Genomic DNA, 275215 nt, shown 5'->3' on the forward strand with positions numbered 1-275215 from the left:
TCAAGGTTTGTTTTATTTCTAAAGATGTTATGTATTTATTCATGAGAGACACAGAAAGAGAGAGGCAGAGACTTAGGCAGAGGGAGAAGCAGGCTCCCTTTAGAGAGCCTGATGCAGAACTCAATCCCAAGACCCTGGGATCATGACGTGAGCCAAAGGCAGATGTTCAACCACTGAGCCACCCAGGTGCCCTGTAATTTCAAGTTTTTATTTAAATTTTAATTAGTTAAAAAAACAAAAGTAAAAAAAAATTCCAGTTAATTAACATACAGTGTAATATTAGTTTCAGGTGTAGAATTTAGTGGTTTATCACTTACATGTAGCACCCAGTGCTTATCACAAGTGTCCTCTTTTTTTTTTAAAAGATTTTATTTATTTTTATTAATTTATTTATTTATTTATTTATTTATTTATTTATTTATTCATGAAAGACACATAGAGAGAGAGGCAGAGACACAGGCAGAGGGAGAAGCAGGCTCCATGCAGGGAGCCCGATGTGGGACTCGATCCCAGGGACTCCAGGATCACGCCCTGGGCCAAAGGCAGGCGCTAAACCGCTGAGCCACCCAGGGATTCCCACAAGTGTCCTCTTTTACACCCATACCCATGTTTTTTTAATGCCCGTTCATCCCATTTATTAAAGAAGTGGTAAGAAAAGATACAATGCAGAAAAAATACCAACCATCCTTTCACATCAGGCTGAACGAAGCACAGTGATTTCTCCCTTCCATCCCCCCACCCACCACCCCAATTCCCATATTCCCATCCATGTCAGTTTAAATTTTGAGGTTCTTTGATTGGCAATACTAGTGAAGAGGGAGTTGGATGAGCAGTGGAGCCTTCTGGCCTCCTCCAAGACCCTGGAGAAGGAAGCTGCGGGCCCAGTCAATCAAGCAGAAATTGAATTTGGTGGATCTTTGAAGTGGTGACCCACTTCCCTGTCCTGTGTTTGAGCCCCCAGGGAAAGGTATGGCAGTAGAGGATGACCAGGTCCAAGCTGCCCAGGTCAGAGATACTGAAGCATGGTCTATTCCTCAATGCAACATTTCTAGAGAACAGTGAGCAGGGACTATTCATGAATTGGGACCTGCAGGCCAATGTATCTCTAAGAAAAAGTCCACACGAACAAGTCAAGAAACTAGTAGAAACAAGGGGCAGAAAGCTGTAGGACAAAAGCACAGCAGGCTTCTGGAGGACTGGAGATTCTTGGGCAAGATCATTCCCATCTGCCATAGTCCATCGCCCACAAATAACACTTCACCTTCAGTCAAGAAAGAAGCAGAGGAAAATAATGGTTCTTTTGAACTTGAGCCCCAGGTATGTACTTCAGACGGTAGCTCTGCATCTACCTTTTACTTACAGCCCCTGCCCAGAACCATGGTGCTTGAAAACCAAAATGGGCCTGGAGAGAAAATGGTGTTTAAGGGGGGTAGCATTCCATTGGAGTACATTGCAGCCATCAGACCCCCTGGTTTGGGAAAAGCAGCTGGGTTTGTGCCCATCACCCATTTAATGTATCCCCTCTACCACTTCTTCAGTTTAGGCCCTAAATTATTCCTCACTTGGATTCCTGACTAATTCCTCAATAATCGATTCCTCCTTCTTGATTTTCTTTTATCCTCTTCTAGTTAAGAAAATCGTAAGTGGGATCCCTGGGTGGCGCAGTGGTTTGGCGCCTGCCTTTGGCCCAGGGCACGATCCTGGAGACCCGGGATCGAATCCCACGTCGGGCTCCCGGTGCATGGAGCCTGCTTCTCCCTCTGCCTGTGTCTCTGCCTCTCTCTCTCTCTCTGTGTGACTATCATAAATAAATAAAAAATTTAAAAAAAAAAAAAAAAGAAAATCGTAAGTTTGTCCCGTGGGCCAATTTTTAAATCATTTCTGGGACCTAAACTTCTTTTGATTGTGTTATAGAATTTATACACCCTCTTGCCAGAAAAATGTGAATGCACACTTTTGTATAAAATTTCACCTCCTAAAGAACTAAGTAGCCCTGATTATGATGCTCAGCTACAGGTGCTGAAGGGTTACATGATCACAGGGGAGTAAACTGATTTGACTTGCACTCTAGAGAAAACCAGCCAAATCTGGTTTGTGATTCTCCATGTCCACTGACCCCTTGCTCGTCTTTAAATGTTTTCCATTGCTTCTAGCTAAGGGGATCCCCTTTTCTGCAGGATTTTCTTCCTATATCTTCCATATCTCAGATGCTTTCTTGCTCTCTAGCCTTTAGCTAAACTGATTTTCTTCTCATTCTTTCATACTTAGCAGCCTTTTCCTCACCTCCAATGGCTGAATACTCTTGCTAAACTTTTGCCAGGTTAAAAGCTACTTAGAATTCCAGTCTTCAATCAAACTTTACTTTCTCAGAGTGAGGGCCACAGCCCACCATCTTTCTTAGTTAATCCATCCTTCACATTGTCCTACCTTCTCCAAGAGAGTCAATAGGGTTAAGACAGATTGTTCTTAATTAAGCAAAAGTAGAAAAGAAAAAATGTTTAATATTAATCAGTTAAGTGGCTACTTAGTTTAGGCCTAATGTGAGTAACCAAGCATGGTTAGGACTTTAGCCATACTCAGTGTTAATGAGAAATTCTTCCAGATTTGCCTTTTGAGAAGAATTTTCTGGTTTTTGGTATTTGGGTATTGGAGTAAGGCAGTTGAAGGGAGAAGATAAGAGGGCCTGCTTTGTTTTCCACCCAACTTTTTAAAATTGAATAAGATGAGTTCAGGAAAAACAATAATAATACAAAATCTCCATCACCACACCCATGAATTCCTATCAGTGAACATCTGAAACATTTTATTCACATTCTCTAAAAGACTGCATCCATTCAGTCCTAAGGGCAAGTGCAGATGGTGGCTATAGTAGTGTACCTAAGAAGTAACAAAATTATTATTATAAGTTATTGTTGGGAAAAAGATGTTATAAAAAAGGTGATGTTTACATTCATCGCCCCATTCTACCTAAGAATATTAACAAATTTGTATGTAAGAAGTAAGCTAGTACATTCTTACTACCTAAGAATGTAACAAATCTTTGTACCTAAAGTAATAAAATTTTCATTATGAATTATTGTTGTGAAATATATATAATATATATAATAAATATAATAATAATATATAATAAACTTGATGTTTACTTTCATCACCCCATTCTTCAAAAATCCACATATGAAATTTATTTTCTGATTTACTATCTTACCCAATGTATTCTAATCAATATATTTATTAATGATATATTATTTTTCTGATTTTCCTTATATTAGTTGCTACACATTTTCCAAGAAAATTTTTAGAAACTTTCTATTACAAATCTATTAACCATTATTCTCAAATGGATTGGGCAGCCCTGGTGGCGCAGTGGTTTAGCGCCGCCTGCAGCCCAGGGCGTGATCCTGGAGACCCTGGATCGAGTCCCACATCAGGCTCTCTGCATGGAGCCTGCTTCTCCCCTCTGTCTGTGCCTCTGCCTCTCTCTCTCTCTGCATCTCTATGAATAAATAAATAAAAATTTAAAAAAAACTTTATTTTCAAATGGATTTTACTCAAAAACATGATAAAATAACCAATCATAAGATATAATGAAGAAAAAAATGCACATATGTAATACATGTATCTATAAAATACAGAAAAAAAAACTTCATTTAAAATGTGAACGATTTGTGGAGTGCCTATATGGCTCAGTTGGCTAAGCCTCTGACTCTTGATTTCAGCTCAAGTCATGATCTCAGGTTCATGAGATCCAGTCTTGCATCAGGTTCCACACCCAATGGGGAGTCAGCTTCTCTCCCTCGCCCCCTGCCCCTCCCCCACCTCACTCTTCAAATAAATGACTAAATGAACACATAATTAATAAATAAATAAAATCTTTAAAAATACATAAAATAAAAATGTGAACAATTTGGATGAATAAATTAATAGAATAGTCTTGAAAGGTATATTCTTGGAAGGAAAACTCCAAGACCTAAAAATGTCAAATCTCTTTTGAATTTCTATAAATTTGATGCTGTTTCAATAAGAGTGCTGAAAGATTTTTCTTCTGGGAGCCAAATAATTTTAAAGTTCATATATAAAAGTAGGGGCACCTGGGCTCAGTGGTTTGAGCATCTGCCTTGGGCTCAGGTCATGATCCCAGGCTCCTGGGATTGAGTTCCACATCGGGCTTCCTACAGGGAGCCTGTTTCTCCCCCTACCTATGTCTCTGCCTCTCTCTGTATGTGTCTTTCATGAATAAATAAATTAAATTAAATCTTTAAAAAAAAGTTCATATGTAAAAAATAAAGTAAGGGATAGCTGGGGAAAAAACATTTTTTTAAAGGAGCAGAATATACTACCCCCAAATATGTTGCTTTAGTATATTGGTTATTTTTAGCTTTTTCATTGTTGTTGAAAAACAACAAATTGAAGAAGAAACTTTCTATGGGGATCCCTGAGTGGTTCAGTGGTTTAGCACCTGCCGACGACGGCCCAGGGTGGGATCCTGGAGACCCGGGATTGAGTCCCACATGGGGCTCCTTGCATGGAGCCTTCTCCCTCTGCCTGTGTCTCTGCCTCTCTCTCTCTCTGTCTCTCATGAATAAATAAATAAAATATTTTAAAAAATGAAACTTTCTATGAACTCCCCTTATTTGCCTAAAGACCAAAGAAACTCAGTTGTCATAAATCCCCTCCCCAGGGAGCTTCATCAACCAGGAAGGACTGACTTATCACAGGAGAGGAAACTAAAAGTCAGTACCACAGCCAGACAAACTTTGTCACAATCTATCATGCTACCCATCTATTCTTTAAGGGACCATTTATCTAAAAATCATTTACTCTCTCCTAAGAAGCCAACCTGTCCCCTCACCTTTCTGTATTAAAATGACTTTTAAGCCTGAATTTTAAGCTGCTTCTTTAAGTTGCTCATTTTTCCCTGGTTATCTCCCACATATATATGAGGTATACTGCAGTAAACCTGTTTCTGTCTTCTTAATCTGTCTTTTATTATAGGGGCCTTAGGCAAGAATTCAGAAGGCTAGAAGGAAATTTTTTCTTTCCCATCTATAATATTAAAATTAACTTACAAATCCACATTTAGAGAATGCTAACCTATAATAACTATAACTTCCAATAATAATAATAATAATTTTTAAAAAGCAGGGTGTCAGGGTGCCTCAATCTGTTGAGCATCTGACTCTGGGTTTCAACTCTTGGGCATGGCCCTGTGTCAGGTTCCACACACAGTGGCAAGTCTGCTTGAGATTCTCTTTCCCTCTCCTGCCCTTCCCCCTGCTCATGCTCTCTCTTCTCTCTCAATAAATAAATAAAATCTTTAAAAATAATTACTATAAGAGCTAATCTAAGAATATCCATACAAATCAATAGAACAAAATTAAAGGTTCAAATATAGACCAAAATACATAGATGCATTTAGGATATGATCAAGTTAGCGTTTGGGGGCACCTGGCTGGCTCAGTTAGTGGAGTGTGTGACTCTTGATCTCAAGGTATAGAACTTATTTTAAAAAAATAAAATCTTTAAGGTAGGAGAAGAAGAAGAAATATATATATATAAAGGCAGTATTTCAATTTAGAGTGAAAAAGGTGGATTATTTAAAACTGTATTGATACAATTGGGAAGCCATCTTAGAATTTCAAAAACCAGCTGAGTCCAACATAATAAACAGTAGCAAGTATAAGTATCAACAGCAAAAAGGGGTGTGTGTGTGTGTGTGTGTGTGTGCTAAACTGTATATAAAATTGATCTCCCCCACCATGGTGAAATACATAAAATAAACAAATAAATAAATAAAGGAATTACATCTAAAAAGTTGAGTTTGTAGCTCCCACCTTACATCAGAAAACATTCCAAGTAGATCAAAGAATCACATATTTAAAATGAACCTCAAAAGCAAATAAGCAAATAAATAAAATGAACATCTGAACGTAATCAGAATAAATCACAAATATTTATATATTTCTGTTTGTGTATATATAAAATCTAGGAATGAATAAAGGTTTTCTAAGTATGACACAAAATCCAAAAATACTAAGAAAAAAAAAGATTGATAAATTCAACTATATAAAAACAAAAAGGTTTGGTATGGAAAACAAAACAGAAATTGGGAGAAAAAAATGGGACAACAAATTTGAACAAATAATTTAAAGAGAAAGGAAATAGGAAATGATTCAAAATTATGAAAAAATGCTCAACTTCTATAATAATCAACAAATTAAAACTATATAGATAATCTCCCATGCAGTTGAATTTCAACAATGTTTTGATAATCCTTCCTCAAGGAGGTGGAGCATAATTCTTTTTACAGAAGGCCACACATAGTGACTTCCTTCCAAACAGTAAAGCTTGGAAAGGATGCAGGAGAAAAGTAACCTTATGGTGGAGAAGACTTACAAACAATACTTCAGTCAGTTAATCAAGGTCAACATCAACAGGGAAATCATATTGATAATATATACTCTTTTCTTTTCTTTTTAAGATTTTTATTTTTAAATAACTTCTCCGCCCAACATGAGGTTCAAACTCACAACCCTGAGATCAAGAGTCACATGCTCCAGTGATTGAGCCAGTCAGATGCTGGGATAGTGTGTACCTTTTTTTTTTTTTTTCAAAGATGTATTTATTTTTTTACAGAGAGAGAGCATGCATTGGGGTGGGGAAAGGGCAGAAAGAGAAAGAGAATCTCCAGGAGACTCTGAGCTGACCACAGACCCTGACTCAGGGCTTGATCTCGAGATTCTTTTATTTTTTTAAAGATTTTATTTATTCGGGGATCCCTGGGTGGCGCAGCGGTTTGGCGCCTGCCTTTGGCCCAGGGCACGATCCTGGAGACCCGGGATCGAATCCCACATCGGGCTCCCGGTGCATGGAGCCTGCTTCTCCTTCTGTCTGTGTCTCTGCCTCTCTCTCTCTCTCTCTGTGTGACTATCATAAAAAAAAAAAAAAAAAAGATTTTATTTATTCATGAGAGACACAGAGGGGTAGAGACAGAAGCAGACTCCTTGCAGGGAGCCTGATGCAGGACTCGATCCCAGGACCCCAGGATCACGCCCTGAGCCACCCAGGTATTCCTGGATCTCGACATTCTGAGACCATGACCTGAGCAGAAATCAAGAGTCTGATGCTTAACCAACTGAACCACCCAGGAGCGGCAGGATAGTATGTACTCTTGATGTGATATGATGAGAATGGCAATTTACCTCCGTGGTCTTCTCCAAATCTCATAATCCCAATCTATTCATGAGAAAAATATCAGACTAATCTGAATAGAGGGACATTCTATAAAGTACCTGATTAATACTCCAGGTCATCAAAAATAAGGAAGATCTGAGAAATTATCATAGCCAAGAGAAGTCTGAGACTTGACAACTGCAAAATGCTATTGTGAATGGGATTCAGGAATAGAAAAAGGACTTTAGTAAAAACTGAGGATATCTGAATAAAGTATGGAATTTAGTGAAAAATAACATCAATATTGGTCCATTAATTGTAATAAATGTGCCATACTAATGTAAAATGTTAATAGTAAGGAAAATTGGTCTGGCATATACAAAAACATTCTGTTTGTTTTCACAATTTTTCCATAATCTGAAACTAATAAAAACTTTAGACAAAAAAATCCTCTACAGATATGCCATTTTCAGTTATCAGACTGACAATGCTTAAAATTTGATTTTACACTCAGTTGGTGAAAGAGTGAAAAAAAATGAGCCTTCTTATCATTATGGAATGAGAAGTATACACTGGGCTAATCACAATGGAAGACAATCTAGCAATAAATTTTTGATTGCTAATATCCATACTTTTACTTAGCAATTCCACTTCTAGAAATTTATCATGAAAATAGACTCATGATGATACAAACTAACATGTACACAAAATTATTTATTGTAGTATTTTTGTAAGAATGAAAGATTATAAATGATAATTTTACCTGAATACACATTTAATATTTTGGAAGGATACACAAAAAAAACTTAAGAAGGACAGAAAAAGACCATATACCTTTACTGCAACTTGAGAGTTTTGTACCACCATAATGTAATGATGTTCTCTTCTTCTACTATGAAAGTCTCCATATTTCAAATGCATTTATTTGATAAGTACCTACTATGTGCTAGATTTAAGATAGGGTAATAAAAATACAGCCTCTGACCTTGAGAAGTCTGCTTTCTGAGGAAACATTGAATCATTAGATAGCAGTTATGGCTTTGGCATTAAGCCAACTTAATTTGAATTCTGGATTTTAAAAGTATTGATTCTGTTTGTTAGGCAAATTATTAGCCATCCTAGGCCTCAGTTTTCTGAATGGGTCCTTTTCCTTCTTTGAGTCCAGATATGACTTATTAAGAAGTCTTTCCCTAACTACCAATGATAGAAGTTCCCCTTTAGTACTGACTGTTGGCCCCTATTTTCTTCATAATAGTTGGATCTCCATTTGTACATTGTATAATATGTCTTCTCTACTATCCTATGCACTATGTAGGGCCAGGGACTATGCCTATTTTTTTTTAACCAGAGTCCCTCCTAACAACCCCTGCACAGAGGTCACTAATAGGTATAAGCCATTCTTAATCTCTTTACCCTGGTCTCCAAGATTAAGTTTGAGGAGACTCATTCCCCTCCTTTGAGTTAGGCACCCCTCCCTTATCTGTCCCATCTGCAATATTGTCTTTCATTTGTCTGTGCCTCCAACCATATGTCAGCATGAGTGTTTCTAATCAATTTGTACCATCAGAGATAAACAAAGCCTTGTTCCTTGAAGGATCATTAAGACACAAAGAATGAACAAATAAAAGCCCAGTTGCAGCATCTTTATGTGAGTGGCTTTTCAGTCCTTAAAAAAGATGTCTTTGGATGGGGTTGTCTCACTCGGGCAACATTCCTCACTATGGAATCCTAATCACTATGATCCCATGTTGTAAATCACAGATTCATTAAAATGATCTCCTCTTCATCCTAGGTTACAGGTCTGAAAGTGCATCCTTCTTTCTGTAGTACCTAGAGGCAAACCTGGAATTGTAAATACAAATCAAGAGTAGCTTCTAGCTATACTCATTGATTTTGGGTCTTTGGTGTACAACAATAAGAAAAAAAAAAGAAAAAGTACAACTTTTAATGAAAAAAGAATGACATACTGAAATAGTAAACAGTAAATAACATAGCCAGCGTTGACTTTCTTTGGGTTATGGAGTTAGACTCCTTCCTAGTTATTTCAAAGACTGATGATATCATGTGTGTTTTTTAATTCTGTACTGGTCTTTAGGCAAGAAATGTTTACACTAGAAGACAATTCATTTATGACATTTTTGGAAGACAAACCTCCTGGTACTTTGCCCTCGGTCTATTTTGTCCTGAGAGCCCAACTATGAGCTCTACGGGGAAGCTGTGACATTTGATCTTTCTTTTTCGGCTCTCTGTAAAATAGACCGACTATTGGATGACTGTGCCATTAACCATCAATATCCTGAGTTCAGAGTAGCTTCTAAAGTTTAATTCTACAAAATATATGGCAGGTCAGAAACACTCCTATTCTCAAGCTTGTAGAGCCCTAAATGCAAGCAATAGAAGTGTAAAGAGTGAGATTAAGTGCTTACTTAGGACCTTAACATCCTTTTCTGTCCTTCTCCCCTCCCTCACCCAGAGCTAAAGCAAGTATGAGAAATTGCAGACAGCTAAGTTTAAAAACATAACTCTGAAATAGAAGAGTATAAAAGCTAGAAGCCATTTGTTCTGTTGGATGATTGGATATAAATGCTAATGGAAAAGAAGAGCAAAGCAGTCTGGAGATCCAGCTGAGTCAGAAGGCATGTGCTGTATTTTCTCTGCCTTTGGGTGATTCTGGAGGTGGTGGGAATCTCACTGGCTTGCTGAGGAGGAGTAAGTGCCTTTCATGGTAGCACAAATTTATTCCAGGCACTTACATGGTTCATGTATTAGAAGAGAGAGAAGAACCTAGGGATTCCTATTCAGGACTCTTTCCATCTGACAAATGCTTACCAGTCCTGGTCTTCCAGACAGAAACCCAAGATAAAATTATGAAAGAGAAATTAAGAGCTATAAAGGAAGAAAGCTAACAATATTTATTAGGAGCCCTGGAGGAAGAGAAAAGCATAAATACAGGGGAGGAAGAAATAACGATTGAGAACTTCCCAGAATTAGGGCAGTTCTTGTGAGGAAATTTCTAGCTTTAAAAATATTGATCAGGGATCCCTGGGTGGCGCAGCAGGTTTGGCGCCTGCCTTTGGCCCAGGGCGCGATCCTGGAGACCCGGGATCGAATCCCACGTCAGGCTCCCGGTGCATGGAGCCTGCTTCTCCCTCAGCCTGTGTCTCTGCCTCTCTCTCTCTCTATCATAAATAAATAAAAATTTAAAAAATAAAATAAAATAAAAATATTGATCAGAACAGAAAGATGGAATATAAGTGAGCCAATAATTTAACTTAAGGAAAATTACAACTCAGGCTAGGAAAACAAATGAATAAATTCAAAGAACCATGGAAAGAAGGAAAAAATATTAAGATAATAACAGAAATTAAGGAAGTGGAAAACAAAATAGCAAGGTGGAAAAAAAGAAAACCCACAAAAAACAGCAAGGCAGAGAATGACCAAAATCAGAGACATCAACTGTAGTGAACTTGGACTTGAGTTCTCCAGGTTCCCCTTCATTGAAGGAGTGTTGTGGAGACAGCTAACCCCTGGGAGAGCCTCCCACTGGCAGATGAATGCCCTTGCCCAAGGTCATGGCCTTCCCTGAGCAGCCCACAACCAATGACTAACTTGGCTACGGTGTAGTGCACAAACAATAAACCCACAGTAAGCCAACCCTGATATTTTATCTCTAGAACTCCCCTCAGAGGTTGGCCAAGGCTTTGATTCAGGCCTGCATCGCAGTCTGATTTCCCTCTCTCCAGTCTGCTGTCTCCCTTTCCTTTCTTTGTGTGTTGATCCCAGAGGGCTCCCCAACATTCTGTATCCTGCACTCTGTCTCAGAATCTGCCTCCTAAAGAATCCCAACTAAACACTATTCTTTGTAAGATTAATTAGAAGAATGAATCTCTAACTAAAGGCAGAATAAGAAAATGAGAGAAATCAAATAGAGAATCTGAAAGAGATTCAGTGAACAACTGATGGTGAACAACAGCAACAAAAAATGTTGTGATGACTTTGAAAATTTGGAAGAAACAAAGTTCTAGGAAAAAAATATAAGATGAAACAGGTAGCATAAAAATATAGAAAACTTGAATAAACCAATAATGGTTAAAGAAATCGAAATGATAACCACATACTTTGTCCTCTCAATAAAAATCCTTGCCTAGATGATTTTACATGTGAATTCCACATTCAAATGCTAAATTCCCTTACTACACAACTTGTTCCATAAAATAGAAAGGAGATAACATGTCCAAACTGTTAACACACCCATTATAATCTATAAAGCCAGTTAGGTCAGTATGTGAAAAATCATTCGTGTAATACAACAATTTTAAATAAAATATAAACTAACTGAGTCCAAGAATATCTTAATGCATCGTAATAATACTAATTGCGGGGCACCTGGCTGGATCAGTTGGAAGAGTATGTGACTCTTGATCTTGGAATCCTGAGTTCCAGTCCCCACACTGGATATAGAGATTACTAAAAATAAATACAGAAAGAAACTTAAATTTATAAATACATATCAATTGGTCATAGCACATACCAAAAAGTTAAATTTAAAAACATTTTTTTAAATTAAAAAATAAATTAATTTAAATGGTCCTCAAAAAGAAGAGTTTACAATAGAAGGCCAGCTTAAAAAAAAAAAAAGGAAGCCAGCTTAAAAAAAAAAAAAAGGAATTAAGACCAAAAAGATTTTACAACTGTTAAGGTAATAATTGATTCAGATATGAATAACCATTGTGATAGAGTAGGCAGTTAGCTAGATACAAGCAGGAAAGGGGACTTTTTCCACCATTAAAAGATAAAAATTGAAAAACTGCCATCCATCCTCTAGTACACAAACACCTAGAAAAAGCACCAGGAAGTATTCATATGCCCTTCCCTCTAACCGGTGCCCTACAGTAACCTACAGCTTCATTATAACACATTTACATCGTGGTTTCCATACAGTTCCAACAAGGACTATATAGGGCCAAAAAGCTCCTCCCCACCTGTAGGAGGAGTCCTTTAGATGATCGGAAGCAACCTCAGTTAGGGACTGCTCTAGTAATTACCCATAACCTATACAAACATAAAAAGAAAAGGCACCCCTAACCCTGGTGCACTTGCTAATTCTGGGCCAGAGCACTTTCCCATCTTAAGAATGTGTGTATCCTTTAACTGCTATTGAATTCTTCATTACTGGGGCACCTGAGTGGCTCAGTGGTTGAGCATCTGCCTTTGGCTCAGGTCATGATCACAAGGTCTTGGGATCGAGTCCCACGTCAGGCTCCCCGCAGGGAGCCTGCTTCTCCCTTCTGCCTGTGTCTCTGCCTCTCTCTCTTTCTGTGTCTCTTATGAATAAATAAAATCTAAAAAAACTCACAAACCCCAAAAAACCCAGGTAAGCATAGAGGCAGGGAAAGGGCCAGTGATGACAATCGGATGCTAAGTTCACTGTGAAGAATTGCCAAGGGGCAAGATAGTCACATGGTGTCAAGGTACCACCCTACAGAATAGTTACAAATTTAAAAATGAAAACTGCCCATAGACCTTAGAGAATTCTAGTGGTCATCATTTTAATAGCATAACATTTTTAATAATTTTTAATATAATGAAATAATCTGAATTATGTACCTTCTCGTGCAATGCAGTATGAAGTCCTCAGTCTTATGAAGTATTCCTGCCAAAAGTGTTTTATCTGAATCTAATCAAAACACTGGCTTTAATTTTGAGTTTATAGGAAACAACAGTGAATGAGTCAATAAAAACCATGAGGAAACAATCCAGAATGTGGTATATTGTACAAGAAAAATGATCTTTTCTCTCCAAAAAGTTAATATTAAAAGAAAAGAGAGAACTTTCTTGATTAAAAAGGAAATAGATACTACAATCAAAAAGAATGTCTGAAACTCTATTGAATCCTGGAGTTTTAAAAGGACAAAAAGTATTTTGGGGACAATTAAGCATATTTGAATATGAACTAGATATTATGTTATGCAATGACTGTTTCTAAGGTTTGATAATGGTACTGTGATTATGTAAAAGAATGTCCTTATTTTTAGAAGGTGAATGCTGACGTATTGAGGGGCAAAAAACGTGTCTATTTACTTTTTCTCCCAAGGTAATCTGCCAAAACCAAATAGAAAAAATTTCATCAATGTGGCAAAAATATTAACAAACAGTGAATTGTTTCTATTCTTTCAACTCTTCTTTGCAGCAAAATTTTTCAAATATATTAAAACGTACTAAGACAATGCACCATTGTAAGCTAGCAGTATAAAAAGTACAAGGCCGTTTCTATGTTTAAAATAGATCAGTGTATTTTACCACACTAATGAACTAAGAGGGAAAAGTAATTTCAGCAATGTTTTGTAGTCTTCACTGTACAATTCCTTAAGTTTATTCCTTAGTTTATACTATTCTCGATGTTACTGTCAATGGAATCATTGTCTTAATTTCCTTTTCAGATCATCACTGCTAGTATTTGAGTAAAACTGATACTGGAGCACCTGGATGGCTCAGTCAGTTAAGCATCCAACTCTTGATTTCAGCTTAGGTTATGATCTCAGAGTCCTGGGAGAGAACCCTACCTCGAGCTCTGCGCTCAGCGTGGAGTCTGCTTGGGATTGCCTCTCCCTCTGCTCCTGCTCTCTATATAAATTAAGTTCTTAAAAAAAAACCCAAATTGATATATTGTGATTTTTATATTCTGAGTATTTGCTGTATTAAGTTTCTTGAGGGGTGATTTTTCTATATGGAATATGTCATCTGTGTATAGTTTTACTTCTGCCTTTCCAATGTAGATGACTTTAAAGATACCTACTTTTTCTCTAGTCTAACTTCTCTGGTTAGAAATTCTAGTATTATATTGAATCAAAGTGGTGAAAATGGGCATTCTTTTCTTATTCCTAAGTTTAGAAAAACTCTCAACCTTTTACCATGGAGTGTATTAGTTACAGGCTTTTCCTATATGCCCCCCTATCATGTTGAGGAAGTTCCCTTCTATTCCTTGCTTCTTTACTTCTTTAATGTTTTCATCATAAAAGGGTGTTGAATTTTGTTAAAGGCCTTTTTCATCGAGGTGTTGTTTTTCTTCATTCTATTAATAGGCACATTACTTTGATTTTCATCAATTGGACCACCCTTATATTGCAGGGATAAATCCCACTTGGCAGTATACGATCCTTTTAGTATGCTTTTGAATTCAGCATGTTTTTTGAGAGTATATTGGATTATATAGTGCTTTGGATTATGCCTATTCTGATAGGTGTGTACTGTTGCTAGGAATGTAAACTGGTGCAGCTGCTACGGAAAACGGTTTTGAAGGTCCACAAAAAACTAAAAATAGAACTACCATATGATCCAGAAAGTCCACTTCTGGGTACTTACCCAAAGAAAATGGAAACAGTCATTCAAAAAAATATGCACCCCTATGTTCATTGGACAATAGCCAAGATACAGAAGCAACCCAGGTCCATTAACAGGTGAATGGATAAAGATGCAGTGTGTGTATATATAAGTATATATATATACTTATATATATATAATGGAGTATTATTCAACCATAAGAAATACTGTGCCATTTGCAAGATGTATGGACCTAGAAGGTATTGTATGCTAAGTAAAATAAGTCAGAGAAGGATAAAAACAATTTCACTTATATAGAGAATTTAAAAGACAAACAATAAACAGAGAACAAAATGGTGGTTGTCAGAGGGGAGGGGGTTGGGGGATAGACAAAATAAGAGGATTAAGGGGGATTAAGAGGTATGAACTTTCAGTTATAGTAAGTCCAGAGTAACAAGTACAGCATGGGGAATATAGTCGGTAATACTAAAATAACTATATGGTGACAGATGGTAACTATTATCCTAGTGAGCATTTTGTATGTAAATGTCAAAGCACTATGTTGTACACCTGAAACTAATAGAATATTTTGTCAGCTATACTCCCAATTTTTAAAAAGATTGCAATAGTAGCAATATAGCCTTGGTATATAAGAGCTTGATCATTAAAAACTTATATAACACATAAAAAAGGGCAATGAAAACAAATACAGATTTTAAGCCATTTATATCAATAATCTGAATATATAAAGTAATCAAGAGAAAGAGAAGACAAGCCAGACTAGGAAAAGTATGACTTATTTAATAAAAGACTATCACTCCAAATACAAAAGAACTCTTAAAACCCAACAATAAGAAAATGACAGATGAAAAAACAGGCAAAAAAACCTAGATATCTCACCAAAAATATACAGATGACAAAGCATGTGAAATGATGCTGCACATTGCAGGTCATTAGGAACGTGCAAATTAAAATGATACTTCCACACACCCATTAGGATAGCCAAAATCCAAAGCACTGATACCACCAAATGCTGCTAAGGATATGGAGCAATGAGAATAATCATTGCTGGTGGGAATGGAAAATGGTGCAGCCACTTTGGGAGACAGTTCAGCAGTTTCTTATAAAACTAAACATACTGTACCCCATGATCCAGGAATCATGCTGATAGGCATTTATATAAGTTGAAAACGTTATGCCTGCAAAACAATCTGTACACGAATGTTAGCAGTTTGTTTTTGTTTTTGTTTTTTAAGATTTTGTTTATTCATGAGAGACACACAGAGAAAGGGAGAGACACAGGCAGAGGGAAAAGCAGGATCCCCATGGGGAGCCTGATGCAGAACTCGATCCCAGGACCCTGGGATCACGACCTGAGCCAAAGGCAGATGCTCAACCACTGAGCCACCCAGGCATCCCTGTAGCAACTTTATTCATAATTGCCAAAAGGTGGAAGCAGCCTGGATGACTTAATATGGGAATGAATAAGCAAACTAAGGTGCATGCAGACAAATGGACTATTCAGCACTAAGAAGTGGGATATTAAGCCATGAAAAGGAGTAATCTTAAACGCATATTGCTGTGAAATCAGCCAGTCTGAAAAGGCTACCATTTGAGTCCAAATGTATGACACTCTAGAAAAGGCGAAGCTATGGAGTGGTAAGGAGTTGGAGGGAAGAATGTTGAACAGACGGAACATGAAAATTTTAGAGCAGGGAAGCTATTTTGAGGACACTATAATGGTGGATATAGGTGTCATTATATACTTGTCAAAGGGGTGACGGGCACTGAGGGGGGCACTTGATGGGATGAGCACTGGGTGTTATTCTATATGTTGGAAAATTGAACATCAATAAAAAATAAATTAAAAAAATATATATATATACTTGTTAAAGCCCATAGACTGTTCAACACCAAAGTGAACCCTGTTTGTGTTTTTTTTTTTTTTAAGATTTAATTTATTTACTCATGAGAGACACAGAGAGAGAGGCAGAGACACAAGCAGAGGGAGAAGCAGGCTTCATGCAGAGAGCCCAATGTGGGACTCGATCCTGGGACCCTGGGACCCTGGGACCATGCCCTGAGCCAAAGGCAGGATGCTCAACTGCTGAGCCACCCAGGAGTCCCAAAGTGAACCCTGTTGTAAACTATGGGCTTTGGGTGATAATGGTAAGTCAATGTAGGGTTCAACAACTGCACCACTCTGGTGCAGGCTGCTGATAGTAGGGGAAGGGGTTGGAGCAGTTAGTTCAGAGCTCTGCACTTTCTGTTCAATTTTTCTGAAAACCTAAAACTTTCAAAAATCTATTAATTAAAACAGAACTAAGTTATACTCTATAGGACTAAGTACTTGAAGCAGGGGTAGCAGTCACTTCTTGGCAAGCCTCAAGTACAGAATCCAGACATTCACATCCATACTCAAGGTTATCAAGCAATGCTGAGGCTGGCTAGGACAGAGCGCAGCAAACACTGGGATGCAATTCAGGGGTGGCTCATTTATTCTGTATCAAGATATGGCCCATTCAAAGGGAATGGTGTTGATGTGTTCGAACAAGGTCGCCTTTCCTTCCCCAGTGCAATTAATCTTTTCATCATCTTCTTATTTCTATAAAGAAATTTAGAAAAGAATTTTGAAAAATTGTTAGAGTAAGATAGACCATTCCAGGGGTGCCTGGGTGGCTCAGTCAGTTGGGCGTCTGCCTTTGGCTTGGGTCATCACCTCAGGGCCTGGGACAGAGTCCCACATCAGGCTCCCTGATCAGTGAGGAGCCTGCTTCTCCCTCTCCGTCTGCCACTCCCCCTCTTGTGTTCTCACTAGCTCTGCTCTCTTTAAAATACATAAATAATCTTTAAAAAAAAAAAAAAAGACCATTCTGCACCAACTGCAATAAGGAATTCACTTCTGGGGTTCCTTAGTAGTTTACCCCACCACCCAAGGATGGTGGGTTAAAGAGATTGTGGCAAAGAAAGAAACATGATTGTCCACTTACTATGATGAGGGCTCATAGTCTATATACTACAAGTAGATCCAGCTCCTTTATTTATCTTCAAAATATATTTATTTATAAGTAGTATCTACACCCAACGTGTGGCTCAAACACGCAAACCCGAGATCAAGAGTAACCCACTCTACTTACTGAGCCAGCCAGGCGCCCCAGTTCCACTTCCTTTATATTTATACCTTCCTTTTTCTTCCTGCAGCTTCTTCCCATATCCCCTTCTCTATTTAGACTGGACCATGGGTTTCCCATTTACAAATATAAAGAAACAAAAGAAGAAAGCAAGGAAGGGAGAAAAGGAAGGATGGAAGCAAAAAGCTTCCTTAATATTACCACCTCAACTACTGTCTCATTCTCCATCCAGGTAGAAGAGGTTAACAGGTCCTGTTCCTAGTTCTTCACATGTTCTACTGCAACTTAAAACCACCCATTTTGTGTCTATAGCCCCTTTCAATATATTCACAAAAAGGCCACCTTTTTCTGTGTGTCCTAAACTCACATTCCCAACAGCACTGCATTAACCATAGTCTTACAGGGCCATCTCATCACCAACCATCTCCTTCTGAAACTCTCTGTCCATTGATTCCTTTTTTCACTTCTCTCTCAGCCTTACTTGTACTTTTTGGTCTCCATTGCTTGCCTGCCATTCGTATGCTGATTCTCTTTTGGGTTCTTTCCTCTACATACTCCTATGCACAATTTATATGGCAAAGACCCAAATCTGTTTCTCTCTAGCCTACACTTCTCCTGGAATGCTAGACCCATGACCATCATGTCCCATGTATCACATTCTTGGCCACTGAACTGGACTCCCACATTTCCATCTAACAAGATAACAGCTGTTCCCCGTACTCTGCATCTCTTAAGTTTGTTCCATTCTTCATTAAATTCTTTGCCAAGCTCATAGATTGTATCTTTCCAGAATTATTATTTTATTTAAAAATTGTATTCATTTGAGAAAGAGCACAAGTGGAGGGGCAGTGGCAAAGGGAGAAGCATATTCCCTGCTGAGTACGGAGCCTAATATGGGACTCAATCCCAGGACCCTGAGATCATGACCTGAGTTGAAGGCAGATGCTTAACCAACTGAGCCACCCAGGTGCACCTCTTTCTATAATTATTATAGTAGTCTCTTTAGTTTCTGTTCTAAGATTTTAATCCACTTCCTAAAAAAAGCCTTAGTTTCCTTCCACACTCATGTCATATCACCTCCAATTCCATTGTCAAAAGCTGAGCTTTGTACTCAAACATTAAGGCGGCTATGGTCTATGTAAAAATCTAAAGCAGGGTATATGTGTATGCCTAGTGTGTATTTCCCTGGATGGTGAGTGTGCAGTTATATTCTCAAAGGAGTCCATGTCCCAAAAGTGACCTGAGAAATTAAGAGCCACAGGATAATGAGACCTTTTATATAGATATAAAGCTTGAGCATCTGCCTTTGGCTCAGGGCCTGATCCTGGAGTCCTGGGTTTGAGTCCCACATCTGGCTCTCTGCAGGGAGCCTGCTTCTCCCTCTGCCTGTGTCTTTGCCTCTCTCTGTGTATAAGTAAATAAAATATATTTTTTAAAAGATATAAAGCTTGAAAACAAACGAACAAACTTGTGATGGTCAGCTCCTCCCTCCTCCATTTATTTATCAGTATAAGCTTCAAACATATTGACCTATTTGCAATTTCTAAATATGTCATGTTCTTTCACTTCCATGTATTTGTATGGGCTGTTTCCACTACTGGACTGCCCTAATTATTACTTTCCAAATGGTAGGCTCTTCCCCAGTACATGCAATCCCTTGGGAAGGTTCCCCAAGCTACTCCAATATAGGTACTACCCAGACATTTTCATAGTATCTCTTACTCCTTTTCATTACAGAGTGCTCCGTGGATTTTTGTCTTACTAATTTGTATGTCCCCAGTAAAGTATCTGACATGTGAATTCTTAAGTCTTTTTTTTTTTCTTCTTAAAACATGTCTCTAAAATTGAAGCAGTTAAAGTCCTAACTTAGATTCTTTGTTAAGGTTTCTAAGAAGCAGCCACATTTATCCGAGTTCTAATCCACTACATTAAGTTTTCTGCTCCCTATTTTTGCCTGATCTAATGGCAAATTAAGAAAACAGCATATTGCCCTCTTGCCTTCTCCTACTAAATTATTCAGAAACCTATTCAGATATCTCCTTTTCTGTGTACCATACTTAGAAAAATACTAAGGGTTACCTTTTAGCACATTCAGGGCATAACATATTATCTTCTAGGCCTGGAGATGGGAAAGTGCAGGCAGGTAACAGGAAGAGAGAGATCATCCTTTTGGGAGTGTCAGGCACCCAGGCCTGACCTGCATGAAACTGCAGGCGAACCCAACCTTGTGTGTCTGCAAGGAGAGGTCTGCCGTGGACCACACACCACCTGACACCTGAGGGAAAGAGAAGCAAATATAAACAGCAAAAATCAAGTAAAAGCACCCTACTCCAACCTCCTAGGAAGTCACTCTCGGTTTTGCTCTTACATTCTATCAATGAATCAACTGAATGAAAAGTATGAAAAAGGTACACCAAAGACACTAGATAGAATCTGACTTCGCAAATTATATACCACAAGGGATAATAATTAACTTTTTGGAACGGTTATTCTGTGTGGAGATTTTGCTAAGTGGTTTACATGCATAAATACATTTATTCTTAAGAACATTATTCATGGGATCCCTGGGTGGCGCAGCGGTTTGGCGCCTGCCTTTGGCCCAGGGCGCGATCCTGGAGACCCGGGATCGAATCCCACATCGGGCTCCCGGTGCATGGAGCCTGTTCCTCCCTCTGCCTGTGTCTCTGCCGCGCTCTCTCTCTCTCTGTGACTATCATAAATAAATAAAAAATTAAAAAAAAAAAAAGAACATTATTCATATTTACCTTCTATTTACTTTAATTTACAGGCAAGGTAACTGTAGCTTATCTTGTTAAATATCATAATTTTCCCCGAGCCAAGACTTCGATCTAGATATTCTGATTCACAGCCCATTTGCCCAACCATTACACTGCACTGCCCCAACTACACAAAACAGGCAAGAGGATCTTTGTTTAGAAGTCTACAGAACAGAGCACCTGGGTGGCTCAGTCAGTTAAACAACTGCCTTTGGCTCAGGTCATAACCCCAGGTCCTGAGATAGGGTCCTGTGTTGGGCTCCCTGCTCAGTGGGGTCTGCTTCTACCTCTCTCTCTGTTCCTTGTCCCTCCCCTCTACCCGTGCTCTCTCAGATAAATAGAATCTAAAAAAATAAAAATAAAAAAGTAAAAAAAAATTGAGAGGAACAGTCCTTGGGAGCTTAAATATCTCTCCATTCAGACTGTAAGCTAAGAGTTGAAATTATGTGTGTTTAGCACAGTACATGAAGGCAAGGCACACTCCTGGATCACAGTAGGTGCTTAATTACTGCTGAATGAAGAGGAACTGAAAGGCTGAGTTAGCATGTGAGATGATACTACTTCATATGGCACATTAATGAAAATTGGAAAGATGTGTCATTTTTGGGAGAGCAGTCCTCCAGAGACAGCTTTGTGGCTGCACAGTGCCCGCCTCCTCACAGAAGGAAGTGCAGCATGGGGAGCCCACAGTAGGTCAGTTTCAGCTCCCTGTGAAATCCTTTTGGCTGGATTTCTTGTGACTGAACAACAGCCCTATAGTTAAAATGAAAAAAAAAAAAAAAATCCAGGACACTTCTGGTAATGGGGTGGATGGGGAAAGATTTCAAGCCAAAAAGGAGGACTTTGTGCCAGCCTGAGTTGGGGTCTGCTGGAGATGAAGAGAATTGTGACCCACAGGAGCAGGAGCTGGCCAAAAGTGGGGCTGAGTTACTCTCAAGATCCTTTAAGAGGGCAGGGGCCCCAAACATTTCAGTGATTACTGCCCACTTTTAATGTGTCAAATTGTATTTTGTAAGTCTCAGAATTATTCTATGAAGCAGAAGAGTTGCAACCCTCATCTTGTCAATCAGGATACATTATCAGATTATGCTTTCTTCCCACCCAGAACTTCTGTTTATGGTGAAAAAGGATTACCACTTAATCACCTAGCTTAGACATTGGTCCATGCAAAACTTGACTACCGGTCAATGAAAAGATAATTCTTATATAAATCTAATATCCAATCTACAATATTTGTAACTCTTTCCCTTTTACTCCCTTTCAGTAGGGGACTACTAAAATTTAACCTTCTGTCTGGAATAGCACGCTTTTTTTTTTTAACATAGGTTCCACACCCAATGGGGGACTCGAACTCATGAGCCATTAGATCAAGAGTTTGCATGCTCTACTAACTGAACCAGCCAGCTACCCCAATGCTCACTCTTTTAAGGTTGATCTTACCAGAGGCTTGCAGCAGAAAGGTCTCAACAGAAGCAGGAATGGAACGTGAATTCACAGACTTGGATTGACTGGCTCTTGCAGCAATTCTTGACCATGCTGCCAACATGCCTTCTTGTGCCGAAGTTACCACTTTGACTATATTAATCCCCCTGCCTCTCTCACTCTTACAACTTTTCCAAATCTTGGCCACCATCTTGCATTTTGCCGAACATGACTCCGATTTAGCCTCTGGTGGTGTTTCAGGAATAGTCTATAAATGGGATTCATGGTGAGTATTCAGCAAAGTGCTACTGCCCTAAACATTGACCCATGTGTGTTAAGTGTAGGTAAGATTTAAGATTGTTAGTTTCAAAAAAAAAAAAAAAAAAAAAAAAAAAAGATTGTTAGTTCCCTTAGAGCAACCAGGAGGAATTTTTGATTGTTAAAACAGAGTAGTTGAGTGGGAAAAGCAGAGGGGGTTGCCAATGATGTTTAGTGTGTAGAGGCCAGGGATGTTTAGGCCTAAAGTGCACCAGACAGTCCCCTCACCAAAATAAATTATTTGGCCCAAAATATCAATAGGCTTTTTATTTTCCAATTGAAGTGTAGTTTGCATACCATATTATATTAGTTTCAGGTGTACAACATAATGATTCGACATTTACATACATTACCAAGTGATCACCATTAAGTCTACCCACCATCTGTCACCATACAAAGTTGTTATAATATTACTGACTATATTCCCTATGCTGGACATTGCATCCCATGTCTTACTTGCTTCATAACTGGAAGTTAGTGCCTTTTAATTCCTATCCTTTATTTTGTCCATCCCCCCACACCTCTCCTCCTCAGGGTACCTCCAGATTGTTCCCTTTTCTTTTTCTATGAGTCTGTTTCTGTTCTGTTTGGTTGGTTTTTTAAATCCCACATATAAGGGAAATCATATGGTATTTGTCTTTCCATCTGACTTACTTGACTAATACTCTCTGGGTCCATCCATATCATTGTAAATGGCAATATTTCATTTTTTACGGCAGAGTAATATTCCTTTGTGTTATATATACAGCGTCTTCTTTATCCAAAATATCAATAGCCCTGATTGAGAAATCTTGCCTTAGAGATACAACTTATATAGGGATGATGAGACAGAAGGAACAATTCACAATAAGCACTCACCTTTACATTGTCACACTCCTGGTGTGTTTCAGAGTAAGCATGTTTCTGGAGCCTCAGATAAACCTCTATTTTCTAAGGAAATTAAGAGGGGGGAAAGAAAATTACAAATTGACAAAGCTTCCCACACTTGCTCTGTGCTTCAGTTTCCCACCAGGGTACTCACTCGGCCATGGGTACTCAAATTCAGTTGTTGGCACCAGTTCCGCAAAATGTCCCAACGTACTTTATTAACTGGAGGCAAACTGGCTGGCAAAGGAGGCGCTGGTGTACTACAACAACAACTATGTTTTGGACAAAACTTGAATCGTTCACTTATATGAGGATGACAAACTGCGAAAAGAAGGAAATGCAAGTAGTAATAACTTATTATTTTTAAGATTACAATTTGACAGAGTTCTTTCTAATTCCTTACAACCCAATTTGCATACACACATACACCCCAAATATCTTTCCTCTATCAGAAATAAAGTAATAGATTCTGTAATTAAAGGACTCACCCAAGATCACATCTCCATTAAAATGGCAGACCTGGAAATCAAACCTACATTTTGAAATTCTAAATCCTATGTTGTTGTTGTTGTTTTTAAGATTTTATTTATTTATTCATGAGAGACACAGAGAGAGAGGCAGAGACACAGGCAGAGGGAGAAGCAGGCCCCATGCAGGGAGCCAGACGTGGGACTCGATCCTGGGTCTCTAGGATCAGGCCCTGGGCTGAAGGCGGAGCTAAACCGCTGAGCCACCCGGGCTGCACTAAATCCTCTGTTTTTTAAATTACATATAGCAACTTGATTTTTGCAGCCACCCACATACACTTGGATAGAACAATATATTGTATTGCTAATCCAAAATGTCTAGATTTTGAACCAAAAATCCTAGTTGTCCCTAGAGAAATCAAAGAAACCACCCAACTACCCATGGTCCTGCATTCCACCAGCCTACCTCATTTTCCTCAGCAGCACCCCCATCTCACCTGACTCTGCTTAGGTATAACCTGTCACTGTACATTGCAATGAAGTCCTGGATGGACAAAAGTAGATTCACAGGTGGGTGTATGGGATATGCCTAAAAGTTTGGGGAAACCACTTCCCCCTCTTAGCCCAAAAATAAAATCATTCCAAAAATACTTATTTGATGCCTTTATGTGAAGCACTAGGAACAGATTCAAAAGGTCATGACATTGAGATCTCCTAGATATTTGATCAGTAATTGCTTACCAAGCAAAATACTAATTTGAGAAGATGTGGATCAAAGGGTACAAATTTTCAGCTATATGATGAAAAAGTTTTGGGATCTAATGTACAGCATAGTGATTATTCTTAACAATATTATGCTGTGTGTTTTAAAGTTGCTGAGAGCAGGGGCAACTGGGTGGTTAATTGGGTTAAGTGTCCAACTCTTGATTTCGGCTCATCTCAGGGCCCTGAGATTGAGTCCCGCAGCAGGCTCTGCACTGAGCATGGAGCCTGCTTAAGATTCTCTCCCTCTCCTTCTGCCCACCTCCCACCCCCTACCATGTGCTCACTCAGGCACGCATGCTCTCTCTTTCTCTCTCTCTCTCAATAAATAAATAAAGTCACTGAGAACAAATCTTTAAATGTTCTTACTGTGGAGTAGGGTGAGGCATAGGGAGCTGTGTGAGGATGGATATTCTAATTAACCTTTTTTTGGCAATTATTTTGCAATATAAATGTAAACCAACCATCACATTGTACGCATTAAGATTACACAAGGTTATATGCCGATTATATCTCAAAGCTGGAAAATATCACTTAGTCTTTACAAGAGATATGTAAAGTATGTTTCAACCAAAAGGAAAACAAGATTAAGCTTCATGAGTTGGGAATTTGAATTCATATCTAGCTGACTATAAGAACCATGCTCTGCCCAAGGCACTCCAGATGCCTATATTTTGTGTCTTAAAAGGCAAGGCATGGTAACTACAAATGAGAAGTGCAGGAGTTAGAGGACTTTCTTACCACAGGTCATCAAGGTGAGATTTAAGATAGATGTTGTACAGTCAAGGATACAAAAGAAAAATCATTTTCCTGGGTTTACCGGCACTGGGGGAGCAGTAAACAGAGCAATCTCTGCCCTCATACCTTTATCGCTTGACCCAGGCATCTTCAGACTGACTTCTGAAGTTGAAGAAACACTTGGTTCCATTTGTTCTTCATTAAGTTCTTCATTAACTGGAACCAATGTGAGAATCACACTTTCTTCCTCTAATGCCTCCTCAGAGAAATTCTGGAAAGGTAAGGGTCAATCGTGGATTCTCATTTGATGCCATGCAACTAAACTGCTTACCTTCAAAGCACGATTAATAAACTCAGAAACCAATAGGTTGCTGGAGAGAAGACTCACGATTCTTTGAATTTGATATTGATTAGCAGACCATTTATTTGATAAGAAAAGAGGGGTGCCTGGCTGGCTCAGTCCATGAAGTGTGTGACTTTTGATATCGGGGTTGAATTCGAGGCCCATGTTGGATATAGAGATCATTTTTAAAGATTTTTTAAAATTTATTTTTAGATGATAAGAGAAACAATGAGGAAATAGACAAAAGTAGATTTATAGGTGGGTATATAGGATACGCCCTGGGCAGCCCGGGTGGTTCAGCGGGTTGGTGCCTGCCTTCAGCCCAGGGCGTGATCCTGGAGACCCAGGATCGAGTCCCACATCAGGCTCCATGTATGGAGCCTGCTTCTCCCTCTGTCGGTGTCTCTGCCTCCTTCTCTGTCTCTCATGAATAAATAAATAAAATCTTTAAAAAAAAAAAAAAAGGATACGCCCATCTTCCTCGAGGCCTTCCTCTCCCTCAGCTCAAACAAGTACTTGCATTTTATCTGCTCAATCTATATGGAATGTGTTCCTGCCTTCCCATCTTTCATGATTCCCGACGATTCCCAATTCCAGCCATTATCCACTCTCACTGGTAGATGCAATAATTTCCTATCATTCCAAACTCCATTCTGACACCATTCTTTCTGCAGATTGCTCTCCAGCTTAAAAGGAACACTTCAATGGCTTATCATTGCTATTCAGGTTAAAGACAAAACTCCCTTGCGTGACCTACAAATTTCTGGAGTCCAACCTTTGCCTGTCATTCCTGTCACAACCCCTGAGCTTTCTGAGCTCCCGCCAGACTGGCTTTTATTTCAGCTCCATGACCTGAAGGGAGCAAATCCATATTTTACTCTGTTGCAATCACAGCAACACATGCAGTGCGCAGCACAGAGTGGGCGGTCAAAGCTCTCTTAATGATCTAACTTAATGATAAGTAGGAAGGCACTAACATTTACGAGTTTTTGTATAGTACGCACGCAGGGTGCTAGGTGCTTTCTGTATTCCTCTCATTTAATCTTCATGGCACATTTATAGTAGTGTCAGTGTTCCTATTTTACAAATTAAGTCACTGAGTCTCAAAAATTAAAGGAACGATGTCATAGAGTATTTTATGCTTAAGTTTCCACCCAAATGTGGTGAATAAACTCCATTCCAGCCCTAGTGCAATACTTTCTTCTCAGAAGAACCAAGTGGATTAGATGGGGCCACACCCTTCCCACATGCAGTCTCTTCAGTGGCTTCCAACTGCTCACACTCTCATCCTGCATACGTAGAACACTTTTCTTTTCCTTTCTTTCTTTCTTTCTTTCTTTCTTTCTTTCTTTCTTTCTTTCTTTCTTTCTTTCTTTCTTTCTTTCTTTCTTTCTTTCTTTCTTTCTTTCTTTCTTTTTCTTTCTTTCTTTTTTAATTCGATTTTTAAGTCATCTCCACGCCCCCGGTGGGGCTCAAACTTAGAACCCTGAGATGGAGGGTCGCAGGCTCCAGAGACTAAGCCCACCAGGCACCCCCGTGTAACACTCTCAGAGCACTCCCACACATTCACCCCAAGTCATCGGGGGAATATTGCCCCACTCTAGAGATAAGCAGGGGCACGAAGCTGCGCTGTAACTCGCCCATCATCATATAACTTTATTTGGGAGTAGGAGACACTCCCGGAGGACAGCAACCAAATTGGTCACCACACTTTCTCACCTCCCCACACTACCTTTTCTCACTCTATCATTGCTCTTCACTTGATGTTTTTCGCTTGTCCAGCTACCAACACGTCTTTCTACAGAAAGTATCTCTTACTTTCACCCCAGGAAGGGCAATCTTGGCCCTTTCCACTCTCAACCCAGACACATTCTGCACCCCAACCTGTGCAAGAAAATAATCCACTGGCAAAGAGGGGAGACTCCAAGATGGGATATTTCTTTACACCCAGAAGCGAAGATTTGTGGTGAGAAGAAAACATTAGAGAGTTCGTAGAAGGGCTTTGAAAAGGAAATCTGTGGGAAGATTCATTCTCTCTGAACTAAACTTACCTGCTCATTGTCGTAAGTCGAGTTCTCCATTTCCAGGACGCTCAGGGGAAGGCAGAGCCAGCAAGGTCAGGACTTGGGCCCTCCAATCCTCTTCACCTGAGGGCTTCCAGTCTAATTTCTCCTTTTATAAGCAAATGTCTCTATCTACTTCCCGTTTCCCAGAAGAGCTGCTTTCCTTCCTTCCTCCTCTTTTTCCCCTCCCACACTATCTGACAGTGTGATGATTTCATCACTTTTACACCATTTTGTCCATTATATGACAGTTGAGTTATTGGGTAATTAATGTCACTCCTAATGCATTTTAATACACTTTAAAGATTTTTTAGGGGCGCCTGGCTCTGTGGACAGAGCATGTGACTCTTCATCTCTTAGTCTGTGAGTTGGAGCCCATGTTGGAGGTAGAGTTTACTTAAAATAATAATAATAGGGGCACCTGGGTGGCTCCGTGGTTGAGCATCTGCCTTTGGCTCAGGTTGTGATCCTGGGGTCCTGGGATCGAGTCCCACATCTGGCTCCCTCTAGGGAGTCTGCTTCTCCTTCTTTTTTTTTTTTAATTTTTTTTTAATTTTTATTTATTTATGATAGTCACAGAGAGAGAGAGAGAGGCAGAGACACAGGCAGAGGGAGAAGCAGGCTCCATGCACCGGGAGCCTGACGTGGGACTCGATCCCGGGTCTCCAGGATCACGCCCTGGGCCAAAGGCAGGCGCTAAACCGCTGCACCACCCAGGTTTCCCTCTGCTTCTCCTTCTGCCTATGTCTGCTTCTCTGTGTCTCTCATGAATAAATAAAATCTTAAAAAATAATAAAAGATTTGTCTTTATTACTTTAAGGTGAGACTTGGGAGAAAACTGGAAGTGTCGAATTCTTGCTAACAAGTTTTGCAATTGAATAAAACAAACATTTTAAAAATATTTCTAGGACAATATCGGTGATGAGATTAAATGATGTTACTATGGAGGGAATAAAAAAAGAATCAGAGGTATTTCATAACCGGTTTATGCCTGTGGGTGTGTCATTCACTGGAAGATTAGATTTAAATTCCTGGCTTTGGTTCTAAACACGAATATTAAATATGCCTTACTAGCAGGCTGGCTAAAGGAGTTTGGCTGTTTAGGATAGAAGCAGCAAAAGCCAAAAAACACTAAGGCAAAAGGTGGACTAATGGATTCCAAAGAACTGCAAGCACTTGGGAACTGCTGGAAAGATGAGACTAGAGAAGTCGCAGATGTTTTCATTGGTCACTCTAAGGAGCCGGGGCTACTAAAGGAAAATATTCACAGAGAGCATAGCAGCACCAGCATCCATTGGTCTCACTGTGGGCTTTCTCTTTCCCTAGGAAAATGGTCTGGGTCCATCAGTCTCAGGACCCAGAGAGCCCACATCAGTTTAATTTAGTGGACACTCTATCCAACATGTGGTCTGTGAGCACGCGAATTCAGCTTACTGAAGAACTGATTGGAAAAATAAATTGTAAGACATTACCCCAGACCTCCAGAAGTGGACCCTTGAGGGCAGGACTCAATTCAACAAGCCCTTAGGGTAATTCTTTTGCACCTAAAGTCTAGAAACCTGGACTAGATCAGGGTGTGACCAAATGCATTTGGATTCGGCAGATAATGATTGGAATCCTGGCTCCTCCCTTCCAGAATGGAAACTAAATCAGCCTGTGGAGATTCAGCCAGAAAGTACTGTCTACACCCATTTGGGTGTGACCCCACCTGATGGGCTTTCTCTGGCTGCTTTAGAAGGCAGCTGAGCCCGGTAGCCCAAACCGATACCAGTGTCTTAGGCCACGTCCAGTGGAAACAGCTTTTTATTACCATTATTTTTTTTCTCTTAGTATTTATTACAATACAATTATTTTATTTACTTTCTTGGATTTGCTCCCTCCTCTTTAAAAATGTTATACTATGGGAGAGTTCAAACATGTGCAAAAGCAGACAATATCATGAAACCTTATATATCCATTATCCAGTTTCAACAGCTGTTGACTTCCAGCCAATCTGATTTCATTTAAACCATCACCTAGTCTCTCTCTCTCTCAGGTTATTATTATTTTTTAAGATGTATTTATTTATTCATGAGAGACAGAGAGAGAGAGAGAGAGGCAGAGACACAGGCAGAAGGAGAAGCAGAGAAGCAGGCTCCATGCAGGGAGCCCGATGTGGGACTCGATCCCGGACCTGGGGATCACAACCTGAGCCAAAGGCAGCTGCCCAACCACTGAGCCACCCAGGCATTCCTCTCTTGTGTAAATTGAAGGAAATACCAATCTTTTCTTTTCATCTTTTATTTTTCTTATAATTTTTTGTTAGTTTGTTAGTGTTCTTGCTATTGTTTAGAGAATTGTGGGTATTTCCTGTAGTCCCCTTATCTGGGTTTTGTTAATTTCATTTGTTGCTCCTTTTAGCCTATTCTTCTATCCTCTGCATTTGTTGTGAATTCTTTTGGTCAAATTCAGGGATGGCTTTTTTTTTTTTTTTTTTTTTTTTTAACACTTTTTCATCCCTCTTCATTCATCTGACTCCTCATTCTTTAAACTTTTTTTTTCTCATTGAAGTTAATTTGACATATAACATTGAGTAAATTTAAAGTGTACAACACTGAATTTGATACACTTTCATATTGTAATGCTTCTGGCATTGTAGGGATCATTAGCACCTCTACCAGGTTCTTTAAGCTTAAATGCCAATTTCTTGGGAGTCACCCTTAAAATTTTGCTCCTGTTGTTTTCTCACTCTTTTCATTCATAGAATAATTGGAATGTGTTGTTCTCTGTAGAGTTGGGATTTTACTTGCTTAATTTCATCTCCCCAATTAGGCTCCAGAGAGCAATGGCCGGATATATGTGGGTTACCCTTGGTCTATACAGAGCTTTGCAGTGTGTCTGGCTCAGAATAGAGGCTCAATCAATGTGAGCTATACAGATTACATTAGTTTCCATCTTCCCCATCCCATGTGATTTGCTTTTGAGAGAAGTCCCTCTTTGCGCTGTCCCTAACGGAGATGGTGTAAACACTGATCACAGACTGATGTGACTCTGTCCTACTAGATAGACTATGATACTCTGAAGTTCTCAAACTCATCTTTTTTCTCTTATTGCTCAGCACAGTGCCTGGTTCAAAGAAAGATCTTAATTAGGTGGAACCAATGACTTTCATATTGTACCAACTCAAGTTGGGGCTCAGTATATACTCAAAAGCAGCCATTGAAAGAATGCTAATCTATAAAAAACAACTTGGGCTGTAGGATAGAGATTTTTTTAAAAAGGAAAAAATTGTTTATGAACACTTATGTTCTAACACCCCAATGACAGACTCTGTCATATACATCTGCTCTGATGTAAAAATGTATTACCTATTTCAAATATATTTTATTTACTATGTTGTAAGTTCAATAGTTATAAAAGCATATCTCTTATTTAGGTAAGTGCTTTTCAAAATCTTTTTTTTTTTTAATCAGAGGAACAACTCTACAAGGGTAAATGTTTATGAAGCACCAATATAAAGTAGAAGTGAAGTAACTCTCTTAATAAAGCCAATTGGATCATCATATTTCAGAGGCGTGTGGGTGGTTCAGTCAGTGAAGCATTTGCCTTTGGCTCAGGTCATGATCTCAGGGTCCTGGGATGGACCCTATCTATATAGGGCTCCCTGCTCAGTGGGGAACCTGCTTCTCCCTCTCCCTCTGCCTGCCACTCCCCTACTCATGCTCTCTGTCAAGTGAATAAATAAAATCTTAAAAAAAAAATCATCATATTTCAAAAAAAAAAGTTAGAGATCTCTGATCGGGGAAATAAAAACCCATAAGCATCCCACAGAACCCTAAATTTCTAAGAAACAGTTTGGAAAGTATGGTTCTATAACACTACCAGGTGGAAGGGACAGCTACTGAGTTCTTCAGTATTCTGAGGAAGAAAACGAAAATTGCACTGAAAGATAATCCTAATTTAGCTACATCCTTCATTTCAAGAAATTCCCACCTAAAAGGATTATTGAACACATTTCTACTTTAGAACAATAGTTACAATCCTCACCTTCTAATTGAGAATAAATGGACATTTTTGCCTTTTTTTTTTTTAACATCTTTTTGAAATCATGATAACGGTCAGTATTAGGAGAATCTAAATTTAGGGGCACCTGGGTGGCTCAGTCTGTTAAGCGTCTGTCTTCAGTTTAGGTCGTGATTTCAGGGTCCTCAGATCAAGCCCCACAATGAGCCCCAAATCAAGACTTGCATCAGGGTCCCTGCTCAGTGGAGGGCCTGCTTCTCTCTCTCTCTCTCTCTCTCCTTCCCTCCCTCTGCTTCCCTCTCCGTCTGCCTGATGCTCCCCCTGCTTGTGCTCTCTCTCTGTCAAATAAATAAATACATAAATACATAAATAAATAAAAATCTTAAAAAAGAGAATCTAAATTCAGAATCCAGACCTGTTACCTGTCCCATACTGTACTATATAATTCAGAAGATGTATTTGAACAGAACTTAACAGTTCTGGGGAAGTCAGGTGAGGAGGGCAATTTTCAATGACTGGACAGGGAAGTGATTTGGCTGTTAGGTTCTCTAGTAATAGTTGCGAATTTAGGTATAGCCTACGGGCAAGTGTAGGAACTAAGCAATTGCCCAACTCTCCAAGGTCAGTGGATGAGAAAGGATGGGGACTTAAGTAAGCCCAGGCTCCCACTCCTTTGTCCTCATGGATTACTTATTCCTTCCAGAGTTTGCTACCTTTCCTTCTTTACAGGTTCTTCCTTGCCAGCACACAAGTGTTTTAAACATGCCCAGTTACATGAAGCACCCTTGTGTGTATCCCCATCTCCTTTGACAAAATCATTCTTTTTAACTACTATTAATGGCCCCTTTCACAATTCAACTTTCTTCTTACTCAAGTTCTTTCCATTTATCTAATGGTTTTTCCTTTTCTTTTCACAGTTTAACTCCTAAAATGTGATGCCTGGGTGGCTCAGAGGTTAAGCATCTGCCTTTGGCTCGGGTCATGACCCCAGGGTCCCAGGATCCAGTCCCACCTCGGGTTCCCTGCATGGAGCCTGTTTCTCTCTCTGCCTGTGTCTCCACCTCTCTCTCTCTCTCTCTCTCTCTGTCTCTCATGAATAAATAAATAAAATTAAAAAAAAAAAAAGAATGGCCAGTAGAAAAATGGATAAAATATGTGAATGAAAATAGGACAAATAAAGATGCAAAAAATATATAATTCTAAGCAAACAAACAAAAACCTCCTAAAACATTGGTGTCCCATAGAGTTCATTTCTCTGCTCTTGACCATGCCTTGTGCTTTCCTGGAGCAGCCTTGTCCATTTCTCTAATTTCAACTGCCACCTACATGCTCACGACTCCTATATATATATTTCTAGATCAATCTTTTTGCCTGTTACTGACCCAAGTTTTGGCATATCCTATTCTACACTTCAAACATGTTTAAAAGGGATCCCTGGGTGGCGCAGCAGTTTGGCGCCTGCCTTTGGCCCAGGGAGCGGTCCTGGAGACCCGGGATCGAATCCCACGTCAGGCTCCCGGTGCATGGAGCCTGCTTCTCCCTCTGCCTATGTCTCTGCCTCCTTCTCTCTCTCTCTCTCTCTCTCTCTGTGACTATCATAAATTAAAAAAAAAAAATTAAAAAAAAAACATGCTTAAAAAAATAAACTCATTGTTTTCCCCACCAACTTTCAACCTCCTTTTGTAGGCCCTTGAACATCATGGGTTTGAGCTGCATTGGTCCATTTATACACAGATCTTTGTTTATACAATACAGTACTATAAATATATTTTTTTCTTCCTTATGATTTTCTTTCTTTCTTTCTTTCTTCTTTCTTTCTTTCTTTCTTTCTTTCTTTCTTTCTTTCTTTCTTTCTTTCTTTCTTTCTTTCTTCTTTTTCTTTTTTTCTTTCAAGTAGGCTCCATACCCAGCTTGGAATCCAATATGGGGCCTAAACTCATAACCCTGAGATCAATGCCTGAGGTGAGATCAAGACTCAGATGCTCACAGTGCCTGAGTGGCTCAGTTGGTTAAGCATCTGCCTTTGGCTTGGGTCATGATCTCTGGATCCTGGGATCAAGCCCTGTGTCAGGCTGTCTGCTCAGTGGGGAGTCTGCTTGTCCCTCTCCCCCCTGCCCCCTGTTTATGCTCTCTCTCTCTCTCTCTCTCTCTTTTTTTTCTATCTCTCTGTTTTGAGTAAATAACTAAAAAATCTTAAAAAAATAAAAAAGAAAAAAAGAATCAGTGCTCAACCAACTAAGCCACCCAGGCACCTCCTCTTCCTTATGATTATTCTTAATATCATTTTCTTTTCTCTAGCTCCCTTTACAGTAAGAATATAGTATATAATACATATAACATACAAAATATGATTTAAGGGATGCCTGGGTGGCTCAGCAGTTGAGCGTCTGCCTTTGTCTCAGGGCATGATCCTGGTCCCAGGATTGAGTCCCACACCGGGCTCCCTGCAAGGAGCCTGCCTTTCCTTCTGTCTATGTCTCTGCCTCTCTCATGAATAAATAAATAAAATCTTTTTTAAAAATATGAGTTAATTGGCTGTTTATGTTATTAGTAAGGCTTCCACTCAAAATAGGCTATTAGTAGTTAAGTTTTGGGAAAGTCAATATTTATATGTGGATTTTTTATTATGCAGGGGGCAGGACTCCCAATCCTTGTGTTTGTTCAAGAGTCAACTGTATTTCTTCCTTCTCTTCTGAGATATTTTATCATCCACCCAGTGATTTAAAGGCAGGAACATGACAACTCTCCTTAAACTCCAAATCATTGAAGTCTTATCAATTCAAACATCTACACTTCTTGCTTGATTTTGTCTCTCCTGTAATTACTGCCATTGTCATTTTTCTTTTCTAAAGCCTCTATAAGGAGTGCCTGTATGGCTCAGTTGGTTTAGCATCTACCTTTGGCTCAGATCATGATCCCGAAGTCCCAGGATCAAGCCTGACTTGGGGCTCCCTGCTCAATGGAGAGCCTGCTTCTCTACCTTTGCCCCTCCCCCCTGCTCATGCGCTCACGCGCGCTCTTTCTCTCTCTTTCTCTCTCTGTCTCTCTCTCTCTGTCTTTCTCTCAAATAAATAAATGAAATATTTTCAAAAGAAAAATCCTTGTGATCCCTGGGTGGTTCAGTGGTTTAGTGCCTGCCTTCACTCAGGGCGTGATCCGGGAGTTCCAGGATCAAGTCCCACATCAGGCTCCCTGCATGGAGCCTGCTTCTTCTTCTGCCTGTGTCTCTGCCTCTCTCTCTCTCCTTGTCTCTCATGACAAGGAAATCTTATTTATAAGTAAATAAAATCCTAAAAAAAAAAAAAAAAAAAATCTTAAAAAAAAAGCCTAACTAGTTACTGAAATCTCTAATTGGTCATATTATCACTCAGCTAATCCATTCTCTCTTTTTTTAAAGGTTTATTTGTTTTATTGAGAGAGAGAGAGAGAGAGAGAGAGAGTGCCTTCCTGAGGAACATCCTCTGGTGGGTGTCTGGCCTCACCTAACATATCCATCCCTGCACATCTATATACCTCAGCTTCCTTATTCCCTCCTCTAGCCTCTACCAGAGCAGTGTAGGCATTTATACTTTGCTCAGTGCTGGCTGTCACTGTCTTAGGGCCTCTAAGAATCATCCTATGTCCAATTTCCTGGGATCTTTGCTAAGATGTTAAATCCTGTGCAAAAAGAAAGTGTCCCCCATGACAATGAATTCTCGCTTACGTAGTGCTGTGTTCTAGTCCTTTGGATCAGTTGCTCTCAAAATCTAATCTGAGAATTAGTCCCTTAACTTATGCCAGTACATGCTGGGTAATGTCTGCAGAGTCTTTGGTGTATAGTCTCTTCCCTCCCTTGCTGGTCCATCACTTCCTTAGCTGGGTTATACTAGAATTATTGGCGTAGTAGCTGGGAGCACAGTTTGGAAAAATTTTTGAGGGAGGCACCTGTTAACCTTTTACCTTTGACAGAAAGGAAATCTGTGCATCATCCTCCAGCACAGAGGTGGTGCTACTGCTTACTGGGAAACCATGGACCACCTCCACAAGTTCTGAGAATTCTTAAGGATCTGCAGAGTTGACACTTTCAGAGACACTTATTTCAATGTCTCCACCCAGTGTTTCAGGGTCCAAGATTTTCCCAACCAGGTTGCTGACTTTAGCACAACAGACCTGTCTTTGTTAAGATATTAAGTCTCTGTAGTCTTGCAATTTTAGCTATTAGAGCTTCTGTTTGCTGCCCAGCTCTGTCCATTTTTCTAACATGTGAAATGGGCCTCTGTAACTATAAGAAGCTCTTGGTCTTTCACATCTCATGCTTAGTCTTTCAATGCTTGTTATTGACCCTGACCCTCAGTTCTTTATTATCCCATTGCTGAACATTAATACAGCTTACCAATAACCAGCCAATTCCACTGTATTTGCAGATCCCTTAACATTTCTATTTTCCAAATGCTTGAAGTATTGCATTTGCAAGGGCATTCTCCTCTACCAGAACATTTTTTCCAGGTCACCTCCACTAAAATCTCTAGCAATTGAACTACCACTGAGTGTGAGGGCCTAACCATCCCTTACACAGCACTCAGAATTGGTCCTTTTATGTTCACCAGCAGGTGAATAAGCCAGTTCCAGAATCCCATCTTATCATTTTTTTCTACTGCTCCTGGCACCATATGTTTTCGTTCATGTCCTCCAAGCATCAGATGCCAAGATAAGATTAGGGACACAAAAGACTTGCTGTAGGAGACAACTATGAGGGAAAACGAGAAGGGAGCCAGGAGGCTAGGAGAGCTGAAAGAGCATGATGAACTTGACCCCTATGATGGAGAGGGAGGGAGGCTTGGGAGGAAGAGTCCTGAACTGTAGTGCAATTGCAAGACTGATGAGGAGTCCCTGAGTCTAAGCCACAAGAATGACCCTGCCTTAGAGTTCCTGCTGTACTTATTGACTGGGAACAGCAGAGAGGAGTTTTAGCGTAGGCATGAACTCTATGGTAGTGAAGCTAACGTTGGAGCCACTAACCAATTATTCCCCCTGCAGTACAGAGCTTTAAGGCAAATTTGCATGATCACTACATCATAATGTGATACTTTGCCTGAATGTCTTGAAGAAAGGGAAGAGAAATCGGGTTTACTCAGGTTGTGGCACTCCTCTGCTGAGCACATCAACACTTTATATTTCTCTCTGAAATTGTAATTACACTCGATGATGAGTAAAGCACAGAGCCAAATCACTTGGCTTAGAAATCAATTTAGGAAAAATGTTGACATTTGCCAGTAAAAAGTGAGCTATGGCAAATGGAGAGATGCCTTATGGGAAACTATTTTCTAAACTATGGACTGTTAAATGGTAAGTAGCTTAACCCATCACTTCCTTTCTATCTGATGCTTAAACTTGAGCTACTTCCCTCTTCCTAATCAGCACTAACCTTTTTTTAAGATTTTATTTATTTATTTATTTATTTATTTATTTATTTATTTATTTAATTTATTCATAAGAGACACGGGGAGAGAGAGAGGCAGAGACACAGGCAGAGGGAGAAGCAGGCTCCATGCACAGAAGCCCGATGCGGGACTCGATCCCGGGACTCCAGGATCACGCCCTGGGCTGAAGGCAGTGCTAAACCGCTGAGCCACCTGGGCTGCCCTAGGATTTTATGTTTAAGTAATAGCTATGCCCTACATGGAGTTTGAATTGTAATTCTGAGATCAAGAGTTGAATGCTCTGCTGACTGAACCAGCTGGGTGCCCCACGCACTATTATTATCAGTCTTACTAGAGACTTTTTGGGTCCAGGACCTGGTAGTGGGAGTAACAAGTGTGAAGACTTCTGCTATAAGGTTTTCTAATTTTACTCTTCTCCTTGAATATAATAATCGTGCAGCCTCTTGCTCTGGGTTACTTATCACAATCCTTTTAGCCATGTCAAGAGTTGTGGCCCCTTGAGTCTTTTCCCCTCTACTGGGTCTGTGCTGAAGCATTGCAGGACTGGCCAATATCAAGCCTCTTCTTGAATGTGACAATTTCTGGACTACTTATGCTTAGGTGAGCATATTTTGCAAGCAGGTCTTGTGTCAGTGCCCAAAAATAAGGTGCTACTCCATTAACAAGAGAATGCTATTTACTACAATAGTTCAAAACAGGTGGAAGCAGGATGGACCACAGAGAGAGTAATGTATGGAAGTTGAGACCAAGAATAATGTCCTCTCTTTCTCTATCCTTTTGCTTTCTCTGGTCTTGCTTTATACAAAATTAGGCAAAATAATTCATTATAAGAATTGTCTTCACATTATCACTAGCTTCCCAACAAATGACTTTTTGTTCTGAGCAGCATGAATTCCCAATTTACTAAGCCTGCTATCAGTACTCAAATGCTTTTTTGGCACCAGCTACATAAAGTATCTCAAGATAGCTCATCCATGGAGGGCACACTGTCAGCCAGGGAAGTATTCTGTTTGGGGCAACCTGATATTAACAGAAGCTAAGAAAGATTTCAATGAAATAGTCATTCATCATATTTGCATGGAGCACAATTTATGAAGCATATTACATTTCTCATTAAATCTTTACAATCCTTTGAGGTAAATATTATAATTATTTTCATTTAGGTAACAGATACTCTAAATCAGCTAGTAACTAAAATAGCAGGCCCAGTAGTTAAACCTAGGTGTTACACTCCTTACCCTTTAATCTTCAGGTCATTAACATTTTACCCACATACATATTTGCCATCTTTTTTGTTTTTGTAGCCTCTACCCACAGGTCAGGTCATTGTATCAGATTGCAGCCATGATATATAAACTTATCTAAGGCAACAGAGGCTTAGAATTTAGCACAGAAATACTCAATTGACAATTGCCTTCATTTTATAACACCCACCATCCTACATACAACCTAATTGCATTCCATTACTGCCTTTTCCATTTTGTAGAACTCCTAAGACACTGCTGCATTCTATTTACCAGGTGCCCCAAGTCTAGGTATTTTCTTACAGAGGAACATACTTAAATGCAAGAAAAATAACTATCCCTGACACATTAAAACACAATACCAAATATCATTTTCCTAGTTATTCCATTCTGTTGGGCTTGTGATATGCCACTCTTGCCGTTTATTCACTGGTCCAGAAAACCCATCAAGAATCCCTGTAGGAAAAAAAAAAGATCCCTGTTGGATTTTGCTGTGAAAGGTGACATTCTGACTCTAAATTTATGTATAAAGAATTCCTCAAACTCAGTAGTAAGAAAACAAATGATTCAATAGAAAATGGGTAAAGTACTTTAATAGCCACTCCACTGAGAAGCTATATGGAGGGTAAACTAATACCATAATAAGATATCATTATTCACCTATTACGATGGATAAAATTTAAAAGACTGATCATATCAGGTGTCAGTGAGGAAAGAAAACAACTGGCTATCATTCATTTCTGATGAGAATACAATGTCACAACCATTTTTGGAAAATGTAGCAGTTTCTTTAAAAAAAAATATTTATCTTAGAGAGAGCAGGGGTTGGGTGACAGTAGCAGTCATGGGTAGAGAGAGAAAGAATCTCCAGCAGACTTCCTGCTGACCCATTGAGCAGGAACCTCTCTTGGGGCTCCATCTCAGGAACCTGAGATTATTATGATTTGAGCCAAATCAAGAGTTGGATGCCCAACCGACTGAGCCACCCAGATGCCCCGGGCAGTATCTTATAAAGCTAAACATACACTTAGCATATGATAAAGTGATCTCCCTGCTTGTATATTTACCCCAAGTAAAACTTAACTGTTTGTTTTTTTTTTTTTTAAGATTTTATTTACTTATTCATGAGACACAGAGAGAGGCAGAGAGAAAGGCAGAAACAGGAGAAGCAAGCTCCACGCAAGGAGCCCAATGTGGGACTTGATTCCGGGACTCCGGGATCACACCCTGAGCTGAAGGCAGCCACTTAATCACTGAGCCACCCAGGCATCCCAAAACTTAAGTATTCACATAAAAATTACGTAGGAAAATTAATAGTGGCTTTATTATTTTTTTAATATTTTTATTTATTCTTGAGAGACACACAGAGAGAGTCAGAGACACAGGCAGAGGGAGAAGCAGGCTCCCTGTAGGGAGCCTGATGTGGGACTCAATCCCTGAACTCCAGGATCATGACCTGAGCTGAAGGCAGACCCTTAACTGCTGAGCCATCCAGGCGTCCCAATGGTGGCTTTCATTTGTAATTGCCAAAACCTAGAAATAACCAAATGCCCTTCAACTGGCAAATGAAAAACTACGGTACATTCACACAGTGGAATACTACTATTCATCACAAGGAATAAACTAATGATACACAAAAAAGATGAGTCAATCTCTTATGTACTATACTAAATTAAAGAACCAAGACTCATTTTATTTACAAGACATCCTGGAAAAGACAAAAGTGTAAGAAGAGAAAATAGATCATTGGTTTTTAGGAGCTGGGAGAGGATAGGAGTTGACTACAAAGAGACAAGATGGTAATTTTCTGGAGTGATTGGAGCTCTACATCTTACGTTGGTAGTTATAAGACTACATGCATTTGCCAAAACTTATAAGACTATACATCAAAATGGATGAATTTCATAGTATGTAAATTATGCCTCAATAAATCTGAGAAGGCTAAAGAGATTAAATAAATTCCCAAAGCCAAGCAGCTATCAAAATGGCTAATAAGTATTTGGTAATTATAGATCACCTCAGTTCAGGAAACAGAGACAAAACATAATAGGAATTACAGCAATTACTCTTGGCTGAGTACCTATCATTTGCATAACACCATAATTGTTTTACATGCATGATTTTTTTGAATCTAGCAACCTTGCAAAGGTGGTTTGTTATCTTCATTCAAAACATCTAGCAAAACTGAGCTTCAAGGATAGGAAGGAAGTTGAACTTCTCTAACTATCCCAAAAGTTTGGGTCTGTTGTGTTCTTAACAATAAGCAATGTAGTGATTTCCAATACAGTATGGATTTAAAAAAAAAAAAAAAGATAGTTTTAAGAGTTGGAACATATCAAAGTAGCTTATCAAAGAAGTAAGATTTAAGCAGAGCTTTGAAGAAAGAGCAGAATGTAGTAAGTTCTGACCTTTGTTTTCCAACATTAAGAGCTGCATGTGTTCTGGAATACCAAGGAACTCTCATGCAGTCTCTGGGAACCTCCCTTATAACCTTCTTCAGTGTTATAAATCCCCTTGATTGATTGGTGTCCTTCTCTTTGTCACCTATCATGGCTTTGAGGTGTCTATACAGAACCCTAGGAGTAGAGTCATATGACAGACACCATTTCCTTTTTGATCTCCAGAATAATTTTTTTCCCTTAATTCAGGTAGGATTTATAGTGAAATGTATGGATCTTAAGTATACGGTTTGGTAAATTTGAAAAGTGATAGCCGACTTCTCACTCAAGACAGAAAATCTATCATCACAGAAAAGTTCTTTGTGCCCCTGACAGTCAGTTCCTACCACTTCCATCCTTTGGTAAAGACGCATAAAGAGAAATGTCACCTTACTTAGGATACATGGGGATTATTCTCTAGTACTAGTACTCACCTTGCTTTCCAAATTTTTAAAAACTATTTTATTTATTTATTTATTCGATTGAGAGAGAGCACTAGGAGGGGTAGCAGCAGGCAGAGGGAGAAGTAGGCTCCCCATGAGCAGGGAATCCCATGCAGAGCTGTCCCAGGACCCTGGGATCATGCCCTGAGCAGAAGGCAGATGCTTCACTAACTGAGCCACCCAGGTGTCCCCAAATGGTTTTTAATACAAGAGATGATGGAGGAATGGAATAAAACAATGAACTAAGAATGCGGTCATTTGTTAATAGACACCAGTTTCAGAATCACTTTTCTGTTCTTTCTGCATTATCCCAGTCCCAATACCTACTCAATAATGAGTCCTGTCAACCTTACCTCCTTCATCTATCTCCGTCCACCACAGTCAAAGCTGCCAAAATCTCTTTTTTTAAAGATTTTATTTGTTTATTTAAGATTTTATTTATTCATGAGAGACACAGAGACAGGAAGAGAGAGAAGCAGACTCCCTGTGAGAAGCCCGATGTCAGATTCGATCTCAGGACCCCAGAATCACACCCTGAGCCAAAGGCAGATGCTCAACCACTGAGCTACCCAGGTAGCCCAAAGCTGCCAAAATCTCTTGCTGGAAAGAATACTTAACTGGTTTCCTTTGTAAAACATCCTCTGCCTTCTGTTCCTTTCTCTAGAGGCAAATAATCTCTTCAAAATGCAAACCTGACATTTCAGCCTAGCCCCTTGAGCTTCTAAAAGCTCTTGGGTGTTTTAGTTTAGGGTTTTTGTTTTTAAGATTTAATTTTTATTTATTTATTTATTTTTAATTTATGATAGTCACACACACAGAGAGAGAGAGAGAGAGAGAGAGAGAGGCAGAGACATAGGCAGAGGGAGAAGTAGGCTCCATGCACCGGGAGCCCGACATGGATTCGATCCCGGGTCTCCAGGATCGCGCCCTGGGTCAAAGGCAGGCGCCAAACCGCTGCGCCACCCAGGGATCCCCAAGATTTAATTTTTAAATAATCTCTACACCTAACGTGGGGCTTCAACTCACAATCACAAGATCGAGTTGGATCCTCCATTGACTGAGTCAGCCAGAGGTCCCAAGGCTTGTGTTGTTTTTTTAAATATTCTATTTATTCGTGAGAGAGAAAGAAAGAGAGAGAGAGAGAGAGGCAGAGACACAGGCAGAGGGAGAAGGCTCCATGCAGGGAGTCCGATGTGGGACTTGATCCTGGGACTCCAGGATCATGCCCTGAGCCAAAGGCAGGTGCTTAACCACTTGAGTCACACGGGCGGGCATCCCAAGGCTTGTTTTTATAAGACAAAACAAAGGTCTCGCATTGCCTGGGCCTCCATCTCTTTCCAGTTTCAACCAATATCTATGTTCCCAGGCTCTGAACTCCCAACATCCTGGCCCTCCAGTTTGCTACTCACCTCAGGATCTTCAGGCCCTTCCCACTGGCTGGAATTTCTTTTCTTTTTTTCTTTTTTTTTTTTTTTTTTCAATTTAATGCTTATTTGCCCTTCAATTTGATGTCAACTGAAAACTTTCTCCAGGAAATAGTTCCTTAAGTAATGGACTCAGAAGAGATTAATAACACTTTTAGAATCATTTGCTTCCTCCCAAGATTTTCAACATAGCTACGCCCTAGCCAGAAAACAAGATAACCTTAGTTAATCCTTCTAGTGAAGTGTCTTCTGGGTCCAGTTATGCCATATTTGTAAGCTAGGATCTCCCCCTACTCCATGTCCTCCTGGTACTTCTTTCTCCTTTTAATGCTTCAAAACATAATGCAATTTCAGTAATATCTTATCCTTCAGGTAATGGTGATTGAAATATTGGGGGATTATTGCTGCTCTTTAACACTGTTGGACTTCACATTCTAAAACAGGAAGATGGGGTGTTGGGGAAAAAAAGAGAACTTCCTGCTAAGAAGTTTAGAATTTGCTAGTGGCCTTCTCAAATAGTACTTTAGAGGGAATAACAGTGGGAATAGAAAACAGAATTCAGGGTGCTAAACACAACAGAGAATACTTTTCTTTCCAAGAGGGGACTCAACTTATTGTCCCAGAGAACACTGAGGAAAATTAGTGAGTTTGTGGTGATACATTAGAGGACAGAGACCAATTTTTTTATATTGATTCCTAAGTAATCTGTAGTCATTTCCTTTTACGGTTCACTTCAAACGTTTCCATTTATCATTCACTGAACATTTATTGAGTACCAACCATGTCAGGCTGTTCTAGGAAGTTGTGATACCTAAGTGCACAAAAAGAACAAATCCCTTCATACTATTAGTAGGAGACAATAAATAACAAATTACACGTTATGTTAGAGATGTTACAGGAAAATAGAGAACAGGAGCAGGGTGAGGGAAGAAATGGTGCTGGTAGGTGTTGAAAAACAGCCTGTGATTTAAAAGAGGGGTTCAGAGTGTGCTTTTTTGATCAAGTGACATTTGAAAGAAGACTTCAAAGGTTTACCATACTAACTTCTGGGAAAAGGTCATTCTGGAAAGGTCATTTCCAATTTTGCCAGCGACAAGGTCAGTGAACAACAAAGACAAGGTACAGCAGATGAGGCCAAAGGTGAGAGGCATGGGGTGGGAAATACTTAGATAAGGCTTTGGAGGTCATAACAAGGACTTTTTTTTTTTTTTTTAAAGATTTTATTTATTTATTCATGAGAGACACAGAGAGAGAGAGAGGCAGAGACACAGGCAGAGGGAGAAGGAGGCTCCATGCAGGGAGCCCGACGTGGGACTCAATCCCAGGACCTTGGGATCATGACCTGGGATGAAGGTGGTGCTAAACCACGGAGCCCCCTGGGCTGCCCAACAAGGACTTTTAAAAAAAAAAAAAAATCTATTTATGTATTCATGAGAGAAGCAGAGACATAGAGGGAGAAGCATGCTCCCTGCGGTGAGCCCGACGTGGGACTCAATCCCAGGACCTTGGGATCATGACCTGAGCTGAAGGCAGATGTTCAACCACTGAGCCACCCAGGAACCCCAGGAGTTCGGTTCTGGCTCTGAAACAGGATCCATAGGTGGGTTTTGAGCAGAGGAGTGTCCTGATTTGACTTGTATTTCAAAAGAATCTTTTCATATATGCAATAGAGTATTTTGAAAGGTTATTTAAAAATCCCAGTCATAAAAGTTGGTACAACACCATGCATCATCCCTTATTAACCAATTATTAAATCCAAATTCCGTAGTTCTCACAACCAAGACCTTAACAGTGCTGTAGTATCATCTAATCTCTGCTCTATAATCAAATTTCCTGTTACTCCACCTAACACATTTTTACGTGGCAGATCTCTAACATATTCAAACCAGGTAAGCTTTTAAAAAGGATATGCAGCAGGACGCCTGGGGGCTCAGTGGTTGAGCGTCTGCCTCTGGCTCAGGCTGTGACCCCAGGTCTGGGGATCGAGTCCTGCATCGGGCTCCCTGCGAGGAGCCTACTTCTCCCTCTGCCTGTGTCTCTGCTTCTCTGTGTCGCTCATGAATAAATAAAATAAAATCTTTAAAAAAAAGGATATGTATCTCACATATGGTAAAATATACACATATCAAGCACATAGCTCTGTGGATTTTCACATACGGATGAGCCTAAGTAACCGCCACCCACAAGCTAAGCTCGCTTCATGCTGACATAATTGGGATCATCAGGACTGCCTGCTTCTTCAAGTAGATTCATGTTAAATCTTTCTGGCAAGGATACCCTCAGTGAGATATCCCATCAGAAAGCACATTTCTGTTTGTGTCGTTCCTGGTGAGAAGTCTGAACACTCAGTCAAGGTGGACATAACCAACTTTTTTCTCTAAGGCCCATCTTGCGAAACTGTAGCTTTCCTCGAGGCACTTTCAGATGAGTGAATTCCAATTCAGTGAGTTAGTATTTTAAACATTTCACCATCATTCTCCTCCCACATCTGCTCCTTGGGGCTGGGATCCTTGGAGACATAGCCATTTCTAATTTTGCTCCCTGGCAGAGAGTTCATGGGCTTTCTTCACGCAGATCCATTTGCCCTTAGCCAGCAACGCCTTGGCAGAAACCGACTCCGAAGCTTCAACACCAACTCTTGAGAGCCTTACATGTCCCTTTGGGGCCAGGAGAAATTTGGAGGGCTGGCTCCAGAGGCCTCCTATCAGCATTCCTAGTGCACCGCATATCTTGCTCACAGCACCCGTGCGCTTCTGGGCAGACAGATCCGCAGGACTGTTACTTTGGTTTGCAGGTGGGAAATAGGACATTTCTCCCCCTGGTTTCTTCCAAACACCAAAATCATCCTGCAGGTTCCTGTTGCCACTAAATTCATCTGAGGCATGGAATATTGAGTTCCAAGTGCTTTTTTTTCCCCTTTGTAATATTTTGGGACCCTGGGAGGGAGATACTGAAGGAGGGATAGACTAGGGTAGTTAAAACTATAGTAAATTCTGGGGGACGCTTGTGGGCAGTAGGGAGTGCTGGGGAATAAATGCAACTTTAGAGATTTCACCTTGCTAGGGGCAGGAAAAAGGGGTAGATAGTCATCTTCGTAGTGGAACACAACTGATTTTATAAAGTTTACTTTTGTGTGTTAGGACTAGGAAGCTATCTGAAAGCAGATTGGGAAGGCCAAGGAATAGAAAAGTGAACAATCACTAAAAATAGAGAAAAAGCTTAAAAAGGAAGCAAAATTAAAATTAATAATATGCGTACAATAAGATATAAGGAATCAAATGCATATACTATTTTTTACACTGAAAAACTCTGACCATTAATGAGTAATCGGTGTGGAGACACTGCAAGATCATATAAATATCTTGCTTGTCAACAAACATTTAACATTTTTTAACATTTATTGAGGATTCTTGCCCAAATCTGTCCATATCCTAATGGTTACAAACTTTCTAACTCTACTACTCCTTCCAGTACATTAGAGGGGGAAAAAGTTTTCATAATCTCCAAATCCACAACAATAAAACAATGTTGGAATCTGCCATAAGAACACAAGTGAAAAAAAATATTTTCTAAGAACCGCAGGACTATAAATTTAGGAAGGACACAAAAAATTCTAAATGAATCGAACTCATCAAATTATATACATTAAATGTATAGCTTTTTTAAAATGTTACTCATACTTCATTGAGTGGTTTTAAAAAAGAATCATGCCAAAGAAAATCATGATTTTTAGCTTAATCCTGAGTTAATATTAAGAATTTGCCCACAATGCATATGGCCTCCTATATACAATAGATAATTTTATATACAATTTAAAATCCAACACATTATGAATTTATGATTCAGAAGTACCCTTAAATATTTTTAAGCAGGAAAAACACACAAGATAGTTACAAGTAGAAATAATACCCGCAAAGGGTTCCATATTATTATCCCAGAGACATACCATAGAGGTCTCAGGTTATTAAGAAAACATCAAAAAATGTTTTCTATATTAAGAGTATGTTTCTGGGAGTGGGAAAGAATAACAGCTTTCCCTTTGGTTTAAAATACTCAACAGCCTGAAGTCACGAACCTAAGAGGGTGTAGCCATCTCTGGAGGAGTTGGAATTGCAGAGAAATCCAGCGTGGAAGCACACCTGTACTTTCCACTCCACCTCCCACTCCCAAACCCTCTGCCAGGCGGGGCTCAGGTTCCCACTTTAAAAGAAGTTAAGGTCACTTCTATTTCAGAAGGGCAAACGTTTGGTAGTATGAATGACTTTTTCTTCTTATTAAGTAGAATGAATGGTAATTTCTGAAATTCTCTTCCAATTTAAAATCTAAGAGCTCCTGCATCTCAACCCATGAAGCCACAGGCCCCATGGAGGTTGGAGGGTAATATCTGCAATGCACTAGTCTGTGCCCCTGTAAGCAGGAAGCATGGAGGGTGTGAGCAGCCAACAGTCCGGCCATCAGTGTCACCATGGAGTTGATTGTAGTTCTCTTTGTACCATTGATTATAATCACAGCTGTGTCCCTTTTCCTGCTATCGAAAGCTCATTGGAGGCTTTTCATTAACACCTTATTCCTATAAAGCAAACAAAATGTTTGTTTTTAGAAAGAGGAGATCCAAGAAGAAACATTAATTGTACCCTTGAAAACAGCCAGGAATGCTGTTTGCCCTGGTGGACTTGTCCTTAAACTGTAGGATAGTAAGTGGAAGGACGCCAGGGTGGCTCAGTGGTTGAGCCTCTGCGTTCAGCCCAGTGCGTGATCCTGGAGACCCGGGATCGAGTCCCACATCAGGTTCCCTGCATGGAGCCTGCTTCTCCTTCTGCCTATGTCTCTGCCTCTCTGTCTCTTATGAATAAATAACATCTTACAAAAAAAAAAAAAAAAAAAAAAAGAAAGTATAGTAAGTGGAAAGCATGCAACCAGGCCATTGGGACTGGGACTATTAGCCAAGTTATGTCTCCGTAATATGTATCTGTCCTTGGCAACCCATGGGCAGCAGAGGCCCCAGAGTGGACCTTTTACCATTTGCCCAATGGCCTCGGTAGGTCATTAAAGGACTCTCCAGAGTGACCTCAATTCTATTCAACGTTCTTGGCAACGACAATTGGCGGGAAGTAGGACAGCCAGAAGGGGGAAAAAAGAAGTGCACACTCTCCTTGTCTTCTGTGGCAGACAGTTAACTGTGCCAGGGTCCAGGGGCTGCCACTCCTGGCTGGTGGAGGGGGGTCTAGCCTGAGGGTCCCACCCACTTCAGGCTTCTATGCTCAGCCAGCTGTCCAAGACCCCTGGTGTTCAGTAACCTGGACACTAAGGATGATAGGCCCCCTGCAGGCCGACGGAGGGCTGCGGAGAGGGATGTGGGAGGCAAGTCTGGGCTGCACCAAACCACTCCATTCAGAGTGATAGTCCTCTTCCCAGTCCTGCCTCTCTGAAGGCCCCTCTCCCAAAGTAGGCCCAGAAGCACACCTGGGCTCTCTGTCTGCAATGCAGCATAAAAGGAAATGCCCTTTGAGCATCCTATTGCCACATCTCTCCATTTGTGCTTTTGGAAAACACCTCCAGTCACCCTTTCCACTTGTCCGCTCCCCGTATTCAAGCATCACCAAATCACCTGTGTCCTTTACTGCTCTGGGTCTCATCTTATCCAAGCAAGTGTATCATTTGAACTTTCTTCAGCTTCATGTGATATTACTTAAAGCCAGATTCTGTCTTGGTACCGTTAGAAGATGCTAGGCTCTTAAAACACATTACAAACAGCTTTCCCACAACATTGTCCTGACAGCTCTCACACCCTTCCCTCTTTGGCAATGTAAGCCTCGCCGCATGCACTAGCTTCAAACCCTGCAGTGGCCCATCTCTCAGCAAATCACCAGATTCTGTGCCTGTCACTCTAATCCTCAAAAATTGTAAAATTTTCCATATCTATCCTATTCTATCCCTCTGCTCTCTCTCTTTCTCTCATGAATATATATAAATCCCTAAATACAATAGCCTTTATGAATAAAAATTTCTTTACAGGTGTGTAAACTTTTCAGTGACTTACCGCTGAGCCACCCAGGCGTCCCTTCTTGAAGACTTCTTAGTTTTAATACCATAGGTGACTTTTGTACACCACCCTGTCCACTTGGCTCCTCATATTACAGATGTGGGAACCATGGCTCAGGAGGGTGAAGTGGTGTGTGTAAAGCTGTGGAAATGGTCGCTGGTACAAACAGGATTCCAGAAGAGGACTGTTCCCTTCCCTGAGCCAATGCCATGCCTGTGGCTTCAACACAGAACTGTGCTCACTCTGCTCCACCTCGCTCCCGGAGTTTGTCAATTGTAATGGCTTGTATTTATTTATTTAAAAGATTTTATTTATTCATGAGAGACACAGAGAGAGGCAGAGACACAGGCAGAGGGAGAAGCAGGCTCCATGTAGGAAGCCTGATGTGGGACTCAATCCCGGGTCCCTGCGATCAGGACCTGAGCAGAAGGCAGATGCTCAACCACGAAGCCACCCAGGCGCCCCAGTAATGGCTTGTTTTAATAAAAATACTTCCCATCCTTATTTAGAGACAGAAATCTTTATGAATTAGCTAGTCTAGTTTATACAGAGAACAAATTTACCTATTCCGCATCAGCCAGTCATTTAATATGTTTATTTCAATTGGCTTAGAATTTAAATTATAGAGAAAACCCTTTTTCTTCTCTTCATAATTGTGAGTTTATAGTTGGTTGTTTGGTGATTACAAAGGTATGTCATTGATCACATCACATAACTAAAGACATCTTTTGAAAGAACACCATGGGCAACTGGTTAAATTCTGAAACTTCAAAGCTTACTATAATTAGACCCCAAACTAATGATATTACTTAAAAATCTATAAAGCTCAATTTGAGCCCAAACTGGTTTTTGCATACATTGTATATTTCTCTCTTTATGAGGACGCTGAAAGGAATCCCATTTGCTGGAATGATTAGTACCCACATTTTTTGGAATGTTTGCATGTTAGACACAGGGCTAAGAACTTTATATTTATTCACTCATCTAATCTTCACAATACTTCAGATAGGCATTATGCCCATTTTGTAAGGAGGAAGCTGGCCCTTTTTTTTTTTTTTAACCATAATCTGCCACGCTACAATACTTACAATTTCTACTTTGTCCTAAGTTCTCTCAGCCTTGGCGTTGGTCCCTATTGAAAAATGAGCTTTCTCCTTCTTTCCATCTAGGCAATTCTTCCTTGAAGTTAAGAAACCTCTTCTTTGATACTAGTCATCGGATGGCATTACAGCTCTTTACATACCAGTCATCCCCATTAGACTGTAGTCTACTTAAAGGGTTTTGTTGCTGTTGTTTTGCTAGTCATTATTTCTGTGAAGTGCATATACCTGTAATATAGTAATTAATCAAGACTTGTTTCTCCATAATCATGGGAGGGTCTCTAGGTAGAAGCAGTTAGCCCTGACCTCTAAATGTTCTTTTTCCTAAGAATAGACTTAACTCAAAATACAGGGCTATTTAAGATTGACATGTATCTCCAATCTCCCCCAGCTAGAAACCAGGTGTCCAGTTTTAGTTTGTAGAAATGCACCAGGTAGTTACCTGCGAACACATTTGGGGCACAGCATGTTGTCCTCCAGCTGTGGGGGTGGGAAGTTACAAGCGGGGAGCAAGAAGAGGGCGCATACTCTCCCCCGCTTTTCAGGCACCCAGGCTTGTCCTGCATGAAATTGCAGGTGAACCCAACCTTCTGTGTCTGCAGGCATACTTCTCCCATGGACCACACACCACTTGGCACCTAAAGAAGAAAAGAGAGGCAAGTATGAACACAGCCTGGCCAAATTCTAATGTTCTTTTGGTCGAGAATATATTATGGTCTTTGTTTCCACTACTTTTCTTGCCAGTTCCAAGATAGGAACCCTGGAATCCTAGCTCAACCTTCTCTGTCTTGCTCTTTTTTAGAAAACCATACAAAACAGTTCCTGTTAAAATGTCTAAAAAGAAGAAAGCATAGTTGGAGGTGGTATAGCTCCAAGGGGGTAAATGATAGTGCAAAGGAGGCAAAGCTTTACCTCTACCCATCCTAGGTCTGCAACACAGTATTCCTAACAAAAAGATCAAGAGAAAACCAATTTGTTAATGGCACAAACATTGGCACAGGTCACTTGGAAGAAACCACCAGTGAAAGTGAACATGGCAGCTTAGAATCCTGGCTTTTCCAAAAAACCAAGGGATTTGTAGAGAAATGACAGGAAAAAGGGAAGCAGTTTTAGACAAACAGTGGGATGCTCAATCTATGGGAAGGAACAAAGAAGTAAGGTTTCGGGGCAGCCTGGGTGGCTCAGCGGTTTAGCGTTGCTTTCAGCCCAGGGCGTGATCCTGGAGACCCGGGATCGAGTCCCATGTCGGGCTCCCTGCGTGGAGCCTGCTTCTCCCTCTGCCTGTGTCTGTGCTTCTCTCTCTGTGTTTGTCTCTTATGAATAAATAAATAAAATATTAAAAAAAAAAAAAAAAGAAGTAAGGTTTCTCTGGTGCCACCCCTCAGGTGATTGTCTCTGGCAAAAAGAGAATCTACAACCTGCCTTTAGGCAGTCGAGCACTTTTTCTGGGTTTGCTGCTCTTCAGCTGCCATTAGCTCAAAACAGTTTTTATTATAAATTTTAAAACAATTTAGAATAGGTATAATTTGGGGTGATACACTCTGGTTTCCTTCAATAGACTAAACCGGAGTGGTCTGGGAAGGCCTGCGTGAAATAGGTTCGGGGTCTCAACAGGCATTGCATTGTGCTAACCAGTTTATGGTCTCTTAATTTTATGTCCTATAATTCTTACAACATTATGAGGTAGGTGTGATTTTTAACCAATTTTACGATGAGGAAATCGGGAACTATATTAAACAACTTGTTAATGTCACTCGCTTAACAGATGCTAGAAGATCCGGGGCTTAAGCTCAGGCAGTTGATTTTTGAGCTTGCCCTTACTTTTAATTCCTTAAAGAAGGGAAATGAAAAATAAAGCCAAACAGATTGCCATTCCCTCCTGATGACATCAGTAATTTGTAGCAGTTGGGATCCCTGGGTGGCTCAGAGGTTGAGCATCTGCCTTTGGCCCAGGCAGGATGTGATCCTGGAGACCCGGGATCGAGTCCCACGTCGGGCTCCTTGCATGGAGCCTGCTTCTCCCTCTGCCTGTGTCTCTGGCTCTCTCTCTGTGTCTCTCATGAATAAATAAATAAAAATAATAATAATAAAAATTGTAGCAGTGGTTTCCTTTCCTTTTCTTTTTTTAAAAGATCTTATTTATTAATTTGAGACAGAGAGAGAGCACACAAGCAGGGAGGAGAGGCAGAGGAGAGGAAGAAGGTGACTCTGCAGAGCAGGAAGGGGGGCTCAGGGCTGGATCGCAGGACCCCGTGACCATGGCCTGAGCAGAAGACCGACGCTTCACCGACGGAGCCACCCAAGCGCGGCCCCCAGACTAGCATCATCAGCCCTGGCCGAAAAATTGTTAGAAATGAAAATTCCCAGGCCTTAGCTCAGAGCCGAATCAGAAACTCTGTAGGTAGGGCCCAGGAAGCCCCAACCCTTTCCATGATTTTGATGTACCCTAAAATTGATTGGAGGTTAATAATCAATAGCATTTTTTTCCTCAAGGGGACCAGAACCAGATGGCACCCCCGGCCTTACCGTGGGCCTCCTGTGGCGATGCCACTGTCTCCATCTTCCCAGCCCTGGCTGCAATTCTGGACCAGGAGGCAAACACGGAATCTGGGGCCGAAGTGGTCACAACAACAGTATTGACCCCCTCCAGGAGAGCATCAGACCCCTCAGCGGGGGCAGCCACTTCAGGAGGGTAGGTTCCATCAGAAGGTATCTTTGTTCCAGGACTTTCCAGAGACATTTCCCCCTTGTCCATCATCAACCTTCTTTGTGTCTGGGTGAGAATCTTGGCCTCCTCTGCGGTGACAGGAATGTTTGTCTACAAACAGGGTTTACAAGGTTAAGGTGCTGTCAGAAGTGCTGGCCTCATTTTTATGATTTTCACAATGTTGGTGAGAAGGGGGGTAAGGGGTGCTGTTCTTCCTCAGAAGGAGGAGTGGAAGGAGGGAAGGAGGGGCTAAGGCCAGCTCTCCACCGACTTTGTGATGCTAAAATAGGGCATTAGGAAGAGAACTAAGGGGGGATCCCTGGGTGGCTCAGTGGTTTAGCGCTGCCTTTGGCCCAGGGCCCAATCCTGGAGTCCAGGGATCGAGTCCCACTCTCTCTAGGTCTATCATAAATAAAGAAATAAAGAAATCTTAAAAAAAAAAAAAAAAAAAAAGAAAAAGAAAGAGAACTAAGCCTTCCACTGGGTCAAGTCACTTACCTTTTGATCTGGGTAAGCATATTCGCAGATTCGCTTATATACATCTAATTTCTAAGACAAGAGAAAAATGAGTTAACAATCAAGTAAGGATCCTACCCCTCCTCCCGGGAGCAAGGTCTCCAACCCTGGGCCATCACCTGGCCTTTGGTGCTCAGCTTGAGTTCTTGGCACCAGGCCCGCAGGATGTCTCGGTGAAGCAAGTTGGCTGGTGGCAGTTTCGAAGGTAATGGAGGAACTGGGATTTTCTTCCGAATTCTTACTCTTGTACTCTCTTGTGCCGTCTTTTCTGAACAGGAAGCTGGAGGAGAATGGATGAAATTAGTAATACCTCACTTTTGTGTGGCCTTTTAAAATGTCCTAGTACAACTTTCAGTTGTACAGTCCAATCCCCACCGTATAGTTAATGACTTGCCAACGACCCCATAACCTCCAAGGGACAGGGGCCCCCGGGGTGGCTCAGGTCATGATCCCGGGGTCCTGGGACTGAACCTTGCATTGGGCTCCCTGCTCAGCAGGGAGCCTGCTTCTCCTCCTGCTTGTGCTCTGTGACACATAAATAAATAAAATCTTAAAAAAAGAAAAAAAAAAACCCTAAAGGACAGAACCTCAAACCTGGGACTGACTTAATACTGAATCTCCAGTTTTTACTTCCTACTTGCTCATCTGTGAGCACCTAAACCCACAGACTCCAAGGAGGCTGTATTAGAGAACTTGCTCCCCAGCCAGGGGAATGAGAGCAATTTTAAACATGACATCATAAGACCTCAGGGGTGCCTTGTCCTCTCACCAAAGAACAAAACAAACCACTGGGCATTGCTACCCACAGCCACCCATTCTCGGAGTTGGGTCAGCCCCACCCCACATAGGGCAGTGCTCCGGGCTCCCTGCACACAGCTCTCTCACACATTCCCACTGTTCAGCGGAGACTTCCAGAACACACCTCCGGAACAGGCAACTATCCCCACGCTAACAGGGTTTATCGAGGGCACAGGCCTAGCCAGGTCTAACGTAGGCATTGCTACCTATTATTCCATATAAATTACAACCGAGTCTGCACCCCACCCCACCTGGCCCAGCGAGCGTAAGTACTAAACTCAATTCTTACAAAAATGAAGGGGGGCTTCAAGGATGGGATTTCAAATTTAGAGCAGTCTGTCCCTGAATCGCTGTACATTGAGATCCTTAACACTGAGTAGCGAGTGAAGGCAAAATCGGACCCAAATATATGGTCAGAGCTTGGAGACCCCAAGACACCAGTTTTCACAGAGGCGGCTGAAGGGAGGGGAGGCGTGTAAGCTGGGCCCCAAAGAAAGTGGAGGGTTTTCAGAACACAGGGCCATTTTTCTTTCCTAGGTTTCCTTTCTTTTCTTTTCTTTTCTTTTTTTTTTAAAAAGACTTTATTTATTTGAGAGAAAGAGTGAGAGGGCACAAGCAGGGGGAGCGGCAGAGGGAGAAGCAGGGAGCCTGAGGCAGGGCTGGGTCCCAGGACCCTGAGCCCAAGACAGACCCTTAACCAACTGAGCCACCCAGGGACCCCCTTTCCTACTTTTCCTATTCCTTCAGAAAATTTCCATGCTTTTCTTAAACCCAAGGCAATGAGAGTTGGGGGCTTGTCGACTTCTTACCTTTGCCTTCTTTCATAGATCTCTTCCGTTTGGTCCCACTTGCTGAGGTTCCTGGTAACTTTGGTTCACCGTACGCCTGCTGTTTCTCTTTGGCTTCTTCCGACACAGGTTGGGATTGGCCAGCCAGGTAGTCTTCCCCCGACTTCGTGGAGCCCTGCCGGCGACAGAGGAGCCAGTCACTCTTCCCACCACCGCACACACTACCTGCCTCAAGATAACTCGCATCCACGGCGCCAGCATGGTCCCTATCCACCACTGGCATGTGGATTCTCCTCTGGGAAATCACCTTAACCTCAGGTTTGCTTATAAGACAGGGAAGATGGGAGGCTGATTTGAAAATATGAGAAAAGAGAGAAAATAGGGGTACAAACAAACCACAGATGTAGAAGAAACTAGGCTCTTTGTGTGTGTGTCTGGGGGGTGGGGGGCAGCCCTTACATCAGTCACCATATCCATTATTCTCTCACCTGAAGATTTTCCTCCCCCATTCCTTTGTTCTGGACCTCTTCCCAAGAAAGCTTTCCCTGCTATTGCCAGAGGGATTCTATATACTTATTCAGTGGTTCATTGAAGATACACAAATGTCTTTAATTCAGCCTAGCAGCCCCATTGCCCAAGGGCTACTCACAGAATTCCTTTCCAGCCTAGTTACCATGGCCCGGAGGGATGTCACTCACCACCTCAGCCTTCTACTGACTTCCATAAATCTTCCTTCTCCTTCAGAACCTCATTTCCAGTAGCCCTACACCTGGCAGCCCTTCCTAACAGTCTCAGACCAAGTCAAGTCTAGGCATTGCCTCACTTCTCCCGCTAATCAGTGGCAGTTTTCCATTTGCTGGTGTGATTCGATCCATGCTTGCTACTCCATTTGACGGTAAGCTGCCTAAGGGCAGGATTTTTCTTTCCTCAGAGGCACTCAAACATTGTCTAATTGAGCCAGAAGCAGCGAGAGAATTAAAAAAAAAAAAAAAAAAAAAAAAGAAGCAGCAGGGAGAGAACAGTGGGGGTACTGATAGAGAAACTAACCTCTTGCATAAGGTGTTGACAAATTTCTCATTCTCTTTCCTTTACTCCCCACAGCAGCCTGGCGACAATTTATTATTTTGTTTTTCAGATGCTGAGGCTCAGGGACTATGGGAACACAGGTAGGCATTTCAGAAGGACACAAAATCCCTAACTAAATCCTTTCCAGTGTCCCCAAGGTGGGGGGTACAGGACAAATTAACATTTGTATGGCATTTTACATCTCTATAGCAGCTTTCCACTCGTATTCAGGTGTTATGTTTGCAGAGCCTTACTTACAAACTCCTCACTTTGGGGCTAGACTAAAGCCTTAAAATTGAGAGGGCAAAAATGATGGTTCTAAGAGACTCTTGAAAGTGCTCAGATTCCCTTAGCACCGTGGCTCGATTCCACTGCAAAGTGTCAAAGCATCTCTGCCTTTCTTTTTTCTTTTTTTTGGAAGTAGGCTCTACGCCTGGCCTGGAACCCATTGCAGGGCTTGAACTGACTAGGAGAGACCATGAGGTCAAAAGTCGGATGCTTTGCCAGCTGAGCCACTACGTGCCCCAAAGCCTCTCCTACCTTTAATTTCTGTGGTGCTGGTCAATATGTCTGGCTTTGGATAATTCCCTAGGCCCAGTGGCCCTGGGCAAAGATAGGTTCGGCACTTTCGGTTTAGGACCAGTGTTTGTTGAGGGCAAATCAAAGAATCTAATTCTCCTACAACCTCAGCTCCATTACCTCTTCCTAAAGTTTCCCCCTCCCCTCCCCTTTTCTCCGGTTACCACTCCTCTTCAGCCTAGATACGAAATTCTTATTGTGGGATGGGATAAACCATCTTTTCAAAACAGAAATAGGAAGCCCCATTTCTTCTTGTTCCTCCCTCCCCAGTTTAGCAGGATGCAATCCTTAGTTAGGACTTTACGGTTGTTGTTGTCGTTTTTTAACCAGAGAAAATTCTAAAGCACATTCTTTTCTCCTCAAAAGAAGGATCAAGTATACTTAGCAGGAGAGAGAAACACGAGACTCTCACAGACAGAAACAAACCCATTAAAATTGTATTTACCTTTTTGCCTTTTGCTTTCTCCATATCCAAAGAGAAGTCAAGGTTGACAAAAAGTCTTACTCCTGAAATGGCCCCGGGCCCAAAATTGCTCCTTTAAAAGTCTCCTCCCACTTCCTGTCACCCAAAGGCGCTCTTCTTTTTCTCCTTCCTCTCCCTCCTCCCCCGCCTCTCCCCCAATTTGTGAATGCTAATTTTGTGTACTCTCTTATCCGTGAGGTGACTCTTGTATGAATTAATTAGTAGTACCAATCCTACCACTTTTTTGTGAGCTTTTTAACATAATCGGTCTACAGTGTGGCTCTGGAGACATTAGGAAGTTGGAAACTCCTTCTGAGAAATTCCAAGGGAAAAACAAAAGTTCCTAGAGACTTCTGAACCGGATGTTTGAAGGAATTTAGTGAGGCAACTTGTGGAAACAATAGAATTCCAGGGCTGGACTGGTGGTTTGAAGGAAGCAAAACCTTTTTTTTTGTCCCACAGACATTTTATTTCTTAAGCAAGCTACTCAACCAATCACAACTCCAGCTTTCTGTTTGTACTCATAATAACTAGCATCTTCCCATCTGCCAACAACTAATGAGTAGTTTCTAAGTCAATTGAGTGTTTGTTTTGTACCAAAGTTTAGGTTTAAAAGTTAACAGCGATTATTTTATTGTCCTCCATTTTAGGGATGACACAAGTATGTATAACATTATATTGGTAACTTGCTGGAGGACACAGTGAGAACCAGAAATCACATCTAGGGGAGCCTTATTCTACTCCACAAGCCCCTAACCTACTAATTCCCAAACAAGGCCAAGATTCTCTCTTTAAAAATTGTCTGAAAATACCTCTGCTCAGATTGCTCCTCCCTGTAAAACTGTGGGAGATCAGAAACGTGAAGTGAAGAAATTTTCTCTGTTAAGAACTAGTGATAGTGGGATTCAAACCTTCCTCCATCGGGTTACAAAGTCTACTATGCACCTTGGTTTTGTTTTCCTATATCTCATTGAGTGCCCCAAAATGATGAAGAAGAGATGATCCTTACCCAGAATGGAGGTGTAGTATCCTATAGAGAAATACTTGGACGTAGGACATAAGTAAATGGGACCCAGGAGTGGAGAAAGAAGTATGAGGATTGAGCAAGCCCAAAACACCCAAGAAGAAAGCAAGTATTTAGAATCTAGATTATTTAAAAAAAAAAAAAAAAGATCTAGATTATCTGGGAGATCTTATGGAAGTTTTGACTGATAAATATTTTACCCTGGCTCATAGGCAACAACCAGTAAATACTTACTAGGTAAGATTTATATAATATATAAAAGTATCTGATTGAATCATCTTTCTATTCCCAGTGTAACTGGAAGTAAAATTGCTAAATTCTAAATTAAGTACAAACCCATATATTGAGACGTCTCATGCTGGGCAATGTACAATCTATAATTTCTGTATTAATAGGTGGAGTATGTATTGATATTATGTTTAGGAATTCTTAGACCTACTATGATTTTGGGGAATATAATTTCTGAAAGAATTGCACCAACCATTAAAAAAAAAAACCAACAACATCAGGTTAGCTAACGTCCTATATAGAAGGATTAACACAATTAAATTTTTTAAATATTTGAGCATAATTGGGAATAATGATACTGAGTTCTCCAATGAAGCAAAAAGCCTAATACTTTTGTTGGTCCTGGAATTGTGATGATTTAAAAGCAATCTTCAACACATACAATGTGTTTGTGCTTTGGTTTCTCAAATGTAAAATAGGAATATATGTAAGTTTGTTTTTTTAGAGAAGTAGATTTATGTGTAAAATTTCTTACGAATATTTACTAGTTAAAATGAAAACTGCAGCTTTTTAAAATGTTTTTATGTCAATGTGTTAAATTCTGCTCCTCAGTTGGGAAAATGTTCATAACTGAACCTCTCATTCATTTATTGAACAAAAAGGTTTGATACATGGACAGCTGCTGTGCGCTTAGTACAGGAGATACAGTGGTGGACAAAAGCCGAGGAGGACCTTGCCTTCAAGGGCTTCCAGCCTGGTAGGAAGATCAGACATTAAGTGACTCATTACCAATATAACTACTAATACAGTCTTTTATAGGATTTTTAAAATGCACTAAATTGATTTATCCATATTACCGAAACAGTGAAAACTACTCAATTATGACACCTCAAAGGCAAAAGCTCCCTACATTTGGTGGCCTGAGAATAGGGGTTTTGACCTCATCTAGGAAGTCAGGAAAGAGATTTGAAGGACCAGGAGAACCGAATTCACTGAATAGGAGGAGGGGAGGGATCAGCTTAACTCCTTTCAGGAACAAAATTAGGGCTGTGAGGCTGGAGCTCAGAGGGGGAGGAGGGAAATGTTAGCTCAGTCGGGATAGGTTGACCTTTTAATCTGTAGGCAAAGAGCAATGGAAAGCTATTGAGAAATTCAAAGTGGGGGTGAGGGCGGGCAGACTCTGACAACCATTTTGTTAAGGTCTTTCAACCTTATTGAGGAAGAAGAGCTGGAGAGGGATCCTCGTAGATGCCAGAAGGTGAGTTGGGAAGCCAAGCCACCATAGCAGCTCTAGGCTTGAGATATTGGCCCCTGGCCCAGTACTGGAGAGTTGTGGGTAAGAGCACAGATTCCAGAACCAGGCTTCATTTAAACCCCACTGCCCCTTAACTAGCTGTGTGACCTTGAGCAAATTATCCCTTTCCTCACCTGTAAGATGGGAGTCTTGAAAATGATAGCTCTTACTCAGAGGGCTGCAGGGATGGCTAAATAGGCTCTCACATGTCCCGAATAAACAATGTCTAGTGCAGCACATGTTGGATCAATGTTGGATATATTGAATACCACAAGTAGTAATCTTATTTTGTTTTTATTTTTTTAAAGATTTTTATTTATTCATGAGACACAGAGAAAAGGAGAGGCAGAGACCCAGGCAGAGGGAGAAGCAGGCTTCCTGCGGGGACCCTGATGCGGGACTCGATCCCGGGATCACGACCTGAGCCAAAGGTAGACATGCAACCACCGAGCCACTCAGGTGCCCCAGTAATTTTACTTACGTTAAAAAAAAAAAAAAAAAAAAAAAAAAAGGTTATTTGGAGATAGCAAAGGATTGCAATTCAAGATAAGCTAGCTTTGGTGAACCCTGGGCAAATCCAAAGAGGAAAAGGGAAGGTCAGTTTTTATTAGGTTTTAGGAGGAAATTGGGGAGGGTGGTTTTGGACAAAACTTTATTGGAGAAGAGCAAGAGTTTGAGGTTGTGGTTTCTCACTGGCCGTGGCGGTGGTTAGCATTATTCCTGGGGCCAGGAGGGCTCTTCTTTTTCTTAAAGGCATGAGATAGATTCCTATGTAAAATGTGCCCTCCCTTGTCGAAATAAGTCATCCTTCCAAATGCTGGTTATATGGGCTTCAATGAGGGGTATAAGCATGAGTATTCCCCCTTCAGAGCTTTCGAATTCCACTGGAAAGGAGGCTTCCTTTTTTTCACAGATGTTTCTATTAATATAGTATTGGAGACGAATAAGGATGTGAGAGTGCAGCTTATTCCTGCCAGGTTTTCTTTTTTGTTTCTTTATTTTCTCTTCAAAAAAAGTTTTAATTGAATAAGATGAGCTGAGTTAATGAGGCCTGTAGTTGTTTACCTGGAGGCAATGAATCTTCCAAAGTCATTAATCTGCATTTACTGAAGACAAAACAGGATTGTATCACAAGCCACCACCACCATTTCATTTTTGATGAATGGAGAGATTTGGTAGGAGGCGCCTGTGGAGGCTGGCTGGAGCACTTGTCTAAATCTCTGCACTGTGTAGTCCTAGAAGTGCTGGGTCACAAGAGCTGGGCTTATTCAAAATTTATTGAGTTCAGTTCATATCCAGAATGACTTCTACCAATTTATAACAGTGTACAAGAATACCTCTTTCTCCATATTGGTATTGTGATAGGTACACTAGAACTTGACACGACTTGTTTTTTATACTCTTCCTTTTAAGTATTCCCTATAGTGGAAGTCCGTGCCCTTTATGAAGTTATTTTTTTTACAGAACAATGGAGTCAATTGAGCATCTGACTTTGGCTCAGGTCATGATCTCAGGATCCTGGTATGGAGCCCTGTGTCAGGCTTCTTGGTCTGCAGGGAGTCTGCTTCTTCCTCTCCTTCTTACTCTGCCTTTCCCCCTGCTTGGGCTGGTTCTCTCTCTCTCTCTCTCTCTCTCTCTCATGAGCAATAAAATCTTAAAAAAAAAAGAGAGAGAGAGAGAAAGAAACAGATGAGTCATTTAGATGTAAATCTGGAGAGTAAGGTAGGCTATCAGATTAATCATTTGGGTTAGGGGCACCTGGCTGGCTCAGTCTGAAGAGCATACAACTCTTGATCTCAGGGTTGGGAGTTCAAGTATCACGTTGGGTGTAGAGACTGCTTAAATAAATAAAACTTAAAAATAAATAAATAAAATAAGCTGAGTTAAAAGAGGTTAAAGGTGGAGGTAGATGGTAGAGTTGAAATCATGGGGAAAAAGAAAACAAATTGGTTTCTTTGTTTATAAACTACCTTCCTCCACTCCTTTCTGTCAAGCACTAGGGATGAAAGTGGTTCTGTTTTTTAATTATCTCACTGTAGGTTGAGTTCCAGAAAAGTGAGCACAGTGTCACTGAGCTCCATACCCATTTTTCCATGACATCTACTTTAAAGAACAGTACGTGGGGGCCCTGACCATTTCAGTTGGTGGAGAGTGTGACTCTTGATCTTGGGGTGGTGAGTTTGAGCCCCACGCTGGGTGTGGAGCCTACTTAGAAAATAAATATAGAACAGGACATGTTCATCAGGGGCACCTTTAGATGAAGCTATTGGAGCTTAAGCTTCAGACACTTTACTTATAAGTGGTCCACTCCAAGTTTCTGTGAAGACCCTAGCAATTTTGCGTTTATAATTTGATATTCTTTATCTTAAAGAGGAACCTCCAGAGCTATAGAAGCTTCAGGCCCTACAGATCTCTTCTAGTGATGGTACATGAACACCGAAACGTTTGTATGAAACCGTAACATTCCTTAAAAATCTCAATCTGTTCCCCTTTTGCTTCCCCTTACCTGCTCCCCTACCTTCATCCCAACTAACTAGTCCAGGACAATCCCTACTTGGTTATTAGGTTTTCAGCTTCTGTTCCTCCTGTGTGTGTGCTAAGTCCCAAAGTAAGTGTGTGGCCCAGGGCCATCCCTAGCACATACAAAATTTAGTATATATTTGAAAAATAACGCACCTTGGAACTGACAAATTGCAAAAAAGCATCCACTCAAGAAGATCGATTACAAAAAGGTTGCCCCTGGGCAGCCCGGGTGGCTCAGCGGTTTAGCACTGCCTTCAGCCCAGGGCGTGATCCTGGAGACCTGGGATCGAGTCCCGTGTCGGGCTTCCTACATGGAGCCTGCTTCTCCCTCTGCCTGTGTCTCTGCCCCCCCCTCTCTCTCTCTCTCTCTGTGTGTGTGTGTGTCTCATGAATAAATAAATAAATAAATAAATAAATAATCTTAAAAAAAAGAAAAAAAGGTTGCCCTACCTCCAGGCTGTTGGAGCTGTGAGGGGGTGGCTTCTGAGTTTCATGTCAGCTACAATTCATGATCTTTCTCTGGAGCAGGTGCATGGAGACCACCATGGCATCTCTGTGGCCCTACTTTATCCCAAATGTGTCACTGAGGACAATGCTTTTGGAAACCCAGGTAAATTATATGTAGTGATATTCTAGGAGTTTCATCATTGCCATGAAGGATATTGGTAAGTTTCTTAAAGTTTTGTTCTTCGAGCCAAATGATGGTGCCCAGAGATTGACTAGTGTAATTACCCAAGTCATTGGCTGCTAAGTGCCTGGGAACGAGGCAGCTGTGAGCCTGCAGGCCTTAAGAAATGGATTGCATATGAAAATGGAAAAGAGCTGGCTCTGTGCTAGTGTTTGTGATCGTAGGAATTCACCTGGATACCAGGAGTTTGAAGTAAAGAACACAAAGATTCTGACAAGACATGATGACTGAGACCATTTCTTCAGTTCCCAGTGTGAGAACAGAACCTTAGCTTCTTTCTCCTCATTACCCACCAAGTATTACTGAGTCTACCTCCCAAACATTTGGCAGCACTGATTCCTCTTCATCCTCACAGCTACCATCTGCATTCGGGATTTTATTCTCCTCTGCATCCCTGTCATCCCAGCCTGCATGCAAGGCCTCTGTGTAAGGTGTGCCGTCTACTTCGGGGGGACATGGGGATGATGCAAGTGGTGCCTCCTTGGAGTCCTTTTGGCTCCAGTGTCCCAATGACTGGGAATCTGGGAATCGAAAACTCAAGTATTTGAGGCTTTTTTTTTGTGTAGTTAAGTATCCCAAGGAATCTAGGAGCGAGAGTTTATAAAAGCGGGCTTAATTTAATTCTGCAGCATGTATGCATTTTTACTCAGAAGCCTTAACTCTTGTCAAGTATAATTCACTTTCTTGTGGCTTTAAATTTTACCCGACTCTGAAATAGGGTGGCTTTTATGGTAAGAATTGCTTTCCTCCTGAGCTAGAAGCATAACCATGCATAGGACAGTAAGAGTAAGTTAAATGAGAATGATTACTAAATGCAGCCTCAAAGAGAAGATAGATAATAGCACTTTGCATTCATACCAGCCTGCCTTTCATCTGAGTATCTCAAAGGAAGGCAAAATGTAGCTGATACTGTGTTATGGTTGAAAATTACAATTGTGCAATTTTCTTATTCCTGAGTGTTTCCCTTCTCAAACATGATACTGAGTTAAAACGTATCTAGAATTCAATGTATATTGATTCTGAACACAGGTTTCTCTTTCTGCCCCTCAAACATCAACGCTGAGTTGCAAAGGCATCAATGGACCACCTGCCTTTGTGGTTTTGAAGCATTTGCTACCATTGGAGAAAAACATAATAAGGGATGGGCAGACATCTTTCTGAGCTGTTCTAAAGTTTTTGAGGGAAGACTTCAACTACTTCCATTTTGACCTCAGTTTGTACTTTCTAATTGATCGAGTTCTTTCCAGCTTATCTCTTAACTCAGCCACGACCTAGCAGGTGAAGCATTCTGTGATGGGACCTGAAACCACCCCCTCAGGCAGTAAGGAGTGCTGGGAGCCAGCAAGACCTCACCTGACTACCTCAAGACCCTGATCGGCCTGACCTTCACTGCCCAGCTGCATGGACCCCCACCAACCTCTGTCCTGCATTTTCCTTACATAAACCTAGAAGTATTTTCAACACTTTGGGGCCAGTCTTTGAGACATTAGTCCACTGTCTTCCTGGTGCTAGCCTCTGAAATTCCTTTCTTGCTTCATCACCACTCAGCTCTCTGCCTTTGGAATTTGTCAGCAGTGAGTGGTAAAACCTGGTCTGCTTGGGACCCCCAGAGCCAGGTGTTCCTGTGCCCTGGGACTCCTGTTAACTTTTGGTGGAAAAATTAGAGGTGAAGATGGAAAGAGAATATTTTCTATGTCCCCCAAATAGATTAAATCATGGTGCTAACACTTCAAGAATGCATCAGAGAGGGGCACCTGGGTGGCTCAGTGGTTGAGCTTCTGCCTTTGGCTGGGGTCTTGATCCTGGGGTCCTGGGATCAAGTCCTACATCAGGCTCCCTGCGGGAAGCCTGCTTCTCCCTCTGCCTATGTCTGCCTTCCTCTGTGTGTCTCTCATGAATAAATAAATAAAAATCTTAAAAAAAAAAAAAAAGAATGCATCAGAGAGCTCCACTCTACTGAAGCAAAAGTTGTACAGGAGGTAGGTGCTCAGCAGTATAGATGGAAATTATTCAAAATTCAATCTCTGAATTACACCACTGTAAATGTTCTCTGTGTTGATAAGAAAAGGGTTTTTTAAATATTTATTTATTTTATTTGAGAAAGGGAAAGTGAATGAGAGAGCAAGCAGGGAGGGGAGCAGAGGGAGAAGCAGACTCCCCACTGAACAGGAGCCCCTCCTGGGACTCGACCTCAGGACCCTGGGATCATGACCTGAGCTGAAGGCAGATGGCTAACTGAATGAGCCACCTAGGCATCCCTGTATTGATTAAAAAAAAAATTATAGAAATCCCCAGAAATGCATTGCTACTGAGCCTCTTTACACGCTTTCTATTGTAAAGTTGTGACCTAATATTTTTTTGAACGACTTTAAAATGTTCTTATAATACCTATTTATAGGCATGCATTTTTGAGTACTGACATAAGGGAAATTAAACAGTGAGCCTCTAAATCTCTATAGATATAGAAGAACATTTTTTGAAAGTCATTCACAAAAAAAAATGTGCAAAAAGTAAACAAAATTTTTCCTGGGGCACCTGGGTGGCTCAGTGGTTGAGCATCTGCCTCTGGTTCAGGTCATGATCACGGGGTCTTGGGATCGAGTCCTGCATCAGGCTTCTCACAGGGAGCCTGCTTCTTCCTCTGCCTATGTCTGCCTCTCATGAATAAATAAAGAAATCTTTAAAAAATAAAAATTTTCTCAAAGTAGTTAAAATTTTCTTTTTATTTTTTTTTTTTAATTTTCATGCTAAAAAAGACCACATCTTGGTGATCCAGGGGATGGGTTAAATGGTTGATGGGTATTAAGGAGGTCACTTATGATAAGCACTGGGTATGTAAGTGATGAATCACTAAATCCTGCTCCTGAAACTAGTATTTACACTGTGTTAACTAACTGGAATTTAAATAAAAACTTGAGACTACTTAAAAAGAGGCCAAGTCTTAGTATAAAGGGAACCAAGAGGTCCAGGCTTCACATTCTCAAATAACCTCATAATCTGACACTTCAAATGATCTCCAAATTAGGTTATCCATATAGCCAGGGATATATTATAACAAAAGAAAAGTATATCAGTCATGCAACTTTGTTAGAGGTCAACATTTTCTGCAAATATACATTTTCTGTAAAACTAATGAATTTTTTTAATATACATGAAATCACAAAAATGGAAGTGTTTTGGGTTTTTAGGATACTGTGACATATTTGATCCTCATCCTGGTTTCTGGTACAGAGTTCCTTTTTTTTAATAATCACAATAGACATTTATTTAAAGTAATACATTTGCAGCTCAAATAGTTCCAAATTGTACATTTCAGGTTTGCCCAACTTAGAAGTATTTGAGGGCAGCTGCAGCCACAGATTTCAACACCATGATTATTTCTTTGCCCATTCCTAACTCCTTTCTTTCCCAAATAACTTCTTTCAGATATAGTCCAAGGTAGAATTATCCTCATATTTTGTCCACTGCTCCTTAGGCAAGATCTGATGCCTCCTGGTCAGGTCCAGTGCCCTCTTACCGTGAAACATCCTGTCGTTATAAAGGTTCTCAGGAAGCCTACTTATGGCCTCTTTCACATCGTCATTCTCATATTGTATCATCTCCATTAACCTCAGTTTATTGAACCCTGCAGCATTGTAATACCACTTTCAAATGTCCTCCAGCCACTGGCTTGATGCTGCAACTGGCCTGCCCACCGTCTTGACCGAGACTGGTAGAAAGTTCCTAAATCCCTTGGAATTTCTTAAGTGATGAGAGCAGTAAAGATGTCTTGTTATGTTAATGATGGGGCTTTTGGAAAGTACCCGAGGAGGGGTTGGTTGCTAAGGAAGCCAACCATGTGATTGGAGGGTTGGAGTTCTCAATCCCACCCCCTTAACTCGGGAGAGGGGAGAGGGGCTGAATCGATCAGCAGCAGGCTAATGATTTAATCAACCACACTAATAAGGAAGCCTCCATAAAAACCCCAAGGACAGGGGGCAGAGAGCTGGGCTGGTGAGTGCATGGAAGTCCTGGGAGAGTGGTGCAGTGGGAAGCCTGGAGGCCTCACGCCATTTCCCCCTCCTAGCTCTGTGTCTCCACCTGGCTGTTCCTGAGTTTCATCGTTTTACAATAAATCCATGATCTAGTAAGTAAAATGTTTCTTCGAGTTCTGTGAGCCTCTCTGGCACATTATTTGAAACCAAGGAGGAGGTCGTGGTTTGGGATCTTTGAGCCCAACAGTCAAGAAAGAACTCTTGAGACATTTTTATGATGCAAAAGGGTGTTTTCATTAAAGCACAAACAGCTGCATTGTGATGGTGAGGAGTGACTGATTATGTAGGGTTTTCTAACCTTTGGAGGTAAAGGTGACCGTTAGGGTTCCAGGAAATTGAGTCTATAGATTACTGGGGGTCTATTATTAAGATTGTGTTTTTTTAATATTTTTTTAGTAATCTCTACACCCAACATAGAGCTGGAACTCACAACCCCGAGATCAAGGGTCGTAGACTCTTCTGCTCTTCCGACTGAGCCAGCCAGGTGCCCCTAAGATTGTTTTTCTTGTAAATCATGAAGACAGCTGCAAACTATAGTGGAGTTTCTTGTCCTACACGACTGCAATCTTCATCCATTGACTGTTTTTCCTCTGCCTTTATTTCCTAGGCAGTTACTAGTGCCTGACAATGTTATTTATAAATCCCATCTTGGCAGGGGCTGGTTTGCAAGTGTCAGCTTGAGTTATGCCCTCGGCTTGCCTTTTACCGTCTCATCAGTTGGAACCTCCATCTATAGCTGGTGGGTTGGAAGCACAGGTGATGACCTGGACGTGGCGAGGGACAGCTTTGTAGGACTGAGCCCTTAATCTGTGGGGTCTGACACTATCTGAGAAGATGGTGTCAACTGGGTTAAATTATAGGACATGTGGCTGTCGTAGGGGTGCTACTTGGGTTTCCAATTGTGTTGGAGAATCACATCTTGGTGTGGCAAATCCTGCTCCCTATGGGGGAAATGGGTGCAGAACCCCTATTATTACAAACTATTCTTCAATAATAAATTATGATCAGTGAAAGGGGAGAAGATAGTAAGGGAAAGAATACAGGGAGAGCAAGAGAAACATGAAGACCCAAGAAAAACCTAAAGTGAGAGAGAGTTTCAGGGAAAAACAAGCACAGAAGCAAAGAAGAAACATGGGGAAAAGAAGGGTAAGGGCTAAGTGTTCAATATTAACTACATATTTCTGTATTGTTTGACTTCTTAGGATGAGCACATTGAAATCACAATCAAATATTACTACCATGCAACTTCCTGATTCCCAAGTGTTTTGCTTTTTTTTTTTATTAAAGATTTTATATATTTATTCATGAGAGACAGAGAGAGAGACACAGAGGGAGAAGCAGGCTCCATGCTGGAAGCCCGATGTGGGACTCCATCCTCAGACTCCAGGATCACTCCTGGGGCCCAAGGCAGACGCTCAACCACTGGCCCCCCCAGGGATCCCCCCAAGTGTTTTGCTAACTGTCCAACATGATCTAGTCTGCAGCAAGGGAGAAAGGTGCTGTCTGCTGTTAGGACTGATGACAGGAACCTTCAGAACCTCCAACTAACTCCTCAGGCTGTGTGTTCTTACTCACCGAATTACATGCCACTTAAGAAGTAGGAACATTTGGCTAGAAAGAGAATACCACCCCCAAGGGGCTTTCTGATTCTCTTGAGAATTACATTTGTTCGTGTAAATTAACATCAATCATTCTGGTTTATGCCTCTGTCTCCTGTGAAGCTACTTACTGAGATTGAGATTATTCACATAGAGCTGAAGAACTTCGATTTCTGGGTTTATAAACTAGATTATAAGGCCCTTGAATTCTGTGACAGCAGAGTCCACCCTTGGCAGTGGCCTGTGATCCTTTCTCCTCCCTCTTATCTGTGTTCTTCATATTTACATGCATTCACAACTGTTGGATAAGAGCAATTCAATCCAATAGGGTTTTTTCTTTCTTTCTTTGTTTTTTTTGTTTTTTGTTTTTTGTTTTTGTTTTTTGTTTTTTTTTTAAAGATCATTTACTTGAGAGGAGGGAAGAGGAGCAGAGGGAGAGGGGAGAAGCAGACTCCCTGCTGAGCAGAGAGCCTGATGTGGGGCTTCACCCCAGGACCTTATGATCTTGACCTGAGCCAAAGGCAGATGTTTGTAATCCACTGAGTCACTTAGGCATCCCTCAATAGAGTCTTATATATAGATGATTTCAAAGAAAATCGTGCATTTTTTAATATAAGACCTCACAAAAACAAACATAATAAAATTGAAAAGTAAAAGTTTTACTGAAAGAAAATAACAAGGTACAATATACAAAATGTCTCAAAGTATGAAATTTCTGTAGAAAGTATGAAATAGTGGAAAACTTGAAACAGCCCACATATCCAGATATAGATAGCTGGACTGGTAAATTCTTTTTCTTTTTTCTTTTTTTTTGACTAGTAATTCTTGATGCTTTTAATCAGTAAAATGCTTTCCAGGCACTGAAAATACTGTAGGAGAGCAATGAATTCTTCTATAGTAAAGAAAACTTAGATATATATTTTTAAGTAAAAACATTTCAGAGCCATGTGTATTTTATGATACCATTTTTGTACAGCAATGATATGGAAATGGGGAAAAGGATGATTGGGCATTGTCATTTTCTGTGTCAGACATTCCTGTAGTATTTGAAATTCTTGCAGTTAGCATGTATTTTTAGAAAAATTAGAAAAAAACACCAAAAAGAATTAGCCACTATGTCTTGTGTTGCGATTGTATTTTAAAATGGAATATCTCTTTACATAACAGTATTTTAACCACCTGACATTCAGACTTTATCAAAAAAAGATTTAATATATTATGTACAACATTAATGATTGTGCAAGACGGTGAAAGCATGGACTCAGGCCAATCAAAAAAAAAAAAGAAAGAAAAGAAAAGAAAAACAACTTTCCAGTTCTTCAGGACAGGTCTGAGTGGAATGGCTATCCTAAATTCTATTAAATGTTAAGAGGTAGGGACATCCCTAGAAAGTGGTGAGACTGGTAAAGTTTATGTTTGGTGTTGCCATCCTTCTCTGAGGTTCTTGGGATCATCTGACCTTTACCCAGTAACACAGTACTGCAAGAGCCCAGGATGTTACACCTTCTTAGGGACCAATCTGAGAATGCTAATAGTGATCCCTACTACGTGGTTCTGATGATTCCGTCAAAACTGAGCTGTTACTTGATTGATTTTCCTCTAGTTGTGCTCTTTCTGTAGGAATCCGTTTGGAAATAGAGAAACTAGGCAGATATAACAGTTGACATTTATTGAGCACATAGGTGCTAGGCATTCTATTTACATTATCTTATTAGTTATCTTTTTTTTTTTTAAGATTGTATTTATTTGAGACAGAGACACAGGCAGAGGTAGAAGCAGACTCCATTCAGGGATCCCGATGTGGGACTCGATCCCGGGACTCCAGGGTCATGCCCTGGACCAAAGACAAGTGCTTAACCACTGAGCTACCCAGGCATCCCTAGTTATCGTTGTTATTCCTGTTCTGCAGATGAGAAAACTGATATTCAGAGGGTTACTCAATATCCTACAGTTGATGAGACATGAGTTTAAGATTCAAACTCCGGTGTTTCTGTCTCAGTAACCTGAGATGTTAACTCCTAAACCATGTGGTTATTGACATGTAGACACTGACCAGTAGCAGCAGCAACATCACCTGGGAAATGCATATTCTCCATCTCTACCTCAGAAGTACTGGGTAAGCTATTTTTAAAAATGCCCTGCAGGCTTTAAAATATATATACATTTAAATCTGGTTCTTGGGCAGCCCGGGTGGCTCAGCGGTTTGGCGCTGCCTGCAGCCCAGGACGTGATCCTGGAGACCCTGGATGGAGTCCCACGTCGGGCTCCCTGCAGGGAGCCTGCTTCTATCTCTGCCTGTGTCTCTGCCTACCCCCCCCCCCCCCGTCTCAATAAATAAATAAAATCTTTAAAAAAAAATGCCCTGCATGTGGGGCATCTGGGTGGCTCAGTTGTTTAAGTGTCTGTCTTCAGCTCAGGTCATGATCTTGGGGCTCTGGGATCGAGCTCCACATAAGGCTCCCTGCTCAGTGTGGAATCTGCTTCTCCCCCTGCCCTTACTCTCTTCTCATGTTCTGTCCCTCACTCTCTCAAATAAATAAATAAATCTTAAAAAAAAAAAATGCCCTGCAGGTGATTTTAAGGCACACCGACACACAAAATTGTAAAGCAGAATTGTCCAATTGAACTTTCTGGAATGATATTTTATACAATCTTGTCTAATAAGGTATCTTCTAGCCACATGCGGCTACTGAACATTTGAAATGCAGTTAGTGTGATTGAGAAACTACATTTAAATTCTATATAATTTTAATTAAAATGTAAATAGCCACAAATGGTTAGTGGCTACTATGCTGGATAGTACAGCTATTATCTCCTTGTCTACTTGACTGTGGTTCTTTATGACATCATCCTTCACTTCTAAAGAGCACCACTCATGCAGTCAATTGCCAGCAATTACAGCAGAACGGTGTTGGAAATATATTGGAGTAAGTGTAGTCTTATGTAGGACCCACTATCTAGGAGGCTTCCCCCGTTGTCAATGTGTAGTGTTTTAAAAAGAATAGATGAGAGCATTCACCCCACATGACCCTTAAATGAGTCCATGCAATACTAAATGTAGTGATTAGGTTATTTGTACAGATTGATCATCCCATATAGAACAACGGTTCTGCTGCATAAAAGATGAATTCCACAAATATTGACCTAGATAGGACTTTGATAAAAGGTCATAAATCCTTATGGAATACAAGCTTTTTTTTTTAAGCATGTAAGAATATACAGATATGATAACTCATTTGATGTGACTCAAAGGCAATTTTTTTTGGACAAGATGTTGGCCCTTTATACCATTAGGAAGTAGCCGACCTGAAATGTAGTAAACATAAGAGTCTGTAAACTTCAAAATTGTAACTTGGTTTGTAAGTGGTAGAAATGAAGAGAGGCAGTGTAGTCATGCCATGTAGGGTGGAGAAAAAGACTATGTCAAGGCTAGAATTTTTTTTTTAAAATTTTTATTTATTTATGATAGTCACAGAGAGAGAGAGAGAGAGAGGCAGAGACATAGGCAGAGGGAGAAGCAGGCTTCATGCACCGGGAGCCCGACGTGGGATTCGATACCAGGTCTCCAGGATCGCGCCCTGGGCCAAAGGCAGGCGCCAAACTGCTGCGCCACCCAGGGATCCCAAGGCTAGAATTTATTTACAACTGTCGAAAGGAGGGGTGCCTGGCTAGCTTAGTCCATCAAGCATGTGACTCTTAATCTCAGGGTCTTGAGTCCAAGTCCTACATTGAGTGTGGAGCCTACTCAAAATAACAATAAAATAAAATAACTTAAAGAACCTCACAACTATCCAGAGGAGAGAGAAACTCCAGCTAGTGAACATTCTTGATAATACACTGAAACAGATACTAAGAATTTTAAATCCTCCTGCTCACCTTGGGAAGTTCATTAGCAGGCGCCAAGGGTCAATTCCAACAAACATTTATTGACTTATGGGTCAGCACTGATGAGAATTTAATGATGAGAACAGCTGTGTTCCTGAGAGAGGCATGCTGGGAGATGTACATTAAGAAAATTACTATGGGAAGGGGCTGTTGCGGGACTGCCTTCTAGGGACCATGAAGACCAGAACGAGGTGGTTGTTGTTGGGACTGGGAAGGTAGGGAAGGCTATGTGAAGCTTATAGAGCTAGAACCCCATGGGAAATTTTTAGATATGGGGGGGCTGAACTTCATTAAAAAACTGAAGTTTAAATTTGGATACTGAAAGATGGTGATATTAACACTGCACTTGAAAGAAAGAGAACATGTGGAAGAGAGGTGATGTGTCATGGACTTGAGGGACTACAGGTCCTAGTAACTTGATGTTATTTCTTGCCATGACCCAAGCAGGCAGAAAATGATTCCAAGGGTATATGATCAAGTGTCTATCAGGTGTTGGCCATGATTTGGAAACTGCGTAGAGGAGAGAACCATAATACATCTTTCTTAAAGAGCGTGGAATTGCAAATCCTGGAGTCTATTTAAAGATCTAAGGTATGACCGGCCTGATAAAATGTCCTTGTTAATTATCTGACAAATTGCTTTACTTCAGTTAATTCTTCCCTCCTTAATATTTGCAGATCTTACACAATTCTTTCTCTTTTTAAAAATATATATATATATATTTTAATTTATTTGACAGAGAGTGCAAGTGCACAAGCAGGGGAAGTGGCAGGCAGAAGGAGAGGGAGAAGCAGACTCCGCACTGAGCAGGGAACTCAACATGGGACTCGGTCCCAGGATCCTGGGATCGTGACCAGAGCCAAAGGCAGATGCTTAACTGACTGAGCCACCCAGTTGCCCCTTGCACAGTTCTTCCTAGAGTGTGATGATTTGCTAGATCAGGAGTTCCTTGACTAATGGAACCATTTCTGGGGCACCTGGCTGTCTCTGTTGGTAGAGCATGCAACTCTTGATCTCATGGTTGTGAGTTTAAGCCCCACATTGGGGGTAGAGATTACTTAATAAATAAAAAGTAAAAAAAAAAATAAAGAGGCTACTTCTTATTTAACTTCATGTTGTGAGCCCTTAGTCTTAGGACCTAACACACAAATATTGGCTTAAGTATTAGAGTAACATCTGGATGAATGAAATGGTATAAGGACATTGCTCAGTCCTCCTCATTGTTGCCAAAGCTAAGCCTGGCCACAGGAGTCCTGACATTGGCTCAGATTGTTCTTCCAGATGGGCTCTATCGATGTTGGGTATATGGGACAAGTCAGGGCTTTGGTTGGCAGGTGATAGTGGTGTGAGGTTAAGGGAGGACATCATGGTGATGGGTCTAGGAAAATAGAAGAGAAGATATCTAAGTAAGCTTATTTATTTATACATCTATAAACTACTTATTAGCAAATAAGTCCTACAGATTTATTTCTTTTTGTACATACTCATAGTGTGGTCATGGTGGCATAGCTTTGGTATACTGTCCTCAGTCACAAAGTCCTCAGAAGTGGTGTAGCCATCTGTGGGCCCAAATCTTCAGTTGCTCCAGGTCTTCATGAAGTTTGTCATCCAGACTGGTCAGGACATGGCTGTATTTTCCATAGTTCACGTCCTTTGCTCAAAAACCTTTTGCATGGGATCTCGTACTGGCATGGATTCTACATGATGGTGATCACACATTTCATCTCCTCCTAGTGAGCTCTCCTACCCTGTCAGTGAGATCGATGTCTGCTTTCCTCGATACTGCATGAGCATACCTTCACAAAATGTGCTGGAACTTCTCAGGGATCACTAGAGGCACGGCGGCGGCCCCAGAGGCAGAGTAGGCCTCCAGTGGAAGAGTTAAGTACATTTATTTTTAGTACTTTTCTACTTTCTCTATGTTACTCTGATCAAATTTTCATTTTTCTTCCTTCAGTTCTCAGATACCTGTACTAAAAGGTAATATATACAAGGCACTGTGCTGACAGGGTACAAAATACAAAGAGCAAATTCTAGAGTACAAAGTATCCCATCTGTAGGGGCTGCACTGTTCCTTAAAGCTCATATTGCCATGTCCAGTGAGTCTTTGATAGCCTTCTTGCTTTTCAGTGCAATCTGGTACCTGTGTTCTTCTCATATTGCATTAATTCTCTTTGAAAGATTTCCCCTCACTTCACAGGAATGCATAATATAATCTGTCTTACCTAAAAAGTCTTCTGTTTTTAAAGAGTCTCTTGTTTCATGGGGAGAATATTTCAATCGTAATATTACCATTGGGGCTTGACTTGCTGTAAGGTATATATTTATTTTCCTTATCGATTTAATGGCCTTTTGATAATTGTCCATGAGACTCAGCAAAGTTCTAGCATTGATATTTAATATTTTAAAACAAGTCTCTTTCTCTGTGATTCTAATATAGATCCAGTATCTGCTTTGGATTTGATAATATACTGCTTAAGAACCAGATTTATTATTTATTTATTTATTTATTTGTTTGTTTGTTTATTTATTTATTTATTTAAAATAAAAGACATGAGAGACACAGAGAGAAAAGAGACACATGAGAGACACATTAATTTATTCATGAGAGACAGAGAGAGAAAGAGAGAGGCAGAGACACAGGCAGAGGGAGAAGCAGGCTCCATGCAGGGAGCCCCATGTGGGACTCCATCCTAGGTCTCCAGGATCATGCCCTGAGCCCAAGGTTGCTCTAAACCACTGAGCCACCCAGGCTGCCCAAGAGCCAGATTTAAATGTATATATTTTTTAAAGCACTGACCTTGCTTTGGGAAGCAGTATGTATTTTCTTAGCCCCTGCTTAACCAAGCAGTGGTTACAAAAGAACCCTTTCCACCTTCTTTGTCCTTTATTGTTTTTTTGTTTGAGAAATAAATGCATTGCACTTTCTTACATGAAAGTTGGATCCTTATTTTTATGATTCTTATGAATATTTCACTGTTTCTAACTAACTTAGGAATTATGCATGAAAAATAAAAGAACTAAAACTGGGTTTGCCAAATCCTGAGGTGAGCTTATTGAAATTGGAGACAGTAATAAAGCAAACAAAGCCAAAATAAAATAAAAGACAGTATGCTCACTGGAAAAAAAAGGAAACAAGTTTGTCATTCTAAGTGAAGCAGGTGAGGATGAGAGATGAGAACCAAGGTTATAATAAAAATAATAAATGAATGGTCAATTCAAATCCGATATAAACCCCTGGTTCTCAAACTTTAGTATGTATCAGAACTACCCTGAGGACCTATTAAAGTCCTTTCTGGACTTCACCCAGAGTTTCTGATTCAGTAGGTCTGGAGTATTTGTTTTTCTAATCAGTTCCCAGGTGAAACTAATGCTGCTGGTTTAGGGACCACATCTTGAGAACTATTAATTTAGCCAAATAATAGAACACTAGACACCATTGAACTTGATCATGTAGATGTATTATTTATTAACAGAGAATGGTAAATTCATAATGGAACTAATGAGACGGAAAGATAGGGAGCCCCCCTTCTTGGTCCCCACCAATCTTATCTTTTTCAATTCTTTGTACATTGGTAGTTGCTGAGACATCAACTTTGTATTCCAAGTTTTATAATTAATGGAAAGAAGTAAGCTTTCCTTGCACAGTGTGTTGTGTCAAGATGTAGCCCTAGTAAGTGTCAGAAAGTCATCTATGGAAGAGTTAGAGATAGTGAATGCGGAAGGAACGATAATATTAGAAAGTCACTATTTGCAACTCCTAATGTAATAATCCAATCAACGATCATCACTGGATGAAACAAGTAGGTGAAAAGCTGATGGTGATCTTTAGAGTGGAGGTATTCAATAGTTACTACACAAATCTGATTAATCTTAATGCAAATATAGAGAAACAATGAGACATTTTGGTGCTTGATATGATGCAGCACGAAACACCACACTCTAAGTATTTCTGCCAAATATGGGGAAACTGATTCTAACCAAGACTCTGGGGCTTCCTTCTATTTACAAAAACTATGGGAGAAAGAAAGAGATTGAGCTATGGCACAGGGAAGAAAACAGACACATCAAGAATATGGAATATTCTACAGGAGAAACCAGTGATATGGGAGGAAAAATTAGAGTAGCTTCCCCTTGATTCAGAGAGTCATAATAAGCCAATGTGTCAGTGGACCTTATTTAGATCTTGATTTGGACAAGCTAAATGCAAAAATATATATACATTAAGACCAGGAAATGCGGGATCCCTGGGTGGCGCAGCGGTTTGGCGCCTGCCTTTGGCTCGGGGCACGATCCTGGAGGCCTGGGATCGAATCCCACGTCGGGCTCCCTGCATGGAGCCTGCTTCTCCCTCTGCCTGTGTATCTGCCTCTCTGTCTCTCTCTGTGTAACTATCACGAATAAATAAATAAAATCTTTAAAAAAAAAAAAAAAAAAAAAAAGACCAGGAAATGCATAGCCTGAAAATTAGCCAACACCAAAGATTTATTTTTTTTTTTCAAAGATTTATTCTTAATTTTGTTAGATTGATATTAACATTTAGTAAGAGAATGGCCACATTTTAAAGAGATACATACTGAAAGGAAATAATATGACATCTAGGATCTGCTTTAAAATGGTTTTGTAGGGCTGCTTAGTTGGCTCATTCAGTAGAGCATGTGACTCTTAATTTTGGGGTCATGAGTTCAAGCCCCAAGTTGGGTGTAGAGGATACTTTTAAAAAATAAAATAAAATAGGGATACCTGGGTGCCTCAATGGTTAAGCTTCTGCCTTTGGCTCAGGGCATGAACCTGGAGTCCAGGGATCAAGTCCCACGTTGGGCTCCTTACATGGAGCCTGCTTCTCCCTCTGCCTGTGTCTCTGCCTCTCTCTCTGTGTGTCTCTCATGAATAAATAAATAAAATCTTTAAAAATAAATAAAAATAAAATAAATAAATACAATAGTTTTGCAAAGGGATAAAAGGGTAGAAGGAAAGTCACAAAAATTTGATAAGCATAGTGTCTGGATAATGGGTATATTAAAATGCATTATCATATTCTCTCTACTTAGCGTGTGTTAAAAATTATCATAATACAAAATAGTGGAAAGAGTAACCTAATCTCCAAAGCTTTTCTTCTCTTAGTCTTAAATTGTGATAATTTTAAAAATCTGAAGTAAATTTTCAATGTCCTGATATTCTGTTTACAATCCTGTTTGCCTGCATTGCTTATCCACCATGTGACCTTGGGCAAAGGAATTATTAGGTTAGTTAAGTGGCAGTAATAATAGTATCTGCTCTAGGGTCTGTATGACGATTAAAAGCGATAATGAATGTAAATCTCTTTACTCAGGGTCTGATGCATAGTAACCACTCAATAAACATTTGTTATTATTATTATATAAATAGTTGTTTTTTTCTATCCCTCTTTTTGTTTTTAAAGGTTTATTTTTTTGAGAGAGAGAGAGAGAGAGAAAGTGAGCAGGGGAAAGGCAGAGGGAAAGAGAGAGCACGCGCGAATCCTCACCCAGACTTCCTGCTGAGCATAAAGCCCCTACACAGGCTAGATCCCATGACCCTGAGATCATGACCCAAGCTGAAATTAAGAGTTGGTAGCTTAATTGACTAAGCCACCCAGGCACCCCTTTTTTCCCCTATCCTTTTAATAAATCAAGAGTTTCTTTTCCTCTCAGACTGATCATTTATAAAGGAGATATCAACTAACAGTAAGGATGTTGTCTACATTTTAAAGTGATGCGCTCTACTGGTATAGTTAATTTATAAGCTTAAAAGATTATTTAAATATATAACATATGTTAATGACATTAAAATATTTTCAGTGGGTTTTGGGGCTTGAGAAAATGATTTTAAAACAAATATCCTTTCATCATTCACCAATGCTAGTACAGCATGACTTGTTCTTCGTTTGCATAAATAATCTCTGTGCATTCTTCAGAAAAGGTAAACATCTTTGCTAAAGCTCTTAAAGCCTAGCTGAATTTAGAAGTAAGCCGTAATCCCAAGTTGACTTAGTCAGCTTCGGAACTGCCGTACCCTTACAGATGGATTGTCAGTCTTGTAACGGTGGTGATTTGAGTGCCATAGGAGGAGATCCAGAGGGTCCTGGGAGACAAGTGCAGATGACTCCCAAATTCTTTATGGACAAGGAAGTAAAATTTAGGAAGTGGCACATTTGGGCAGGGGGGAGGAATTCAGTACTGTTGGTTCTGCAAGAAGGAGGAGAACAATACATCTGGAGAATTAAACGGAAAGATGAGCACACAGATGGGTTAAGAAAGCAGTGTTTTGCCAACTGGATAACATCTGGCATGTTAGAGTGAAGTTAATTACCTAACAAGCTAAACAAAAGTCCAAGTAGCAAATGATCTCTTCATCTTTCTGCAGGAATATAACATCCCAAAATAAGGCATGTTATATGGGAAAACCAGAGACATGGATAGAGTTTAAAAAATAAAATCCTCCTTTCAACAGATGTGGAATCCACAGCTGGAATTAAAGCAGTCAGGAGTGTGGGAAGGAGGCAGTTTATAGAAAACCTAAATGTGGTATTAACTCTGGCAGTGGATTACAGCATAAAAGACAGCAACACATTTTCTTTCTCCCAGGATTGCTATGGTTTATCAGTTTATCAGCAATGCTTACAAAGCAAAGCATATACAAACAGTTTTTCAGAAACAAAACAGAGATTTATATTGGTAACCGATTACAGGTCCGTGACTACAGTAAAACTTTTCTTTGAGATAAACTTACTTGTAAAATGTTGTATGAGTTATCAATATTATTGAGATGCTTTTCCTGCCAAGACTTATCTTCATGATCCTCTCTCTTTGTTCTATATCACCACAGCCTGGGATATCTTTCTGAGGCAGTGAATCCAATCTGAGTTTTCGTCACAGTGACAGAAATTAAAGTAGCACGAAAGATCCAATCTCTCTCTGACTTTGGTGGGGGTGGAGGGAGAAAGCCTTAGGTTTGCAATTCTACCTCCAAGATTCTTACTATCTTAAATCCTAAAGAACAGTAATTTTCCAGTCTTTTGAAAAGTAATAATACTTAAAAATTTCTGTTGTCTTTCTGATACATTAAAGGTAAAGATAGGGCAGCCCGGGTGGCTCAGTGGTTTAGAGCCACCTTTGGCCCAGGGTGTGATCCTGGAGACCCGGGATCGAGTCCCACGTCGGGCTCCTGGCATGGAGCCTGCTTCTCCCTCTGCCTGTGTCTCTGCCTCTCTCTCTCTCTCTCTCTCTCAAATAAATAAACAAATCTTTTTAAAAAATAAAGATCAAGATAATGTTTTATTCCAGTTCCCAAAGCTGGATGAGATGGTAGGAGCAAAACTACAACATGCTGCTGACAGGCAGTCAGCCATAGTCAATGAGCACCGCTATATCCCATGTACAATTCTAGGTGCTAGAGCTATAGCTGTAAGTAGACAGACAAGGACTCCAAACACAGGAAGCTTCATTTTGGTGGAAGGAGAGACAAAGAAATAAACTAAATCATTTCAGCTAGTGGCCAATGCTGGGGGAAAAGAACATAAGGTCATGTGATTGAGAATGTTGGGGGGACCACTTTAGTTTGGATGATGAGGCAAAGGCTCAGAGAATGGATTGTCAGTCTTATGACGTGGCTCTCTGAGGAGGGAGCTTATCACTGAATCAACAAAGGAGCCAGTTACATCAAGAGCAGAGGCAAGAACATTCCAGGCAGAGGACAGAGCTAGTGCTAAGGCCCTACGGTAGGAATAAGTTTGATCAGGGACAAAGTATGGAAAATATAATGCATTTGTAATGAAGTTACTGATTGCATTAAATATGCTTAAGATGACAGTACTAATAGTAGAAAAACTAGTCCTTAGGAGGGAAATGAAATTCAAAGTATCCAAGAGTGGTGCCCATGATTGCAGTATGACTGAAAGAACAAGCAAGGCCCAGATGTTACAGAATAAATGCTCTTAATTCCTGAATTAATTCCAATTACTCTTGGCCTAGACTCAAAACCATCATAAGAACACTATCCAAATGGACTCAAAGAGTACAATATTTTTCCACAGTTTAAACATTAGGAAGAAGGCAGACCATAATGTCACCACTGTAAAACAACTTATAACAACTCTCTTCTCCCCATTTTAAGGCCCTCCTGAGAAAGCACTGCAAAAATGTTTCCTAAATATCTTTTAGTTCTCCTGAAGTATTGGTTAGAAAATATTAATATTGTAAGGTTCATAAGTCTTAAATCTATTTTTAGATTAGTTTTGAGTGAAGTTTACATTTTCATGAAGTTATTTGTCATTCTACTCTGATCCTTAATAGATAGTTTCAATATTTTTGCTAACTAGTTGTCACTTGATAGGTTTAACTGATGGCTACTTATTGAGGCTCAAAGTTGATAAAACTTAGAATGAGCTGCCATCTTTGTAGCTTTTCTCTTAAATAAGCAAATAGTTTAGAAAGGTGATTCAAGCTAGCTAAAAAATACATATAGTATATATATCTTGGGATGCCGGGGTGGCTCAGTGGTTGAGCGTCTGCCTTTAGCTGAGGGCATGATCCTGCGATCTGGGATCGAGTCCCACATCGGGCTCCTTGCGTGGAGCCTGCTTCTCCCTCTGCCTAGGTCTCTGCCTCTCTTTCTCTTTCTCTTTCTGTGTCTCTCATTAATAACTAAATAAATAAAATCTTTTTTAAAAGTATAAATATGTCATATGTTTTATGTATATATAAAATATCTTATTTATCCATCATCTATCAGTGAATGAATGCGTGGATTGCTTCCATGTCTTTGTTACTGATTGATCTATCACAGCTGCTAACTCAGGAAATGAATAGATGAGTCCCCGTAGCTTTCCCTCCCAACTTCTCCATCCCACACAATCCAGAGGGGGCTGCACTAATCGAGACCATCGCTCCTGGCTGGGTTTGCCAACACCATTGCTCAACAAACTTGGATAAACTCTCTTGAAAGAAAAGCCCAATAACTCAAGGGTCAAGGGTTTGGAAAAGACAAAGGGAGAGATAGATTTCAGGTGCCAGCAACTGGAAGAGGTGGCAGGTGCAAGGGAATTAGGAACGTTAGACTCTGGATCACTTTTGTAAGAACATTGAGGGTTTTGTAACTTGTTCAAATTTGTTCTCTTTGACAGTCCATGGCCTAGTAGAGAGAGTAGTTAATCCTTAACATTACATGCCAGTGTGTCTGTGTTCAGGAACAGCCAGACTGCTTTTCTCAATGTGGTCCACTCTGAAAATCCTCAGGGAGAGAAGCACGTTTGCTGGTGATCAGAGAAAGGAAAACAAGGGGCATCCCTGGGAACTGCTACCAGGAAAAATAAAGAAAAACAGCTTAGGGGAAATCTGCTGAGCATGAAAAACAGCTGCTGGTCACCCACTCTCACTTCTGGGGTGGAGATTTTCAACTTGGAAGATGAGTAGGTTCCACAATTGCTAATGTCCTGTTTGCATCCTAGGACGATTACACCAGCCTCTCTGATGCAGGCATCAGTATTTTTTTTTTAATTTTATTTATTTATTTGAGAGAGAGAGAGCAAGTGAGAGAATGAGCACATAGCAGGACTGAGCCACCCAGGTCCCCGCAGGCATCAATATTTTTTTTATAGTTCCCCAGGTGATTGCAGAATATAGTCAAGTTTGGGGCACCTGGGTGGTTCCACCTTCGGCTCAGGTCATGATCTCTGGGTCCTGGGATCTAGCCCTCTGTCGGGCTTTCTGGTTAGTGGAGAGTCTGCTTCTCTCTCTCTCCCTCTGCCCCTCCCCATCACTTGTTCTCCCACTCTCTTAAATAAATCAATAAATCAATAAAAAGAAAAAGAAAAGAATGTAGTCAAGGTGAAGACCCCCTGCCTTAGGAAGCACTTCTCAAACTTTAAAGTTCTTATCAAACCACCTGGGGAACTTATTAAAATGTAGATTCTGGTTCAGGATGTCTGGTCCTGCATTTTTCAACCCAGCTCCCAGAAGTTACCATTGCTGGGGAGGGGGGTGGGGGAAGCGGGTGGGAGGGGGCCCGAAGGAGGGGTACCCTGAGCTGCACCAGCCTTCTAATATTAATTCTGGACACCAGCTGATTCTGCAGTGTTTTCAGTGCCTGCCATTAAGCCAGTACTCAACACTTGAGTGTCAGACATTTTAAAATATAAATCTTGAAAACCTCATTAAATTTAGAATAAAATCTGAACTCACAATGGCTTTCAAATCTTCTAATGTGACAGGGTAAAGCTTTAGCCTACAGCTCTGCACTGACTCACCCTGCTGCAGGTACAGAGACCCTTACCGCTCCTCAAGCATGCAGACCTACCTTCCCTGCAGGGCCTGCAGAGGAGCTCTGCTTTCTGCCTGGAATAATTCCCCCTCCATATCCTCATGGCTTTCCCCCTTTTCAGCTCACTTGTCACTTCCCTCGCTCTTCTTGGATCTCTCATTCTAAGCAAGCCAACTTCCCTCCATCTCATAACTCTCTTCTCCATGTAGCTCTAATCGCTCTTTGAAATTGGCCTGCCTATTTGTTTGCTTATTGCTTTCCTGTCTACCTCCACAGCAATATTAGCCATGAAAGAAAATCTGCTGTCTGTCTAGGCCACTGCTTCACCCCTCAGCTCCTGGTAAAGAACCTAGAGGAGAGAAGACATGCACACAAAATGAAATTGAGCAGTAGGAGTATCAGTCAGGTATTTATATGGAAAAGGAGAATTAAGTTTCAGTAAGTACAAATTGTTACTGAAGAGAGGGTAAGGTGTGGATTTCTGTGGTAGTGGCAGTGAGTACAGGTGGGGTTGAACCAACAGGATCATCTACTCATCACTGTGAGCCTGGCCTTGGCTCACACAGGACTTCTACTCCATGCTTTTAGGAAAATCTTTTTTTTTTTTCTCCCCCAAGATTTCTTCTTACTCTAACCAAACTTTTTTCTTTTTTTTTTTAAATAAATTTATATTTTATTGGTGTTCAATTTGTCAACATACAGAATAACACCAGTGCTCATCCCGTTAAGTGCCCACCTCAGTGCCCACCACCCAATTACCCCCACCCCCCACTCACCTCCCCTTCCACTACCCCTAGTTCGTTTCCCAGAGTTAGGAGTCTTTCATGTTCTGTCTCTCTTTCTGGTATTTCCCACTTATTTTTTCTCCTTTCCCCTTTATTCCCTTTCACTATTTTTTATATTCCCCAAATGAATGAGACCATATAATGTTTGTCCTCAAACTTTTTTCTTTTTATTTATCTTAAGTAGGCTCCACACCCAATGAGGGGCTTGAACTCATAACCTTGAAATCAAGAGTTCCATGCTTTACCAACTGAGCTGGCCAAGGGCTCTTAGGAAAATCTTTTTTTTTTTAATTTTTATTAAGATTTTATTTATTTATTCATGAGAGACACAGAGAGAGAGAGGCAGAGACACAGGCAGAGGGAGAAGCAGGCTCCACGCAGGGAGCCTGACGTGGGACTGGATCCCGGGTCTCCAAGATCACCTCCTGGGCTGAAGGCAGCGCTAAACCGCTGAGCCACCCGGGCTGCCCTCTTAGGAAAATCTTAATGAATTCATATACATTGGAGAAGCTGAATTCATATTTATATTAAGTAAGAACATTAGTTTATTAAAAGAAAGACTGTATTCATAAGCTGAAGCAAGATGCTTTGGCTCTTTTCAGGCTGTTTTTCTTGGAAACTGTAATCCGTGGAAGTGGTTGCTAAGCCTGGCTTCTGGGTGTGAGAGCTTTAGCATTTAGACCAATCAAATACTTGAAAAGTCACTTTGGCAGATTATAGGTATTAAGCACCAGGACATACCTGTGATTAGATTGGAATGTGCAAATTCTTCAATGGTTTTTATGTTCTGATTTCTAGCCAATATTCAATTCTCACGTATTCTTAATTGAGTACTTACTCAATTATACTTAATTGTACTTGAGTTTGTGCTCCTACTACTGTGATTTTGTAGATTGTCATTATGTATTTTTATATTTAAATTGAAGTAGCAACAAATGATATAACAGGATTCAGTCTTTGTTAAGATTAAAAAGATAAATAATGAAAAGCAATCTCCCTTTTATTTCTGACCTTTGCTAAATGATTAAGAGAAGACAAGTTAGGCGATACAAACAAATGTTATTTAACATTCCATGAATTAAATACTCTCTGTTCCCAAGGGACCAGAGAACTGTAAAATGGGTGAAGGCAGGAAGCTTTTATAGGATAAAGAATAAAGGAAGTAAGTAGAGAGCCCAGCACTGACTTGGTGTTTGGAGGTGGGCTGCCTGGCTATACTGTGTTTCTGGTCAGAAGGAGGATTTACAGTGACATGAATATTATCTAAGTTTCATTTTGTTGACATGGTATCCCAGGCAGGAGTAGAAATTCATTTCAATACTTCAATCCCCAGTTCCTCCTCAAGAGACCACCACTGTTGACCCTGTCTTGTGTATCCTTCCAAAACTGTTCCATGCATCATCTGAGCTTCACTTTATTAATCTGCAAAATGGGGTAATAATAGCACCTGGTCTCATCAGGGTCTCATGAAGATTAAATGTATGAACACATGTAAAGGCCTTTAAAACAGTGACAGATACATACTGTGAATTTGTTCTTTTTAAATGATACCATGCATTTATTTATTTATTATTTTTAAAAAATTTTTATTTATTTATGATACAGAGAGAGAGAGAGGCAGAGACACAGGCAGAGGGAGAAGCAGGCTCCATGCACCGGGAGCCCGACGTGGGATTCGATCCCGAGTCTCCAGGATCGCGCCCCGGGCCAAAGGCAGGTGCTAAACCGCTGCGCCACCCAGGGATCCCAATACCATACATTTATTAATATGAAGATTGGATATCAGTGCTGTTCAAAATAGAGATATGTATATCTCTTTAATATTACTTAATACTGCATTTTGTAGTAGCCTTAGTAAGAAAGTACAAGGAAATAAATTAAAAACTTTTAGTAATATTTTTGTTTACCTCGATAGATCTCCTAAAGTATCATTTCAACATGTAATCAATGTAATATATTCTTTAATGTACACCTATTTTAATGTGATATTTTATAATCTTTTTTTTTTTTTTCCGTTCTTTGAAGTTCGGTGTGCATTTCCTGCTCTCAGAACACCTCACCTGGCACTAGGTCCAACTGAAGTACCTTCTAACTACATATGGCTAGTAGCTACTGTACGGGACAGAGCAGGTCTACACATCAATCTATCAACTTGTCACGTTTTGTACTCTATTCAAATAATACTATTCCATGTGTACCTGAATATCATAAAATATTAATATTTTGGATGAATTTGGGGAGAGACAAATACTGTGTTTATCATATTCAAAATAATGTGGTTTTAGCCTCTCAAATGCCTACAGCAAAAGCAAATTCCTAAAATGCTTAATATAATGGAAAGAACAAGGATTTCTCATTGTTCTTCGAGAGAGGATGACCTTTCTAGCTGTGGCTCATGGTGGGAACTGGTCTGCCTTGCATGCCACCTGCTGATTCTGCACCAGCTGTGCTCAGGGCTGCCTTGGAGTTCTTCCTCAGGGCACCTTCTCCTGTGAGCCATATCAGCTCTGGCAGGGTTGCTTCCTCCCTCTCACCCCCCAGCATGCATGAACACTTGCCCCTTACCCAGTGAGTAATGTATGAATCTCTTTAAGGAGGAAAAACACAACTTTTTGTGTCTAAATGTTGATTTAAATGATTTTGTTACAATATAAAAAATAGTGCCAACATAAAATTGTCACTCCTTACGTTGGTGGTTTATATATCATATCACATCCAAAATGAAAACATTAACTTAAAGAAAAGGAATTATGTAGTTACTAGAGATGTACATGTACAAAAAGCATATAAGAAAAATAATTCTCCCTCCACCTACTGTCTCAGCCTCACAGTTCCCTTCCCAAAGGGAAACTAGATACAACATGTATGTATATGTGTGTACATATGTATTATTTATTCTTTGTTTATTTTTACAGAGATTTGTTGCATTCTTTTTCAAATAACAGTTCAGATGATTGACTAGTGGAATAGATGATGTTTTGTTGAAGTCACAACTGCACCACACCTGCACCTGCCCCTGCACCTGACTCCACAGCCTGGGTTCTTTTGAGTTCTGCAGGACCGGTACACAGATGCTGTGCCCACCCCTGCCATGAAACCTTTATTTTTGCAGGGTTCAGGGTGGGCATTTTATCTTCACTTGGCAGGAATGCACCATATACATACTAAGTCCGTCTATTCTTTTCCCATCAGCCTGAGACAAGACTTGTGCTACTTGTGGCCAACTCAATCAAAACACACGTTCAACATGGGCTTTTAAGGCTTTGGGCAGATCTCAGTCATAAAGCAAGATTCAGAGTATATTTCTATTCATTTTTAAGGTTGTCATCAAAATGAGAATACGGAATTAAAATAAGTCATATAGATGACCTATGGACCCAAGAATATCTTAGATTAGAAAGTACAAGCCCAATTATTTCAGTATATATATTCCTCAGGACTCAGCTCACTCAACCCCTAAAACTAAAGTCAGGTCCCCCAGTTATGTGTCTATAAAGCACCAGGTACTCCTTTAATACAGTCAGAGTTAAGCCATTGAGTATATGGTCATGTGTTTATTATTTAACTAATTAATATCGTTTATTTTATATAGTTATGTATTTAATGCTGTCTTGTCCATAAGAGTGTAGCTCAGGCGCAGGTCTCATGTCTGTATCTATAGTGCCCAGCACAGTGCTTTTCTCATAAAAGGCATTTAACAAATAGTTTTTGAGTGATTAATTAAAGTAATTATAAAAGACTAGGGTTCAAGTCCTATCTTTACTTCTGCCTCTGTAACCTTGAACACCAGTTATTGAATTTCTTTAGGTCTTTTTTTTTTAAATTTATTTATGATAGTCACAGAGAGAGAGAGAGAGAGAGAGAGAGGCAGAGACACAGGCAGAGGGAGAAGCAGGCTCCATGCACCGGGAGCCCGACGTGGGATTCGATCCCGGGGTCTCCAGGATCACGCCCTGGGCCAAAGGCAGGCACCAAACTGCTGCGCCACCCAGGGATCCCATTTCTTTAGGTCTTAATCTCTGTATATCATAAAATGAGGCAAGTAGAATAGAACAGAGATTCTTAAACTTGAAATCACCTGGAAAGCTTTTAAATAATATATATTGTGGAGTTCCACTTGTAGATACTGATTTACTAGTTCTGGGGAACATCTAGGGAACCTATTCCTTTTTTTTTTTTTTTTTTTTTTTTTTAAGATTTATTTACTTGAGAGCGAGAGAGCATGAGTGGGGGAAGGAACAGAGGGAGAAGCAGCAGCTCTGTAGGGCTATGTCCCAGGACCCTAAGATCATGATCTGAGCTGGAGGCAGACATTTAACTGACTAAGCCACCTGGGCACTCCTAGGAAATCTCTTCTAAAAGCTCCTTTAGCTTACTGTGTATATAGCCAGAGTTGGAAACTGAATCAGTTCTAACATCCTATGCTTCTTTGTATATATTAGTCCTTGACTTAAATTTAACATGTAGTGATTGAGGACCCAATATATGCTAAATATATCTACACCGGGATTAGTAATATGAGGAATATTTAGATTTCCCAAGGACTTCCTGGCTGAGAGACACAGCGATCTAACAGCATTTTGAACACTATGTTAGCACAGGATGCTGCAAAACGCAGAGAAGGCATTCATTTCAGTCTGAAGTTTAAAGAAAAATTGCAAGAGATGGAACTTCAATCATTGGATTTTGAGTTAACCACTGAAGGTAGAAATTAACCAAGGGGGAAGGTAGGTCAACAGAAAAGACAGAATGTGCAAAAGTCCAGAGGCGTGAAAAAATCCAGTTCACTAGAATCCGATAAATAATTCCCAAAGTTGGAGCAGAGCCAGAGGCAGTAGGGTTTAGGAAAAGTCTCTTGAGAAGAAGCTGTTGTTATAGCTTCTTGGCTGTGACCAGGGTTTTTGAGCCAGAAAGGTTTCTTTTAAATCTTGGTTTTGTCGCTCTCTCTCCCTGTGGGACTCATAAAAATTAATTAACTTGTTCACACTTAATTTCCTTATCTGCTAAGTGGGGGCACTAATACCTGTCTTGTAAGATGACTAGAAAAATTTAAGGAGGCAAAATGAGGAAATATATATACAGTTCTCAATACAGTGACTGGTAAATTATAACCAAAAAATATGCCCAGGAAGGCAAGTTTACTACAGCTTTTCTTCCATTTTTCAGTTTTAATGACTACGGGGTACTGATATTGTAGTTAAAGTTTTATTTTTTAAATAAAAATTGTAACTGTCATTATTTTCATGAGGAAGATATTCAGGGAAAAGTAAGTGTCCTTCTCAAACCCAGGTGTCTGTTCTATGATTTGTTCTTCCTAGAGGCAACATTAACATTTAATGTGCTCTTTAGAGATATTCTAAAGCACATTTGAAATAGCAAAAAAAAAATTAGAGGCAATCAAGATGTCCATCAGTATGGGAAATGTCTCTGGAATAGGTACCCTTTTTATACTGGGTAGTAGTCAAAAAAAAGCAAGTTGCAAAATGGAGTATTCCATTGCAATATCTTCTTTTAAATACACATGTAATGTTATAAAGAGATATAAATATCTGTGTGGGTATATATATCATTTCATGTTTATAATCAATACCTAATGATTAAGAATTCAGTACTCTTTATTGTGGCATTTTCAAAATCTAACTTAACCTTTTAAATATTCATATCTCAGTGATATAACATGCTTGCTTATCTACTAACTTGAGGGAGTTGCTCCTAAAAGTAATTTACACATTGTGAAAAGATTGCTGAATAAATCAGTACGGGTCAAATCTTGTAACCTTAGACACTAATATCATTTGGAAGTCTATGACTACCTTGATAGAGTGCCTATGGACACCCTGTAATTTCTTTTCTTCTTTCTTTCTTTTGTTTCCTGAAGTACAGTTGACATACAATATTATATTAGGTTTAGATGTAAAACATTAGTGATTTGACATTTATATACATTACAACATGCTTACCAGGATAAGTATAGTTATTGTTTGTCACTATACAAAGTTATTATAATATTATTAACTGTATTCCCTATGCTGTACTTTAAATCTCCATGACTCTCTTATTTTAAAACTGTCATTTGTGTCTCTTAATCCCTTGCTTATTTTGCCCCTCCCCCTGGCAGCCTCTAGTTTATTCTCTATATTTATGAGTCTGTTTCTGTTTTGTTTGGTTCTTTTTGTTTCGTTTTTTATTTTAGACTCTACATAGAAGTGAAGTCATATGGCATTTGTTTTTCTATGTTTGAGTGTTTCTTTTAGGATAGATCTCTAGGTCTATCCATGTTATCACTAATGGCAAGATTTCAATCTTTTTTATGACTGAGTAATATTAGTATGCCTGTGTGTGAGTATCTTCTGTATCCATTAATCTATTGATAGATCCTTAGGTGGCTTCCATATCTTGGCTATGGTAGATAATGCTGCAACGAACATAAAGTGCATATATTTTTTTGGATTAGTGTTTTTGTTTTCTTTGAATAAAGAAAGTGGAATTACTGGATCGATCATATGATATTTCCTTTTTTTTTTTTTTAAATTTATTTATGATACTCACAGAGAGAGAGGCAGAGACACAGGCAGAGGGAGAAGCAGGCTCCATGCACCGGGAGCCCGACGTGGGATTCGATCCCGGGTCTCCAGGATCGCGCCCTGGGCCAAAGGCAGGCGCGAAACCGCTGTGCCACCCAGGGATCCCGATCATATGATATTTCCACTTTTAATTTTTTGAGGAACCTCCATACTGTTTTCCACAGTGGCTGTACCAATTTATATCCCTATCAAGATTGCCAGAGTGTTCTCTTTTCTCCACATCCATGCCAATGGATTACTTACTGTCTTTTTTATGTTGGCCAATCTGACTAGAGTGAGGTGATACCTCATTGTGGTTTGGATTTCCATGTTCGTGATGATGGGTGATGTTGAGCATCTTTTTCTGTGCTTATTGGTCATCTGTATGTCTTCTTTTTTTTTTTTTTAATTTATTTATGATAGTCACACAGAGAGAGAGAGAGAGAGAGGCAGAGACACAGGCAGAGGGAGAAGCAGGCTCCACGCAGGGAGCCCGACGTGGGATTCGATCCCGGGTCTCCAGGATCGCGCCCTGGGCCAAAGGCAGGCGCCAAACGGCTGCGCCACCCAGGGATCCCTGTATGTCTTCTTTGGAGAAATGCCTGTTCATGTTTTCTGCCCATTTTTAAAATGAATTATTTGGGTTTTCTTGGGTGTTGAGTTGTATAAGTTCTTTATATATTTTGGTTATTAACCATCATTTGCAAATATCTTCTCCCATTCAGTAGTTTGCTTTTTCATTTTGTTGATAATTTTATTCGGTGTGCAAAGAAAACCTTTTTATTTGATACAGTCCCAATCAATAATTTTGGCTTTTTTTGCCTTTGCCTGAGGAGACAGACCAAAACTAATATTGCTAGGACAATGTCTGAGAGTTTACTTCCTATGTTTTCTTTTAGTTTTATGGTTTCAGGTCTTACATTTACCTCTTTAATCTATTTTGAGTTTATTTTTGTATATGGTGGGACATATACAAAAGAGGGACACTAATTTTTTTTAATTATGGCCCACTAGTAGAGATTTGTGCATGCTTTAAGTATGATGAGGTATAATTTTATTTCCTTAGATATCTGTGCTGTAATGTTTATCTAGGATTTATTAATAGCTATTTTGCTTATACGCTAAATGTACATATTCATTGTAAGATATATTTGGATTTCAAACTAATATTAGTTGTCATATTTTGCTTTTTTTTCTATTTATTTATTTTTTAAAGATTTAGTTATTTTTTAGAGAGAGAGGAACTCCAAGCAGACTCCATGCTAAGTGCTAGCCTGACACAGGACTTGAGCTCATGACTCCGAGATTGTGCCATAAGCATCTTTACTATGTTGTATTCCCTTACATTATTTTTCTCTATAAGTAGTTGTTAATTATGTTACCTGGTAGTTTTACTTGAAGCAAATATTATTTTAATAAACTTGAGAGTGGAGAAGTTCTTTGCTTCATGGTATTAAAGTCAGAAACCCTAAAACAGAATTGGCTATGTGAAAATTAATAGCCACTCTATGAAAAAGAAGACAAAATTACCACAATATAAATGTGTGTATGATAAATTTGTGGAAATATTTGCAAAATATGATGCTGAAAATAATTAATTGTGGGACACCTCGCTGGCTCAATTGGGAGAGCATGCGACTCTTGATCTCAGGGTTGTGAGTTCGAGCCCCACATTGGGTGTGGAGTCTACTTTAAAAAAAACTAACTGCTTTAAATATTTTATAAAGTTCTACAAATCCATTGGAAAAGGTGAAGCCCCTCCCCAGAAAAATGGGCAAAGACTTCAACAGGCAATTCCCAAGAGAAAGGATACAGATGCAAATAATATACTTTTTATTTTTAAATTATCTTTAAAAAGATTTTATTCATTTATCTGACAGAGAGACGAGAGAGAACAAGCAGAGAGAGCAGCAGGTGGAAGAATAGGGAGAAGAGGCTCCCCACGGAGTAGGAAGCCCAACTTGGGGCTTCATCCCAGGACCTTGGGATCATGACCTGAGCCGAAGGCAGATGCTTCACTGATTGAGCCATGCAGGCAGCCCCAATAATGTACTTTTAAAATGCTTATCCTCATTAATAATCAAAGAAATGTAAATTACAAGGTAAAAAAGTACATTTGGATTTCAGAATGATCAAATGAGAAAGTCTTAAAATCAAGTATATGTGATATTTAAATGACATTTACTTTGTTAGGGAGAGACGATGGAGGATGGCAGCTTGTTATACTATGAAATTGCAGAGATTTTCCATTTAGTGTGGTTACTGTTTTCCAATGCCACAATTCAAATTTTTTAGTCATCTCTTAGTGGAAGAGGACATTGGTTGCATTACTTTCCTTTTGTCTATAACAGTTTTTTTTTTTAAATTTTTATTTATTTATGATAGTCACACATAGAGAGAGAGAGAGAGAGGCAGAGACACAGGCAGAGGGAGAAGCAGGCTCCATGCACTGGGAGCCCGACGTGGGATTCGATCCTGGGTCTCCAGGATCGCGCCCTGGGCCAAAGGCAGGCGCCAAACCGCTGCGCCACCCAGGGATCCCGTCTATAACAGTTTAAAAGATTTCAATTTTCAGGATGCTTGGGTGGCTCAGTGGTTGAGCGTCTGCCTTTGGCCCAGAGTGTGATCCTGGATCCTGGGATCAAGTTCCACATCGGGCTCCCCGAGGGAGCCTGCTTCTCCCTCTGCCTGTGTCTCTGCCTCTCTCTCCCTCTCTCTCTCTCTCTCTTTCTCTCTCTCTCACATGAATAAATAAATATTTTTTTAAAAAAAGACATGACTAAAAATGATTTTTAAAAAAGATTTACTTATTTATTCATGAGAGACACAGACACAGAGAGAGAGGCAGAGACACAGGCAGAGGGAGAAGCGGCTCCTCGCAGGGAGCCTGATTCAAGACTCCATCCCAGATCCCAGAATCAGGACCTGAGCTGAAGGCAGGAGCCCTACAGCTGAGCCACCCAGGCATCCTAAAAATGATTTTTTAGTCATTATGCTTTAACAGAGGCAAAATTACTTAAAATGGTGTCATGTAAACACAAGTGCTCTGCTGGCTAAAAATCACACCAAATGTTTATGTATATTAATATATATATAGTCTGGGACACCTGGGTGGCTCAGCGGTTGGGCGTCTGCCTTTGGCTCAGGGAGTGATCCTGGAGTCCCGGGATCGAGTCCTACATTGGGCTTCCTGCATGGAGCCTGCTTCTCCCTGTATGTCTCTGCCTCCCTCTCTCTGTGTCTCTCATGAGTAAACAAATAAAATCTTTAATAAATAAATAAATAAATAATCTCAATTTTCTTCAGGTTTTTTTAAGAACATAAAAATTCATATGTATGCACTACCAAATTTATTTTCTTTCATTTAATTATTTGTTTGTTTGTTGGAGTGGACCATAGGGGAAGAGAAGAACTTATTTTCTTTTTTTTAAGATTTTTTATTTATTTACTTGGAGAGATAGAGCAGAGCATGCAAGAACATGAGTTGCAGGGAGGGGCAGAGGGAGAGAGAGAAGCAGGGAGCCTGATGCCGGGCTCTATCCCAGGACTCTGGGATTATGACCTGAACTGAAGGCAGACACTTAACTGACTGAGCACCCAAGTGTCCTGAGAATAACTCATTTATTACACCAATGATACAATATCTTCATTGTACAGATCCCTCTTCTCTTGCCCAAACTTTTGTGGCCCAATGTTTTAGAAATTAGAAATTATCTGATTCCAGAAATCAGATAATATAATACATATGCCATAGTATACGAGAGTCCCAGGAGGTCTCAGATGGTATAACATATCCAAACACATTAACATTTCACCAGCAAAATCTATTTATGTAATATAAGTTACATACAAAATTTTATTTACATAGTATAGATTCAGGGCAGGTGTTACTGCCAAATGAGTTCCTGTCAAACTTAGAATATATATTTTATTGCATTACAGATACGCACATAATATATATACATATAATGTGTACATTTACATATCTACATATGCACACTTGACTATTAAAGTTCTTATATCCATTCAAGGATGTTAGAGTTAGTAGATTCATTATTGAACAAACAATTAGATTTAATGTCCATCTTCATTTAGATATTTTCCTTGGCTATGTGAAGGGCACTATTTTTCCCTGTCAAGGTGCAGTGTGGGAACCTCTGTAATTTGAAGAAATAATTATGTTTTCTTTTTCTTAGCCGTTCTACGTTGTCAATAGGGAATGGAAACAGCCATTAAGAACTTTCCAAAAGTACAGGCTTTACAAATAAACAGAATCAAATTTGAATCCCAGCTCTACCATTAGTTGGCACAATAATGAAATGTCAGTAGGAGTGCATGCAAATCAAACTTGGATTCAAATAGATTATCAATTTGCAGCCGTTGGTTAATGGTTTACTTTGGGAGAAGGAAAGGAGTAGCAACTGTAGATACAGGGAGGCTGTTAAATGCTACTATTTTATTTCTTGATTTTGATGGTTGTTGCATGATTGTGTTCACATTATGATAATTCATCAGGCTATATAGTTAGGATGCCTGCGTCTTTCTGCATGTTCTCCTTCTGTAAGTAATATTTAAATGTTTATTAGTAAAAAAAATAAATAAAAGTATCTTAAAAAATAGAGACACGTGGGGGTACCTGGGTGGCTTAGTTGGTTAGGCATCCAACTCTTGATTTAGCCTCAGGTCATAATCTCCGGCTCCTGGCTCAGCATGAGCAGAGAATCTCCTGCTTGAGATTCCCTCTCTTCTCTCTCTGCCCCACCCTCTGCATATTCACCCACCCTGTCTCTAAAATAAGTGAATCTCAAAAAAAGGTAGTGATACATTAACTTTCTATAATCCACAGATCCAATGTAGAAAATATTTCATAAAACTCATGTATAAAATCAAAAACATTTAATATCATAGATCTTATACTTAATATATTGATATTATTAATGATATATTTAATAATATCATAGATATTATTATAGATATTATTAAAAATAAATATAAAAGACAAAGAGGTTTAGTGATCAGCAACGAGATAATATATATGTAGGCATTAGTAAGTGCTGTTTAGGGGGTCAGTATGTCAGTATGCAGATTGAATCAAGCATTCTTTGATTAGATTTTTCCTGCTACTTCTGGAGTTCTGAGAGTATTTGTAATGAAATAATAAAAACAGCTGTGTAAATGGTTTAGTGTTTTTATTACATATATTGAAAAAATTACTCAGAAGAAAATTTGCAAGCATCACCTTTTTTTTTTTTTTTTTTTTTTCCTTCTCTACAGACTAGTGTTTTATGAAACACAGTTTGGTAAATGTTGATTTAAACTTTAATCTTATGGGCAACAGGAAGCCATTCAGTATTTTAAGAATAAAACTGACAATTTCATTCCCAGCAAAGGAGGATATGAAGGCTGGAATAGAGGTAGACAAGTAACAGATATGGGACTGGTTCAATAGTTGAGGCAGCAGATTATAGGAGCCTTAATCCTGTTAACTAGCAGGCTTACCTGAGGATAGAGAATTGACAGAAGAAATTTCAAAGTGATAAAATCTTGGCATTGCGATGACAGCGGTGGATACTGTAGTCTATGTGCAGATCCCTCTTGGATGATATATGTTTGTTCCAGTTGCTGGGAGGGCCACTGGCAGGGGCCAGCCCTTCAGAGATTGTCTCAACTGCAGAAACCTTGTTTGCACCTAGTGACTGGAAGAATAGGGCCAGTGTCATGTATGTGTGACCCGTTCATTCACCAACAGCCCGCGCCCAGAAGGGGCCTTGTGTATGGTTTAATGCTCTACTGTCATCATCCTCTTGGAAATCTTAATTTTTAAACAGTAACTCTTGCATTTTTAATTTTGCACTGAATCTCATAAAACATGTAGCTGGTATTAATGTGAGAGTATAAAGGCCTTGCCACCTAAGCCCATCTCAAGGTAACTCTGAAGTCATTTCTAGCTTCAGAGCTATTTAGATAGGGACACTGAAGGATCCCATAAGCACTTTTTGCTCCTTTTCCTGTTTCTATTTTTGCTAGGAGCTGCACCCCCACTTTATACATGCCTCAGAATGCAAATAGGAAATATTCTCCTTTTTCTTTTTGTTTAAAGATTTTATTTGAGAGAGAGAATAAGAGAGCACAAGCTGGGGGGCGGGGGCAGAGGCAGAGGGAGAAGCAGACTCCCCAGTGAGCAGGGAGCCTGATGCAGGACTGGATCCCAGGATCCTGGGATCATGAGCTGAGCTGAAAGCAGACACTTAACCAACTGAGCCACCCAGGAGCCCATATATCATCTTTGCAAGGGGCAAGTTGTTAATGATTTCTTTAGGATAGATAACATCTAAGGAAGGACCAGGTGACAATGACCAGGCAAAGCTATCATATGTGTATTCCAGACCACTGGCACTAGATGTCTTGACATCAAGAGCCTCTGAGTTCAAGGAATAATACCTGTGCCCTTGTCTTTGTTCTAACCAGTTCCTGGATGCTTGAGAGGACACGTACACCAGACCATGATCCTCAGTTTAAAAGTTTTAGACACTGAACACTGAAGTCTCCTTTCTTCTAGGCCTGCTGGCATCACTTTAGAGTCGGTTGAGGCATGTGTTGGGCTGCATTAAAGTTGACTTTACTTCTGCAGCTTAATCTTGCTTGACTGCCCTTTCTTCTATGTACCTTAGTCCCAAGGCATCTTTAATAGGCTTCCTACCCACTAACCTCCATCTCATCTTCCTGGAGAACTCAAACTTCAACCATATGGTAGCTGAGGCTGAGAAAGGAGTCAAGGACAACTCAGAGATGGTTTGCCCTGACCTTAGTGGATGATGATGCCTTCCACAGATGAGGAGGCCCCAAAGAAGAAGAGCAGCTTGGGGAGGGAACATGAGAAGTTGTGTTTATGATTTCAGTTTTGTGCTTTTAATTTTGATGTGACTGAAGGTCATCCACAAGGACACAAGTACTTGTGAGATAATAATCTAGAGTTTTCAGAAATTTGGATTGGGGTCATGGGCTGATTCTAAGGAGTGAATGCTGTTGTCCAAGAATAGTATATAAAGAGAGGGCTAAGAGGGGACAATCATTATCTAAGAGTTTAGTCAAAAGATTAAGTTGGAAGGATGGAGAAAGAGCAAGCTGGGAGAGAGAGGGGATCCAGGAGTGAATAAGTATGGGTGAAAGCATAACTGAAGTGGGTTGACATGTATGGTGTCTAGAAGCAAAAAAAGGAACTGGTGACTCAAATTTCATCAGAAATTTGGCTATGAGAGAAAGACAAGAGATTGGAATAGCTGGTAAGAATCCAAGATCATAGAAAGTAATTTTTAAATTCTTTTATATTTTTAATATTGAAAACAGTTGAGGATGTTTATTTTGCTAAAGAAAACAATGCACACCTTTCTTACAAGAGGCATGATTAGTTTCTAGGATGACTGGCAGAAAATTAACTGGTGGCTCTTTTTTTTAGTATTTGAATTAAACCTTCACCTCTCTGTTCCCAATTGCCCCAAATGGTGGTAGTTAATTGTAGGTTTTGCTATGTGGAAATTTCCTGGAAATCCTTCAAAAAGGATGCTGCTTTTAAATCAGAGGAATGATGAGCCTAGTCTCCCCAGTTCATCCTGCTTGACTTTCTTAGTGGCAAATCACCAGAGGGCGTACTTGTCACACTGCCTTAGAAATGGGATTGGTGTTGGTGAATTCAAGCAGAGTAGAAGGCCAAAAGGAGGAGGAAAAGGGAACATGTTTAATGCTATACCTAAGTGTTCAGGTCAAGGACAATGACCATTGACCATCTCTTGACTTTAGCTACCATGGTAAAACATTATCAACAGGCCAGGTGGTAGCAGGGATATCCTTTTCCCTTTTGCCTTCAAAAATTATCTCATTTGCTTTCATTTATTTCATTTGACCTGATCCACTCTCTCTATAGTTATTTCAACAAGTATTTACTGAGCAATATCATGATTATTCAGGCACACTAGATAGTGATGACATGACAATTAATAATACAGATGAAAATCCTTGCCATCATAGAGCATATATTTTACTGTGATGAGGCCAAAAATAAGCTAAATATGTTAGTATATATACATATACATATATATATATTTTTAATTGGAGTTCAATTTGCCAACATATAGAATATCACCCAGTGCTCATCCCCTTGAGTGCCCCCCCAGTGCCCATCACCCAGTCACCCCAACCCCCACCCACCTCCCTTTCTACCACCCCTTGTTCGTTTCCCAGAGTTAGGAGTCTCTCATGTTTGTCACCCTCACTGATATTTTCACTCATTTTTTTCTCCTTTCCCCTTTATTCCCTTTCACTATTATTTACATTCCCCAAATGAATGAGACTATATAATGTTTGTCCTTCTCCGATTGACTTACTTCATTCAGCATAATACCCTCCAGTTCCATCCATGTCGAAGCAAATGGTGGGTATTCGTCATTTCTAATGGCTGAGGAATATTCCATTGTATACATAGACCACAGCTTCTTTATCCATTCACCTGTTTATGGACACCGAGGCTCCTTCCACAGTTTGGCTATTGTGGACATTGCTGCTAGAAACATCAGGGTGCAGGTGCCCTGGTGTTTCACTGCATCTGTGTTTTTGGGGTAAATCCCCAACAATGCAATTGCTGGGTCGTAGGGCAGATCTATTTTTAACTCTTTGAGGAACTTCCACACAGTTTTCCAGAGTGGCTGCACCAGTTCACCTTCCCACCAACAGTGTAAGAGGGTTCCCCTTTCTCCGCATCCTCTCCAACATTTGTGGTTTCCTGCCTTGTTAATTTTCCCCATTCTCACTGGTGTGAGGTGGGGTCTCATTGTGGTTTTGATTTGTATTTCCCTTGATGGCAAGTGATGCGGAGCATTTTCTCATGTGCATGTTGGCCATGTCTATGTCTTCCTCTGTGAGATTTCTGTTCATGTCTTTTGCCCATTTCATGATTAGATTGTTTGTTTCTTTGGTGTTGAGTTTAATAAGTTCTTTATGGATCTTGGATACTAGTCCTTTATCTGATAGGTCATTTGCAAATATCTTCTCCCATTCTGTAGGTTGTCTTTTAGTTTTGTGGACTGTTTCTTTTGCTGTGCAGAAGCTTTTTGTCTTGATTAAGTCCCAATAATTCATTTTTGCTTTTGTTTCCCTTGCCTTCATGGATGTATCTTGCAAGAAATTGCTGTGGCCAAGTTCAAAAAGGGTGTTGCCTGTGTTCTCCTCTAGGATTTTGATGGATTCTTGTCTCACATTTAGATATTTCATCCATTTTGAGTTTATCTTTGTGTTTGGTGTAAGAGAATGGTCTAGTTTCATTCTTCTGCACGTGGCTGTCCAATTTTCCCAGCACCACTTATTGAAGACTGTCCTTTTTCCAGTGGATAGTCTTTCCTGCTTTGTCGAATATTAGTTGACCATAGAGTTGAGGGCCCATTTATGTATTCTCTATTCTGTTCCATTGATCTATGTGTCTGTGTTTGTGCCAATACCACACTGTCTTGATGATCACAGTTTTGTAGTACAACCTGAAATCTGGCATTCTCATGCCCCCAGCTCTGGGTTTCTTTTTCAATATTCCCCTGGCTATTTGGGGTCTTTTCTGATTCCACACAAATCTTAAGATGATTTGTTCCAACTCTCTGAAGAAAGTCCATGGTATGTTGATGGGGATTGCATTAAATGTGTAAATTGCCCTGGATAGCACTGACATTTTCACAATATTAATTCTTCCATTCCATAAACATGGAATATTTTTCCATCTCTTTGTGTCTTCCTCAATTTCTTTCAGAAGTGTTCTGTAGTTTTTAGGGTATAGATCCTTTACCCCTTTGGTTAGGTTTATTCCTAGGTAACATGCTTTTGGGTGCAATTGTAAATGGGATTGACTCCTTAATTTCTCTTTCTTCAGTCTCATTGTTAGTGTATAGAAATGCCACTGACTTCTGGGCATTGATTTTGTAACCTGCCACACTGCCGAATTGCTGTATGAGTTCTAGCAATCTTGGGGTAGAGTCTTTTGGGTTTTCTATGTAGAGTATCATGTTATCTGCAGAGGGAGAGTTTGACTTCTTCTTTGTCAATTTGAATGCCTTTTATTTCTTTTTGTTGTCTGATTGCTGAGGCTAGGACTTCTAGAACTATGTTGAATAGCAGTGGTGAGAGTGGACATCCCTGTCTTGTTCCTGATTTTAGGGGAAAGGCTCCCAGTGTTTCCCCATTGAGAATGATATTTGCTGTGGGCTTTTTGTAGATGGCTTTTAAGATGCTGAGGAATGTTCCCTCTATCCCTACACTCTGAAGAGTTTTGATCAGGAATGGATGCTGTACTTTGTCAAATGCTTTCTCTGCATCTATTGAGAAGCTCATATGGTCCTTGTTTTTTCTCTTGTTGATATGATCTATCACATTGATTGCTTTACAAGTGTTGAACCAGCCTTGCATCCTGGGGATAAATCCCAGTTGGTCCTGGTGAATAATCTTCTTAATGTACTGTTGGATCCTATTAGCTACTATCTTGTTGAGAATTTTTGCATCCATGTTCATCAGGGATATTGGTCTATAATTCTCCTTTTTGGTGGGGTCTTTGGTTTTGGAATTAAGGTGATACTGGCCTCATAGAACAAGTTTGGAAGTATTCCATCCCTTTCAATATTTGGAACAGCTTTAGTAGAATAGGTATGGTTTCTTCTTTGAACGTTTGATAGAATTCCTCAGGGAAGCCATTTGGCCCTGGACTTTTGTGTTTGGGGAGGCTTTTGATGACTGCTTCAAGTTCCTCCCTGGTTATTGACCTGTTCAGGCTTTCTATTTCTTCCTGTTCCAGTTTTGGTAGTTTGTGGTTTTCCAGAAATGCGTCCATTTTTTCTAGATTGCCTAATTTTTTGGCATATAGCTGCTCATAATATGTTTTTAAAAACGTTTGTATTTCCTTGGTATTGGTGGTGATCTCTCCTTTTTCATTCATCATTTTATTAATTAGAGTCTTTTTTGTTTTTAATAAGGCTGGCTAATGGTTTATCTATCTTATTAATTCTTTCAAAGAACTAACTCCTGGTTTTGTTGTTCTACAGTTCTTCTGGCTCTATTTCATTGAGTTCTGCTCGAATCTTTATTAACTCTTCTACTTGGTGTAGGTTTTATTTGCTGTTCTTTCTCTAGTTCCTTTAGGTGCAAGGTTAGCTTCTGTATTTGAGTTTTTTCCAATTTTTTGAGGGATGCTTGTATTGCGATGTATTTCCCTCTCAGGACTGCTTTTGCTGTATCCCAAAGATTTTGAACAGTTGTATCTTCATTCTCATTAGTTTCCATGAATCTTTTTAATTCTTCTCTAATTTCCTGGTTGAGCCTTTCATCTTTTAGCAGGATGGTCTTTAACCTCCACATGTTTGAATTTCTTCCAAATTTCTTCTTGTGATTGAGTTCTGGTTTCAAAGCATTATGGTCTGAAAATATGCAGGGGACAATCCCAATCTTTTGGTACTGGTTGAGACCTGATTTGTTACCCAGTATGTGGTCTATTCTGGAGAAAGTTTCATGTGCACTTGAGAAGAATGTGTATTCAGTTGCATTTGGATGTAAAGTTCTGTAAATATCTGTGAAATCCATCTGGTCCAGTGTATCATTTAAAACTCTTGTTTCTTTGGAGATGTTGTGCTTAGAAGATCTGTCATTTTCAGAAAGGCCCGTGTTAAAGTCTCCCAGTATTAGTGTATTATTATCTAAGTAGGTCTTTACTTTGGTTATTAATTGATTGATATACCTGGCAGTTCCCACATTAGGGGCATAAATATTCATGATTGTTAGGTCCTCTTGTTGGATAGATCCTTTAAATATGATATAGAGTCCCTCTTCATCTCTTACTACAGTCTTTGGGATAAACTTTAATTTTCTGATATAAGGATTGCTACCCCTGCTTTCTTTTGAGGACCATTTGAATGGTAAATGGTTCTCCAACTTTTCATTTTCAGGCTGGAGGTGTCCTTAGGTCTGAAATGAGTCTCTTGTAGAGAGCAAATAGATGGGTCTTGCTTTTATATTCAGTCTGAAACCCTGTGTCTTTTGATGGGATCATTAAGCCCATTCACTTCAGACTTACTATTGAAAGATATGAATTTAGTGTCATCATAATACCTATTCAGTCCCTGTTTTTGTGGCTTCTTTGGGCTTCCTCTTTCTTTTACAGAGTCCCCCTTAATATTTCTTGCAGAGCTGGTTTGGTGGTCACATATTCTTTCAGTTTCTGCCAATTTTGGAAGCTCTTTATCTCTCCTATTCTGAATGAGAGCCTTGCTGGATAAAGTATTCTTAACGGGATGTTTTTCTCATTTAGGATCCTGAATATATCCTGCTAGCCCTTTCTGGCCTGCCAGGTCTCTGTGGAGAGGTCTGCTGTTAATCTAATATTTCTCCCCATATAAGTTAGGGATCTCTTGTCTCTTGCTGCTTTAAAGATTTTATCTTTGGAATTTGCAAGTTTCACTATTAAATGTCAAGGTGTTGGTTTTTATTGATTTTAGGGGGGATCTCTCTATCTCCTGGATATGAATGCCTGTTTCCCACCCAAGTTAGGGAATTTCTCAGCTATGATTTGTTCAAATATGGATTCTGGTCCTCCGTCCCTTTCAGTGTCCTCTGGAACCCCAATTAAACATAGATTTTTCCTTTTGAGGCTGTCATTTATTTCCCTTAACCTTTCCTCGTGGTCTTTTAATTGTTTTTCTCTTTTTTCCTCAGTTTCCTTCCTTGCCATCAACTTGTCTTCTACATTACTTACTCTTTCTTCTACCTCATTAACCCTCCTCGTTAGGACCTCCAGTTTGGATTGCATCTCATTTAATTGACTTTTAATTTCGGCCTGATTAGATCTAAATTCTGCAGTCATGAAGTCTCTTGAATCCTTTATCCTTTTTTCCAGAGCCACCAGTAGCTTTATAATAGTGCTTCTGAATTGGTTTTCTGACATCGAATTATAATCCAAATTCTGTAACTCTGTGGCACAGAGTACTGTTTATGATTCTTTCCTTTGTGGTGAGTTCTTTTTTCTAGTCATTTTGCTCAGTGCAGAGTGGCTAAAAATGAGTTGTACTTGTTAGAAGTGCAAACTCTTCTCTCTGTAGCATTCCAGCTGTTCTCTCTTTAAATCTTAGGTTGAATTTTGTAGGCTTTCAGGATGATTTGCAAGTTATCTAGGTAAGTTGGTGGGGACAAGTGACTTGGGGACCCTACTCCTCTGCTATCTTGCCCCCCCTCCAGTTAATGTTTATAGTATATTGCAAGCTGGTATATGCTGTGGAGAAAAATAAAGTAAGCAAAAAGGATTAGAGAGGGTGGAGGGAACTGCAATCATGCTACCTGCCTCTATATAGTTCTGTTTGACACAAGGATGTTTGGTGAAGCATCAATAGGGATTGAAATACAGCGAATCTACTGTACTCAAAAGTGCCTTTTCCTGACTAATCATGGTGCAGCTTCAGAAGGCTACAGGTGGTGACTATCTGCCTTTAAGTGGGGCACTCCTTGAAATGTGCTTCTGGGACATTTTGAGTTCTTGAGCTTTTTTTTTTTTTTTTTAAGATTTTATTTATTTATTAGAGAGAGAGAGAGTAGAGGGAGAAGCAGGCTCCATGTAGGGAGCCTGATGTGGGACTTGATCCCGGGTCTCCAGGATCACGCCCTGGGCTGAAGGTGGCACTACACCACTAAGCCACCGGGGCTGCCCCAGTTCTTGAGCTTTTGAACCTTTTGGATACGAACCTTTACCCAAGCTTTACAAACTCTATACTATAAACCTTTTGTGTTAATTTAAAAACACAAAATCAGGTATTATAGAATTAAAATCTTATATAGGTCCACAACATTCCATTAGTTGTATTCAACTGCATGGCCTGGTAGGCTGTCCCAGAAGTATACATGGGTTTGATTAGATACCCTCTTCATAGAGTCAGGCTGAGCATTCTCCTGGACTTGACATTGTTGATATTTTTGTATTGATAGTGTAAAGATTAAATCCAGTATCTTTTTGGGACTCAGAGCAAAGCTGAATAGTCTATAATTTATAGGCCTATCATAATTTTTCATTAAAAAGGAACATAACTTCTGCCCTTTTTAATCATAGCACATATGTCTTATTTTCCAGTGTTTCTTAATAAGAGCTAATGGTTTGACAGTGTGAGCTAATTTTTTGAGTATTTTAAGTTAAATGACAATTAGCCCTTCCTATCTAAAGCACATTTCAACATTTTCTTCCCAAGACAAGTCAGTTTTTACTTGTCTGTCACTCTTGGCACAGTTGGTACATATTATGTATATTAAATTGCAGTTAGTTTTTCAAACTTTAAAATTAAGGTTTGAAAAATTCTAGAGATATCAGTTATGAAATATGCCAAAAAGAGGGTAACATTTTCACTGCCCTTCTTCTTTTGATGATATCATTAATAATATTTTCTTTTTACCTTGTATTTTCCTTGCAACTTGTTATTTTGCTTGGGTCAACTGATTTTGTCCTGTAGATCTCCATATTTTCTCTTCATGAAGATAAGACCTTGAGTTAGTCTCAGAATTACAGGAAAACTCCAATTTAGAGTTGGTAAAGGAAAAGACAGAGCAGCACACTGGCCCATGTGGATGATCATCATTCTAACCACGCGGGGTAGTAGGCAAGTTAAGTGATAATTAGAATGATTAAGCCTCATTGTCTTTTCCTATGTGTCCCATTTCTCTCTGTCTCTGTCTCTCCCCATCACCTACAGATCATCCTCTATGTCTCTTTCCTTGAGTTAAAGCCAGACAACTAGTCACTGTAAGAATCCTTCCCAATGAAAGCACACATTCCTTCTCTTGAGCCTATCTTTGTGTCTTCCTCAATTTCTTTCAGAAGTGTTCTGTAGTTTTTAGGGTATAGATCCTTTACCCCTTTGGTAAAAGTATTTTAGTATTTTATTTTATTTCTTTCCCATAGATCCATCTCAATTTCATTGTCTTTGTGTCTGTCTGCTAGGGGATGCAGTTCTTCCTCAGCCCAGTCTCACTGCAACACCACTGAGCTAGAAACAAAAAGGAGAAGCTGGACAGAAGTATTCCATATTCCTTCTGAATTTCTTTTAACCTCAGGCACATATGCTTACATTCATGATAATGTGGATTTATAAGAAAAGGAGAAAAAAGATCTTCTTCCTTCTTTGCAAAATGGTGTATCTGATATGGCCCTGGGACATGGAGTATAAAAATGGATGATGGCATATATACAAGCAGAACCCTGACTCACAACGTGCAGCAGCCTGCCCAGGAAGTCAACCCCCTTATCTATAATATACAGCCCAGGAAGCCAGCCTGCTAGAAGTTGTGGGGACCCACTTGGAACTCCAGAGTCGATTTGAAGATTATTTTAAGCTGAAGATATCTGAGATTCAACAGACTTAGAAAGAAGTCTTTTTGGAGCTTCTTTATCTGACTAAAAAAAGCAACTTCTGGGAAATGAGGCTACTGATTGGGAGACTAGGAGGTAAAATTCTGGGGAAAGTGAGGAGACTGAAGAGTGAGATATGGTGGCAATTGACAGGAAAATGCATATAACACTCCGTGCCCTCTGACTAGTACAAAGAAAAGCAAAAGCACAGCAACAACAACCCCAGCCAGTGGTGCAGCCCCTAACTCAGGAAACATTCATGATGAGAGAATATACTCCCCCTATGCTTTTTGATATAGTTGCCAAGTTCCAGCAAAAGGCCAAGGAAAGTATCCAGACATGGTTAGTGCAGCTATAGGGTGTGGTGGTGATGGAATTTCTCTGCCAAGGCCAGAGGTAGAGAAAATGAGCAACATCATCACATACCCTGCCTTCCAGCAGCACCTGCATGTATGCTGGGGTGTGTATTTGTGTGTACAAGTTACTCACTGCCTTCTAGAATGGATTATTCTAGCCTACAGGGAGGATTGCCAATGAGAGGGAACTTCCTGGGGAGGTGTAACCCTGGAAATCCCACATGAAGATATAACAAATTTTTAGGGAGTTGGGAATAAGACAGGCCACCTATGCTCCTGTCGCTAAGGCCCCTGATCCAGCCGTATTCACTGCAGGAACGGAAGCCAAGATACTCCAGTCTGCCCACAGTATCTGGTATGAGATGCTGACATCTATGCTGAGACCAATCATGGGACAAGACATTTATGATACTGGGAAATCTAGTTATCCTAAACATCTGCAAAGGGTCCAGTAAAACTAGCTCAGAAGCAAATGTGGTTTGATTTCATAGCATCATTGACCCCCACATGAAAAGATAGACCTGCAACCCCTGTGTTTGTCAGCCTGTGGAAGGCCTTAAAACCCCAACAGCTCAGATCTGCCCCATCTTCTCTATCATCCCAGACACCTCTCCTCTAGCAGAGGCCTCAGGGATACAGTCCTATTTGGGATGAGTTCCTCCCACAAGATGCAGGATGCAGGAATGCCTTCAGGTGAGGGCCACTGGAGGTGATCAGAGGCCTCATGTTGACTTCACCATTCACTGGTCCCCCAGAAATAAACAAAAGGTGACGGTTCTGGTGGATACTGGAGCCCAATGTACTCTAATAAATGGTAATTAACCCTTAAAATTTTTCTGGCCCCTTGAATGCCATGAATGGGTTGTGGAGGGAAAACTGTTATGGTCAGGAAGGTCCCTCTGACACTGCAACTTGGGTGTTCTCCCCCGTGAAAACCAGAGAGCATATTGGGTCTTGATAACCTACAAGGCCACACTCTGCAAACATTTGTTGGTGAATTCCACCTTCGTGTCACAGTAATCACACCAGTGCTGAGGGGAGATGACAACTGGGAACCAGTAAGCTGACTGACTCCATGCAAAATGCTAACTATCAAAAACATCAATTGCCTTGGGGGGCATAAGGAAATTGGAGAAATTACCCCAGAACTGCACTGAGTGGGCATTTTACGCCCTGTCCCTTGTGCTTTCTACAGCCTAGTACGGCGGATTAGAACGCCAGATGGCTCACGGTGGATGGCTGTGGGCTCCTGGGAAGTGAACAAGGCAGTGCCTCCCATCCGTGCGGCTGTGCCCAGCACTGCCACCACCTTAGACACCTTGGCCACGGTCCTTCATGTGTACCAGCCTATAGTGGACTCGGCAAAGGCCTTTTCAGCATACTCCTGGCTGCTGAGTCACAGATCAGCTTGCCTTGAGGCGGGAAAAGGGCAACAGTGGCCCTTTCAAGGGCTTCCCTTCAGTAGGCATTTGGGGGTTTGGGACAATGTTTATTCCTCGCCTGGGGCAGCGCCTCTGCCCCTTGTGCAGTTTGTAAAGGAGGGGCATATGCGGGCCTGGGGATCAGCGCAGCCAGCTGCCTTGAGAGGGCAGAAATTTCGGTGATGCAGAGTAGAGCTCTGGGCATCCCCCAAGGCAGGTTTGCATTTAAGTTAGACGTACCGGGCCGCTGGGTGGCTCGGGGGTGATCCTGGAGACCCCGGATCGAGTCCCACGTCGGGCTCCCTGCATGAGCCTCCTTCTCCCTCTGCCTGTGTCTCTCCCTCTCTCTCCATGTCTCTCATGAATAAATCTTAAAAAACAAAAATAAATGAATTAGATATACCTGTGACACCCGGAGGATGGGGTGGACACCAGCTGAGGAAACAGGAGAGAACTCCTGCGACTTTGGTCCTTGCTCTGGAAGGGGCAGACGGTAGAGCAACGGCCCCTCGCGGAGTGCGCGGCGCTCCTGCAGGCGAGCCCTCGGGAGGAGCTTCCCTTCCAGGCGGGGCGCGCCCGCCCACCGCCCACCGCCCGCCGCCCACCGCCGACCTCGCCGCGGCTCCTCCTGCCTCTCGCCTCCCGGCCCAGGGGCGCGCCCTCTCCGAGGCTCCCGGTCGCGAGGGCCGCAGGCGCCGCGAGGCCCCGCAGAGCGCAGGTCCCGTCCTCCAAACGGCCGGGCCTCCTCCTGGGGCGGCCCCGGGGCCTGCAGGGGGCGGGGGGCGTTCCCGCCGCTGCCTCGGTGCCTCTAGGTCAGCGCAGCCCGCCCCAGGGCCTGCAGTCGCGGTTCCCCAGCACCCTCGGGACGGAGGCGGGGCAGCCTGCAGGGGGGGGGGGGGGGGGGCGGGGCTGGGGCCTCCTGAGCGCGGCCGGGGCTCCTTCGTGCAGGTATTTGGGCTCGGACCACGGGAGCCAAAGGATAGAAAAGCATCGCAATCATCACCTTCCGGGGTCAGGATATGCGGGAAGACACTTGGGTTCACCGGCAAGAGCCTGAGGCCTCACGGTCGCGCCCCCGCACGCCCCGCCCCGCGCACGCCCGGCGCATGCCTCGCGCACGCCCCGCACGCCCCTTGGCCTCCTTAGCCCGCAGCCCTGCACACCCTCGGACCCCCGCAGCCCCGCAGCCCCTCACCGCCCCCTGCACCCCCACCCCGCCCCCCGGCCCGGAGCCCGCGAGCCTCTGGACGGCAGCGCCGCCCCGACCCAGGTGAGGCCTCGACGCGGACGCCTGCGTCGGGGGCGGGCGGGTGCGGACGTGTCCCCTCGGGACGCGGGACTCGGGGTGAGGCCCCTCGCGTGTCCCCCGCCACCTGCCAAGCCCGAGGGGCCGCCTCTTCACACGTCCGCCCTCGGCGTGTGAAGCCGTCTGTCCGTCCGCCCTCCGCGTGCACAGCCGTCTGTCTGTCCGTGTCCGTCCCTCCCTCCGCGTGCGGGGCCGTCTGTCTGTCCGCCCTCGGCGTACACGGCCATCTGTCCGTCCTACCCTCGGCGTGTGAGGCCGTCTGTCCGTCCGCCCTCAGCGTGCGAGGCCGTCTGTCCGTCCGCCCTCCGCGTGCACGGCCGTCTGTCCGTCCGCCCTCGGCGTGCACGGCCGTCTGTCCGTCCGCTCTCCGCGTGCACGGCCGTCTGTCCGTCCGCCCTCCGCGTGCACGGCCGTCTGTCCGTCCACTCTCCGCGTGCACAGCCGTCTGTCCGTCCGCTCTCCGCGTGCACGGCCGTCTGTCCGTCCGCCCTCGGCGTGTGAAGCCGTCTGTCCGTCCGCCCTCCGCGTGCACGGCCGTCTGTCCGTGTCCGTCCCTCCCTCCGCGTGCGGGGCCGTCTGTCCGTCCCACCCTCGGCGTGTGAAGCCATCTGTCCGTCCGCCCTCCGCGTGCACAGCCGTCTGTCCGTCCGCCCTCGGCGTGTGAAGCCGTCTGTCCGTCCGCCCTCCGCGTGCACGGCCGTCTGTCTGTCCGTGTCCGTCCCTCCTCCCTCCGCGTGCACGGCCGTCTGTCCGTCCGCCCTCGGCGTGTGAAGCCGTCTGTCCGTCCGCCCTCCGCGTGCACGGCCGTCTGTCCGTGTCCGTCCCTCCCTCCGCGTGCGGGGCCGTCTGTCCGTCCCACCCTCGGCGTGTGAAGCCATCTGTCCGTCCGCCCTCCGCGTGCACAGCCGTCTGTCCGTCCGCCCTCGGCGTGTGAAGCCGTCTGTCCGTCCGCCCTCCGCGTGCACGGCCGTCTGTCTGTCCATGTCCGTCCCTCCCTCCGCGTGCACGGCCGTCTGTCCGTCCCACCCTCGGCGTGCACGGCCGTCTGTCCGTCCGCCCTCCGCGTGCACAGCCGTCTGTCCGTCTGCTCTCCGCGTGCACGGCCATCTGTCCGTCCGCCCTCGGCGCGGGGCGGGTGTCGGGCTGCTTCCCGGAGGCCCCGGAGCCGGCGACCCGGCCGCAGAGCCCTCCCACCGCAAGCTCTGAAAGTCGAGCTTTTGCTCTTCTCGGTCGGTCGATCTCGGTTTATTTCCACGACCGCGCATTTCATTCAAGCGGTTTAGAAGTCTCTTTGGAATGACTTGCAAAGTAGAATAAAGATAAATGTTTATTTGCTGTGGTACTTTACATATATTTTCTATTTCTCTAAGTTCTCTACTGAGGTTTTCAAGTTCTCTCTGATACAGGTAGTACAAAAATCTTATTTGAAGCAAATCAATTAGTCCTGCAGATGACAGAGAGATCGATATAAGAGAGCTGCAAATACACCTATTCTCTGAGCTCTTGAAAAGCCTCCAACAGTACAGAACTTCTGCATTTTAATAAAAAATTTACACACTGATTTTAGTTGTAAAGGAGAAGAGAAAATTCAAGTATAAAAAGCCTGGGACTATGAAAACAAAGTGTTTTGTCTAAAAGATCTTTTTTGTTTCAAGAGAAAAGGTCCTCGGTAATTTTATGAAGTTTTAAATTTGGAGCATCCTTTGTCAATAGCGCTCCACACCCACCACCACCACCACCAAAAAAGAACCGAGAGTAAATGACCCAGGCTAGCTGAGGCTGGAGGAATGAAAATGTCATTAGATTAATGCCAGATTAAGGTTTATGCTAATACTCTACACAATGGGATTTGGGAACTGAGCCTGGCCCTCACCTCCTGTAAAGTGGGCTGGTCCAGGTGGAGGTGGACTATGGAGTGGGGGCAGAGGGAAAGCTGGAATATGTCAGAGTTGTTATATTTGATTTTATAATTCATACTGTTTAGTGGTGGGAACCCAAGGCAAGTTTAGAAGTAACGGGTGACATTCCTCTCTGGGAAAGCTGTAAAGAAAATGGATAATTTGGTAAATTGCTAATTTTTGTGGAGGGTTACACAATGATCTCTTTAGTCTCTTTTAGTTACATTCCTGAACTTTTCTCATTTACTTTCATTTCTGGATATCTAGTCATATCTTCTTTGCTATTAGTGCTTCTGTTATTTTTATTTTTTAAAATTATTTTTTTAAAAGAAATATTTATTTATTTTAGACAGAGCATGGTCACAAAAGCTGAGGGAGGGGCAGAGGGAGAGAGAGAATCCCATGCAGATTCCCAGCTGAACATCTCGCCGGACATGTGGCTTGATCTCATGAACCTGAGATCACAACCCAAGCCAAAACCAAGAGCAGGATGCTCAACTTACTGAGCCTCCCAGGTACCCCAACAGCTGTAATTTTTAGAACTATAATGTATTGAAGTATAACTAAACATTCAAAAACATTATGAATACAGGCTTCATTTTTTTACCCCTACTCCTACTTTGTCATTTCCCCTGACTGGCAGGATTGGGAGAAGTTGGCAACACCTGGTTATATGCCTCATCTGTCTGACCCACTAGTCAAAATATAAACTTGTTCATGTGAAGTAGTTCAAGAAATACAGCAAAATTGCTTTGAGTCCTATGACCTCTGCCCCTGCACACACCCACCCATCCACAGACACTTCCTGTCACACTTATGAAATTAAGTAGGCTATGAGTTTCCAGATTCCTTCCAAGATAAATCTAATTAAGCAAGAGCAATAGAGAGAGCAGTCTTTTAAATTTTTTTCAGAAGTTATCTCTTAATTAAAACCATTCCCATTTTCTTTTTTTTTTTCCATTCCCATTTTCTAGATAAATGAGTCGAACCTGTTGATGAACATGTGCGCCTGATTTTAAAGGTATGGGAATTACCATCTTAAGCGCTCTCTCCATTTCTTCGGTGTTAAAGCACAGCTACTTATCTGCGTTATCACAACATGAAGTAGAGGACACTCCAGCTAGCACAGGCACTTTCAGTGAAGCGTTTCAGCTTGAATCATGACTCCCCCAGGCTCAATTCTTTACGTATTAGCAGTTTAAATGTGCATGCACAGAAAGAGGCTTTGTTTGGGGATTGCAAACCAGTAGATCATTCGGCATCTTTACAATGTCCCGGATATTTGAATGAATGCAACTTCACTGAACTTGTTAATGTAAAATATTAGATGTAGCCTGAGTAACACCAACAGCTTGCAGAGACTCTAATGGTCCCTCTTTAATTTTGTTGCTGACACCTGGCAACATTTGGAACTATAAATAGAGTAGCAGGGAGGAAGAAAGCCAAAGAGATTTTCTGTTTCTGCCTCGATATGTAAAAAGAGGTTTTTAAAGAAAAATGGCAAACGTCACATGTGGGAAAGAATTAGGGGTTCATTCTATTGAGATGAAGGCTGCCACAGGATCTACTAGAGCACTTTGTAGTTAAGACATCCTGGATTCTGGTTGGGTTTGTGAGCCTCCTCATAATTATGGGTGAAGGTGCAGGAAGCTGCTTTATCTTTCCAGGACTAAAACCCAATTGTAAAGCCCCAGGACGATAGGCTATAAAACTAAGGGGGCAGGAGGACTGTACCCTCTACCATTTTTCCATTCCCAATTATCCAATATGAGAGATGGAGGGGGTGGGGACAGGAAAAGAAGGGGGTTGTAGAGCAAAAGGGGGAGGCAGAACGTTCCTGAATGGTCTTGATTCCTTTCTGGGAAAGGATCTAATTAGTAGTGTCAGCAAAGTAACCTACAACCAGAGAGCATTCCAGAAACTCCCTTTAGTAAATAGACTGTTAAGCTTATTACCAGGCAGATAGAAATTGAATCTCTGCCGGAGTCTTAATGTGGATTGGCTGCCTTCTCTCTTAGCTGTTTCTCCTTGAGAAATGCAGGATTATATGGAGGCAGGAAGATCCCTTTTGGCAGACTCATAATCTTTTAGCAGGTGTGAGGGTGGAAAAAGCATAAACTGAGAAGGTTAAGCAGCTGGGGTCCAGCTTCACCCCTGCTTCCACTAGCTTCACTGTCCCAGGCACATTACTTGGATTTCCCAAGCTGTGGTTTCCAAAATCACCCCCTCACGAATACACCGGGAGGATTAAATGAGATGACCTTCGTGAAAAGCCCAGTGAAATGCAGATGCTTCATAACCACTGGTTTCTTCCCTTTCTCTGCAATACAAACAGGCACTTCTTTGTCAGATAAATTGATTTAACTATGTCTTCTTGCTTTATTATTGTATCATGTCTATTATGTGAGAAGGAAGAAATTACAGTGTTCTCTTCCTCAGGGGATACTCTTGCAATCTCCTACTTAAGAGTAAGTTTAACCATGCACAGGTCGGAAACATTCTCCATAGCCCGTTTTCTAATCCTCATTTTGTACCAGAGGGCTCTAAGAGATTTGAGCATAATATCCAGCTATTTTAATGGGTTTTCTAAGAGTGTGAATTGGCTTATAATATAGGCAGCCCCTTCTTTTCATGCTAGGGTTGAAAAAGCCAACATTTTTTTTCCTGAGGATTATAGGATTACCTTTTTTTTTTTTTTTTTTTTTTTTTTTTTTTAAAGATTTTTTATTTATTTATTCATGATAGTCACAGAGAGAGAGAGGCAGAGACACAGGCAGAGGGAGAAGCAGGCTCCATGCACCGGGAGCCCGATGTGGGATTCGATCCCGGGTCTCCAGGATCGCGCCCTGGGCCAAAGGCAGGCGCCAAACCGCTGCGCCACCCAGGGATCCCAGGATTACCTTTAATACTGTATTTCAACACCTGTTATAAGACCTGAGGAACTCCATAAATGTTAAATAATGATATCTAATGTGAATTTTTTTAAAAAACCAGCATATTAAACTGTGAATTCCTAAGTTTCTCTATCTTAGCCATTTACTCTTATATCTTAGTCTAGTAGAAAAGTTTGGAACATTCACAGAATCTTGCAAGTGGTCAAGCAGAACCAAATTGACTCATGACATCGCTCTTTTTTTGAAAAAATATTTTATTTATTTATTCATGAGAGACACAGACATAGAGAGGCAGAGACGTAGGCAGAGGGAGAAGCAGGCTTTCTGCAGGGAGCCCGATGTGGGACTCGATCCCAGGACCCAGGGATCACAACCTGAGCCAAAGGCAGATGCTCAAACACTGAGCCACCCAGACGCCCCATGACACTGCTCTTAACTAAACCTGTGACATTTTGTCTGCATGTGATCCGGCCTGACCAGGGCTTTTGCTTGTATTGACCTCAGCTTTCTTCTGTTGACCTCTGATAGCAGACTCCACGCTGTTTCCAGGTCTTTTGCCTAGAATCGAATCTTTCCACACGTAGGTTTTGTGTGTCATAGCACTTAGCTGGAAGAGTTGCGGTGCACCGTTGCCACAACCAGACAGGGTGATTTCCCTGCTGCCTCCCTACTGCTACAGAAGCAAAAATGAAGTTTGTTGCCATATCTATAAATTTTAAGTCACTATCTTACAACCTAGGGCATTTTACAATAACTGTCAACCAGTGAAGTGGAAATGACTTAGTTACCATTGCTGGGATGTGCGTCCTTAGGTTGTTACTTCTTGCTGGCATGGCTGTAAAACTGTAGCTCCCTAAAAGTTTCAGGGAGTTAACCATTTCAGAAGGATTTAAGAAAGACCGTAAGCCCACTTATGGTTTGAAAACCACACTGACACGTTATCAGAAAGCCCCAGACAGCACAGTGGAGTATTATTTTGCTTTGATATCAGAACATGCAATATTGGTGGAAAACATGGATATCAATAAGATTGAGTTGAGAAGTGACTTAGATGAGCCTACCTCTAAATAGGAAGTACTGGGAATACCTTGACCGATTTATTTCACTTCTATCTGCCTTTTTATATAAGCATGAGAATGATATATGATAGAAATTTATGTCTAAATAAATCTGAAAAAGCTCTTTCAATAGTCATAAAATAAAAATCTGAGTGATAGAAAAGCATTTTTCCATAGTTTAATGGGTGATATTTTTTCTTTCCTTTTTTTTTCTTTGTGGTGGATAATAAAATGGTGAGCTATATCCTATTGATGGGACTTTAGATTTAATGTAGTACAGTATCATTGTTCTTGGGAGTATATGGGTTATTCTCTGGATTATTTCCTTGAAGGGATTTTAAAAATCCTTGAAATTTCACATCCAATTAGTTCAATATGCATATGTACTGCATCACCAAAAGCCATTGAAATATAAATATTATCATTGAGTTTTTAAATGCATGACACAAAATTCCATCACTTTTGATAGGTAATAATGAGAATGTACTAATGAAAAGTTATGTCTTGGTTATTCCTTTTATAGTCTGCTAGATGCATTACATTTTGTCTTTATAGCTGAAGATGTGGCATGGAAAAAAAAAGTAAACTCTTTAGTGTTAGGTTAGAGAATGTTTGTTATTCAAATTTGGAAAATAACAAGCTATTCTTTTAAAAATGTGATCATAAATAATAATAGTAGAGATGTTTAAAAGCCAAAAAATATGTAATTGTATTTTCAAAATGGCATTTGGGGGAAAGCAGGTGCAATTACCATGATTCTTAATCAAGATGTGTTCTACAAATCATCTTGTAGAAGAAATAGGAAAATATTTACAATATATTAAGAGAAAAAAGCAGATTACAATATAAAAGGTCAAGTATGTCTCCTCTCTCTGCACCCAGTACTCAAATTCCTCAGTTTCAAGTGGCTTATACTCTACATAAGCTAATTTCTTTATGAATACAGATTCTATTGAATATTGTGAAGCCTATAATGAATATTTGGTAACATTTATTCATTCAAAAACTATTTGTTGGCTATAATTCAAGGTCCCTGGGGACAAAGCAATAAAGCCTTGCCATCTCAGAGCTTAGATTCTAATGGGGGCAGATAATAAGATAAGTACATTTTATTGTATGATAACTAATAAGTGTAAAGGGTGAAACTAGAGAGGGATGGACGATTGGAAGCTTTGGGAAGGGTTCAGAATTTTCTATTGGGTGGCCAAGGTGGTCCTCTCTAAGAGACATAGGAGCAGAGCCCTGAAGAAAGCAAAGAATCTACCCATGTGGCTATCTGAGGGAAGCACGTTCTAAGCAGAACAAGCAAGCAGGGAGGCCTAACCAGTGCCTGGTGTGTTCTAGGAATGGGAAGAGGTCAGAGGAGTTGGCGTAGGTGAACAAATTCAAGTGTGTTAGATAAGGTTAGAGAAGTAAAATAGGCAGAGCAGATAGTGTGGATGTTGTGGGTGAGAGAGAGGACAGTGGCCCTTTCCTGTGAGTGAGATGTACCCTGGTCTGTCTGGCATTTTATGTGGATGTTTGCCTGTTGTGTTGATAATAGACTAGAAGAGTGGAAACAGGCCAATTAGCAGGTTCGTAAAAATCTAGGTGAGAGATGACAGTGATTTAAACTCAGCAATACAAGAAGTGTTAAAAATAAATCCAGATTCTGGAGCTATTTTGAAGAATGTGCTGTTATGATTTGCTGGACTGGATGCAGAGTGAGCAGCAGATGAGTTCAGTAGGACTCTCAAGATTTCTAGCCTGAACAACTGAATTAGAGCTGCCCTTTATCAAGGGTGACGAAGGGAACATTGTAAAAGGAGTATAATTGGGGGAAATGGGTGAGGAATATTAGGAATAAAATTTGGATTAGTTAAATTTGAGATGCCTTTGAACATCTAGGGAGAGGTATCAGATAGGCAGTTGGGTACACAAGTGTGGAATTAAGGCTGCAGGAGTCATTCGCGTATCAATGATATTTATTTATTTATTTATTAAAAATATATTTCTTTAAAGTTTTTTATTTATTTATTCATGAGAGACACACAGAGAGAGAGAGAGAGAGAGAGAGGCAGAGGGAGAAGCAGGTTCCCCGTGGAGAGCCTGATGCAGGACTCGATCCCAGGACGTGGGGATCACCACCTGAGACAAAAGCAGATGCTCAACCACTGAGCCACCTAGGTATCTTCATATAGATGATATTTTAAAGTCATGAGAGTGAGTGATATCACCAAGGAGTGGAGCTCGGTGTTCTGAAAGCCAGATCAGAAAGGCATTTCATGGAGAGAGGCATCAAGTGAGTCAGATAAGTCAGCTAAATAAGCTGAAGACTGAGAATTGACCATGGATTTAGCCACGTGAAGGTCACCACGAGCCTGATTGGAGCAGTTTGGTGTGGGATTCGCCTGAATGTAGTGGGATCCGCCTGAATGTAGTGGGATCTAGAGAGAATGTGAGGAGAGAAATAGGAGACATGATGTCCAGCAATTTTCCCATAAGAAAAGGAACAAAGGAGAAAGGAGAGAAATGGACGATAGAGTGGAAATTGTTTTGGTTTTGTGTTTTAGATGATAGAAAATCAGGCTGTTGATGGAATTATCCAGTGGAAAGAGGGGAGAAAAAAAATTGGAGACAGGGAGATTTGCTGAGCCTGGCACAGCTTCTAGTGAGGAAGTAAAGAAATTGATTTTAGCAAGGAGCTGCTAAAAATGCATTTTCCAGGCATTCCAATCAGGTTTTATGCCATTCTCTACTGCTCTTCTCTCTGCCCCAGTCTATCTTTCGTTGATAGGATTTCACCAATTCATCTCTTCAGTGAAGTGTTTCCTCTCTATCTCAGCTCATGAATTCATAGAGATCTCTCCCTTCTCTGAATTCATTGCTCTTCTAATCTGTCCCATTAAATTGAATATTAGTCATCCTTTTATGCACAGCTGTCTTTCCCATTAAAGTGTAAGCCCCTTGATAGCAGTGATCATGCCCTGCCTGTGGTAAGTGCCCAGTAAAGCTACCTGACTCGGCCTCTACCACTTGCACTGGAAATGATTTCCTCCCTTATAACTCCCTGAGGAGAAGAGCCTACTATTATTCTCCATGTAAAAGTCCTTCATGTACTGGAGAGTATTATTAAACTGCCTCTCGGTCTCATCTTTTCCACTCTTTAATACCCCAGTTTCATCTCTTAATGTTTATTTTTGGTTTCTTTCCATTGGCATGTCCCCAAATGTAGTTTTCCCCCAAATGTGCTTTTTTAAAAATTTTATTTCTCTTTCTCCTTTTTTAATGTTCTTTTATTCTTTTGCTCCTCTCAGAGTTTAATTGCAGAATCTGAGATGTTGCAGAAGGTGGGAATCCAGAGCTGACTGAGCCACAGCTGCCTTTTACCAGACTGAGGGGAAAAAGTGAGGATTGACCAGACTGTGAGAGAGAGAGAGAGAGAGAGAGAGAGAGTGTGTGTGTGTGTGTGTGTGTATGTGTGTTGTGTACATTCCAAGCAAAAGGAGAAGCATGTGAAAAGGTACAGAGATAAAACCATAACATTTTCTCACCCACAGCTACATATTCATCCCTTAGAACAGTGCCTAGCTCTAATACTTATTAAGTAGATGAATCAATGAGTTAACTACTCCTGTGATCATCAGTAGCTTCTACTAGTTTTCTATGTAGACACTGGGCTCACCTGCAGCTTATCCTGTCATTTATAATGTGACCACTACCCTAAATTGCCAGTCGGTAACAATCATAGCTGGTATTAACTGAATATGTATGAGACAGTAGAGTAGAAAGATAAAGAATTTATTACTCAGGTGCCATATATCTGCTCATGTCTCAACTCTGCCATTTTGTAGCTGTGTGATTTGGGGCAGGTCACTTACTCTCTGTGTCTGTTCCCTCAACCCATAAAGCAGGACTAGTAATACCCACTTCACAAGATTGTGGTGAAGATGAAATGAATAAATATATATTATTTTAATTTTACTTATTTACTCATGAGAGACCCAGAGAGAGAGAGAGAGGCAGAGACACAGGCAGAGGGAGAAGCAGGCTCCATGCAGAGAGCCTGACGTGGGACTCGATCCCCGGTCTCCAGGATCAGGTCCTGGGCTGAGGGCGGCGCTAAACTGCTGAGCCACCCAGGCTTCCCGAATTAGTATAAAATCATAAAGTAACTAAATCAATATCAATCCTAATCTTAACCTCATCGGGTTAGATGAGTTCACTGAGGCTTACCGGGGCGGAAGAGCTTTCCCGAAGCTAACCAGCTGGTTAACGACTGGGGGTTCGTGTTCACCCATGGCCCATCTGCTGCGGTGGCAGGCAGGGCCCAGATGAGGAATAAGAGCAGCTTTGTGCCCAGGCCTCCCTTTAATGTAAACAGGTGAGGTGGTGCATTGAGGACCCACTGGCAGTGGAAATAAAGCAGTGTTGTTGAGGACATGGTTGCAGGGAACAAATCTGAGCAAAAGGGTAAGGATGGAAAAGAGACAGGAGTTGAGGTGGGTGATCACGGAGGAAGAAGAGGCAGTAAATATCCCCGCAGCAGGGCCTGGTCTGCTCTAACTTCTTGGGCTTGTTCTTACGTGCTCTGTTTGTTTAAAAACCTATGAGACCAAGCTCAGATTATGATGTCCAAATTATTTCTGGGCTCTCCTTGTAGAGTTACGACTGAGTTGGACATTACATTAGTGAACAAAGCAGTATGCTTGGGTTTGTTTGTAACCCTCATTTCCAGGGATTTACTGCTGTCATTTCTCTTGCAAATGATTACATTTTTTTATTATGTTCTCTGAGAATAGCAGAGCCATAAACTTCAAATTAATGGGTCGCAATTTACTCCTTAAAGCTGTTACTTGCACAATATTTTGGTCCTCTTCTGGAGCTATTCTATCTTATTTATTCTACATTCTAATATTTATTCTATATTATTTTCATATTCCTTTCTCTTCCTTCACGACAGTCTGGATGGGGGAATTCTAGAAAGAACAAAAAGAAGACAAGCTGTGAAACCGAGCAGAAAGTATGTCTTTTAGAAATTAGAAAAGCCTGGGAGAAACAGGAGCAGGTCTTGGGGAGACTGTGCCCTGTGTAGACCACCTTGTTTCACTCGTAAGGGGATGTGAACCTCAAGAGCTGGAATGTAGGGACCATAAAAAAGAAGCATTGAAAGGGTACATCTTCCTTATCTCTTTTCTTCATGCCCCACTTTGGGGTTGAATGTGCCTATGAGGGGCTTTATAAGGCCCAGAGTAGAGCAAGTTCACAGGTGGTTGAGATTCCTCTATCGTACAGCATAATTGAATAGTGATTCTATGGCATTCTTAGGCCTTTTTTCTGGGTAAGAATTTGTACCTGGGTCAATGCTGAAGCAGTTACAGGTTCCCGCTCTGGACTGCTACCCAATGACCTCTTGATCACAGGGCAGGAAGATGTGTGGTGAGGTAGGAGGGATGGTTGAGGGGGGCTCCGGACTCTTAACCTGCCAGGCAGCTGGTGCACTGATTCCATCTAGAGGTAAAACCTGGATGCGGCCATTGATACCACCCTCGGTACAAACTAGCAGGCTCCAGTGTTTACTAAGCAACACAAAAGAGATTAGATGTACTTTATTATATATATTTTTAAAGATTTATTTATTTTAGAGCGTGTGTGTGAGAGTACACGAGCAGGGGCGGGGGCTTGAAGAGTGGTAGGGACAGAGAGAGAATCCTAAGCAGGCTTCATGCTCAGTGGAGCCTGACATGGGATTCAGTCTCACAACCCTGAGATCATGACCTGAGCTGAAATCAAGAGTCGGATGCTTAACCGACTGGGCCACCTAGGTATCCCAAGACCAGATATGCTTTATACAATAAATACCTGTCTTTTTTTTTTTAAATTGAGTATATCACACATGCAAAATGTACTAATCTTAAGTGTTCCATGAATTTTTACGTATGCAAACACTAACTACAGCACCCCCCCCCCCCAAAAAAAAATTCCAGGTATTTCCAGGAACCCAGGAGGTTCAACATATGAGTTTTGAGGAGACACAATTCAGTCCATAGCAGGAATGTGTAATATAATGTGGTTGTCATCTCCTGGAATCAGGATATTTGAAAGCAGTGATGAATTCAATATTGGTAGGAAATTATTTTAGTAAACTTTCTCAAGTGAGCATTCTTTGTTTCCTTAAAAATCTGGAGGATTTTAGGACTTCCCTAAAGTTCTATTCCACAATTTTTTTTTACTTTTACTTTTTATTATTTTTAGTTAAAAATTCTTTAAATTCTAGTATAATTAACATACAGTGTTATATTAGTTTCAGGCATGCAATATAGTGATTCAGCAATTCTATATATTATTCAGTGCTCATCATTAATCCCCTTCACTTATCTCACCCATTCCCCCCCCCACCGACTTTCCCCAGTTTTTTCTCCATGGTTAAGAATCTGGATTTTTTTTATTTGTCTCTTTTCTTTTTTTTTCTTTTTTAAATTCCAAATATGAGTAAAATCATAAGGCATTTGTTTTTCTCTGATTTATTTGAACCCAGGGCAAACATATTACCTATTTTGACTTTACTTCCTGCTCAAATAGTTTAAAAAATCATCAACTTTAAGTCTTTCAGGCATTATCAATCTGGATTTATCTTTCAAAGAGGTAAGCTATTTATTTGAGACCAGGTTTTTGAGTTGAAAGGTCATTTTTTCTGTGGCTTTTTTTTTTTTTTTAAGATTTTATTTATTTATTCAGGAGAGACACAGAGAGAGAGGCAGGACATAAGCAGAGGGAGAAGCAGGCTCCATGCAGGGAGCCCAATGTGGGACTTGATCCTTGGTCTCCAGGATCAGGCGCTAAACGGCTGAACCCCCCGGGCTGCCCATATCTGTGGCTTTTCATAAATATATGACTTTATTTAAGCAAGAGGATAGCCTGCAGATTCCTAAAGTGAATTATACTTTTTTTTTTTTTTTTTTTTTTTAGATTTTATTTATTTATTCCTGAGAGTCACACAGAGAGAGGCAAAGACATAGGCAGAGGGAGAAGCAGGCTCCCTGCAAGGAGCCTGATGTGGGACTTGATCCTGGAACTCCAGGATCACACCCTGAGCCGAAGGCAGACGCTCAACCACTGAGCGACCCAGATGTCCATAAATGATATGTTTTAAAAAAGCATATGGTTTCAAGTTCCTGACACTCATCTCACTCTGAGTCACTTCTGGATAGTTTTGGGTGCTCTCAGAGGTTAGGCATTTCTGGGATTCAAAAAAGGATATGTTTTCTGTTGTTTGTCATATTTGAAGTTTAAATAGCAGCATGTTCATTACTACCGTGTGCCACATGTTAGATTCTAGGTTCTAGGCAACCCAGAAAATGATAATATTTTTGCTCCTGTACAAATCGTTTTTTGTGAATCTTCTGTATCAGGGAAAATAAACATTGAGTGAGCCATGACTTGGAGTCTAGGACTAGTAGTTTTACAATCATTTTCTGATCCTTCTCAGTTCTCTACCTTTTGGTACACTGGGGTCACTTCGCTTTCTTAGTTCAGTAGAACAGTTCCACATGGCCATTTGCCCACTAAAATAGACAAATACATGTTAGAGACACAATACCAAATGCCTAATTTTCCTGCTCGGATCCTTTCATCAACATCCATAGTCAGATATTGAATATATCCCCTGTTTAAAAGATAGAGGAGAAAAACAACAATGTGTGTTTGTGTGCGTGCGTGCATGTGTGTGTGTGTGTGTACCCACGGAACAAGGGACTAGCTGGCCGTGCAGTACTGGGAAAACAGGTTGGGATAAATGACATCAGGTGAACCCCTGGCACAGGTTGGAGGGAGAGCCAGCATGCTCTTTCTTTCAACAAAGGATCTTTAAGAGTGGGACATATGCCCAGTTTTCAGAAATGAATTAGGTGAGATCTGTCTCAAAGGCAGAGGGTTGGGACAGATTGACAGAGGGGGCTCTTTTCTTCAAGAGAGAAGCTAAAGGCCATTCCTAGGCCACTCTCTCTCCAGATTACCTGGCCTCATTCTTCTCTGATGTGTATGTGAAAATTCATGATCTTTACAAGTTATCTTTACGTTCTTTTATTGGGGATAGAGTAGAGCATCTTTGTCAGAACTGAGTCAGGTCTTGCTTCCTTCAAAAAACAATTTGTCAAGTTTTCCTTCTTTTTCTATGGCCTGGAACTTTTTTTAAAAAATTAATTTATTTATTCATGAGAGACACACACACAGAGAGACAGAGACATAGGCAGAGAGCGAAGCAGGATCCTCACAGGGAGCCTGATGCGGGACTTGATTCCAGATCCCAGGATCATACCCTGAGCTGAAGGCAGACGCTCAACCGCTGAGCCACCAAGGCATCCCTGCCCTGGAACAGTTTAAATAGTGTAGGAATTCTTTGAAAATTTGGTAGAATTCACCAGTAAAAACAACTGGGTTGTTATCTTTTAAATGTTGAGAGCTGAGGGGGAGATGAGGGTAGGTTTCAGATACCTTTCTAATTTCTTTATGATAATCTCCTTAAATGTTTAAATTTTTTTTTAAGATTTTATTTATTTATTCATGAGAGACACAGAGAGAGGCAGAGACACAGGCAGAGGGAGAAGCAGGCTCCACACAGGAGCCTGATGAGGGACTCGATCCTGTACCCTAGGATCACTCCCTGGGCCGAAGGCAGACCCTTAACCGCTGAGCCACCCAGGCATCCCTAAATGTTTAATTTTATTTTGAGTCAATCTTATTATTGTATGTGCTGCCAAAGTGAGCACTATTTTGAGTCAATTTTAGTAACATACTTAACATATTTTCTTAGCTTTTATTATATGAAACTTTGGCATATAATTGCATAGAGAAATCATTTATTTTTCTAAATCTCTTTTATTGGAGTGATATACCCTTTCTTATAAACTTGTGAACTAACCACTTAATTTTCAGCACCTTAGAGATGAGAAATTTATACAGACCTGCCCTTGCTGGAGAACCCCAGCCATCTTCATTAGTGAAAAGAAGTATCTAGAATGAAGTCAGTTTATCGATTTTCTTTTTGCTGGGCAAGGAGGTGATTTGATGTATTAGTCAGGGTCCCATTAGGGGCCAGAAACCACACCAGTTACTGTAGTAGAGAGAATTTAACACAAAGAATTATTAGCTAGGAATAAAGTTGGTAACTAGGTAAGTAAAAAGTTCAAAAATAAAATCCTTTAAGATAACAGATATGACAACTGGAGAAACAGCTATAGCACTCTCTATCAACTTGGCAGGAGTACCATGACAAAATCCCGCTGACTGGGTGGCTTAAACAACAGAAATTTATTTCTTTACTATTCTGGAGGCTAGAAATCTGAGACCCAGGTGTCCGTGGGCCTCTGTCATCGACTTCTAGATGGTCATCTTTTTTCTCTCTCCATATGGTGTTCCCTCTGTAGCTGTCTATATCCAAATTCTCTCTTTATATAAAGCCACCAGTCATATTGGTTGGGGGATGGTTAGGACTTCAATAGACATATTTGTGGGGTGGGGACACAATTCATCCCGTAACACACTCCTAAGGATGGGGAAACAAAAGAGTTTGGAGTTATTAACCGTTGAAGGCTTGATAAAGGGCCCTGGAGAGCTGAACTCAGGCCTTTGAGGAAATAGGGGAGTTGGTCTGGGACTTATGTCCCTGTGGTCAGAAATCTAAACCACAGCACAAATTTAGGTTTTAAACGTAGACTTCTACTTCTGTTAATATGGGGTAAGGACTGGATTTGAGGAAATATTTGGTATTTCATCATCTTGGTTGTGATGATGATTTCACAGGCATATGCATTTGTCAAAACTTACAAAATTGTACATTTTAAATATATATAGTTTCCATTATACCTTAATTAAGCAGGTAAAAAGGCTGTAACTGGGGCGCCTGGGTGGCTCAGTTGGTTAAATGTCTGCCTCTTGCTCTGGTCGCGGAGCCCTGTGTTTCCAAGTGTCCCCCATGTGTCCCTGTGTCATGCTCTCTGCTCAGCAGGGAGTCTCCTTCTCCCTCTGCCCCTCCCCCTCTGCTCATGCTCTCACATTCTCTCTCTAAAATAAATAGAATATTTTTTTAAAAGGCTGTAACTTAATAAGAGTATTTATTAAGTCTCAAAATTGCACACTAACCTGTATTTATACTTAATTTATCCTCTAAAACACTAATGTGCAGTTGGCATATCAGTGACTTGCTTTGATGTCAAGGTTTTCTATCCACAAAGCCTAAGCAGGAATGCTAGCCAGTGTTGGCCTTTAACTTCCTTGTGAATCTTCTCTTCCTGACAGGATTTTTGCAGCCCCTGTAGCCTCGTATGACATTTAGAGGGTGAGACATTAACTCATGGTATTCTCACCAGCTGGTCAGTGCAAAGAAGGATGGAGAAGGGAATAGCCTTGCTGAAATTAGGCTGTAACTAAGTAGACATACATATGGAAAAGCGTTCCCTACACGGTGATGGTCTGCTCTCAGCTTTCTGGCGTTAGGTTCTCTGTAATTGTTCAGTGTCTTATGCCTAAAAATCTTCCAGATCTCCTGTGAAGTATTTGATTTTACAACATCCTCATAGAGAAAATGTACAATAACCAAGGCTTGCTGATTAAAATGAGGTCAACAACAGATTTTTAAAAATCCCATTCTTTATCTCTTCTCTCTGTTAAATAATTCAAGAAATATCTAGTGAGCACTTATGTGCCGGGCACATTTAGCTGTTATGTACTTCTAGGGGCTTGTTATTCAAATCGTGTTTAGTGGAACACAGCATTAGCATCACCTGGGAGCTTATTAGAAATGCAGAATCTGAGTCCTCCTCCAGACATGCAGAATGAGTATCTGCATTTTAACAAGATACCTCAGTGACTTGTATGTACATTTAAGAGGCACCGTTCTAGAGAATTCTCTGTAGCTCTGCCACTTAAATATTGCATCAACTTTGAGAAAGTAACCTCTTTTAAGTCATTAGCAAGTGAAGGGAAGGGGAATAATAGGAGAACCCACTACATGCGTTTTTTTTGGGGAGGATTTACTGAGATAAGCTTTCGAAATCCTTTACTACATAGGCTGGTACTTAGTAAGTGCTTTTTAAAAAAAAGTTTGTCATTATTGTTGTTGCTATTGTTTTGTAGTCAAAGGAAAAAAACTCTTTGGTAAAACTTTCCTTGTAGCAACTTTGCTTCTGGTCCTTTTATTTGTTCATAATGCTGACAGAGAGACATTACTCCAAGAGGAAGACATTTAAAGACAACACTTGATCGTGGATTGGCTCCTGAGCCCAAAAGGGAAGGAGGGCAAAGGAATGTTGTAGTCAGCTCAGGTTGTCATAACAAAACGCCACTGACTGAATGGCTTAAGCAATAAATATTTATTTTCTCACAGCTCTGGATACTGAGTCTTAGATCAGAATGGCAGCATGGTAGCTTCTGGTAGCGACTGTCTTCCTGGCTGGCAGGTGGCTGTCATCTTGCTGTATGCTTGCTTATATGGCCATTTCTTGCTCTCTTCCTCATCGTATAAGGCCACTAATCTCATTATGAGGGCCCCACCTTCAGCTACCAGCACTAATGGGCTAGAGGTTCAGCATATGAATTTGGGGAGGGGGGTGGTGGAGGACACAAGCATTAAGTCTAATGGTCTTGTTATCTCTCTTAAGTGACGCTGTTGAAAAGCCCCGGTGGCCCAGCGGTTTAGGGGGTTTAGGGCCGCCTTCTGCCCAGGGCGTGATCCTGGAGACCCGGGATCGAGTCCGGCATCGGGCTCCCTGCATGGAGCCTGCTTCTCCCTCTGCCTGTGTCTCTGCCTCTTTCTCTCTCTGTGTCTGTCATGAATAAATAAATACAAATCTTTAAAATAAATAAATAAATAAATGATGCTGGAATTTAAGTGATGTGGAATGAGATGGCGATGAATCTCTTCCTGAGGAAGTGCAGAAGAGGACTGCATGTATTTAAGGGCTCTGAACAATACCAGTGCTGTACTCCGGAGATGAAGTGGGATGATTGCTGCGGATTCTTACCTTTTGTTGGGTTTTACCAAGGAGCTTCACACATTGCTGGCCGGCAGCCCTGCATGTCTGCACTCTAACAGGCTCCAGGTCACGGCCATTACACTCCAGCCCAGATCCCCAGAAACTGGCACAAGATTGGGACACGACAGGCATTTGATATGTGTGTGTTGAGTATATGCCCAAATGGGTGAGGCCAGAGACCAGACAAGTAGCTCCTCAACCACCCCCACCCCCATGGTTTCATTCCCTCTGTTTTTCTAGGGGAAGGATAATGTCAAACCTACAGAAGAGATGTAAGAATTAAAGGAACTCATAGATCCTTTATCCAAAGCCACATGAATATATATTTTTTACATTTTATTTAAAAATAATTTTAAACTTATAAGAGATTTAAAAGAAAAATAGAAATGGTAATACAAAGAACTGGGGTGCCTGGATGGTACAGTCAGTTAAGCATCTGGCTCTTGGTTTCAGCTCAAGTTGTGATCTCAGGGTTGTGAGAATAAGCCCTGCTTCAGGCTCCGTGCTCAGTGCAGAGTCTGCTTGGGATTCCCTCCCTTTGCCCTGCTCAACCCGTACTCTCTGCAGTCTCTCTCTCTCAAATAAATAAATCTTTTTTTAAAAAAAGTACTACTAATACAAAGAACTACCCTATCCCCTTCACCTAGGTTTCGAAATTATTAATGGTTTACATTTGTCTTTTCACTTTTTCTCATATATCATTTTCTTTCTAAAACATTTAAGATTAAGTTGCAGACATGTTGCCAGATTACTCCTAAATACTTCAGTGTGTATTTCCTAAAGTCAAGGACACTACCACAGAGTTTCCGTGCCTTTATCAAAATCAGGATGTTAACATTGCTACAACATTTTTACCTAATCCATGCATTTTTTTCTGCCTGTCTAATAACGTCATTTATAGAAAGGAATAGTAATAACATCATTAACAAACATTGCCTCTCCCTCTTTTGCTTTTTGGGTCAAGATCCAATCCAGAGTCATCCACAGTATTTCATTAGTATTCATTTCAAGTCTGTTTGGTTTCTTTCAATCCACAGTTTCTTAGTTTTTCTTTGTTCTTTATCATCTTGACAATTTTGAAGAATATAGGTCAGTTATTTTATAGCATTTTCTTCAGTTTGGTTTGTCTGGTGGTTCTTTTATGACTGGATTCAGAATGTGACTTTAGGCATGAACACCACAGAAATAGTACTGTTTTCTTTCTAGTGCCTCATATCAGAAGACACACAAAATCTCATTTTCTCATCACCAAAGATGTTACCTTTTGTCATTTGGTCAAGATGGTGTCTATGATATTTCTCCACTGTACATACAGTTCATTAATAAGTAATGAGTAGATATCTTGTCGGGATTTACTTTGAGACTATACTTCCATATTCTATTTCACATCAACATTTTACTTGGTGAGTTTAACATCCATTCATATCTCTTGCCTGGTCATTTATTACAGTGATGTTTGTTGAGTATCATTTTTGTAATGATATCATTTCTTCTCACATTTCCTAATTGGTATTCCACTGTAAGGTAGAGGCTGCTCTGTGTGTAGTTTTTTTACTTACATTGGTATGGACTCATGGATTTCTATTTTATTGAATTGGTTATGATATGTTTGTTATCATTGTTAATTTATTACAGCTTTATTGAAGTATACTTGACAAATAATAAGTCACATCTATTTAAAGCATACTGTTTGAAGAGTTCTGGTGTATGTATATAGTTAAAGATCCATCACTTCATTCCATGTGGTTGGGTATATCAAGAGTTCATTCTATTTATGGCTGAGTAATATTCTTACTTTTTATTTATTTTTAAAAATTTTTAAAAAAGATTTTATTTATTTATTTATTTATTTATTTATTTATTTATTTATTTATTTATGAGAGACACACAGTGAGAGAGAGAGAGGCAGAGACACAGGCAGAGGGAGAAGCAAGCTCAGTGTAGGGAGCCTGACGTGGGACTCGATCCTGGGACTCCAGGGTCATGCCCTGGGCTGAAGGCAGCGCTAAACTGCTGAGCCACCGAGGGATACCCAGTATTCTTACTTTTTAAAAAAGATTTTATTTATTTATTTTTTGAGAGAGAAAGCAGGTGCACGTGAGTAGGGGGAGGAGCAGAGGGAGAGGGAGAAGCAGGCTCCCCATGGAGCAGGGAGCCCCACATGGGGCTTGATCCCAGGATCCTGGGACCATGACCTGAGTCAGAAGCAGACGCTTAACCAACTGAGCCACCCATGTGTCCCTTGCTGAGTAGTATTCTATTGTACTGACCAGTTTATTTACTCCTTCACATATTGATATACATTTGTTGTTTCTAATTTGGGACTATTAACAAGTAAAGTTGCTATGAAGAAATACATGTTTTTGTACGAATCTCTAAACATGTCCTTGTAGGGGTGTATTCTTCAATTCTCTTGGTTAACTATCAGGGATTGGAATGGCTGGATCACACAGTAGAGATGTATTGAGCTTTTAAGAAACTACTAAGTTATCAAAGTGTTTATATCATTTGAGATTATTCTTAGCAATATATGTATAATTTCACCGTATGATGTCACCTCCAACACTTTTTATGGTCAGTCTTTTTTATGGTGGCCATTTTATTTATTTATTTATTTATTTATTTTAAAAAAGATTTATTTATTTATTTATTCATGATAGACATAGAGAGAGAGAGAGAGAGAGAGAAGCAGAGACACAGGAGGAGGGAGAAGCAGGCTTCATGCTGGGAGCCCGATGTGGGACTCGATCCCGGGACTCCAGGATTGCGCCCTGGGCCAAAGGCAGGTGCTAAACTGCTGAGCCAGCCATATGGTGGCCATTTTAGACTGTGCATAGTATTACCATTTTATGGTTTTAATTTGCATTTTCCTAATAACTAATGACATGAAAAAAATTTTTAGAGGGGGAGTGCATGTATATAAGCAGGGGAGGAGTGAAAGGGTGAGGCAGAGAAGTGGGGAGGAGTAGAGGGAGAGAGAGAATCTTAAGCAGGCTCAACCATCAGTGAGAGCCTGATGTGGGGCTTGATCTCACGACCCTGAGATCATGACCTGAACCTAAATCAAGAGTTGGATGAGCCACTCAGGTGCTGTGATGTGAAACATTATTTATGGGCTTATTTACCATTCATTTATTTTCTTTGATGAAGAAAATGTGATTATTCACATCTTCTGCCTTTTTTATTGGGTCATCTGTCTTCTCTTATTGTTGACTTGTAAGAATTCTTTATATGTTCTTTTTTTAAAAAATATGTTTTATTTATTTGTTCATGAGAGACACACAGAGAGAGGCAGAGACATAGGCAGAGGGAGAAGCAGGCTCCTCACAGGGAGCCTGATGTAGGACTCGATCCCATGACCCTGGGATCACGCCCTGAGCCCAAGGTAGATGCTCAACCACTGAGCCACCCAGGTGCCCCAGCTTTGGTATCCTTGTAGAAAAGCAAATGGCTATGTGTGTATGTTTTTTTTAGCATTTATATTCTTTTTTTTTTTTTTGATAGTGCTTTTTTTTTAAAATTTTTTTATTTATTTATGATAGTCACACAGAGAGAGAGAGACAGGCAGAGACACAGGCAGAGGGAGACGCAGGCTCCATGCACCGGGAGTCCCGACGTGGGATTCGATCCCGGGTCTCCAGGATCACGCCCTGGGCCAAAGGCAGGCGCCAAACCGCTGCACCACCCAAGGATCCCTTGATAGTGCATTTATATTCTATTTCAATTATCTGTGTGTCTTTTTCTCAATATCACTGTCTCAATTGCTGCAGCTTTATATAACAAGTCTTAAAATTAGGTAATTAAGTTCTGCAACTTTGTTATTCTTTTTAAAAAATTGTTTTGGGTATTCTAACTCTTTTGCATTTCCTTTTTTTTTTTAAGATTTATTATTTATTCATGAGAGACACAGACTGAGAGAGAGGCAGAGACACAGGCAGAGGGGGAAGCAGGCCCCTCGCAGGGAGCCCAATGCGGGACTTGATCCCGGATCCTGGGATCATGATCTGAGCCGAAGGCATGTGCCCAACCGCTGAGCCACGCAGGCGTCCCTCCTTTACATTTCCATATAAAAATTAGCTTGTCAATTTCCACAGAAATCCAAACTTCAGAGTTAGGGTTTGACTGTATTATAAATTCCATCTCTGCTGGTTCCTAAATGATTTGTTCTTGCCATATGTTTTAAACTCTTTGACTCTCACTCAGTATTTCATCTGAACATTGGAATAATAATATCTAATACTGCTGTTAATTATACTTGTAATACATTTAATCTGGTGCCTGTCATAAACTAACTGCTCAGTGAAGGGGAGTTATTATTTTTGAGGTGTTTTAGTGGTTGAACATAAAATGTTAAACTGTTTCATTATATGCCAGTAATATTTATTTAAGTTAACCTCAAATACTAGATGGAGGGAACTCTAGTTCTGTCTCTTCCCCTGCCATGTAGGTAGGTCCTTGCTGTGAAAATATCATGTTCTTTATTTTAACAATAAACTGTTGGGGACAAGTTCCTGCTTCTGTCTCTTGATAGAAATGCAAAGTCAAATTTTTAGAAAATAAATTACTAAAAATTGCTTTGTGAATATAATAATGATAAATTGGCGTTTTCTTCAAGCATTTAAAGCATTTTGGGGAGGCCTTTGTAAAACAGTTAATTTATACCCTGAGACAACCTTAAACATGGGTGAGATTCTAAATAAATCTAAATGACAATTTGGCAATAAGAGAGGACATTTCTCTCTACTTAAGCTGCTCTGGACAATGGACACTTAACCAGGCTAATCAAACGTGACTTCTATCATCAAAATTAGTAAGGCATGAAAAACCTCTAGCAAATCATTCATTACATTGCCCATTTGGAAATATGATCTCCTGTGTCTTCTTAAGAGCGTCTACTTGCTGCCTCTTCAGCAAAGTGAAGGTTTTAGGTTTTCAGGACAATGTTTAACAGTTCACAGTTTGCCGATCCCTATGGAAGTCCTTTAATGTTCGTGTTTACAAAGGAGCTACTGACCTCTTGCATTCGATCTCTCTTTCTTCTACTCTTTTTAACTTGGGCAGTTTGTAAATTTCCCACTACTTTCTCCAAAGATCATAGCTTTTCCCAAGTTTATCTCCTTGGTCCCATAATAATCCTTATGAAGAAGAGGGAAAGCACTGATCGCTACAAAAGGAATGAGTTAACTAAGGCAAAGGATATATGCAAGCATTTCCAAAATTACTTAGTCTGACCCTCTTTTCCTTCCATATTTAACTAAACAGTTATCAAGTTCTAGATGTTAGAGTACCTGGGGACATAAAGACAAATGGGTGTATTGTATTCCTTTTATTTTAAGCTTGATTTTGTTTTTCATCTTCGAGTTAGTTTTTTATTCAACCTCTAATTTTGTCATAAAGTCATTCATTTTTGTAGCTAGTGTCACGCAGTGGTGTTTGCCCTGTTTATGTCTCACTTTTTATAATTTAACAGGGGATTTTCAGCTACATAAACCTCAGTCAGCTTTTTTTTTTCTTTTTTTTTCTTTTTTTGATTTAGGAAAATGCAGATTTCATCAAATTGGTGAATCAATCTCTATTAGACAGCCTCATGAAGTGCAGAGTCCAGAGAATAATTTTGTAACAGACACTTGCCAGTTTAGGTAAAAATGCTTCTCTGGGCATTGAGAAATAAAATGCAAATTTGGCTTGGTAATTGTGGCTTGATAGATGTGTTACTAAATTCCAGCACACAGCCAGTTCTAAAGGTAAATTGTCAACTAGCTGCAAGGTTTTAACCAGTACCCATAGGGGAATGTGCAAGTCAACAAATGTCAGGATTTATGGATATTGTTTGATAAGATAATACAGGCCTTTGGAAGACCGGATAAAAATAAGTAGCTGATGATATCAAATGGTGCTAGGGTTTCCCAATGGTTGCTAGACCTATGTGTATTAATTACACAGTTATTTGTGCTAACTGAATAAATGAAACTATTTGGGAGGAAGTGAGATTTATGAAAAACTAAACTGACTTGGCTCCTCTGGATGCTGTGATGTAGAGCAATTATTATTATTTTTTTAAAGATTTTATTTATTTACTCATGAGAGACACAGAGAGGCAGAGACAGGCAGAAGGAGAAGCAGGCTTCATGTGGAGAACCTGATGTGGGACTCGATCCAGGATCCTAGGACCACGACTTGAGCCAAAGGCAGATCTGAGCCACCCAAGAATCCCTAAAGTTCATGGTTTTTTTTTTTTTTTTTTAATTCTTGAGAGACACATAGAGAGACAGAGACATAGGCAGAGGGAGAAGCAGGCTCCCTCCAGGGAGCCCAGTGCGGGACTTGATCCCAGACACCTGGATCACGCCCTGAGCTGAAGGCAGACGCTCAACCGCTGAGCCACCCAGGTGTCCCAAGTTCATGTTCTTGATTCACATCATAGTCTTGTAACATTCTTTTAATCCATCAAACATTTTTAGGAAATGGTCCTATAGGAATTTTCTTTACCTTTGACATTGTGGCAATTATCGATGTACACATTTAAGACAGGTGGAAAATCTATATTTGTTCCAATAGGAACACCTTTATTGTGTTTGGATGAGCAGTTGTTCAGTGATAGTCAAATATATGTAAAATAATTATTCCATTTAAAGTTAACATGCACTCCATTTTTAAGTAAAATTTAAATGTGGTTTTGTTTTCAAAAACTTTACTCTGAAAGCTCTGCATTTTTCTGTAAGTGTGGGGATCCATCCATGACGTTGATCTTACTGTGTAACTGGTATTGAATTGTCCACCAGATTAGGAAGCATTCGGTCGAAAGCCAACTGCTTTCTTTCCTACTGTTCTGTAACAAATTATCACAAATTTAGCAGCTTAAAGCAACACACATTTATTCTCACACAGTTCTGGAGGTCAGAAGTCCAAAAATGAATCTTGTGTTAAAATCAAGGCATCAGGAGGGTTGTGTTCCTTGTGGCTGGTCTAGGGGAGGATTGATTTCCTTGTCTTTTCCTTTTTTTTTTTTTCCTTGTCTTTTCTAAGTGTCTAGAGGCTGCTTGACTTCCTTCCCTCATGACCCCGAATCACTGCTACCTCTGCTTCTCTCTCTGACCCTGACCCTCCTGCCTCGCTCTTAGAAGGAACCTGATGGTTATATTCAGCTCAGTTATGTAATCTGGGATAATTTCCCACTGCCAAGATGCTTAACTTAATCACATCTGAAAAGTCACTTTTACCATGTAAGGTAACATATTCACAAATTCTGGGGATTAGGATGTGGATATCTTTGGGGAGGGCCAATATTCTGCTGATCACATCAACTCTTAAATAAGATAAGAAAGGGCACATCTGGTTCAGAGCCTTACACAATGCTCTTAGGGCTCTTTTTCTAGGCTTTATGTCTCTTTGTAGCAGTCTCTTGTCAGGCAAGATCTTCATCCCAAGTGAAAAAAAAAGTCACCAGCAGACATGAATTTCAAAAAATTCTATCAGTGCTCCATTTTGTTTTTAAAGATTTTATTTATTTATTTGAGAGAGAGAGAGAGAGAGAGAGAGAGAGCTAGAGAGGGCACAAATGATGGGGAGGGGCAGAGGGAAAGGGAGAAGCAGACTCCTTGCTGAGCAGGGAGCCCGCCTTGGGGCTCAATCCCAGAACCTGGGATTATGACCTGAGCTAAAGGCAGACACTTACCCAACCGGGTCATCCAAACACTGGGAGTTTCCACGAGTTCTCGACAGGTCTCATTGACAGGGTTTAATCCATATTCATTCTCTGACTCTGTCAGACTTGAGCAACCTCAGCTGGGGAGGGGATCAAGTTTATCCTCACATAATCTCAGATTTAATTATGAGGAAGGGCTGGTGTGCCAAGTGAAGTGAGCTACCTTTGCCAAAGAAGGGTATTCACCCTTCTTTCAACCCTGTTACTGGGTTGAAAAACTAGTATTCCTTCATCATATACCCCTTAGGATATAGGAGTCTGTGTGTTTCTTTAAAAGGCCTACAATCCACAGAACTCTTTCAAAGCCCAGAGAAACTATCTGTTTAGTATCAGGTTCACAAAGTTGATCTAATGCCTGCAGAAGGGCTCAGCATGGCTTGGGCCACCATAGGTTTTCATAAAGTTAATGATGCCTCTGGGGTGGAAGGCACTAATTCATTACCGATCCACATTGTCAGAGTGCACACGGGATTGAGCTACTCTGGCATTTCCTTGATGAGGAGCCTTGAGAGGGGCTCACCTTGGGGCTTTCCCTACAGTGGGATTCTGTGCCTTGTCTATAAAACATTGCTCAAAAAGAGAAGAGTTACTTAAAAAATTTTATTTCTTTTTATTCAAATGATAGAAATACATTCCCTAAACAATGCCCCCCCCCATAGATACACAAGCAATTAAGCTGTGAAAATAAGACATAAGGCTGAATTTTAATATATTTTCTACTTTTCTACTTTATCCTGTCTCCCTTCCTGATTTCCCAGGTATCAGCTGGGTTTTATTTCAAATATGGTCTGAATATTACAGTAGATCGTATGTAGGTTGCTTGGAAAGTCATGAGACTTAATGGTAAGATTTTTATCCTACATACAAATTATGTCCTATTACTTTGCATGTGCTATTTTATATTCTTTTTGCTCTATTCTGTTCTATTGTTTTAGTATGGCAAATTTTGTAAAGGTTTTATTTATTTATTCATGAGAAACACAGAGAGAGACAGAGACACAGGCAGAGGGAGAAGCAGGCTCCCTGCAGGAAGCCGGATGAGGACCCAGGATCACGCCCTGAGCCCTGAGCCAAAGGCAGACACCTAACCACTGAGCCACCCACGCGTCCCTTAGTATGGCAATTTCAACAAAGAAGAGAAGTTTCCTTTTCTTTGATTATTTGGGGACTAAGAAATCAGACAAAAGTTGTTTATTGTACATTCTAGATACTTGACCAAAATAATTTTCACTTTTACCTGGGCAAAGGTAATACTAATTCCTTTAGTGCCTTCTTCTAGGTCAAACTAGCTAATCATGTCTTTCTCTTTAGTTGGGGATGTGTGTGCAAATACACTTTTAGACAAGAAGATAATTTGTAAAACATTTTAATTTATAAAATTTCACACTTACACAAACCCACATGCTAGCCATGCAGGATGACTCCTATGTATATACCTTCCAACTTCTAACTGACCAAATCATGGCCATCCTTTTTCATTCTAAGTAATTTTAAAACAAATCCCTGATAAAAATTTCTTTCATAAAGATAAGCATTCATAAAAAAAAAAAAAAACCAACATTATTTGGGTGCCTGGGTTGCTCATTGGTTAAGCGTCCAACTCTTGGTTTCGGGTCAGGTCATGATCTCAGGGTCCTTCCTGAGTGAGATTGAGCCCCACATGAGGGCTTCGCACTCACCGCTGACTTTGATGGAGATTCTCCTCCTTCCTCTCACTCTTTTTCTCACCTCCCTTCCTCAAATAATAAGATAAATAGAATCTTTTAAGGAAATTATCAATAAAGAGTTGACAGTATTTCTTTTAAGTAATCACTTATCCAGGAAATATTTAAAATTTACCTGTTACTTCTCACTTTAAAATAACTTTTTGAGCAAATGAAGTTGATATGCCTTAGTTGATCTGCTTAAGTCTCTTTTCATTTTTTAAATTATTATTTTTTTAAAAGATTTTCTTTAGGGATCCCTGGGTGGCTCAGCGGTTTGGTGCCTGCCTTTGGCCTGGAGTGTGATCCTGAAGACCCAGGATCGAGTCCCATGTTGGGCTCCCTGCATGGAGCCTGCTTCTCCCTCTGCCTGTGTCTCTGCCTCTCTCTCTCTCTCTGTCTCTCATGAATAAATAAATAAAATCTTTAAAAAAAGTTTATAAAAAAATGAAAATAAAAGATTTTCTTTATTTAAGCAATCTCTACACCCAACATGGGGCTCAAACTCAACCTAGAGATCAAGAGTCACATGCTGCATTGACTGAGCCAGCCAGGTGCCCCTTAAGTCTCTTAATCAATAATTTCCTGCCCTTTATCTTCCTTTTATTTCTTTTTCTTCATTTCTCTACTTCCTTGCAAATTATTTGTGGCAGCGGCTGGCTGTTTGTCCTGTAAGAGATTCCTACAAACAGGATTTTGCTGGTTGTATCACACATTTGACATGTCCTTTCTTTTTTTTTTTTTTTTAATTTATTTTTTATTGGTGTTCAATTTACTAACATACTGAATAATCCCCAGTGCCCGTCACCCATTCACTCCCACCCCCCGCCCTCCTCCCCTTCTACCACCCCTAGTTCGTTTCCCAGAGTTAGCAGTCTTTACGTTCTGTCTTCCTTTCTGATATTTCCCACACATTTCTTCTCCCTTCCCTTATTGACATGTCCTTTCATACCGTATATTTTCTCTGTACTGATTACTAGAACTATATCCAATGTATTTATCCATTTATTTGCAAGATAATACTATAGGAGGTGTTACCTAACTGAGATCTTCTGGGAACCTATCAACATGGTCAAAAAATTTTTGTGTAATTTATCTTGCCACCAGCAGGAAATATTTTTAAGGAAAAATATACTGTATGGAAGTATGTTAAAAAAATCATTCAACTTGCAAGATAAATACATTGATCTCAAAGTATATAACAGCCCTGGGGGTCCCTGGCTGGCTCAGTTAGTAAAACATGTGGGTCTTGATCCTGGAGTTGTGAGTTTAAGTGTAGAGATTACTTAAAATCTTTAAAAAAAAGTAGATAACAGCTTGCTCAGGTGGATCTTGAAATTTTTCTTTGTGTTTAATTATTTTGTTTCTATTCTAGAGCTTTGCTCTTGATATTCTCTTCTAAAAAAAACTATGTAATAAACATAAAAGAAAATACATATAGTATATAATAAACTCTAGAGAAGGATAATAAAGCAAGCACCCATCTGCTTATCTTCCAGGTAGAAAACAGGAGTATTGCCTGGTCTTGTGTGTCCCTCCCTAGACTCATCCCTTTTTTTCTCTTAGAGGTGTCCGTTATTCCCTTTTTTTTTCTTCATAATTTTACCATCTCAATATGAGTTTCTAAATAATAGATTTCAAATTCTGCCTATTTACTGAGGTTCTATGTAAATGATATTATAAATATGATATGAAAGCTTCTTCTGTGACTTGCTGGACTTTTTTGCTCAGTGTGTCTTTGTTCATCTAGGTCTGAGTTTCTCAGCGCTGTTGACATTTTGGGTTGGATAATTATTTGTTATGAGGGGCTGCCCTGCATTTCCTAAGGTATTTAGCATCATCCCGGGTCCCTACTCATGCCCCCAGTCAGGATATTAACTAATGTCTCCAGACATTGCCAGATGCTCCCTGGTGGACAAAATTGCCTCCAGTTGAGAACTATTTGTCTATGTTATGTGCAAAGCTGACGTGCATTCAGTTTCACTGATATAGGTGATTTCATTGCCTGAATATGCTACTATTGATTTATCCATTCTTCTATTGATGAAATTTGCATTTTCCCAAGTTTTTGCTATTACAGACCATGCTACTATGAATATATTTGTGCATGGCCCCTGGTATATATGTGCCATAATTATTCTAGGAGTAGATATATAAGAGTTGAAACACTGGCTCATGAGGTGTGCACATCTTCAATTTCAAAATCAAGGCCAAAATATTTTCCAGCTTTCTCCTTTTTCTTTTTACAGACATGTACACACACCAACATCCCTAACATCTCATTTCTTAAGTATTATAATGCAGGACAGTAGCATGGATGTAGCTAGTGGAAAAAACATAATGATAAAGTCAATGTTTCTTTTCTCAGGTGCAAGAAAGTAACTAGTTGTGTGTAATGTTTTTATTTTTTTATTTTTATTTTTAACTTTTTTTTTTTAAAGATTTATTTAGAGACAAAGTATAATAGGCACAGAACAGGATGTGCAGAAGCCTGAGGTAGGAGCCACTTGCATGTTTGGGGAACAGCAAGGGTAATGGACCAGTTGAGCTTTGAAGGTTCTGTAATAATTTTTGAGGTTGTAGAGAATATTGGCAGCAGGAGTATCTTGTGGAAGCACAAGGTTTTAAAGAGCAGAAAAATAGTGAATTGTCCTATGTGTAGCATCTAGGGTATATGGAAAGGGACAAATTGCAAGGAGAATTTTCTGGGAGAAAGAATGGGATTGGAAGACTAGATTGAGTACAGATTGATTTTTATTATAATAACATTCAGAAAGACAACAAAATGAGAGGGAATACTATAGTGAATCCCTATATATTTTCATCACCTAGATTTTACAGTTGTCTAGAAATGGCCACACATTCTTTTTTCTATTCCCCTTCCTTTTCCTTCTTCCTTTTTTTTTCTAAAGTATTTTTTTTCTAAAGTATTTTAAAGCAAATCTCAGACATCATATCATTTCTTCTATATAATTCAGAATATATTTTCAAATACATAAATTTTTGAAAATATTAAACTACAATGTCATTATCACATTAAAAAAATTTAATAGCATTTTCTTGGCACTGTCCAATGGTCAACCCATATTCAAATTTCAGATTGTCTACATTTTTAACTAATTGATTTATTAAAATGAACATGCAAATGAGGTCTACCTATCACATTTGGCTGTTATGCCTATAATCTTTTTAAAATTTATTTTGCCACTGCACTGAAGAAAGTGGATCTATTGTCCTGTGAATATCCCATATTTTAAGCTTATCTTATTTGTTATTCAAATTATTACTCTAACCCTGGCATTTACTGTAAACTGGAAGTTAGCACTCAAGTCTTGATTAGGTTTAGATTGTTGGAGGGAAAACTTTACAAGTGGTAGTAGATGCTTTTGTAAGTTTCATGTCAGGAAGCATATATTTTCTGGTTGTCCAGCTCTAGTGATTTGTCACTGAATGGTCTGGATTCAGGGAGGATTACCTACAAGTTAGAATACTGCTTTCATAAATGCTAATACGGTATTGAAGAAATTGGTCATCTGTCTCTCCCTCTCCTTTCCTCCTCCCTCCATGCTCTCTCAAATAAATCTTCTTAAAAAATAAAATAAAATATTGAAATAATTTCAGACTTTATAATAAGACAAAGAATACCCATGTACCTTTCACTCAAATTTCCCAAATATTTGCATCTAAACATACTTTAGTGTATTCTGTGTGTGTACATGATTTTTTTCTTAAACTCTTGACAGTAAATTGTGTCCCATATATCCCTATGCTGTTAAATAATTCAGTATTTCCTAAAAACAAGGATATTCTCTTTTTTAATTTAAATTCAATTAACATATAGTGTGTAATTAGTTTCAGAGATAGAGTTCAGTGATTCATCAGTCTTATATAACCCAGTGCTTACTATTTCATGTACCTTCTTTAACATCCATCACCCAGTTACCCCATCCCCTCCTCATCCCTCCATCTAGCAAGTCTCAGTTTGTTTTCTATGATTAAGAGTCTAGGGCACCTGGGTGCCTCTGGGTGGCTCAGTCAGTTAAGCATCTGCCTTCAGATTTCTTTTCTTTTCTTTTCTTTTCTTTTCTTTTCTTTTCTTTTCTTTTCTTTTCTTTTCTTTTCTTTTCTTTTCTTTTCTTTTCTTTTCTTTTCTTTCTTTCTTTTCTTTCTTTCTTTTCTTTTCTTTCTTTTCTTTTCTTTTCTTTTCTTTCTTTCTTTCTTTCTTTCTTTCTTTCTTTCTTTCTTTCTTTCTTTCTTTCTTTCTTATGGTTGAGTTGTATTCCATTGTATATCCATCTTTATCCACATCTTCTTTATCCACTTATCTGTTGTGGGCATCTAGACTCTTTCTGTAGTTTGGCTATTTATGGACATTGCTGCTATAAACATTGGGGTGCAGGTGCCCCTTCACATTGCTACATTTGTATCTTTGAGGTAAATACCCAGAAGTGCAATTGCAGGGTCATAGGGTAGATCTATTTTCAACTTTTTGAAGAACCTCCATACTCTTTTCCAGAGTGGCTGTACCAGTTCACATTTTCACCAACAGTGTAAGAGGGTTCCCCTTTTTCCACATCCTCTCCAACATTTGTTGTTTCCTGACTTGTTAATTTTAGCCATTCTGACTGGTGTGAGGTGGTATCTCATTGTGGTTTTGATTTTTATTTCCCTAATGCCAAGTGATGTTGAGCATTTTTTCTTGTGTCTGTTGGCCATTTGTATGTCTTCTGCCCATTTTTTGATTGTATTATTTGTTTTTTGGGTGTTGAGTTTGATAAGTTCTTTATAGATTTTGGATATCAGCCCTTTATCTGATAAGACATTTGCAAATATCTTCTCCCATTCTGTTGGTAGTCCTTTGGTTTTGTTGACTATTTCCTTTGCTGTGCAAAAGCTTTCTATCTTGATGAAGTCCCAGTAGTTTACTTTTGCCTTTGTTTCCCTTGCCTCTGGAGACATGTCTAGCAAGAAGTTGCCGCAGCTGAGGTCACAGAGGTTGCTGCCTTTAATACTTTAGGATTTTGATGGATCTAAAAACAAGGATATCCTTTCATAAAACTATATTACAATACTCCCCCTTATCCACAGGGAGTATGATCCAAGACTCTCAGTGGAAGCCTAAAACTGTAGATGGTACTGTACCCTTTATATACTATGTTTCTTTTTCCATTGCAATAAAGGAATAAAATTATTCCTTTAAAATTAAATAAAGTTTAATTTATAAATTAATTTGTAATAATAAAGTTTATTTATAAATTAAATAATTTGTAAATATTTATAAAATTTTATTTATAAATTAAATACTTTATAAATATTTATAATGTTTAATTTATAAATTAAACCATAATAAAACTTTATTATTAAACTTTATTATGGTTTAATTTATAAATTAAACTTAGTAAGGGATTAACAACATTGATAAAATAGAACAATTACAGTAATCTGTAGTAAAAGTTATGTGGTTGTAATTTGTCTCTCAAAATATCTTACTGTACTCACCTTTTTTTTTAAACTGCATTTATTATTTTTATTGAAAGTATAGTTGACACACAATGTTATGTTAGCTTCTGATGTACAACACAGCGATTTGACAAATCTATTTCACCCTTCTTCTTGTGATGATGCCAGATGATAAAAAGCTTTATGTGAGGGATGCCTGGGTGGCTCAGTATTGCCTTCGGCTCAGGGGTGATCCCGAGTCTGGGGATCGAGTCCTCCATCTGGCTCCCTGTGAGGAGCCTGCTTCTCCCTCTGCTGATGTCTCTGCCTCTCTCTCTGTGTATCTCTCATGAATGAATAAATAAAATCTTTAAAAAATAAATAAAATAAAATGCCTGTGTGATGAGATGAAGTGAGATGAATGATGTAGGCATTGTGTTGTAGCTTCTGGCTACTGTTGACCTTCTGACAGTATATCAGAAGGAGGATCATCTGTTTCCAGACCTTGTCTGACCGCGGGGAACTGAAACTGCAAAAAGTGAAGCCAGAGATAAAAGGAGTCTACTGTATTTCGATTATTTCGAAATAGGGTTGTTAATGCTGATGAAATAGTATCCTTTTGTATCCTTTAACTTGGAATAGTTCTACAGTCATTCTTTGTCTTTCATGGTCTTAAATTTTAAAGGATCATAAGCTAGCTGTTTTTAAAGCATCTCTCAATTTGGGTTTGTTTGATATTTTCTTACATTAGATTCAGGCTATGGGTTTTTGACAGGAATACATCAGATGTTCTCAGTGCACCATGTCAGGAGGCATATGTTGTTGACTTGTTCCATTATTGGCAATATTAGGGGTTAAAGTTAAGGTTAATATAGAATTAAGGTTAGGGTTAGAGTTAGTAAGGTGGTTTTCTTTACTCTGAAGTTACTGTTGTTGCTTTGTGATTAATAAATATGTTGTTGAGAGATATTGTGAGATCAAGTTAATATCCTATTTCCTATATTCATGATTTTTAGCATCCCTAAATGATTCTTGCCTGAAAATTGTTACTGCAGTGGTTGCCAAATGGAAATTTTTTTCTATTATGATCATCCCTTTACATTTATTAGTTGCAATTCTGCGTAAAGAGGAGTTTGTCCTTTCTTATTTATTTATACCAATGTCAAGTCATAGGTTCTTATTTTATTCTGTGGGTTATAATCTGAGATTTTCATTTATTTCATGGCTTGTATTATCTCAGATTCAGTCAGAGGGAGCCTTTTAAACTGGCTAATTGTTTTTTTTTTGACATATCCCATTTTATTTTATTTTTTTACTTTTTTGGGAGCCATGACTCCTTTTTTTTTTCTTTAGCCATAACTCTTGATACCAGAGTTGGATTAAAGTTTCTTTAAATTGTTAAGGTTGGCTGAAGGAATTATGAACTTGTGCAAATTGGAACAAACATTCTTGTTACTGATTTTCACCTTGTATTTAAGGCAGACATTGGGAGAAAGTTTCTTTTGGCCAAGGGCAGCTGCTTTTCATTCTGCAACTTCAAACTCAATATGCTTCCTCTTAATTTTTAAGTCTTATCCTCTGAGTCATTCAATCTCTTCCTGTCTGAAAGGATGAGAGATCCAGTGTCTCTGCTTCCTCTCATCCTCCACATCCAGTCTTTCGGAAATTCCTATAAGTTTTGCCACCAAAATATCTATTGAATTTATCTACTTCTCCCATTTCCTCTGGCACCATCTTCATCCAATTGAATGTGCTCTCTTATCAGAACTTCTGGAATAATCTCCCAAAGGCCTCTCTGCTTCCATTATGGTTCATTTCCAATCCATTGCCAAAAAACATAGTGATCAAAATTTTCATGTGCGTGTATTTATATATTTATGTATATGAATATGGTTATGTCATTTTTCAACTTAAAACTTTTTCAATAGGTTTACTTTGTACTTGGAAAAACATTCTAAATTCCTTATAACCAACTACAAACTCACTACTTCTTCCATCTTTATCTCCTCTTTATTCGACACTTTATGTCCCATCAGCTTGGAAATTTTAATGTTTCAGACATATTATATTCTACATTAGGGACATCCATTTGTACAGGCTCCTCTGTTTTTCTGAAGCTCTTTTACATTCATTTCTTTTTTAAAAAATAGATATTTATTTGTTTATTTGTTTACTTATTTATTGAGCATGTGCACAAGTGAGGGGAGGGGCAGAGGGAGAAGGAAAGAGAGAATTTCAAATAGACTCTGCTAGAGCACAGAGTCCAGGATTGGGCTTAATCTTACTACCCTGAAATCACCACCTGAGCAGAAATCAAGAGTTGGATGCTTAACTGACTGAGCCACCCAGGCACCCCACATCCATTTTCAATATTAACTCCTTCTCATCCTTCCAGTTTCAATTCAGGTGATAATTTATTATCATGCTCTTCCAATACTCTCATCTGTAGAAAGTCTCATTTTTCTGTCACTGCACCCTGTGATTTTTTTCCCATGGAGACTTTTACAACTTGAAATTTTATATTTATTAGTTTTCATGATTATTCTTTGTCTTTCTCACTGGTTTGTAAACTTTCAGAAGAGGGTACCATGTTTATTTTATTCACAGGATAATTAATATTTGGCACAGTGCTTTGCATGCAATAATTATTTAAGAGGGGCCCCTGGATAACTTAGTTGGTTCAGTGTCTGACTCTTGGTTTGAGCTTGGGTCGTGATCTCAGGGTCCTGGGATCGAGTCTCACACCCGGTTCTAGGCTCAGCAAGAAGTCTGCTTGAGGATTTCCCCTCTCCTCCTGCCCCCACCCCTGCTTGCTTACATGTGCGTGTACTCTGTCTCTCTTCAAGAAATAAATAAATAAATCTTTAAAAATTATTATTCAAGAAATATTTGTTGAAAAAAATTAAATATAGAATAAATATTTGGATAGCTGGTAAAACATTTTTTAGGACTTAATTTTTGTGTGAGTTGAGAATTGCAATGTTCAAGTAGGATATATTGCTATCTGGAAGAGTGAGAAACTAATTTAAAGGCATACCATGTAGTTCAAGGTGCTTTTTAATTAAATATTAGATGCTACAACTAGTTTCACTTTGGTAGAAAACAAAATAAGGAGTAAGAGTTTGTTTTCAATTCAAATATCACAAGTGGCATTTTGATTAAAATTTGAGAAAGTTAGGGACGCCTGGGTGGCTCAGTGGTTGAGCCTCTGCCATCAGCTCAGGGTGTGATCCTGGGGTCTTGGGATTGAGTCCCACATCAGGCTCCCTACATGGAGCCTGCTTCTCCTTCTGCTTGTGTCTCTGCCTCTGTCTGTGTCTCTCATGAATAAATAAATAAAATCTTTAAAAATTTTTTTGAGAAAGTTAGCATTTAATGTTAAACCAAAACTAATGATATTCAAGATGCTTATAAGAAAATCAAAGCAAATAAGTAACGTAAACAGATAAGAAACAAAAGCAAACCCCCAAACTCTCTATTAACCAAAGAATATAGTGGTAGCGGGGGTTGGGGGGAAGAATTCTATTCCCCTAAAAGCATGTTTGCTAAAGATTTTTTATTACTTATGTTAAGGATTTGATAATATTGAGAATGAATGGCAAATGTGTTTATTTTGTTTTGGTCTCCTGATCATTTTAGTAGGGGTGACCTACTCAGAGAGGCAGAGTCCTGGGTGCCACTGGTTTTCAGTAGAAACAGATTGTGTGTATGGAGGGAAAAACTTTACTATGGCTTAAGTCAAACTACAGTAAGAAAATCCCAGTTTATAAAGCTAAAAATAAGGACAGTGGCGCAATAAGAGTTGAATTTCTGATAAAAGAAAGCTATTTCAGGAGTGAAATATAGAGAAAGTTGAATTTATTCTTTAATGAATGTGAAGTATAATGCATATTAAAATTGTTAAATATAATGCTAAATTTTAAAGTTCAAAGACTGTATAATATTTTTGTGTGTTTCTTCATTCAGTGGTATAATTATTTACTAAACACACTGAAATTCTTATGGAAGTATTTATTTCTAATTAATAATGCATTAGTCCATTCATTTTATCACATGAGTTCTTACAGTTTTAATTAAACTATTTTTGATATATTTGAATTTACAATAGCACAGTGAATGTCAAGGAAATGAATAACTTTCAATCACTAAATAGAGAAAGAGGCAACAAATTCAGTATTCCAATCCTTCGACATGGTGATTTTTTTCAGTATTTTCTAAAGATGGTAGTGTTAAGGGGCCATATGCTAATTGTTGGAAAGTACCCTTCAGCCAAGGACTGCTCAACCACAAAGGGCAAAGACCTAAGTTTAGTAGGCTTGGGGTCATTATACTGCCAGGGGACTGGGATTGGAGGGGCAAGGTGTTAAGAGAAGACAATAATGACTTCAAATAAATGCTTAGACCAGAGTAGAGGGACCCATGTCTAACTAAGGTCAGGCCAAGAGGCTGAATTAATTCTCTACAAGGTCCTAATCATAGAGAGATCAGCTATTTGACTGAAGAAGAGGTAATAAATACAGTAAGAATTTAAATGAGGGCTTAAGGGAATATTCTTTCAAATGGGTGCTCTGATTTCCAAGGAAGTTTTAAAATCTGACAGACTGATTTTATTTTCCGTATGTATTTGTACAGCTTAAACTTGCTGTAAGTCTGAATAAGTGAAATTAAACTAGGCACTGAACCTTGTAGTTTTGATATGGAATGAAGAATTCTCATTCATTGCATTTGACTGAGTTCAATCTATTTTACCAGTACATGTGAAACTCCTAATGAATTTAAGTCCCACTTTTTTTTTCACTAGCTGAGGAATCTTGGATCTCTCTTGGCTGTTTCCCTATATGCAAGATGGAGTACTGGAGGAGAAGAGAGAGCAAATTTGGGTCTAGAGAATAAATTAATCATTTTAGAGCTCTAAAACCTTGTGACTGTATAAATAGAAAACAGATTTGCTCCTTGCATCAATTCTTACTTAGTTCGAGTGGTTATTGGGCAAACCAACATTTCCCATTTGTTAATTGGAACAGTATCTATTTGCGCTGTACATGTTGGCATCTATGTAATGTACATCAAGGTCTTAATTCTGCACCTAGCAAATAGTATGTACTAAAAATTATGGCTATGATTATTCACATTTTATTATCATTACCAATGTGGGGAACCTTGGATCTTCAGAGGACTATAAAAATATTTCCATTTGGCAAATTATGTAGCAGTAATGAAAGCAGTTGTCTTTTGAGAAAACCATCTCCATGGCATATAAAATAATCAGACACGTGTCTCCAAGATTCATTTGGGTGAATATTCACAAGGCCCTTTCACACAAACATATAGATATTTAACAAGCCCATAAAAGTATACTGAATCAAAATTTAGAAAAATCATATCTAAGCTATATGTATGTGCACACACACCACATACACAGTATATTCAGCATTTACACTGCATATTGTCTGTCCTGGAGTTTGCAAAGTACTATTCAAATCTGACCTCTACTTCTTTTTTGTAAATAAAATTTTGCTGGAGCACAACCAGGATTTTTTGCGTATGTTTTATTGGTGGTTGCTTTTGCACTACAATAGCAGAATTGAGTACATGGAGTAGAGACTGGGTGGCCCTCAAATTCTAAACTATTTACCATATAGCCCTTTATAGAAAAGTTTGCAGACCATTGATACACTATAGTTATATGTATATGTCATATACATATATATGTATATGACTTTATTTTTCATATCTATAGGTGTATAAAAGTATATAGATACATATTTTATTTCATTTATTTATTTTTGGGAGACAGAGAGCACACACAGGGGTGGGATGGGCAGAGGGAGAAGGAGAGAGTGTCTTAAGCAGACCGTGCTGAGCCCAGAGCCCGATGGGATTTTGTTTGTGTGGAGACTGCATCTAGTCAAAAGCAAAATTGCCTTTGAAGCTCATGTTGGGAATCATAAGTGCCATATTTGTTGCTTTCCAAGGCCTAACATTTATATGTAGATATACTACCTGTCACGAAACCGTATTTGATATTCAAATGTTCACTTTATATCCTCCACTCACCCCTAGGACTATTCCTAATATCAAGACAGCCTTTCTATGTAGTTTATGTTTTTGTTTTTAATGCCACTAGTCTCAAATATACTTTAACAGTGGTAAATAATCATTGCTGGGGGTAGTTCTTAATGGTCTTAGAAAGATCATAATTTAAAAAATATTTTCGCAGGGTTATATCCAGATTTTAGTATGTTTCAAACTTCAATTTCAGAAAGGATAAAGGAAGATCAAACAGAAGAAAGAAAAGGCAGCTCAGTAATGGTGAGCTGTTGAACATTTGGGTGATATAAATTTATGTGAATCTTAAACGGATGAGAAAAAACAACCCCACTCTCCATGGTTGAATAAATAAGATCAGAACTGCCTCTTCCCAAACTGTATTTTAATCTTTTTCAATTTTTCTGCTGTCTCTTCATATAATTAGTGGTCGATAGTTATTAATTTATTTGGCATTTATCATGCCAATGCTAATTCATGCATATCTAATATACCTTAATTAGAATTGGGAGAAAATTTCCTGATATGATGGGCTAATTCTAATGTAATATTTATTGAGAGAAAATAAATATTATCACATGAATCCCACTGCAGTTTACTAATTAATATACTCTTACTCCAGGATATACAGAGTTACATTGGAGTTTATACTAAATGAAATAACAGCAGTTTGAAAATTGGTCAATATTTATGTTGATACTTAATGCATCCCTCTTAGAAGCCATATACAAGAACAAATTACCCAGCGACCAGGCTGTCTTATGAGCTGCATTTGCATTTCTATTTTGTACTTTGTGTATTGGAAACCTTACCAATCCAGCTAGACTTCTGTTGGTGGGGAGATGATGGCCGAGATGAACACAATTTCTCATGGTCATTGTTTCCAGAACTCTCTACTCTTTTTTTTTTTTTTTTTTTAGATTTTATTTATTTGACAGAGACAGTGAGTGAGCAACAGAGCACAAGCACGGGGGAGCAGCAGAAGGGGAGGGAGAAGCAGGCTCCCCGCTGAACAAGGAGCCTGATGTGGGGCTCCATCCTAGGACCCTGGGATCATGACCTGAGCTGAAGGCAGGTGCTTACCTGACTGAGCCACCCAGGCACCACTGTGCTCCTCTTTGAGTCCATCTTCCTTCAGCTCCTCCCTGCCTCTTGATTCTCTTTCCTGTTTGAATCTGTGTTTGGCCTCTTCTCTGTTTACAATTTACAGCAGGGTCTAGAGTTGGGTTTTGGAGAGTCAGGTTATGGAAACTGAGTTGTAATGAAACTAGAGCCCACATTTTTCCATGATTGTCTTATAAGTCTTGCTAAAATTGATGTCTTTAATTGCTTTTGCTACCCATAATTATTCTCTAATTTCTATGAGTTGACTACATCTTTAGTGCATAAGAAGAATTGTTTAAACTTATGTTTCCATGGCCATGTACCTAGGCTGGATTATGTATTTTTATCTATGTATTTTTATCTCTACTAATGTTAATGAAACTTTTTATTCTATTTGTTCTTTTAAAAAGAGCATTTTGGAGATCCCTGGGTGGCTCAGCAGTTTGGCGCCTGCCTTCAACCCAGGGCGTGAGCTTGGGGTCTCGGGATTCAGTCCCACATTGGGCTCCCTGCATGGAGCCTGCTTCTCTCTCTGTCTCTGTCTCTGTGTCTCTCATGAATAAATAAATAAATAATCTTAAAAAAATAAAATAAAAAGAGTATTTTGTAGGGAGTGAAGGGTCAATTTAAAATAAAAAAAAAGTCATACTCTGAATAAGATGGACCTATATTTTATAATCCAGCTCTTTGTTATTCAGCAACAACAGAAATATTTATAGACTTCCTGAATTTTATTTTGTTTTATTTTATTTTTTAAAAGATTTTATTTATGTATTCATGAGAAACATACAGAGAGGCAGAGACACAGGCAGAGGGAGAAGAAGCAGGCTTCATGCTGGGAGCCCAATGTGGGACTCGATCCCAGGACACCAGGATCACACTCTGAGCCAAAGGTAGACACTTAACCGCTGAGCCACCCAGGCATTCCAGACTGCCTGAATTTTAAAAAACAAATTTGTAAAACCTCATATAAATATGTGAAATTGTAAATTTCTTGGTAAATATGCTATCAGATTGTAAACATTTTGAGAGTTGAGACTGTCTTTCACATTTGCTTTGGCTAAACCTTCACATAGCAAGCACTTAGTAAATTTTTTAAAGGAAATAAATAACTTTCAATTTGTCAGAGTAAAACATATATACATATGCGATCAATTTTCAACATATGCCCTAATTTCCTCAGTTGAGGATTTTGGATTTTCTCTGATTTCAAAACATTTAAAAATAACAAGCCTCCCTCCAGAATTTTACATAACACTGCTTGTTAAACAGTTTTAGTTTAAGAGTGAAACACCAAGCAAATGTACTATTTTATTTTATTTTATTTTATTTTATTATTTTTTTCAAATGTACTATTTTAACATGGAAGTGGACTTAACCAATTATCTCAAACCAGAAACTTTTTTTCTGGGCATTAGTGAAAAATCGATTACATATTGCATAAGAGGTTGAGTAGCTATTATGTTTCCCTTTTAAGTCAACTAAGAAGTGACTCCATAGTGTTAAGTGCTTCCCAAGGTTGTATTAAGAGGCAAATACCTTCTTATCTATCTTATCTTTTAGATTTCAATCACTACCTTTATCCTGAAGAAGACTGCATTTATCCTTACAAAACAAGTTCCTTTTTATTACTTGGAAAATGTTATTCTTAATTTTTGCTGTTCATTTCGAACTAGAAGTTAAGTCCAAAGATAGAGACCAAATCAGATGAATCTTTCTAAAGAACTGGAGTAAACTGCTATGGGCAAGTTTATGCCTTTCTCTCCAGCCCAACATGGTGGACTTAGGCCCAGTGCTGGCCTCCCAGAATAAGATGTTTATTTCCCTAAAGTAGTGAAGTTTATGGTAATAGTAGCTACCATTTACTGAGTAGTTATTAGTGCTGGAAACTTTACTGAGTATTTTAAAATATTAGCTCCCCCTCAGCGCCTCCCTCTACCCTCCCTTTGTGTGACGAGGAGTAAGTCTAAAAGATCTACTAAATCTAATTCAATCTGAAGCATGCTCTTTTTTGAAGCCTTCTGTCAGCCACAAAGTTTAATGATATTGGAAATTGGGGGTGGAAAAAAAAGCAACCAATTGAGCTATCAGTATGAAGCTGACGGTTAGACTTATAATCAAAATGCAAATGTCAATATTTAAATACTTTTTGCTACAGCACAGAAGAGAGAAGCAGTTCAATAGTGTACACTGCAGAAAACGAGTGACAATACCTTTTCAATATTCTGGAAGTTGCATAAGAAAGAGTAAAACACTCCAGTAAATTAGGCTTTTATGATAACATATTTGGTTTTTCATTTAGGAAGGGAAAAAGAAGATCAAACTCCAAATCTCTTCCCATTTCATCCATTCTGACAGCTTTAAATGAAGCAAAGTAGTTTTCTGATTATTACCTTTCGTCACGATAATACTTGTCTCCTACTTCTCTGGCACGTGTGACATACCCTTTGCTGTTGTCAATGTGTCACAGCATTATCCCTCCGTATTTAACTTGCTTTGTTCTAAACCAACTGTATCAAGTAGATATAATTTTGTGATGATACCTTTCTAGCACCACCACCTGCCATGTGAGTGGAAATGCCAGGTAAACCGAATTTAATTTTCTGAAGTGTTTTTTCTTAGGCTTTGTGGAAATTCAGATTTGCATTTCCTTTCATTTTCTACTGAGTTCTGTGCTCACAAGATAAGTGATCCTTTCTAGGAACTGAAGTTTATCTAGACCATAGAAGCACCCCGGTTTATGAAAACTGATATAAGAAAAATCTACATGCAAAAAAGCAGTTGAAGGATTTTTTCCACGAGTGATCTTTAGTTTATTGCATGGATTTGCCAAGGGGTTGCTTCCAAAAGCCTTCTCTAAAAGTACATCTGCCTATTTTACACATCATTCATTATTTGTCAAAGAAAACAGGGCAGAGAAAATTAAAGAATTGGGAATCCACTGCCAATTATAGAGCAATTAAAGATGAGGGCACATTTATTTGAAATTATAGTGGAAATTAACCTGAAAACATGATTGCCATGCCAAATGGTAAAGAAATCAGCTGGAGAACATGATATTCTTTTTTTTTTTTCCTTTTTCTTTCTTTTTTTTTTTAAGAAGTTGTGATTTTTTAAAAAAGATCTATTTATTTATGAGCAAGTGGGGGGAGAGGAAGGGAGAGAATTCTCAAGCAAGGTCCCTACTAAATAAGTGTGGAACCCTACTTGGGGCTCCGTCCCAGGACCCTGGGATCATGACCTGAGCCGAAGGCAGATGCTTAATCGACTGAGCCACCCAGGGGCCCCTAGATCAAGAACATGGTATTCTTGATATCCATTGAATCACCAGCTCTCCTGGGCTGAGCTCTGTTCAAAAGCCACAGAAGTTGTTATAGTTTAAATAAGATCTTTGTTCTCAAGGGATTTATAAGGATTGAGAAGGATCAAATTTATGAATTCTGACTCCTTCCCATAGTGGGGAGTGTACTGTCCTGGAAATGAGATTCAATAGTATACTTAGTGATTCTTGGTTAACCAGAAAAATCTGTGAGAAAAAAAGCTTTTGATTTGTAGCCTGTTGAAGGGAAACGTATCCAATCTACGGAGCAAACCAACAATTTAGTGAGGTAGGATGCAGTTTGGCATCTGGAAATTTGATTGGGCTCTTAAGTAGGCATGTGACCTGGGGGAAGATAGTTAACATCTATGAGCTTTTGTTTCTCATCCTGAAACAAGACTGATGATCTTCATGGCACTGCTGGGGAGCCAAATGCGATATGGTTAGAAAGGGCAGAGCACAGTATGCATTACAACGTCCCAAACTGAGAATTTGACTATCTTTTCAATTTGTACCCATAAAGGTGTCAAGCCTCCTAGGTCCACATCTATTTCTGAGCAGGAGCACCTGGCCCAGGTTAGTGGAAAATCAGCCTGCAGTGGGGAGGCAGACACTGGAGAGACTGGGAAGAGAGCCTTCCAGAACATGATTGACACCAAAAAAGAGTGGTCTGCGTGTTGGGGTTGCTCAGCTTAGGGACAGTAACTCTGCAAGACTGGAAATGTGAACAACTTTAGTAACAAATGAGGGGAGGGGGAAGGGGGAAAAAAGATTAACATGAGAAAGGACCTAAATGGAGAAAGAGGGAACTCCTTCAATGAATGATCATTTTCTTGAGAACAGAGCTCAATGTTCTGCAATTTAAAAATTGGCTTGTAATTATTTAAGAGGTAGACTGAGAAATCCCTGTTTTCTGTGTACCAGCAGTGGGGTTTTCTGCACGGATGTGTCCAGACACAGATGTAATGCCAAGACGGGTTAGGAATAGGTACTGAGTGTGATTTCCCTGTGCTTGTCAGTGCCTACTCTGACTTTAAAGAAGAGATGACAGCCTTTTTGAAATCTGGGCTGCTAATGCTTGGAACTTAATTTTTCCTTCGATCCAGCCAGAGAGGACTAGAAAACCAGAAGGCTGATGGCTAATGCAGTGTTGGAGAAAATCAGAAGGCCAGGGGTTAATGCAGTGTTAGAGAAAACCAGAAGGCCACTGGTTAGTGCAGTATTAGAGAAAACCAGAGGCCTATGGTTAGTGCAGTGTTAGAAAAAAACAGAAGGCCAATGGTTAGTGCAGTGTTAAAAAAAACCAGAAGGCCAATGGTTAGTACAGTGTTGGAAAAAAACAGAAGGCTAATGGTTAGTGCAGTATTAGAGAAAACCGGAGGCCTATGGTTAGTGCAGTGTAGAAAAAAACAGAAGGCCTATGGTTTGTACAGTGTTAGAGAAAACCAGAAGGCCAGTGGTTAGTGCAGTATCAGAGAGGACAGGAGAAAGATCTTGGAACGTGATTCTCCCAGCTGTGGCTGGGAGGTGTCTGTGGGACAGCTTGGGAGTGAGAAAACTCAGCACCGTGCAGGAGATACCCCTTCCTCTTCCCTGGTGATAAGAAGGTAATAGAGAGGTCCAAAAGCAAGATAATTGATGCAATATTTTTTTCCCATTCTGGATTCCTGTGAGAAAACTAGGATGTTATCAGGAACTCCCCTGCTTCAAAACTTCTCCCTGCTTTCTGGTTAGGCTCTTAGCTAAGGTATCCAATCAACAAGGCAGCTCTCAGACATCCTGGTGCTCTCCCCTTGGTTATGACAAGCTTTCTTTTTCAAATTTCTTTCTTTCTTTCTTTCTTTCTTTCTTTCTTTCTTTCTTTCTTTCTTTTCTTTCTTTTCATTTCTTTTCTTTCTTTTCTTTTTTCTTCTTTTCTTCTTGCTTTCTTCTTTCTTTCTTTTTTTTCTTTTCTTTCTTTTCTTTCTTTTCTTTCTTTTCTTTTCTTTTCTTTTCTTTCTTTTCTTTTTCTTTCTTTCTTTCTTTTCTTTCTTTTCTTTCATCTACTTACTTATTTACTTACTTAAGTGCCCAACAACCCATCAGATAGTTATATCCTTGAATTCATTTTTGAGAAGACACCTGTTACATAGAATCAGAAAATGGTAGGGCTGAAGGGCAAAGTGCAAGGTCGCCTGCTTTATCCCTCTGTCTCTGTGCAGTCCGCGGAGTGACCCAAATGCAGTACTCATGTTAATTACACTGATTCTGCTGAGCTTGGTTGTTTGCCATTTCCTGCCCTGGTCCCTCAGCTGCAAATTCTATAGGGCAGCATTTGTTTCATTGATAATGCTAACTGCTGCCCTAATGTTATCTATTAAAACACGATCTGATTTTGTGATTGAAATGGCAGATGCTACTGTCATCTGATTTCTTTCTAAAGATACATTTGGCCTCTATCTAATCCTCTCTGCTTTGGTTTTGCTAACATCCTGAGGTGGACTTGCAACCCAAGAGTGAGTGTATCCCATCAGTGTACAAAGGAGGCTCAGAGACTGGGGAGGAACAGAGATCCAGGACTTCTGGAGCTCTTGGCCTCCTTTTTGGCTCCTTTCCATGACATGTGCTTTTGATAATACTTTTTCCATTGGAGAAAAACAAAGATGGAGTTAAGAGTCATCCACAGTGTTTCTTTCTCAGGAAAAGCTCACCAGATCCCAGTTTCCTGTATTACGGAGAAGGTAAGCTGACAACTCAGGCCCCTCTAGCATCTCTGCAACCTCTGCTGAGGTCACAGAAGGCCAGCTCTCTTTGCCTCTGACACTTAGACAACTCACGCAGTTTTCAACATGCTGTAGTCTAGCTGCAAATAGGCAGCACATGGCAATGCTTTTGTTGATCAAGTATAAGACTCTCCCACAGCTCCAGAAGATCCTACATCCTAATATATATATAAATAGAAAATAAGTTTATTTATATACATTAAATTTAATATATTTAATTAAAATATAAAATATAAGTATATACATAAAATCCTTATATATAGATATATATACACATTTTAACAAAATTTTAGAAATATATTTTGTAAAATCATTGTTTTTTAAGTCAGTGGACTAACCACAAATAGCATAGCACAAATGCATTCAGGGAGCAGACAGGCTGTTACTGAGATTGTCTTATCTAATCTTTCCAAGAGTTTAGATTTAGCCTATATGTACCCGTGTTTATATGTGTGTGTGAGAGAGAGAAAGAGAGAGAGGGAGAGGCAGAGGGAGAGAGAGATTGATTTTGCATACTCTATAATTTAATAATTAGTTAGCATCTTCCTGGTGATGGAATGGAGAGATTGCTCATTAAGCCTGCAGATGGGATTATGCTGGGCAAGCTAACAAGAGACAAAGTTAGTTAATTTTGGAGCTGCACAAAGCAATGGAGAAGTAGATGAGACTGTCACTAAGTGTGGAAATCAGGTTAGGTCACGAATGTGAAATAGAAGCACATGGTTTTGCAGGGGGAAAGCTAGGAAATTTTAAATGATGAAATGGAATCAGTTTTCAGAAATAGAGATTTTAGGAAAATACACCAGTGAAAATTGAGAAGAGGAGCAAGGAAAACCTTTATCCTTTTAGATGATAAGGCTGCAGTAAAACTGCTAAAAAAATATTAAGAATGTCTAAATAATAAAAAATCAACTGAAAACAAATGACTGGATCACATCTTGTGGTGGGAAGATAGAAGGCAACTATATCAGGAGATAATGTAATTAATTTGCCTGCAAAAAATAGATTAATTTATTTTTAGAGATATACTTTGCCTACTATATGCCCCCCCTCTAAAATATTTCTCATATTGTAAACAAAGTAATCTTTTGTTTTTTTAAGGTTTTTATTTTGAATTAAATTGAGATTTACAAAACGATTTGAAAATAAAAATGGGGGATCCCTGAGTGGCTCAGCGGTCTAGCGCCGCTTTCAGCACAGCACATGATCCTGGAGTCCTGGGATTGAGTCCCACGTCGGGCTCCCTGCATGGAGCCTGCTTCTCCCTCTGCCTGTGTCTCTGCCTCTCTCTCTCTCTCTGTCTCTCATGAATAAATAAATAAAAATATTTAAAAAAAAAGAAAATAAAATGGTCCATATAACCTTCACCTAGATTTCCCTGATTTTAGCATTTTACTACATTTAGTTTTCTCTTTTCCTCCATTCCTCCCTCCTTCCCTGTCTATGCCCGCCTTCCTCCCTCCCTTCCTCCCTCCCTCCCTCCCTTCCTTCCTTCCTTCCTTCCTTCCTTCCTTCCTTCCTTCCTTCCTTCCTTCCTCTTTTTATCTCTTTTTATTTTTATACATTTTCAGGGAACTTCTCTTTTTTAAGATTCATTTATTTGAGAGAAAGAGAGAGAGAGCACTGAGTAGGGAAAGGGTCAAAGGGAGAGGGAGAGAATCACAAGCGACTCCCTGCTTAGTGCAGAGCCAGACATGGGGCTTGATTCCATAACCCTGAGATCATGACCTGAGCTGGAATTAAGAGTTGAATGTTTAACCTACTGAGCCACCCAGGCATCCCTCGGAGGGAACTTTTTGAGAGTAAATTGCAAACATTGTACATATTTACCTCTAAACCCCTCAGTGTGTATTTCTTGAAAATGACAAATCATTTTATATAACCGCAGTATGATGATTAAAATCAGAACCAAAAATAGAATACTATCATTTATAGACTGATCAAAATTTCCAGTTTGCCGTTAATATCTTGTAGTACAATATTTCCCCCCCCTCTGGTTCAGAATCCAGTCTCTGATCACAAATGACATTTAACTCTCATCAGAGTAAACTTTTTGAAAATCAAATGTTAGTATCACTACCTGGCTAAACATCCTATGATGATTTTGTACTTAAGATAAAAATAAGACATTCATGGCTAATGCCCATATTTAGCAATTATGCATCCCTAAGGCCATATTGATTTGTTAATGGCTTTGTGATTCTCTTGCATTTTTTCAAGTTGGATTGTGTCCATGCTAGAAGGTTGCTAATATTTGCAATATTATTTCTGTTCTCCCTTCCAGAGTCGTTTTGCCATTCACTCCCAAGTTGTCTTTGCTTCACTCACACTTGCTATGAAATGTTAAAGGGGCTTAAGTTTTACGCTACTAGAAAGCTAACAATGTCGTCTGCCACAGTTTTGTGGATGCCGGCAGAAGACACAAGATTCCTGGGTCAGAGACAGAGGATATTATTGTGCACAGCACAGCAGTCAGATTCTTGTTCATCCTGGTTCTTCCTGATTCCAAGTCCCATGAAGGTAATGTGAGTGTAGGCCTAGGTAGATGCCTTTTACATGATGGGTCTAAGTCACTGATGAACCATGTGCTTAGGAAAGCCTCGATCTTATAAATAGGCTACTATCAACGTTGTCCAGTCTTTGACCTGATGGAAGATATTTTTATTACTCTGGTCAGGAAACAAATATGGTCTTTTGCTCCAGAGAGAGGCACTATCCTGTCTTCCATGGTTGTTGCTATACACACATCCTTGAAAAGATAGTCCAGTACAACAGGTGATACAGGATGTCCATAAATACCATGAAGAATTGTTTCTTGACCACACTGGGCATCTTTCACTTTCTCTAATGGGCTGTGCTACTTCCAAGTGCCATTGCATGTGTCATTTTTCTTTTGGAAGCATTTTCCCCTCCTTCTTCTGCCTCATCTAATTAATGTCTCATCATTATTTGAATCTCTTATACTCATGATTTTTCTTCTGTCTCCCAGATGAAGTTCAGTTCTCCTACAGATCACTGTACATTTCATCAAGAGGACTTATCATACTCTGTGATTTATGTTACTGTAAATATTTTATTAGTGTCTCTGTCTCATATTAGACATAATTCCATAAATGTCAGGGACTGTGGTGTGTTGCTTGACTTGCTTGAATCTCCAAGCTCTAGCACAGTAACTGACACATGGGAGATAACCAATAAATATTTGCAGAGTGAAAGAAAAGTATGTCAGGATGTAGTATTTAAATTACTAAAGCCTGTGGTTACAGTCTTTTATACAGCAGTTATTCCAGAGTTTTATAAGTATTTGATTCTGTGATATCACCTGTAATTAATGAGAATTTGGTCTATTTCTTTTTTTTTTAAGATTTTATTTATTTATTCATGAGAGACACAGAGAGAGAGAGAGGCAGAGACACAGGCAGAGGGAGAAGCAGGCTCCATGCAGGGAGTCCAATGTGGGACTCGATCCCAGGATCCTGGGATCACGACCTGAGCCAAAGGCAGACACTTAACCGCTGAACCACTGAGGTGTCCCCCTCTTCAGTTACATTTTTAATACTCAGAGAATCTATGTGTATCTTTGAATCATTAATATCTAAATTTTCTTTTATAAAGATATATATATAGCACTATAATCTTATAATCTAGGCATCTTAAGGGTAGTATGATACATTGCATGATTATGTTAAGTTCTAGATAAATTTATTTTTTTGCATCTGTTAAATATGTATTAACATGTAGCTTATTTATAAGTTGAAATTATATCCATTGAAATTTAATGTATATGAATTTATGAGTTAATTTTTAAGAGCACTTTTTATGATGAGTTTGGATATACAAATCACAATGTTAATGATGCATTTTGAACATTTAATTTATAATTTATAAACATTTATAAATATTGTACTTGAAAGTAAAAATAGTTTTTCCCCCTACGTTGAATAACTGTTATTTTGAATCACAAATTCAACATATCTCTTTGGATACTATCCCAAAAGTATACTGAAAAACTAGTCTTTAGGGGTATCTGGGTGGCTCAGAAAGGAGTCTGCTTTTTTCCTCTCCCTCTCCTTCTGCCCACCCCTCCCCCACATTGTATGCTCCCTCTCAAATAAATATAATCTTTAAAAAAATAATAATAACATGGTAAAAATAAAGAATTAAGGGATACTTGAATGATAAGGATAATAATCTAAAGTATAAATTATGAAAATCATCTTTAAGAATTTTGGGTAAGATTTGCTTCAACGTGGATGGAACTGGAGGGTATTATGCTGAGTGAAGTAAGTCAATCAGAGAAGGATGAACAGTGTATGTTCTCATTCATTTGGGGAATATAAATAATAGTGAAAGGGAATATAAAGGAAGGGAGAAGAAATGTATGGGAAATATCAGAAAGGGAGACAGAACATAAAGTCTCCTAACTCTGGGAAACGAACTAGGGGTGGTGGAAGGGGAGGAGGGCGGGGGGTGGGGGTGAGTGGGTGACGGGCACTGAGGGGGGCACTTGACGGGATGAGCACTGGGTGTTATTCTGTATGTTGGTAAATTGAACACCAATAAAAATTATTTTATTAAAAAAAAAAGAATTTTGGGTAAGGTCTAATAAATGCTAATGAATGTCCTTGAACCATACCTGTAGATATAATTAAATTTAACATTATTTAAGCCTATATGGTCTTGTGAAATCTGGTATTTTTGCCTCTGGTTCTATGAAGGTTTATATAATCTGAATGGCTTTCACACTACAATAAAATTACTTGTTAGATATCAAAAAAATCATTTAGGTAAGATATGAAAATAAACCAAATAGTTTTAGAAATTACATTTTTTTTAAAGTAGGCTCCATGTGGTGCCCAAAGCAGCACTTGAACTCATGACCTTGAGATCAAGATTGGAGCTGACATCAAGAATCAGATACTTAACCAACTGAACCATCCAGGTGCCCCCAGAAATGACAATGTCTAACGGTCTAATTAAAAGTATGAATTAAATAGCAAATGACACATACATGAATTAAAAATTAGTGAACAAGAGGATAGTTTTGACAAAATTACATAATAAAACACAGAGACAAGGAGATAGAAAATATGAAAGAGAGGCTAAAAGATATTGAAGATAGAATGAGTAGCTGTATTATAATTGAGGAAAAGAGATAAGATAATGTAAAAGAATATCAAAGAAATAATCGCTGATGATTTTCTGAAAATAAAGAAATGAATTCACAAATATAGAAAGTTCAAAGTATACCAAAAAAGATAAATAAAAAAATCCATCCCTGGAATATTGTAGTGACCTTTCATTCTTTTTCTTTCTTTCTTTCTTTCTTTCTTTCTTTCTTTCTTTCTTTCTTTCTTTCTTTCTTTCTTTCTCTTTCTTTTCTTTCTTTTCTTTCTTTTCTTTTTTCTTTCTTTTCTTTCCTTTTTTCTTTCTTTTTTTTAAAGATTTATTTATTTATTCATGAGAGACACATAGAGAGAGGCAGAGACACAGGCAGAAGGAGAAGCAGGCTCCCCCACAGGGAGCCCAGTGCAGTACTTGATCCCAGATCTTGGGGTCAGACCCTGAGCCGAAGGCAGATGCTCAACCATGGAGCCACCCAGGCATCCCTTGTAGTGACTTTTCAAAACACTACAGAGAAACTGAAAATCTCAAACAGTGGAGGGAAAGGACAGATTATCTACTGAGGAATGATAATTAAACTAGCACCTGATTGTTTTTAAAACAACAATGGAAACTTGTAGACAGAAGAATAATAACTTTAAAAACACCGAGGGAGAATAATTGTCAAATTACTTTTTTGTCCTTATTGAATTTAACCTTCAAGAATGAGGCTGGGGGTAAAAAAAAAAGAATGAGGCTGAAAAACATTTAAAAAAATCTGAGAGAATTTAGCAGCACAGATTCACTCTGGAAACTTCTATAATATGAACTTCGAGAAGAAAAGTGAACCCAGAAAAAAGGCTGATATGCAACAAGGAATAATGGGCAAAGAAACTGGCAAACAGGTAGATGAATGTAAAGTAACATTGCCCCTAGAAGGTAATGATGATGTGCCAGCCATGAAAGTGCAATTTGCAGGTCTCCTGTATCAGGGAGCATGAGTAGTCAAGAGCTCTCGTTCTGCACTTTGAAATCCATTTGCAGATTTACCCCAAGGTCTCTATTTTCAAGTGCTCTTCCCAACCAATGACTGAGTTTACTGAAACATGAAGATAGGTCTATTCATGAGAAATACAGACTTCCTTTGATGGAGCTCTTTGGCTTGCAGACTCTTATGTCGCTTTGAATGGTACACCTTAGCTGTCCTTCCTTTTCTCCTTCACTCAGAATGAAATTTGCTTCATGGTCTGACAGCTTTCCCAAATTCTCTTTCACTTTTTCTAACAGAGGCTTCCCCTAATAAAATCTTTTCTCATTGAATCTATTGTTTTCTCATTTAATCTATCCTTCTTGAGGACTCGGACCAACATAATACCATTATCTACTTTGTGAGGTTAACAACGTCAGTTAAGGAGAAACTAAGAAAAAAAGCAGACACAAGTCCTATAGAAAACAAATACAAAATGGTAGACATAAATTTAAACTTATTTATAATTGAACCAAAATTAAGTGGGCTAAAGTTTCCATCAAAAAGCAAAGATTATCTAACAGGATAAAAAAGAAAAATCCTAATTACATGCTTTCTGTCAGAGACAGATTAAAAGATACACCAATGTAGAAAATAAAATGATGAAAAACATTATATGGCATAAACAATAAACATGAGAGAACTAGAATGATTGTATTAATATTATAAATAAAATACAATTTAAGGTAAGAAATATTACTAGAGACAAAGAAGGACATTTCATTATGCTAAAGGAGTCACTACATCAGAAAGATAACATTATGAATGTATATGCAACTTGCAACACAGCCCCTAACACATGAAGCCAAAATTGACAGAGTTGAAAGAATGAGGTAATAATTCAACAGTTATATGTATACCTGTCATGATAATTATGAAATATAAAAGGTTTTATTTTATTATTATATATTATTTTATTATTGTTATATATTATTTCACTCAGATTTTAAATATAAAACAACTATACTGCTGTTGATAAATTTAAATCCCCCTTCTCCAATCCCAATGCCTTTTCCCCTTCCTCAGAGACCATCTCTATGATGAATTTAGTGTATATCCTTTCAGCTTATTGTTTTCCTACCTGTGTCTATAGCCTAAAACCTTAGCTTCCTTCCTTGTTTTTAAATAACGCATGTAGATATCATACTATACACATCTGTTTGCAACCATTCATTTTACTTAGATCTGTCCCCATGCTGATACATATAGATCAATTTGATTCATATAAATATTTTGAATAAATGTACATTTTATTTGTTGACTGATGAAAAATAATCCTTATTTAGTCAGTGTTACGTAATAGTAGTTAGAGAAGTTTTAACAAAATAATAGGAACTTACGTTTTATAGGAAAGGCACCCTAATCCCATTTTAAACATATTGTCAAGGATATCTTTTAACTAAACTTTTGAAGGGATGCCTGGGTGGCTCAGTGGTAGAGCATCTGTCTTCGGCTCAGGTTATGATCCTGGGGTCTGGGGATTGAGTCCCATTGAGCACCCAGAGGGAGCCTGCTTCTCCCTCTGCCTATGTGTCTGCCTCTCTCTCTCTGTCTCTCATGAATAAATAAATAAAACCTTAAAATAAATAAATAAATAAATAAATAACCTTTTGAAGATTACTGATTTATAATGGTGAATTTTTCTTCTGGACCGCTGCTGTCATGAGATCTACCTAAGTGTCAGAAGGCTCCTTTTCCCCTGAAAACCCAAGAAAATTCTTGGAGGACTTTTTTAAGTAAGTACCTGTTTACTAAAGAAACTATGATTTTGATATTAAGGGAATATTAGGATATGATATTTACCGAGCTCCTGGATGGTAAATATTTACCCCCTTCCCTTCCTCCAAATAAATTCTTTTTTTGGAAAAAGATTTTATTTATTTATTTATTTATTTATTTATTTATTTATTTATTTATTTATTTAGTGTGTGTGTGTGTGTGTGTGTGTATACACACACACACATAGGAGGAACATACGAGCCTGGGCACAAGGGGTGGAGAGGGCCAGAGGGTAGAGGGAGAAGCAGACTCCCCTATAGCAGGGAGCCTGACTGGGGGGGGCTCTATCTAGGACCCTGAGATTATGACCTGAGCCAAAGGCCAACAGTTAACTGAGTGAGCCACCAGGTACCCCTCCTGAAATGAAAATCTGAGTAAATTACCAAGTTTTATTTAAAATTCTAAATCTATGGCCCTATTTGTCATAACACTGTTCTCTAATGAATTGACATTACATTTTCAGTGTAAAATACCAAGAGTTTATAAAAATGATACATCGTACATATTTATATGTTTCTTTGGGCAGAGTTTCTGTGAAAAGTTTCCTTAGAAAAATAGACATTGAATTATTGGGTCATATAGGGTTTAAGTATTTTGGATTTTTCTAGATGCTGCCAAATTGCTGTTCTAGAATAGCTGTTCTAATGTCCTGCTCTCTGGATGAGTTCCCTTTTCCTACCAGTCTTGCCAGCAGTTGATATTGCCAGTCGTTTAATCTGGTTAGTGAAAGTGGTATCTCCTTGTTTTCACTTACAGTTATGTGATTATTTGCGACATTGTTCTCTGTTCTGTTTCACTGATCTATTTGTCTTGTCTTACGCAAGTAACACACTATTTTAATTCCTGTAACTTTATAATAAGTTTTTAAAACATTTTAAAAAAGATTTTATTTATTTATTCATGAGACACACACACACACACACAGAGAGAGAGAGAGAGAGAGAGAGAGAGAGAGAGAGAGAGAGGCAGAGACACAGGCAGAGGGCAAAACAGGCTCTACGCAGGGAACCTGATGTGGGACTTGATCCCAGGACCCCGGGATCACGCCCTGGGCCAGATGCTCAACTGCTGAGCCACTCAGGATCCCCTATAATAAATTTTTATATTAGTAGAAGCTTACCATCTTTCTGTCATGTGACACTAGCTCAACATCCTCTTTTTTTCCTTCTACTTAGCTCTTTCCAGTATTTTATCTTTGTAAGTAAGGAATGTTTATTAGGCACCATTTGTATTTATAAATGGGTTAACTTGTTTTGTCTTTATTAGCGCTTACTCTATTGTGACACATATAGCAGGTAAATGAGTCAATAAATGAGGTAGCAGATCTCTGCCTCAAACTGTCAATGGGTGAGTGAAAGATCTCCTTAGATTTTGGCCTTTCCTGATGCGTTAATTCATTCCATCTTATTGCACTGGTACCTGGCACCTGTTTTCTGAGTCCTCTCCTAGTTTTATCAGAGTTCCTAGAAGGAGTGCTATGAAAGCTGGTCCCTTCCTTTGGTTTCTGGAACATCATTCCACTGAATCTTCTCTGCCCCAGAGTTGAGGGAGTATTATGGGTGGATTAGGATGGCAACGGACAATCTCTAGGATCACACAAAGCGCTGGGTGTGTGCTTCTGCACGTCGCCTAATGCACACAATTTAAGATGATGAATAATGATGGTAATAGGAACTTAGAGAAAGCTGGACACAAAAGCGGTAGCAATAAATAACAACAATTATAATAGCAATATCATTTTATATTTACTTTAATCTTTTTTTAGTAGGGGATTTAATCTTTTAGCATTGAGTATTTTTTCCTTTTTTTATTTTAACTGCTAGAATGATTTATACAAATGAAACAGTAACTCAATTTTACTGAAACTCAGAAGATCTGCGTTTGAATCCTGATCCCCACAGTTTCTCCAATGTAAATCCCAATTGGAAAGGTGTGGTGTGCTTCAAATAGCTGATTTAAATAATGTTAAATAACCCTGAATTTGACACATTGATTTCTACATCATCTTATTAATCAGGATGGCCCATCTGGCATCACCACAACTTTCAAAATACTGCAGGGACTCAATAGATTAAACCTAGGCAATTCTAGAAGTTTATAGTTTTGTGTTGTATGTTTTCCTCTTTTTCCAAAGTCTGTTTTGTGGGAAAAGGCAATACTGGCTGGATTTACTTCTTACTTTAGTATCTATCTTGGGTGAGCTGGAGGCACTGAGGTGTTCTGACCTGATCAAATAATTCTAGTTTAAAGGATTTTGTAGCTGTAAGGGCTTTTATTAAAAACAGAGCAAGGCAGATATTGCAATAAAATTTTTCTTCCTGCCCTAAGCAGTTATCTCTTGGAAATAGAGAATTTTGTATCATTGAGCCAAACTACTGGGAAGGGACTCATAACTATCCTAGGCTAGGTGGATCCCTGGTAGTGGAGGAATGACTTTTATTCAAAACAGTGAGAAAACAAAAGTAGGATCCAAGGAGAGTCCAGGGGAAATGTCATTCTAGATTTCTGAGCTGCGGCATGGCATGAAGTGGTTAGACAGTGCAATTTCCAGAGGTACCCCTGATGTCTCTGTGAGATGGATTTGCAGAGAAGTTTCCTTACCCCCTGTGAATAGCAAGATACTGTATATGATCGGATACAAGAAATTTTTTTTTTTTTAAATTACAAAAAAACTTCCTGGAAGGCAGCAAAGATAGCGAAGGGGTGTAGATGAAATACCCCAAAATGTACCACACTGGCATAAAGATTATTTCAAGATGAAAGTATGAAAACCTAGCAGATGTAGGAGAAACTCTGCCTCCCCCCAAACTGCCTAAATTTACATTGGAAAGGAGAGCCTGCAACAGGAAGAGTTTTTCACAGACTCCTCTTTACCAAAGGAACTTATCTGAATAATGGAGCACCTTGTTTTTCCCTAAACACCCCTCTTCAGCTCTTGCTGTTGAGTTTTTTCCCTCTGGTATCCCCAGATCCCCACCTTAGCTCCTTAGCTCATATAAGCTTCCTGTTGCCTCATTGTCTCTGGAATCCATATCTGTGTGGATTCCCTGTACCATATATGCTTTTTAAATTTTATTTTTACCCTGTGATCTGCCTCACGTCAATTTGATTCTAAGTCCAGCTAGAAGGACAATAGGGCAGAGCAAGATCTTCCTCCCCAATCCCAGGAATATCACCCAGAGAATGAAAAAATCTTCTCACTGCATTTTCCTATCCAAAGAGCAGTGAGAAGTTTGAATTATCACTTTTCCTGAAATCATCTCAAACTCATAGGCACCCTACTTGTTGAGATTTCAATGATTCTGGATTTCTATTAAGCTCTGGTCAAAGGAAGTTAAAAAATTAAAAAAAAAATGAAAGAGAAAGAAAGATATCCCCCTGTATCAAGATTCATTCTTGTACAAATGACCTTAATTACACTAATAACTCAAGACTCTTAGACCAGTAACAATTAGTTAATAATTGCCTCAATTTACTAAACATTTAAATGTGCCCCTATACATAAGTTTTACAAAGTATACAAGCACTGTAATTTATGAGGTTAAGTATTATTTAACAGGCTGATTAGTGTAATTTGTTTTCCAGTATCAACATCCCAATAGAACACATTCTACAATGCACTCCAAGGATCATTGATACCCAGTACTTCATCATTCCTAAAAGGCTTATATTCTGAGTGTGCTGGTGTCTAGAATATTCTGTTTGGGGGAGGAAGAAACCCTCCACTTAATAGGGATGTTATCCCGTGTTTTAATTTTAGTTATCACTCTGGAATTCATAAGGCACCTAACATACATCATTTTCATGAAATCCTTTCACTGATTCAATTTTTGGGGTTTATGAAATCTTTTACATAGAAGAACTTTTCCCAAGGTCACAGGGTCAGCAAGTAGAGGGTTTAAGATTCAGGGAGGAAACAAAACACATTTCCTGGCTCCTGATTTTTCCAAAATGTATTATTTTTGGTAAAGATTCTACAATTCCTGTACAGTGGTTCAGCAGGAAAGGACGTTTTTTGGGAAATATTTCCTTCATTTCCTCAATCTCTTTTGAGTATTAAAGCTTCAGGAGGCATGCCCTGACTTACAGATAAGAAGGCATAACTTTAAAAGAACTTAATTGATTTTAAGAAGTGCAGATTGATCTTTGTGATAGAAAAGAACGTTTGCAAAGTAAACAATCAACATTTTTTCTGTTTAGCTCCGAAACTGAAATGAAGACTCAGATTATTTGGCCAGAAAGTACGCCTGAAACTCAGCTTCAGGGCATATCACAGGCAAGAGCACATTTCAAATCTCAAAATTATCCTATTTGCCACTGCTGGAAGCTAAAAATACTCAAAAAAAATCCTTTGTTTGTAACACTGCAGCCGTCATTATTAACAGACGTGGTGTGCACTTCTGTGTATTGTGCTGCCTGCCATGAAAATGGAAACAAAGGAATTTAAGAAGTGATCTTGTGTTCATTTCCTATTGTTGTATAACAAATTACCATGAACTTAAAATACCACCAAGCTGCCTTATAGTTTCTGTACATCAGAATTCTCTGCACCATATAACTGGTGTTGGCTAGTGCTGTGGTCTGATTTGTAGCTTGACAGAGCTCTTCTGGCTCATTTTGGCAAGTGAAAGGCAAGATTCAGTTCCTTGGGTTATAAAATGATCAAGACCCTAATTATCATTAGGCAATTTTCATTAGTTAGTGGTTGGCAAGGGCTACTGTCTGCCCTTAGAGGCCACTTCCGGGTCTTTGGTAATACACAAGGCCCTATCCAAAAGACAGTTTATGTCTTTCTAGCACAAGAACTTTCTGATGCTTCTAGTCTCTTTTAAAGTCCCCATCTGATTAGGTCAACTCTACCCAGGATAACTTCCTCTTGATTCACTTAAAGTCAATTGACCAGGGACTTTTTTTTTTTTTTTTAAGACTTTATTTATTCATGAGAGACAGAGAGAGATGCAGAGACATAGGCAGAGGGAGAAGCAGGCTTCCTGCAGGGAGCCCGATGTGGGACTCAATCCCAGGACCCCAGGATCACACCCTGAGCAGAAGGCAGATGTTCAACCACTGAGCCACCCAGTTGTCCCCTGATTAGGGACTTTTAATTATATCTGAAAAATCCTTTTTGCCATATAATGCATCCATGATCATGGGAGTGATATTCCGTTATATCCACCGGTTCTGATGTTTCTTTCAAAAGGAGGGGTTAACACAAGGTGGGTGTTCCAGGGAGTAGTACTTCATTGGCCATTTTAGAAACCTCCCTATTTAAAGACCTCTTGGTCAAGAATACCTACTGGAGAAAATATTGCCCTCTATTTTAAATTTTCATTCTTGAAAAATGACACTGTTCTCTGGCAATAGCATTTTGAGTTTTCTTTGGGACTTTTCTCTTTTTTCTTTTCCTTACCCTATATCAATCCTACTGTGTTATTCCCTTCTTCCCTAACTCCGTGTTGTAAGAAGTGACTTGTTTCTGGTCAGACAGCATATTCTACCCTCCTGATAGTGATTTATTTAGTTATAGGTGCATGACAGCAGAAGACCATTAGAGTGGTTTCTGGAAACTTGTTGGAATTACTGAGAATTAGAGGCTCTCTATTGCCACTGGGAGTTGTTAGATGTAGGATGAAACAGTGCTGGAATTGCATGGGAACGACCATATTAGAGAATGTTTGAGAGTAAATTCTCCACTGAAAAAGCCAAAGTCAAGGATGGCTCAGGAGTCTTGATGATATTTTGGAAGCCTTTTAGGTTTGAAGTCAAGTCCGCTTTCTATTTTTTACTTATGTGAACCACTATTATAATTATGATTGCTGCTACTGCCACTACCATTATCACTGTCATTGTCTGAATTAAGGCTGTTTCTTTAATTGCAACTCAGTAATTCTAAAATTTAATATCTCTAAAATTCTCTTGATAATGGAAAATCAAGTCTAAGACTGCAATGTATGTGGAGATCCAGAAACAGTATGTTTCAAGCAACATTATGAATTGAAATTGGGAATGACTGAGCAGAGTTTATTTAATGCATCTTCTAGAACTTTCTCAACTATTCTAAATGAAGAATTATATTTACTCAACAACCCAAAATAAAGCATTTATGAGAGTGTTAAGAGAATTGTATTAGTCAGGGTTCTCTAGAGAAGCAGAATTCATGTTTGTATGGATGAGAGAAAAGATTTATTTTTAGGTAGTGGTTTATGCTATTGTGGAGGCTGGCTAATCTGAAATTTGTAGGGCAGGCCAGCAAGGTGGAAATTCAGGCACAAATTCAGGTTTCCATGTTGCAGTTTTGAGAATTCTTTCTACCTTGGGAATCTTGCTGTAAAGAGTGGGTGAGGCTTACCTGCATTATGAGAGTCATCTCTTTTACTTAAAGTCTACCGAATTAAATAATCACATCTAAAAACACATTCACAGCAACATCTACATGGATGTTTGCAAACAATTATGTACCGTAGCTTAGCCAAATTGGCACATAAAATTAACCATCCAAAAATTAGAGACTGATAGTGTTTTCTCTTTTCTCATCCAGTAAAAGAGTAAGAATGTTGCATAACTGAGCAGTTTTAATTTTCTCACTAATCTTAGATTTTTTAAAAGATTTTATCTAATTATTCATAAGAGACACAGAGAAAAGGCAGACATAGGTGGAGGGAGAAGTAGGTTCCTGGCAAGGAGCCCAATGTGGGACTCTATCCTGGAACTCCAGGATCACAACCTGAGCCAAAGGCAGACACTTAACCACTGAGCCACCCTGGCGCCCCTAATGTTAGATTATTGATGCCATATTTGCTGAGGATATTTAGATTAGTAATCTTATTCCTATTGTTTTCATGATAAAAACCTTTTCTCTTTTTTATTTTCTCTAATACAATTTGATCATCTTTCCAAAGCAAACTTGATAGCTCCAGATTCAATGATATTCCTAGAATTTACAAACACTGAGATACTTCACTTAATTCTAATTGCACAATGAACCACAGTGATGCATGTGGAATTCAGGAAAAATAGTTCTGAAAGAACTCGAGTTTTTCCTCCAGTGTTCTTTTTTTTTTTTAAGATTTTATTTTATTTGTTATTATTTATTTAAGATTTATTTATTTCTTTATTCACACAGAGAGAGAGAGAGAGGCGCAGAGACACAGGCAGAGGGAGAAGCAGGTTCCATGCTGGGAGCCCGACGCGGGACTTGATCCCGGGTCTCCAGGATCATGCCCTGGATGGAAGGCGGCGCTAAACTGCTGAGCCACCTGGGCTGCCCCATCCAGTGTTCTTATCTTATAGATGAGGAAACTGGAAACTGGAGTCCAGAGAATTACATAATTGATCTATGGTTACCCAACTTTAAGTGGTTGAATTGGGACTAGTAGTAAGTGCATCTGACCTCAACTGTATTTTTCTTAGCACAATAAATAGTTTCCATTTTCTATTCTAATATGTATTTTTTTTCTTTATTTTTTAAAAAGATTTTATTTGAGAGAGAGGGAGCACAAGTTGGGAGGGACTGTGTGAGAGGGAGAAGCAGACTCCCCGCTGAGCAGGGAGCCCATCATGGGACTCTGATCCCAGGACCTCGAAATCATGACTTGAGCTGAAGTCAGATGCTCAACCAGCTGAGCCAGCCAGGAGCCTCTCTTAATTTAATTTTTAAATGGATTTTATCTTTCCAGAGGTGATATAAGTTTATTTATTCGTTCATTCATTCTGGATATTTTAGTTTTAATTCAGAGGTTTATCATAGTCTAGTAAACATATAGTTTAAATGCGTAACAGTTCAACAAACTGCTAGAGTTCCCACCAAAAAATGATAAACAAGGCTCTCAACCATCAGCTGTCATTCAATTCACCAATCACTTTTAGGACAAGGAGGTATTCTCCATTGTGGACACTGAATAGCAGGCCATCTTTGCAATGACGTTACTCCTCAGTCCCCATATAGGCTCTTAGGACACTCTTACTTCTCCATCATATGCTTCTTCAATTGAAAGGTCCTGAACTTTTATTAAGTTCTGGACACTGGGATGGGAAGTAGAAGTACAATGGTGAACAAGATACAGTAATGTCTTCAACTGGAATTCTAATGTTGGAGAAAGATCGTAATGGCTGTTACTATGCATAGTAAAAATTTTCATGGGAGTGTGGATAGGCATGATAAAAATTTTTTAGATGCAAGCTTTGAATTAGGCATGATATATACCCCATGAGGTAGGTATTCAAAATATTTGTTTGGTTGAAAAATATATTTTGATACAAATGCTCCATGCTAACCCTACTGCTATTTTCCCAGAACTTTACTGGGGGCAGAGTAACAGCAGAATTTATTGCTCTCCCAGTCTTCTGTTTTTATATTCATTAGAGCCTTTAATCAAATTGTGGTGACATTTTCTCTTCAGGATCTCTTTCTCATATTAAATTTTGGGTCTGTGTGCTCTTTAAAGGATCCTTTTCTGTCTTTGAAAACTGTTAAAAAAAAAAAGAAAAGAAATCTTTGTTTTTCTAGTATTTAGGATCTGACACTGAGTAAGTGTTCCATACATGGTTATGGAAGGAAGAAGAAGGGGGACAGGGATGGGAGGATTCTTAGATGCTCATTATAGAACTTAGGCATGTTTTCACAAAAATCGTATCACACTGCCCCATATTTGATTGTTTTTTAAAATTATTTTTTCTATTGTAAATTATGCCTACATAAAATTGACTCATTTAACCATTTTTAAGTATACATTTCAATGGTATTTTTAAAAATTTGTTTATTTATTTATTCATGAGAGAGACAGAGAGAGAGAGAGGCAGAGACACAGGCAGAGGGAGAAGCAGGCTCCTCACAGGAAGCTTGATGTGGGACTGGATCCCGGGACTCTGGGATCATGCCCTGGGCTGAAGGGAAGCGCTCAACCACTAGCCACCCAGGTGTCCCCATTTCAGTGGTATTAAGTACATTCATATTTCTGTATAACCATCACTGCTATCCATCTCCAGAATTTTTTCATCATCCCACAGTGAAATTTTATATCCATCCATTAAATAATAAATCCCCAGTACCCACTCCCTCTAGCTCCTTGTTACCATTGGTCTGTTTTCTGTCTCTACTAATTTGATTATTCTAGGTACTTCATATATACAGAATAGTGTTAGTATTTATTCTTTTGTGTGTGGCTCACTTCACTTAATGTCTTCTAGGCTTATCTATATTATAGAGTATATCCAAATTTTACTCCTTTTTATGGCTGAGTAATATTCCAACATATATACATACATACCACATGGGTTTAGACATCTGTCGATGGTCATTTGTGATGTTTCCACCTTTTGGTTATCGTGCATAATCCTGTTTTAAGTTCTTTTATGTGTATATCCAGAAGTGGAATTGCTGGATCATATGTTAAATTATTTAGAAAACATTATACTGTTTTCTCTAGCAGCTGCATCATCTTACCTTCCCATCAACAATACACAAGTGTTCCAATTTTTCTACATCCTTGTAAACATTTGTTGTTTTCTGTTTTGTTTGTGTTTTATTTTTTATATTAACCATTCTAATGGATATACAGTGGCATCATTTTTGTTTCAGATTTTATTCACTTTGTAATATGTCAAACTTTGTAATAACATCATGAGATATCCTTAAGTGAGACAATTTTAATTTTTGGCATAATATTCCATCATACAGTTAAGCATCACATATTTAGTCATTTATTGCTTGATACGTATGTTGTGCATATTCTAGATCATATTTTGATTTTTTTCCCAATCTGAAATCTGATTTTGTGAGGGAGCCCACTGTTCTGTTCTTTTTTGTTCCAAGGAATGAGTGGTATGTTTGTGTGGGTATGTCTGTGAGTTGTGAGTCTATGTGTTTGTATCGTTGACAGGTGTGGGGTGGGTGGTGGTGGTAACAATTTTAGCCACTTGCTTCAGTCTTCTTTAAAATATTCAGGAATTTAAAATACACATTTTATGATGAAAGTATTCATTATCTTTCATACAACATTTCCATTGTCTTTCCTTTTAAGTTATAAATGTTTAGGTTAGCCTTTTCTTGGATTGGGTTCCTTGGGAAACAGACTCAGAGATATGTACGCAGGACAGTAATCTCTCCACCCAACATGAGGCTCAAACTCATGACCCTGAGCTCAAGAGTAGCATGCTCTTCCAACTGGGCCAGCCATGCACTCCTGATATTTCTCAGTCACCTAACGTAGGCCATCACTTTCTTCATGCTTCCAACATCCTCTGAGCAGCCTATTAGTATTGTCTCCTGAAGTCCTTGTAGAATGTTTAGTCCTGTCCCACAGGGGAATGCTCCCATAGTGATAGATCCTTTCTTACCCAACTTAATGTTCCATGCCCCCTTGTTCTAGCATGCTTAGATCCAGTTCTACATGTGCTCTCCCAACTTATGCCAGTGGATGAGTTCTGTGATCCAAATGCCTGGTAGCCCAGTTCAAGAATTCTTTGGTTCTGAAGGGGATCTGAGTGATATACCACAGCACCTTCTATAGGCCCCCTTTTATGGAAATGTCACCTTTTCTTTTCTCCATAATGGAGCACATTTATAAAATAATAATGATGATAGAAATAGCTGCCATTTATTGAGCACCTACTGTATGCCACACAAGATGTCCATCAATTTATGAAATCCTAAGTTTTATACCTTTGCCTCAAGATATTGTTATGATTTTACAAATACTAAAGTAACTAAAGTTTAGTGAATTTAAGTCATTTAATATTGGTCATATACATAGCTAGTATTTATTTTTATTATTATTATTTTTTTTAGAGAAGGAGAGGGAGAGAGAAGGGGTGGAAGGACAGGAGGAGAGATAGCGAGAGAGAATCTTAAGCAGGCTCCATGCTCAGTGCAGAGTCTGACATGAGGCTCCATCTCACAACCCTGAGGTCATGACCTGAGCCAAAATCAAGAGCCGGACACTTAACTGACTGAGCCACCCACACATCCTTTTAAGGTTAGTATTTAAACGGAGCTCAGAACAACCTTAAAACTCATGCCACACATTGCTTGAATTAAAGAACTTCAACGTTTTAAAAAACAATTATTGTGGGTCTAGTTTTCAACTACCAGGGGAGTAAGGAATGTAATAGTGATCTTGATTTGGGGCTCCTTCTTCTTACGGTTCTCTAAGACTTGAGTTGTGGCAAGTAGATGTGACTAAGTGGAATAGTCTCTAGATACAAAGATATGTATCTTGTAGAACTATACTGGACCAGCTCTTCCCCATTGGCCCACAGAGGCCTTTAATGCTGCTCTCAAGACCTAGGCCCTTAGAGACAGACCTTAGATATCCTTCTCTGACCCCCATCTGGGGCAGTATGTGTAGCTGGGACACAGGGTTCCTCCATTTGCCAAAAATTCAACCCCATCTAGCCAAGATCTCAGGGGTGCTTATCCTCTCATTTCTCCCAGACTACTTTCTCCTTTATCTCACTGGAAGGACTAAGGTGGAAAGTATGTATCTATATCTAGCTATCCATCTATCATTATAAATTATTTTAATGAAATTGTTCTAGCTATTGGCAATCTAGTTCTTTCTCTGTTACTGAAGTCACCATAGGCAAAGTAGAAGTGATCGATAAAAATTACAAGCTCTTATTCTCAAAATTCTTTTCAAAATCAACCAAAGCTACCACATCAAAAAGAATAATGTCAAGGTTAGGAGTGATATGTATTGCCCTCTTCTCCTGCTTGTTTATTTGTTTGTTTGTTTTTGCAATGGCTCTTTGGATAATTTCTGCTTCTAGAAAAAAAAAATTTCTGCTTCTAGGAGGGAAGGATGGATTATGAAAAGAAAAAGTACTAAAAAGTTTATTGAGAACACATGTTTCTATATATATTGTATATAAGTTGCCTGGCACAGTGCAGAACTCAATAAACATTAGTTTAACTTCTGGGCTTCCTGGAGACTGTGGAGGAGGAAACATGAATAGGTGGTAAAAGCAAGACTCTAGTTCTTTGGCTTCATAGTTTTCCAGAAATGTATTTTTAACATTTTAAAAAAGAACTCAGAGGACCCCCACATGATAGAAACTTTAGAGGAATAGCAATAATAACAACAACAAAAAATTCTTGAGATTCAGCGGATTGAGACTTTGACTTTTTACTGGGTCTTGTCATTTACATTCCTCCTTGCTTCTCTATTTCTTTGCCTGGCATGTGGTTTGCTGTCACCTTCGTAGAGACTGCGGAAAGACAATGTCATGTTTCTAAAGCAGTCTCTACTGCCTATTGAGTTTTCTCCCATAATTTACTGCTTCTACAAGTGATTAAAGTCCAAGGCTGGTCACAGGGATTCTTCAAGGTTACTGAGATGTCATTCACTCAGCTGGGGAGGTCTTAGTGTCCCTCTGACTTAGGCTGTTTATGTCACTCCATTGTTGGGAGCATGTCTTGTTCTATCCATTAGCATAAAGGTGTTCAGAGTTAATGATGAGTAAACAATATACGTTTTATGTGTTTTACAGGTAATTACCTTTCTTTTGCATCTTAGGTGGAACAACCTGACTGTGCTCACAACTGTTATTTCAACACATTTTAAAAATTGCTTTGGTCATTATTTCAGGCACTTGTAAAGTTGCCCCCTAAGAATCCTGCTAAATGCCTATGCATTTAGATTCATGGTAGTGCTTCTGGGCATTCTTCTGTTTGAGAAGAACATAAATACCTGCCAAGGTGCAATGAGCAGTTTTGGAAAAGTAATGATCACTCTGTTCCTATCAATCTTATAGAAGTCCACTGTTGAATTCTCTGGTCCAAAGCAATCACATATAGAAGACACAGACAGTCCCTTTGTGTGAAAGACTTCTTCCTAGGTAAGTTGCCCCATTCAGTAGATACCATTTGCATGAAAAGACTGAGGTCCCTGGATTTCTCTGTATTTTATGTATTGCTCTATTAGGAAAGTAGTACAGCAGTATGGTTAAGAGCAGTGATTTTGACCTTACACAAGGCTGGGTCAGATGTCGACTTTCCCATCTTTAAACTATGTGGTATCAGTCCAATCCTTAAGCTCTTCAGAGTTTCAGCTTCTTTCTCTCTATAATCCTTAACTTAGTGTCCTCTTACAAGTTAAATGACCAGCAGTTTAACACAAATGGCTACACAGTAAACTCTTATATGGCCTGATTATTAAAACAAATTTTTAATTTTTTTTTCTGCAAAATTGTTTTATGGTTTCATGAGTGTTAAAACGCCTTACAAGCACCATACTAGAATGTAAATCCCTATAGTTTTGAGTAGATGACCATTCAAATGTGTCCCCCAGATGGGAAAGTTGATGCAAAGCATGCATGAAGTAAACTGGGTGTGCTGTGCTATAATTGCTCCTTCGCATTAGTTGTGAAGGGTAATGCTGAGGCACCCATATTCTCTTACCAGCTTGCTGCTGCAATTAAGGGCATGTATTTGGAGGAGTGATGGTTTGAGATAGGAGTACTGATTGTAGTTATAGAATTGGATTTTTCATTCCATGAAGCCAATTTGTCCATGAAGCCAGTTGGTTGAACCTAGGGTCCTGTTCTCATAAGCTCCACATTCTGGTTACTGATTGAAGCATTGCTTTCTGAAAGCTGTTGCTTTTGTTACAAGTTGAACTGCACAAAAAAGATCAGAGCCAGAAAAGTGATTAGAGCTCATGAGGTCAGGGAGGCCACAAAAGGATTTTTATCCAGCTCTCTTTACTATTTGTGATGAGCTGCTGAGTTCCAGAGCCTTGGGATATTATGTGGTTTCTCAGGCTGGGTAAAACTGGATGAATTGTAACTTTAAATTAGCCAGATGGGAGGATTAAAAATGTCCTTTTTTGATATTTTATTTTCATTTTTCTATTTCTAGATGAAATTCTTTAATCATCTGGAAGAACTTGAAATTTTTTTAATACAAGGAAAATGTAAGGATCCAAAACCAAAAACCACAAACAAAGATATTCTCTTATATCTTGTTCTAACCAAAAAGCCAAAAAGCCAAAAAGCCAAAAAGCCAAAAAAAAAAAAAAAAACAAAAAAAACCCCCGAAACTTAAATAACCAATAAATACTGGTAGTTGTTAAATTACTGTTCTCTTAGATTAAAAGCCAATGGGCTCTTGACAAAATAGGCTTCTTAATTCATTGCCAAGATGTTTCAATTTCTCAAGCACATTAATGGGTCTCATCCATGAGATCTTGCTTGTTTTACACAAATGACTTATAGTAGCAGTTTGCACATAATGGGTGATCAGTAACTGTTAGCTATTGTTGTTGCTTGTACTCTTATTAAGTCCTGGCCTTGCAGAACAAGGTGGATACTATTAACTCTGTTTAACACCATGAGTACTGAGACTTGGAGATGTTAAATGACATATCTGCCTAAGGATTATTCCCTGAGTAAATGGGTCTGCTGAAAATAATGCCAGTTCTTTACTGTGGCAAAGTGCATCCCTTGCCTCTTCCACTGTACAGATTCACAAATCTGCCTTTAGATTAGTGAATTTGTCCTAGTCCAGGATCTGGCCCTCAGTTCAGTACACCCAGAAATACTGTTGAGGCACCTGGGTAGCTCAGTTGGTTAAGCGTCCAACTCTTGATTGCGGCTCAGGTCATGATCTCAGGGTCCTGGGATGGAGCCTGTATCAGACTTTGCATTGGATGGGGAGCCTGCTTGAGAGTCTCTCTGACCCTTCTCCTGCTCTTTCTCAGTCTAAAAAAAAAAAAAATACTGTCTGTCAGGGGTGCCTGGGTGGCTCAGTCAGTTGTGTCCAACTCGTGATCTCAGCTCTGGTCTTGATGTCAGCATTGTGAGTTCAAGCCCCGTGTTGGGATCCACATCAGGCATGGAGCCTACTTAAAAAAATATATATATATATTGTTGGTACACTAAGGTTAGGCTTACTAGGCTTACTAACTCCATCCCAGAACCAATACACAAGCCAGAGAATGTAGGTTTCAATTTATTTTTATTTTTAAGAGAGAGAGAGTGACAGGGGAGAGAGAGAGAATCTTAAGTAGGCTCCCTGTACAGTGCAGAGCCCAACGTAGGGCTTGATCTCCTGACCCTGAGATCATGACCCTAGCTGAAGTCAAGAGTTGGCTGTTTAACCAACTGAGCCTCCCAGGTGCCCCAGTAGGTTTTAATTTGATGTTTGCATGGGTCAGATCTTTTTCTAAGGAAAGTTATGGAGTTACAAAGCCATTAATGCAGGCTAGCTTATGCAAAACAAAGATAACAATTGCTGGCTTCCGTAATTGAAAAGAGCAGTGCTATCTTTAGAGACAGCTGGATTCAGATATTTAGATTAAGTAGCATAGATACTAACCTGTCTCTTGGCATTTTTTCCCTCTGCATTGGCTTTATTCCACGGCAAGTAAAGATGGCAAAGTTGGCTATAGAACTTACAGGCTTACATTCTAACAGTTTAGCAACTCTAGCAGAAGGAGCATGTCTTATTCCAAAAATTTGCAAATGATTCTAGCAAAAGTCCTCACGCCGATTCTCACCGATCTAGACTTGCTTACGTACCATCACTAAACCAATCATAGTAACTTTGATTTATTTAGGCCTCAGTCATGTTCCTAGTCCTGTATCTGGAATGTTGAATCCTTCTACAAACATGAGTTGAAGGAAATAAAACCGTTTTCATTAATTGAAGGCTGAGTGAATGCCAAGTAGACAAAAAGAACAGGTGTCCATACAGTCTGTCTCACAGTCTGAAGTACTTAGCATGAGGAGAGGATATTTCCCCAGAGGAGGGTTGTACATGGAAATCTAAATTAAAACCAGAGGTTGGTGAATAGTGAGTATATAATTGGAACCCAGGTCCACAGATAATTTTGAAGTTGTGTTGAACTGTGATGGCTGAAAAATCTCTAATTAAGTCACACGTAGAAGGGATTTCAGGAAGATGGAGTCTGTGAACCAGGGAAGAACTAACGCCTCACTCCCATTATTGCTGGGACTATTTGCCAAATTATGCCTCTTTGTTCTACCAATCTCTGTGCTCAATGCTAGCTGTATTAGAGTCCAGTGAAACAAAACAAGTAGGAAATATGAACATGTAAATAGATAAGGAGTTGGCTCATACAGTTATGAAGTTCAAACAAGTTGCCTTGTTTTTAATCAGTATGTTTTTAATCAATATGCATGAGCATATTGGCTCATGCTGTTAAGGAATTGGCTCATGCAGTTAGGGAGGCTGATAAGTCCCAAGATCTGCAGGGTGAGATGGCAAGCTTGGGACCCAGGAGAGCCAATGATCTTGTTCCAGTCTGAGTCCGAAGGCCTGGGAAGCAGGAGAATCTGTCATCATGCAGTTCCAGTCTGAAGGCTGACAGGCTCAGGACCCAGGGTTCAAGTCCAAAGGCAGGAAAAAGCTGATGTCTCAGTTTGAAAGAGGTGGAGCAGGAGAACATGCTTCCTATTTAGGGGAGGGTCAGCTGTTTTCTTCTATTCAAACCCTCAGATTGCCCTCCCATTTACATTAGGGAGGGCAATCTGCTTTACTCATTCTTTTTTTTTCATATTTTTAAAAAATATTTATTTATTTATTATTTATGATAGACATAGAGAGAGAGAGGCAGAAACACAGGAGGAGGGAGAAGCAGGCTCCATGCTGAGAGCCCTATACAGGACTCGATCCTGGGACTCCAGGATCGCGCCCTGGGCCAAAGGCAGGCGCTAAACCACTGAGCCACCCAGGGATACCCTTCATATTTTTTTTTTATTGGTGTTCAATTTACCAACATACAGAATAACCCCCAGTGCCCATCACCCAATCACTCCCACCCCCCGCCTTCCTCCCCTTCTACCACCCCTAGTTCGTTTCCCAGAGTTAGCAGTCTTTACGTTCTGTCTCCCATTCTGATATTTCCCACACATTTCTTCTCCCTTCCCTTATATTCCCTTTCACTATTATTTATATTCCCCACATGAATGAGAACATATAATGTTTGTCCTTCTCCGATTGACTTACTTCACTCAGCTGCTTTACTCATTCTACTAATCTCAAAGGTTTTTGTTTGTTTGTTTGTTTGTTTTAAAGATTTTATTTATTTATGAGAGACATGGAGAGAGAGACAAAGACACAGGCAGAAGGAGAAGCAGGCTCCCTAGAGGGAGCCTGATACGAGACTTGATTCCAGGACCCCGGGATCATGCCCTGAGCCAAAGGCAGATGCTCAACCACTGAACCACCCAGGTGTCCCCAAATCTCATTTTCTAAGACTAAAAACAAGGCAGTTTGTTTGAAATTTTGAACTGTCTGCTCTTTTTAAATTATTTTTAAGTTTTTAAAAGGTTTTTTTAAAAAAAATTAATGTATTTATTTGAGAGAGTGAGGGAGAGCATGAGCAAGGAGGAGAGGCAGAGGGAGGAGCAGACTCCCCAGTAAGCAGGGAGCCAGATGCAGGGCTCAGTCTCAGAACCCTGAGAACATGACCTGAGTCGAAGGCAGTTGCTCAACCAACTGAGTCACCTAGGTGCCCACTGTCTGCTCTTTTTTTTTTTTTTTAAGATTTTATTTATTTATTCATGAGAGACACAGAGAGAGAGGCAGAGACTTAGGCAGAGGGAGAAACAGGCTCCCCACTGAGTGCGACTTGATCCCAGGACCCCAGGATCACAACTCAAGCCAAAGGTACATGCCCAACTGACTGAGCCACTCAGGTACCCCCTGTCTGCTCTTTAATAAAAAAAATTTTTTAGGGATCCCTGGGTGGCGCAGCGGTTTGGCGCCTGCCTTTGGCCCAGGGCGCAATCCTGGAGACCCGGGATCGAATCCCACATCAGGCTCCCGGTGCATGGAGCCTGCTTTTCCCTCTGCCTATGTCTCTGCCTCTCTCTCTCTCTCTCTGTGACTATCATAAATAAATAAAAATAAAAAAAAAAGGCTATTCTAAAAAAAAAAAAAAAATTTTTATGAATGAGCTCTTGGTTTGCCTCCATATTAAGTCTCTGGAGTCTCTAATACTTAATTCATAGGGTAAATTACTTATTTCCAAGATTCGGTGCACTCTCAGTAAAAATCATAATTTGTGCTAAATTGGATTATAAGTGTTGGTGGTGATGGACACTGTAGAACTCTGAGTACTTGTATTCAAGGACTTTAAATCCAGTTAGTAGATAAGATGGCTTCAAATGAAATTATTGGTAAATACAATAACATAGCATCTAATCATATGATTAAAATTTTCAGTGGTAGTAGGTAATTTAATGATTATGTAAATACCTAAGTTCTTTTTAGGGGTGCTTGGGTGGCTTGGTTGGCTAAGCATCTGACTCTTGATTTAGGCTTAGGTCATGATCTCTGTGAGATTGAGCCCTATGTGGTTATGGTTCTCACTCTCCCTCTCCCTGTGCCCCAGCCCCCCAAAAGTTCTTTTAAAATTTTACTTGTAAAAAGTGTTATATTGAAAAATATTTTTAATATGTAACTATTTTTCATTTCTTTAGACCTGAAATGTTCCCATATTATTATTGCTATTACTATTATTATTATTATTATTATTATTTTAAGACTTATCTTTTATTTATTTGAGGGAAGGAGAGCCTGTGTGTGAACATGGGGGGAGGGGCAGAGAAAAAAATCCCAAATAGACTCTCTGTTGAGTGCAGAGCCTCACTCAGGGCTCCTTCCTATGACCCTAAGATCATGACCTGAGCCAAAACCCAAGAGTCATCTGCTTAACTGACTGAACCACCCAGGCACTCCTCCCATATTATTTTTTAAGGAATATAATAAAATTTTTATCTGTTTATTTTTATGCAGGAAAATAATAGTAGATACCTCTTGGGGGAGGGAGGGTTAGGGTTTTGAGGGGCAGAACTTGGATGGGCCTCAGGGATATTTGTTTTATTTTTATACTTCATATATGTAGTATACCTCATAAAACTATGCCATACATAGTTTTATACTAAAATTAGAGACTTTAAAACAGTTTTATTGAGTTATAATTGATTAATAATAAACTGTGCATGTTTAGCATTTTAATAAGTGTTGACATATATGTGTATGTATATATAAATATGCACATCTAGTAAAAACACAGCCACAAGAAAAGTAATGAACATATCAGTACCCCAGTAGTTTCCATCTGACCTTTTCAGCCTCCCTTCTCTTTCTCTGTCCTGCATGTCCTTAGGTAGCCATTGATTTGCTTTCTGTCACTATAAATAGATTGCATTTTCTAGACTTCTCTATAGACAGAATCATACAAACATAAGTATTTTCACTCTCTCTTTTGATAAGGAGGTCTGATTTTCTTCATTCAGAATTATTGTTTTGAAATTCTTCTATGTTACATGTATCCGTAGTTCATTCCTCTCTATTGCTCAGTAGTATTCTGTTATCCGGATATAGAACAACTGGTTTATCCATTCACCTGTTAATGTGTATTTAGGTTGTTTCCAGTTTTGGCTACTATAAATAAAGCTGATGTGCACAAATGTTATGGAAATATGCTTATATTTCTCTTGAATAAATACTAAGGAATGGAATAACTGGCTCCAGGAATATGTTTCACTTTTTAAAGAAACTGCTATACTGTTTCCGTAGTGGCTGTATCGTTTTTCATTCCCACCAGCAATGTCTGAGACTTCCAGTTGCTCTACATGCTCACAAAAACTTGGTAATATGTGTCTTTTTATTTTGAGACACTCTAATAAACAGATGTGAAATTTCATTGTGTTTTAAAGCACATTTTCCTAATTGTTGAGCACCTTTTCATATGTTTATATGACATCCACATATGCATTTCTTTGTTCTGTTCAAATCTTTTGTACATTTTAAACATTGATTTTGTGTTTTTTTGAGAGTGCATTACATATTCTTAGCTAGGAGTCCTTCATCAGATAGAGGACTTGCAAATATCTTTTCCTAGTCCAAGATTTGCCTTTTAATTTTCTTAACAGTGCCAAAGGAGCAGAAGTTCTTAATTTTTATGGCGTCTACTTCATCAAATTTTTCTTTTATGGATCATAGTCTTGGTATGGACCTAACAAACTTTTGCCTAATCCAAAGATTTTCTCTTATGCATTCTTTTCTTTTTTCTTTTTTTTTAAGGATTATATTTATTTCTTTATTTTAAGTAGGCTGTGTGCCCAGTGTGGAGCTCAAACTCACAACCCTAAGATCAAGAGTCGTATGTTTTGTGGACTGAGCCAGCCTGGCTCACTTATCTTATGTTATCTAACAGAATATTTATAATTCTATTTTTTATTTTTATTTATTCAATTTTTTAAAATAGGCTCCAGCCCGACATGGAGATTGAACCTGAGATCAAGAGTTGCATGCTCTACTGACTAAGCCAGCCAGTTGCCATTGAATTTTTATAATTCTAGATATTTTTAAAGGATTTTTTAAAAAGATTTTTATTTATCTGAGAGAAAGAGAGAGAGAGCACAAGATGGGGAGCGGCAGAGGGAGAGGGAGAGGGAAAAGCAGGCTCTCTGCTCAGGAGCTCAGTCCCAGTACCCAAAGGTGTTCGTTCCCAGTACCCCAAGATCATCACCTGAGCCAAAGGCAGATACTTAATCGACTGTGCTACCCGGTTGCCCCTATAATTCTAGATTTTACAATTAGGTCTATGATTAATTTTTTTTAAGATTATTTATTTATTTATTCATGAGAGACACAGAGAGGCAGAGACACAGGCAGAGGGAGCGCGATGCGGGACTTGATCCCAGGACCCTGGGATCAGGACCTGAGCTGAAGGCAGATGCTCAACCACTGAGCCACCCAGGTGCCCCGGTCTATGATTAATTTTGAGTTAACTGTTGCATTTAATTTGCATATATATGTGTGTGTACAAGTACATACATAGACATACATACACATATGTATATAGATAATTAATCCAGCAATTTTTTTTTTTGGTAAAGAGTGCTTTTTCTCTCAATTTCCTTTGCAACTTTTTTCAAAATTAATTGACTATCTGAAATCTTTTCTGGACTGTATTCTGTTAAATTAGATTGTTTATCTTGATATCATTAACACAGTGTCTTGATTAAATGTAGCTTTATAATGTGTCCTAAAGTCGTTTAATGTAAAGTTTCCAACTTTGTTCTGCTTTTTCAGAATTGTTTTGGCTCAGGGCAGTCTGGGTGGCTCGGTGGTTTAGCGCCGCCTTCAACCCAGGGCCTGATCCTGGAGACCGGGATCGAGTCCCACGTCAGGCTCCCTGCATGGAGCCTGCTTCTCCCTCTGCCTGTGTCTCTGCCTCTCTCTCTCTCTCTCTCTCTCTCTCTCTGCTCTCTCTGTCTGTCTCTCATGAATAAATAAATAGAATCTTAAAAAAAATGTTTTGGCTCTTCTAGGTTCTTTGCATTTGCAAGTGTATTTATGATTCAGCTTACCAATTTTTTTACAAATATAGACTGCTGAGATTTTGATTGGGATTACATTATATTTGAACACTAATTGGGGAGAAATTGACATCTGATACATGAACATAGTACATTATTCCATTGATTTAGGTCTTTAATTTCTGTCAGCAATATTTTGAAGTTTTGGTGTACATATTTTACTTCTTTATTTCTAATATGGCTGTATTTTATTTATGTTTCTTATATAACACCATGTAGAACTAGTATATTTTTTAATTGCTTTATTGAGATATAATTGACAAAAAAAGCTGTCCTTGTTTAATGTATATAACTTGATGTGTTTAGAGATAATGCCCACAAAATTATCATCATTATCAGTGTCACAAATTTATTTATCACCTCCAAGTTTCCTCCTCACCACCTTCATTGCTTTTTTTACTTTTTGTGATAAGAGCACTTAACTTAAAATCTACCACCTTTGCACATTTTCATTTTCTTTATTTTATTTTAAAAATATATTTATTTATTTATTTGGGGGTTGCACAAGTGGAGGAGGGGCAGAAGGAAGGGAGAAGCAGATTCCCTGCTGAGCAGGGAGCCTGATTTTGGGACCTCTATCCTAGGACCCTGAGGTCATGACCTGAGCTGAAATCAAGAATCAGATGCTTAACTGAGTGAGCCACCCAGGCGTCCCAGCACATTTTTAAATATACAATACAATCTTGTTAATCATTAGATTTATATTGTATAGCTGTACTCCAAACTTATCTTTTTTTATAACTGAAATTTTATCCATTTCACCATCCTCTCCCTATTTCCCCGAACCTCTAGCCCCTGAAGACCACCATTCTACCCTCCGCTTCTATGGGTTTGATTTTTTTTTTTAGATTCTTATTTTTTTTTTAAGAGTTTATTTATTCATTCATGAGAGACACACAGAGAGAGAGAGGCAGAGACACAGGCAGAGGGAGAAGCAGGCTCCATGCAGGGAGCCCGATGTGGAACTTGATCCCAGGCTCCTGGGATCACATCCTGGGCTGAAGGCGGCGCTAAACTGCTGAGCCACCCAGGAGGCCCTGATTTTTTTTAGATCTATATGTAAGTGAGATAATTCAATATTTATTTTTCTGTGTCTGGGTTATTCCACTTAGTGTAGTGTCCTCCAGGCCCATATATGTTGTCACCAATAGCAGGATTTCCTTCCTTTTAAGGATAGAATAATATATATATATATTCCCATTCTTCTTTATCTGTTTATCCATTGATGGACATTTAGGTTGTGTCTGTACCTTAGCTATTGTGAATAGTGCTACAATAAACATGGAAAGGAGATATCTTTTTGAGATCCAGATCCTTTAGATACATATTCAGAAGTGGGATTGCTGGGTCATATAGTAGTTCTATTTTTAATTTTTTGAAGAACCTCTAAACTGTTTTCCATAGTGGTTATACCAGATTACGTTCCCTCCAGTACAAGTGTTCACCCCCGCCCCCCACCCCAGCTCTTCTTTTTCCTGGTAAGAGCCATCCTTATCAGGTGTAAGGTGATATCTCATTACGGTTTTATTTTCTTTCTTTCTTTCTTTCTTTTTTTTCCTCATTGTGTTTTTGATTTGCATTGCCCTGACAATTAGTGATGTTGAGCACATTTTCATACCTGTTGGGAATTGCATATATTCTTTGGAGGAATATCTATTCAAGTCCTTTGTCCATTTTTAAATTAAGTTATTATTTTTTCCCTCTTAAGTTGCATGAGTTCATTATGTATTTTAGATATTAAATCCTTATCAAATATATGATTTGTAAATATTTTCCCCCATTATGTAGGTTGCCTTCTCATTTTGTCAATTGGTTTGGGTTTGCTGTGCAGAAGCTTTCTAGTTTGGTGTAGTCCTATTTGTCTATTTATGCTTCTGTTGCCTGTACTTTTGTTTTCATATCCAAGAAATCACTGCCCAGTTTAATGTCTTGAAGCTTTTTCCTATGTATTATTCTAAGAGTTTTATTATTTCAGATCTTATATTTAAGTCTTTAATCTATTTTTAGCTGATTGTGGTAAACAGAGTGAAATAACAGTCCAGTTTCATTCTATCGAGTATAGAGGTCCAATTTTCCGTACAACATTTATTGAAAAGACTATCTTTTCCCTGTTGTATATTCTTGGCACAATTGTCAAAGATTAGTTGGCTGTGTCTGTGTGGGTTTATTTCTTGGGTCTCTAGTTTGCCACATTGATCTTTATGTTTGTTTTTATGCCAGTACCATACTGTTTTTATTACTGTATCTTTGTAATATGTGTTGAAATCAGAGTGTGATACCTTTAGCTTTGTTTATCTTGCTGAGAAATGCTTCAGCTATTTGGGGTTTTTTGTAATCCCGAATGAATTTTAACTTTTTTTTTTTCCTGTAAAAAATGCCATTGGGATGATTCAGGGTGGATGTGAGTCTATAAGGATACATGGCTGCTTTTGATTCTGTACCCAGGTTCTTGGTTGATGGGCCTACTATCAGGGGTGGATCAGCTTTCTCAAAGTGACTTGGGCTCCACAAGTTTGTTTCCGTTTCCTATATGGCTCCTGAAGCCTCTGTGAAGGCACTTTTTTCCATAAGTGGTCGCCAAATTAGTGTTTCTGCAGGAAGGGTGAGATCTGGAGACCTTCCATTCTGCCATTTTGCTTATATCACTCTCCATTACATGTTGAGTAAAAGTGGTGAGAGCAGATATCTCTCTATTTTTCCTGAACTTATAAGAACAGTATTAATTCTTCCACTTACCTTTATCAGATTGAGAATGCTCTCTTCTATTTCTAATTTGTTGAAAATTTACTTGAGATGGATGTTAGATTTTATCAGGGGTTTCTGTTTTGAGATGACCATATGGATTTTTTGCTTGTTTGTTCTAGTCTGTTAAATATGGTAAATTACACTAATTGATTATTGAATGTTAAAAGAATTTTGCAGGGCAGCCCCGGGGGGCTCAGTGGTTTAGCGCCACCTTCAGCCCAGGGTGTGATCCTGGAGACCTGGGATCAAGTCCCATGTCGGGCTCCCTGCATGGAGCCTGCTTCTGTCTCTGCCTCTCTCTGTGTCACTCATGAATAAATAAATAAAATCTTAAAAAATAAATAAAAAAATAAAATAATTTTTCATTCCTGAAATAAACTCTTCTTTGTCATGTTATATTATCTTTTTTATATTGTTCGATTCAACTTGCTAAATTCTTAATTTTTTGAGTTTAAGTATCATTTACATATAGTATTAATTTCAGATATACAATAAAATGATTCAGTAGTTCTGTACATTATCCACTGCTTATCATGATAATTGTACTCTTAATCCTCTTTATCTATTTCATCCATTACTCCTCCTTTCTCCCTTCTGGCAACCACCAGTTGGTCTCTTAAGAGTCTTTTTTTTTTTTTTTTAAGATTTACTTATTTATTTATGAGAGACACACAGAGAGAGGCAGAGACATAGGCAGAGGGAGAAGAAGACTCCTCACCAGAAGCCCGATGTGGGACTTGATCCCAGGACTCCAAGACCACACCCTGAGCCGAAGGTAGATGCTCAATTACTGAGTCACCCAGGCGTCCTGCTTAAAGGACTTTCTTTAGCAGTGCCTGTATGACTCAGTAGGTTAAGTGTACAACTTTTTAAATTTCTGTTTTATACCTTTATTTGGTAATCATTGATTAGTTCTCATCCACATTAACTGTGTGTAGATTTTCCAAAGTGGTGACAGGTACATAGGTAACCGATGTATAGAACTTGTTTGGTGACTCTCCATCCTCATTACGTTTTCTGGACACATGGATATGGTATGGAACATTCCTTATTCTTTGGGTCCAGACAGCTTTGTTGAGCTTGGCGTCAATGTGCACATCTGGAGTTCCCACTTCCTTCATGGCAAATTTCCGGATTTCTTTGTGTGCCTGAGGGGCATGCTTCATGACACCCACTCTGTGGATGCGCTTGTGAATGCTGATGGTATATATCCTGGTTTATGGCAGAGCAGCCCTTCTTGCCCCCCTTCTTTGTGGGAGCCATTCTGCTGGGCCTTGGTTGGAAAGGAAGGCCAACTCTTGGTTTCAGCTCAGGTCATGATCTCAGGGTTATGAGATGGAGCCTTGCATTGAGCCCCTCCTCAGGATCCACACTCAGTGTGGAGTCAGCTTGAGATTTTCTCCCTCTCCCTCCTTCTTTCCCCATTCCTCCGCTCTCTTAAATAAATTTAAAATATTAAATAAAAAAACTATCTTTCATGTTTCTTGTAATGCATGTCTGAATTCTTTTTGGTTTTGTGAATAATTTTATTTTGCTTTTATTTTCTAAAAATATTTTCACTGGATAAAGAATTACGGATTGACAAGTTTTGTTTTTTCTTTTAATGCTCTTAGGAAGTTGCTCTGCTGACTTCTTGTTAATAGTATTTCCAGTGTGATATATCTGTCATTTAAAAATGTTGTCAACAGAAGTCATGTGCCTATGTGCAAAACCTGTCTATTTTCTCTTGCTGTTTTAAATATTTTTCCCTTATCAGTATTTTGGAGGAATTTGATTATGATGTATTTTCATGTAGTTTTCCTCATTTTTCTTGTGCTTTGGGTTGGTTGAGTCTTTTGGATCTATGAGTTTATAGTTTCTCTCCTCTTTTGTCCTCTTCTTTTGGGACTCTGATTCCATCTATTTTAGATTGCTTGAAAATGTACCACAGCTCATCAATTCCCAGTATTTTTTTTCCAGTACATTTTCTCTTACAGTTTTATAAGAGATATTTTCATTTACCATGTATTCTAGCTCAGTAATCGTCTCCTGCAAAGTTTCATATGCCATAATCACATCCAATGCAATTTTCTTTTAGATGTTGTCTTTTTTTTTATCTCTAGAAGTTTGATTTGTGCCTTTTTTTTTATTTCTTGGTCTTTGTATTCATCTACTTAGCATATTCAGTCTTTCCTGTAGGTCCTTTTTTTTTTTTTTTTTTTTTTTTTTTTGCTGTAGGTTCTTGAATATATGAAGTGCAACTAACATGACTTCAAATTCTTTGTTTACTAAAATTCTTTCATCTGTGTCATTGCTGGGGTACTTTCAGCTGATTCCTCTCTTCACCATGGTTCCTATTTGTCTTCTTTGTTTGCCTGGTAATTTTTAAATCTTTTTTTTTTTTTTTTCTCCAGCATGGAGCCAAATATGGGGCTTGAACTCACGACCCTGAGATCAAGACCTGAGCTGAGATCGAGTCGACTGCTTAAGCAACTGAGTCACCCAGGCTCCCCTGCCTGGTAATTCTTTATTGAAATTCCAGACATTTAAATTTTTACCTTGCTGTGTACTTGAATACTCTATTGATCTTTGTTTTGGGTTTTGGTTAAGTTACTTAGAAACAGTTTGATCCATTTATGTCTTGCCTTTAAGTTAGTTCCATTTGGTTGACCCAGAGAAGTTTGAGGTGTAGGACTAATTTTTTTTTTCTAGGACTAAGACGAAACTGCTCTGAATACTTAACCCAGTGCTCTGTAAGTTATGAGCTTTTGCTCTGTAGCCTGTATGAACTGGCTATTTCTGCCCTATACAAGCTCCTAGCAGTACCGGAATTAGGGTGAGGTGAGGAAAGTGTCAAGGGTGCAAAATTTAATATGGTACTCACTTTAAGGAAGTTCAGGATCTGCACCTGAGAATACATGCCTCCTAAAAGTTTGTGTACTAGGCACTATGCTTGCCTTATAGCAGTGTCTGTCCTGGTTTGTAGGATTGGTGGTTCTAACTTAGAGGTCAGTAGACTTTTTCTTTAGGGGCTAGATAGTAGAGATTGTGAGACCTACAGGTTCTTTTGTAACTACTCAACTCTGCTATTACTGCATGAAGGTAGTCATAGGTAATATGTGAATGATAAGTGTGACTGTGTTCCAGTACAAAGTTATTTACTAAACCACTGGCTATGGTTTGCTGATTCCTTCTCTAATCCCTTGGGTGTTTCTTTCCTAGGCCTACTAGCCTACGTATTAGTGTGTAAGTACTTAACTGATTGAGACTGTGCAGATTTGCAGGATTTTTTATGTGTTCTCTTTTCTTCAGGATTTGCCCTTGTAAACTCCAGTTACATTGGTTTCCTTTTCTCCAGCCTTATCTCTTCAACTGAGGGTGACTACCTGGCTCTGCATTTGCTTGTGTCAGGGCTCCTTCATCGATTGACATTCAATGTTGTAATTGCTTTTTGTGTCGCAATTTATATACAGTTTTTAAAGTTATTTCAGGTTAGAGGATAAATCCAATCCTTGTTACTTCATGGCACAAAATGGGAATTTCTAATATTATGTTTTTAAGTTAAATTGTACCATTTCTTATAAATAGAAATGAAATAAATTATTTGTACAGAATCAACATTTAGAATTCACAGTTTAACTAACTTTTTGGACTTATCAATTATTATAGACTTCCAGAATCTCAATTTCTTCATTTATTATAGGGAGGATAAAATATCTTTCTCTTAGTTGTTGGGAAGTTTAAATGAATAGTGAGGCAGTACCTAGCATTGTGTATGTCTTGCAGTAAGCAGAAAGATGTTTAATTCACTTTCCCAGGTTTGATATATTGATTAATTAAAAACTGTAAGTTTTTAAGGCTAGATGCTAGGGTTAGAAGGGTACTTAGGGTTTTAAGTAAACATAAATTATACTGCTTCTATTTTAGCTGTACTGCCATTGTTTTTGATTTGGATAGTGGTGGTAAGCACCCTGTATTTCACTCTCCTCATGTCCCATTAAGAGGAGTTTAATTAAAGTATTATTATATTTTCCATTTATAGAATCTCTTTGGTTAAAGTCTCTTTGTGTCTTTTGCCCATTTTTTAATTGGATTTTTTTAACTGATGAGTTTTGAGAATTCTTTATATTCTAGATTTAATTCTGTAGCTTGTCTTTTCATCCTCTTATCAGGGACTTTTCAGAGAGCAAAAGTTTTTTTACTTTGATGAAGTCCAATTCATCAAAGTTTACCTTTTGTGGATCATATTTTTTTGTGTCCTGAGGACTCTTTACTACACCTTAGGTCCTGAAAATTTTCTCCTATGTTATCTTCTACATTTTTTATAGTTTTATATTTTACATGTAATCTATGACCTTTTAGATTTTTGTATACGTATATGAAGTTTAGATCAAGGGTCATTCTTTTACATATGGATCTCCAGTTGATCCAGTGCTATTTATTAAAAATACTATACAATGTCCATTGAATTGCTTTTGCACCTTTGTAGCAAACCAATTTGCTATACTTTTGGGGTCTATTTCTGGGTTCTCTGTGATGTTACATTGATCTATGTGTCTAATTTATCCATCACTACCACATAGACTTGATTATTCTTGCCATATAACAAGCTTAAAAAACAGATAGAATAATTCTTATTTTATTATTTTTCAGAATCAGTTATCCAAGTACTATAGTCTTTCCACATATTTTAGAATAGTCTTATATTTAAATAATATATTCATAAACTTTCATATAATTTTAAAAATTCATATTTATATGATTATATAAATATAAATATCACATAATATTTATAATATAATTATAATTAATTTATAATTTGTAAAATTCTAAAATATAATTTATTTATTTATTTATTTATTTTTTGGATAAAATATATATAGATTTTTTAAAATATAAAATTTTTTTTTTAATTAATTTTTTTTTATTTATGATAGTCACAGAGAGAGAGAGAGAGAGGCAGAGACACAGGCAGAGGGAGAAGCAGGCTCCATGCACCGGGAGCCCGATGTGGGATTCGATCCTGGGTCTCCAGGATCGCGCCCTGGGCCAAAGGCAGGCGCCAAACCGCTGCGCCACCCAGGGATCCCAAAATATAAAAAATTTTTGATAGTAATGGTAAACTTTATCAATTTATGTATCTTCAGTATGTTGTCTTCAATATATGACACAGTATATCTCCCCAAATATTTAGATCTTTCATCAGCATTTTGTAATTTTCAACATACACATCCTGTGTTTTGTTGCACATGTAAGCATTTCTCTTCCTTAAAATAAATTGTATAAGTATTCTATTTTTAATTTTGGTGTCCATGTGTTTGTTCATTGAATACAACTGATTTTTGTATGTTGACTTTATATCCTGTGACCTTCCTGAACTCTCTTACTAGTTTAATAAATTTATTTGATTGATTAATTAATTACATATTTTCTTTATTTTGTTTTACTTCTTTTTTCTTTCTGATTTGTATGCCTTTTCCTTCCTTTACTTGCCTTACTTAATGTACTAGCTAACACTTTCAGAACTATGCTGAGTAGAAGTGATGGGAACAGACATTATTTTAGGGGAAAATGTTCACTTTTTGTTTAAGGTTTTATTTATTTATTTATGAGAGACACAGAGAGGCAGAGACATAGGCAGAGAGAGGAACAGGCTCCCTGAGGGGAGCCAGATGCAGGACTTGATCCCAGGACCCTGGTTTCATGATCTGAGCCAAAGGCAAACATTCAACCCCCAAGTCTTTGACCATTAAATAAAGATATGAGCTAGAGGCTTTTCATAGATGTTCTTTATCAAGTGGGGAAAATTTTCCTCTATGCCTAGTTTTCTGAAAGTTTGATGAGTAACAAATATTGTCAAACATTTTTTCTGTATCAATTAACATGGTCATGAAATTTTCCTTTTTAACCTATTAACAATGATTTTCTAATATTGAACCTGCTTTGCCTTTAAAAACATTTTTAAAAAATTTTTACAAGGTTTTATTTATTTACTTATTTGAGAGAAAGAAAGCACAACTGGAGTGGGGGAAGGAGGGGCAGAGGGAGAGGGAGAAGTAGGCCCTCCATTGATCACGGAGCTCGATCCAGGACTTGATCCTAGGACCCTGAGATCATTACCTGAGCCAAAGGCAGCTGCTTAAAATACTAAGTCACCCAGGCACCCCCAGGCTTGCCTTTTAGAATAAGCATATCTTATTGTGGTATATGCTTCTTTTTGTGTATTTCTGAAAGTCTATTTGCTAATATTTTGTTAAAGTTTTTTTGTGGCTATACCATATGAGGAATATTGGTTTATAGTTTTCACTTTCTCTACTGTCTTTGGAATTAGAATAATACTGGATTCATAAAATGATTGTGACACATTGCCTTCTCACTTATTTTCTATAAGAAGTTGTATAAAATTGTTAACTTTTCCTCTAGCATTTTTTAAAAGATTTTATTTATTTATTCATGAGAGACACAGAGACATAGTCAGAGAGAGAAGCAGGATCCTCAAGGGGAGCCCAATGTGGGACTCAACCCCAGGACTCCAGGACCACATGCTGGGCCAGACATAGATGTTCAACCACTGAGCCACCCAGGCGTCCCATCCTTTAGCATTTAGTAGAATTCTTCATCGAAACCATCGAAAGCCTGTTCTTTACCAGTTATGGAGTTGTTAAAATTAATTGATTTTATTTTGAGTTGTGGTAGATTGTATTTTTTTAAGGATTTGATTCATTTCATCTAAATTTTCAGATTTACATTGGATAGTTGTTCATAGTATTCCCAATTATTCTTTTGATATTTACAGTGTCTATGGTAATATCTTCTGTTTCCTTCCTGATATTACTAATTTGTGTCTTCTCTCTTTCTTTTTCTGGACATTCTTGTTAGATATTATTATTTAAAAAAATATTTACAAAGAACCAGCTTTTACTTTCACTGATTTTTCTCAGCTGTTTTTCTGTTTTTAGTTTCATTTATTTTTGGCATTATCTTTATTATTCCTTCCTTTTGCTTCTTTTAGGTTTATTTTACTCTTTTTTGCTTCTTGAGGCAGAAAATTATATTATTGATTTGAGAACTTTCCTCTTTTTAATATAAACACTTAGTATTACACATTTCTCTCCCAGCATTACTTTAGTGGTGTTCTACAAATTTTAATATGTTGTATATTCACTTTTATTTAATTCAATGTATTTTTAAATTTTCTTTGAGACTTACCCTTTGACCCTCGGATTACTTCAGTGCATGTTGCTGGCTTTTTAAATGTTTAGTTTTCTTATCACCCTTCAGTTATTGGTTTCTATTTTTTAAGTTTTATTTATTTATTTTAGAGAGACAGAGAGAACGAGGGGTGGGGTAGAGAAAGAATATCTTCAAGTGTACACACCCCAGCCCCCTTTCTGCCTGAGTGTGGAGCCCAGTGCTAATGCTGGGATTGATCCCCCCACCCATGAGATCATGACCTGAGCTGAAACCAAGAGTTAGATACTTAACTCACTGAGCCATCCAGGTGCCCCATTATTATTACTTTTTTTTTTTTTTAACATGATTCCGTTCCCCAAGGCACTCAAAGAGTCTTTCATTGTTTTACTCTTTTTTCCCCTGGGTTTATTTTTTATTTTTATTTTTTATATTTTTTAAAGTAAGTCCTACTCCCAATGTGGGACTTAAACTCATGACTTAAAGATCAAGAGTCACATCTCTACTGAGTCAATCTGATGCCCCAGTTGGTTTCTGTTTTTATTCCATTGTTGTCAGTGGACACATCCTGATTTTAATTCCTTAATACTTGAGATTTGTTTATGACCCAACATATGGTTTCTTTTTGTATGTGCACTGTGGACAGTTGAAAAAAATTCTGCTGTTGTCTCATGGATTGTTCTATGCATGTTGATTAGATTCTATTGGTTGATGACATTGTTAAGTTCTATATTCTTAGCCAAGTTTCTGTCTAGTAAATAATTATATCATTCTGTCATCCTGAAGTATAATTGTGGATTTGTCTATTTCTCTTCTCAGTTCCATCAGTCTGTACTTTATGTATTTTGAGCTCTGTTGTCTGGTGAATACACAATTAGCATTTCTGTCTTCGTGGTGGATTTACTCTTTTATCATTATGCAATATTTTTCTCTATCCTAGGTAATTTTCTTTTATCTGAAGTTCAGTTTACCTGATATTTAAATAGCCATTCCTGCTTTCTTTTAATTGGTCTGTGCATGGTATATTGTCACTTATATTGTTAAGCTTGAAGTTTTCTTCTAGTCAGCATAGTCATGTAGTCGCAATCCCTGCCTTTTGATTTGTATACTTAGACCACTTACATTTAATGTAATTATTTATAATTTAAAGCTTATGGCTGCCCTTTGTGTGTGTGAGTGTTATGTTTGTTCTGTTTCTCATTGCTCCATTCCTCCTTTATTTAGATTGCTTAGACATATTTTAAAACCCATTTTGACTTATCTATTTTTTTAGTATAGCTTTTTGTACAGCTTTTTAAGTGGTTTCTCAAGATACTACATTATATGTACATAACTTATCACAATCTGCTGATGTCTATTGATGTTCAAGTGAGCTGTAGAAATCTTACCTCTCCTTATGTCCCTTTACTCTCATCCTTGTAGACTATAATTGTCTTATATATTTCCTAAAACATTTAGGAAGCTTTATAGTACACTAACAGTGTTACAATTTTTGCTTCAACTGTCAAATGTAATTTAGAAAATTCAAAAGAATGAGAAAAGTCTATCTTATTTGCCCATAATTTTTCTTTTTCTATTATTCATTTATGTGTTCTTTCTAAATTTGCACATTTCTTATTTATCAATTCTTTTCCATTCAGAGAATTTTATTTAGCCAGTCTTTTAGGGTGGTTTTGCTGATGACAAATTCTCTTAGTTTTCCTTTATCTGAGAATGCTTTTCTCCTTCATTTCTGAAGGATATTTTTGCTGGATAAAGAACTCTGGTTTGAAGTCCTTTTATTTCAGCACTTAATAAATGTTGTACCACTTCCTTCAGGCCTTCATAGCTTCTAATGAGAAATTGGGTGGTATGTGAATTATTTTTCCCCTAGAGGTAAGGTGTCATTTCTTCTCCCTTGCTTCAAAGATTTCTTCCTTGTCTTCAGTTTTCAGAGTTTGATTATAATATGGTTTAGGTGTAGATTTTTTTGGGTTTATTTTTTCTGGCATTTCTTCAACTTCTTGAATTTGTAATCTTCTGTTTCTTGGTGAATTTGAAAATTTCCAGCCATTATTTCTTTGAATTTTTTTAGCTATACCATCTTCTTTCCTTTTAAGATTCCTATGACAAGAATGTTAGAACTTCTATTAAGGTTTCTCAAGTCCTTATTTATTTTTTCTCTGATGTTCAGATTGTTTAATTTCTATTGTTTTGTTTTTTATTTTTTTATTTTATTTTATTTTATTTTATTTTTATAAATTTATTTTTTATTGGTGTTCAATTTGCCAACATATAGAATAACACCCAGTGCTCATCCCATCAAGTGCCCCGCTCAGTGCCCGTCACCCAGTCCCCCCACCCCCTGCCCACCTCCCCTTCCACCACCCCTAGTTCGTTTCCCAGAGTTAGGAGTCTCTCATGTTCGGTCTCCCTCCCTGATATTTCCCACTCATTTTTTCTCCTTTCCCCTTTATTCCCTTTAACTATTTTTTATATTCCCCAAATGAATGAGACCATATAATGTTTGTCCTTCTCCTATTGATTCATTTCACTCAGCATAATACCCTCCAGTTCCATTGTTTTGTTTTTTAGTTCACAGGTTCTTTCCTCTGTCCTCTCCATTTTGCTGTTAAGCCTATTCATTGAGTTTTAGAATTACAGTTATTTTTTTAAAAAGTGCATTAGACCTCCTTTATATCTTCTCTTTCTTGACTGATAATTTATATTTTGTAATTAGTTTCAAACATATTCATAATTGTTGACGTATTTTGTTATGGATCCTTTAAAATTCTTTTTTTTTTAAGATTTTATTTATTTATTCATGAGAGACACAGAGAGAGAGAGAGAGGCAGAGACACAGGCAGAGGGAGAAGCAGGCTCCACGCAGGGAGCCCGATGTGGGACTCGATCCTGGGACTCTGGGATCACGCCCTGGGCTGAAGGCAGGCACTAAACCGCTGAGCCACCCAGGATCCCTCCTTTAAAATTCTTATTAGATAATTCTAGCATCTCTGTCTTGTTTTTGGCATTTGTCAATTGTTTTATCTCATTCTAGTTGAGAATTTTGTAATTTTTGTAAGTGTGATTTATTGAATCTGAACATTTTGGTTATTATGTTGTGAGACTTTTGATCATATTTAAGTTTGTGGTATAGAAGGCATCCTCTGACACCACTCCATTGAGGAAAGAGGGAAGTCACCTTACTCATGTATGATGGGAGTAAAAAGTCCAGGTTGCCCATTTGATGTCCATTGATGATGGAGGGAGGGAGTGATTCTTTGTTACTGTTGAGTGAGGATGGGAGATTGGGCTCTTCAGTATGCATCCATTAATACCACTCTGATTGAGGATAGAAGAGATGCCTCATTACGCCTCCCAGTGAGACCTCCATGATACTTGTTGGGGATGTGGAGGGGGCGGGTGCCTTGTTACTGTTGGGTGTTGGCAAAAGATGTGACTCTTCACTAGACCTTATCTGATACTAACTAAGCAGGAAAGGAGAGGAATATCTTAGTACTTTTGGACCTGGGTTGAAGACCAGGTTTCCCATGTGGTCTTCACTGATCCCACAGGAGGGAATCTTGTTATCAGTTAGTAGGGATAAAAGTCCCATATTTCTTAGCCTTCATTGACACCTCCCTGACAGAGGAATTGAGGTGACTTGTTACACCTAGGTGAGAGTAGAATTCTAGTTGTCTCATTTTACTTTTGATGGCAGAGATATGGTTGGGGTCATAGTTTTTCTGTAGTGTTTGGCTACAGTAGAGTTATTGTCTAATTTTAGAGGAACAAAATCTTAACAAGTTGCCCCTTTTCTGTGTCTTTGGCTGGATTAGGAAGGCTTTTCTTGAGAGCATATTGGTCTGTGCTTATTTGTGTTTCCAGTTTGCTTGCTGCTTTAGCACTCGGTTTGGAATATATGAGGCAAAAAGAAAACCCAGGAAATCATTGCTCAAAAGTTGCTTCCAGTTGCTGAAATGTTTCTTTGGTTCTTATGTGTAAATTGACTTGCTTTTGTGCTTTTTCTTTCCTAGGGGCTTAGGTTTTAGCATTCTCAGGTTTTCTAGGCCACTTGCCATTTTTCCATTTGCTTTTCAGTTTTTCAGAATTTTCTATTTAGTATCTCTTCACCTATTATTTTGTCCTTATAGATTTATTTCTAAAAATTATTTCATTTTATTTTATTTAGGTTTTCTCATGAAGGATATGCACTTTATTTTTAAGGATCTATTTCAGAGAGTAATTCTTCAGAAGTATTTCCTTTGAGGTTTTTATTTAAAATATTTTAGATCTACTCTCTTCATGCTAGGGGTTCCATGGCATTGTATTATTCAAGGATCATTAGGAGATAGGAACCATACAAATTACTTTATAGTAGGGAATTCAGGTGTAGAGAATTGTTGATTAGATGTTTAGAACTAAAAAAAAAGGACATTTCCTTTGTGGTATGGAAATAGCAATTGGAAATGTATGTATCATTTCTAGGTTTAGGAGAAGAAAGGAATAAAGGGAGATTTAGAACTCAAATGATTACAGAAAGAACTATGTAAAGCTGAAATCCTGGCCTGAGAATTGGAAGTGCTTATCAGATGGTACTGATATCTCTAAGTTCAGAGGAGAGATCTGGGAGGCTAGGACTTGGCCCTCTGAAAAGGGAAGTGATGGCTGGTTCTTGAAATCTCTGATAAATTTTCTCTAATAAAATAGATCTGGAAATGTTGAAAACACCGCAAAACTGATTCAATTGAGGCTAGCAGAAAAATCACTGTTGCTTGGCCGAAGAAGCAAGGTTGAGGTGAGGCTGACAGAAACAAGATACACACAGGGAAGCCAAACATTGCAAATGGGTAAGGGTAGGCCCCTTCTTTCTCCGTCACCATTGAGGTCTTCCTCTAACATCACTTAATCTGCATAACTTACTAGAAGTATGATTTGTAGAGTTCTCACCCTGAATTGAAGAAGCAGAATATAGAAGTTGGATTTGGACCTTAGAGACAATAACCTAAGGATTAATAATTATCTTTAGTTTTATCTTACAATATTTGCATTCCTGAATTATTCAGATACTTACTTGTGTTTTCTAGTTTGGTTTACGGTAAGATGATATCTTATTTCCTTTTCACAATTCATTTATGGTATACAAGAGGCAATATATTTCTTATTTTACTTATGTGAAACTGGAGCCACAGTGAAATTAAATCAGTTATTCAAACCCACATAGCTGAGGCAACAATCTGGTCCTCTGGATCCTATAAAAGTATATTCAATACTTTTTTGGATGAATTAATCTAATCTTACAGCTTATATGTTGATGTCAGCAGTTTGGGTCCGAGGACCCAAAAAAGGGGGTCCCACGGGACTAGCCCCAAGAGGGTCCTTGGCTTCACATACAATAGATATAAAACATGACCAGAAGGAAATGAAAGCAGAGTTTATTGAAGATATAGAGAAAGCAGATATAGAATGGAGGTCCAGAAGACTTGAGAAGGAAAGGAGCAAGAGTCTTATCTTTGTTCAGGGCCTGGGGTTTTTATTGAGGATTGTGGTCTGGGGTACATGTCCTCTTAGGCATAGTGGAACTGATTAGAACAAAGATAAAGGCCCCAGTGTTATTCTTTGTAGCTAGGGGGTCTTGGTAGCGAGATGTCTAGTGCCAGTGGTCTGAAATACACATATGATACCTTTGTCTGGTCATTCTCACCTGGTCCTTTCTAAATGTTGTCTATCTTATTTTTAATTTTTTTAAAAGACATTATTTATTCATGAGAGACACACAGAGAGAGAGAGAGAGAGAGAGAGAGAGAGAGAGAGGCAGAGACATAGGCAGCCTCTAGGCAGAGAGCCTGATGTGGGGACTTGATCCCAGGACCCTGGGATCACAACCTGAGCTGGAGGCAGACGCTCAACCACTGAGCCACCCAGATATTTGTCTATCCTAAAGAAATCTTTAACTCCTTGTCCCTTACAAGGAGGTTATATACTATTTGCACTCTGATGCTTGTGTAAAGTAGGGGTGCTGCTCCTACTTTCTACTTTTATAGAGTCCTTCAGGTTCTCTGTTTCAATATCTTCTCTTTCATAAATGTATTCTCTCAAATGTGTATTCCAACTCCAGACTTTTCCCTAATTTCAGACCATTATCCAAATGTCTGTGTTACATCTTTACTTGGTCACAGGCATCTCATTTTAAATATCCAAAAAAAGAGCTCAGAACTTTCCACCTTGCAAGCTATTCTTCCTGCAATCTTTCCCACTTTAAGTAATGGCAACTGTACTCTTATTCTCAGTTTTCAAGCCAAAGACAGTGGAGTAGTCCTTGACTCGTCTTTCTCATCTTCCAGTCAACCAGCAAATCTTGAAAAATATAATTAGATTTCAGTGTTTTCTCATGACCTCCACTTCTGTTTCTCCCAGGTAAGCCATCTCCACTTCTTGCATGGATTATTTCACTTACCTTCTATTAGGAGTCCTGGTTTCCTCTCTAGTCCCTCTTCTGTCTATTCCTAAGGAAATAAATAAGTAGCCAGTGTAATCCCACTAAATTTTAAGTCACAAAATTTTACTGTACTGCTCAAAATCTTCCAGTGTCTTTTCATTTTACTCAGAGTAAAAGCCAAATTCAGTGAGGGACCCCACCAAGTCCTATGTCATGCAGCCCACTTGGAGGTTTCATGAACAAACAACTCCAGAGAGCGTCATCTATATAGAATACGATGTGTCACATCATATGCTCACCACTTCCACCTTTTATCTCTTTGGCTTTTCCTCCTACTATTTTCCTTTTTATTTATTCTGTTTCAATCCCCTTGGCCTATTTGCTATTATTCAAACATGCCAAATGTATCTCAGAGCCATTGCCCTATTGTTCTCTATCTTGCCCTTCAGAGATAGGTTTCTCCCATGCATTCTACAGGTTTTTACTTAAAAATATCATTTCGTAATTCTTACTCTGGCCTATTGAAAACTGAAACTTGTTCCTGTAGACCTTATATCTTTTCCCTGCTTTATTTTTCTTATAGCACTTAATTCTCTACAACACACTATATATTAAATATTACTTACTTTTTCTCTGCTCCCCCCACCAACTATAATGTCTCAAAGAGTTTCTGTTTAGTTAATAAGTAGTGTGCTCCAATACCTATGGCTGAGCATTACATGTGGTTGGTGCTTCATATATATTTGAATATTTGACTATATGATATAGTAATCTCATATTATTATCACCATAACCTATGAAGATTTGACCTTACTATCAATGAAAAAGAGTTTGTCACTTTAAATTTTGAAAAAAGAATGGGAATCTGTACTGAGCAGATTTCATGTTGTAAGGCATAGAAATGCACAAGACAGAAGTTAAATTGAATTGAAAAAAATATATGTGTGTGATAGTAAATCTGTATCATATTGCCAAATTTGAATAATATTTAAAACTCCAATGGAAGATTTCTATACCTACCATCCATCACAATTTAAAGCTATCATGATTATTTAGTCAATGTGAATCCATTAAAACACCTTCAATAAGAAAGCAAAAGTATTGCCCTATTGAAATGTTTTCTGGGAGACTAATTTTTGCATCTTAAAGAAAGTGTACCTGCATATAATTTTATAATGCATTAGTAAAGAAAAGAAATTAAGAAAGAAAAGTATTGGGGGCCCAAAATATATATGCCCCTGGGAAATTGAGCATATTGACAAAACTCTGGTTTGGCATTGACTTTAATTTTTGGTCTTTAAGGATTACTAATAGAATGAAGTAAAAAGTTGCATGCTCTCCATTGACAAAGACACACATTTAAATAGAATGCCAAATGCAATGCAAACTTCAAGGTGAACTTTAGAATTATAGGATGTTACCATGAATTGATGCACCAAGCTTGTTAGTATTCCCAGCCCAGTCTCTACATAAACAATGTTACCTCTTGTCTTGTGATTCTGGAATTATTTAATTGAAACTGTGTGGGCTGTCTTGAATGGATTATAAAAAATAAAGGAAACAATGACCTACAGAATGCATTATCATTATTCTGTTGATAGAATCAAGCATATAAAACCACCCAAAACAGAAAATATATAAAAATCTTTCTTTTGGGGTCAGAAATAGGGAAAAATATAATAAGCAATTCAGTGTGCTCAGGGCATCACGGATAAGGCATCATAAAGCATCCAGCATGCTTAGGCGTGGCACTATGACAGGACCTGTGCTAGCAATTTATGTCAAGCAAAAAATTAACACTGGAAAATAAATTCCTCTGGACACTATCTTTGTAACTGCACTCGCTGTGTAACTTGTATTTCTCAAACTGTTATTCATTTGATAAGGTTAATTTAATCAGAGAGGAATCCACCAGAAATAAATGTGTAATAACTGAAAAATGAGATTATTCATGTTTGGGGGAAGGTAGGAAAATGGGTAAAATTACTGCTGAGAGGGTCAGTGCAGCCTCAGTGGTTTTGTGTGTGTGTGTGTGTTTTACAGTGTTGTTTGCAGATGTGGGTAGTGAGGAGTGTGCTAATCATGTCAGTTTTCACTGATATGGCTTAAGTATCACAATGTAAGAGCTTTACCTTGTTAAGATAGAGATGCTGTAGTATTTAGGAAAATCAGGGATTTCATCTGACCATAGAAAAGGCACAGTCTGCTTGTCTTTCTCATGTTTTTAAGAGGCTTTAGAAAAGGGTTTGGCAGGGCCAAACGAGAGGGGGGAAGAATCCTTTGCAGACACCTTTTCTTCAGTTTTGTGATGAATATTACACTTGTTGCACGTGGTTGCTTCTCAGAAATGTATTAGCATTAAGTGTTGATAATCAGTAGAAGTTCTGTATCCTAGCATCTTTTAAAAATTCATACTCAATTTAATAGCAGATAAAATTAGTCTTTCTCTTCAATTTTAATTCATCTTAATTTTTTTTTTTTTGGTAGCAGTAGCTTAAGTCCCATGATTTAAAACAAAAGTAAGAGTCTATTTTTCTATAAATTAATTTTTACATTTCACTTTCTGGATGGGGAAATACATATAGTTCTTCCTCTCTAGGTCATAGTTTCCTGTGTATGACTTCTTGTGAGGAATCAGAAACGGGAGTGGGTGAAGATTACAACTGGGACAGAGAAACCAGCTCAGAGATGGTGTTAGGGATTAAGGGGGGAGGAGGAGTTAATTGTCCAGGTAAGGTGCCAAAGGGCAGGGAGGAACGGAAAACCGAAAAGGATGAACCCATGATTCAGGCTATCTTGGGAATAGAGTTGATTCCAGAGTAGGAGTCAAGAAATAAAAGTGAGTCAAATCCAGGGGCCCATCCAGAGCCACCACACAGCAAAGGTCTGTCCAAGGAGATTGGTTAGGGATGTGTACTGTAAATCTACTTGGTCCTGCTGTTGCATGAGCAGACCTGGAGAGCCATAAACATACCCATGTCTTCTTGACATCCACTAGGCAAGTAACTGGGACTCTAGCCCCACCTTCCAAGTCCCCCATCCACACTGTTCCCTATGTGTGTGTGTGGGTGGGGGGTGTACATGGTCAGGTCCCTTTTGTGTTTTTCTGGGCCACGTGTGTGATCTGTGTGACCACTTGGAGGTTTCTTTTAGCAGAAGCTGCTTCACATGTATTCCCTCAGTGCCTGCTGCTCTGTCCAGTTCCCTCCATTCCCATCTCCAGTTATTGTGCCTCATCTCTGTCCTTCCTGAGTTAGAGAATGTTTCTACCCTGACCTGTGATAATGAGCTAATTGATAGGTCTTGCAAGGATGGCCTGGCTCTTAAATTTCAATGCCTTCTGGCTCCTATCAGACCTATATTCTGAAGTTTATATACGTGAATCGGTTTGATAAATTACTTAAAAATCCTATGTGGTTTCTGTGGAAATTTCTTGGCTAAAACTAGGATAAGTCAAATGATGCAAACAAGGCGTTAATTTCAAGAGCAAAATAATCAAGTTAAGTAATATTTCAGAAATAAAATGTTAATACAAAAAGTACCCTGAATGAGAAAATATCAACATTGTTCATGAACACTGGATCAGGAATAGTGCCAATGCCAAGCCTTATTGGAGGTAGAGGCAAAATGGAAAATCAAGACTGATCCTGTTTTTTTATTCTTCATTGAAAAATTTTATACTTAGTTATAATAATCACTTTTTGCATTAGTTTTGATTTTTAAAAAATATTGCATTAAAACATTATTTATATTGATTACTGAGGGTTATTTTGTATCCTTTTAAACTCTGCAGCCTTCATCAAAGTTCTCACATGCTTCACTGTCCTCACTCCGGTGCTGGTCTTGGGAGTTACAATGCCTTTTATTTAGCTTTATTTATTTATTTATTTAATTTTATTTAGGACAAATTGATAACTTTAGTGATTTTGAATTTCTCAGTCACAGATATGGTATTTATTGAGTGCTTTTTGTATGCCAAAAATAGGTACTTTATGTTTCTTCCATGAAGGTCTTGCATCATTTGAAAAATTATTCCTCGTACTTTATGAAATTATTTATTCTTTTAAATGTTTTTTGGGGGGTTATATTTAAAGATGGTTATTTTTACAGCTCATGCCTGTATCTGTGCATCTATTCCTTCTTTTTTTTTTCCAATAATTCATATTGATAACTTTTATGTGTCAGACATTGTTCTAAGTTCTTTGTATAACCATAAACAAAACTTAGTGAGAGAAGACCAAAAATAATCAAATAAGTCAATGAGAAGAAGAGGTCAGGCAATAGAAAGGGTAATGAAAAAACTAAAATGGGATGGATTGACATAAAATGACTAGGGGTGGGTCTAAGACCAGACCAGTAAGTTACATATCCTTTGAGACTGAATGTCAAGGACACACATATTTGAAGACCTGAGAAACATGAACTAAGTTCCAGAGGACAATTGAATAATATCAGGATGGAAACTAGACATCCGGGATCCCTGGGTGGCGCAGCGGTTTAGCGCCTGCCTTTGGCCCAGGGCGCGATCCTGGAGACCCAGGATCAAATCCCACGTCAGGCTCCCGGTGCATGGAGCCTGCTTCTCCCTCTGCCTGTGTCTCTGCCTCTCTCTCTCTCACTGTGTGCCTATCATAAATAAAAATAAAAATTAAAAAAAAAAAAAGGAAACTAGACATCCTGCCCCTTTACTTCCTTAGGTTTACTGCCTTCTCTAAAACTCAAAGATGCTTTCTTACTCTGTTTTTTTCCCTCATTTTACTTATTCATTCATTTATTCACTAAACCAAAAATACTTATTGACATTTTACTGTTCACCCTTCTCATTTTTAGCCCTGAAGCATCTTTGAAAATTAAATTGTTGATACACTAGTAATTAAGAAATTTAAAAATATCATTATTGCACCTTAAAATGAAATATTTAGGTATAAATCTTATGACATGTTCAAGATCTGTATGCTGAGAACAAGAAAATACTGATGGAAAAACTCAAAGACAGATATGTCATATTCATGAATGAAAGAGCCAATTTGATTCAGATCGTAATTCTTCTAACATGATATATGTAGTCAATACAATGACATTCAAAACCTCTGTAGTACTTTTTACATAAAATTAGCAAGCTTATTCTAGAATTTATATGGAAAAACAAAGACACTAGAATAGACAAACAATTTTGAAAAAGAAGAACAAAGTTTGAAGACTCAGAAAGATGCTTGACATTGTTATTAGTAGGGAAATACAAATTACAGCCACAATGAGATCTCACTATTCATTTATTAGAATAGCAAAGATTAAAAACAAACAAAAACAACTGACAATATTGGTGAGGATATTGCTGGTGAGAATATAAAATGATATAACTGTTTTTGAAAAACAGTTGGGGAGTTTCTTACGTAGTTTAACATACCCTTACTATACGATTCAGTAATTCCATTCCTGGGCACTCGTACAAAAACGTATTTGTGAAAGTTTATAACAGTTCTTTTCATAATTGCTCCAAACTGGAAACAACTGAAATGCTTTTTAACTGGGGACTAGTTAAACAAACTATGGTATATCCATACGATGGAATATTTCTTCAGCAATAAAAAGGAACAAACTACACAAAACAAAATAGATGAATCTCAATATCATTATACTAAGGGAACGAAGCCAGACTCAAATGGCTACATACTGTATGATTCCACTTATATAACATTCTGGAAAAGGTAAAACTATAGGGACAGAAAGCGTTATCAGTGGCTGCCTGGGGCTGAGTATGGAGGTGGGCTTATTACAAGGATGAGGGGGAGCGTATATTTTTGGGATGAATAAACTATTCTTTATCCTGATTATAGTGCCTGATATAAGACTATATGTTTGTCAAACTTGCAGGATCAGTTTTCCTATATGTAAATTATACCTTAATTTAAAACAAGAAAGAAAAATGAATTATAGAGATACTAAAACCTAGCATTTTGTATGTATGTTTGTAATTTTCCAACCAACTCAGCATAGTAAAATTTAGTAATCTGCCAAACTTCATTAAAGTTTTTTTTTGTTTGTTGTTTATTCATTCATACATACATTCATTCATTTATTGCTGTATGAAATCTAAAGGTCTGGAAGCCAGTGACTTAGCATGCTGCATCCTCCCAAAATGTAGTTTCTAGACTAACATTAGTATCACCTGGGAACTGGATAGACATGTCAATTCTCCAGTCCCACCTACAGAATCACAAACTTTGCAGCAATCTGAGCAAATCTGCCAGGTAATCCTGATGCACATTAATGTTTGAAAGCCAACATCACTATTTTTTTGTTTTGTTTTGCTTTATTTGGAATCACTATAGTATGGCCTTAGGAGTGAAACAAAGATGTTTTTGAATTCTGGATCTTTCCAATGTGTGAGGTATTTCATCTCTTAAGGTTTGATTTTTCTCACCTCTGAAATGGGGATTTTAATACCTATTTCCTAACATTGTTGTAATGCTTAAATAGAATAATGTCAGTAAAGTGCTTAACACAGAGTCTGACACATAGCAAAGCTCAATGAAGGGTAATTAGATTTAAATATCACCTGACTCACAGGGTTGAATTTTTCCTTTGTTTTTTGATGTGTGCACAATCGAATTCATCTTAAGCAGACATTTCAAACTGCTCTCTAGCTCTTGCCATTGCATTAATTTAGGTAAGGGACCCCAAAGTCCTAATTGGGTGTTTTCCTATGTATTTTATATATTTGTTCTTGCTTTTTATTAGACAAAACATTACTTGAAGAGACTCTTTTGGGTACTTTGGAAGCAGAATACATTTCCATTTTGCAGAAAGAGTGTCTCTGTTTGCATAATCATATTTTAGTCAGCGTTGCTTGGACATTTGCAAAAAATTGAATTAAAAATTAATTTAAATGAAAAATTAACTGATTAACCTAAGGCAGAATATTCAGTAGCTGATATGAATATCAAGCCTTCTCCTGATTCACAATCTATTTCCATAATCATAATATAAGCTTATTATGTGTTGTGTATATGCGAGCGTGTGTGTGTGTGTGTGTGTGTGTGTGTGTGTGTGTGTGTGTAGGGGAGGAAAGTTGATTGAAAAGGAAAAATGAGAACATGGGGAAGAATGTATAACCATCGAAGATGAACAGGTAATCTTTTAAAAAGTACTATGTCTCGATTTTAGTATATGTGCTGTCGTAGCGAGCAAAAAGGTACTATGTCTCGATTTCTAAAACGTAAGAAATTAATAATCTTGTGCCAGTTTATCCAGTCGGAACTAGTGAATTCCAGGAAAAGTGATTTTCTTTTTTTGGAGTTAGAGTTGAAAGGTGCTTGAGATTATTCTTAATTTTCTGCTTCCCACAGGTGACAAGTGCTTGCTTAATTATTCATGTGGTTCAGTAATGCAGCCACTTTTCAAGTAGGAGGGACCTGCCAGGATATGCCACCATGTCCCTTTCACTCAATATTTTGGAGATTTATTCTCTTTCCCTTAATTGGGAAAGTATGGGGAATAGCGAATTTATTTCTTTTTTGAGCATGTTCACCTGGATATCTTGATTCAGTTGAATTTGAAAATGAAAGTAGAATTTTTTGCATTGATGACTTTAGATTCCACTTTGACTTGTTCCATCTTGCATGGAAACTGCTATAAGGCTGTCTAGTAGTGGTAGTGGTGGTGGTGGTAGTAGTAGTAGTAATGGTAATTATATAGGGCTCCTACTTGACATCGTATTATCAAACAAAACGTAAGGTCTTCTCAAGAAAGAATTTATTTATGGGATGGTTGAATTGTCCTCCACAGTGGACACATACAAAGAAGCAATTTCTTTTGCAGAAAGCTTAATACTACTTGGGCATTTGTTTTTCCTTCTCTACTGGGGAAAGAACATACTAAAAGAGATGTTTCTCCATGCCTCTTAGTCAATATTTAGAGTACTGTGTCTGATAAATAAATTTCTCATTTCTATTTCACTAAGACATTACAGTGCTTTATCATCAAGATCTTTCAACTGTCTCAGGACAAGTTTGGGGAAACTTACTCTACACTCAAGAGCTTTATAAGAAGATTTTTCCACTGGTAGTGTGACAGCTGAGGAGGAGAGCTGCTCAGATCTCTCTCTCTTTTTTTTTTTTTTTAATTTTTTAATGCTCAGATCTCTTAAGATTGAAGTTGTTTCCCTGCAGCGTGCTGGGAGTTGACAGCCTTCCTCTGCAGTGCCTTTGGGATCGTCCTGGGCTTCTGTTCTGTATTCTTTTCTTGTTTTAAAGATTTTTATTTTATGGGCTTCTGTTCTGGTTGAGGGCATCCCCTTCCAAGCAGTCCACACCACTGACTGAGCATGGCAGGACTACCAGAGCCTGCCCATTTCTTTTCAACATGAGATGAGACTCTTCTAAAGGGTAGTTTTTGCTTCACAGTTTTCCATTGGGTTGGCTAAGGCTCAGGCTGAACTGTTTGATAGTCTGAGGTTCTCCGTGCCTAATCCTGCTTTGTTTAATCTTTCCAAGGTGTTGTTTCCCCGTAGACCACTTGTGCTTCTAATTTCTTACTTTAGCTTCTGCTTCTAGAAACACCAACTGCCACAGGACTGATTGCTGTAAACATATCAACCAAGATGATAGTATTTACATTCAAGAATACAGTTCTCTTTTCATATTTCACTCTTCTTCCCAATCTGCCCTTGCATGCATGGTTATTTTACACAAATAGGATCTTGGGATCAAGTGTAGAGTGAGACCTGACTGCTGGATTATCAGCCCTCATTCACAAGTTATGAGCTATGTAATTGGGATAAGACTCAGCTTCCTCATTTGCAGAAGTGTAAAGTAATAGTACCACTTCACGTGAATATTAGCAAGAAGAAGTGAATACATAAAGCATTTAGACTGCTACAAATGAGTGCTTTATTAATTTGCTTTTTGTAGTAGTAGCAGTAGCATGGCATTGAACCTGACTTTTCACACTTAGAAATGTACTGTGGGTATCTCTCCATCTTCTTCATCTACTTCTTCCTTTCTTCAGAAACCAATATTTTACTTAAGGAAAGCAGTGATTTATGTTGGCTTTTTAAAAGCAACTTTATTGAGGTATAACTGACATTTAATAAAGTATATTTACTTAAAGTAAACAATGTGGGGAGTTCTGATATATATATATACACACATATGTATATATATGCATTTATATTTGTGTGTATATATATATATATGCATGCATTGTATATACACACACACACTTGTGAAACATCACCACATTCAGGACAGTGAATTTCTCCTTGACCTCCAATGTCTTCTCATGCTTGTTTGTAATCCTTTGCTCTCAATATTCCCCCTTCATGCCCTTCCCAGGTAATGACTGATCCACTTTCAATCTTTATAGTTTATTTTGCATATTCTAGACTTCATATAAATGGAATCATAAAGTATGTATTATATTTTGCTTATATGTGATACAGTGTATGGACCAAAGTTCATATTTTTGCCCATAGATATCTATTATCCTACCGCTACTTGTTGAATAGACACTTTTTCTCAACTAAGTTGCCTTTGTTCTTGTGTTTATCTTTATGCCAATATCACGTTGTCTTGATAACTGCAGCTGTGTACTGTCTTTTTTTTTGTGTGTGTGTGTGTGTACTGTCTTAAAATCAAAATATGTTCACTCTCTAATTTTGTTCTCCCTTTACAAAGTTATTTTGTCTGAGATCACTTTAAGGATAGGTGGCAAGGGAAGAACTTACCTTACTGCATTGTTTCTTGAAGAGAGTTATTTTAATTAAAATGTCACTTTTATAACTAAAACCTAACGGGAGAAGCTCTATGGATGGCAAATAAGCATACTAGAAGATGCTGTATATCATAGGCCATCAGGGAAATGCAAATTAAAAAGAGATACTTGGGTGCTTTGGTGGCTTAGTTGGTTAAGCGTCTGCCTTGGGCTCAAGTCGTGATCCCAAGACTCTGGTGTCGAGTCTTGGGATCCCTGCCCTGCAGGAAGTATGCTTCTCCCTCTGTCCCTCCTCCCAATCATTCTCTCACTCATTTGGTCTCTCTCTCCCTCAAATAAATAAATTAAAAAAACAAATAAAAACCAAAATGAGATACTACTACATACCAGTTAGAATGGCCAAATTCCAGAACATTGCAATGTGCAGCAACAGGAGTGCACATTGTTACTGATGGGAATGAAAAATAGTACGACTACTTTGAAAGACAGTTTGGTAGTTTGTTTGTTTGTTTGTTTTTAAGATTTTATTTTTTAAATTTATTTATGATAGTCACAGAGAGAGAGAGAGAGAGAGGCAGAGACACAGGCAGAGGGAGCAGAGGGAGAAGCAGCCTCCATGCACCGGGAGCCCGACGTGGGATTCGATCCCGGGTCTTCAGGATCGAGCCCTGGGCCAAAGGCAGGCGCCAAACCGCTGCGCCACCAGGAATCCCTGTTTTTTTTTTTTTTTTTATAAGACTAAACATAGTCTTTTTTACGTTTTTAAATATATACATATAAATAACACATATAATTAATTTATTTAGTATGGTTTAACATCTATAACATCAACTTTAGTAAAATACTATGCTAACTAAACAAATTCATCATAAAATCCAGCAATTGTGTACCTTGGTTATTTATACAAAGGAGTTATAAACTTATGTTCATACAAAAACCTACACATGGATGTTAATAGAGGCATTTTTTAAAGAGAGGTGGGGGAGGATCAGAGGGAAAAGGAAAGAAGGAATCTTAAGCCTCCCCCCAGGAGCTCCAATAGTGTGGCTTTATTTATAATTGCCAAGACTTGTGGGCCGGCAAGATGTCCTTCAGTAGGTGAATGGATAAACACACTGTGGTACATCCAGACTGTGGAATACTATTCAGTGCTAAAAAGCAAATAGCTATCTGGGGTGCCTGGGTACTCAGTTAGTTAAGCCTCTGACTTGGGTTCAGCTCATGGTTGTGAGATTGAGCCTCAGGTCAGGCTCTGTGCTCAGTGGGGAGTTTGCTTGTCTCTGGTCCTCTCCCCCCTTGTGTGCTCTCTCTCTCTCTTTCTCTCTCTCTCTCTCTCCCTCTCTCCCTCTTTCTCTTAAATAAGTAAATCTTGTGGCTCAGCTGGTTAAGCATCTGACTTTGGCTCAGGTCATGTTATCAGGGTCTTAGGATTGCAGGGTAATGGGGCTCCCTGTTTATGTGCTGTCTGTCTTCCTTTCTCGAATAAATAAAATCTTAAATAAATCTTTTTTAAAAATTAAAAAAAAATAGCTATCAAGCTATGGAAAGACATGAAGGAAACTTAAGTGCATATTACTAAATGAAAGAAGCCAATCTGAAAAGGCTAAATACTGTATGATTTCAACTATATGACGTTCTGGAAATGACAGAAAATATGGAAATGGTAAAACAATAGTTGTTGGCAGGGGTTAAGGAGTGGGGAAGAGGGATGAATAATAGGCAGAGCGTAGAGGATTTTTTTATGGTAGTGAAAATATTCTTGTGTAATACTATAATGGATATATGTCATTATATATTTGTCTAAAATCATAGAATGTGTAGCACATGGAATGAACCATGAAGTAAACTATGGACTTTGGGTAATTATGATATGTCAATGTAGGTTTATCATTTACAACAAATGTACCATTCTGGTGGGGGATGTTGTTAATGGGAGAGTTTCATATGTGTGGGAACAGAGGATATATGGGAAATCTCTGTACCTTCCCCTCATTTCTGCTATGAACCTAAAACTTCTTCAAAAGATAAAGTAAAAAAAAAAAAAGTCACTTTTGCGGGGAGGCTTAATTTGGGTCTTGGCCACGGCATCATTGAGCAGATTTACTTCATTGCAGCGCATTTGTAATAGTAGCAGGTGCCTCTCTGGCCACCAGCCTACAGAAAGCTCGTTGAGAGAATTTGTTACCACATACAGTGCAGTCAGCAGTCCTTGACTTGGATCCTCTTAGCATAATGTCTGAAATCTGAGTCTTCAGAAACACTCCCTGTCTCATGGAGGAGTGATGGATGGGTAGGGGAGCGGCGGTTCACAGACACTACTGGCTGCCATCTTCACTTTTAACAAAGATTATTCCACTAAACCTTCAACAGCTGGACTTGCAGTGCTGCTGCTCAGACCTTCCCCTGTTGGGACATTATTCCCTCAATTACTGACTGCTGCCACTGTCCCAAAGCCAACTGCTTCAAGTAGAGAAACTTAAACCCAAATGGTGTTCCAGGCAGAGTATGGAGGACAAAAAGTTTTCCCAGGGCTTTGGTAATGGTTGAGTGGAAGTGGGTGGGTGAGTCTGAAAGAAGGCTCCTGACAAGAATGTTAGAGTTCCTACTGATGATGCAGTCCAACTGGAGGTGGCAAGGGCTGGTGACAGGGGCTGGCGACAGGGAGCAGACATAGTCTTCAGTTTACTGGGAGAATGTTCTTAGGTTCATTTTCCCTTACCATTTAGAATGAGGGGATCAAGAATATTCATAGAGGCTGGCCACCGGAATGTTGCAGGGTAAGGTTGAAACTAGTCAGAGAATCTGGATCAGCAAGGAAGTCTGAGGGTGGACAATTGGTACTTAAATATGGGGATAAGAAGGTGAGAAACTAGCATAGATTGATTATATAGCAAATGCACATGTATCTGGTGAAGGAGACCCATGGATCAAGAAGGATTAACATAGTCATTGGAACTGATATACTTTGGTCAGGGAAAAGTATGTTTTATGAAAAAGGCATTTAAAGGATAGTTTTATTTAACAGCCTGAAAAACAGATAATCATATTCAAATTGATTCTACAGAAACCTACTCCCAGCTGGGACCTGGGGATACAACGATGGATGATATATCTTGGACCTTGTCTTTAAGGAACTGTGTAAAAGCTGGGGTGGCTTTTTGTCCCTCTCATCCTTATGCAGCTGTGTGGAGCAACACATGTGAGTTAGGCGTCTCGAGTTCACCAGGGGCCTATTACTGGAACTGGCCTTTATTGGAGAGTTAGACAGGAAGCTCATTATGGAAAACCGCCAAGTGCTTTGAGGCCTCTTTCGCCTTCTTTCTCCTCCCTCTTCCTCTAATGGTTTGCCTGGAAGTTGACAGAGCATAAAAGCTATCAAAAATATGCTGCTTCATGTAGCTCTCAGAGAAAGCTCCTTTTTGTTTACTGTGGGTAATTGTTCCTTTTTTTTTTTTTTTAATACCATTTAGTGCCTCTGATTTCCCAGCTTCAATGAGCTGCCAGTTTTCATTCTTAGGTAGGAAGAAAAGAATGCAATAAATATGTAAGCAAAGAGATAAATGGTAAACAGAAGTAAAACAGTAAAATGCTCAACACCTCAATTAGAGATGCTAGGTGATTGATGTATCTGTGGATCAGACTTAGACGTGCATTACATTTCTCAAATTTTGAAATAAAAGTTGTTTTATTTATCCCAGGGAATTGACTGTTCAAAAGCACTGGGTGTATTAGCAGTTGGTTGCCACATCCTCCTGACAGCAGGTGATTCTATAGCTGCGGTCTGTACTCAAAGTCACTTCATATGGTTGGGACAATTCACTCCTTCCCATCCCCCAACTTCACTTTGAATCACATGGAACTGTGTTTGGCCTAACCAAACTCCTGAGGGAAAACCTGTAATTTCCTTTGAAAATGATAAGTAAAAATAAAGATAAGTATTGTCATATGCAGTAGAAATCTTCTCCTGTCTGTTGATTATCCCAAAAAGGTTCTCACCTAGGACACAGAGGAGATGGTGTGTCAGATGGAAAAGCCCAGCAATGACTTGACAAAAGACCCAACGTAAGCCTCAGTTATGTGAAGAATGAGCCATGTGCTACAGATTCCCATCCCAAAGCCCTTGTTGTGCAATGAATGTGATCAGCAGGTATGTCAAGATGACTTTTTCCCACCATAAGTAGGTGGGAAATTCAGGTTTGGTATTATTGTCTCATTTTGCCAATAAGGAAATCGAGGCTTAGAGCAATGAAATAACCTGCCCAAAATTCCTGTTCATGAAGGTGCAGAGAATTTCAGACCCATGACTGACAACCCTGAATGCCCTGTCTTTCCCCCTGAATACCTGGCTGTCTGCTAAATTGCAGAAACTGCATGGGGCAGATGTTATGGAAGGCCATTGTTGCTTTCCAGGAAGGACTCTGCTGCGTGTTCCCTGGGACATTTTAAAATATCCATCATTCAGAGCAACATGGCCATGACAGTTACTGAATCTTTCAAGCAAGCAAGGTCATAGATTTCTAAGAGAATGTCTATATCATCTTCACTCTTGTTTCTGAGGGCTAATGTATTCATAATATTTAATTTATTAAGGTCAATCCAAACTCCACAAATAATGTAGAGGGAATATAAATAGATTCCATTGAGACATATTCTTTCTACCTCAATTACTAGTAAATAAAATTCAAATACAGATAATCTAATGTGATATTTTGCTTTATATTTGAATTGTTTCTGTTTAGATTTAATATGAGTGTTTAAAACCAAACTGCTATAGAAATGAAATGTACATGATTTACTTTATATTTGAAGTATCTGTTCTTATGTATCATAATACATAGTTGTCAGTTCATAGTTATGATAGTGCATTAAAAATGAAATAATTAGTAACTTTTCTTCTTTTTAGTTTTTAGGTTTTTAAGATATACACCCAGGGCATTGAAGCAAGTTGTTTCTATTTTCTAACGCTTATGTTTTTCTCATTGATTTAGTCAATCACAAATTTTCCCTATTGTAATTTCTCTGTCCTCAACATGAAAATAATAATAATAATTTGCCACCAATTAGCATGTTTCTTAGAATTCATCCTTTTGTACTATATGTATAACAACAGCAACAAAAAGGAGGGAGAAGGTATGTCAAGTTTGTTTCCCAAAAAAAATAGGTGTAATTGCTCATTGTTGGCAATTTATATACTAAAACATTAAAGGTAGAAAAGATTATACAGGCCAAATCTCAAGTGTTCAATCCCTTTTTTTCCCTTCCTGTTAATGCAGAGTCCCCTTTTACCAAGCGTTCCTTCTGTCTCTCTCTCTCTGATTATCTGTATGTGTATGTGTGTATCTTCTGTTGTTAAAAAATATTTCAAACAGAAATCCAAGGATACATTGTCTACTATTGTGTTTGCTAGGATAATAACAAGTTAAGGAATATTTTTGATATCTTACTCTGTCTCATTCAAAGGACCTCAAAGTTGTGTGTCTGCAAATCCACAGCAATGGAAGGTCAAATAATTGCATTTTTAACCACTCTGTTATGTATGCAGAATGATGTATTTGTATTTTCTATATGCTTGCAATTTAGAAGAGTCGATGCTCAGTTTAAGGACATTCAAATAACAGTATACAAAGTCAATTTTTCATAAATTATATTCAATGCAGAATCATCAGATTCCTTTTGCTAGGTGAGGGGCAGTTCACTATAGAGAAAAGTGCTTAGATGCCATTTATTGGCTGTTTGACCTGATTCTCTTGCATGGAAAATGGAACTAATAAAATCTACTTTTGGGGTATTGGGTTTTTTTTTTGGTGAAGATTCAAAATAAGATATTAAATTAACCAGTACTTATTAAGAGCTTGCAATATGCTAAACACAGTGCAAGGCAATTAACACAGTTTCTGGCATATGATGGCACATACTGAATGGAAACCTTTATCAATAACTTAATGTTTCTCTTGTGATTAAACTGTTTATGACTTTTGGTTTGTTTGTTTTCAGCAGTATACTGGTCTTTGTAAAAAGTGAAGTCAGCCTGGTAATCTTTGTTCTTTCGTAACTTTGTGAAAATATACATGGTAGTTTCAATTCTTGGCTAACTCTACTGTCTTCTAGAGAGAGTCATGAAATTGTATCCTCATTCAAAAATAGCCTAAAATAAATCACAGTGACCCTAATGAAACCCAAGCAGCTATAACCAGCCTTTGCCCTTCAGGGTATCTTAAATTTGGGTATTTCAACATTTTTGTTTGTAAGAGAAGCTTTAAGAGTGTTTCCAGTTTATGATTATCCCTTTTCCTAATCAAACATTACATTTATGTTTTAAAGAGTAGAAAATGGAAGCGAGTTGGCCAGAGCAATTGTAAGGTATAGAGCTGAAAAAGATGAATTCAGAAGGTACCTCAGTGGCCTGCATGCCTTTAAACTAATTACAAGGTTGATTTAAGCTTTGTTTACAATGATCTTTCTTCATCTATGGCACTTTAAAGAAAACAATGAAAGGAAGGAGAATTACATCCTGGATTATGATACCACAGTTGTTTATTCCCGGGAGCAAAGATGCCTACTCAGCATACTGTGTTCAGCAAACATTGATCAATGAAGCTAGACAGGCTTGGATGCGCTGGCGACAATACTAGGTGCGGGGGAACCAAAGGGGTCAAATGCATTCAGGAAACGTGCTGGGTTGTTAGGTCTTTACTCTGTGCAGTTTGGTACATTCTGTCAAATAATGTCTCTCTAGCTATAATCTAAGCACAGTGTATTTTTTTATGTTGTATTCTCCACAGCTTTGATGGTTAGTGCCAAAGCTAGCGATGTGAACCAAAATGGACCTGTAAGTAAACCTCATTCCAAACATACCACAAATCATCAGATCCTAAGTTTCCATTAACCGCAAAATGCTCAATTATTTTGTGTGGTCCTCACCAAGAACAAGCTCTCCATAAATACTTGTTAACCAACAGTCTTCCTGTCTGACTGAAGACATTAAATAAAACCTAATTTTCAGACGACTTATGGCTTTCATTTTCTGTTTTTAGCATTCCTTTATTCATGATTCAGGAAGAAAGCATCTTGATTTAAAAGTTGCCTGTGAAGCTGTGTTGGTAAAAGTCCCACAGGTCATAGCCCATCCTCACAGCAGGTGTTCTGTAACGTGGAACAGTTGAATCTGAGGTCTTTCCAATACCCTAATATCCTTCTGTCCTGCCTGCTTGCTCCTCATTAACTGAAGGTGAAGGACTGTGGCAATGCTGTCTCTCATGTCGAATCCATTTATCTATTCTTTCCCACACAACCTGCAAACTGGAGGATCCGGGACTGTAATATAAGGGAGAAAAGCTTCTCGGAGGTCATAGTTGTGGTGTGGACCCATTGTGGTAGCATGTGTTTGTATACTGCTAAGAAGCATGTGAGCTAGAATTAACAGAGCTGGGTTCCAATTCTTTGCCATTTGCTATTTGTGTGATTTGTGTGACCTTGACTGACTTACTTATCTGCCCCTCTTCCCTTTAATCGTTTTTTTCTCAATTAAAAAATCTTACACACAATGCTTAAGCTCTTTGACTCAGTTTTCTCACCAACAACAAATTGAAAAAAGAAGCCTCTATCACACAGATTTGTTTAAATGAAATAATTCATACAGAGTATTTACACCCTGTTTGGTGTACAATTTGCCCTCAATAAATAGGTGTTTCCTATTATTGCTGTTTTTTGTCTTCTATCCATATCAACATTGCATTCTAATTCATTGTCCAGCTCTTAATATGTCATCAGTATATAGAGCATTTTACAGTTCAGTATCAACTTGTCTGCCTCATTCACTGTAATAAGATCTGAAATGAATCTCCCTTCCTTTCTCCCTCTCCCTCCCTCCCTCCCTCTCTCCCTCTCTCCCTCCGTCTCTTTCTTGTTACTCTAGTTTTTTGTAGGTCCTGCAAATTTTAGATTTACGATAACCAGGGTCTCCATTCCCTTATTGCTTTGCCTTTCTTTTTGTTCGCTACTCATAGCGTCCTTTCCTTTTGACTTTCTGAACTGGAAACTGTACTCTTGAACTTGGTGAAAAGTAAATCTGCTATAATTCAGGAGCTGCCATCTGTGTGCAGCTCTAGCAATAAATGCAGAAACTATACAGCCTTATAAATCAATAGAATTCACATTTCTGTTCTGATTTAAAGTTATTTTGGATAGTTCTTGAATGGGACAAAGTTTTTGATGTTTTGTCCAAAGAGACAGGATCTGATTCTCCATTAAAAGATCTGCTGGTGCTAACACGCCTCCATTCTTGCAGCATCTTGCTCAGAGGCAAGTTGAGTCAAGGACAGCTGTATGCACCAAGAGTCTTCTCTTTTTCTAGGGCCATTGTGAGAGTAGCCCTGTAAGGAGACAGGTTTGAGTTTAGGTGCAAAATCACTTGAGCTCAAGAGAGATTGGTTTGAGAGATTCTAGGAATGCCTGCTGACGGACTCCTGGAAAACTTGGGGGGAAGATAGAAATTATGAGTAGCCTTCTTTGCTGGGGGTAGGAGCCATTGGTCCCTCTTTGCTTATTGTCAGGCAACTCAGAGAGTATGACCCACAACCATTCACTGGACAATCCTTTGTGTCACCCACAAATAATTATGTGAAAAATGAATTTTAGATCTAATATCTAGTAATTCATTAATTATCAGATTTAATAATGACTGATTAATAGATCTAATGACAATTTAACAGATTTTAATAAATCTAATTAAATTGAATAGGAGATAGCATGTGAATAACGTGGGGAAATAATACAAGGTGCACTGAAAGGAGGCAGATACAGAGGCTTACCCATGGAGGGTTTCTGTTTGTTTTTTTGCTTTTTTTAAACTTTTAAAAAAAATTTATTTATTCATGAGAGACACACACACACACAGAGAGAGGCAGAGACACAGGCAGAGGGAGAAGCAGGCTCCGTGCAGGGAGCATGGCGTGAGACTCGATCCCAGGTTTCCAGTATCACACCCTGAGCTGAAGGCGGCGCTAAACTGCTGAATCACCCAGGCTGCCTCCCACAGAGGGTTTTGAAGTCAGAAAATTGTCCACAAAAGTATCACTTGGTGATTATTGGTCCAACATCAATAATTGGTTAGCAAGAAGAGATGGTGAGAGTGAGGGGAACCTGTTGTTCCAGAGCCTGGACTGAGTGAAGCAATGGTAGATATAGAATAAATATTAAAAGGAAATGATGGACAGACATTGTGATCCACTAGAATCCCGGAAGGAAGGAGGGACCACAACATGGTTTCTTCCTTAGGCTGTACTTGTTGGATTTCATCAGCCCTGAGAGTCTGACAAAAGAGCAGGTCAGGTGAACTTCTTTGGGAAGAGAGAACACGGAGTTTCAGATACAGGACAGGTCACTTAATTGGAAGGAAATCACTAAGGGAATATTTAGAAAGAGTGATAGGGAGACCCAAAGATAAACTTCAACAGTTGCTACAAGGTTGTTTTGTTTTTAAGTTTCTGGAGTCCCGCAGACCTGGGCTTTAATCTCACTCCTATCTGTTATATTTTGTACTAGTTCCTACACTTCTTTGAGCTTTATTTTTCTTATCCATAAACTGGGGAGGGGATAGTAACCACAGCCTAGGAGATGATTTGTAAGTAAATGTGTGATAGTATATAAAGGTCTGGAGCATAGGGTTAGGCATGGTAAGCACTCAGTAAATGGAACCCAATAAAATATTACATTTTCAGTCCCTTGTGGGTGAAGTGAGTATTGGGGAATGTTGAAATTGGGCGTTGAAAATCAGGAAATTTACTCTCTCCTTCTATAAGGTCTGGAACTTGAAAAAATGATACTCTCTGCTTTTTGAGCACCACATTTGAGCTATTGTTTAGGTGGAAAGATTCTAGCTTTTTACCTTGGACATAGAGACATTTAAAATCTCTTGGAGATTGCCAGTGGACCCTGCAAGGGAAAGTAGACTCTAATGATGAGCTAGTCATAAAAGGCATCATTAATTTGTCCACTTTGATAGAGGTTATTTATTGAGATCAGTGTGAATTTCACTGTCTCTGAGTCACCACAGCCCTGATATTGCTCTCTTGTTTAAAGGGAAGCCACAGCTTAATCATGCAATGAAGGATTTAAAAATTACAACTCCTAAGACCTGACAAAATACTTGTCTACCCCAGTGACTGACATAAAATGCAAATAATAATTCCGCATTACTTCTCCAGGACATCGTATGGAATAAGTAGTTAATGAATGTCAAGAATGTCAAGAATGTAAAAAATAATGATTAAACACAGAATAAATGCTAGAAATTACTGTTATTTATTTTTTGCCATCATGGCTTTATCTCATTTCAGTAGCCTGGACTTTCTCTTTTACAGCTGCAAAAATGCATTTGGTAATTATAAGAATTAATCAAGCCCCAAACTGCATTATGGTGGTGGCAGACATCCTTAATTACAGGCAACAAAAAGCGAAGGTCATTGCTGGTTTAAATCCAGCATAGGTCAGTGCAGAGAAAAAGCCATTAACAGCTGAATGTGATTTTATGCTCTGAACAGAATGAATTGTTGCCTCGGCCCAATTTCTTAGTAAACAGGTGTCCCACATCTGAGCTAACAATCACAAAAAGGACCAATTGCCCCCCTCACTGGCAACCTCGATAGACAGAGGTCCTCAGTGCTGTCTTCATAGTAAACTTACCTGAGGAGCTCTGGAAATGCAGATGCCCAGAATTAAATTCTATTCTCTAGGAATAGAACCTAGGCAACAGGCTTTTTAAAAAAAAAAAAACTCTCCAAGTGATTCCGTTGTGCAGATATATACACATCACTGCTGCATAGAAAGGAAAAGACAAAAAGCAATGTTTCTTTACAATAGCTTTGTAATGAACCACAACCTACAGTGAAGTGTTTATTTCAATGGTTCCCATATAATGTAAGGCCTGTAGATAAAAAATAGGCTTATTAGCTTTAGTTTATTTGGATACCTAGTTGATGGCTCTGGGGACTATTATGTTGCTTTAAAAAATGATCTGTAATCCCAACCTCAACCACCACTTGGATATTTGATGCTATAACCTGCCTGCAGACATGGACATTTGTGGCCTCTAAGAGGTTTCTGAGGTTTTGATGCTTATATCTATTTATCACCCTGTTGATGCACAATTTAGATCTTTGCCTGGGGATGGAAAAGTTTTTGCACTTATTAACTTTATATAAGCAATAAAAGTGATTGCATTTTCACCTGCCATCTTGAATTCAAACCATGGAGCAAGACATCTCTTAGGCCCCACCCCCTTCTGATTGGAGAGTAACAGAGAAATGGGAGCTACAAGCAATCACAGATGCCGAGTGTACTTGAAGAAGAAGCTAGCTAAACCCGTGGAGATCACTTAGTATCTCAAGTGCTCTAGAGCTCCCAGAAAGTTTCATCAGGTCAACAGTGTCTTCTCTCTCCATTTTCTCCACACTGCTGTTATCTTTTATTCAGGAGACAGGCCACTGGCAAGGATCGGCCAAACATAATGGTACTCTCTCATCACCTACCTCCTAGAAGGGCTTTGTGTATGATCACCATGATTGTACCCAGTGACTGAAGTTCAAGGACTACTGAATTGCCACATCTAGAGAAGGGAATTCTGCACAACTAGCTTTATTCACTGGCAAGGAATCAGTTTTGATATTACTGTTTTTAAAGCAAACATTTTATCTTCTCTCTCGGCTGAAAAACTCATAGAGTTTCAGAATAAGAAGGAACTCAACTTCCCTGTTTTTGGATCAGAAAACTGACACCCATAATAACACAGCTAGTTGGTGGGAGAGCCAGAATTAAAACTGAGATCTCCTAACCCTGCTAAATGCTCTTTCTACCTCTTGAATAACAGTGACTTAGGGAGGATGACTGACCCATGAGGAGCCTTGTTCAGGGTTTGGGATGAGGCTGTCATTGTTCCTCTGCCTTTCGGGGATTCCCTTGTTTACATTAAAGTTTTATTTTATTTTATTTTTTTTAAACATATATTTTTTTAAAGATTTATTTATTTATTTATTCATGATAGAGAGAGAGAGAGAGAGGCAGAGACACAGGCAGAGGGAGAAGCAGGCTCCATGCTGGGAGCCCGACGCGGGACTCGATCCCGGGATTCCAGGATCGCGCCCTGGGCCAAAGGCAGGCGCCAAACCGCTGCGCCACCCAGGGATCCCACATTAAAGTTTTATAGTGAAAAAATTCTCTGTAAAATATCTGAACTCTTCAGAAAAATATGGGGGATGGTACAGTTGTGCAAGAAGCAAATTTAATGATCAGCATGGGGAATGAATCAACAACACACTGATCCTTACTTGGGAGATACATTGGACAGAAATTTCTCTTCACTAAAACTATTGGGCCACTACTAATATACTTTAATGTGTAAAATAACCTAAAAACCTTAAACACAAGATATCAACAGTGGTGTTTCTGCTTTAGTAATTCAGCTTCATAGCCCTTTGAATATGTACATATATTAAAAATGACATCAGAATAATGGAGGAGAAAGTCAAGCATCTATATTGTCCCATTTTAAAAACATGAATTAAGCCTGTATACATTCAGTATTTCAGCAGTGCATCATCATTAAATTTTCTGATCTTATGCTTATGTCAAATTACTTTCATAATGCTTCATTTCCCATATTGCATCTGATGTTGGTTTCTAAAGAAGTTACAAATTACAACAGCTACTTCAGTGGCTGACACAAGTACGTGGTCATACAGTACATTAGAATGCAATTGCCTTTTCCCCAAGCCCTAATTATAACGCATTTTTTAAAAAAAGGCAGCAAAGAAGGGATTGATAGAAAACTCTATCTCATATGAAGTCCATGCTCTTCTGGGTCTTATGTACCAGTGTGGGAATATGAAAATAAACCAATTCATCTGAGATCAGGGACAAATGATAAGAAAAATTCAGCAGAGCTTAAGGGGTAGAATGGATGGGGGTTGCTTTTCAGATAGGTTGGTTAGAAAAGGACTCTCTGATAAGGTGACATTTGGCAGAGCTATTAATAAAGGGATCAAGAGAGCTATGCTGCTGTCTGGTAGAAGAGTGTGCTCAGTTTAATATATCATAAATACTATTTCACATTTTTAAGCATTAAAAAATATTTATATTAGAGTGAGAGAGCACATGAGCATGGAGAGGGGCAGAGGGAGAGGGACAGAATCTTAAGCAGACTCCTTGCTGAGCACTGCTCAGGACTCTATCCCAGGACCCTGAGATCATGATCTGACCTGAAATCAAGAGTTGGATGCTTAATCACCCAAGGCAGTCAGGTGCCCCTCACATTTTTAAACTGTTTAAGCAGCTTCCTAGCTCCCATGTTTATTGATTTCTTTGTTGCAAGCAACAGAAAAGGGAGTTAGTAAAAGCATATTGGATAGTTCATTGATGCCCAAAGAGGACTGGAAAACTTGGTGTGGACTTACACAGCCAAGAAAAGGTGGTCAGATGAAAACCATACAGCTGCTATTACCAAGAATGAGAACCCCAGCAGCTGGCCCCTTATTGGTTTTGAGCAAAGGATTTCAGCTTTGCAGCAACTCTTTTAGCCCCAGAGATCATTCTCTGGTTTCCACTTCTTTGTATCATTTTCTCGCTAGTAGAAATCTAGTACCACTAAGTCTAATCAGTGGAGCCTAGGTCATATCCTTGGGCTCTCACTGCAAATGATGCAGGATGATGGATGGTTGGCATTTTCGGCTTTGATGGTTGGGGAATTCCACAAACACAGGAGGGGCTTTATTTGCTAGGTGATCCTAAGGAATTACAAATTTTCCCATAGCAGACACCTCGTACAATTCAAGCATTACTTTAACAATAATCATGTTTTCTTCTATTGTCCCTAGATTCAAAATGGTTACTGTCAGTGTGGTATTTATAAAGATTACCTGTTTATTTAAAATACTTGAGCATCCACAGTAAGCCATTATATATGCATCAAGTTCACTACTTGTATGATCTAAGCAGAGTCTCAGTGAGACAGAAACAGATTTTCACTTTGGCTAAAAGGATTTATATTACATATAACAATGGATATGTATAATTTACCCTGGAAATGGAATTACTGTTTTGTTGCTGAACAAACCTGAGAAGATGCATTGGAAGAGATGCAGTTTGCATATGTAAATAGGTTTCGTGTACACAACTGGCTTCATTACGCTGTGAGAACATGTACAACACCATTACCATTACTATTAACATCTAAATCTCAGTTGCTCCAATACCGAAGCCATTTTGTGGGGCCTTAGCCTACTTCCAAATATTAAGTCTGCCTCAATAATGTCAGGTGTTTCCAGCATGGTGGCATCACAGGCACTCATGCCCATTGCTGACATGTCTGGTTGTCCCACCACTGCCTCTTATATTGGAGTCTTCTAGGTTCAAATATTTCCTTCTGTTTCCCTCCTTTGATTCTTAATTGGACCTCGGAGCAGCACGGATTAAGCTCAGAATCTCATAATATCTTTCATGAACATAACTGTAGGTTTCTACCCTTAGCCCTTCTTTTACAAAAGTATAAAGCTAGTTAATGAGTTCAAGTAAGATAAAAATATAATGTCTATCGCTTTCATGGTTTTCTGCCATGGGTCTAACTAGTACCATCTTACTTCCTATATGGTCGTACTAGTACCATCACCATAAACAATAAAATGTCCCCGTTCTCCTTCAGTAAAAAACAAAACAAAATAAAAACAAAACAAACAACCCTTCCTCACATCCACAGACACATAAATTCATCTGCAGGTGACACTGGACAAAAAGCAATTCAACTTAGATTCAGTTTAGACACTCTGATACTCCCACACTGATAAATAATGGAAAATAAAATTTACAATGATTAGCTATACAAATTGGGTATGTTTGGGTCAAACAACTACTTAGTTGTCTTTTATTCTAGCTAATGTGGAAGCTCAGGTGTCCAAACTACCAAAGATATCTGTTCCAGCAATTATTTTTAAATCCAAATTGGGAAGTAATGGGCTCTTGATTTAGTTAGTCATATAAAATCTATTAAAATATGTCATTAACAACAGGACTGTAACAGCCTGGCTCAGTTCAGATCAGAAACAGATCAATAAAGCAGAAAAATCTACTGTTTCCTAACTGAGCAGTTTTGCTTAGCTATTTTTGAGCAATTATAGTAGGCTGGGTGAAAATGGAGTAACATATTCATGGCCATATATAGCTAAACACCTTCTATTTGTATGTGCAGATTCTACAAAGAGACCAAATTAATTTAAAAGCACTTTTAAAAAAAGATTTTATTTATTTATTTAAGAGAGAGAGTGTGTGAGTGAGGGTAGGCGGCAGAGGCAGAGGGAGAGGGAGAAGCAGACTCCCTGCTGACCAGGGAGCCCGCTGTGGGACTGATTCCAGGACTCCAAGATCATGACCTGAGCCAAAAGCAGTTGCTTAACTGAGTGAGCTACCCAGGTGCCCCTAAAAACACTTTTTAATTTTTTTCAGAACAACCTGTAATGGGAAAGAAATACACCAGCATTTTATAATAGAGGAGGTTGAGTTTCTGAGAGAGGGTGACAAAGAAAAAGGTGACTAGACTACTGCTACACTAGAAGTCTCTGGTCTATGATTCTGTGTATGGTGTTCAGGATAACAATGTAAAATAAGGATGTCTGGTTACATACATTCCTATCCTCTGCATGTTTGCACTTCCCAACCTTGTGTTTCTTATTACTTAATCTTTTGAAAACTGCTTTTCCTTGTCTAAACTCCTTATTCATATGAATCTTGAATATAGTATTTTGTTCAGCATGAAGGCATTTTGGGATTTACAAGAACATGGATTCATATAGTATGGAATTTAGTGTAACAGTTCTATCTTAGATTTTGAGTATCTCATTTTCAGCATACCTGTAAGAAGGTTATAAATCTATCTTTTAATATTGCTCTAAGAGAGTGTCCCATGCCAGCTTACTTGACAATTTACTGTCTGCTTTGAACTAGAAGCACATACTGTCCTTTAAGTTTGGTGGAGGGTCATCAGTATATATTTCAAGCTCCATTTGTAAAACTGACCTGGTCTTGGTAGCTCAGTTCTTTCAGCTAATGAATATGATTTTGTCTTTCCCAAATAATTATACAAATGATACAGCTCTAACAGATGGTAAAGACACAAAAATTTGCCTTTGAGATATGGCAGGTTTGTATTACTATCCTTTTTTCAGAAACTATACTGCAAAAAGAGTAAAAAGAAAATGAAACACAACTTTTTTTCCTTTGGTATAAATTGCATGTCTTAGAGGAAATTATGATGCTTTAAAGATCTTGTATTTTCACATCCTTGTGATATTAAGTGGGAAAATAATATTCTTTTTATTATCATCAACAAATATCGGTGGTGATTTTATTGTGCTGGGGTTTTAAGAAGCAGAGATGTTTAAGTCTGTATAAGGCTCAAAGCCACTAATATGCTGGATGGAGTAGAGAAGACTTATTTACTAAAACATAAAGAATAATGCAAAATAGATGCTAAGTATATTGAGTAGAGCTGACGTTACAGAATCACGTGCACTTACAAGCATTCGAAGTAGGTAGGTCATTGATATGAACTAAGCTATTGACCAGAGCGAGCCATACCACCTCAGCATGCCAACAGCAAATAGTGCTGATGGCCTCTGGTATAAGTCACTTTGGCCTTACAAATAGATGGGATTTCAAACAGCCTCTTCGATCCTAATGATTATAAGTATCTGTAAATGCCAAGATAATTCAGCAAAGAACACCAAGGAGCGAAGTAGTTGGAAAATATGGGACTTAAGGTACACTTTAATGGAAGAGGTAGACATTTTAGTAGACAGGAAAAGTAAATGAAGCAAGAAAGGAAACAGAAAGAAATGTGGATGGCCGTTTGAGGAATACTATGTAGACTTGGTAGGATTAAGTGTAGTGTTTCTTAGATGTTTAATGTTAAATTGGGAAACATAGAAGGCAGACTGAGAGTTTGAAAGTACAGAGTGATGTGTGTGTGTGTGTGTGTATACATACATAAAGTGCTATATGTATGAAATCTGTTTCTGAGAGCAGGTTGACATCAGGGAAATCAGTAGGGTGAGAAAGGAAGACACCCACATTTATTAAGCATCCATGTTGTGGTTATTGTGGTATGTGCTTAGTATTTGGTTCTTTGACTTCAGAAACTGCTGTCAGAATATAAGGATGTTATAAGCTCATGGAAAAGTGTAGTCTGAATGGGAAAAGAAAGAAAGGAACAGTTTTAAAAAATTTTATTTATTTTAGAGAGCATGCATGTGTGAGCATGAGCAGGGGAAGGGGCAGAGGCAGAGAGGAGAGAGAGAATCTGAAGTAGATTCCATGCTGCCTGCGGAGCCAACCTGGAACTCAGTCTCATGACCCTGAGATCATGACCAGAGCCAAAATTGAGAGTTGGATGCTTAGTCCACTGAGCCATGGAGGTGCCCCAAGAAAGGACTTGAATTGAAAGGACTTGAGGCCTGATTCTAAGGTTTAATTTTTTTTTAATTTTTATTTATTTATGATAGGCACACAGTGAGAGAGGGAGAGGCAGAGACACAGGCAGAGGGAGAAGCAGGCTCCATGCACCGGGAGCCTGACGTGGGATTTGATCCTGGGTCTCCAGGATCACGCCCTGGGCCAAAGGCAGGCGCCAAACCACTGCACCACCCAGGGATCCCTGATTCTAAGGTTTAAAAGGGGGAGGGTTTTGAGGCACAAACATTTAGGGATTGGGAAAAGGAAGGAAAGTAGAGATGACAGAGATAAAGAGTTTGAACTGAAGAAGGAGAATCAGGATATGCAGAGCTATAGAAACCTATGGAGAGGGGATCCCCGGGTGGCTCAGCGGTTTAGTGCCTGCCTTCAGCCCAGGGCATGATCCTGGAGTCACGGGATCAAGTCCCTTGTTGGGCTCCCAGCATGGAGCCTGCTTCCCCCTCTGCCTGTCTCTCTGTCTCTCTGTCTCTCTCTCTGTCTGTCATGAATGGATAAATAAAATCTTAAAAACAACAACAACAACAACAAAGCGATGGATAACACAGTTTTAATATCAAAGGAGAAACTTCCACCAAAGAGCCTTGTGTATAATCTGAATAGGTGCCCTATTCACCCTGTGAGTAGGTGCCCCAGCTTCCAGGACTGTCATTTATCTAATTACTAATCTGGCTACTGAGGTTTAAAATAAAGCCATGTTTCTCTTACCTACAAACTTAGCTCTTTGGGTAGGTCATAATATTCTGTTTTGATGGATTTCGATTTTTCCTTTTAACTCTCAGAAAAAAAAATAATTACTATAAAATAACATAACATTAATAGCCTTACCAGAATCTTCATTCACATCATCTGCTGACATTTTTGCCAAGAAACATTTTAAATTCTACACCTGAAACTAATATTATGTATGTTAACTAACCAGAATTTTTTTCTAACTAGAATTTAAATAAAAACTTGAAACTAAAATGAAAAAAAGAATCATTTTCTAAACCTTTTTCTTTTTTCATTTGCCCTAACTCTTGCTTCCTGGGAACCAGAGCCAGTGAAAAACCAAAGAGGCAGACTTGGAAAAAAGAAAACCAACCAACAAGCTTGTTATTTGGATAACATGAGGTAATAGTATTTTGGTACTGCCAGTTACATCCCCATCTCTGTTCATTTAATACTCTGAAATCACAAACTCTAATCAATGCACACAGATATAAGAATAAAGAGTAAAATCAAAAAAATTTGGGAAGTCTGAGAGAAATGTCACCTGCAGTCTTCACTAAAAATTTCCCTGTCCTAGTGAAAATAGTTCCTGGTTTCAGGAGTAAGGAAGGTGCTTTTGATGCTGAGGCCTCACTTAAAGACAGAAGATTGGTTAATTGCTTACATAATTTTATTATTTAAGTTGATGGGAAAGCCACCATTATTTTTGTTTCTAGATAAAATTTAAATCAAAATGGGTATAGGTTTTGTCATCAACAAAATATGTATGAGCTAAAAAGTGCAAAATTAAGTAAAAGATGAGATAACTGCATTCCTAGGTGGTTTTTAGTGTCAGATTTATTGTATTATGGTAGGAAATTAATTAAATGTCTCCTTTAAAACATATATGATTTCTTATAGAAAAGAGACCCTTCAGGGATCCCTGGGTGGCGCAGCGGTTTGGCGCCTGCCTTTGGCCCAGGGCGCGATCCTGGAGACCCGGGATCGAATCCCACATCGGGCTCCCGGTGCATGGAGCCTGCTTCTCCCTCTGCCTGTGTCTCTACCTCTCTCTCTCTCTCACTGTGTGCCTATCATAAATAAAAAATAAAAAAAAAATAAAAAAAAAAGAAAAAAAAGAAAAGAGACCCTTCAAAAAGTGTGACAATGGGGAAATCAAAGCGATATTTATCTCATTAATAGAGCATTACGTAGCATATTGAAAAATGTGTATTTTACTCATTTATTAGTCATTATCTTCAATTGTGCACATAGCAAGTAGATGCCCAGATTCAGGGTGTGCAGTTTGAAAATGCATAGTTACTCTTGCAATTGCATGAATATTTGAGGTGGACTTTTCTGCACTGTTGTCTGTGATAGCAAAGCAAAGCAACAGACTTGCTATACACACTGACCTGCAGTCTAACTTCCACAAGAGCTGGAAGGCGGAACTTGGGGTTAGATAAACCAACTTCATAGACTGATAATATATGATAATTGATAATAAGGATACTAAAATTACCATTTTGTGATTTTTCTCTAAATCAAATTATTTATGTTTAATTTCCAAATCATACTGAAGAGGCATATTTCCTATATTTGTCCACATGGATAAGTAGGATGAGAGACACTTCTGAGATATTATCTTTATTTTTTATTTCTTAAAATTATTTTTTAAAGATTTTATTTAATTATTTGAAAGATAGGACACAGAACATGAGTGGGAGGAGAGGGAGAAGCAGGCTCCCCACTGAGCAGGGAGCCTGAAATAGAGCTTGATCCCAGGACTCTGGGATCATGACCTGAGTCGAAGTCAGATGCTTAACCAACTGAGCCACCCAGGTGCCCCTATTATCTTTAAAACTGGTCTTGAAAAGAATACCTGGCATGTAAAGAGCAACTCAATAAATATTTTTTTTAAATAATTGGCTGTAAAATGACTTAATCTTGCTGAATCCTGCTTTCCAGTGATTAGCTTTAGTATTCTACTACTGTATTTATTTTACTCATTGCAGAGCAGACTATGAAACCTGGAATAAGGAGATAGAGGAAAAGCAGTAGGACTTTTGGGGAAGTAAAGCTGCAGTACATAATCCTACTTAAGCCGGTGCATGGAGGTTTGGGTAAGACCATTTATAAAAGAGTGGACAACAGGAAAACTACAAGCTTGGGAGCTACAGAGTTCATAAAAGCAGTAACATTTGTGGTTGAATTTATGTATCAGAACATTGGTTTCTAGGCTGATTTAGCCATTGTTCATCTGTAATGCAGATAAGAGCTTTGCTGCTCTGGTTGACTTAGGTCTAAGGTGGCTTGGAGACAGGCTTTCTCAGTCTCACAACTTGCTCTGTGACATTCACGGAGGAGCTCTGAAGTGCAATGTTTGAAAGTGACTGCATTAGAAATAAGCTAAATGGACTACAAGGAACACAAATATTTGCTACCCGACAGACTGAATGAAAGTGTGAGTCTCTGAGGAGACTCACCTATCTGATGAGATGCTGAAGAAGATAAAGATGGTGATGATGATGATAGTTGTGATAAAACACTTACTGAATCCTTTCTATGGCTAGGTATTGTTCCAAGTGTTTTTATTGATTTAATCCTCACAGTGAACCAATAAAGGAGAGACTATTATTATATCCATTTTACAGATGAAGAAACAGAGTCACAGAGGGGTTAAGCAACTTGCCCAAGATCACAGAGCTAATAAGCAATCATAAATGTGAGTAAATCTTATTTATTAATATTAAAATAATGAATAGACAGTTGACTAATGTGGTGAATTAAGTACTTACTCCTTTATATCTAGATATCTATGTCTACATCTATATCTCTATTATGTACCTAATAATGTGAAACATGTAGGATAAATCAAATGAAAAATAAAACATGGTTCTCCCTTTGAAGAACATATTGTTTTATTAGAAAGATGCACTTAGGGATCCCTGGGTGGCGCAGCGGTTTGGCGCCTGCCTTTGGCCCAGGGCGCGATCCTGGAGACCCAGGATCGAATCCCACGTTGGGCTCCCAGTGCATGGAGCCTGCTTCTCCCTCTGCCTGTGTCTCTGCCCCCCTCTCTCTCTCTGTGTGACTATCATAAATAAATAAAAAAAATAAAAAAAAATAGAAAGATGCACTTACACTTATGTGATACAACCTGATTTTACATTTGTTTAAGTGTTTTTTAAATATAGCAATGAGAACAGTAAGAAATCAGAGATTACTTGGGGAGATCACTGTAGTCTGGAATGATTATGATTTTCTTAAAGATTTTATTTATTTATTTATGAGAGACACAGAGAAAGAGAGAGGCAGAGAGACAGGCAGAGGGAGAAGCAGGCTCCATGAAGGGAGCCCAATGTGGGACTCGATCCCGGGACTCCAGGATCACGCCCTGGGCCAAAAGCAGGCACTAAACTGCTGAGCCACCCAGGGATCCCCTGGAATGATTATTAATTAAAGTAAAAATTTTTACTTAGAAGATGAGATAAAATTAAATAGTTTAGGATAGGTAATTAGACAGAGGAGACTTGGTACTTGCAAAAAATAAATATGAACAATTTAATAGTAATAGAATTTGGTACAAATATATTAATTGGAAGTCAAACAGTTCACCTGCATGGATCATCTACTGTGCACATGTCTAATTATGCTGCTAAGATTAACTCATTTGAAAAACTGACCAAAACATTTTGCATATGTTAGAGACATATTTTTCCTCAATTTTGTGGATTTTATACATGAAATCATTTTAAACATTAGTGGCAGATTGCTATAATTAGAATACTATACTCCCATAAATTTTTGCTGGAAAAAATTGGGGGGCATTTTAACCGTTCCATTTTATCTGATATGTATATTATAGGACAGCAGAGGTGGCAGACCACTTCAGGTGGAATACCTTGCTAGACTGAAATTCAGCAGATGCTATGAATGCATTGGTGTCAAAGTGGGTGCTACATTTTTTTACTGTAATATTTAGTTAATGCTTTAACTGCCATCAGAAGCAGGCACGTATTTCACACCTTTGACTAGATTAGAACCCAAAGCAATTTAATTTCTGAATAGTTTATGCTGAACACTAAGGGATGATGTTTGTCCTATGGGATACAGTAATAAGAGAGAGGGTAGTGATGTGCACTAAGTCTATGCACCCACAGATGTCCTCAGCATTATGTAATTTCTATGTCCATGCATGGTTTCCCTTCATGGATGGCTCTGGAAAGTCACCATAGCCAGCTTAGGGGGCTGGTGAGAAAAAAAAAGAGAGAGGAAGACCTTCTCCATGATGTGTCCTACATAAGAGCTGAAAGGTGAAGAAGTAAATGGCTAGTCTTTGTGTCTCAGTGTGAACTTCCCCCTCAACTCCAGCATTCTTGAGAGTTATAGTGTAGCTGACTCACATCCTCATCTCCCATTTACCTCCTTGCTTCATCTTCCTCACATTCTTCAGGGTTGGGAGATGAGGTCAAGGATTTTTTTTAACTTTCAGGTTCTCTCTGAGCTCTGTCTTAGGAAGATAGCTGAGAGGAGGGAATAAAACCAACTTAAAGCTGGGTTGGGAAGGATATCAAACTTGGCTTTGAAGTATTCTCATTTCTCATTCATTGCCTTTCTATCATCCCCTGGTTTGTCTTCTTTCCAGTTTTTACAGACTGAATTGGGTGCCCACCAAACTCATATGTTAAAGTCCTAACTCTCAGTACCTCAAAATGTGACTCTATTTGGAAATTGGGCCTTTTAAGAGGTGATTAAGTTAAAATGTGGCCATTAGAATGAGCCTTAATATCAATTGACTGGTGTCCATCTGAGAAGAGAAAATTTGGGCACACAAAAGGAAACACCAAGGGCTTGTGTACCCAGGAGGAAAACCATGTGAATAGCAGCAAAAGGTGACCAGGTGCAAGCCAAAAAGAAAGGCCTCAAAGGAAACCAGTTTAGTTGGCATCTTGATTTAGACTTCCAGGCTCCAGAGCTGTGAGAAAATACATTTCTATTGTTTAAGCAATCCTGTGCTATTTTGTTATGGCAGCCCAAGCAAAGTAATATACCAATGTTCTCATAAACTTCAAAGTCCTCCTATGACTGCCTCATTTCAGCCACTGTTATCCTCCCATCTACTCAAGGGACTTATTTCTCCTGGATATAAAGAGTTATCTCATTAAGTTAATTCACAGTAAGACAATCAAATCATAGAATTTTATCATGGCCAAATTGCCCAGTAACATATATATTTAAAATGGCTGTCCTAGGATGAGAACTTGGATTTTTTGAATTTTAGTGCTTAAACAGTTTTCAGCATACATTCTCCTTTTTGTGACAAATCATCAGAGAACTGTGAATATGAACTAAATTGTTTTGATTTTCATGATACTATTTTTACTAATCTGCTCTTTGGTATTAGCCATCAAGTACATCCAACAACTCACTTAAACTCAGTGTTCTATTTGTCTATAGTCATTTTCAGTATTCCATAATGTATCCTTGAGGAGGGTCATCAAATGATCTTGAAAGATCTTATGGATTGCATTTTGGGGTTCCCTAGACTTTACTCTGGCTTTCTTTCTTTTCCTAAGCATTCTTTTCTCTTAAGCTTAATATGCCATTTATTTATACATATTTAAAGTAAATATATAGCTTATTAGAAATACTGATTTATTTGACTCATGTTTTAAGAAGAAGATTAGTTCAAATTACTCATGTATCTTTGCCTTCAGTAGCTTTATGATCAACAGACAGTTTTCCAAAAAAAATGTCTGGGGTGTGAATATGAATTATGACTCTAAATCTAGTTCTTACCACAGCACCAAATTTTTTCAGCCCATAGATCTGTCAACATTCTGTGAAGGATGCCACATCTTCTCAAGACCAACTTAACATTAATTTATATCCACATGAAACCTATGGACAGGTTGGTAGGGGTAGCAGAGATGAAATACGCAGTAATTGTACATAAGATCAGCCTATGAAAGTTCTCTTAAGTATAACACCCTGAACTTACATAGCTCAGTGTCACTAGCTGCCCTCATGACAGATATATATGCTGTCCCTTCACTTTCCTAATGCTTGAAAATTACAGGCTATCCAATACTCTTTGGAAAACATTGTACCAAATCCAGTCTACAGTCAAAGTCTAGCAATTACTTGGAAAAGCAAAATCAGGGATCCCTGGGTGGCGCAGCTGTTTGGCGCCTGCCTTTGGCCCAGGGCGCGATCCTGGAGACCCGGGATCGAATCCCACGTCGGGCTCCTGGTGCATGGAGCCTGCTTCTCCCTCTGCCTATGTCTCTGCCTCTATCTCTCTCTCTGTGTGTGACTATCATAAATAAAATAAAAAGAAAGGAAAAGCAAAATTACCTATTTCTACAAATAAAAGATGAATTATTGTAGACACTCATTTGTGTGTCCTTATACCACTACTCCACGAAATATGTTTGGTGAGTGTGTGTGTGTGTGTGTGTGTGTGTGTGTGTATGTATATATATATATATGTATGTATTTAATTTATTTATTAATTTATTTATTAATTTATTTATTTATTGAGAGAGAGAGAGGAGACAGGGAGAGAAGCAGAAGGAGGACAAAGAGATACGGTGCTGAGTGTGGAGCTCAATGTCAGACTCAATCCCAGGAATCCAGGACACTGAGATCATGATGTGAGCCGAAACGAAGAGTTGAATGTTTAACTGACTGAACCACAAGGATCCCCTGGTGTGTTCTTTATTTTTTATTATTTATTTATTTATTTATTTATTTATTTATTTATTTATTTATTTATTTATTATTTTCCTGTTGTGTTTTTTAAATCTGAAAGAGCATGTCCTTCAATTCTGGGGACATTTTCTTGAACAATCTCTTAGTGATTTTTTTTCTCTTCATTTTCTATGTTCCTTTTTCTGTAATTTCTATTGTTTAGATATTAAACTTTTTGAACTAGTGATTCTTATCACTTCTATCCAAATTTTTCTTCTCTTAATCTGTTTGCTCTTCTTTTTGAAAGTTTACTAAGTTTTATCTTTCAATACTTCTACAAAGTTTACACTGTTACTGATATATTTAATTTCAAAGAGCTCTCCTTTTTCTTTTCTTTCTTTCTTTTCTTTTCTTTTTGTTTTGGAAATGCTCCTGAAGTACCTTTTCTGTCTTTATGGATGCAGTAGATTATTCATATCTCTGAGTATATTAATGATTTTTATATTTTCTTCTCTTTGTGTCTTTGTGTAAGTCCTTGCTTCCCTCATGTCATTATATTTTACATTAGAGGCTTTACTCAGATACTGAGTTTTAAAAGAATATTTAAAAAAATTATTTATTTATTTGAGAGAGACAGACAGAGAGAGAGACACAGAGAGAGAGAGAGAGAGAGAACATGGGCACAGTTGCACAGGTGGGAGGGGCAGAGAGAGGGAGAGACAGAACCTCAAGCAGACTCCATGTTGATGGTGGAGCCCTATGCAGGGCTTGATCTCACAACCCTGAGATCATGACCTGAGCTGAAATCAAGACTCAGTCGCTTAACTGACTGAGCCACTCAGGTGTCCAGGGCTTTTTTGTTTGTTTGTTTGTTTGTTTTTTGTCTTTAATTGAAGTATAATTAATATACACTGTTATATTAGTTTCATGTGTACCATATGATGATTCAACATTTTTAAACATCACTCAGTGCTCATTGCAATAAGTATGCTCTTAATCCTCTTTATGTATTTCACCCATCCCCCTTCCCACCTCCTCTCTGACAGCCAGCACTTTATTTTCCATATTTAAGAGTATGTTTTTTTTTTTCCTGTTTGTTCATTTGTTTTGCTTCTTAAATTCCACATAGGAGTGAAATCATATGGTATTTGTCTTTCTCTGACTTATTTTACTTATCATTATACCCTCTAGGTCCATTCATGTTGTTGCAACCGGCAAGATCTCATTCTTTTTATGGCCAGGTAATATTCCATTGTGTATATGTAACACAGCCTCATTATCTATTCATTTATGGGTGAATACTTGAGTTGTTTCCAAAACTTGGCTGTTTTAAATAATGCTGCAATAAATATAGCAGTGCATATATCTTTTCAAATTAGTGTTTTCATTTTTTTTTGGGGGGGGGGTTAATATCCAGTATTAGAATTACAGAATCAGAGGGTGATTCCATTTTTAATTTTTTGAGGAACCTCCATACTGTTTTCCACAATGACTCTTCCAATTTTCATTCCTACCAGCAGTGCATGAGGATTCTTTTTTCTCCTCATCCTTGCCAACACTTGTCTTTTTGATTCTAGCCACTCTGACAGGTATAAGGTGATATCTCATTGGGGTTTTGACATGCATTTCCATGGTGATTACTGATGTTGAACATCTTTCTGTGTTTCTGTTGGTTGTCTGTGTGTCTTCCATGGAAAAATGTTCATTTTTGTCCTTTGCCCATTTTTAATTGGATTATTTGTGAATTTTTGGTCTGAGGATGGAGTTAGGCTGATGTACCATGACTTTACTGTAGGGGGATACAGCTAGGTTTTTTTGGTTGAACCTTTGATTTTCATATCTTCCAGGATTTTTCTCTTAACTAGTTAGATTCTCTGAAGAAGACTCTTCAGACAACCTTCTACAGAGAGGTAGAAGGTTTAGCAACTACTCTTCTGTTGAATAAGTAAGATTTATTATTGGCATTCTCCCCTTGCTGCCTTTGGATTCTGTTCACCATGTAGTTTGTGTCATTATCGCTAGCCCTTCTCTTCCAAAATTTTGCTGCTACTACTTCTATCTTCTGTTCTTATGCCTTAAAGTCTCTATTCTATTATTTAAGTGGAGTGTAGGGAGAAAACAAAGGTAGATTTGTGTGCTAGATCTCCAACCTAATACCTAGGAGTGTCAATATTTATTTATCTATTATCCTCTTGTTATATTTTGTATATTTCTTATGATACCTGATTTTAAAGTATGAAAAAAGTATAAAACAAATGACTACCTTGATTAGAGTTCCACATGTGTCTAAACTTTTCATTATAAATATAACCTTTTGGCTTACTGCTATGTTATGAAAATGTGAAGTGTTATTAATTTCTTTGAAACTCATTTTATTTCCAAGTTCTTGAAGTGCACCCCAATATCTCCTTTTATGTATCCCCAATGGCAACTTTACCTACTTCCATTATTCATCCGAGAGCTGACTTGCCAAAAATATGTGTCTATATGCTCAGTTGGATTCTCATTATTTTTAGTCAGGCAAATCGACTTTCTTCCTGGAAGCAATCCAGGGAGTAGAGCCTCAAAGTGTACTCTAGATTTGGCTGTGCCAAAAATGTTTCACTTTGAGATATTAGCTGTTCTGAAACAGTAGGAACTTGGTTATATTAGAAAATGACAAGAGTCTAATTGATTTTTTAAAATCCCTTTAAAAGTCTATTTTCACTAACAACCAGAGAGGTCTGATCATTCTCTTCACATTCCATGTATGGAAGTGATATGTGAAGGTTTTAAGTGAATGACACATGTCGTCTGTGCAGTGAGCTGTGTATTGTGCTGAGCCGTCTCAGGGTTGATCAGGTGTTAGGAAACTTCTCAGAAATGTTCTATATTCGAGGGAAAAAAATATTTCTGGGGAGTTAATCTTAAGTCATGCTGATCCTCTGGTGGTTTGGTTTGATCTGAGATAATGTAAAAAAAAAAAGACATTTTTCAGCAGAGAGCACTACATAATCCTTACTATTTTCTTATATTTCTTATTTTCTATGCTGAACTTGGAAACATGTTCTCTTTTATCCACATCACTTCAAAAGGCTTTATTTGAAAAGGGAATGAGAAAATATTTTATTTAGTTTTAGAGTTCAATCAATTCTCTAAAAGTCCATTTTTAAGATACTGTGGTGGTCCAGACTCCTGTTGGTGTTTACATAAATGTGGACATGGATGACTTAGAAAAAAGCAGGAAACAAGCATTTGTGCCTTCAGACCTCCCCTCATCTGAAATGTGAATTTTTAAATGAAGGAAGGTTAGCAGGCAAATTTTTATATACAAGCATAAAATAACCAAGATGAGGGCAGCCTAGGTGGCTCACTGGTTTGGCGCCTGCCTTCAGCCCAGGGCGTGATCCTGGAGACCCGGGATCGAGTCCCACGTCAGGCTTCCTGCATGGAGCCTGCTTCTCCCTCTGCCTGTGTCTCTGCCTCTCTCTCTCTCTCTCTAATAAATAAATAAAATCTTAAACAAATAAAAAAAATAATCAAGATGAATAGTAAGCATTTAGGATTTTGTAAAATTCATCTGAGCAGCAGCCACTTGGATAAACAATCACCACCAGTGGGTGTTCTGAAGGGTTGAAATAACTTCAACATCCTATAAATAAAAAAAAAGCACCCCACCCCATATGCTGATTAAATGTTGTCAGTTGCAAAAACAGTATTTCACCTCCACAGAATTTAGTATCAGTGATTCAGTGAAACGTGTTTCACGGCAAAAGGACTTCATCATAAACTATTTATTTGTAGTTCATGTGATGATAAAATGGTACTGGAAATAGTAAATGGGCAAGCAAATACCTTGGCAAAAATTACAGATGAATGAAGAAAATAGAAAAATAATCTTGCAAATTTGCTATGTTATGGTAGACTTAAAGAGGCTTTTTGGGGGAGGGGTCAGTTTATTGAGGTGTAATTTGCATAAATTAAAATTCATTAAGTATACACTTAAATGATTTCTTTTTGTTTTTTATTTTAAAAATTTTATTTATTTATTAATGATACAGAGGGAGAAAGGCACAGAGACACAGGCAGAGGGAGAAGCAGACTCCATGCAGGGAGTCTGCCGTGGGACTAGATCCTGGATCTCCAGTATCAGGCCTTGGGCTGAAGGCGGCGCTAAACTGCTGAGCCACCCAGGCCACCTCACTTAAATGATTTTTAATGTATATGTACAGTTGTGTAGACACAATCATTAAGTAGAATATTTCCATAGTCCCAAAGAGTTCCTTCATGATCCCTTTCAATAAATCTTCTCTTTTAACCTCTGGCCATCACCTGTCTGCATTCTGTATCTACAATCCGCCTTTTTAAGAATTTTCTAAGAATAAGACTATAGAATATGAAGTTTTTTGCTTTTTGTTTTCTTCCATGTAACATAGTGCTTTTGAGCTTCATCCCTGCTCTTGTATGTATCAGGAGTTTCTTTTTCTTACTGAATAGTATCCCTTTGTATGGATGTACCACTATTTTTTTATCCATTCACAAGTTGATAGTTGAGTTGTTGCAGGGTTTTGGTGTTTATGAATCAACCTGTTATGAAGTAGTCTTCTTGTAGACATATGTTTTCATTTCTCTTGGATAAATTTTTAGAATTGGAATTGCTGGGTCGTATAGTAAGTGTATACTGACTGTTACAAAATAAATCCTAAAACAAACTTTTCCAGAATGGCTGAAAGTAAAAGTTTCTGTTCTGCTTTCCCACTGGCAATATATGAGAATTCTAGTTGCTTTTCACCCTCACCAAAACTTGATATTTGTTAGTCTTTGATATAACCATTCTAGTGAGGGTCTGGGAGTATTTAAGTTTTAATTTTAATCTTCCAATTATTAATAAGGTAGTGTACCCTTCTTGTGCTTACTTGCCATCTAAATCTTTTCTTTAGTAAAGTGTTGGTTCAAATATTTTACCCATTATTTCTTGAAAATTTTAAATTTAATTTAAATTTTAATTATTGTTGGGTTTAAGAACTCTTTATATGTTCTAGATACAAATATTTTGTTAGATACAAGTTTATATTTTCTCCTGATTTATGGCTTATCTTTTCATTTTCTTACCAGTGTCTCTTGAATAATAAAATATTTTAATTTTGATAAAAATTATCACTTGTCAAGTGTTTTCTAATAGAATTTGTGCTATTTTTCCTATTTAAGAAATCTTTGTTTAACCCAAGGTCACTGCCATGTTTTTTTCCTAGAATTTTTTTTAAAGTTTACTTATTTAAGTAATCTCTACACCCAATAGGGGGTTCCAACTCATGACCTCGAGATCAAGAGTCATATGCTCTTTAGACTAAGGCAGTCACATGCCCCTTTCCTAGAATTTTTATAGTTTTAGATTTTACATTTAGGTACTGGCCCATTTTGAGATAATTTCTGCATATAGTATGAATTTCATTTTGTCATGTGACTATCCCAATTTATTTGGGGAAAGGATAATCTTCTAAATAAATAAGTAGTCCGTAATTGTTTGGGAGGATCAGAATGATGAATTCCAGTGGCAGACACATCTACCTATGAAAGAACAAATGAAGCATGAAGCAGTGTGTCACAGCACTGGGCTAGACTTATACTCGTGGATGTAAGTCTGGATATATCTCTCTGATGATATCAGTTATATTTTCTTTAATGTGACCATCTGTTTGCTCCTTGATTAGAATATGATTTTTGGGGATATAACTTAACTGTCTATACTTCAATTTCCCCATCAGTAATGGGAATTTAAAAATATCTGCCTCATAGAGTTTTTAAAGGGATAAACATGTAATACATAGAATATTAGACATTTTTAGACAAATATTAGACATTATTATGAACACTTGTTCCTTCACAGCAATTACCCTAAACAGCTAACTAACAACCAGGAACGAGTCTGCATGGGATCAATACCCATTGTGTTCTTACCTCATCTGTTGCCCCTGAGCAAAAAGAATGATAATACAAATATCCAGGTACTTTCCTGTGATTAACAATTCTGGAAAGGGTTCTTTCAACTCAAGATGTCTTTGTTTACAAAGACATCAGAAATGATTAATTGAGAATGACCAAACTTGCATCATAAAATTAATTATATACAGATTACTAAGCAATTCACTTAAGTATAAATACAGTTAAAACTAATAGCCAGTAAATTTGTGAACCTCCCCTCACTATTTATTACCGATTTATTTTTTCAGAGGTTTTAATAAAACATTATGCCACCACCACTACAGATTTTGTCCTTCTGATTTTCATCCATGTGTGTTTTCTCACTGTCCTTGTTCACTGTTGTCCATTGATCCACTTCTTTATTCCATGCTGACCCAAACCTGCTGATCTAATCTGCTTCACATCAGCCTTGTTACTCCTTTGATTTAAGACTGATATACTGATTACAAGGACTTCTAAGACCCTCTCTGTATTTCTAGGAGTCTAACAGCTCTCTTTCACTCATTATTATAGATAGTTAGGCACTTTGTCCTGTTCTTGCAACCATGTTACCTGTAGCCAACTACTATGAAATGTCTCCTTTCATATTGCCATATTGTGAGGGGTTTTATAGAACCTCCTAGGCAGGACTGGCTACATAATTTGTGGGACTAAAAGCAAAAAGTTCAAAAGTTATTAAAACTTTCAAGATAATGACAGCAGGGAATTAAACCAAGAGGAGCCTTCTAAACATGGGCCCTGTGCAGCTCTATTAGTTGTACACCATGAAGTCAACCCTACTATTGGATTTTGGTGGGAGGGAAAGAATACCCAGACAGATGCTTCTTGAAGGTGATTCACATTTGCTTAGAAAACACTGTACTCAACACAGTCATTACTTTCTGCTTTATTATTTCACGTCTTCATGTTTTATTATTTCACCTTTCCAACTTCAGTGATGACACTGTAGCTAAGATACCCGCTAGCTGTAATGTCTTGTAGTTTTACCATTTTATACACATTTATATTTCCTAATTACAAAAGGAAATAAGGTAAGCCTTGTCCTGCTGCTGTCAAATATTTATTGAACATCAGTCTGTGCATAGTTTTGTGCTTAGCAGTATACAAAGAAAGCTACGGGGGCAACAGTCCCTTTAGGGCTGTGGCTACTTGTGTGCTCAATCTGCTGCCTGACCTGAATTACTTATTCTGTCTCTACCATTCCTCGATCTCCTTGTCAGTAAAAATGGAGATGGTAAGATAGGGCTTTATTGTTAGAGTGAGAATAAAATACACTTAGGACATTTGGAATAGTGCTTGATACATAATAAATGCTGAAAAATGTCAGTTATTTCCCTTGGTTCTATATCTAGATTAGGAGAAACATATAGTACTCCTCCTCCGCACTTTCTTGCCTGGCATTTGGATCAGTATAGGATTGTTGTGTTAGCACAAGTTTAATTTTTGTTTATCAAACATAAAGCAATATATATCAACCCTGACTCTTTTTCAGGATTAAAATCTATAAAATTGAATATCTACTGATTTACAATCTCTTGCCAGGAGGCCAGGGTGTAAATGTGTGTGCATGCCTGTACTGAAGATGATAGAAACTGAAAATGTGATCATCCTTCCACCCTTCCATTATATATGTATGTATGTATGTATGTATGTATGTATGTATCTATCTATCTATCTATCTATCTATCTATCTATAGATATCAGGAACCAACCCTGAGAGGGATAGATACCAACTATCTTGGTGGCACTGTGGTGCCTTAGGAATTAGTTAGCTTCAAGTATACTGAAGGAGAGAAACAAGAAAATAGGAAATATTAAAACTGATAATATATGGTAACACAAAGGAAGATACGGGATCTAACCTGGGCTGGAGGAGTTTCTGGGCAGCCCTTTTAGAGGACGTGATTTCGGAGCTAAGATTTAAAGGATAAATAAGAATTAACAAGGAGAAAGGGTGTTCCAGATAGGAAAAATGGCAAGCACAATGTGGATTTATGGTTTTTTAAAGTTCCACAGGCAGTTTTCCTATAGAACTGCAGTTGAAAAACTGATTAGAATTGCTTATTACTTCAGAAAAGTTGGAAAGGGAAGCAGAGGGACCAAAAGAATTATGCTTATCTCTTTAGCTGTCTCCCTAATGTCTGACCCATGCTGGCATCCTAGTTCCTCAGTCCATCCTGGTAACTTGCCTTTTGCCTTTGGCCTTACATGGGGTATAACCCAACCATGTATGTGGCTTTTATGTTTTGTGGTTATATCAAGTATCAGATGAACCCCTCAGTATCCTGGGACTATATTGAGACATTGTGTTTGTCTTCCTAAGCCTGATTAGTGATTTTCTCTTTGAAACTTATGTGTTGGTATCTATCCCTCTCAGGGTTGATTCCTTGCCTATTTTTCACAGTTTGATCTTGTAAGAGAATAATCTGAGAATTGTTCTAGGTCACATTAGCTTATAAATTAAAGAGCCTGGATTAGAACCTCAATGTTCTAATTCCAAGATCATATTTCTTTCTGCTGTTTAAATAAAATTTAAAGGCACTATTCCTAGTTTATTTTGAACTACTCTCTTAATTCTTATTCCATTCATTGTCGATTAACAGAAGAACTCTATAAGGAAGAAGAGGGTTTCGGTTACTGTGGTTCCCAGTCTACTAAGATGTCCCTTGAAGTTTCTCCATCCTTGTGCTGTGTGCCACTCCTTACAGGAAGTGATAGAATTATGTCCTCTCTCTTTGAATCTGGGTTGCTCTTGTGACTACTTTGACCAATAGAATGTTTTGGAACTTCTGGGTCCAGACCTTAAAAGAGCTAACAGCTTTTATTCCTTTTCTCTTGGAAATTCATTCTTGTGATGTGCCTTTTGTAAGCATAATTGTCATGCTCTAAGCAGCATGAGACCTAAGGTGCTTTGGTCTACAGCCAAGATGAACTCTCCAGTAGACAGCATTACTAAGTGCCAGCCTGAGAGTGAACCATCTTGCATGTTCCAGTGCAGATGAGTCCCCTGACAACTGCAGCTCAGTCAATATGTTATAGAACAGAAGAACCATGCAGCTGATTCCAGTCAACCTACAGGAAGAGGGGGATACTAACATGGCTGCTATTACAAGCCACTATATTTTGAGGTAGTTTATTACTCAGCAATGGATAGCTGAAAATGTTATCGCTATAGCAAGGCTTATATCTTCTTTCACTATTTTGAATGATGAAAGCAATATGTGAAAAGCAATGAATCCCATGTGACTTATTGGAAAGAGTAGCTTATTATATTAGAGTAACAATGATCTCTGTTCAATAGAGTATTTCTGAAAATTACTTTTAATGACCAGAAGTCTAGTTATCCTAAGCAGAGCCAAAATGAAAATGACAGTGGAGTTTAAAAAGCCTCATTAATTTGGGACGCATGCATGATCTAGAAGCAAAGGAACCTGGATTAGCTTGCTGAATATCCTTTTGTGACTTTTTAGAAAACATACTCATTGTTTGACATTTGAGACTTAATTTTGAGCTAAATTGTATGAAGGAGTTAGCTCATTATGGGCCGAGACACAGGAGAGGAGCAAAGTACTGGGGACGAGGACAGGTCAGGAGGTTTGTTTTTGTTGGGAGTCTCTGTAGTTAGCATTTAAGTTTAGGGAATTTGAATAGAAGGACTATTTCAAAAATAACTTTTAAAAAATTATGAATATATTTTCCAAACCAGAAAGTAGCACATTGACAAACATGAAATTATGGAGACAGTAGTATAGAGTTGACAGGGAAAGAAATCATAAAGGTTCAGCCAGAGATGGTGTGTAGGTGATAAAAAAAGAGTCAAATAAAATTCATATAGTGCTTTTCATAGGCTAGCTACTATCCTAAGTATTAGGCATTAACTCATTTATTAGTTACAAAAACCCTAATTTACAAATATGAAAATTGAGACATAAACCTTTTAGGTGGCAGAGCAAGCTATGAAGTCAGTCTTATTCTAGAATCCATACTATTTATTTATTTATTCATCCATAGATTTTATTTATTTGAGAGCGAGAGAACACAAAGGGGGGGGGCAACAGGCAGAGGGAGAAACAACTATCAGATGAAGCCACCAATATCTTTAGCAGGGAGTCCTGACATGGAACTCAATCCCAGGACCCCAGAGTCGTGGCCTGAACTGAAAGCAGACACTTAACTAACTGAGCCACCTAGGTGCCCCTAGAATCCATATTTTTTACTGGTGTTTTATACTGCCTCTAAGTATAGTGTACGAGGTTAGGTTTAAAATAGGCAAAGCTATAATTTTTAAGTAGTGGGAAGGAGTGATCACTGCTAATACAAGCCAATCATATGTAAAAGATTTTTGGAGCTTTATTAAAGAGCAACGAAGGTACCACCTGGCTATCTGACTCTCATCTCCTTTGGAGACACCTATGACAAACTTGGAGCTGCTATTCAGCAACTGGCCCTGATAACAGTCTCCTGGTTACCTAGGGATGCTAAGCAAAGAGGATGTTAAGATAGCACTGCCATTGCTTCTCAAGAACTGGCTGATAGATAGTCATACTCATGACTTTATTGGCTCAAGATGCTGTGGGGAACATGATTTGTTCTTTGTGAAAATCCAATGCTTTGTTCCCTCTTTGTATGCCCTTCATGTGTGTCAAAGATGAGGAAGAAGTAAGGCAGTAATTTAGGTGCTTGATAACAAGTCTCAGTGTATCCTGATTGTTAAGAACAGTACAAAGATCTTCTTGACTACTTCTGTGCAAATGACAACATATTGCTAGCATGTATCAGGATCTAGAAGGGAGGACACAGGATTCTGTAAATGTCACCTAGTCCGGCAAATGCTTTGATATTTTAGAAAGAAATTAACTTTTAACCAATTAATTTTTTTGAGTATTTGGAAATACACATCAATTCATGACCCTGAGTACACTGAGCCATTAGCCACTCTTAATATAGGCAGAATTAGAGGTTGCATTGAGATAGTCTCCCAAGAATTTCAACACAAGGAAGATAACATTACACATTCAAAATGAAAGAATAGGGTCAACATAGGAAGGATCTGAACAGGCAAATCCGAATTCACCTGAAGGAAAGAGAACTGTTTCTAGACCAACCGACCTTGTGTTAACAAGAAAAAAAAATGTATTAGAATATCTAGAGAAGGCAGTGCCTGGGTGGTTCAATTGGTTAAGCTACTGACTTAATTTCAGCTCGGGTCATGATCTCGGGGTTGTGAGATGTAGGGTTAGGGTTAGGGTTAGGGTTAGGGTTCCTAACCCTAACATTGGGCTCCTGGATCAGTGGGGAGTCTGCTTGAGATTCTTTCTCTCCCTCTCACTCTGCCCCTCCCCTCAATCACCCAGCCTCTCTCTCTTTCTCTCTCTCTCTCTCTCTCTCAAATAAATAAAATCTTTAAGAAATAAAGTAAAATATTTATAGCAGAGGTTCTTTTAAAAAAATTGAAAGGGAGTCATTTTGGCAATAGAGAAAAATCAGAGTTGTTGACACAGTCATATGGACAATACGAGAGAAAAGGATTTTCAACAGTTGGAACAGAAATTCCAATCTGGGCCGATGACAGGTCCATCCTTGGCTTGGACATAGTTGCAAGGAATGAAGTGAGTAAATTTATAGTGTTTCTGATCTTCATTGGCAACATTATCCTTAATGGAAACTCTACATGGGACTTTATTAGGCTGGGGACATTAAGTAATCATAACTTCCCTTGTTCTGGCTCGATTATAGGTAAGTGAGCATCTGGTTATGATTTGACTTTCTGTGTAAGTCTGTGTAAGAAAGATCATAAATAGAGGGCCCAGGGGCCAAATTAAAACCAAATATTTTTCTTATGTAATTAAAATAAATGTTCTTAAATAATGCAAACATATAACAATTGGAAAAGTAGTAGTTTATAATTGATCTTGCTTCGTTTCCAAAAATAGAAAGTTTTTGTAAGATTATGCTCAAAATTGTAGATGGTAGCAACTAACGAGAAACGAATAGGAGCTGCTTTATTTGTTTGTTTGTTTGTTTATTGGAGCTGCTCCCTTTAAAGAGGGCGTTTATATTCTATTTTACCAGAATCTTCACCATTCCTGTGGTATTACACCCTGCTGTTTTCACCAACTTAACTGCTCCTCTAGCTTATGAGTTTTTAATCTTCTGAGCCTAGAGGGAAATTCTCTGATTACATAAAAATAAATTCTTGATATCTGTGATAATGTCTCATGGCTAATGAATAAAATGATGTATATCTAGCTTTCTATGTAGCTTGGCTGCGATGATAATACTGACTCAAATTTTTATGGCGTACAGAATTTTCGATTTGCCATTGTTAAATTATAAATTATCATCCTTGTGATTACTTCAGTGTGAAATACCTTTGATTTAGTGAGATTCCACCTCTAAGTATTTATTTATCCTTGAGTATAGAAAGAACAAATATCAAATCCCAGAACACGGAAAATAAGGCACTCTTGGATAAAGGCCATCATGTCTTCTCCTGGATGATACAACTATCACTTTTTCTGATTTTTGTATAGGAAAAGAACACTGAACCAGGAATCACTAGAAATCTGGTTCTATGTAGTTCATTATTAATTTGGCTAGTTCGTGGCCACGAACCAATACCCTAATATACCTTGGCTTCCACCTCTTCATTAGTGAAGCTAAAGAGTTGAACTAAAATATCTCTGAATTTCCATCCTACTATGGCATTATGTAACTCAATCAACATACTCTAACCTTGAATTCATCCGTACATTACCTATATGCTTTAGGTATGTTTCAAGTTCTGCATGTGAAAAATTTCATGAGACACAAATTTCTGTGTTACTGCCATATTAACATCTATATTTATATCCAAACACAGAAGGTTAGATTTTGGATGTATTTCAGCAACATTTGGATATCTGATGATTTTTATAAACTGTTTTTAATCATCCAGTATCGCAGAATTCAAACAAAAACAACAAAATAAGCACATCAAAACATGTTTGACTTGAACAAAAATAGCAGGCAGCTGGGGACACTGGCATACTATGCAAAATAAGCCTGCATATATCACGCTTTACATATTTATAACTGTGTAGCTCCAGCAATATTGGCAGTTAATGGAGTGTCAATGGGAGAAAAGCTGTCTCAAAGGCTTGTTTTTATTGGACAAAAGGAAAAAGAGCCAGGAAAGCTACTTTTTCTTTTTGCCAAATCAAGTTATCTGGGAGAGTAAGTCATCCATTTACTTTGGACGTGCCACATATGTTCCTATTTATCTAAGAGCCAACCTAGTAACACTAGGATAGAGTCATCTTCATTTATGTCCAAGCTGAATCTAGCAAACAGCAGCAATGTTTTCTATATAATTACTTTAGGGCTTATGGATGAAGATGATACATTTGATCAGCAAATTGGTATAAACTAAAACAAATAAGTAAGAAAAACCCCTAAAGTTTTAACATCTCTACAGAATATATAATAATTTGCAGGATGAGGATGACAGAGAAGCCCACGGAAAAAGAAAAATCTTGTAACTCAAATGGGATATATGGGAGTGATGGAGTAGTGGCAGCAGCAGAAGAATGAAGCAAGAACAAAAAAAGCGTTTTTTATACGTAAATACATGGCATGAAGTACTCACCCTTATAGACGTGAATACAGAAGAATGAGATCATGGCTTCTCCCTTTGCAACACACTCAAAGAAGACAAAATGTATACAACTGTTTTAGGCCTTATAGAATGTAATCATGTAAATATCATAGAAAAATGAAGAATGTAGAAGTGCTATCTATACATGATACCGGATAGATGGTAAAAATCTATCATGATCAGGGCTGGAGAACTAGTGAGTAGGGCTTGGGTTAAGTTCCTGGCTGGAGAGGCAAAACTGTGGGGCCCCACTAGTGTCACAGGCAGGAAATTCACTAAGGTATACCATGAGTCACTTATGGATGAATTCAGAGGCATTGTTGTTGGGATGATGCAAAGATTAGTTACTAGAGGAAAGAAGTGAGTTCATTGAAGACAACAAGTTCTAGGGTGATCCAATACTGGTCCACCTGTATGGCCTAACACGCTTTACATGGGGTATGTCTATCTCTATGTGTCTTGTCAGAAGAATAATCTGTTCATATTTGTTATCTCTCTGTTGCTTCATAACCAATTACCTCTCAAAACTTAGCAGCCTAAGAGAACAAATATTTATCATCTAACGGTTTTGTGGGTCAGAAAATAGAAAGCAGCATAGATGGGTAGTTCTGGTATATGGTCTCTCATCAGGTTGATTCAAGATGTCTACTGCAGCTGCAGTCTTCTGAAAGCTTGACTGTGGCTGGAAGATCTGCTTCAATCACTTGCATGGTTGTTGGCAGGAAATCTCTGTTCCTTTGCACATGGGCCTCTACCGAGGGCTACTTATCAACCAGCAACTGGCTTCCTTACAGAAAGTAATCTAATTGAGAGGTCAAGAGGAGTTGCAATGCCTTTTGGGGAAGTTGTCTAACAATACTTCTGCACTTTCTACAGCCCACAGGAAAGGGGAATTAGGTTCCCTCTGAGTATCAGAGAATTTATGGACATATTTTAAAGCCACCACAATGTGATAAAGGTCTATGCCATCATCTGAAAGTGAAAGAGGGTTATTGGCTAAGGCTTCTAGGAATATATATGTATCAGTCAAGATCCTAGCAGGAAATAGATAATTTCAGAAAGGTTTAATAAAAGAACCATATACAAAATGCATTCAGGGTATGTGGAAGCCACAGGGATAGTACGTTACTGTGGGGTTAATAACTAGGCCACCACCAACTGAAGGGGCTAAACAATGGAGTAATTCCTGGAACCTGGAAGAAGGGAGTCTTGTAAAGAGGGCTGGCTTTGGTTGAGGCTGCAGCTAAATCGAGATTACCTTATACAAAGTTATTGGTGAAATAAATACCACAGCCTCACTCTCCTCTCTCTTCCCTTCCCATCTCTGCCTGTGCTCCCCTTTGGCCAAAGTTAATTGACAGCTAGAGGCCAGGGGAGCCTGTTAACATAGTCCACCTACCGTCTGGGCAGAGGTCAGGACGGAGTGTGGGTCTCGAAGATGTCTTTCATAGATAAATACTTAATTTTGAAGGACGAGTAAAGAGAGCTGTGGAGATCAAGAAAGTATATTAAGTGCAAAAGATAAGGATAGACAAATGTACGTGAGAGTAGAAAAATGACTAATAATTTGCCCCAAACAGAAGTTATGTAGTGTGGAGAGGCTTAAATAGGCTGATGTGAATATGGAAGGACCATGTTGTGGAGGGTCCCGAGAGGGAGAGGAGTTTAGACTTCCTCTAAGAGGCAGCATTTGGGAGTTCTTAAACAGGTGTGCCAAGACAGTAGGAGCAGGAGAGGAGGGGAAAATCTGAGAGACTATGTTTGTTTAGATATGAAAAATAAATGCAGTAATGTCCATGAAAATTTAGTTTTGAATAACTTCTCAGGTAAAATAAATACTAAGTACTAATGGTCAGATGAATAAAAATGTGAATTTGTTGGAATGAGGTTTCCATGTTTACAGACTGAAACTTTCTGCAGTTTCCCAGAACTTTAAGCAAGCAAACCTACAATTAAAAGCACTTATTTTATTTTATTTTAATTTTATTATTTAATTTTATTATTTTATTTTATAAATTTATTTTTTTATTGGTGTTCAATTTACCAACATACAGAATAACAGCCAGTGCTCATCCCATCAAGTGCCCCCCTCAGTGCCCGTCACCCATTCACCCCCACCCCCCACCCTCCTCCCCTTCCACCACCCCTAGTTCGTTTCCCAGAGTTAGGAGTCTTTATGTTCTGTCTCCCTTTCTGATAATTATAGTGATATATGAGCCTAGGAATTAAAACAATGTTGTAGCAGAAACAATCATGCCAGAATAGTCATCACCGTATTCTGGAGATCTGTTCTTTGAATGATATCAGTTAAAGGGTTGCCTTAGGTACACTACTTATTCCAATATTCATTGATGGTTTGAATACTTAGTAGGAAAGTCTTATGAGACTGATGCAGTCCTTCATCCTGATTTGGTTTGCAACACACAGAAATTGTAGTCTTTAGTATCTACACGAGAGATTTCAATGAAGATTAATGTATATAAGAAACATTGGCGTTTATACCATAGTTTAGAAAAAAATAAAAATATGACAGAACTTAAAATGAATCCTACTTGAATCACACCCGTCCATTTAGCATGTCTGACCTGCTGCCAGTACAGTATTTCAGAAGGGGAAAAGTAGCAATAAATACATAGTGATTGCTAATACAGAGTGCGGCGTGGGAGAGATATATAACTGATTATACTCACCGACACTTTAATATTACATTTTATAGTAAAGCCTGGTTTACATGGTAAGATGTTCACCATAAATTTCCTAACTGCACTTCCAGACATTTAGAAGGTAGAGATAATTGATGTTAACAGAGGTGACTCTGAAGTGTCTGCTGAGGTAAAAAAAAAAAAAAAAAGATGCTACATTCTGAATGTATGTATCCCATGTCATAGGTTCATTCCTGATATTTTGAAAATTACCAATGCAGCTGAGAGTCCTGTAAAAGAGTAAGGAGTAAAGTATGATTCTTGTTTAAACCTTACCTAATAAACATAATTGGCTATTGCTATTTTCAGGGCTTAACACTTAAGCAGGGACTTTCAGAAACCAGGTGCCTCAGAGGCATGAGTACTTTAAAAAAACTCTGAAAAATATTAGTCGATATACTGGTTATAAATATTCATTCAAATTTTTGAGTAAAAAGAAACTGCAGATCACTGTAGAATGTTGAAAAATACAAATGTGTTCTCAGCATTGATGGAAATACAAGCTAGGAGTTCTTATTTTAAAAAAGTAAGCATGAATGATTAATTTATCATTGCAATAAGTGCTACAATGATCTTTACAGATGCTAAGAAAAAACAGCAATGACACATGTGACCTAATCTTGGTGGGTTGGAGAATGTTAAGCTCTGTTAGCATTAACTTCACAACAACATCTCCCTCTTTATTTATTTATTTATTTATTTATTTATTTATCTATTTATTTATCTATATATTTATTTATTTATTAAGATTTTATTTATTCATGAGAGACAGAGAGAGAGAGAGAGAGAGAGAGAGTCAGAGACACAGGCAGAGGGAGAAGCAGGCTCCATGCAGGGAGCCTGACCTGGAACTCGATCCCGGGACTCTAGGATCATGCCCTGGGCCAAAGGCAGACGCTAAACTGCTGAGCCACCCAGGGATCCCCCATCTCCCTCTTTAATAGAAAATCAACACAGTAAACAAGGAAGATAGCACTACCTGTAGAACAAGTATACAACCACTATCAACATTTCTTTCCTCGTTAACCTTTTTTCCCCCAAATTAAACTTCACCTCAGAGACCTTTGTGTGGTGACAGGAATTAATGAAAAAATAGGGAAAGTTTCTGGGGTCAGGGGAACCCCGAAGAAATAGTGACCCCACCAACCCCTACATGTTGTCTTTATCAAGAGTCAGAGGTAGAAAGGAAAATGGATCAGAAGTGGTTCCATTCCATGGTTATTAAAGACAAGCTCAATCCAATAGAACCTGTCTTTAATGGTTGATTCCACCTCTGTCCTGTGCAGCTATTTTCTTTTTGGAAAAGGAAGAAAAATAGACAGATGGTGGGCTGGGTGTGTGAAAAGAACCCTACATTCAAGTTAGCTGGGTCAAGCCCAAGAAAGGAAGTGTGAGAGACTCCAGGGTTTAGAAAGAGGCACAGTATCATTGCCAAAGGTAGAAGATGCCAAAATAAAAGGCTTGGGACTCATTAGCAGAGTACTAGAACATCATTTTGCTCATAGCACTCAATTATCAAAACTGTGATTGGATTATTTGAAAGTCTGGAAAATCGGTAACACTATGTTTCATATATGTGTATGTATGGGCATGTGTAATGCACACACACATAGTATTTGAAATAATCCATTCAGAAGTTGAAATTATATAAATTGGAAGAAAAAAACAGAGGTAACATTCAAATAGCTGAAGGAAAGGTAATGGTATTGTAAAGCAGCCACTCTACCAGCAGCTGTGTAATAAAACAGCACAGGTCAGGAAGAGGTCACACAAGACACTGCCTGACTGGCCTGAGCCTTGATCCTCCCATAAGCCTCATCTCATTCTAGACTTAGATTTTCCTGCAAATCACGGTAATTGGGAATCAGTGCACACAGCTGTGAACCACAGTTCACAGATACAGAGGGAACAAATTTGAAGTTGACCATCTCTGCTGGAGAGGAAAGGGAAGTGACTTGTTTATGTACCATTTCATCACTCTCCCCAAGAGGCTCTAGCCCTGGGTTTATGTTCCATTAAAGGTGTAGTGACATGGTTTTAAAGCAAGTAGAAGATTGACCCTTTATTAGAATTAGGGAATTTGGATTCAGTTCTAAGTAAAAATCATGAAATGTTAGTGCTATAAGAAAACTAGATCTAATCTAATCCAATTTTCTCCTTTATAGGTGAGGGTCCTTTGACCTAAAGATGCTACACAATTTGCCAAGCTAGTTGATGCTAGCATCTGGACCAGAATCACCAGTAGCCTGTATTACTACCTCTATAATGTTACTTCTGTACTCTCAGGGAAAAATATCCCTGGGACCTTACAGCTCATGCCAATCAACTGTAGTAATCTTCCCTCCATGTCTCCATTATTTATTCCACTGAGGACTCTGTCATAGGCGTTTTGTTTTGCCATCCTCATGCCTTCTCATCCAGATGATTTCAATAATAATATAGGTGGTTACCCCAATTTGCTAAATTCATATTTTCTTTCCATTAAAAAAAAATATTGTGTTTGTTTATTAGAGAGAGAACAAGCAGGGGGAGCAGCAGAGGGAGAAGGAGAAGCAGACAACCCCCCCGCCCCTAACCTGGGTGAAGCAGGGAGCTGATGCAGGGCTCAATCCCAGGACTCCAAGTCATGATCTGAGCCAAAGGCATATGCTCAACGGAGTAAGCCACCCAAGTACCCCTGTATTTATTTTACTCTCCTTTTTTCGCTTTTCTTTAGCAATCGACTCTCCTGATCTCATACTGAAACATTTATTCTCCAGAATTACATCATGTCTGAAGCCACAAAATCTAATATCCTAATCTCTGGTTATAAGTTCTCTTCTTCCACATGACCCATAATTATTCCATCCACATTAGTTACAAGATAAGCTATTGAAACAGGTAGACCCTAAATCCAAGGGCTCTTCATCATGTAACAGTTCAAAAGTAGGTATTCCAGGGTGGCAGATGGCTTTATTCTACAAGTTGTCAAGGGACCCAAGTCCACCCTAGGGGCTGTCTTTGTTCACATATTTGAAGCTGGTTTACTTATATATTCTTTCCAGTCTCAGAAAGAAGGGGCAAAATGAAGGACTAGCAGATTTCTTATTCAAGCATGTGACCCAAAAACTGCACATATTTATTTTGCTGATATTCGGTTGGCCTACAGCTTGGTCACATGGTCATATCTCATGTCTTGGCTCATTTTGGCTGCTATAGCAAAAAACCATCGATTGGGTGCCTTATAAACAGAAATTTATTTCTTAGAGTTCTGGAGACTTAGTAGTCAAGATCAAGGTGCTGGTAGATTTGGTGTCTGGTGAGAACCCATTTCCTGCTTCACAGACATCTGTTTTCTTGCCGTGTTCTCAGATAATGGAAGGGGCCAGTGAGCTCTCTGAGATCTCTTTTAGAAGAGTATTATCACCATTCACAAACACTCCACTCTCATGACCTAAGTATGTCCCAAAGACCCTAACTCCAAATGCCATCACATTGGGATTAGGTTTCAACATACAAATTTTGAGGGGACGTAGTCTATAACACCTAGCTAAAAAGGAAACATAATCCCTCGCTGAGCAATCTTGTGTGTAGCCCAAATTTGGGATTCTATTTCTGAAAGGAAGAAAGATAGAATGGTTTTGGGGGACACAGCTGTCTCTGCTACAATTCTCACTGCACTTCTATTCATTGACTTCATTGGAATTTCCATTTCCTTAATCCAATTTATATCCAAGTTAATCAGTCTCTTTTTGGACTGACTTCCTTTCTCCCAAATACAGATCTCATGGTATACAACCTTAAGATACAGTGAGATAGCTAGTGAGATATGTCTTTCCAATTCTTTCAAAAACTTATTTCAGTTACCCCTGCATCATCTACCCTAATTTATAATTGTTTGCTCCTACTGTAGAGTAAATGAGTGAAGCTCTCCAGGAAAAATGCAGTCCACTTGATGAATGATAATGATTGAGCATCTAGAAAGAATTGAGGCTGTTTGAAAAACTGAGCAGAATAAGAAGCACAATTTTTAATGCCAAGAAAGTAAGCAAAAATTGTACAAGGAAAAATATAAACCTAAATATATGTACTATTGTTTCTGTATTAGACAATATTTATGTGGTGATGAACACTACTTTGCAGTGGTAGTGAGCATGGATTTTAGCTAGATTATTGGGATTGACAATGGTCTCAAACTCCTGCTGGCTATGTAGTCTTAAGTAAGCTACTTGATTTCCCTATCCCTCTGTTTCTCTGTCCTCCAGCTTTATAATAATTTATATTGTTTTAATTGTTGAATACATAAGATGGTACACATGTATGTGTATAATATGTTTCAAAAGATCACCTCAGGAAGGTATTTTCAGCACACTTCTTTCTATTTTCCAAAGTTCCTTAGAAATCAGAAACTTCAGTTAGGTGTTGGTGAGTTACCAACCTGAAGGTCCTTTTTATTTGGGTCAGTCTAGTCAAGGGAATATTAAAAAAAAAAAAAAAGATTGGGGCACCGTAGTTTCTCAGTGGTTTAGTGTCTTCCTTTGGCTCAGGTTGTGATCCTGGGGTCCTGGGATCGAGTCCTGCATCAAGCTCCACAGGGGAACCCTGCTTCTCCCTCTGCCTATGTCTCTGCCTCGCTCTGTGTGTCTCTCATGAATAATTAAAAAAGAAAAACAAACCTGATTAAAATATGGAGAATCTCAAGTGGGAAAAAATGTGAAGTCACAATCCTTTTCTAACTTGAGGATGAGTTTTCATTTGGCCTATGTGTATGTTTTCTGTAAACAATATTGCAATAGCAATGGAGATTTGAAACATGTAAAAAGTGAAGCTACTTAGAATTCAGTAATCTTTTAACCTTTTATCTTATCTTTCTCTACATTCCAGTTCATTTTTATTCACGTATCTATGAAATGTATATGTTAGTAATCATAGCATAGATGTGATTTTCTAATTTTTAAAAACTTCAGATTATATCATGAACATTTTTCTGTGGTTGCATGAAGGAAGAGGGCTTGAAAAAGCATAGCCTTGCTGTTACTAAAAACAAAGACATTTCTAGTTTTCAGTTCTGTTTAACCAGTCCTAGCTTACAGGTACCTGTTGCCCATGGCCATTTAGGCCAGCTGGTTACAGAGTCATGTTCCTGGGTGCAGGCTGAGTTGGGGAGTTCTAGCTGTGTCAGGGCCTGTTAGCCTCACAGTGATCCATGGCTGCTTTCCTCTCTGATCAGCCAGCAGGCAGAAGTTCCAATGGCTATGGCACATGCTATGCTTTGGTTCCCAAGAGATGGATGTCAGAGGTTACGTGGTTGTTTCCAGTGTGGCAACAAAATATGGTGAACTCCATCTTTGAGAATTGAACATGGAATCACAACTCTGAATCTACCTTTAAAAATAAAAGTAGCAGGGGAATCCCTGGGTGGCTCTGCAGTTTGGCGCCTGCCTTTGGCCCAGGGCGTGATCCTGGAGTCCCAGGATCGAGTCCCATGTTGGGCTCCCGGCATGGAGCCTGCTTCTCCCTCTGCCTGTGTCTCTGCCTCTCTCTCTGTCTCTCTCTCTGTCTCTCTTTCTCTATGTCTATCATAAATAAATAAATAAATAAATAAATAAATAAATAAATAAATAAATAAATCTTTAAAAAAATAAAAATAAAAGTAGCATTAGTTATGGGAAAATTATGGAGTAATCAAATTAGACTTGCTGTTTATCCAGGGCAGTGCAGGAAATTGCCTCTGGATGTTTACCACAGCTGAAATAGAATTACTTCGGTTTTTTGTTTGTTTTTAAAGATTTTATTTATATATTCATAAGAGACACACAGAGAGGCAGAGACATAGGCAGAGGGAGAAGCAGGCTCCCTGTGGGGAGCCCGATGCAGGACTCAATCTCAGGACCCCAGGATCAGGACCCGAGTCAAAGGCAGTTACTCAACCACTGAGCCACCCAGATGCCCCAGGATTACTGAAGTTAACAGCAAAAGTACTAAGTCCAAGTGCAGATGCCATTCACTCTCTTTCTCATGAAGCTTCACATTGTGTCCTTTTGTTTGTTCACACCAAAGATCTAAGAGAGGAAACTTTTCAAAGATATTTTGAGTCTGTTTCTTTTTATAAAAGTATAAATTTCAGCTTTTATGTTTGTATGGGTTTCATGTTTCATGAAGTAGTTTTTAGAAAATTATACTAGGTCACAAATCAGGAAAAATAGGGAAGGTGGCTATCAGTTCATAAGTTTTATCTGTTGGGATGCCTGGGTGGCTCAGCAGTTAAGCATCTGCCTTCTGGCTCAGGGTGTGATTCTGGGGTCCTGGGATCAAGTCCCACATCAGGCTCCCTGCCTGAAGCCTGCTTCTTCCTTTGCCTATGTTTCTGCCTCTCTCTGTGTGTGTCTCTATGAATAAATAAATAGAATCTTTTTTTAAAAAAGTTTTATCTGTTAAACTTTGTTGTAAATGACTATGTTTTAAACTAAGTGATGTCTTTTCTTTACCTTCACCTCTCCCTCTCCATCTGGTGAGTCTTTTGTATCAAAGTCTAGGAAAAGTTAGTATAAATTCTGATATTTGAAATGGCATGCTCTTTTTGTCTCTTTTAAGCAGTGGCTTTAAAAATGCTTCTGATAGTTTGTAAACCTAAACCCAAACTGGAGCTTTGTTTATCCTTGACATTGTCTGTAGGAAAAACAAACAACCCACCACAATCTGTCCTTTGAAGGACAGAATACATAATCTAATAGAGAATCAAAACAGAAGACTATTGGCAGTCTCAAGGTGCTGGATATTGATGGCTGGAGGAAATATGATATTTTTGTCTTGTTTATTATAAATGATCTGGGTTAGAACCTTAAAAAAAAAATCTGAACTTATTTCTTTCAGGCCCTGTCCCTAGGAACCTATTGTAGTTTGTGTAGTTGCTTTATTTTTATTTTTATTTTTTTTTTATTGGTGTTCAATTTACTAACATACAGAATAACACCCAGTGCCCGTCACCCATTCACTCCCACCCCCCGCCCTCCTCCCCTTCTACCACCCCTAGTTCGTTTCCCAGAGTTAGCAGTCTTTACGTTCTGTCTCCCTTTCTGATATTTCCCACACATTTCTTCTCCCTTCCCTTATTTTCCCTTTCACTATTATTTATATTCCCCAAATGAATGAGAACATATAATGTTTGTCCTTCTCCGACTGACTTACTTCACTCAGCATAATACCCTCCAGTTCCATCCACGTTGAAGCAAATGGTGGGTATTTGTCATTTCTAATAGCTGAGTAATATTCCATTGTATACATAAACCACATCTTCTTTATCCATTCATCTTTCGTTGGACACCGAGGCTCCTTCCACAGTTTGGCTATTGTGGCCATTGCTGCTAGAAACATCGGGGTGCAGGTGTCCCGGCGTTTCATTGCATTTGTATCTTTGGGGTAAATCCCCAACAGTGCAATTGCTGGGTCGTAGGGCAGGTCTATTTTTAACTGTTTGAGGAACCTCCACACAGTTTTCCAGAGTGGCTGCACCAGTTCACATTCCCACCAACAGTGTAAGAGGGTTCCCTTTTCTCCGCATCCTCTCCAACATTTGTTGTTTCCTGCCTTGTTAATTTTCCCCATTCTCACTGGTGTGAGGTGGTATTTCATTGTAGTTTTGATTTGTATTTCCCTGATGGCAAGTGATGCAGAGCATTTTCTCATATGCATGTTGGCCATGTCTATGTCTTCCTCTGTGAGATTTCTGTTCATGTCTTTTGCCCATTTCATGATTGGATTGTTTGTTTCTTTGGTGTTGAGTTTAATAAGTTCTTTATAGATCTTGGAAACTAGCCCTTTATCTGATATGTCATTTGCAAATATCTTCTCCCATTCTGTAGGTTGTCTTTGAGTTTTGTTGACTGTATCCTTTGCTGTGCAAAAGCTTCTTATCTTGATGAAGTCCCAATAGTTCATTTTTGCTTTTGTTTCTTTTGCCTTTGTGGATGTATCTTGCAAGAAGTTACTATGGCCGAGTTCAAAAAGGGTGTTGCCTGTGTTCTTCTCTAGGATTTTGATGGAATCTTGTCTCACATTTAGATCTTTCATCCATTTTGAGTTTAGCTTTGTGTATGGTGAAAGAGAGTGGTCTAGTTTCATTCTTCTGCATGTGGATGTCCAATTTTCCCAGCACCATTTATTGAAGAGACTGTCTTTCTTCCAATGGATAGTCTTTCCTCCTTTATCGAATATTAGTTGCCCATAAAGTTCAGGGTCCACTTCTGGATTCTCTATTCTGTTCCACTGATCTATGTGTCTGTTTTTGTGCCAGTACCACACTGTCTTGATGACCACAGCTTTGTAGTACAACCTGAAATCTGGCATTGTGATGCCCCCAGATATGGTTTTCTTTTTTAAAATTCCCCTGGCTATTCGGGGTCTTTTCTGATTCCACACAAATCTTAAAATAATTTGTTCTAACTCTCTGAAGAAAGTCCATGGTATTTTGATAGGGATTGCATTAAACATGTATATTGCCCTGGGTAACATTGACATTTTCACAATATTAATTCTGCCAATCCATGAGCATGGAATATTTTTCCATCTCTTTGTGTCTTCCTCAATTTCTTTCAGAAGTGTTCTATAGTTTTGAGGGTATAGATCCTTTACATCTTTGGTGAGGTTTATTCCTAGGTATCTTATGCTATTGGGTGCAATTGTAAATGGGATTGACTCCTTAATTTCTCTTTCTTCAGTCTCATTGTTAGTGTATAGAAATGCCACTGACTTCTGGGCATTGATTTTGTATCCTGCCACGCTACCGAATTGCTGTATGAGTTCTAGCAATCTTGGGGTGGAGACTTTTGGGTTTTCTATGTAGAGTATCATGTCATCGGCGAAGAGGGAGAGTTTGACTTCTTCTTTGCCAATTTGAATGCCTTTACTGTCTTTTTGTTGTCTGATTGCTGAGGCTAGGACTTCCAGTACTATGTTGAACAGCAGTGGTGAGAGTGGACATCCCTGTCTTGTTCCTGATCTTAGGGGAAAGGCTCCCAGTGCTTCCCCATTGAGAATGATATTTGCTGTGGGCTTTTCATAGATGGCTTTTAAGATGTCGAGGAATGTTCCCTCTATCCCTAGACTCTGAAGAGTTTTGATCAGGAATGGATGCTGTATTTTGTCAAATGCTTTCTCTGCATCCAATGAGAGGATCATATGGTTCTTGGTTTTTCTCTTGCTGATATGATGAATCACATTGATTGTTTTACGGGTGTTGAACCAGCCTTGTGTCCCAGGGATAAATCCTACTTGGTCATGGTGAATAATTTTCTTAATGTACTGTTGGGTCCTATTGGCCAGTATCTTGTTGAGAATTTTTGCATCCATGTTCATCAGGGATATTGGTCTGTAATTCTCCTTTTTGGCGGGGTCTTTGTCTGGCTTTGGAATTAAGGTGATGCTGGCTTCATAGAACGAATTTGGAAGTACTCCATCTCTTTCTATCTTTCCAAACAGCTTTAGGAGAATAGGTATGATTTCTTCTTTAAACGTTTGATAAAATTCTCCTGGGAAGCCATCTGGCCCTGGACTCTTGTGTCTTGGGAGGTTTTTGATGACTGCTTCTATTTCCTCCCTGGTTATTGGCCTGTTCAGGTTTTCTATTTCTTCCTGTTCCAGTTTTGGTAGTTTGTGGCTTTCCAGGAATGCGTCCATTTCTTCTAGATTGCCTAATTTATTGGCGTATAGCTGTTCATAATATGTTTTTAAAATCGTTTGTATTTCCTTGGTGTTGGTAGTGATCTCTCCTTTCTCATTCATGATTTTATTAATTTGAGTCTTCTCTCTCTTCTTTTTAATAAGGCTGGCTAATGGTTTATCTATCTTATTAATTCTTTCAAAGAACCAACTCCTGGTTCTGTTGATCTGTTCCACAGTTCTTCTGGTCTCGATTTCGTTGAGTTCTGCTCGAATCTTTATTAACTCCCTTCTTCTCTTGGGTGTAGGATCTATTTGCTGTTTTTTCTCTAGCTCCTTTATGTGTAAGGTTAGCTTTTGTATTTGAGTTCTTTCCAGTTTTTGAATGGATGCTTGTATTGCGATGTATTTCCCCCTTAGGACTGCTTTTGCTGCATCCCAAAGATTTTGAACGGTTGTATCTTCATTCTCATTAGTTTCCATGAATCTTTTTAATTCTTCCTTAATTTCCTGGTTGACCCTTTTATCTTTTAGCAGGATGGTCCTTAACCTCCACGTGTTTGAGGTCCTTCCAAACTTCTTGTTGTGATTTAGTTCTAATTTCAAGGCATTATGGTCCGAGAATATGCAGGGGACAATCCCAATCTTTTGGTATCGGTTCAGACCCGATTTGTGACCCAATATGTGGTCTATTCTGGAGAAAGTTCCATGTGCGCTTGAGAAGAATGTGTATTCAGTTGAGTTTGGATGTAAAGTTCTGTAGATATCTGTGAAATCCATCTGGTCCAGTGTATCATTTAAAGCTTTCGTTTCTTTGGAGATGTTTTGCTTAGAAGACCTATCGAGTATAGAAAGAGCTAGATTGAAGTCACCAAGTATAAGTGTATTATTATCTAAGTATTTCTTCACTTTGGTTAATAATTGATTTATATATTTGGCAGCTCCCACATTCGGAGCATATATATTGAGGATTGTTAAGTCCTCTTGTTGAATAGATCCTTTAAGTATGATATAGTGTCCCTCTTCATCTCTCACTACAGTCTTTGGGGTAAATTTTAGTTTATCTGATATAAGGATGGCTACCCCTGCTTTCTTTTGAGGACCATTCGAATGGTAAATGGTTCTCCAACCTTTTATTTTCAGGCTGTAGGTGTCCTTCTGTCTAAAATGAGTCTCTTGTAGACAGCAAATAGATGGGTCCTGCTTTTTTATCCAGTCTGAAACCCTGCGCCTTTTGATGGGGTCATTAAGCCCGTTCACATTCAGAGTTACTATTGAGAGATATGAGTTTAGTGTCATCATGATATCTATTCAGTCTTTGTTTTTGTGGACTGTTCCACTGAACTTCTTCTTAAAGGGGAATTTTAAGAGGCCCCCTTAAAATTTCTTGCAGAGCTGGTTTGGAGGTCACATATTCTTTTAGTTGCTGCCTGTCTTGGAAGCTCTTTATCTCTCCTTCCATTTTGAATGAGAGCCTTGCTGGATAAAGTATTCTTGGTTGCATGTTCTTCTCATTTAGGACCCTGAATATATCCTGCCAGCCCTTTCTGGCCTGCCAGGTCTCTGTGGAGAGGTCTGCTGTTACCCTAATACTCCTCCCCATAAAAGTCAGGGATTTCTTGTCTCTTGCTGCTTTAAGGATCTTCTCTTTATCTTTGGAATTTGCAAGCTTCACAATTAAATGTCGAGGTGTTGAACGGTTTTTATTGATTTTAGGGGGGGATCTCTCTATTTCCTGGATCTGAATGCCTGTTTCCCTTCCCAGATTAGGAAAGTTTTCAGCTAGAATTTGTTCAAATACATATTCTGGCCCTCTGTCCCTTTCGGCGCCCTCGGGAACCCCAATTAAACGTAGGTTTTTCTTCCTCAGGCTGTCGTTTATTTCCCTTAATCTATCTTCATGGTCTTTTAATTGTTTGTCTCTTTTTTCCTCAGTTTCCCTCTTTGCTATCAACTTGTCTTCTAGGTCACTCACTCGTTCTTCCACCTCGTTAACCCTCGTCGTTAGGACTTCTAGTTTGGATTGCATCTCATTCAATTGATTTTTAATTTCTGCCTGATTAGCTCTAAATTCTGCAGTCATGAAGTCTCTTGAGTCCTTTATACTTTTTTCTAGAGCCACCAGTAGCTGTATAATAGTGCTTCTGAATTGGCTTTCTGACATTGAATTGTAATCCAGATTTTGTAACTCTGTGGGAGAGAGGACTGTTTCTGATTCTTTCTTTTGAGGTGAGGTTTTCCTTCTAGTCATTTTGCTCAGTGCAGAGTGGCCAAAAGCAAGTTGTATTGGGAAAAAGAGAAAAAGAGAGGAGAGAAAGAAGGAAAGAAAAGAGAAAGAGAAAAAAAAAGGGAAGAAAAAGAAAAAAACAAAAACGAAAAAAAAAAAAGGGGGAAGAAAAAGAGAAAGAAAAAGGAGAAAAAAAGGGGATGGGGGAAGGAAACAAATCAAAAAGCAAAACAAAACAAAAACAAAAACAAAAACAAAAACAAACAAAAAAAGAACCACCGGGGAGTATCTTCTGATTCTGTGTACTTTAAGTCCCTTGGCTTCTCCTGGAAGTTGTCAGTCTAGCTGGTGTTCTGGGGGAGGGGCCTGTTGTGCTGATTTTCAGGTGTTAGCAGTTGGGGGAGCTGCTGTGCCCCTGCCTGGTGCAGGGCTCGGTGGGGGTTGTTTACCCCGTGAGGCCGCAGGAGGAACAGCCCCAGTGTCGGGGCAGCTCTGGAAACCTGGATTCAGCTCCGGCAGGAACTCCGTCTGCAGGGCCTGGAGGCTCCGGGGCGGGGCCGCTGATCTGCTCAGCTGGGGCAGGAGCGTCCTCGCTGTCCTGGGCCCTCCCGGCCTCTGCCTGTCCCGGGGGTAGGCCGGATCCTGGGCTGTGTCCCGGCGCCCTGTGCTCCGGAGCCTGCGCTGGTGGATTCGCGCTCCCGGGCCGCGCAGCCCCCTCCGCGGAGCCGCCGCCCGAGCCCCTCCGAGCTGCTCCTGGAACCGCGCAGCCCCCTCCGCACGGAGCCTCTTCCTCTGCCCGAGCCCCCCGAGCTGCTCCCGCCCCGCAGCCCCCTCCGCGGAGCCGCCCCCGAGCCCCCCGAGCTGCTCCCCCCCCGCAGCCCCCTCCGCGGAGCCGCCCCCGAGCCCCCGAGCTGCTCCGGGTCCCGCCGTGCGCGCTGCAGCCCTTAGGGAGCTCGGCGCACTCCCCCGGGGCGCAGGTGTCTGTTAGTGTCCCCGGGAGCCCGCGGGCCTCCCCGCCCTCCTGGTCCTGCTCCAACTCCCTGGAGCCCCTTTCCCCCGGGAAGGTCGGTGCAGCTCCTGCGTCTCCGGGACGGGGCTCTCCTGTCCTGGGGACCCTCGCCCCGGCCTCAGCCCGGCTCCTCGCGGGGCCCCTCCCCCTTGGAGGCCTTTGTTTCTTTACTTCTTTTTCCCCGTCTTCCTACCTTGATAGAAGCGCGAACTCTTCTCACTGTAGCATTCCAGCTGGTCTCTCTTTAATTCTCAGGCCGAATTCATAGATTTTCAGGATGATTGGAAGGTTTTCTAGGTAATTTGGTGGAGACAGGTGATTTGGAGACCCTGCTCTCCCGCCATCTTGCTCCTCCCCCCTCTGTGTAGTTGCTTTAAAATGAAAAACAAAACAAGCGTGCCAGTGTGGCTCAGTTGGTTAAACATCTGACTTTGGCTCAGGTCATGATGTGTGTGTCAGGGTCCTGGGATCAAGCCCAGCAATGGGCTCCATACTCAGAGGGGAGTCTGTTTTTCCCTCTCCCTTTGCCCTCTCTCCACTTATGCTTTCTCTCTCTAAAATAAATAAATAAATAAAATCTTTAAAAAAATCTATTAAAAAAAACAAAACATAAGCATTAAGTTCTGCATTTTTATAAATACACAAATAATATTTAAATAAGAGAAAATATTGTTATTTCATTAGAAATGGGTAAATAGCTCTGTTATTTGGATTTGGAGCTTTACTTTCTAAAATGTCTCCAGAGGTTAGGAACAAGACAACCGAATGCCTGTATTTCCAAAGACTTTCAAAAGGTGAGGCTCCAAGCCATTCGCATTGAAATTCAGTAGTGCACAGTGTAACATAACACTCCCTCAGAAAAAGAATGCAAAAATTGAGTAATATCTTCAAGTTGTCCTTGGTCTTTCAGGGGAAATGTGATAAGATTCCTTGAATGACAAAATGGGAGAAAGCATTTGATATAGTTTCTCACAACATTGTAAATAAATATAAACCAAATTGACCTGGAAAATAACAGAGCTGCATGAACTAAAAAGTGCCAGTAAAAATAGAGACATAATATAAATGGATTTGAGAGGCTCCCAATCAGAAAAGATAAGAGAGGGTACAAAGAAAAAGCACCTAGGATGATTAAGAGGAAAAAGGCAGAGATTGATGATATTATAAAGGGTGTTAGTATGAATAGTCTCACAAAGAAGTCTCTGGAACAAGTATAGATATAAATAAATAAAATCCAAGCCACGAGCTTCAGAAAGACCTCCAAAAGCTGCTAACAAAAAATTATTTAGCACAATACTAGGTGAAAAACAGAATTAGGAGAGGGAAAAGGAAGGAATGGAATAAAAAAGAAAGAAAAAGCAGCTTATTTTTGGACACAGAAGTGCCTGAATGTGCAAATGTCTGCTGCCTTTCTCTTCTCCCACTGCCCTACTCCTCACCACACACCACAAACAGGCACCCGCCTCCTTTCATCCTGACATGAACAAGCCCACTGCCCTTGCTCTCAAGAGTCCTCAAGGATTTTTCATACTTTTTTATTAGCATCTTTGGAGGCCTTTCTGAGCCTGCCTGGCTTAGATTTCATTTACTTATATGTCAACTTGTTCAAGAGCTTTCTTAGCAAGACTATTCATAACTGACACCCTTTATAACATCATAGGAGGTTAGATATGGGAGAGAAGTGAACTGACTATACATGATAGTAGGTCCCTGAGACAACTCTGCTTTCTGCTCATTGGCCAGACTCTCAGAAATTCCAAAAGAGAGGCTGCATGGTGTCTAGTATTCTAGCCATGCCATAATTACAGACCCCCAGCCCAGCATAAAAGGAGCAGAGATTCAGGTGAGGCACAGAGGTTCCAAAGCTTCTTGCTTTAAAGAGGCCTGTCAATTAGGTCCTGAGGTCAAACCTGGTGTCAGCCCCCACTCTGGACATGGAACTTGCTTAAGATTCTCTCTAGGGAGAGTGCCCACCCACTCTGTGCCCTCACACGCTCTCTCTCAAAAATAAATAAATAAATAAATAGGCTAGCCAACAGAGATAAAGAATGTCTCATGGGCAACCCCTATGAAGTGATGTTGAGAACCCAGTAGGCTGTTTCAGCTAAACAGATAGCATTAAGCACTAGAAGTCTCAGCCTCATGTCTTGGGACTATGTGAAGTCTGTACAAATTAGATGCTATTCCTAGGAAACTCAAAATACAGAGATCAAGCTGCATCATCCTGGTTGAAGGGGAATTCTGCAAAAGATTAAATCATTGAAAACTCAATACAATTACAATTTTCACACATGACTTGTGAACTAAGATTCATCCTTTTACATCAATTTATTAGTGCACCGCAAGAACATACAAGGCTTCAAATCCTGAATTCATAAATAAGTCTTTATTTTTTTTATTTTAAAGATTTTATTTTTAAGTAATCTCTACACCTAATGTGGGGCTTGAACTCACAAACCCAAGATCAAAAGTCACATGCTTCACTGACTGAGCCAGCCTGGAACCCCAAGAAAACTGTCTTTTAAACAAAAACAGAAAATATGCTTTTTGAAAGTAACATGCAATATTTTCCCCAACTGAATTTAGCAGAAAAAAATATTTTCTTTTCTGTTTAAATTTCTTTAGTTAGATAACATCAAAACTGTAATTAGTAAGCTTAAACTGTAGAAAAATATTATCAGACTGGCATTCTTGTAAGCATTTTACGTACATTGCTTTACTTAATCTCCAAACAAACCTTAGGTGAGAGGTGCCGCTATTGTTGTCACTTTACAGATGAGGAAATTGAGGCACAGAGGGGTTAAACACATTGCTCCAGTCTGCATATCTGGTAGATGGTAGGTAGATCCAGGATTTTGAGCTTGATCCCTCTGCCCCTAGAGCCTGTGGTCTTAATCATCAATGAGGGTGGATGCTGATAGCAGCCATAATCTCCAAGAGCGGGACAGGAGCTCCACGGCCTGGTTTTCCTGCTGCTTCAGGGTTGAAGCAGGCCCTATCCTTCAGACGCTGCTTGGGGCTATGATTAAAATTAGGCAAATCCATTTTCACAGCTTAGTTAATACCATGGCTGTGGTGTGGAACCAACAAACAAACCCCTCTGGTTTCAGATGAGTAGCAAAACCTAGCAGAGAGAGGAGGCTAGAAGGGGAGGCAGGATGGAAGAAATGACCACCTACATAATCCCAGAAAATCTTTGAGACAACTCTGGGAAGTAAATATTATGATCTATTTTACAGAGGAGGAAAATGAAACTCATGGACTTGAAGTGACCTGCTCAGTCAGGAAGTGACAGAGTCAGGATTCCAATCTGTTTCTGGCTCCAAAGAATTCATTTTTTTTGTTATGTTAACCATCCCTCAAAATACTCTGATTTGGTTACACTGTGGATTAAGTAGGCTATTATGCTATAGGCTGAGAATACATGAAGCATTTTTAATACTGTTTCTGTGGGGAGAGAAGTATATTTCTACCTCTATATAGCTGACTTAAAAACTAAATTCTGGGACACAGACCATTTGAAACTTGGGAATTACCTACTGTGACACTAGAGAAAAAAAATGCTTGAATTGTGATAATAGCTTTGCCTCTAAATTTTTAAGGTTGTGAAATATATTCTATACCACACGCAAAATGTTTATTTATTGAGTCAATAATATTAGCAGCATCAGCAGGTTGAGAAAAGCTGAAATATGAGGTGAATATGCATTCTTGTGATTTGCTTTTTTGGACTATTTTATGCTGATGAATTCAATTTTTTAAAAGGGGGTTGTGTTTCAAAGAGTGGAAATGAGAAAAGATGTTTGAAATAGGAAAATGGTAAGGACATTTATTTGAAGAACTTGAAAATTAAAGAAATTCAATTCTTTACATCTTGCACTGAAGCAAAGAATATCATTACTTACTATGAAGTGGAATTGAGGGCAGCTGTCTTGAGAGGTCTGCTTTTTGTCTTATCACTACAATATCCAAGGCCTGGTAACAAATTCCAGGACCTGACTTTTCACTGAGAAACACATGCTGATATATTTAATGTATGTCTTCAATACAGCTTCTTTATTCTTTGACATGCATTTTGATCCTTCTAGTTGCTCTGGCTCATTATTTACAAAGGAATTTGGTCACCCTGTAAGGGATATTAGTCACTCTCTAGCCTGACTCCCCATGTATGACTAACAAGGAGAATGAATTGAAGGAAAGTGATTTGCTCAAATATATACCATCTAGAATTTTTTTTCTTTCAAAACTAGAACTGACCATGTACCTGAAATGTAAAAAATTTTTTGCTATTCTGTACTATTCAGTAATAATCTCATTTACTAAGATCTAGTTCAAAGATGGAAACTCTATTATACCTAGTACAAATTTTATATTTTCAATTTAAAAAGTAAATTTAAAAAAAAAAAAATAAAAAAAAAAAATAAAAAGTAAATTTTATTTTATTCTTTATTTTTTAAAGACTTTATTTATTTGAGAGAGATAGAGCACATGAGTGGGGGCAGGGGCGACGGCGTAGGGACAGAGAAAGAGGAAAAAGTGGATTCCCCACTGAGCCAGGGAGCCTAATGTGGAGCTCAATCCTAGGCCCCTGAGATCATGACCTGAACTGAAGACAGATGCTTAACTGACTAAGCCACCCAGGCACCCCTTAAAAGTAAATTTTAATTGTAAAATTATTATATTTTTATTTTTTTAAGATTTTATTTATTTGAAAGAGAGAGAGAAAGTACAAGCAAAGGGAGGGACAGAGGGAGAAGGAGAAGCAGGCTTCCCGTTGATCAGGGAGCCCAAATTGGGGCTCTATCCTAGGACCATGAGATCATGACCTGAGCTGAAGGCAGACACTTAACCGGCTGAGCTATGCTGATGCCCCTAAAATTATCATATTTCTATGATAAATAATTCATACAATCAGAAGAGTGTAAAGTAGAAATTAAGGTCCTTCCTGCAGTTAAGTTTACCTTTCAGATTTTACATGTATGTACAAATATATATGGATACAGATACGATATATATGTTTGTATATATATACACACACGTCTGTATTTCTTTGACAAATGAGATCCTATTATAATAATACTTAACAACTTGCTTTTTAAGCTTTTAAAACTTGGACATCATTTTTTACTAGTACGTACAGGTCTACTGCATTGCTTTCCTTTATACGAAGATCATATCATATTCCATTTTTTTAAGTGGGCTCCACTCTGGGCCCAACATAGGGCTTGAACTCAGGACGCTGAGATCAAAACCTGAGCTGAGATCAAAAGTCAGATGCTTAACTGACTGAGCCACTGAGGCACTCCACATCACATTCCATTCTGTGGTGATTTTAAACATGTCCACAAATTCTTAGACATTACTTCCATTAAAAGGTGGTCTCAGTATTCTCAGCTTGAATATGAGTTAGATTTAGTGACTTGTTTCTAAGTATATAATGTGGGAGAAGTTTAAGTTTTTTTTTTTCCCTCATAACAAACATACTTGGATGTAGTTTTCATATGTGTGCTTATATTAAGGTTATTTTCTAGAAGTAGAGTGCTGGTCGGGGCACTTGAGTGGCTCAGTGTTTGAGCATCTGCCTTGGGCTCAGGTTGTTATCTCAGGGTCCTGAGATCAAGTCCTGCATCAGGCTCCCTACAGGGAGCCTGCTTCTCCCTCTACCTATGTCTCTGCCTCTCTCTCTCTGTTTCTCTCATGAATAAATAAAATCTTTAAAAAAGTAGAGTGCTGGTCAAAAAATATCTATACTTAAAATTTGAAAAATATTGCTATAATGTCCTCCAAGATGGTCACAGTAATTTATCCTTTTGATCATAGAATATTAGTATTTTTTAAAAAAATAATAAAATAAAATAAATAATAAAATAAAATAAAATAAAATAAATATGAGAGTTTTAGTTTTCCTATATACTTTTCTCTGGTCAGCAGCAAATTTCTAATGAGTGTTTATTGACAAGTGAAACTTACTTGCATTTTTGCTTTATTTTTATTTTTTTATTTTTTGCATTTTTGCTTTAATCTGTAGGTCTTTCTCCTCATCTTTATTGAGATACAATTGACCAATAAAAGTTGTAATTCTTTAAGATGTACAACTTGATGTTTTGATACACACAAATATTATGAAATAAGTGCCACAATTAAGCTAATGAACATATCCATCACCTCACATAATTATCTTTTCTTTTTTTTCTTTTCACAGTAAGAACACTTGCAATTTACCTTGTTAGAAAATTGCAAACACACTAAACAGTATTGTTGACTCTATTCACATTACTGTACATTTGATCTTCAGAACTTTTTCATATTGCATAACTGAAACTTCGTACCCCTTGACCAACATTTTCCCATTTCTCCTTCCCCGTGGCCTCTGGCAATCACCATTGTACTCTTTGCTTCCATGAATTTGGCTACTTTAGATTCCATATATAATAAGATCATGCAGTGTTGGTCTTTCTGTGTCTAATTTATTTCATTTGGCATAATTTCCTCTAGTTTCATTCATGTTATTATACATGAAGGATTTTCTTCTTTCTTAAAGCTGAATAACATTTCATTGTATATGTAGATGCCCATTTTATTTCTCCATTCTTCTGTTGATGCACAGTTAGGATTGTTTCCATATCTTGGCTATTGTGAATAATACTGCAGTGACCATGAGAATGCAGATACTTCTTTGAGATGTTGATTTCATTTCATTTGGATACATACCCAGAAGTGGGATTGCTGTATCATAAGGTAGTCTTAATTTGAGAAATCAACATACTTTTTTTGGGTGCATTTACATTTCCACCAGCATTGCACAAGGAGGGTTTCCCTCTTCGTATCCTTCCAACACTTGTTATCTTTTGCCTTTTCAATAATAACCATTAAAACATGTAAAATGGTATCACATTGTGGTTTTAATTTGTATTTCTGTGATATTCAATATTATTGTGTACATTTTGTTTGTCTTTGGAAAAATGTCTACTCAAGTCCTTTGCCCAGTTTTTAATTGGATTGTGGTTTTTGCTTTTGAGTTGTCTGAGTTTCTTATATATTTTAGATATTGATCCCTCATCAGATATATGGTTTGCAATTGTTTTCTCCCATTCCATAGGTTGTCTCTTCACTTTGTCAATTATTTCTTTTGTTACACAGAATATTTTTAGTCTAATGCACTCTCATTTATCTATTTTTGCTTTTGTTGTTTTTGGTGTCATATCCAAGAAATCATTTCCTAGACCCAGGTAAAGGAGCTTTCTCCCTGTTTTCTTCTAGGAGTTTTACATTTTTTGTTTATGGTTAAGTTTTAATCCATTTTGGGTTGGTTTTTGTTTTGGGGTAATGTAAAGGTCCAATTTTATGTGGATATCCAGTTATTTATAATTAAAAGAGACTATTGTTTTCCCATTGTGTCTTCTTGACACCCTTGTTGAAGATCAGTAGACTGCAAATATGTGAATTTATTTTTGGGATCTCTATTCTGTTCGATTAGTCTGTGTATTTGTGTTTATGTCAGCATATGCTTTTTTGATTACTGTAGCCTTGTAATGTATTTTGAAATTAGGAATTGTGATGCCTCCTCTTTGATTCATGAGGGATTTATAAATTTGCTGTTTAATTTCCAAACATTTGTTGGTTTTCCTTTATGGTCAGCCTTTCTGTAAACTTGTATTTAATATGTGCCTTATGTAGTATAAATTTTAAAAATTCAGTTTGACAGGCATCTGAGTGGCTCAGTCAGTTAAGCATCGACTCTTGATTTCAGCTCAGGTCATGATCTCAGGGTTACAAGATTGAGCCTGGTGTTGGGCTCCATGCTGAACATGGAGCCTACTTGTGATTTCTTCTCTCTCTTTTTCTGCCCCTCCCCACCCACTTGCACACACTCTTGCTCCTGAAAAAAAAAAAAAAAAAAAAAAAAAAAAGAAAAGAAAAGAAAAGAAAAAAGAGAGAAAGAAAAAAATTAAAATTATAAAAAAAAAGAAAGAAAAAAATTTCAGTTTGAAGTTCCTTTTCTTTTCTTTTTTCTTTTTTTTTTAAGATTTTATTTATTTATTCCTGAAGACACAAAGAGAGAGGCAGAGACACAGGCAGAGGGAGAAGCAGACTCCCTGCAAGGAGCCTGATGTGGGACTCAATCCCAGATCCTGGGATCACTCCCTGAGCCAAAGGCAGAAACTCAATCGCTCAGCCACCCAGGTGTCCCAGGATGTTCCTTTTCTTTAAATTGAATTTACTCCATTAATATTTAATGGAATTATAAAACACTTGATTTTAAAATCTGTCATCTTGTTATTTCTTTTTTGTACTACATGTTTTTTATCCTTTCTTTGCCCTTTCTTGACTATATTTTTTATTACCAGTGTATTTTTTATCTTGCCAGGTTTCTTCTGTATTTGTCATTTAATTATAAATTATTTTATTATTCATCTACTTGTTACCCTAGAAATTAAAATACATGTCTTTGACTTACTACAGTCTGCCTTAGGTTAATTTTATATTTTGTATTTTCTGAAGAAAGCAAGAATCTTACAACAGTTTAAATCTATTTCTCACCTCCTTTGTCTTTTTTGTTAAGGTTTTCATATAATTTATTCTACTATATTTTGATTTGTACAAAATATAATAATTATTATGATTTTAAAGCATCAATATTTTATATCAGTTCACATATTTACACTTTTCTGTGTTTTTTATTCTTTCTTCCCATTTTATGTTTTTATCCAGGATCATGATCCTTCTGCCTGAAGAACCTTTTAAAATATTTCTTTTACTTCCAGTCTTTTTCTAGTGAATTTTCTTATATTTTTTTGGGAAAATATCCTTACTTTGTCTTAATTCTCAAAGGAAATTTAGCTGGGTGTAATACTCTTAGTGTGTCCTTTCAGCACTTAAAAGGTGTCACTTTTTATTGAAAATTCATCAGTCATCTTATTTTTCTTCTTTGTAATCATTGTGTTTTCTTTCTCTGAAGCTTTTCTCCTTCCATTTGGTTTTCAGCAGGCTCAGCATAATGTGTTTGGGTTTTGTAGAGATTCTTGAAAAATGTAGTTAGATACCTTTTGTCAAAGGTAAAGAATTCTTTTTAATATTCTTTCTCATTATTTCTCTCTTTTACTTCTGGGACTATAAATTATGAAGAATTATAGGTTTTCACCATGCCTCTTTTGCTCTTTTCTTCCTTCCTTCCTTTCTTTCTTTCTTTTTTTTTTTTTAACTTTTTCCTCCTTTTGGGCTTCTTCACTAATTCTGCTTTCTAGTTAGTACTCCTCTGTTCTTCTGGGTCTAACCTATTGCTACTAATCCTGTATTTTCAATTCTCAATTTCAGTTGTAGTGTTTGAAGATTCTAGAATTTTCATTTGGTTTTTTATTGTTTAGAATCCAGATCTGTGTTAAAATTCTATATCTTTTCCTCTGTTTTTTTTTTTTTTTTTTTTTTACTCCATTAGTCATGGTTTTTTTCAAGTTGTCTGATAACTTCAGTATCTAAATGACCTTTGCATTAGTGCTGCCTTTTATTTATTTTTCTTGGCTTTGGCCAGTTCACCTTTTTTTTTTTTTTTAAATAGACCTTTTAAATCTATATTGAATATAGATAGACATTATATTACGTGTAAAAAATTATAGAAGTTCCGAATAATGATATCTCCTTTCAATAACAGTTACATTGTATTTTGGAAGATCACATTGCTCCTGGTAAAAGTTGATTTCAAGCTTATTGTGGCTAATTTATTTTGATTTTGCTCTTGCTTCTAGTACAGGGAACAACAAATTCTTGTAAAGGACCAGATAGTAAATATTTTAGACTTTGTGAATCATACAACCTTTCCTACAACTATTCCATATTACTATTATAGCAGAAAAATAATCATAGATGATATGTAGGTAAATGAACTTGGCTATATTTCCATAAAAGTTATTGACATTAAAATTTTAATTTCACATAATTTTCAGTGTTATGTAAGTAGTACTTTTCCTTTGCTTATTTTAAATCATGTAAACATGTGAAAACCATTCTTAGCTCTAAAGACATACAAAAATAGGCAGCAGGCCATGTTTGGCCTGAGGGTTCTAGTTTGCTGTTCCTGTCTATTAGTATATGTCCCTTATTCTTAAGTGTGACCCTTTTTGGCTCATAACTGAAAGCCTGGGAGTTCATTAAGGTATCCATCTCACAAGCTTGAATTCCAACCTCTCCTCCATGGCTGTGGTAATCTCTGCTCTGTTTTCAGCAAACTACCTGCTTTTTTCTGATGGATTTTTTTTGGATCTTACCCTGCACATATGGCACATTAGAGTCAGCCAATGTTTGGTAGGAAATGTGTAGTCAGATTTGGGGGATTGTTTCTCTGAGATTCCCTCTTTTTATGGGTTTTATTTTTAAAGTTTCATATGTCTATGCTGCATGCTCTAACATGGACCTCTAGCTCAGGTTGACTGCTGCTTTCCATTTAAATACTATTCCCCACTCCCTCTTACACAGAAAATCAGAATGTATCCTGAGAAGAAAATGTCAGTTTGATTATTAAGTTTATTTTTTGTTACTCTGCTTTCAAAGATTGTAATTTCTTAAATACTGCCTGCAATCTTAAAACCTCCATTCTGGGGCACCTCAGTGGCTCAGACAGTTAAGTGTCTGCCTTCAGTTCAGGTCATAATCTAAGGGTCTGGGGATTGAGCCCCACATTGAACTCTGTGCTCAGTGGGGAGTCTGCTTGTCCTTATCCCTCTCCCTCTGTGTTCTCTCGCTTTATCTCTCAAATAAATAAATAAAATCATTTTTTTAAAAAAGTAAAACCTCTGTTGTCTTCAAACAGTGCTGAATATATTGTGGTGAGGTTTTATTATTGTTTTCAACAAAAGGTTTCATCTGCTTATTGAAAGTGGAAGTCTATAGGTTTTTAAATTTCTATGTAGCAAAATTTCAGTACAGCTTTTAGGTTTCATAATAAGCCTGGGAAGATCATTCTCATTATTAAAATATATCCTCTCATGCTTTTTTTCATTCATATTTTGATTTCAAGTTTTACATTTAAGTAATTGATTAGTCAAAATTCATTTTGAAATTCATTTTAACAAAAGATATGAAATAAGATTTCAGTCTTTCCTCAAATGGCCAGCTAGTTTTCTCAACATTGATTATTTGAAATGCTATACTTGTAACATACTAAATTTCTAATTGTATAGGGATTTATTTTGAGATTCTCTACTTGCCTATCTATTTATGGACCAAGATAATGGTATCTTAGAATATATTTTATTATGAGGGAAGACTATTCCCCTATTAATAATCTTTTTCAGAAATGTCCTAAGTATTTTTTCATGTGTGCTTTTTCAGATGAACTTTAGGTTGGTTAGCCAATTAGGGGGGAAAAAAGGATGTAAGGAGGATATCAAACACAGAGGCAACAAAAAAATAGGTGAATTGGGCTTTCTGAAAATTAAGGATTTTGGGCATCAAACGACACTATCAACAGAGTGAAAAGGCAACCCATGGAGTGGGAGAAAATATTTGTGAATCATGTGTTTGATAATATTAATATCCAAAATTTAGAAAGAACTCCTACATTCAATAATAACAACAGAAACAACTCACTTTTTAAAAAATGGGCAAAGATTTGAATAGATATTTCTCTAATGGAAACATGCAAATAGTCAATAAGCAGGTGAAAAGATATTCAACATCACTAATCAAAGGGAAAGGCAAATCAAAATCACAGCAAGATATCACTAAACATCCATTAGGATGGCTATTATTAAAAACCAGAAAATGACAAATGTTAGTAAGGATGTGGAGAAATTAGAAACCTTGAGCACTTCTTTTGGGAGTACAAAGTGGTGCAGCCATTGGGAAATGGTCTGATGATTCCTCAAAAAATTAAATTGATTAATCTGAAACAAATAAAAATAGCATATGATCTACAATTCCACTTCCGAGTATATGCCCAATAGAATTGAAAGCAGAGGCTCAAACATTTGTACACCATTAATTACTAGAAACATTATTCATAATAGCCACAAGGTAGAAACAACCCAAATGTACATTGGTGGATGGATAAACAAAATTTTGTATTTACATGCAATGGAATATTATTCAGCTTTAGAAAGGAAGTAA

General features: G+C 38.8%; 2 protein-coding genes and 4 long non-coding RNA genes across 8 annotated transcripts; 3 read left to right on the forward strand and 3 right to left on the reverse strand.

Annotated features, from left to right (window-relative positions):
- Positions 1 to 19696: 19696 nt before the first annotated feature.
- DPPA2 (developmental pluripotency associated 2) lies at positions 19697 to 27396 on the reverse strand. The gene is made up of 7 exons (XM_038583252.1): positions 27367 to 27396; positions 27134 to 27199; positions 25099 to 25243; positions 23160 to 23326; positions 23003 to 23068; positions 21839 to 22088; positions 19697 to 19896 (listed from the first exon to the last, which is right to left on the reverse strand). Exons 1-7 carry the CDS (start codon positions 27394 to 27396, stop codon positions 19697 to 19699), a joined length of 924 nt encoding a protein of 307 aa, XP_038439180.1.
- Positions 27397 to 44877: 17481 nt separating this feature from the next.
- DPPA4 (developmental pluripotency associated 4) lies at positions 44878 to 56470 on the reverse strand. Its single transcript, XM_038583253.1, has 8 exons — positions 56391 to 56470; positions 54323 to 54476; positions 52835 to 52995; positions 52698 to 52748; positions 52019 to 52310; positions 49935 to 50130; positions 46425 to 46549; positions 44878 to 45224 (listed from the first exon to the last, which is right to left on the reverse strand). The coding sequence occupies exons 1-8, from the start codon at positions 56412 to 56414 to the stop codon at positions 44878 to 44880; spliced, it is 1350 nt and encodes a 449-aa protein (XP_038439181.1). The 5' UTR covers positions 56415 to 56470.
- A 4090-nt stretch (positions 56471 to 60560) lies between these two features.
- LOC111093802 lies at positions 60561 to 63949 on the forward strand. The gene is made up of 3 exons (XR_005383265.1): positions 60561 to 61401; positions 62006 to 62087; positions 62330 to 63949. It is a non-coding gene; the product is annotated as an uncharacterized LOC111093802 (long non-coding RNA).
- Positions 63950 to 72131: 8182 nt separating this feature from the next.
- On the forward strand, positions 72132 to 84410 carry LOC111093805. The gene is made up of 4 exons (XR_005383070.1): positions 72132 to 72273; positions 73417 to 73562; positions 82237 to 82366; positions 84351 to 84410. It is a non-coding gene; the product is annotated as an uncharacterized LOC111093805 (long non-coding RNA).
- A 10161-nt stretch (positions 84411 to 94571) lies between these two features.
- Positions 94572 to 106869, reverse strand: LOC111093803. The gene is made up of 2 exons (XR_005383071.1): positions 106729 to 106869; positions 94572 to 95004 (listed from the first exon to the last, which is right to left on the reverse strand). It is a non-coding gene; the product is annotated as an uncharacterized LOC111093803 (long non-coding RNA).
- Positions 106870 to 107689: 820 nt separating this feature from the next.
- Positions 107690 to 229976, forward strand: LOC111093793. Of its 3 annotated transcripts, none has more exons than XR_005383268.1 (5): positions 107690 to 107758; positions 110667 to 110713; positions 227594 to 227669; positions 229262 to 229369; positions 229901 to 229976. It is a non-coding gene; the product is annotated as an uncharacterized LOC111093793 (long non-coding RNA). The 3 variants fall into 3 exon arrangements; XR_005383266.1 differs by lacking the exon at positions 107690 to 107758 and adding an exon at positions 109945 to 110207; XR_005383267.1 differs by lacking the exons at positions 107690 to 107758; positions 110667 to 110713 and adding exons at positions 199199 to 199309; positions 213034 to 213192.
- Positions 229977 to 275215: the final 45239 nt, after the last annotated feature.

Source organism: Canis lupus, chromosome 33 (assembly GCF_011100685.1).
Source record: "Canis lupus familiaris isolate Mischka breed German Shepherd chromosome 33, alternate assembly UU_Cfam_GSD_1.0, whole genome shotgun sequence".
In the NCBI taxonomy this organism is placed as follows: domain Eukaryota; kingdom Metazoa; phylum Chordata; class Mammalia; order Carnivora; family Canidae; genus Canis; species Canis lupus.

What these genes read in the sequence shown, in the direction of transcription:
- DPPA2 (XM_038583252.1), bottom strand. Translation starts at nt 27,396, where the DNA reads ATGGAGAACTCGACTTACGACAATGAGCAG. An exon ending in CGACTTACGACAATGAGCAG is followed by an intron (nt 27,200 to 27,366) that starts GTAAGTTTAGTT and finishes TTTCTTGCACAG; the next exon opens with GTTGGGGTGCAGAATGTGTC. An exon ending in TTGCCCTTCCTGGGGTGAAA is followed by an intron (nt 25,244 to 27,133) that starts GTAAGAGATACT and finishes TTACCTTTCCAG; the next exon opens with AATTTCTCTGAGGAGGCATT.
- DPPA4 (XM_038583253.1), bottom strand. Translation starts at nt 56,414, where the DNA reads ATGGAGAAAGCAAAAGGCAAAAAG. An exon ending in ATCTATGAAAGAAGGCAAAG is followed by an intron (nt 52,996 to 54,322) that starts GTAAGAAGTCGA and finishes ATTCTCCTCCAG; the next exon opens with CTTCCTGTTCAGAAAAGACG. An exon ending in ATGCTTACCCAGATCAAAAG is followed by an intron (nt 52,311 to 52,697) that starts GTAAGTGACTTG and finishes CCCTGTTTGTAG; the next exon opens with ACAAACATTCCTGTCACCGC.